Source organism: Mesoplodon bidens, assembly GCF_964165515.1.
Source record: "Mesoplodon bidens genome assembly, chromosome: 4".
NCBI lineage: Eukaryota > Metazoa > Chordata > Mammalia > Artiodactyla > Ziphiidae > Mesoplodon > Mesoplodon bidens.
Genome location: NC_138160.1, coordinates 99698439 through 99901164, shown reverse-complemented (window position 1 = coordinate 99901164; position 202726 = coordinate 99698439). Strand labels below are relative to the sequence as shown.

Genomic DNA, 202726 nt, shown 5'->3' with positions numbered 1-202726 from the left:
CGAAAATAGTCAACCGAACGTTCAAAGCCCCGTAGGGTTGAAGACCCTGCCGAGTTTTCCAGACTAAGCGTAACACTCACCTTCCCGCCTCCACTCAACTAGGCCAGACTTCCCTCCCTCCATCAGAGGACAGGCGCTTGCTCAACTCATTTCTTTCAAGAGTATGATTTTTCAAAGTACAAATTGTTTTTAAGTTCAATTAAAATCCCACTTTCTACAGGAAGCCCTTCCAGATATCCCAGTGAGAATGGACCACACATTTTCCCAGCATGTTAGTTGTACCTCTGTGATAACTCTTTTCACATCCTTCAGTCGGGCAGACTCTTAATGAATGTGTCTGATTTCCCCCACAACATAGAGTAGGAGCCCTTGGAAAGTAGAGGCCATGATTCCTTATCTCTGGATTTTCCACATCTCCTTGCACTGAGTATGATCCCTAGCAGGACCCTGTGGGCTCCTGGGCACAAAGCCTGTATCGGTGTCCCCCATTTCTTGATTACAGGAAATAGGCTTCATTCAGCCTCCATGACCTTCCCTGAGTTCCAAGGAGCAGGTTCAAACAGTTGCTAATTAGAGAAGGGAGGGGATGCGAGACAAGGGAGGAATAGTCAAAAGAAACACTAGTGCAGCCTTGGGGCAGGGTCTTGGTTCCCCCTTAAGGGATACACATAACAATATCTTTGAGCTGTTTTGCAGATACTGAAACCCCCACTAGGTGGGAGAAGTTAATGGTGTGCTACCCACAAACACGCAGACCCCAGAACCAGTTGGAACCGTAAGGTTGATGATGCTGACACCCACTTACCTCACCACCAACCAATCAGAGAAATGTCCATGAGCTGATCATGCTCTCCTCTTTGAACGATTACTATAAAACTCCTCACTACCCTCTCCAGGTCAGGGACACAGAGTTTTGAGGGCAATCGCCTGCTCTAGCCCCCTTTGCCTGGCAAAGCAATAAAGCTATTCTTTTCTACTTCACCCACAACTCTGTCTTGAGATTTAATTCAGTGTCAGGGTACGGAGGCCGGATTCGGCTTCAAGTATGAGCTCCCCTACTTGCTCCTCTATCCCGCAAAAAAAAACAAAAGCTTAAATAAATCACCAAAGTACTGGATCTTCTTCCTCCCTAGGCAAAACAATGTCCTGACCAGTGGCCTCTCTTCCTTTTCCCCATACCAGCACAGGAATGCCATCTCTGCATTTATGCTTGCCTGTCACCATGTTCATGTAACTGAACAAAAGTGACAGCCCTCGGGCTTCCCTGGTGGCGCAGTGGTTGGGAGTCCGCCTGCCGATGCAGGGGACACGGGTTCGTGCCCCGGTCCGGGAGCATCCCGCATGCCGCGGAGCCGCTGGGCCCGTGAGCCATGGCCGCTGGGCCTGCACGTCCGGAGCCTGTGCTCCGCAACGGGAGAGGCCACAACAGTGAGAGGCCCACGTACCGCAAAAAAAAAAAAAAAAAAAGTCACAGCCCTGTTCATCCCATGTCCTGTGTAATCCACCCAACTCCCTTCGTCTCCATCTAAAACTATTTTTTACACTGCCTAAAATTTAACCATAGAGAATCAGGACTTTGAATGTTTACCCTTCCAAGATTTTTATTAAAATACAAGTAACCTCATGAGAAGTGGTGCCTTAACTTAAACCATCATCAGCCACTGTTTTAGCAAGGACTAGGGGAAAACAGGCTGAGAATTGGGCCATTTTTTAATGGCATTGGAAATGTAGAGACAGGAAGAAGAAGAAATGGTATCTGATCAGGAGGCAGATGTTGGGGAGGTGGTGAAAAAGTACCAAAAATAAATATTCAACTTCCTCATAAATTTGCAACAGACAAAATCTTCCTGAGCTGGTGTCCCTGTGTGAAGCAATGTATTAAGGACATAAGACATAGAGATCCACTGCAAATTAATCATGTTAATAAACTGAGCTGAGACTCACAGAGTTCAAATAACTAGGGTTGAGAAGAATATTCGAAGTTTATTTTTAAAGGAGCCCAGAGATTGAGGTAAAACCCACAGCTGTAAAGAACACCTTTGCATCAAGGACTTAGCTTCTGGGTATGAATTGTAAGTAAGGGAAGCAGCCTTAGAAAGCAGAATCAGATGATTACTGGTGCCTAGGAAAACCTCTGGCCTAAAGAAGTCATCTGAAGTTAGCCCCATCTTCCTCTAAACCCATTCGGTAGGGTTTTGAAAGTCTCTTCCATGAACATAATACACTTGACATGAATTCATGGAAGTAAATGAGGTTAACAGGATCTGACCAACACCTTAGTGTCTCTTCCAAAGGATGGGCAGTGTACCCATAATGAGGAAAGGGATATGAAATGCTCACAAATCCCATGATGAAAATGCCTCTTGGTCTATAAATCATGTTTCCCTGCTCTTCATAGCTCTGAAAAGGATTAGAGAGAAACCTACTCCTGGGTGTGACAACTGGGGTCACTGAAGATTAGATGTTGCCATGAGCCCACAGAGTCTGCCCTGCAGAAAGCAGTAAAATGATCAAACCCCCACTCCTTCTGCTGGAATATTTACTGTTGACACAAGAGTTCAGCTGTAGACTATGAGCAAAAACCTTCTGTCAATCACTTTCAGTCCTTAATTGGATAAAAAGAGCTAGAGGTCTTTCAAAACAGTTGAAGATTGCTACCTGACAGGGAGCTGGGAGTAGTGCAACTGGCATATGGGTAATTTTTAAGGCTACTTTTAAGTGTGAAGCCCTTTGACTGGTTCTCTGTCTCATGGGTGTCCCAAAATTTCCATCTCACTGAAATTTGGAAAAGAATTCAGGTTCTGTCTTTCCCCAGAGAGGGGAGGCAGCCACAAGCTTTACAAACCTAGAGTTTGTACATACAGCGAAGTTAGATTCGCTTACTATTGGAGCCTGACAATACTTGATACCTGATAAAAATCACTGTCAAATAACATTTATAAGAACCCAATTGCATGAGATGGGGTACGATGTTGAGGATCACAAGCAGTTACAGCAAAGGCCTCCAGGTGCCCAGAGTTTAGGGCAAGCAAATGAGTATATAGGAAAGGCAAAATTTTAAAATGGCAGACCAAATTTGAATGGACCAAGTAACTGCTTTGCCATTGTACATTCTTCCTATTCCCCGTCACCCATCCATCTATCCATCCCCCCAAAACATACCCCAACCCTAGTGACAAAGGTGGAGGCAAAGCCTGGAAGGACAGTCCACAGGTACTGAGATGCTCAGGGTTGGGAAGGACTTTGATGCTTGTGAAATCCAATCCATGGTACCTTTGAATTTCCTCTGCCATGGCTCCACCAAGTAATTACTTGGCACATGTCCTAGGACCTTCAGGGACTGGGAATCCACCACTTTCTAAAACAACAACAACAAAAAACTCAACATATTTAGGCAGATAAAACATATTTAGGCAGATAGAACAAAAAATTCTTCCTTGTAAGGACAAATCCACTTCCCCAGAGCCTGTGGCTTCTGGTTGCATCTTTTAGGGCCGCAGAGGAAAAAAAAATCAACATTCCTCTTCCACAAGACAATCCTTCTAATATTTGAAGACTGTTATCTCAGCCCTTCAAGTCTTTTCTGCAGCTGCACAGCCCTATTTCCCTAAACGTCCAGATTTCATTTCCACATTGTGATCCAAACTTTCTCCTGAATGTGTGTCCTGGTTGCTTTATATTTATCTTAGTCTACAGTCCCCAGAACTTAACACAGTATTCCAACTAAGGTCTGACCAAGGCAAAGCAGAGTGGGGTTCTTACCTCCCCCACCAGAGATACTTCTCTTAAGACTGGCTTTTTGGTAGCCACATCAAACTGCTAACTCCTACTGAGCTGATACAGCCACTTTAAAGTAGCCAAGTCATACTTCAAAACCATTATTTCTCACCAAGTAATGGAGCTATCTGGGTTATCCAGACCTCTTCTATCCCTCACCCAAAGACCATCCATAAACCTCACCCCACCAACATAAAAGCACAAGAAATGGGTAAAGTTTTCTGTTTTGTACATTCCTTGGAAAAAGCTGAAAATTATTTGATTCGCCCAAGGCTCTTGAAAATACCCCAGGTCAGGGGCTTCCCCGGTGGCGCAGTGGTTGAGAGTACGCCTGCCGATGCAGGGGACACGGGTTCGTGCCCCGGCCCGGGAAGATCCCACATGCCGCGGAGCGGCTGGGCCCGTGAGCCATGGCCGCTGAGCTTGCACGTCCGGAGCCTGTGCTCCGCAACGGGAGAGGTCACAACAGTGAGAGGCCCGCATACCACACACACAAAAAAATACCCGAGGTCAAAAATTGTCATCTCAAAACGTTATGCAACTCGGTGAGCTAATTTCATGAATCTTTAAATCCCATGAAGGATACCTAATACGTTAGACCATTAAGTGGATCCTGCCTAATTAACAGTAAATCCTAGGGGAAAGAGTGCAAGTCTGTCATTAGAGTCACCTGAGTCTGAATCTCAGCCGTATTCATAAAGTGCTGTTGGCCCAGGACAACTTATTCTGAGTCTTGCTTTCCTCCCCTAGAAATGGGGCTAATACATCCATCTTGCCATGGCCTTGTATAAAGTACTTGACACAATGCCTGGCCTGTGGCAGATGGGCAGTAAATGCTATGTTTCCCCTCGCAGCACAGATTATTACAGCTTACACCCCATTTCCCTTAGTAGATTCCTAGCTCTTAGACAAAGGGCCCAGGACTTGCTTGTCTTCACATCCCCCAGACCCTCAACACCAGCGTTAAGTAGACACACATTCCTCTTGAATATAAATGTGAGCATTTGGCTTTAAATTCAGTTGTGTATCATATAGAAATAATTACATTTCTGCTCTGGCCTCTCAGTTTCAAAGGGGTATTTTTTAATTCCCAGGGAATAGCTAAGATTACCTATTATTAAAAAGAAAAAAGATAGACTCTACTCAAGTCTCGGGCAATCGTGTTCAAATGGTGCTCTAAGTCTCGGAGAACAGGTTGACATTGGCATTTCTAATATTCTTAATGTTGACCCAATTTTAAGCTCTATTCCTTTCCTCAGGTAACCGCGTTTCAAGACACAGCCAGAAACAGGAGGGGCAAGACGAGGCTCTGACGGGGAAAGCCAACCTCTGATATATCCAATTTCTGACCTATGGCTCAGTCAGCTCAAGGAAACTTTTGTGGGTCCCCAGTGTCTTCCCAGGGCGACAGACACTCCCACACGGCCTCAACCAGGCTGAGGTAATTGTTACTGTTATGGCTTTAACAATGTGAGTGGGAGAACATGAGAATTCTGAAAGAGATTTATTTACTGCAAAGCATCCCAAATATCTCATTAATCTGCTTTTCATTTGGCAAACTCTTCCTTCGTTAAAAGTGCCACGCTCTGCTCTGTGATCTATGACAAAGCAAAAACGTCTCTGGGAGGCAAAGCAGCAAAATGGAAAGAATGGGGGCTCTGGAACAAGTCAGACGTGAGTTTGATTTCCAAGTGTGCTACTTACTTGTTCTGTGACTGTGGGCAGTTTTCCTTAGCCTGTTAGAACCCCATCTTCCTCATCTGTCAAGAGAAGATGATTGTCCTGTCCTGGTTTATGAATATTGAGATCAGCCCTAGGCCCTAGGGCACTATGTTTGTTTCTCCTTTAAGGTTCAGTGGTCACCTGCAAAAGGAAGATCATTATATTACCAACTTCATACACTTCGTGATGAGGATTTAAATGGGTGAATGTATGTAAACTAATTAGAACAGAGTCTGGCACAGAGGAAGTTCTATACAAGCGTGTGTTATCATCATTAAGGATTAAATGACACACATAAAGGACGCTTTGAATGGTGACTTGCACCTGTTACATATGAGGTGCTCAATACATGTACGGGAAAACATCTCCCCTCCCAACTAGAGACTTTTCCTCGGGGTCTGAAGAAACTCCTTGGGTGGGAGGAGCTTTTCAAAATTATATACTCAGGGCTTCCCTGGTGGCGCAGTGGTTGAGAGTCCGCCTGCCGATGCAGGGGACACGGGTTCGTGCCCCGGTCCGGGAGGATCCCACATGCCGCGGAGCAGCTGGGCCAGTGAGCCGTGGCTGCTGAGTCTGCGCGTCCGGAGCCTGTGCTCCATAACGGGAGAGGCCACAACAGTGAGAGGCCCGCGTACCGAAAAAAAAAAAAATTATATACTCAGAACTTTAGAGAAGGAGGGATCACGTAGATAAAAACTGTTTACAAAGAAACAGACTGACGGAGGTAGAGGGGGAGAGCAGGGATGAGAGGTAGGAGAAGGGAGCTTCCCTGGTAAGGTGGCACAGTTGTCAGAAAAGAAAATTCCAGGTCTCCTGATACCCAGATGACTACATTCTTTTCCCCGGGTCATGCTGCCTTTTAAGTGTTGTCTTGATTGAGAAACACCTTCCTACAAACAGAGTTCAAATTGTCAGGTGATCTCTGATCTTCTTTGAGGTTCTAATAAAATGAGAATAAGGAAAAGACATGGACTCAGGATGGTTTAGGAAGATACTGGGAACGTAAAGGGAGAGAACGGCTCCCCCCCAAAATCCCAATTCAGAGCAGGGACTATTTACCTCACTCTGGACAGTAAAATAGGGGCAGTGCACCCGGGTACTTGCCACCCCCAAATCCAAATCCAGGAAGCTCTGCCTCCCTTGGTTAATTTTAAACGCTGCTTTCATATCGCAGTTTAGATTTGTTTTGTTTTGTATGTACAGTATCAGTGAGCTCCAGATTCCTTATTCCTTAGCTCTAGGAATGAGAGCCCTTTCCAGCTGATTTGGTGTCACTCACCACTGAGGGAGGTAGAATATTCCTCTTCTGATTGGAAATACTCACTTTATTTCAGTGAGTCTCCTTCATGTCTTTCCCTTCAATCAGGGAGATAGATCTCACCTAGGGCGTTCTGCCTTTCAAAGCAGTTTTCACTTCAATAACTAAGATTTTTTAAATTTTTTCAAGTAACCAAAGAAACAGAAGCCAAGAGTACAAGAAAGAGAGCACAGAAAAATAGAAGGGAAAAAAAATCAGCCCCAGGGTGAACACAAGTATTGATATATGGGGTCCCCTAAGCTTGAGTCTAGGCTCTATTTTGTGCTTAAATCCTGGGCTCCTCTGGCAGCTAATAGGTATTAATGTCTGCCAAAAAACACTAGTAAGTATTTTCATGAGGAACCAAGGGGAGGATAAGGTGATGGTCTTAATATAGTTTTAATGTTCCCCAGCTCTGTCCGTGGCCTACCTACCCTCATGGACTCAGTGCTAAAAAGAGAAGGCTGTCCATCTAAAAATAAAGAGAAGGCATACTAACAACCCTGCCCTGCTATGAGATCCATGCATATCCCGAAAGGGAGAGGACTCCATGTCCTGCTTCTGCCTGGCTCACATCAAGAACTCCAAGAAGGGCTTCCCTGGTGGCGCAGTGGTTGAGAGTCCGCCTGCCGGTGCAGGGGACACGGGTTCGTGCCCTGGTGTGGGAAGATCCCACATGCCGTGGAGTGGCTGGGCCTGTGAGCCAGGGCCCTGAGCCTGCGCGTCCGGAGCCTGTGCTCCGCAACGGGAGAGGCCACAACAGTGAGAGGCCCGTGTACCGCAAAAAAAAAGAACTCCAAGAAAGAAATCAGAGGCAGAGGCAAGAACGGTACCAGGGAAGGCTGCCAACTGAGAGCAAAATCTGTGTCCCCTATGAGGGCCACCAGCCTACCACCACGGGGGCTGAAGTGGAGGAGGTAGGAAACGTATCCTGGAACCCACAGGAGGTGGACAGAACGGGAGCACATGTAGGAGACAACCCCTGGGACTCTGCTGGGGCTGGGTGGGGAGGACATGGAGATTTGTAATAGCCAAAGAGATAAAAAGCTAAAAATACGGGTTATTACCATTGCTGTGACCCCTTTTAAAACTCCAGGCTAGCGTGGCCTGAGAAAATGGGTTGACATTGGTAATATCACCTCCTTCTGTTATTTCTCTACAGTTTAATCTGCACACAGTGTTGTAACGAGGATCCCTAGTGGGCTGTATTCATCCAGACTAAATCTCTTCTGATGCAGGTGTTCCCAGTAAAAGAAATACGATTCTTGATTCTTAGAATTTAATTATGTGCTGCTCTTTGTATATTAAACTAATTCAAACTACTGTACCACTGGGGTATATAATTTGTATTACTTTTCTTATAAGTGGAATGGGCTGGTAAAGAATCATGCATTTTCTCACGAAGGTTCCCTTGCAACTAATCACACACGTTTGAGAAATAGCAGGTCAGGACTAGAGTCACCATGTGTGTCCATGAGACAATTTCTCTGCAAAGAAGCAATAATAATATAAAGAACAGTTAAATCAATTAAACAAGGAGACCATTAGACTGAGGCAGCTCTAATACATTAGCAGCCTACGTAAGCAAACCAAAACCTAAGCCTGTAATGCCTCAAGGTTAAGAAAGTGAAACCTAAGGACAACCAATCGCAGACAGCCAATTCAGCTTTTCCAAATAATGCAAATGCTACAGCCAGTCAGATAATTCCCTCGCTTTGCTCCCCCTGCATCTTCTCTACAGAAGTCTTTCTCCCAGCTCCTGTATGGGGAGCATCCTAACCGTTTCCCATTCGGTGCTGCTCGATTCAAATCAATTTTTGCTGAAATAAACTCTTAAAATTTGAATATGCCTCAGTTTATCTTTTAACAGAACTAAGCAACACTAGTCCAGAAGATACACTGAAAAGCCTTATTATTAGCTAAAGCCTAGCCTTAACCTGTCTGGGTCTCAGTTTCCTCATGAGTTAAAAAAAAATTTGCAGTTAAAAAGATTTCATATGCCTCCCCTTGGAGTTCTTGTGAGGGCCAAAAGAGAGTGTTTGAAACATTTTCTAACCTGTAAATTACTATAAAAATAAGGGGCCACCTAGTCCATTGGAGTAATGGAACTTTGTTTTCAGGTAAGTTAAAATACCAGCTTCAGCAAAGAAAAAGACCAAATCCCCTTCAATCACAGTATCTGGGCAGTTCTGGCTCATATTAGAAATCTCTGTATGATGTTACATTCTAACATCCGATATTAAGCTTTCTTTCAGAGAATAAAGAAAATATGTGCTAATATTAAGTTATTCTTGCCATTGTTGTCTTAAATGAATGTGGGTGTCTTCTTAAGGCACTTTATACAAATCAATATGCCACCAACCTAGTGAAATGTGGCCACAACACACACCAAAAGAACGACTAGAGAGAAACGTCCATCCCATGAAAAAAACTAGTGACTTTTAGTGAACAGAATAAGGAAGAACTTAAATTGGAGTCTGTGGGTGGTGACAGCAGAAGAAGTGGGTCATCCTTTTAAAGCTCATTTCCTCCGAAGTTTTATGTTAATAGAGGCCCAACCACCAAAAAGTGAGTTTCCATATTGCCTAGGGAAAATATTTGAATATTTTTCAAATAACTTTCCTTAATACCCTATGCAACTGAGAAATCCCACAGGCCTGTAAATCTTAACAAAGCCATTGTTTCCAGGTCTAAACCCTGCCTTTGGGTTTGGCTTTCTCCCCTTCTTTATGGACGAATAACATTTTCAATCAAGTTGTTTTTCTTCTTACTCTGGGAACCAAGCTCATTTTGCATAAACATAATCCTCTCTGGCATAAAGCCAGAGATTTTCAGGCTCTCTGGCTTTACCTTCCCTTTCTCATCACTACTAGAACATGAAAGTCACACTCCAGGAATCTCAGGGGGTGCAGGAGAGATGCTGTGCAGTGGGATGCAAGTTGCTTCTGAAATCTTAAGAGCAGGGTCACCTCAGAGAAGATGCTTCACACCCAAGTCAGGTTCTCAATTGTAAACCATGTATAATAGTGACACTGGTAAGAATCAGATAAGACTTCACTCAATGACTGCTCTTCTATGAATGCTCTTCTGTCCACTTTCCCCCTCCCTTAATGAGAATGGGCCACTCGCCACCTTTGCCTCCACAACTAAGGTATATACGAGCTTCGATCACAACGTTTCCGTCATTTACTTGCTTTTTTTGGGGGGCCGTGCGCCTTGTGGGGATCAGTTCCCCGACCAGGGATGGAACCTGGGCCCCCTGAAGTGGAAGCACAGAGTCCTAACCACTGGACCAGCAGGGAATTCCCTCATTTACTTGTCTGTATTTCTGTCTACCCTCACCAGACTGAAGACTTTTACAGGGCAGTACCTTTGTCTTATTTATTTCAGAAATCCCCAAACCACGCTTGCCAATGTTTGTTATGTAATAGGCTCTAAAGAAATGTCTGTTGAAGGATTAATTTGTTAATTGACTGACTAGTTGATTGATTGAATGAATGCCACAGATGAAAGCACCTTAGAAACCTCCTATCGCTAGACAAATGTAAGTCATTATTATGTGGAATTCCATAAATTAGCTTTGAACGTGAGGTAATTAGGCAATTGTTCAAAGTCAAGAGGTAATGGACCTTTTAAATGTTCTTATTTCATATCATCCTTTGTTTTTGTTTATTTATTTAATCCAGACAGCTGCCAAGAATTTACACATCTTAAGGTAATAACACACTAAAAAAAACACAAAAAACACTCCCTGCCACAGAAATACTGAGAAATATTCTGCTGGCTAAATTAGAACTGACTCTTAGAGACACAATGATGAAATTACAGACTTTAAGTTCTTCCTCGAGTACAAACTGGTGTCCTGGGGAGACCATTAATGCTAATGCCAACACAGAACAATGAGGGGACTGTCCTCAGATGCCCATTTTGTTTTTACCAGTTGCTCTCGGTATGAGAGTACTTACAGGAAGTAGCTGGGTGTTTGGGGTTTTTTTTTCACTATTCACTTCATAAATATTGGACACTAGCTGTGTGTTGGCTAACTATAAGAGATGCAAACAAGGATTTCAAGGTGGCGCGCAGGTTGCATGAAAGGTTCTTGACAAGATTACATATACCATAACCAAGGCAGAATGAAATGCCATAAGACAAACAGAAATACAAAACTCCCCAGTGCAGTAACAGGCCCCTGGAGAAGATCAGAAAAGACTCCATGGAGGAGGTGGTAACTGTGATGAAAGTTAGGCTTTGGACAATACGTCAATCCACATAGACAAGGAGAACAGCATGGTGGGACTGGGGAAGAGTGGGGATTCCAAGGAGGAATGATGCTATACAGAAATTACGGAAGGGAGTGCCAGCTCCCATGGCTGTTTTTAGTCTTCATTTCCAGAAGTTTCCATTCCATCTGCTCCTGGTATGCTAATTTGACTCTGGTAATAACCAATTTGACATTAGTGTATTTAATGTAAAATAACACTGATATCATTACTATAAGTCTCTCTCTTTTCACAGCAGCAATAAATAGTATCTTGAAGCAATAGATCAAATACTACATTTATATAATATCCCTAGAGAAATTATTCAAAATTGAAGCACATTTTGAGTATATAGTAATTATATTTTCTTTAATTTTCCTTGGAATTCAAAACAAATACTTCTCAGCATTTTCTGAAAATGATCTGTGCTTAACATGGAAAAACCTTTCAATTACTATAGCATAACATCTTGCCAACTTCTACATCATTTAATCCTTGCCAGATTCTGATTCTAGCATTAGAATTAGCTTCTCTGGAATATTTTTACGAGCTGGGAATGGACATGTTTAACTGTATAACATTTCTTAACTTCATCAAATTCTAGAACAGCCCCTTCAATCTGTGATAGAAATAAAGAATCAGTTTAATGGTATATCTCTCAAACTAATGTTCTGAAGGATATTAACAGGTGTTTCATTAAAAAATGAGAAATGTTAATGGAACAAAGTAAATATTTCCACACTTATGTGTGGAATCTAAAACATTCAACAAACTAGTGAATAAAACAAAAAGCAGGCAGACTAGCAGATATAGAGAATGGACTGGTGGTTGCCAGTGAGGAGAGGGAGGGGGAAGGGGCATTATAGGGGTAGGGGATTGAATATGGGGTTCTTATCAGATTATATGAAATCATGTGTATGAAACTTTTGCAAATTGTAAAGCATTGTAGAATTTAAAGAATCTTTCATTCAATAAAACTAATAGTTAAAATTTTTTTAATTTTAAAAAATATTCACTTAGATTTGAATAGGGAAGATTACCTGAATATATATTTGGACTGCTCATAGAGTAGGTGATTCAATACCTGACAAAATAAAGGGTACACCTTTTCCAACTAGACACCTCAGGAGTCTATAACTTTACTCCAACAATATCGCCTTTATTCAAAATATTTCTGAACACCTCTTTTAAATTTTCCTTTAGTTTATGACATAGACTCAGTGGTGACAACTTTTCATCATTTATGGGTAGATTTGATTTGGAGAATAGACAAAGACATTCAGTGCCAGATCTGGAAAATAAGGTAAATGGCCTTTTGATCACCTGGAATCTTCCTATGAAGTAATGACACCAACTTTCTTGTGTAACTTATGAAGTGGTTACAAAACCAGTAAGATAGGAAGAATTCCAAAGTGTTTTAAATAATGGTAGCATCATTAGAAAAGATATCTTTCTCCAAAAAGAATGTGACAAATTAAACTTTTTGTATGAACATTTAGATATGGTTGTTCAAAATAGTTCTCAATCCTTTTTTTCTCATTTTGTTCAAAAGTAACTTGTCAACTTAAGGCAAATTCCTAAAGATACCTACCTACCTACCAAATGGGTTATTTCCCTTTCAAGGATTGTTTGAAAGGAGAAGTGAGACTTACTCCGTCAGTTCTGGCTCCCTCCCCTTTACAGGGTAGAAAAAAACCTGAGAGGAGAAAAAGACAAGACAAGATTGGGGGTGGGGATATGGGAGGTAGTCAGCAGATATTATTAATGGCCTGGAAGTCAATCAGATTCACAAGGCAAAAGGATTGTTTCAGAATCTCCCAATACCTCTCAAAGCAACTAGGCAAACCTCTGATGGTTTCCAGTCCTAATAGTTACATTACATGGATTTTAAATAACCTCAAAGCTATGGTCCTTTTGGCACTGAGCAATACAGCAATGGGCATTTAAGACACCTGGCTTCCAACATCCATCCTGCCCCTGCTGGTGGGGCCTTAGCACCTGAGGTAGAGAACTCTGTTTTGTTCATTAATGAATCCCAAGCATTTACAATATATACTCGTAGGTGCTCAATAAACACTTCAAGTAAGAAGGCTTACTCTCACTAGGCCTCAATTTCCTTATGTGTTAAAGAAGGATATTAGCTTAGACCAAGAGATTCCTATCATAATCATGAACTTACTAATGGAGACTCATCATTTTTTCTTTCCTCTGCTTTCCAGTGGCAAAAACCTTTCCCCAAACTATACCAAAGAGCCAATGGTCAGCTGTCTCTTCCTCATGCCTGACTACCATCTATATTATCAACAGACATTTTGCTTTCATAAACTCAAGATTTTCCAGAAATGAGGAGGTGTAGCTAAGATGATGGAGTAGGAAGAGGTGAGCTCACCCTGAGCTCACCTCCTCCCATGGGCACACCAATACTACAACTATTTACAGAGCCACGATTGATGAGAATGATCTGAAGACTAGCAGAAAAGATTTCCCAACTAAAAATATAAAGAAGCACAGTGAGGACTTCCCTGGTGGCGCAGTAGTTAAGAATCCACCTGCCAATGTAGGGGACACGGGTTCGATCCCTGCTCTGGGCAGATCCCACATGCGGCAGAGCAACTAAGCCCATGAGCCACAGCTACTGAGACTGCACTCTAGAGCCTGTGAGCCACAAACTACTGAAGCCCACGTGCCACAACTACTGATGCCTGTGTGCCTAGAGCCTGTGCTCTGCAACAAGAGAAGCCACCACAGTGAGAAGCCCGTGCACCACAACGAAGAGTAGCCTCCGCTCACCGCAGCTAGAGAAAGCCCGCACGCAGCAATGAAGACCCAACACAGCCAAAAATAAATAAGTTAAAAAAAAAAAAGAATCACAATGAGATGGGTAGGAGGAGTGGATATGTAGTAAACTCAGGAGCCACACCCCTGGGGTAGGTGACCCACAACTGGAAGGATAACCACAACTACAGAGGTTCTCTCCAAGGAGCAAGAGCTCCAAACCCCACACTGGGCTCCCCAGCCAGGGGGTCCTGCACTGGGAAGATGAGCCCCCAGAACAACTGGCTTTGCAGACCAGCAGAACTTGTATATGGGAGAGCCAGAGGGCTCTGGGAAATAGCCTAAAGGGCACATGCAAAATTTCACATACTCCAAATCCCTGTGCAGAAGCAGTAATTTGAAAGGAATTTGGGTCAGACCCACTTGCTGATCTTGGGGAGCCTCCCAAAGAGGCAAGAGGCTAATGGGACTCCCCCTGGGGACATAAACACTGGTGCCAGCCATTTTGGGGAGCTCGTTCTACCATGAGGACACTGGAACTGGTAAGCACCACTTTGGAGTCCATCTGCTAGCTTATTAGTGCCAGGGGCTTACCGGCCCACCCAGTGCCAGCCCCGAGCCTCCCCAGCCCCACAGCCAGCCTAATAGGGACCCAGCCCTGACCATCAGAGAGCCAACACTGGCCCCAGGACCCACAAGGCCACACAGCCAGCCATGCTGAGACTTATCCCCACCCACCAGCAGGTCAGCATCCACTGCACAAGGTAAGCCTGGCAGCCAACCTGGCTGGGAGGTGTGGCAGTCAAACCCTGTCTACTAGCACACCCACAATAGTCAGCCCCACCATAAAGAAGGGCCCACACAGCCCACATAAGAGTACTCCTAAAGCATATATCTCTGAAGACCAGAGGGGAACGTGCTGCTAGGCCCCATAGTATGTCTCTAATATGGCCACTTCTCCAAGATTGGGAAGCATAACCAATCTACTGAATACATAGAAATAAACAGAGAATTAGGCAAAATGAGGAGACAGAGAAATATATGCCAAATGAATAAACAAGGCAAACATCAGAAAAAGAACTAAATGAAGTGGAGATAAGCAGTCTACCCAATAAAAAGTTCAAGGTAATGATCATAAAGATGCTTAATGAACTCAGGTGAAGAATAGAGAAACATAGTGATAAATTTAACAAAAAGTTAGAAAATATGAAGAAGAACCAAAGAGAGCTAAAGAATACAATAACTGAAATAAAAATACACTAGAAGGAATCAACAGTAGATCAGATGATACAGAGGAACAGCTCAGTGAATTGGAGGACAGAGTAGTGGAAATCACTGAAGGTGAGCAGAAAAAAAAATTTTTTTTTAAATGAGGATAGTTTAAGACACCTCTGGGACAACATCAAGAGTACGAACATTCACATTATAAGCGTCCTAGAAGTAGGAGAGAGAAAGGAACAGAGACTTTATCTGAAGAAATAATAGCTGAAAACTTTCCTAACCTGAGTGAAGGAAACAGACATCCAGTTCCAAGAAGCACAGGGAGTCCCAAACAGGATTAACCCAAAGAGGTCCACACCAAGATACACTGTAATTTAAATGGCAAAAATTAAAGATAAAGAGAGAGTCTTAAAAGCAGCAAGAGGAAAGCAGCTAGTTACACACAAGGGAACTCCCATATGACTATCAGCTGACTTTTCAGCAGAAATTTTGCAGGCCAGAAGGGAGTAGCATGATATATTCAAAGTGATGATAGGAGGGAGTTCCTTGGCAGTCCAGTGGCTGGGACTCCATGCTCTTGCTGCCGAGAGACTGGGTTCAATCCCTGGTCGGGGAACTAAGACCCCACAAACCACATGTCACAGCCAAAAAAAAAAAATGTGATGAAGGAAAAAACACAACCAAGAATACTCTACCTGTCAAAGTTGTCATTTGGATATAAAGGAAAGATAAAGAGTTTTACAGACAAACAGAAGCTAAAAGAGCTCAGCACCACTAAACTCACCTTACAAGAAATGTCAAAGGGACTTCTCTAAGCAGAAAAGACCAGAATTAGAAATATAAAAATTATAAAAGGAAAAATTCCATTGGTAAAGGCAAACATACAGTAAAGGTAGGAGATCAATTACTTATAAAGCTAGTAGGAAGGTTGAAGACAAAAGTAGTAAAAATCATCTTTATCCACAATAAGTAATTAAGGGATACATAAAAAGATGTAAAATATGATGTCAAGAACATTAAGCATGCACAGGGCAACAGAGGGTGAGTAAAAATGCAGGGTTGTAAGAATGCATTCAACCTTAAGAGATCATAAACTTAAAATAAACATATATATATATATATGGTTACCACAAACAAAAACCCATAACAGATACAAAAATAGAGAAAAAGGAGTCCAAACACAGTATAAAGGTAGCCATGAAATCACAAGAGAAGGCAGCAAAAGAAGAAAGGAAAAAAAAAGAACTACAAAAACCACCCCAAAACAATTAAGAAAATGGCAAAAAGTACATACCTATCAATTCTTACTTAAAATATAAATGGACTAGATGTTCTAGTCAAAAGACATAAGGTACCTGAATGGATTAAACAAAACAAGACCCATATATATGCTGCCTACAAGGAACTCACTTCAGATCTAATGACACACAGAATAAATGTGTGGGGATGGAAAAAGGTATTACATGTAAATGGAAATTGAAAGAAAGCCAAAATACAATACTTAAATCTGACAAAATAGACTTTAAAATAAAGACTGTTAAAAATCCACAAACAATAAATGCTGAACAGGGTGTGGAGAGAAGGGAACCTGTTGGTGGGAATGTAAATTGGTGCAGCCACTATGGAGAACAGTTTGAAGGTTCCTTAAGAAACTAAAAAGAGAGCTAGCATGTGATCCTGCAATCCTACTCCTGGGCATATACCTGGAGAAAAACATGGTTCAAAAGGATACAATGGGGCTTCCCTGGTGGCGCAGTGGTTGAGAGTCCGCCTGCCGATGCAGGGGACACGGGTTCGTGCCCCGGTCTGGGAAGATCCCACATGCTGCGGAGCGGCTCGGCCCGTGAGCCATGGCTGCTGAGCCTGCGCGTCCGGAGCCTGTGCTTCGCAACGGGAGAGGCCACAGCAATGAGAGGCCCACATACCGCAAAAAAAAAAAAAAAAAAAAAAAAAAAAAAAAGGATACAATGTTCATTGCAGTGCTGTTTACAATAGTCAAGACATGGAAGCAACCTAAATGTCCATCGACAGAAGAATGGATAAAAAAGACGTGGTACATATATACAATGGAATATTACTCAGCCATTAAAAAGAATAAAATAATGCCACTTGCAGCAACATGGACGGACCTAGAGATCGTCATACTGAGTGAAGTAAGTCAGACAGAGAAAGAGAAATATCGTATGATATTGCTTATATGCGAAATCTTAAAAAATGATACAAATGAACTTATTTACAAAACAGAAACAGATTCACATACTTAGAGAATGAATTTATGGTTACCAGGGGAGAAGGGTGGCGGGAGGGATATTAGAGCGTTTGGGATTGACATGTACACACTGCTATATTTAAAATGGATAACCAACAAGGACCTACTGTATAGCACAAGGAACTCTGCTTAATATTCTATAACAATCTAATTGCGAAAAGAATTTGAAAAAGAATAGATACATGTATATGTATAACTGAATCACTTTGCTGTACACCTGAAAGTAACACAACATTGTTAATCAACTATACTCCAATATAAAATAAAAAGTTAAAAAATAAAATAAAGACTGTTACAAGAGACAAACAAGGACACTACAAAATGATCATCGATCAATCCAAGAAGAAGATATAACAATTGTAAATATATATGCACCCAAAATAGGAGCGCCTCAATATATAAGGCAAATATTAACAGACATAAAGGGAGAAATCAACAATAACACAATAATAGTAGGGGACCTTAACACCCCACATACATCAATGGACAGATCATCCAGACAGAAAAATCAATAAAGAAACACTCGCCTTAAATGACACATTAGACCTCATGGACTTAATAGATATCTATAGAACACTTCATGCAAAAGCAGGAGAATACACAATCTTTTCAAGTTCACGTGGAACGTTCTCCAGGATAGATCACATGCTAGGCATAGAACAAGTCTCAACAAGTTTACGAATACTGAAATCATATCAAGCATTTTTTCTGACCACAATGCTATGAGACTAGAAATCAACTACAAGAAAAAAACTACAAAAAAACACAAACATGTGGAGGCTAAGCAATAGGCCACTAAACAACCAATGGGTCACTGAAGAAATCAAAGAGGCAATCAAAAAATACCTAGAGGCAAATGAAAATGGAAACAATGATCCAAAATCTATGGGACACAGCAAAAGCAGTTCAAAGAGGGAAGTTTATAGCAATACAAGCCTACCTCAGTAAACAAGAAAAATCTCAAGTAAACAACCTAACTTTACCTAAAGGAACTAAAAAAGGATAAAACAAAGCCAAAATTAATAGAAGGAAAAAATCATAAAGCTCAGAGCAGAAATAAATGAAATATAGAGACTAAAAAACCAAAAGATCAATGAAACTAAGAGCTGGTCTCTGACAAGATGAACAAAGTTGATAAACCTTTAGCTAGATTAACCAAGAAAAAAAGATAGGGCCCAAGTGACTAAAATCAGAAAGGAAAGAAAAGTTACAACAAACATCACCAAAATAAAAAGGATCATAAGAGGGCTTCCCTGGTGGTGCAGTGGTTGAGAATCTGCCTGCCAATGCAGGGGACACGGGTTCGAGCCCTGGTCTGGGAAGATCCCACATGCCGCGGAGCAACTAGGCCCGTGAGCCACAATTACTGAGCCTGCGCGTCTGGAGCCTGTGTTCTGCAACAAGAGAGGCCGTGACAGTGAGAGGCCCGCGCACCACGATGAAGACTGGCCCCCGCTTGCCACAACTAGAGAAAGCCCTCGCACAGAAACGAAGACCCAACACAGCCAAAAATAAATAAATAAATAAATTTAAAAAAAAAAAAAAAAAAAAAAGGATCATAAGAGATTACTATAAACAATTATATGCTAAAAATATGGACAACCTAGAAGAAATGGATAAATTCCTAGAAACACACAATCCTCCAAGACTGAATCAGGAAGAAATAAAAAATATGAACAGACCAATTACCAGGAATAAAATTGAATCAGTAATAAACAAACAAACAAACAAAACTCCAAACAAAGAACAGTCCAGGAACAGATGGCTTCACAGGAGAATTCTACCAAACATTTAGAGAAGAGTTAACGCTTATCCTTCTCAAACTATTCCCTAAAACTGCAGAGGAAGGTACTCATTGTGAGGCCAGCATTACCCTGATACCAAAACCAGGTACCAAAGACACCACAAAAAAACAAAACTGCAAGCCAATATCACTGATGAATATAGAAGCAAAAATCCTCAACAAAATATTAGCAAACCAAATTCAACAATACATTAAAAGGATCATCCACCATGATCAAGTGCGATTTATTCCAGGGATTCAAGGATGGATCCATATCCACAAATCAATGAGGTGAACACCACATTAACAAACTGAAGAACAAAAACTATATAATTATCTCAATAGATGTAGAAAAGGCTTTTGATAAAACTCAACATCCACTTAGGGTAAAAACTCTCCAGAAAGTAGGTAAAGAGGGAATATCCTCAATATAATAAAGTCCAAATATCACAAGCCTACAGCCAACACCATACTCAACAGTGAAAAGCTAAAACCATTTCCTCTATCAGGAACAAGACAAGGATGCCCACTCTCACCACTTTTATTCAACATAGTATTGGAAACACTAGCTACAGAAATCAGACAAGAAAAAGAAATAAAAGGAATCCAAAATGGAAAGAAAGAAGTAAAACTATCACTGTTTGCAGATGACATAAAACTATATATAGAAGATCGTAAAGATGCCACCAAAAAAAATCAGAACTAATAAATAAATTCAGTAAAGTTGCAGGATACAAAATTAATATACAGAAATCTGTTGTGCTTCTATACACTAACAATGAACTATCAAAAAGAGAAATTAAGAAAACAATCCCATTTACAATTGCATCAAAAGAATAAATACCCAGGAATAAATCTAACCAAAGAGGTAAAAGACCTGTACTTGGAAAACTGTAAAACATTGATGAAAGAAACTGAAGACAACACGAACAAATGGAACAATATACTATGCTTATAGATTGGAAGAATGAATATTATTAAATTGACCATACTCCCCAAGGCAATCTACAGATTCAATGCAATATCTATCAAAATACCAGTGGCATTTCTCACAGAACTAGCACAAATAATTCTAAAATTTGTATGAAAGCACAAAAGACCCTAAATAGCCAGAACAATCTTGAGAAAGAAGAACAAAACCGGAGGTATCATGCTCCCTTAATCCAAGCCGTACTACAAAACTATAGTAATGAAAACAGTATAGTACTGCCACAAAAACAGACACATACATCAGTGGAACTGAATGCAGAGTCCAGAAATGAACCTACATGTATATGAACAATTATTCTACAATAAAGGAGGCAAGAAAAGATGATGGGAAACGATAGCCTCTTAAATAAATGGTGCTGGGAAAGCTGGACAACTGCATGCAACAAGAATTAAACTTGGGCTTCCCTGGTGGCGCAGTGGTTGAGAGTCCGCCTGCCGATGCAGGGGACACGGGTTCGTGCCCCGATCCCGGAAGATCCCACATGCCGCGGAGCGGCTGGGCCCGCGAGCCATGGCCGCGGAGCCTGTGTGTCCGGAGCCTGTGCTCCGCAACGGGAGAGGCCACAGCAGTGAGAGGCCCGCGTACCGCAAAAAAAAAAAAAAAAAAAAGAATTAAACTGGACTACTTTCTCACACCATATACAAAAATAACCTCAAAATGGATTCATGCCTTAAATGGAAGACCTGAAACCATAAAACTCCTAAAACCATGAAAACATAGACAATATGCTCTTCGACACTGATCTTATCAATAATTTTTTGGTTATGTCTCCAAAGGCAAGGGAAACAAAGACAAAAATAAATAAAAAACAAATGGGACTACATCAAACTAGAAAGCTTTTGCACAGCAAAGAAAACTATCAACAAAACAAAAATGCAGCCTACTGAATAGGAAAATATATTTGCAAACAATATATCTGACAAGGGGTTAATATCCAAAATATACAGAGAACTCATGCAACTCAACATCAAAAAAACAAATAACCCAATTTAAAAAATGGGCAGAGCACCTGAATAGACATTTTCCCAAAGGAGAGAAACAGATGGCCAACAGCCACATGAAAAGATGCTCAACACCACTTATCATCAGGGAAATGCAAATCAAAACCACAACCCAATACCACCTCATACCTGTCAGAATGGCTATCATCAAAAAGATAACAAATAACATGTAACGGCAAGGATATAGAAAGGGAATCCTCACGCCTCATTGGTGGGACTGTAAATTGGTGTAGCCACTATGGAAAACAGTATGGAGGTTCCTAAAGAAATTAAAAATAGAACGACCATACAATCCAGCAATTGCACTTCTGGGTATTTATCCAAAGAAAACAAAAACACTGATTTGAAAAGATATATGCACTCCAATGTTCATTGCAGCATTATTTAAAATAGCCAAGGTATGGAAGCAACCTAAGACAGACATAGACAACTGTATAAAGAAGATGTGGAATATTACAAAATTATAATGGAATATTCCTCAGCCATAAAAAAATTAAATCTTGTCATTTGCAACAGCATGGATGGACCTAGAAGGTATTATATTAAGTGAAATAAGTTAAAAAGAGAAAGACAAAAACCACCTGATCTCACTTATATGTGGAATCTAAAAAACAAAAACAAACAAAACAAAATGAAAACAGAATCATACACACAGAGAACAAACAGGTGGTTGCCAGAAGGAGGGGTGGGGAGGTGAAGCAGGTGTAGAAGATAAGAGGTACAAACCTCCAGTTATATAATATATAAGCCACAGGAATATAATACACAGCATAAGGAATATGGTAAGTAATACTGTAAAAAGTTTGTACATGAAAAGATGGTTACTAGAGTTATGGTGATCATTTTATAATGTATGCAAATGTCAAATTATTATGTAGTAACCTGAAACTAACATAATAGCATACATCAACTATGTTTCAATTTACAAGAACCGTTTTCCAGAAATGAAAATAAAGTGGGGCAAAAACTACTTGTTGCCTACAAAATACCTATTCTTTTCTTCTTTCTCAGTAGCAGAATTCAATTTTGTTGGGACTGTGATATGTTCAGCTAAAACAAAAAACATTTCCCCACCTCCCTTGTGGTTGCTATAGTTATACGACACAGTTCTGGCCTAAGAAATGAAAGCAGTAAAATTTCCTAACAGAAGAACAGAATCAGTTGGTAGTGCTGCATTCTGCTGAAGCATGGGCACAGTGCTGAGATGCTGGAGGTGGGGCACCATTCTACAACCTCAAGTAAATAGAAGGTAAGGGCCATTTGCAACAACATGGATGGATTTGGATCCATGTTATGCTAAGTGAAATAAGTCAGACAGAGAAAGACAATACTGTATGATATCACTTATATGTGGAGGAACCTAAAAAATACAACGAACTAGTGAATATAACAAAAAAGCAACAGATTCACAAATACAGAGAACAAACTAGTGGTTACCACTGGGGAAAGGGAAGGGGGAGGGGCAATATAGGGGTAGGGGACAAAGGGGTACAAACTGTTATGTATAAAATAAGCTACAAGGACCTAGATATAATCATACTAAGTGAAGTAAGTCAGACAGAGGAAGACAAATATCATATGATATCACTTATATGTGGAATCTAAAAAAAATGATACAAATGAACTTATTTACAAAACAGAAACAGACTCATAGACTTTGAAAACAAACTTATGGTTACCAAAGGGGAAAGGACGGGGAGGGATAAATTAGGAGGTTGAGGTTAACATATATACACTACTGTATATAAAATAATCAACAAGGACCTACTGTATCTGGAACTCTACCCAATATTCTGCAATAACCTAAATGGGAAAAGAATCTGAAAAAGAATAGATACATGTAGACGTATAACTGAATCACTCTGCTGTACACCTGAAACTAACACAAAATTGTAAATCAACTATACTCCAATATAAAATTTTTTTTAAATTTTGGGACTTCCCTGGTGGCGCAGTGGTTAAGAATCCGCCTGCCAATGCAGGGGACACGGGTTTGAGCCCTGGCACAGGAAGATCCCACATGCTGTGGAGCAACAAAACCCGTGCACCACAACTACTGAGCCTGCATTCTAGAGCCTACGAGCCACAACTACTGAGCCCGTGTGCCACAACTACTGAAGCCTGCGTGTCTAGAGCCCGTGCTCTGCAACAAGAGAAGCCACCGCAATGAGAAGTCCGTGCACCACAGCAAGGAGTAGCCCCCGCTCACTGCAACTAGAGAAAGCCCGTACACAGCAACAAAGACCCAATGCAGCCAAAAATTAAATAAATTTATTTAAAAAAATTTTTTAATGAAAAGATAAAATAAGCTACAAGGATACAACATAGGGAATATAGCCAACATATCATAATAACTATAAATGGAGTATAACCCTTAAAAATTGTGAATCACTATATTGTACAGCTGTAACTTATATAATATTATACATCAGCTATATTTAATTTAAAAAAATAGTAGGGAAGGGCCAAGAGAAGCGCTGTCAGGACCTCCAGGAAGCAGACACTGAATCAGAGTTAGGAGTGCAACTCTGGCATTATTGGGAGGGTAAAGACCAAAAGTGGTATTGGAGGAGGGTAGGGGATTGGGCCACAAAGGCCTTCAGATTTTTTGACTTGAAAATCTGACCACGCTTTTGAGAGGAAAGGGGCAAGAAGGCAGTTTTGAACGAGAGGAGCCTTCAATTAAGATGCAAATCTCACAAAATTTCAGCAAAGCCAACAGGAGCCTCCAGAGCAGAGACGGGTCCATTTGATGAATCCTATATCAGAGAGAATGGCCATGCCCAAGTGTCTTCTGGTATGCTCAGTCATTACTTGGGGGCTGCCTGGGAAAAGTGTGGCCCTCCATCAAAAGCTGAGGCAGATCCTGAAAGCGGTGCATTTGGAGTCTCTCAAGACGGCAAAGTCTTCCTTGAAGAAAGATCTAAGCAGTAGACCTGCATGGCCACCACCACAGTGAAGGTCTCAGCCCCGACATCGTTAAGCTGGGATTACTGCCGGCAACTCCCCATTTCTGGCTTCCCATTGTGTCAGGGAAATGAAACCACTAATTTATTTAGTCCTGTGTTTGGGGGTTTCGGTTCTCTGTGTTTCTATAAATTATCAACTCAGATTCCACTGGGCGAGTCTCTAGTTAACAGTAAATTAGGTGCCTGGGGAGATACATTCACCACCATTCCAGGCTATGAGAGCTCTAGTCAATGAAACAACAGCCTGGGTGCAATGCTGTTCACCAGGCAAATATGAGCACCAGTTTCCCGGGAGAATTTTAGTGACAACAACTTGAATAATTGTTTGCAAAAAACAGAAATAATAGGCTTAATGAGTGTCTGCTTGGGGGGCTGATGTTTGGGCATTAGTGTAAGAATTTTCAGATAGATACTCACATCAAAGAAATTACTGTTTTCTGACTTCTGGATTCGTAACCGCATTGTCAGTGCTTGAAATGCTAGAAGTTTGACTTCCAGATAGCCTTAGGAAGCACACTTTTATCTCTCTGGACTTCAAATTCCTCTTTACAAATTGAGGAGGTTGATTATGTACCACTGCAAGTATTTAAAACAGAGGGGATTGAAGGCACGGAATGGGTAACACAGGTGATGGAGAAGCGGAGAGTTGAACAGGTGATGATGTCATAACCCAGATATTAGCAACAACAGGAAGCCAATACCACCTTTAGGGTGGAGAACAAAGAGAAGAGGTGGTACTGCTGGAACTCAGGACGGTCCATAAGCCAACAAAGCCTGAAGCATGGAGAGCCTGTACAGTGGGAGCTGGAGCCACGTGATAAATTCACCTGCTGCCAGAGCATCAGCCCAAGGCCGAGGGAGGAGGGAAAACACCCTGGCTTCTCCCAACCTCCCTTGGGGCTCTCACCAGTGCCTCCGCTGGCTAAAGTCAGTGAGAAGCTAGCAAACACAAGACTTTGGTAAACCACAGCCTTCGTGGGTCAGCCCCTCCGTGATAGAGAACACAGCAGCAGAAGCACACAAAAAAAGGAACTCAGGCAGAGCAGGTCCAAGACCATCATAGTCTAGATCAAAGGCATCTACATTTTTTTCAGAAGTAGGTCACAAGAAAATAACATAATTGGGAAGACTGTTTGAACTGTTGATAATGGTAGCTAGAGAAGATCAATGATTATCATATAAACATGGACTTTACTCAGAAATAAGGCAAATGTATACCAAGGCATTATTCATACTCATGATCTCTTGATTCATCAGATGGGTCTGGTGTAACTAGCTGAATTCAGATAGTTCAAAATTATATAATTAATAAAACTCATTTCCATCATATCTGCTAACATGATTCCTGTTAGCTGCCACCCATTCAGCATGAGCTAATTTGTGTGTGTGATTTTGTTTCATCATTTTGTGTGTGTGTGTGTGGTACGCGGGCCTCTCACTGTTGTGGTCTCTCCCGTTGCGGAGCACAGGCTCTGGACGTGCAGGCTCAGCGGCCATGGCTCACGGGCCTAGCTGCTCCGCGGCACGTGGGATCTTCCCAGACCAGGGCACGAACCCGTGTCCCCTGCATCGGCAGGCGGACTCTCAACCACTGTGCCACCAGGGAAGCCCCTGGTCATTTATTTTAAGTTAACCAAAAGCTCCAGGCAGCCAGGACCCAGAGCGGGGGTAGCTGCACTGCTCTGAGGACCTCTTACTGGATGCTGGGCCAAGACACCTCAATTCCTCCTAATTTAATAGTCCCTATTTCTCCAGGGTAAGAGCACCTTCCACTGAGGAAAGGCTCCCAAAAGCTTTAAGGAGGTGGTGCATCTGTCACATGGTCATGCCAACATTGTCAGCCCCCACCAGGCCAAGGGGTACTGACTCTTGCCTAGGAAGTTCTTTAAGCCTAGTTCTTACAGTCACACAAATGATTCATAAGGGAGCTCAGAACCGCTGAGAACTTCCTGGAGCCATAAACACTTATCCATCTCTAGACCTTTGGGGCACCAAACTTCTAAAATGAAATCTTTGGATGTCAAATAAAGCTAAGCCAAAAGTGAAACTCCTCAACCCCATCATCCTGGTTTGTTCTCTAGAATAGGGGTCCCCAACCGGTCCACGCCCTGTTCGGAAATGAGCCGCACAGCAGGAGGTGAGCGCTGGGCCAGCGAGCAAAGCTTCATCTGTCGCTCCCCATCGCTCGCGTTACCGCCTGAACCATTCCTGCCCACCCCCCCGCCACCGGTCCGTAGAAAAACTGTCTTCCACGAAACTGGTCCCTGGTGCCAAAATGGTTGGGACCGCTGCTCTAGAAGCCTGCTGGGCACTGCATGTCAGCCAACTATGCTGAAGGCACACAGTTGAAGCCTAGCACTTCTGTGTTTCATGAGCAGCACTTTAATGTCCCCCTCAAAAGGATATGAGTTAAAAATGACCAACATAAACACGAGCTTGTGTTTTTCTCTATTCTCTTAAGGAAAGGGTATAATTCCATAACTACAAAGCCCCTGTTACCATCCTTCAGATTCTCCTCCTCTGAATCCAGAGTTCCAGCCAAGGGTGACGTAGTAACTTTGGTTCCAGGAGGGCAATGAGATGGCTGAGTGGAGAGCATCGCATTTCAGCCTTAGCTCAATAAAGTCGACCCAGCAAAAACAGAAGCACTTATCAGTGAGGTGACAGACAAACAAAATTTTCTTTGTGGCTTAAAAACTATACTCCCATGCACCCCATTTTAAGAACTTAGGAAAGAGTGAAGCAACCTAAATGTCCATAGACAGATGAATGGATAAAGAAATGTGGTACATATATACAATGTACAATGGAATATTACTCAACCATAAAGAAGAATGAAATAATGCCATTTGCAGCCACATGAATGGACCTAGAGATGATCATACTAAGTGAAGCAAGCCAGAGAGGGAAAGACAAATATCATAGGATTTATATGTGCCATCTAAAAAAAAAAGATACAAATCAACTTATTTATAAAATAGAAATAGACCCACAGACATAGAAAGCAAACTTATGGTTACCAAAGGGGATGGGGGGGATAAATTAGGAGTCTGGGATTAACATGTACACACTACTATATATAAAATAGATAGCGGCTTCCCTAGTGGCACAGTGGTTAGGAATCCGCCTGCCAATGCAGGGGACACGGGTTTGAGCATTGGTACGGGAAGATCCCACAAGCTGAGGAGCAACAAAACCCGTGCGCCACAACTACTGAGCCTGCACTCTAGAGCCTGCGAGCCACAACTACTGACACTGCATGCCACAACTACTGAAGTCCGCGTGCCTACAGCCCGTGCTCTGCAACAAGAGAAGCCACTGCAACGAGAAGCCCATGCACCGCAACGAAGAGTAGCCCCCGCTCGCCGCAACTAGAGAAAGACTGGGTGCAGCAACGAAGACCCAATGCAGCCAAAAATATAGAAATTTATTTTTAAAAATAAACAAAAATTTTAAAAAATAGATAACCAACAAGGACCTACTGTACAGCACAGGGAGCTATACTCAATATTTTGTAATAACCTATAAGGGAAAAGAATCTGAAAACATAGAGAGCTGAATCACTGTGCTGTACATCTGAAACTAACACAACATTGTAAATCAACTATACTTCAATTAAAAAAAAAGAATTTAGGAAGGAGTAAATATGGCCAACTGTCAGGTTAAGGAAAGAAATCCATGAAACTAGGTGGGAAAATTTATCTGAGAGGAAATTTTTTAAAGGAAGGTATTTAAGGCAATATAAAGGTTTATCTTGTTTAAATTTAACATTTAATGGTTGGAAGGTTAAAGTTTGGGAACAAGAATTGCTGCTATTCGCCTAGAAGCAAATGATTATATTTTAAAGAACTTTACCCTCTCAAAGGTCTTTGAGGAGACCTGTCATAATGTCAAGCCCTGATCTTTTTCTTGAAAGGAGGCAAGAGACATAAGAATTAACTCTATAGAATGGCACTGTGTCACAGTGCTCTCAGGGCAGCTAAAAAGAAGGAAAGAGCAGACAGCAAGTCTGAAAAGGACAGAGGGGAAGGGGCCTCTCAGATTTCAAGATAAGTTCACTTGACAGAAAAACAGGATGTTGACTCTGTGATGAGGGGACTTCAGATCATTACCTCTATTACAGGCTGGGGTCCTGCAGTTGATTTCTCTCCCTCTCTCTCTCTGTCTCTCTGTCTCTGTCTCTCTGTCTCTCTGTCTCTCTGTCTCTGTCTCTCTCTCTCTCTCTCCCCTTATGCCCTTCCTCCACCCAACCTCATTTTTCTCTGCAGGAAGGAGATAATTAACAAGCGTCCCTAAATGGAGGCCCCTGTAATCATTCCTTAATGCATTTTCCAACGAAGTTACCAAGAATCTGGGACTTTCTAAACCAGTTCAACATATGGGCCCAAAAAAGAAAATTTACACTTACGGCTACTGTCAATGGCCTTTCCACAGTTAAATGTGTTTTCTTCAATCTTGTGCTACTATTTAAAAGAGCCAGTTCTACAGAAAACTGTCCCTCTGGAGAAAGTGCTGTGATTTCCAGTGTGAGAGGGCAACAGCGCACTTTAAGGCAATTGATCTCAAAGGGAGCAAAACACACCAACACCCAAGAGGAAGAGCGGCCACAGGAGAGGCAGCCACATGCCTTCCACAAAGATGTTCTGGGTGGACACAGGGGAGAGCTTAGCTGAAAGAAAACATGGGGAGGAAAAGGAGTTCAGCATCAAAAAGCACCTAAGCACCGACTTGATACCAAATAGGAAGTTAATATCATCATTTCCAAGATGAAAGGAAGAGTTTTAAGTTGTCAGACCCAACTTTCTTAACTTTAATTTTTTTTCTACAGTAGACTCTCTCAGCTCTGGGGGCACATTGGAATCACCTGGGGAGTTTTAAGCTTTAAATCTGATGTCTGCTCCCATGTCAAACCAATTAAAGAAGACTAAATGAGGGAAAGGCACAAGCACAGGGAGCTTTAAACAACTCCCCAGATGATTCTAATGTGACAGGAGGGTCGAGATCCACGAGACTCCACCATCCTCGCCTTGATCAAGCAGCCACACTTGGAACATCTCCACTGACAAGGAATTCACTACCCTCCATGGAAACCCATTCCATGTTAAGACCATTCTGATTTTTCAAGGTTTTTCCTACGTTGAAGTTAAACCTGCATTTTGTACCATCCCTCAATTTGTCCTTGTTCTGCCCAGAAGCACCATGGAAATCTACCCAATCCGTATATCAAATTCTGGAATGATACAAACCCGGAGAGCTTCTTTGATAGCACAGTTGACAGGCTGAGGACAAATTGAACAAAATGAAATCCAACAGGTATCCACAACCTTTTTTCCTTGGGGCTAAGAAAGTATAGCACAAGGAGAGGATGGGAGAGAAAGGGCGTTAGCAGCAGGAGTTACATGATGGATTTCTGGGGTAGGGATGGAGGGCTGGGGGGCAATAACTCCACCTGAGTCATCAGGGTGATGTGGCTGCCGAAACCCCTCGTGCTCTCCCAGGCTGCATCCATAGACATGAGATCTCCAGAAGAGGGTTAATGAGGAGACACACCGGTAGGAGAGAATAGGTGACCACGCTTCAAAAGCAATAGAGAAATACAGAGAGAAATGAACCCAACAGTGAAAGATTTTTGAAGGTTCAAATAAAGAACTGGTAGGGGGAAGGCCGATGAAAAAGAAAGCATTAAAGTGAGGAAGAGGAAACTAGCATTTGAGTATATACTCTGTGCCAGCTGCCCTACATACATCACTTCAGATAATCATCAAGACAGCCTCTGATACATATAACTGATTCACTTTGTTATACAGCAGAAACTAACACAACATTGTAAAGCAATTAAACTCCAATAAAGATGTTAAAAAAAAAAGACAGCCTCTGAAGTTACCTAATTAATGAGAAGATATTTACAGAGCCTCAAGGGATAAAACTAGAAAGAAGGGGTGGGTTTGGAGCTCTAAAAAAGACAGGTATCTTCAATTTTTTTGCTTTCCTTTGCTTTTTGGGGCTCCTTCAAAGACTGAGATGATTACACGCCTCACTTGGTGGGACTCAGTTTATTGGTCCACACAGACTCCTCTCTTATTTATTCATTAACTCCTTTGTCTCTTCACATGTATATTTGTAAATCCCCATGGCCCACCAGCATTTCTCTGCCTCTTCGTAAACAATGTATATTCTTTTATTTGCATATGTTCTTGTAAAATTTTGTATGTATTCTGTAAATTTTCTCTTCCCATACTTCACCATTTTCCACTAGAGTTTGTACCTCTTTCTTGTTAATTTGCAATAGTTTTCAGATATCAGTCCCTTGTTGGCATTAGCACTTTATTTATAATGTCTGTTAACATTCTAATCTTTGTATCAACAATAACATTGCCCAGGTGGAATCGAAAACAACTTTTTTTTTAAAGATTTCACATTTGAGGATTTAGTTAATAAATCCTTCCCCACCTTAAGATCACAAAGAAATTGTACATTTTCTTCTAATAACTGTATAGTTTAAACTTTCACATTTAGGCCTTTCATTCATCTGGAATCTGCCTTTGTATATGGTGTTATAACAAGGTCAATCTTATTCTGTTCTGTATAATATGCCGGTTCATCCAGTAGTATACTACACAATCCTTTCTTTCCCCATTGACTTGTGGTGCCACCTTTACGATATATTAATTTCCAATCAATATACAAATCACACTGAGCTCTCTATTCTGTTCCATTGCTCAATTTGTCTGTCCTTGTACCAATATCACACTGTTTTCATTACTATGGCTTTGTAGCATGTCTTAATATCTGCCAGGGAATGTTATTCCGTTTACTTTTCTTTTGCAAAATTGGCTAGGTGCGGGAGATCGGCTGTACGACATTCTGCTTATAGTTAGCAATACTGCACCGTACATTTGTTAGGAGCATAGATCTCATGTGTTTACAATTTAAAAAAAGATATTGGTTTACTATTTGTGGACTTTCATTATTCTGTATAAATGTTCAAGTAAAGGCTATCAAATTCATCAAAAAATCCAAATAGAATTTTTATCAGGATTGAATTGAAATTATAGATAATTTAGGGAAAATTGCCATCTTCATTATATTATTAGTCATTTCATCCAAGAGCATGAAATGTTTCTCCATTTATTCAGATCATCTTCTATGCCTTTTCTTTACATTTTAATTTTTTCCCCACAGAGCATGTGCATAGTCTTGGATAAATTAACTCCTAGATACAGTCTGTCTTGCAGAAATTCCTACATATGCACCGATAGACAAATGATATCAGTATAACAGAGAAGCCTCTGGCTAATATGGGATTTTCCCAACACCGTTCATATCCTATGCTATCCAGCCACAGCAGCTGTATGCTAAACAGCTAACCCAGCTGCCTTTGGCTCCTCCAGTCAAGACCCTTCACTATCTTGGTCTGTCCTTCATCTGCTTCAGGTCCCCAGTGTGTGGTAGCCAGTACCTCCCTAGACCTCAGTCTTTAACCCTAGCACCACAGATAGGTCAGAAGACCCTGTTTCTTCCCAGCCAGTTGTTTACCTTCCCAGTTGAGCGGTTCAAGCAGGTCCTGTTCTCAGGGAGTGCCCCAGGGAAGCAGATTTCAACTCAGACCAAGGAAGGGCTTTCTCACCCAACTGCCCTAGGAGGGAGCAGTACAGTCCCTTCTCTCTGCCTCAGTTTCCTCTAATCGGGAGGTCCTGGTGTGGCATTGAGTCTCCACATACCAGCCGAGGTCTCCAATCCTGAGTACACAGAGCTCTCGCCTGCTGGGGAGGTTGAGGAAGAAGGGAGCGGGAAGAACCTGGCACCTTGGTGACACACCTTTGGACTCAGTAGGCAAAGGCCAGGCTCCAATGTCTGCCCACTGCTGAGGGAGCCGCCCCTCCTGGCAGAGGGTGCGCTCATAGACACACTGTGAAGCTTAGTTCTTAACTCTGGATCCATAAAATGAGTCAGGCAGTTTTTATTCTCTTCCATTGTTTGGAATATCCAGTGTAGGTTAGAAAACAACTGTTTCTTGAAAGTTTCTTAGAATTTACCTGTAAAACAATCTAAGCTTGGGGTTCCTGGGAGGGGAAGTTGTTAAATGCCATTGCAATTTATTTCATATGTATGACTCTATTTCAGTTTTCTATATTTGTGCTAGTTGTGACATTTTATATTTTTCAAGGAATGTATCCATTTCATCTACATTTTGAGTTCACTCACATACAGTCATTCACAGTAGAGAAAAAGCCATAATTGGATAAGTAGCATGCAAACGTTAGAAATCAGCCATGTAAATGAAGAGGTGTTTAATTGTGAGACTAAATGAAATGTCCAGGACGAGCTTCTATAACCATGGACGGAGAGTTGCAGAGTTGCACAGTTCAAATTCATCCTGGCTAGCTGCATTGTGATGCCATCTAGTGGTAATTGTCCACTAGGGCTTCATTATAGATGGTAACAATGCTAGGACTCAGGCTAGCCAAAACTTCCAGGTCACTGGCAGAAATGCTAGGAATTTCCCAGTTCGCTGGTTGCCCATTGTTGCAGATTTGGCCTAATGGGACTTCTCCCTTTGAGGCCCCTTCAAAGATTGCTGTTGCCCCCCAACCCTACCCTCACACCCCCAACATGGTCCTCCCAGAAAAGATAAAACCTTAAGCCCACAGCCATTTGAGAACATGGGCAGGATACATCATCAATACTGATATATCAAGCTCATACTATTGTGAGATGTTTCTGTAATCTTTTATTACTATTTTTTAATATTCCTGTTGTATCTGTATTTATCTGACCATTCTCTTTCTGTATCATATTTAATTTTATCAACCTTCTTTTTCCTCGACACTTTTGTTAGAGTTTGTCAATCTCATTTATCTAGTCAAAGAAACAGCCTTTGATTTTGTTAATTTTTCTATTGCTTTATTGAGCTATAAAGGGTTTTTTAATTAGTATATAATTCTTATACCAACAAACTCATCCTTTTTAAAGTGTACAATTCACTGGTCTTTTGGTATATTTACAAGAATGTGCAACTATTATCACTATTTAATTTCAGAACATTTTTGTTACCCCAAGAGAGCACCCATACACATTAGTCAGCATTTCCATTTCCTTCTTTTGCTCACTGATCTGCTTTATGTCTCCATAAATTTCCTATCCTGGATCAATCACATAAATGGAATCATGCAATATGTAGTCTTTTATGGCTGGCTTCTTTCACTCAGCGTAATGTTATAAAGGTTCACCCATGTTGTAGCAGCTATCAGTGCCTCTTCCTTTTTATGGTGGACTATTATTCCATTGCATGCATATAGCATATTTTGTTCATCCATTCATTAGTTGATGGACATTTGAGTTTCTGCTTTTGGGCTATTATGAATTATACTGCTACAAACATTCATGTACAAGTTTTTGTGTGGACATATGTTCTCAGTTCTTCTGAGTATATAACTAGGAGTCAAATGGTTGGGTCATGTGATAAATCTATGTTTAACTATTTGAGGAACTGCCTAACTTTTCCACAGTGGCAAAACCATTTTACATCCCCATCAGCAAAATGAATAAGGGTTTCAATTTCTCCACATCCTAGTGGCTATGAAGAGGTATCTCATTATGGTTTTGATTTGAATTTCCCTAATGACAAATGATGTTGAGCATCTTTTCACATGCTTATTGGCATTTGTATATCTTCTTTGGATAATGGTCTATTCAAATTCTTTGCCCGTTTTTATTTGGGTTATTTGTCTCTTTATTGTTGATTTGTAAGAGTTACTTATATATTCTGGATACTGGACTTTTATCCACTTCCTCTGAACAATTTCTTTGGCCAAGATTTTATGAGTAAACTCAGGGAATAGCAGCATTTAGAGGAGGCAGTAAATGAGGAATAGTGCCAGTCAGCTTACGTATGTTTTTATCAACTGTTTACCCCATCAGGGCTCTGGCATTGCCTGGATTTTACCATCCCAGCACCGAAGATTTGGGTCTTCGATAAGATTTCTGCAATAAACCCCTATTTTTAGTCCATGATCTTGAGGATATTCCTGATCCATCCGTACTTCATCCGTAAAATGGAGATACTATCCTTGATGCTTCTTTTGAGGACTATATGATATAATGCACTCGGCTTATAGTTGAAATAATAGATCCTCCTCCTCTCATTTTAAAGTTTATTCCCACATTCTGCCTTCCAAATTCTTAATCTCACATATTCTCACTGTTTAAATATAATGAAGGATTTCTTCCCATACTGAGTTTGTTTGGCCTGCCATGGGAAGAAGTACTTTTGCCTAGTTAGATATGTATGTTGGACATATAAATATTATGTATGTATGTAGCTATCTATCACCAGCCTTCTAGCATGACTTTATGTCCCACAAAGTTAAAAACCAGCCCTAAGTTAAAAGCTAGCCTTCTTTTCTGATTGCATTTCTGAATATGGCCTGTAGCTTATCATTTATTTCCCAGACATTGCTGAATGAACTTTTATCCTGAAGCTTCATTTGTTTAAAAGAATATTAACATAAAAGAATCCTCACTAGAGCTCTGAGGAAGATATATTACTCCATTTTTTTTCTAGACATCTAGTAGCAGAAAGCACATATTTTATTAAAAAGATTCAAAAGACTATTGTTTACAAAAATGACTCACGAGGGCTTCCCTGGTGGCGCAGTGGTTGAGAGTCCGCCTGCCGATGCAGGTGACACAGGTTCATGCCCCGGTCCAGGAAGATCCCACATGCTGCAGAGCGGCTGGGCCCGTGAGCCATGGCCGCTGAGCCTGCGCGTCCGGAGCCTGTGCTCCGCGGCGGGAGAGGACACAACAGTGAGAGGCCCGTGTACTGCAAAAAAAAAAAAAAAGACTCACAGAAACCTGATTCAAAATTGATTTCTTAAACATTATAGTGGGAAAAATAAGTCATAGAGTGGACATATGAGGAACTGGGGAATCCTTTTTTAGTCAGTGTCTGATATACCCAATCTTCTAAAAATCAATTTCAGTCTCGACCATTCTGGGATAGTTTGATAAGGGAAGCTATTCAGCCAAAAAGGATGCTCAATAAGGAATCGTTAGCTCAGCATATAATATCCACACAAGGGAAGGGGTAATTTTAGAAAATTAAGAGCCCCGATGGACTTAGTTGATATTTATAGGATATTCCATCCAAAAACAACAGAATACACATTTTTCTCAAGTGCTCATGGAACAGTCTCCAGGATAGATCATATCTTGGGTCACAAATCAAGCCTTGGTAAATTTAAGAAAATTGAAATTGTATCAAGTATCTTTTCCGACCACAATGCTATGAGACTAGACATCAATTACAGGAAAAGAGCTGTAAAAAATACAAACACATGGAGGCTAAACAATACACTACTCAATAACGAAGTGATCACTGAAGAAATCAAAGAGGAAATCAATACCTAGAAACAAATGACAATGGAGACACGACGACCCAAAACCTATGGGACGCAGCAAAAGCAGTTCTAAGGGGGAAGTTTATAGCAATACAATCCCACCTTAAGAAACAGGAAACATTTCGAGTAAACAACCTGACCCTGCACCTAAAGCAATTAGAGAAAGAAGAACAAAAAACCCCCAAAGTTAGCAGAAGGAAAGAAATCATAAAGATCAGATCAGAAATAAATGAAAAAGAAATGAAGGAAAGGATAGCAAAGATCAACCAAACTAAAAGCTGGTTCTGGGGCTTCCCTGGTGGCGCAGTGGTTGAGAGTCCGCCTGCCAACGCAGGGGACACGGGTTCGTGCCCCGGTCCGGCAAGATCCCACATGCCAAGGAGTGGCTGGGCCCGTGAGCCATGGCCGCTGAGCCTGCGCTTCTGGAGCCTATGCTCCGCAACGGGAGAGGCCACAACAGTGAGAGGCCCACATACCGCCAAAAAAAAAAAAAAAAAAAAAAAAAAAAAAGCTGGTTCTGTGAGAAGATAAACAAAATTGACAAACCATTAGCCAGACTCAACAAGAAAAGAAGGGAGAAGACTCAAATCAATAGAATTAGAAATGAAAAAGGAGAAGTAACAACTGACACTGCAGAAATACAAAAGATCATGAGAGATTACTATAAGCAACTCTATGCCAATAAAATGGACAACCTGGAAGAAATGGACAAATTCTTAGAAATGCACAACCTGCCAAGACTGACTCAGGAAGAAATAGAAAATATGAATAGACCAATCACAAGCACTGAAATTGAAACTGTGATTAAAAATCTTCCATCAAACAAAAGCCCAGGGCCAGATGGCTTCACAGGCGAATTCTATCAAACATTTAGAGAAGAGCTAACACCCATCCTTCTCAAACTCTTCCAAACAATATCAGAGGAAGGAACACTCCCAAACTCATTCTACGAGGCCACCATCACCTTGATACCAAAACCAGGCAAGGATGACACAAAGAAAGAAAACTACAGGCCAATATCATTGATGAACATAGATGCAAAAATCCTCAACAAAATACTACCAAACAGAACCCAACAGCACATTAAAAGGATCATACACCATGATCAAGTGGGGTTTATTCCAGGAATGCAAGGATTCTTCAATATATGCAAATCAATCAATGTGATACACCATGTTAACAAGTTGAAGGAGAAAAACCATATGATCATCTCAATAGATGCAGAGAAAGCTTTCGACAAAATTCAACACTCATTTATGATAAAAACCCTGCAGAAAGTAGGCATAGAGGGAACTTTCCTCAACATAATAAAGGCCATATATGACAAACCCACAGCCAACATTGTCCTCAATGGTGAAAAACTGAAACCATTTCCACTAAGATCAGGAACAAGACAAGGCTGCCCACTCTCACCACTCTTATTCAACATAGTTTTGGAAGTTTTAGCCACAGCAATCAGAGAAGAAAAGGAAATAAAAGCAATCCAAATTGGAAAAGAAGAAGTAAAGCTGTCACTGTTTGCAGATGACATGATACTATACATAGAGAATCCTAAAGATGCTACCAGAAAACTACTAGAGCTAATCAATGGATTTGGTAAAGTAGCAGGATACAAAATTAATGTACAGAAATCTCTGGCATTCCTGTACACTAATGATGAAAAATCTGAAAATGAAATCAAGAAGACACTCCCATTTACCATTGCAACAAAAAGAATAAAATATCTAGGAATAAACCTACCTAAGGAGACAAAAGACCTGTATGCAGAAAATTATAAGACACTGATGAAAGAAATTAAAGATGATACAAATAGATAGAGAGATATACCATGCTCCTGGATTGGAAGAATCAATATTGTGAAAATGACTCTACTACCCAAAGCAATCTACAGATTCAATGCAATCCCTATCAAACTACCACTGGCATTTTTCACAGAACTAGAACAAAAAATTTCAAAATTTGTTTGGAAAACAAAAGACCCCGAATAGCCAAAGCAATCTTGAGAACGAAAAACGCAGCTGGAGGAATCAGGCTCCCTGACTTCAGACTATACTACAAAGCTACAGTAATTAAGACAGTGTGGTACTGGCATAAAAACAGAAAGATAGATCAGTGGATCAGGATAGAAAGCCCAGAGATAAACCCACGCACATATGGCCAACTTATCTTTGATAAAGGAGGCAGGAATGTACAGTGGAGAAAGGACAGCCTCTTCAATAAGTGGTGCTGGGAAAACTGGACAGGGACATGTAAAAGTTTGAGATTAGATCATTCCCTAACACCATACACAAAAATAAGCTCAAAATGGATTAAAGACCTAAATGTAAGGCCAGAAACTATCAAACTCTTAGAGGAAAACATAGGTAGAACACTCTATGACATAAATCACAGCAAGATCCTTTCGGACCCACCTCCTAGAGAAATGGAAATAAAAACAAAGATAAACAAATGGGACCTAATGAAACTTCAAAGCTTTTGCACAGCAAAGGAAACCATAAACAAGACCAAAAGACAACCCTCAGAATGGGAGAAAATATTTGCAAATGAAGCAACTGACAAAGGATTAATCTCCAAAATTTATAAACAGCTCATGCAGCTCAATAGCAAAAAAACAAACAACCCAATCCAAAAATGGGCAGAAGACTTAAATAGGCATTTCTCCAAAGAAGATATACAGACTGCCAACAAACACATGAAAGAATGCTCAACATCATTAATCATTAGAGAAATGCAAATCAAAACTACAATGCGATATCATCTCACACCAGTCAGAATGGCCATCATCAAGAAATCTAGAAACAATAAATGCTGGAGAGGGTGTGGAGAAAAGGGAACACTCTTGCACTGCTGGTGGCAATGTGAATTGGTACAGCCACTATGGAGAACAGTATGGAGGTTCCTTAAAAAACTAAAAACAGAACTACCATATGACCCAGCAATCCCACTACTAGGCATATACCCTGAGAAAACCATAATTCAAAAAGAGACATGTACCAAAATGTTCATTGCAGCTCTATTCACAATAGCCCGGAGCTGGAAACAACCTAAGTGTCCATCATCGGATGAATGGATAAAGAAGATGTGGCACATATATACAATGGAATATTACTCAGCCATAAAAAGAAACGAAACTGAGCTATTTGTAATGAGGTGGATAGAACTAGAGTCTGTCATACAGAGTGAAGTAAGTCAGAAAGAGAAAGACAAATACCGTATGCTAACACATATATATGGAATTTTTAAAAAAAATGTCATGAAGAACCTAGGGGTAAAACGGGAATAAAGACACAGACCTACTTGAGAATGGACTTGAGGATGTGGGGAGGGGAAGGGTAAGCTGTGACAAAGCGAAAGAGAGGCATGGACATATATACACTACCAAACGTAAGGTAGATAGATAGTGGGAAGCAGCCGCAGAGCACAGGGAGATCAGATTGGTGCTTTGTGACCGCCTGGAGGGGTGGGATGGGGAGGGTGGGAGGGAGGGAGATGCATGAGGGAAGGGATGTGGGAACAGATGTATATGTATGACTGATTCACTTTGTTATAAAGCAGAAACTAATAAAAAAATTTAAAAAAAAAGAGCCCCGTATCTCAAAGGTAAGGCATTCCTAAGGTGATATTTTTAGTTTTGTATATGGTTTCTCTTTTATGCACATAAGGGTTCTCATTTTCAAAAGCCTTGGTTTGGCTTGAGGTAAAATTCGGTTACTTTTAATTTTGTATCTTTTCCATAGCGGTGTAACTCTGTGGTCAAAAAATCTTATTCACCCTTCATATGAATGTGGCTGACTCTTTTTTTTTTTTTTTGAATTTTTGAATTTTATTTTACTTATTTTTTATACAGCTTTTTCTTATTAGTTATCTATTTTATACATATTAGTGTATATATATCAATCCCAATCTCCCAATTCATCCCACCACCACCACCCCCGAATGTGGCTGACTCTTCCTAACATTGTTTGGAGGAGGGGTGAGAACACTATTACTATTCTGTCCACATGGTAGCCACCTAAATTCTGGTTACACTGATGAAAGAAAATATTCATAAAATTCCATATTCCAATTGGAATTCCTTATACTACCAAATGAATTGACCTTAACGTGAAGAACACGTTACACATATAATGATTTGCTAGAGGGCCTTCATATCTACTCTTTATACCATTTGATTCTCATCACAAACATGCTATATAACTGATCCAAGGCTAAAAATGACTAAAACTCCCATGACTCTTCCTGCTGATGGTTTCTCTGAGCTGGTACAGAGTTAAAAATGTAATTTCTACAAATGAAAAATTGCCTTTACTGAAATTCAACAATTTCATGGTAATTATCCATCCATATTTCCTTTTTATTTGCTTTCATTTGGATAAAATTTCATTTAATATCATCAAATAAGTTTTCTTTGGGGCACAGTGATTTTCACATTGTCAACTAATAACCAGTCAGGTGTGTGTCTTGGTGTTTCCCAGAATCACCCTTTTTTCCTTTTCCTTTTCAAGTCAGTACTTTCCTTCTTAGCTTCAGGAATATTTTATACTGAAGAGGCAAAATATCTCCAAGATTTTTAGAAAAAGAAATTTTGTTCTTAAATCTGTGGCCAACTTTAGCTGCCAAAACTCAACCTCCTATTTACTCATTCACTACAGGAGAGCTTACAAACCAAGCTCTAATCTCACCAATTCACAAAGAGTTCTGGAAATCCCACATACCTGTGGGTGGGATCCACTGAAAGGAGGTAGACAGGTGGCTCTCCTACTTAAGCAGGCATCAGAATCACCTGGTAACTTGTTAAAACAAACTGCTGATTCAGTAGGTCTGATCTGGGCCCAAGAATTTGCATTTCTAGCAATTTCCTGGATGATGCTGATGCTGCTGATTCCATGACCATGATCTGAAAACCGCTGCATAAAATCCCTGTGCATTAACCTCCAATCTGGAAAGATACTGACTTTTCTCAACACACACCAACTTTAAGGTTAAAAAGATTAGAAAAACAGCGAAAACCCTCAAGAATTCGTTTGCAGCCCTCACCTACTCTAGAGATCCTGGATTCCATAATCACTTGCTAAAGTCACTGCTACTGATTCTATGGCCTTCTGGATTCTGGATCCTCTTCCCTTGCCAAGATTTTCAGAATTTTTCACATTCCCTCTGCTTCATTACTAGACCACTGTTGCCCTTGTCTCAGTATCACATTACTGTTACTGATCTTCTGATTCGGATAAAAGCCCAGTGAAGGAAAAACTTAGCTCCTTTTCTGAAGGCAGATGCAAACTGCTCACCAGGTCATGATTTCTCTAAAGCACTTTTAAGAGTTCAACACTTATTAGCAAGCCAGTAAGTCCCTCTTCATTTTAAAATCTCTCCATACTCAGAGGGAGGGGGCAACCTGGTATTAGCCTCTCTGGTTGCAAACACTTTAATAGCTTGTGAACAATTCTGAGAGGTAAAAACACATCCTCAGTAGACTAACGACTGCAATAGAGACAGCATAAGGGCAGGAAAGGTGGGAATGTGGCTGGACTCACATCCCCTTACAGTCATCTTAATTTATTCCTCTGCACTCCAAGCCATTTACAATACACTTAAAACATAGCTTAGGCTCTATTAGAGTCCCTGGCACAAAGCAGGTTTGCACAAAGCACGGTTTTTTTGGTCATGGAGCAAAATCATGTACTGATTACCTTATGTCTAATACTGTATGTGAGATAGTTCAGGGAGCAGTCATGAGTAATCATTATCAAAGCAAAAAAACAAAAAACAAACCCTTTCTGAATGATCTTCTCACAGCTAACACAATGATTTAAGACAATGACAAAGCATATTAACAACTACAATTAATTTATGGTAAAAAGCAAGGATTTAAAAGCACCTTGTTAATACAAGGTAAAAACACACTGTATTAGATATCAGAGATCACCTGTTTCACTTGTGCAGCCCAGTCTCCATGTAACAGAGTCCGCGAGGAAAACTCAGTTGTTACAATATCCAAAATGATGTGGCCATCCTAGCGCCTAAGTAGACGGAGAACACGTGTCAGCCATGCTTGCTATTGTCTGGTTTTAGCTCCCTAATTTACACTTGCCATCTCTGAACCTCTAAGGCCTCTTCCCCTGTCACATTTGGAAAAAAGAAAACCTCATACTGTAGAGCAATGAAATTGATTTCCATTGGCCAAATATAACAGGAAGCCTTCTTGCTTCAAAAGCTCACCTCGGGGTTTCCCTCAGGGTCTTCCCTACCTCAGGCACCAGAGGCCACAGAAGCAAGAAAGGCCTTTGTCAGTCCACACACAGACCAGAATGAGTCAGGAGCGGCCTCTTCCGCTTTCCTCACCACCTTCCTCCCCTCTCGTTAGGAAAAGCTCTCATTTCAACACTTAACACTTGTTGACTGATGAGACCTCAGGGTAAATGAATGCCAATGCTTCATCTCAACCAGGTGTTTACTTTTATATAGCTTATCATGGGTTAGAGATTGAAATGCTTTCTCGCCTTACGGGGATTTTAGCCATCAGCAAGTAGATGGAGTTTGTAGGGAGCACCTAAGAACCACTTTCTGGAAATGGAGGGGAATGTGATGGGTAGGAGGCAAGAGCCACAGGACAGCAGTGCCCCAGAAACACAGCCTCGGGGACTGGAGCCCTTCTTTCCCCAGCACGAATATCTCGTGCAGTCTCAGCCTGAATGCAGAGGGTTTCCTTTCCTTTCCCACCCTTTGACCCCACCCAGCCCTGCACCAAGTACTCAGATGCCAGCCTCCTAGGCTCATTTGGACACATGGGGGTGTTTCTCGTTGTCACAAGGACTGCGGAGTAACCCTAGCATTTTCTAGACTTCCTTGCTCATCTTTCCAGACTGGGCAGAGGGGGTCGGGATCACTCTATGTGTGCGGATCAAAGGCGGTAGCTTTGCATTATGGCGTGCATGTGTATGAGGGGGCTAATTTTATTTTCCTTCCAATGTTATTGAGATATAATTGACATATAGCACTATCTAAGTTTAAGGTGTACAGCGTAAAGATCTGCCTCTTCTACATCATGAAATTATTACCACAATAAGTTTAGTGACAACCATCACCTCATATAGATAGAAAATAAAAGAAACATTTTTTTCCTTGTGATGAGAACTCTTAGGGTTTACTTTAACAACTTTCATATATAACATACAGCAGTGTTAATCATATGTATCATGTTGAACATTACATCCCTAGCACTTATTTATTTTATAACTGGAAGTTTGTACCTTGTTACCACCTTCAGATGCCCCCTCTCCCTACCCCCGCCTCTGGTAACCACAAATCTGATCTCCTGTTCTATGAGTTTGTTTGGGTTTGAAGTATTATTGGCCTACGACACTATGTTAGTTCCCATTACACAACATAGTGATTCAATATTTCTATACGTTCAAAATGATCACCACAATAAGTCTAGTTGCCATCTGTCACCATACAAAGATATTACATTACTATTGACTATATTCCCCACATTGAACATTTCATACTTGTGACTCATTTATTTTGTAACTGGAAGTTCATACTTCTTAATCTCCTTCTTTCTCTCATCCCCCTTCTTCCTTCCTCTCTGGCAACCACCCATTTGTTCTCTGTATCTATGATTCTGTTCCTGTTTTGCTATGTTTGTTCATTTGTTTTGTTTTTTAGGTTTCACATAAAGGGAAATCATACAGTATTTGTCTTTCTCTGTCGGACTTTTTTCACTTAGCATAATACCCTCTAGGTCCATCCATGTTGTCACAAATAGCAAGATTTCATTCTTTTTTATGGCTGAGTAATATTCCATTGTGTGTGTGTGTGTGTGTGTGTGTGTGTGTGTGTGTATATATATATCACATATTCTTTATCCATTCATCTATTCATGGGCACTTAGGTTGCTTCCATAACTTGGCTATTGTATATAATGCTACAATGAACAGTGAAGTACATACATCTTTTTGAACTAATTTTTCATTTTCTTTGAATAACTACCTAGAAGTGGAAATGCTGGATCATACAGTATTTTTATTTTTATTTTTCTGAGGAAACTCCATACTCTCTTCCATAGTGGCTGCACCGATTTCCATCCCCACCAACAGTGCACAAGGATTCACTTTGCTCCACATCCTCGCCAACAGTTTTTATTTGTTGTTTTTTTGATAGCCATTCTGGCAGGTGTGAGGTGGTGGTATCTCATTGTGGCTTTGATTTACATTTCCTTGGTGATTAGTGACGTTGAGCATCTTTTCATGTGTCTGTTGGTCATCTATTTGTCTTCTTTGGAAAAATTTCTGTTCAGGTCCTCGCCCCTTTTTTAATTGGGTGGTTTGTTTTTTAGATATTGAATTGTATGAATTCTTTGTATATTTTGGATATTAGCCCCTTATTGGATCTATCGTTTGCAAATATCTTCTCCCATTCAATAGGCAGTCTTTTCATTTAATTGATAGTTTCCTCCACTGTACAAAAGCTTTTTAGTTTGATGTAGTCCCATTTGTTTATTTCTGCTTTTGTTTCCCTGGCCTGAGGAGACATATCCAAAGAAATATTGCTAAGACCAATGTCAAAGAACATATACCTAAGTTTTCTTCTAGGAGCTCTATTGTTTTAGGTCTTACATTTAAGTTTTTAATCCATTTTGAGTTTATTTTTGTATAAGGTGTGAGAAAGTAGTCCAGTTTTCCCAACACCATTTATTGAAGAGGCTGTCTTTTTCCCCTTTCTATCTTCTTGCCTCTTTTGTCATAGATTAATTGCCCATATAAGTGTGAGTTCATTTCTGGGTTCTCCATTCTGTTCCATTCATCTATGTGCCTGTGTTTGTGCCAGCGCAATACTGTTTTCATAACTAAAGCTTTGTAGTTTAGCTTGAACTCAGGGAGCATGATGCCTCTTGTTTTGTTCTTTTTTTCTTAAGATTGTTTTGGCTATTCACGGTCTTTTGTGTTTCTATACAAAATTTAGAATTATTTATTCCAGTCATGTGAAAAATGCCAGTGGCGTTTTAATAGGGATTTCATCAAATCTGTAGATTACCTTGGATAGTATGGTCATTTTAACAATATTAATTCTTCCAATCCATGAGCTTTTTATCATGAAAATGTTCAAATATGCACAAAAGAATAGTATAATCAACTAGCATATCACTTCAGTCCTACATGATTCAGTGTGCACTTCTATAACGTAAGAACATTTTCTTACATAAGCACAACACCACTGCTACCCTTGATAAAATTCCTTGATATCATCTAACATCCAGTCCATATTCAATCCTGAACTGGAGAGAAATATTTTTATTTTGTATGGATAGCAGGAAAACTAATGATATAGAAAAAATGATTATAGATACTGAACAACTATCAAAGGGAAATGAAACTTAAAAACATTTGGTTTGTTTAGCTGTATTAAAACAATACTAGGGCTTCCCTGGTGGCGCAGTGGTTGAGAGTCCGCCTGCCGACGCAGGGGACATGAGTTCGTGCCCCGGTCCGGGAAGATCCCACATGCCGCGGAGCGGCTGGGCCCGTGAGCCATGGCCGCTGAGCCTGCGCGTCTGGAGCCTGTGCTCCGCAATGGGAGAGGCCACAACAGTGAGAGGCCCGCGTACCGCAAAAAAAAAAAAAAAAAAAAAAAAAAAACAATACTAATTAAGGCAATTTATTCAACTGCTTGATATTTATCCCCAGTGACAACAGATCATCATAACAATTATGCATGTCATTAAATGTGCCCAGGATTACAGCTGGAATCAAATGGAATGCACACAAGTAGTACAGGAATCTGCTTGCAACTTGGAAAATGTTTACTTCGAAAGAAATAGAATTGACCTGGATAATCTGCGTTCAGACCCAGGGAAGTGTAGCTGATACCAAGAGTACAAAAAAAATTTTGAACTTCATCAAACTCCTGACAACCTTCTCTCATTACCTTTGCAATGATACATTATACTCTTAGCTAGGCGAGAAAAACGCTGATATGAAACTACAGCACCAGTAGGAAAATGCAATCGTTCTGGGACCTCTGAGGAAGAACTCTTTTCATATGAAAATCTTGGAGCCTGGAGGACCAGTTTCGCACACTGTAGTTGTTTAATAACTCCTCTTCCTTCTCCTTCTCCCTATGCCCACCTCAGTTTGCAGGACTGCACAGGTGAGGGTTTAGAAAACCGACCTGGAGCAAATTCCTTCTCATGACACAGTCTGTCATTTGGAAAACACTGATGGTTACATCAAAAGGCTTTCTGCAATGTTACTGCACTACCTTCACAGCAAATTTGCACAGTCCTTTCTAAATTTAGATTTAAAAAGGATGTACTTATTTCAAAGGAAAAAGGATTAAACAGAAGGTGAGGGGGAGCTCCAGGCACTTAAGTCTCCTTCCCTTCTGGCAGTGAGTGCTTGCCATTAAGGCAGCCTCAGACCCTTGTTCTCATCCTCTCCAGGCCTTGTGTCCACTTGGTTCTTTGGACACAGAATCTAGTGAACTCAGGGACGCCAACTTACCCCAGTGGTCAACCAAGACTGTCTTAGAATCCTTCTGGCAAAAGTAACCTCGGAAACGTTGACCTCAACTCATTACTGAGGTTGTAAGCATAACTGAGCAGCTGTTGTTAAGTTCACATTAGCCACAGCCTTCTGCAAAAAGGGGAAGAAAGAAAGAGGGAGTGAGGGAGGGAGGAAAGGAGAGAGGGAAGGGAGGGCTGAGCTTGGAAATGGACTCTCTGAAACCAAAATACTGGTGAACTTGTTAAAGACTTTTAAGTCTGACAGGCCAGCTTTCCCAAACCATGGCAGCTGTAAAGGGAATATAATTATACTTAGCAGAAGCCACCAGAATTTTGAGGTTACCCTAAATTTAAAGCTTCTGGGAGACTTAATTAAATTTAATGAAAACCATAGCTGCTAAACAAAGATGTTGTAGCTCCCACTTAGTTATTCCTGAGAAAATTAAGTAGCAATCAGGAAGACATACCTCAGCTTTCACAGTTAAGCCACTAGGTAGTAATGCCCAAAGTCTATAAACAAGGTAATGCTCTCTTCTTTTCATTAGCTAGTAGTCAAACTACTCATCTGTTCCTGTAAGAAAGAACATCAGAACTAGAACAGAAGGAAAAAATAAGAGGAGAGAAAAAGGAAGTACAGGGAAGTTATCCTGAGTGTGATATAGGGTAATATCCTAGCCGACTTCAAACACTTGAGCTCCTCCACCATCCCCACCACTCCCTCCTGTGGCATTTCTTTTGTTTTTTAAAAAATTGTATGCTGTCTGCCATTGCAGAATTAGTACCCAGTTAGTTCAGGTCAGGATGGATATCTGTAAATCACAGCACCAGAATATGTGGCTCGTTATGCTCCCATGGTAATCTTACTTAACCTGGACTATTTATATGTAGAAATAATCATGATGCTTTTGATGGATTTGAGCAACAGGATGGTAGAGATAGAGTGAAACCTGACCCCAGGCAGAAATTCTACTCTCGGACTAGTACAGGGAGGAGGGGGAGATGAAGTGGCCTAATCTGCCTTCACGGAGGCCAACCAGACAGTCCAGGACGGGGTGCGCAAACAGTAATGTGCATCAGAATCCCCTGGAGGGAGATTGCGAGACCCTATCCTAAGAGTTTCCGATACAGTAGGTCTGAAGCTGGGCCCCAAAACTTGCCTCTCTAACAAATTCCCAGGAGACACTAATACTGCTGGTCCAGAGACCATATTTTGTTTTTATTTTTTTTACTTTTAGTTTTTTTGTTTGTTTTTTGTTTGTTTTTAATTGGGGTATAGTTGTTTTACAATGTTGTGTTAGTTTCTACTGTACAGCGAAGTGGAGTTCCCTGTGCTATACAGCAGGTTCTCATTAGTTACCTATTTCATACATATTTGTGTATATATGTCAATCCCAATCTCCCAATTCATCCCACCACCCCCATTTCCCCCTTGGTGTCCATACATTTGTTCTCTACATCTGTGTCTTTATTTCTGCCTTGCAAACCAGTTCATCTGTACCAGTTTTCTAGATCCCACATATATACGTCAATATACGATATTTGTTTTTCTCTTTCTGACTTACTTCACTCTGTATGACAGTCTCTAGGTCCATCTACATCTCTACAAATGACCCAATTTTGTTCCTTTTTATGGCTGAGTAATATTCCATTGTATATATGTACCACATCTTTATCCATTTGTCTGTCAATGGGCATTTAGGTTGCTTCCATGACCTGGCTATTGTAAATAGAGCTGCAATGAACATTGTGGTACATGACTCTTTTTGAATTATGGTTTTCTCAGGGTATATGCCCAGTAATGGGGTTGCTGGGTCACATGGTAATTCTATTTTTAGTTTTTTGAGGAAGCTCCATACTGTTCTCCATAGTGGATGTATCAATTTACATTCCCACCAACAGTGCAAAAGGGTTCCCTTTTCTCCACACCCTCTCCAGGATTTGTTGTTTCTAGATTTTCTGATGATGCTCATTCTAACTGGTGTGAGGTGATACCTCATTGTAGTTTTGATTTGCATTTCTCTAATGATTAGTGATGTTGAGCATCTTTTCATGCATTTGTTGGCCATCTGTATGTCTTCTTTGGAGAAATGTCTATTTAGGTCTTCTGCCCATTTTTGGATTGGGTTGTTTGTTTTTTTGATATTGAGCTGCATGAGCTGTTTGTATATTTTGGAGATTAATCCCTTGTCGGTTGCTTAGTTAGCAAATATTTTCTCCCATTCTGACGGCTGTCTTGTTTATGGTTTCCTTTGCTGTGCAAAAGCTTTTACATTTCATTAAGTCGCATTTGTTTATTTTTGTTTTTATTTCCATTACTCTAGGAGGTGGGTCAAAAACATCTTGCTGTGATTTATGTCAAAGAGTGTTCTTCCTGTTTTCCTCTAAGAGTTTTATAGTATCCGGTTTTACATTTAGGTCTTTAATCCATTTTGAGTTTATTTTTGTGTACGGTGTTAGGGAGTGTTCTAATTTCATTCTTTTACATGTAGCTGTCCAGTTTTCCCAGCACCACTTATTGAAGGGCCTGCAGAGACCATATTTTGAAAAACACAGGTCTAAGACATACTGTCTCAGAAGTTTAGAAAACAGAGGCATGTTTGGGAAATGGTTGGTATTAGGTGAATCCAATCCGAAACATAGAAGATACAGTTGAGACAACTAAGCTAGCAATGATAGAAAGCGGATGGGTAATGGGTGAGTCCCAGAAATCTGCCCCATAAGGGCAGGCCCTTCACCATCAGATGAGGAGTAAAGTCTCACCCTAGGAAAAGTGAACAGAGCCGGGTAGGGTCCCATAGCCATGATAAACCTGCTGAAATCAGATCAGGACCTCAGCCCTCAAGGGAACCAGCCAATATGTTGTAGGAGGTCCCCAGGGGCTGATGGAATGAATCTGGGACAGAGAGCTTCAGGGAAGGGAAGCTGGGAGCATCTCCTACTCGAAAGAAAGATCTGACCCGTCTGCAGGTAGACTGGAACACATGCTCCCTTTCCTGGCATCAGATCTTTGATAACCAGGACCCACCCCACACCCCACACAGACAAACTCTTGCCTGCAAGTGCTCCAGGCCCTGACAACCCCTGTATAAGTAAGCAAAGCGCCTGCATCACTGAACTCTACACTCATCTGACTACATTTAGAGCATTGTCTCTCCCAATTTAATGACTCATAAAGCACAGAGCTATAAAATGGTCTTATTAAAACATATGTCACAGTTAGCTAGTAGGAAGCAGCAGCATAGCATAGGGAGATCAGCTCAGTACATTGCCATGACCTAGAGGGGTGGGATAGGGAGGGTGGGAGGGAGGCTCAAGAGGAAGGGGATATGGGGACATATATATGCATATGGCTGATTCATTTTGGTGTACAACAGAAACTAACACAGTATTGTGAAGCAATTATACTCCAATAAAGATCTATTTTAAAAAACATATTTCATATTCATTTTCATCTAACTCTTAAAACAACCCCAAGAGATGCACCAAGAAAACAGTCAAGAGGAGGGATGCTCAGGAATCACAGGACTGGCTCTCAGACCCACCATTGTGTGAAATTGGGATTGGCCTCCTGACCCCAAGGCTAACATTGTTCCCCTTAGTTCATGTTCCCTCCCTTTTGAAAGGATTTGTTTGTGGGGTTTTTTTGGGGGGAGGTGGCTTGATTTTATGTATTTATGTATGTATTTTTATTAGTTCTTGTGAAAATTTTTTTTTAATTTTTAAATTTTTATACAATTTTTAAAGGTTACTTTCTATTTACAGTTACTACAAAATACTGGTTATATTCTCTGTGTTGTACAATGTATCTTTTTTTTTCAATTGAAATATAGTTAATTTATAATGTTGTATTGGTTTCAGGTGTACAGCACAGTGATTCAGTTATACATACATATATATCTATTTTTTTTCAGATTCTTTTTCCCTTATAAGTTATTACAAAATATTGAGTATAGTTCCCTGTGCTATACAGTAGGTCCTTGTTGGTTATCTATTTTATATATAGTGGGGTGTATATGTTCATCCCAACCTCCTAATTTATCCCTCTCCCCCACACCCCTTTCCCGTTCAGTAACCATAAGTTTGTTGAAAACAATTTGAACCAGCTCTACAGGAGAAATTTAATCTCTCCTGCTTCATTAAGCAAAAACAAAAATCAACAGATTATACCAGAAAACATATTTCATCATTACACTCAATTATGTGACACTTAGCACAGCCTGTTTTCCTAAGGAAGTCCCTCCCTGCCTTAGGAAAAACAGAGTTCTCTATCACTAGAGGTAACCTAGAAAAGGCCGCACAAACACCCGCCAGGTACATCAAAGAAGGAATTCAAGCATCCAGTGGGATGGATATTGACTGATGTTTCGTTTTATTGATTTTAAATTCTCTTAATTTCTCTATTAAGCTCGTTTTTGAAAACAGACTCAACATCCCTATTACCATGTCCATAATTTTTATGTGTAAAATGTTTCTGTGGGCACAGTAATTTTAAAAGACAATGAAAATTCAGTATTTTCACTGCAATGTTTAACATAAATGACTGCATATCTTCATACTTGCCAGTTCGCTTATTTTTGACAAGTTGAAGTACCCGGTAAAATGTTTCTTACCAGAATCCATGGGTTTGGAATTCCAAAATTAGAACAATACCCATACCTGACAATCCTAAGTGTGTGTATTTCTTGCCCAATGGTATTTTTACTATCTGAAAGTGTTTTCTTTAATCTTCTTTGATGCACTTTCTCCTATTCTTTCTATTGCTCACACTGTAAACCTTGAAAATAAATGTCCTTAGGCATCAACTCTGTGATGTTTACTATACAACCTGGCAAAATTTTAATGGGATCATTATAAATTCTCCTTGTCAAACCCAAGGAAAAGTATAGGTATATCAATATTTTAAATGGAAAGCCCATCAAGGCAACATGCCACACAGACTTAGGAGATTAGTGACGTGAGCTGGGTTTGATTCCTGGCGCCACTAAATCCTAACTCTGTGACTTTGGGAAAGTTTACTCTTTGGGAAAAATGATGAAAATTGCACATAACTCACAGGACTAGAATGCAATCATGTACGTGGGGCGCCAGCAAAATGGATAAGGCAGCAGCGTTTCATAGTGATTTACAAAGGTTGCCTGTATCCAAATCCCAGATCTGCCACTTAGCTATATACTGTTGAGCAAGTTATTGAACCTCCCCAAACCTGTCTCCTTGTCTTTATAATAGGGATGATGATATTATCTACTTCGTAGGCTTGTCATGATGATTGGCTGGGATAATACTTGTAAAACCCTTGGCACTGGGTCCTGCAGCTGGTGGGCAACTCAGAGGTGTTAGTTCCCTTTCCCAGCATCCTCTTCCCAAGCTGCCTCCAAGTTTCCCTACTCACTTCTCCCTAACTTGCCATCCTACTTTGCCCCAAAGGAAAAAATACTTGTAAGGGAGAGGCAGAATTCCTTTTAGAGAAAGAATTATCTTTGTTTAGGCATATACGCTGAAATCCTCCCTAGCTGTGAAAAGAGCTCCAATGGCCTGGTTGAGAAACAGAGCTAAACTGCTAGGTATATTTGCTTTATTAAGCATGGAGATGTGGGAGGTAAGGAAGGCAGATGTGAGAGGAGTCAGCCTATTTGGGGCTTTTCAACAGTGGGAGTGGCAAAGGCACTACTAAGAACCAGAGCATCTAGTATATTCCACAAGTAGCCTACTGGGCTAAGCTGTGAGGTAAACCCTCTGTGTTAATTCTAATGCTTCAGTCCTGGTCTAGTACACATAACTACCTTGTGTAAATGGTTTGGGATAAAATATGAGCAAAAATGAATGCTGTTCCGCATTTAGATTCAATGCAATGATAAAAGAAGGGAATAACTGAATAAGGAGAGATGAGAGACTGCTAATTCAATGGAGTCAGAAAATTATATCAAAAGATGACTAGAAAAACTGTTAACCACTGCTCCCCTCCCCAAGAATACTTGGACATGTTGGTAGGGGCATGGGAGTTCGCATTGTAAGCAGGATGGAGACTCTTGGAATTAAATATTAAATGAAAGGTGACCAAAGAGGCTGAAAAACCTGGGCCCCCACCACTTTTTTTCCACCAAGGCTGCTGACATTTTGACTATGCCAATTCTCTTTTTTCATCACTGGTTTTCATTGGACATCTATATACAGTATTATTCCTACTTGATATAGTGAAATAACTGGTTTCAAAGGAAGACTGGAACTTTAATGTTTATAGACTCCTAAAATCTTGAAACCAGAAGACCTTCTGGTGACGACCTAGTTCAAGCTCTTAACAACTAGGAAACCAGCCTAGAGAATGCTTGCCCGGTTTTCATGCAAGTTACCAGCAGCAAATGAACTTGAGTTTTCAGCCAAGGGCAACTATTCCCTTTCTTGTCATTGGCTGTTTCAAGTCAGAAAGGGAATAAAATTAAGCCTAGGTATGTAAGGGGGCTCATAAAACTAGGGAGCTATTACTAGTTGCCTGCATATATTCCTGAGTTGTGATGTTAGTTAACCCATTTTAGCAACAGATAATCTCTTTATTTCAACTACACCAATCAATGCATTATTAAATCAGATAACTTTCTAACGTTCTCCTTAGAATAAAATATCATGATGAAACTCAATCTTTGACATATAAAAGTGAAATTGAGTATGAAAGCAGACCCATTTGATTATCATAATTTCTGAAGTTTTTCATAGAGAACAGACTTGTGGTAGCCAAGGGGAAGGTGGGGCGGGGAGGGATGGATTGGGAGTTTGGGATTAGTAGATGCAAGCTAGTATATATGGGATGGATAAACAACAAGGTCCTACTGTATAGCACAGGGAAGGAAATTCAGTACCCTGTGATAAACCATAGTGGGAAAGAATATGAAAAAGAACGTATATATATGAATAACTGAATCACTTTGCTATACAGCAGAAATTAACACAACATTGTAAATCAACTATACTTCAATAAAGTAAATTTTAAAAAACTTCTGAAGTTTTCATTTGCTTTCCTATGTCCCGAACTGATTTTCAGGTGAGTTAAAGTGAACACAATTTACAAAATTCAATGCCTTTACAAAGAATATGAAATTTCAATATTTTCTGTTGTAGTCTAATTATTGAATAAGCAATTAAGCTAATTTTCACTGAATTTATGAAATGAAAATCAACTAAACACTTTAATTAACTTAATTTTGGAGATTTGTAACTTGGGATTTTTTTTAAATGGCTGTGTGATAAAGTCATAGTTCTACAGCAATTCAGTATGTTTACAATAGTAATAATTTTACTTTTAAGATATACAAAGAAGATAAAGATGAGCTACTGTATAGAAATTGGAGTTAACAGACCATGTCTTAGGCCTCTAAGTATTATTCTTTTATAATAGTTATAGATGTAAGCCTAATTAATTCAAGAAAGAACTTGATTTTGTCAACTACAAGATTTTATCAGAAAAATACAAAGAATATTGGTTTGGATATTGGAGGAGGGGTGGAGGTCCAGAAGAGATGAGTCTCTAAGGTTCTGTAAAAAGGCACTTAGGGAATGAAACTTTAACACACAAAGAAAGGAGGTATAAGGTATAAGTGAGAAGCATATTTTCAACTCTGCAAGAAGTAGAAATAAAAAATGCCAAAGATTGGCCTCTCTGGTCCAGTTAATTATACAATACCCAGCCTTCTCTTATGTCACCCTTAGTTAGAGAATTTTCTATAATTCCAAAGTTACAGAGCAAAGTACTGCTAGCTTTATAGACACAGCACTTCTCAGAGCCCCAATCTCCTTAATTAAGGAGTCTATTTTAAGACAAATCATATTACCTTAAAAGATAGGATGGAAAGATATGTTTAGAGATACTGCTTGGAACGCATAGTAGAACAAACACAAACTAGGAGATGGTGAGTTTGTTTCTTGGTCTGACTCTTACATCTGTCCCAGTATGACCTGGGACAACTCATCAACTTCTCGGAGTTTCACTGCCATCTGTCAAATGTATTTTTTTTTTTTCGATTGTCAACTCTAAATAATAGAAACTGACAATTCACACGTGGAGAAATACACACTCCTTAAACAACTGATGGGAAAATGTTCATTCTCTAATTAATTTTAAAACACAATCTAGGGCTTCCCTGGTGGCGCTGTGGTTGGGCGTCCGCCTGCCGATGCAGGGGACGCGGGTTCGTGCCCCGGTCCGGGGGGGTCCCGCATGCCGCGGGGCGGCTGGGCCCGTGGGCCATGGCCGCTGGGCCTGCGCGTCTGGAGCCTGTGCTCCGCAACGGGAGAGGCCGCGGCAGTGGGAGGCCCGCGTACCGCAAAAAAAAAAACAAAAAAACAAAAAAACACAATTTAAATCAAACCAGAGAATCCACTGAACATCTGCTAAAGAGTAAGAATTCCTTTTAATAATAATCCTTAAGAAGTAATGATAAAATTGGATTCACTCATGCAATGAGCTGCTTAAGATCAGATATTCTCTCTTCCTTATTCCCATCTAAATCTTTAATGCCCGGTGCACACTAGGAGTTCAATAAACAGTCATTAACTGACTATCCATTGGTGGGCTTGAAAATTGTTATTTGGGAATCAGTACGGTTACATGTAGCAAAAACCATGTATCTGGAATAGCTCACACATTAGGCTGAAAGGTGAAGAGTGAGGGGAAATGGTTTATTCCAATCTGTCTTAACTCACCTCCACAGGCCAATAAACTTCAGTACTCTTTACCAGGCAGAGGAAAAAGAAGACAGGTCTATTTTTGCAGGGGACAGTGGGCCAGAAGGTAGTGTTACCAAAAGCCCCTCTCTCTAATCTCCCAATCTGAAATCTAAGGTGAAATACTATTACTGCCCAGGTGTCCTCCCTTGGGACATGGGCCAAAGTGATGGCTCACTCTGGACTGAGGCTTGGTTGCCACGGAACCCCAATTTCAGTTGATTATTCAGAAAGGCAAAAGAGTCACATCGTTGAAACACACAGTACTACCCACCTTCTCGTGATACAGTCTGTGAACAGGACTGTATCTTCGGATGATGACGGGCTCCCAATCAGACGCAGGGGCCTGCTTCTCCTGGTCCAGCACCTGCACACAGCAGTACGCACTTCCTGCCTACTTTACTTCCACAGACACCTCATTTGAATCAGAGGTCTAAGTCATATTGCTTCCATTGCTTTCTCTTGCTAGGCGATACAAGATTTAGTCACATTGGGAACTGAGGGACTGTTGCAGTCCGCAGGCATTGACTTGTATAAGGCTTTTTGTATAAGACTTTGGTTTTTTATGACAGAACTCGCCATTCATAAATGTGCTGACGTGTTTGCTCTCCTCTCCTCACCTCCCAAAGTGGGATAAGCACAAATGAAACTTCTTGGCTGTATAGAGGACTGTCACAAGCTGCTCTCACCCTCTGACCCAATAATCCTACCCCTAAAAGCTTTGTCTAAGAAAACAGTTCAGAAGAATTGAAATGTCTAAAACAGTAATGTTTAAATAGAGGGTAGCGGTTCGTGAATGTTGATGGAGGTGAAAAGGGAAGATCAAGGGGATACTGGAGTTTCTGGTTTGGAAAACTGAGTGGATGTTGGTGCCACTCGCCAACACAGGGAATGCATCATGTGGCTGGTAGGGGCACAGCCAGTGCATGTGCTGTGTGGTTCTACCTGCCTGGGTGTGGGAGTGGGAGAGGGCCTTTCACACTTTCATAATTCATATGAATTCCTATTTTCATAACTGTTCAAAGCAAATAAAGGTGACAGTTCAATATTTTGTTTTCTAAACTGGCACTCTCAGCACCTATGCCTGAAGGCCATATCCACCGCCCCCGCCCCCTGCAACCCTGGCCTGTTTTTGGACAGGTTTTTACATTTTTTTACAAAGCTGTTTTAAGAAAAAGAAGATGCTACAGAGACCATATGTGGCCTACAAAGCCTAGAATACTACTCTCTAGCCCTTTACAGCAAATGTTTGCTGACAGCTGCTTTAACCCATCATTGTTCTTTACTGACATGCTTGTAACTTCAAAAGAGACTAAGGAAGACAGAGCTGTTCAATCTCCCTTCACATAAAACTCACTTGAAGTGATTATGTCTTCTTTCATGCTGCCTTCAAAAACTTCCCCTGGGGCTTCCCTGGTGGCGCAGTGGTTGAGAGTCCGCCTGCCGATGCAGGGGACGCGGGTTTGTGCCCCAGTCTGGGAGGATCCCACATGCTGCAGAGCAGCTGGGCCCGTGAGCCATGGCCGCTGAGCCTGCGCGTCTGGTGTGCTCCGCAACGGAGAGGCCACAACAGTGAGAGGCCCGCGTACCACAAAAACAAAAACAAAAACAAACAAACAAAAAGCACTTTCCCTGGCCAACACTGCCCCAACTCGCGGTGCTTTCTACTTCTCTGTTTTCTGACTCTTAATCAGCTGTGGACTCAAAAGTTACGCAACCAAACGGTCTAAAAGACGGGGATTCTGGATGAGGCCATCAACAGCTCTCCCATGAGCAAATTTTGAATTTAGTGCCTCAACATTTTACCTCCTCAGATATCTTTTTATTTTTTTAAGCTAAGATAACCCTGATAGCTGGATGTCACTTACTAGGCAACTTCAGCCAATATACTGCAGACACATGTAATATACATCTAGGTTTTTAGTCGACACTTGCAGTTTTTCTATTTTGCCTATTTATGGGGTTTTAAATGGGTTATTGTCTTTCCACTCCCCTCTTAAACAGCTTAGTCCACACTGACCTAAAACCTTCTGCTCTTCAGAAAATCACTTTCCTTAACTTTGAGCAGAATTTCTTCATGGCATCGGATTATCATTTAGTTTTGCTGCAATAGTTGTTGACTTAAAGGATAAAGTTAATGTTGGGGTAGTATTCTTATTAAATAGATTATTACTCAAATCTATTTCTCTCCAACATAGAATTCAGCTTTCTCAGTTGGTTTGCTTTAAAATACACACACACAGCCCTGTGAGGAGCAAACAGAGGCTGTTCTACTAGTGTGGGTTACGAAGAGCTTCGCACAGGGAACACACTGGGGAGGCTTAAGGATACGGAGGACTTTGCCAGGTGATGCGGTGAAAAGGCAAAGAAACCTTAGGGTAGACTGTTGAGATTTGGCTCTCCATACTCTAAATTTCCTCTGGTATCATACCTGATTCACCCTCAGGCCTTGTGGTCTGGCTGGGGCTGATCCTATCAGTGCAGAAGAGTTACCATGTCAGGCCTGAGACTGCTGTCCTTAGAAAGGTTCGCCTGCAAGGCTGGCCCTTCGCTGACATGTGGGAACTTAAAATTTTGAGAAGTTTCCCAATGTTCCCTCACTGAGAAGAGTGGTTCCCGGTGCACAAACTGCACAAACAATGTGGTTGATGCTAAATACCCTCTTTCCTTTTAGAAGTCTGGAATTTTGGTATGCACTCTGGCAGGAAGACACCTATGTGACCAGCCTCCTGATGAAAAGCTCAGACACTGAGTCTTGGTAGACATTTCACATGCCGTCATGATTTGATGCTGGGAAAATTAGGCATGTCCTGGATGACTCCACAGGGAAAGAACTCTTGGAAGCTTTTACCTGATTTCCTCTGGACTTATTCATGCACGCTTTTGCCTTTTCTGATTTTGCTTTGTATATTTTGATATAATAAATCAAAGTCATAAGTCGTAAGTATGACTATATGGTGAGTTCTGTGGTCCTCCTGACAAATCACCAAATCCGGGGAAAGCCTTGGGGGTCCCCAACACACTATCCTTTGCTACATGTACAGACCCTGAGAGATGCAGGCCAATCAGCACACCCACAATCTCTAGCTACAGTGATGAGTTCAGGGATTGGCTTATAATCAATAACAGCTAGTGAGACCAGATAAGGTCTTCACTGGGGCTTTTGGGAGAACCCAGTGGTCTCTCTTCTGCTGGTTGATTTGAGATGCGACTATGCGGCTGTACCTCTTGGCTGCCATCTTGTGACCACAATGAGAATAACTTGGAGCTGCCAGGGTTGTTACCACACGGAGCCTGTGGATAAAGCGGGCAGAGAGATGGCCTGGATAACACTGACTCATTCAATGATTCCCCTTCAAAGCCAGTCCTACCCATCTAGATTTTTTTCCGTTATATGAAAAAGTTTTATGCCAAATTGGTTTTATTACTTGCCACTGAAAGAATCCCAAATGATGCAAACTTGAACCATGCTAAACAGTCTGACAGTAAGATGACCAAGTAGGAATCATCGCAGGTTTCTAAGTTGGGAAGTCACATGTTCAGATGTGTTAACCTCTGGAGGCTGCAGGGAAGTGGGTGGCAGGAGGGTGGTAATGAAAGACTGGAAAGCAGTTGGAAAGCCATTAAAATGAGCTATCAGGTATGAGGTACTAGGGTACAAGTACTTGGGTAGGAGTGGCATAGAGTAAAATCCTTAAATATTCAGGAAATAGAAGTGATAAGAGTTGGTGAAGGACTGGATATGGGGTGTGAGGAAGAGAAAAGTCAAGGATAACTCTGGTTTCTTAGTTTAACTCAGCAAAAGGTGATGTTCTTAACTAAGACAAAATAAGAAAAGATGCACATTTAGGAGTGGAGAGGAAGATCACATGTTTATTTTAAACATGTATCTGCAGTAACTACACTTGACCCTTGAACAATGGGAATAAGGGGGTAAAGGGCACCAACCCTCCATGCATTCAAAAATTCGTATGTAACTTTACAGTGGGCCCTCAGCCCTCCATATCTGTGGTTCCATATCTGTGGATTCAACTAACTATACAAATGGTATAGTACTGTAGTATGCATTTATTGAAAAAAAAACCCAAGTATGGGTGGAGCCATGCAGTTCAAACCCACATTGTTCAAGGGTCAACTATATATGACAACAGTCTAGTAATCGTTTGGCACTGTGCATGGAACTATGGAATTATGGCAAGATCAGAGTTGAAGATAATAGACTCACAGTTATGAATACTCAGGTGATGGTTGAAGATAAGGCAGTAAATGAAATCACCCAGTAAGAAAACACCTACCAAAAAGTGGAGAGGGCTGAAACCTCAATCAAAAATTCTGTAAAGACAGGTAGACAGAGGAAATTACCAAAGAGACAAGCAGAAGTCAGGGAGATTAACTCATAGGTTCATTTAAGAAGGTAAAATATTTCTCACCGGAGAATAAAAGGGAAATAAAGAATTAAAAAGGATGGAGCAGGCTTCCCTGGTGGCAGAGTGGTTGAGGGTCCACCTGCTGATGCAGGGGACACGGGTTCGTGCCCCGGTCCGGGAAGATCCCACATGTCGCGGAGTGGCTGGGCCCGTGAGCCATGGCCGCTGAGCCTGCGCGTCCGGAGCCTGTGCTCCACAACGGGAGAGGCCACAACAGTGAGAGGCCCGCGTACCACACACACACAAAAAAGATGGTGTACTCAACATGATGGTACACAACATGGTGTAATATTAAATATTACAGAAAGGTTAAGGAGCATGAGGACTAACAGGAAGCTATTAAATCTGGACACCAGTAGCTCTCTGACCATTAAGATTGACAGAGATGGGTTAGTAAGGTAATTAAAAGGTCACTTTCTTAATATGCTTTAAGCATCTAGGGTATATATTCAACAACTTCATTCATTAATATGTAGTGGCATTTGATTAACTTTACTATGCTATTTCTATTTGGAAGGACACTAAGCTGTTCCAAGCACAATTATAAAAGACAAACATTAAAAGACTGCCATTTGTTTTTTTTTTAAATTCAACTGGCATAACAATGAATCACCCTAAATTAAATTTATGCGATGCAGTGAAAGTAGTTCTTAAAGGGACATTCATAGAAATAAATGCCCATCTTAAGAAACAAGAAAAGTCTCAAACAACATAATTTCACACCTTGAGGAACTAGAAAAGGAAGAACAAATGAAGTCCAAAGTTAGTAGAAGAGAGAAAATAGCAAGTGTTAGAGCAAATGTAATTTCACACCTCGAGGAACTAGAAAAAGAAGAACAAATGAAGTCCAAAGTTAGTAGAAGAGAGAAAATAGCAAATGTTAGAGCAGAGATAAAGGAAACAGAGACTAAAAAATCTACAGAAAAGATCAATGAAACTAAGAGCTGGTTCTTTAAAAAACCTTTACCTAGATTGACCAAGAAAAAAAGAGAGAAAACACAAACAAATAAAATCTGAAATGAAAGAGGAATTGTTACAATTGATATCACAGAAATTAAAAGGATCACAAGAGACTACTATGAATACCACCAATAAATAGGATAACCTAGAAGAAATGAATAAATTCCTAGAAATGCACAATGTCCCAAGACGGAATAATGAAGAAATAGAAAACCTGAAGAGACCAATTACTGGTAAGGAGACTGAATTAGTAATATCCCAACAAACAAAAGTCCAGGACCAGACAGCTTCACAGGTGAATTCTACCAAACATTCAAAGAAGAATTAATACCAATCCTTCTCAAACTCTTCCAAAATCAGAAGAGGAGGAAACTTTTCCAAACTCATTTTACAAGGCCGATATTACCCTGATACCAAAACCAGACAAGAATGGCACAGGAAAATTACAGGCCAATATCACTGATGAACATAGATGTAAAAATTCTCAACAAAACATTAGCAAACCAAATGTAACGATACATAAAAGGATTATAACCATGATTGAGTGGCATTTATCCCAGGGATTCAAGGATGGTTCAACATCTGCAAATCAGTCAATGTGACACACCAAACATTAACAAAATGTATGGATAAAAATCATATGATCATTTCAATAGATGCAGAAAAGCATTCGACAAAATTCAACATCCATTTATGATAAAAACTCCATTTATGATAAAAGCAAAAATAAAAAAATGGGACCTAATCAAACTTACATGCTTTTGCACAGCAAAGGAAACCATGAACAAAATGAAAAGACAACCTACAGACTGTGAGAAAATATTTGCAAATGATGTGACGGACAAGGGCTTAATTTCCGAAATATACAAACAGCTCTTACGACTCAACAACGCAAAAACAAACAACCCAATCGAAAAATGGGCAGAAGACCTAAAGAGACAGCTCTCCAAAGAAGAAATACAGATGGCTAATAAGCACACGAAAAGATGCTCAACATCACTAGTTGTTAGAGAAATGCAAGTTAAAACTACTATGAGGTATCACTTCACACCAGTCAGAATGGCCATCATCAAAAAGTCTACAAACAATAAATGCTGGAGAGGGTGTGGAGAAAAGGGAACCCTTGTAAACGGATGGTTAGAATGTAAATTGGTGCAGCCACTATGGAAAACAGTATGGAGGTTCCTTATAAAACCAAAACTAGAGTTACCATATGATCCACCAATCCCATTCCTGGGCATATACCCAGAAAAGATGAAAACTCTAACTGGAAAAGATACATGCACCCTAATGTTCACAGCAGCACTATTCACAATAGCCAAGACATGGAAACATCCTAAATGTCCGTCGACAGATCAACGGACAAAGAAGATGTGAATATATATACAATGAAATACTACTCAGCCATAAAAAGGAATGAAATATTGCCCTTTGAAGCAACATGGATGGACCTAGCAATTATCATACCAAGAGAAGTAAGTCAGACAGAGAAAGACAATATTATACAATATCACTTATACGCAGAATCTAAAAAAATAATACAAATCAACTTATTTATAAAACAGAAACAGACTCACAGACATAGAAAATAAACTTATGGTTACCAAAGGGGAAAGGGGAGAGAGAGGGATAAATTAGGAGCACAGGGTTAACATATACATATCACTATATATGAAACAGATAATCAACAAGGATTTACTGTATAGCACAGGGAACTATATTCAATATCTTGTAATAACCTGTAAGGGAAAGGAATCTGAAGCTGTATGCCTGAAACTAACATAATATTGTAAGTCAACTACAGTTAAATTTTTAAAAAAAGAAAAAAAGAAAGTTATATATTTGGTAGATTTCCAAGCATTATATGAAAGTAAAGAATTTCCAGCAAAAGGGCAGGGAGAAGAAAGAAAACTATTTGAAAACACAAAGACCTTTATCTTGCCTTAAAGCAGAACACTATCTCTCATAGCAAAGTATGAAAATGAATAAATAGATGAAAATTCATGTTAAAATTGGGATATCAATAAAGAGAAGAGAAAATAACAAAACAAACTGTAAAAGGCATCAAAGTGGCCTCTACTCATTTCATTTTCCTTACAATTTATAAATGCCATCACAATTCTAAAGAGATTGGACTTGAGTGAAACTTTTTTATTATGAAGACATAGGTCTAAGAACAGAAGGATAATCATGTGCCAGCTTACAGTTCCTTGTAAAAGTAATAACATGAAAAATTAGTAGAAAATGAACATCTAAAAAGTTATCTGTAATCTGAAAATGTTAAGCAATTTCCCCTGTATCTTAATTTTGACCATTTTTGCTGAATCACTTCTGCATATTTAGTTGAAGAGAGTATTTAATTTTTCTATTGTAATTAATAACGTAGTATATCCTTCAGAGCTTGGCATATTCTTTAAGAATCATCTGAAGCTTCTGGCTCAACATGATGTTCCCTCTGGCCTTCAGTCTGCCACTAAAGAATGCCTGGAAAGGAGAAAGGGAAAGACAGAACCAACCTTTACCATGTCACATTGTATTTCTTTTTTAAAAAGATCATTGCTTAGACTGAACACAATTGAGTTAATAACTCTGGACAACAAAGGCAACTTTTATCTAGCAATGACAGTTTAATGATTATAGATAACACCCATATTTTTAGATATCTAAGAAAAAATAAAGACTCCTTGTGTATTTTAGAAAACCATAGAATAATTTATCTGAATTGACAGATCTGGGAATTCTGCTTCAACCTATGCTTCTGGCTTTAGCCTATATTCTTAAATGTGAATTTGAGACCCTATGAATACAAGGCTTTACTGTATTACTAACAATAAAAACACTGAGTTCAGAACTTTCAAAAGTAGATTTAAAATATTTATTATATCTTCATGAAACAGAAGGCCATATAATGGCAAAATAAGATAGTGTAACAAAGTAGTGAATAGATCCTGGGCTGTAGCATCAGAATGCCTGGGTTAAAATCTAGGCTCTGCCACTAAATGCAAGGTGAGCTTGGACAAACTACTTAACCTCTCTGAGCTCTGGCCTCCTTATCTATAAAGGGCATGACAACAGCACCTAAATAGCAGCTTTGTTGTATGAGTTAAATGAAACAGTGTGAAAAGTGCTTAGCTTAGCATTTAACATGTGGAAGGAGCTATTAAGCTCATTACTACCAAGCAAAAGACTATAATGTCAAAACACTAAGAGCTCCTGTACCACTTTTTTTCTGACCTGACAATAGAAACTTGTGCAAGTTCTCCCCCCGTGTCAAGTTCCCTATCAGTAAAATAAAAGTGATAAAACACAATATAGCTTACTGAGAAAATAACATACGGAATATGAAGTGAAAAAGAAGTCTCTAGATTGTTAGCTAGATTGAAAAAATAGTAATATCCATGTACACGTAACATTACAAAGCAGCCTCACAAATACAATATCACTTGAGAAGCACAGACATCAACCTGAAGTGGGCATATCAGCAAAAAAGAAATTCAAAAGCTTAAAAACTTACTCAAGGCCACAGAGCCAACAAAAAGTGGGCCAGGACTAAACACGGGTGTTCTCTGCTTAATAATGTCTCCTGCTTATTAACTAGCAGCAACTTAATTTCAGAAGCGAATCCTTACCAACTGGAGGAAAAGCAAAAACTGCTTAAACTTTTTTTTTTTTTTTTTTTTTTTTTTTGCTTAAACTTTTTATCCCAAAAATAATGCAGGAGAATTTCATTCAATCAGGTTCAAGTGCTAAGCATTCAAACTAGAGACTGGAATTTTAAAACTAAGACAGTTTTCACTGTGCAGTTACAGACATGATGGTCTGCGACTCCTGCAGAGTCAGTTCTTAGACGGGCTTGCCAGGTGCTACAGTCTGAGAGGGACTTACAACCTAAAATAAAAACACCAACTTCCTTGAAGTAAATATACCAATATTTGATGGTTGTTATTTGAGTGGAAGAATTGTGTACATAAATCTTTGTTCCTATCTAACTGTTTTCTTAGGATAGATTCCTAGAAGAAGAATTACTAAATCATGGCATTTCTTAAATAAGTTTCTTGACCATGCTTCCATATCACCACAGTTTTCAAACTGTGCACCTCAGTGCACTGGGGCACCACACCAAACTCCAACAGACACGACAGAATATTTAAAACTTTTGAAGGAAACACAGTGACATTGGTCAAACACAACATGAAAACTACTCTTGTTTGGATATAACTACTTAATAAACGGAACCATTAGGTATTTCTTTTGGCCTAGGAGTGCCACTCAAAAAGTGCTGAGACAGTAAGTGGCCATAAAGGAAGAAAGTCAGTGAAACTCTGCCATAGTACTTTCCAGAAAGACTGTTAAATTAATATTCCTTCTAGCTACGTGTGAATCCTCTTATCCCAACCTTAATAATACTGTTTTCTTAATCTTTGAAAATCTGAGGCAAAAATGACATGCTTTAACTTGCATGTTTTAGATACTGGGAAAAATTAATAGTTTTTCTCATGTATGTTAGTCATACCTATTTCTTTCATTAATTACTGGTTCATGTTGTTTGCCCATTTTTTATATTGAGGTCTTCGTGTTGTCCAGAATTTTTATAGGTTATTAACACCAATATACTATGTATCATTATTTTATTTTTCCCCAGGTTTATGGAATATCTTATGGAGTCTGACATGCAGAAGTTTTTAATTTCTACATAGCCTAAACTACTGCTATTGAGCTTATGTTCCTTATTTCTATCCTTGCTTTAATCTACTCAGGTATTAATTGAGCATCTACAGTACACTAGGCAATATTCTATGCTAGGAAAGAGACATCCCTCCCTGTTCTCATGGAGCTAACATTACAGTAGGGGAGTCAAAAAGTAAAATGTAAACAAGTAATTAAAGCCTGTTATAAATGCTATGAAGGAGGCTACTTAGATAATATAATAGGAGGGAACTACTTTGGATGAAACAAAGCCAGCCATGCAAAAAGATGGGAATAGAAATTCCAGAAAAGGCAAATAAATAGACATTGAAGTGGTAAAAATTGATGGGAAGGGACTAAGAGGAGAGGCAACATAAATTGAATTAGCATTGTAAGTGATGAGGCAAGCAGTGCAGGATGAAGCTGGGAAGATAAGCAAGGGAAACTTCACATACAATATAATAATATGTAGTTTGGATTTTACCCAAGTGTAAAAGTAAATCTTGGAGGTTTTTATCAGGTGGAATGACCTATAATCTGATTCACATTTTTAAAAGATTACCCCAGCTCCTGTATGGAGAACAGATTGGTGGAAAAGCAAGACTAAAAGCACTAAGACCAGTCAGGAAGCCAGGTGAGAGATGATGGAGGCTTGGATCAGGATGATAACCCTAGTGACGAAGAGAAGAAAATGAACTCAAGATACGTTCTGGAGAAAGAACAAGCAGGATTAAGGATAGAAAGGATACAGAGGTGAAGAAAGAAGCCAAGACAATTCTTACATTACTCAGCATACTAATTTGGGTAGATAGACCATGGTGCCAATTCCTGGAAACAAAAAGAATGGGGGAAAAAAACTAAATCACAAGTTGTAAGTTGGACATAGTACGATGTGCCATCAGAGACACAAGTGAAGAGCTGGTTATACCATGGAACTCAGAGAAGATGCTGAGTGAGACATTTGAATCTGCAAGTTGTCAACATGTAGACGGCTCTAAATACCACAGGATGGATGGACTCATTTAAGAAGAGTGTTAGTTAGAGAAGAGCCCTGAAATGAGCCCTGAGAAACACCAAAACTCAACAGTTGGGGGTAAAAGAGGAAGACACCAAAGGAGATTAGGAAGAGCCAAGGGTGGAGAAAGCAAAACAGGAGAATAAGGTATCATGAAAGCCAAGGGATAAGATTATTTCAAGAAGTTGGTGGTTAACTGAGTTGAATGCTACTGAAAGACTGAGAAAGATGTAGATAGAGAAATATTTACTGGATTTAGCAATATAGGTCATCACAAGAACTTCACAAAAACATTATCAGTGGAGCAACAGATGTGGAAGTCAGATAAGAGAAGGCAGATGAGCAGTCAAGACAGAACGTTTAAACCTTTGCTGCCCACTAAAGTAGCCACTAGCCCATGTGGCTACTGAGTACTTGAAATATGATTAGCCCTGGCTGAGATGTATTGTAAGTATAAAATACACACTGGATTTTAAAGATTTTTTAAAAGTAGGATATAAAATATCCCATTAATATTTAATATTGATTACATGTTAAAATATTTGAATGTATTGGGTTAAATAAAATATATTAAAATTAATTTTACCTGTTTCTTTTTAAGCTTTTTAAATTTATTTTGATTTTTTAATTAAAGTATAGTTGATTTACAGTGTTGTGTTAATTTCTGCTGTACAGCAAAGTGATTCAGTTATACATATATATACATTCTTTTTTTAATCTATTCTTTTCCATTATGGTTTATCATAGGATATTGAATACAGTTCTCTATGCTATATAGTAGGACCTTGTTATTTATACATTCTACATATAATAGCTTACATCTGCTCACCCCAACCTCCCACTCCATCCCTCCCTCAACCCCCTCCCCCTTGGCAACCACCAGTCTGTTCTCTATGTCCGTGATTCTGTTTCTATTTCATAGGTAGGTTCATTTGTGTCATATTTTAGATTCCACATATAAGTGACATCATATGGTATTTTTCTTTCTCTTTCTGACTTACTTCACTTAGTATGACAATCTCTAGTTGCATCCATGTTGCTGCAAATGCATTATTTCATTCTTTTTTATGGCTGAGTAGTATTGCATTGTATACACCACATCTTCTTTATCCATTCATTTGTCAATGGACATTTAGGTTGCTTCCATGTCTTGGCTATTGTAAATAGTGCTGCTATGAACATAAGGGTGCATGAATCTTTTTGAATTATAGTTTTGTCAGAATGTATGCCCAGGAGCACGATTGCTGGATCATATGGTAATTCTATTTTTAGTTTTATAAGGAACTTCCATACTGTTTTCCACAGTGGCTGCACCAACTAACATTCCCACCAACAGTGTAGGAGGGTTCTATTTTCTCCACACCCTCTCCAGCATTTGTTATTTATAGACTTTTTAATGACGGCCATTCTGACTGGTGTGAGGTGATATCTCACTGTAGCTTTGATTTACATTTCCCTAATAGTTCGCAATATGTGGAGCACCTTTTCATGTGCCTGTTGGACATCTGTATTTCTTCTTTGAAGAACTGTCTATTTAGGTCTCTGCCCATTTTTCCATTGGGTTGTTTGTTTTTTGTTGTTGAGTTGTATGAGCTGTTTGCATATTTTGGAAATTAAGTCCTTGTCTTTTGCATCATTTGCAAATATTTTCTCCCATTCTGTAGGTTGTCTTTTTGTTTTGTTTATGGTTTCCTTTGCTGTGCAAAAGCTTGTAAGTTTGATTAGGTCCCATTTGTTTATTTTTGGTTTTATTTCTATTGTCTTGGGAGACTGACCTAAGAAAACATTGGAACAATTTATGTCCGAGAATGTTTTGCCCATGATCTCTCCTAGGAGTTTTATGGTGTCACGGCTTATGTTCAAGTCTTTAAGCCATTTTGAGTTTATTCTTAACCTTTTTTTAATGTGGCAACTAGAAAGTTTTTAATTACTTATGTGACTCACATTATATGTCTATTCAACAGTGCTGGTTTAGACAATTCTTTTGTGAAAAGGAACAGAGAAATGATATGGCATGCTGGATGGGGATCTGGTATCAACAGAGTGTTTGCTTTAAAATCAAGATGTTAGCTTGCCTCTATGCTGTGGGACAATTATGTAGTAGAATGGGAGAGAATGGTGCAGAAAAAAGTGGAAAGGAGAAGAAGCAATGACTTTGAGTAGATAGATACCTGGATGAGAAGTGAAGAAGTCTTTGACAGGAAGAGGGAGACTTCCTTCAATGTAATGTATAGGAAGAAAAGAAGACAGGTGCAGATGCTGACAAAATAGATCTGGTGATGGGAAAGTGAATATTTTCATTTGAAAGTCTTTTTTTTCTCCCAAAGAACATGAGAAAGATCATCAGCTGAAAATGAAAGAGAGGTAGGCATGGGGGAGTTTTGAGAAGACAGGTATGAAATACTCATCTCAGACAACAGGAATGGAGGCTTAGTGGAAAATCACAGTAAGATTGCTAGACAGTGTGTAGAGACTATTTGAGACCTGTAATCAAAATTTTAAAGGGAAGCCTATTTGTCTAGTTGTATGGCTTTTCTCCTGGTGTCTTCATCTATTCAGGTACAGATGCAAAGATGGCAGAGAGTAGGGTTAAAATAGAGTGGAGTTTTCCAGGCAAATAAGATGAGAGAGGTACAAGGGAGATGAGGGTATTTTCAAGGGAGATACTCCGATGGACCATGGACTCTAAGCTGAACAAGAAGAGAAGACAGAAGGGAGCTGATGGATAGAAAGTGGTGTTGTCAACAAACCGGAGGTCTCTGGGAAGCTCAACAGCAGTAGCAGGAATAACAAAACAAGTTAATGAAACTGTAGGTGATGGTGTTGGAAAATGGTGATGTTTTGTAACAGATACTAGAAGTTGTACATATTATGCTCCCAATAAAGACAAAAGCTGATGTAGAATAGAGTAAAAGATAATTAGAAATAATATCAATAAACTAAGAGCCATCTGTTGGAGAAGTCACTTTTACAAATCCTGAAGGAAGCCATCAAGGTTGACAAGAGTTGATGCAGACAGAGAGACAGAGAGACAGAGAGAGACAGAGAGAGAGAGAGACTGTACACTGGGATATAAGGTCTTTGATAACTGAAGAATAGTGATGACAGAAAGCACTAAGAACGTAATTGAGCCAAATGAGTTTAGAAAACCCCTAATATTAAATTAGAACTTCTCTAAGGACTGTCACTAAGAATAATAAACACCTAGGTTTTCATCAAGTTTTGCTTCTGCTTTAATTTTTTTACATTTAATTCCATCCTGTATGGTACTGATTAAGGTATATGGAATGACATAAAGCACTACCATTTCCTATGCAACTGCCCAGTACCATTCACTGAATAATCCATTCTCCCCCAAAGGTCTGATATTCCTAGCAATTATATAAATGTTTCTGTAAATCCTACATTTAATCTTTATGTATAAGCACCTCAAATATATCTCAAAAAAGAACTCTTAATTAGCCACTCAGCAGCCACAATGACCTTTAAAAATCAGATGTCACTCCACAGCTCAATAGCTTCCTATCACACAAGATCTAAACTGTCTTGCCAACATCTACAAGGTCCTGTGTGATCTACGCCATGCCTACCTCTCCCTGTTCGCCTCCTGCCTCTCTCCCCACTGGCCTCCTCACAGTTATAGTATCAAGCTGAGCTACCAGTGCCTCCCACCTTGGTGCTAGTTGTTTCTTTAGCCTTATGGCTCCTTCCCTCACTTTGTTCAGGTCTCTATCAAGCCTTTTTGGACAATCGGTCTCAAATAGTTCTTCTATCCTGTCACACTCTAATCCAGGGGCTGGCAAACTACAGCCTACGGGCCAAAACCAGTCTGCTGCCTGTTTTTGTAAACAAAGCTTTACTGGAACTCGGCCATGTCCATTTGTTTACATAGTATCCATGGCTACTTTAACTCTACAATGGCAGAACTGAGTAGGTGCAACAGAGACCATGTGACCTGCAAAGCTTAGAATATATTTACTAGGGGACCCTGTACAGAAAAAGTTTGCCAACCACTGCTATAACCCATTACTCTTATTTTTCTTCACACCTGAAATTATACTTCTTTTCCATTTCCCTCTAGAATTAAGCTCTACCCAGAAGGGGCACTGTCTTGTTCAGCCACACCTAGCACCTGAATAAAAGGAGGTACTAAATAAATTCCTGGGAAGGAATTAACTGAGGGCTCACTCAGTACCACGCATTATTCTAAGCTCCTCATGTATATTATTGGATTTAGTTATCATAACAATCCTTTGGGATTATCACAATTCATTTTACAATGAGAAAATTAAGGCTTAGAGAGTAGGTGGCAGAGCTAAGATTCAAACTTAGATTTATCTGATGCCAAAGAACGTATTTTTAACCACTATACTACTTTACAATTCTTTAAAATTAGTCTTTTTATCCAGGAAAATTGAACATTTTCTCCCGTAGTCAAATTGCTCCGTTCCTTGTAAAGTTGTATAGTTTTCTGCAAATAAGCCCTGTGCTTTTTCTTGTTAGGGTAGTCGCTGGTACTTTGTAGTTTGGGTAGTGATTACAAACAAATTTTTAAAATTATATCCTCTAGTTGGTTTTGCTGCTATGTGAAAGCTATTTTTAAATAATTATTGTGCATTCAATCACTTGTTTGAACTCTTCTGGTCTAAGAATCAATCAGTTGATCCTCGTGGGATTTCTAGCTACATAATCATTCAAATTTTCTACTCCATTCTAACTGCTACATCTAATTTTGTGTGTTTGTGGACTGGCCATAGGTTTCAGAACAATATTACCTCATAATGGCCAGCAAAGGCACTCTTGTTTCAATCATGATTTTCCACTGAAATGTCTCTAAATGTTTTACCTTCAGTAAGACACTGGCTATTATGTTCCATCCTTCTATTTCCAGTTTTCAGTGATGATTAAGACAAGTTCTTAATTTTATATATCAGGAAAGAATGTCTAATTTTATGAAATATCATATGGTTTTTCAATTCTGAACTGACAATATATTAAAAGGCCTAGATGTGGGTTTTACATTGTTTATCTGCTAAAGAATTCCACCCCAAAATTTAGTTTTAAAAAGTATCAGTTGAAAAACTCCATTCGAAAAATATATGATCTATCAATTTGAATACTGCTATCAACTCTGTCTTTCCTCAGAGTTGCAAGATATCTGTCTTATAAATCAGAATTTTGGAGTCAGCCAAAAAACTGCAATTGTCAAATAGGAAGCAATAAATGACAAATAAATGAACATTTTAAGAACTTTACCTTCTGAGGATCAAGCTTGCCCAAGACTACTTCCATGAAATCTTCATCTGAAAGCGTGATGGTTACATCAGCAGAATCTTTTGCAGGGCCTTGATACACTTTTCCAGAACCATTTTTTAGGTCAATAGCTGGGAAAAATAGGAAGAAACAAATGTCTGTCATTTTTTTCCTCACAATATGAGAATAAAATAAACCAAATAAATGCAGAGATTTTTATAGTTTCCAAGTTACTGTGGTACTTATTCTGTTGGGCTGGCCAAAAACTTGTTTGGGTTTTTCTGTAAGATATGGAAGACCCGAACAAACTTCTTGGCCAACCCAATACATTATATATTACCTATCACTTAGAAAAAAATTCTAAACCCTTGATTTTTTGAGATGTCCTCTTTATAAAGAATATGATCTTCAAAATAGTCAAATCCATAATAGTTTTTCTTCATTGAAGAAGTTTACACAACAGAGATATTTGAAATGTCAATCAATGTAGAGTAATATAAGGAAGTTAAGTGGTTGGAAGTTATAGGGTTAAGGCCTTTAGATTCAAATAAAGACTCTGTAGTCAACAAAGGAAGAAAACTGAATTTTAAAACAACTGCATATTGGTTGGCGTGGGGGAAGGGAATGCACACTCTAACTACCTTTCAAAAACCTGAATTCATCAAAGGTTCTGTCATATGAATTAAACGCCAGTCAAATTAAATTTTAAAAAGTATTCTAATTAGTTTGCTATAATTTATTTATAAAATGTTTATTGCCCTAATTGTTGTGAAGAAACGTTAAAATTAAAATCTTTTCCCTTAAATGTTTTTGACAGAAGGATTAAGTCTCCCAGAAACAGGCTGGGTAACTGGAAAAACTATTAAAAATTTGCCTTCATTGCTCTCTATACAACACTTACAGAGCTTTATGTGAAAGTTACATTTTAGAAAGTTTTAATTGTCTCATATATGACTGAGACCAGTCATCCAGGAAGGTAATTCCCCTCATCCAGCTTCAGCCTCTTGAATGTGCTTTCTCTGCTACTGCGAAGGAGCGATGATTGCATCACTCTCCCTAAGAGTGTCAGGAAACTCCCAATTTAGGATCAAGGAAAAGCTACACACACGTAAGCAAAACCATGCATTCTGCTTAGCCAAGCCCTACTCCAAAGAGAAAACTAAGTCACTCCCACTGTCCACAGAAGAGAATCTTGCCAACTAAACTAAAAAATAATAACATGACTATGACGGTTACCTGGGAAGGAGTAAGAGTGACAAGGAGACCTTTTTGCTTTTTATGCTTCATTCACTCACTTCATTGTTAAGTTTCTTCTGTGGGTGTCAGACAATGTACAAGGTACTAAAAGTAAGGCATGAAGAACAAAGGCTCTGTTCTTATTGGTACACACATATTACAAATGTGTTTTATGTATTATTTGTATAGCTAAAAAGAAAGGTAGAAAAAGAGAGGGACGAAGGCAGGCAGGGAGGGAGAAGGGAGAGAATAAGGGGCGGGGGTCAGAGGGCAGAAAGGAATGACTAAAGAAAAGCAAACCTCTGGTATTCAACAGACATGATTTTAATTCTTCACAAGTAAGCGTAAGGACCACTGTATGTACTAGTCTTGCTCAGGAATAAAACTGGACTCACGCGTCTTAATACTTCAGTGTGGAATAAGTCTGTTAGCTAATGAAGGCCCTTCTAATGAAGGGCTGTCTACCTGCCCTCTCACTCACTTGGTTTTACATGCTGCTTCACAGCCATGACGTTTATGAAACAATAAAACATTATTATTATTATTTTTTTTTGCAGTACATGGGCCTCTCACTGTTGTGGCCTCTCCCATTGCGGAGCACAGGCTCCGGACGCGCAGGCTCAGCGGCCACGGCTCACGGGCACAGCCGCTCCGCGGCATGTGGGATCTTCCCGGACCGGGGCACGAACCCGTGTCCCCTGCATCGGCAGGCGGACTCTCAACCACCGCACCACCAGGGAAGCCCAATAAAACATTTTTTCTGTGGAAAGCTAATAACTAGTGCTGGTAAAAGAAAAGAAGGCTAAGAAGGGGGAAGTTCTTAGCAAGAATACTGAAATTTGGGGTAAAGGAGTGAAACTCCCCATTCCACAGTGGCTCAAGTCATGGTCTACAAATGGCTCCTGCAGGAGGATCGTCATCCACCAACATCACTTTAGGTTTACAGACACCTGTTAGGTCATGGGTAATCTAAATGAAATGAAGAAACAAGCTATATGTATTTTCTTTTTGTGGCAGAATGTATTTTTAAAGCTTTATGAATTATTTTAGCTCAGTATTTATATAATCATTAATGCACTGAAAAAGTCCAAAACATTTCAGTTATACTTTACAGAATTTAATGGGGGAGGGAAAGGTGTTAGATGAGAACATATATTTGGACTTAGAGATATTTGAAGGTTTTAGAATATATACCTTACAAATTACAACACTCTTACCAAAGTGGGTATACAAGGAACATACCTCAACTTAATAAAAGCTATTTATGACAAACCCACAGCCAACATAATATTCAATGGTGAAAAGCTGAAAGCCTTCCTGCTAAAATCTGGAACAAGACAAGGATGACCACTCCTATTCAACATAGTACTGGAAGTCTATTCGGCATTCAGACAAGAAAAAGAAATAAAAGGTATCCACATTAGAAGGAAAGAGGTAAAATTGGCATTATATGCAGATGACATGATACTAAATACAGAAAACCCTAAAAATTCCACACAAAGACTACTAGAACTGATAAATGCAGCAAGGTAGCAGAATACAAGATTAACATACAGTTGCATTTCTTTACACTAACAATGAAATATCAGAAAGGCAAAGTAAAAAAAAAAAAATCCTTTTTAAAATCATATCAAAAAAATAAAAAACTTAGGAATAAACCTGACCAAGGAGGTGAAAGGTTCATATGCTGAGAACTGTAAAACACTGATAAAGGAAATGGAAGATGATTTAAAGAAATGGAAAGATATCCCATGCTCTTGGATTGGAAGAATTAATATTGTTAAAATGGCCATACTACCCAAAGCAATTTACAGATTTAATACAATCCCTATCAAATTACCCATGACATTTTTCACAGAACTAGAACAAATAATTCTAAAATTTATATGGAACCATAAAAGACCGAGAATTGCCAAAGCAATCCTGAGGAAAAAGAACAAAGCAGGAGGCGTAACCCTCCCAGACTTCAGACAATACTATAAAGCTACAGTAATCAAAATGGCATGGTACTGGTACAAAAACAGATATATGGATCAGTGGAACAGAAGAGAGCCCAGAAATAAACCCACACATCTACGGTCAATTAATCTTTGACAAAGGAGGCAAGTGGTGCTGGGAAAGCTGGACAGCTGCACGTAAATTAATGAAGTTAGAACACACCCTCACACCGTACACAAAAATCAACTCAAAATAGTTTAAAGACTTAAGTATAAGACATGACACCAGAAAACTCTTAGAAGAGAGCATAGGCAAAACATTCTCTAACATAAATTGTACCAATGTTTTCTTAGGTCAGTTTCCCAAGGCAAAAGAAATAAAAGGAAAAATAAATAAATGGAACCTAATCAAACTTACAAGCTTTTGCACAGCAAAGAAAACCATAAACAAAATGAAAAGATAACCTCCACACTGGGAGAAAATACTTGCAAACAATGCGACAGACAGGGCTTAATTTCCAAAATATACAAACAGCTCATATAATTCAATATCAAAAAAAAATTTTTTTTTAAATGGGCATAAGACCTAAATAGACATTTCTCCAAAGACGACATACAGATGGCCAATAAGCACATGAAAAGTTGCTCAACACTGCTAATTATTAGAGAAATGCAAATTAAAACTACAGTGAGGTATCACCTCACACCAGTCAGAATGGCAATCATCAAAAAGTCTACAAATAGGGCTTCCCTGGTGGCGCAGTGGTTGAGAGTCCGCCTGCCGATGCAGGGGACACGGGTTCGTGCCCCGGTCTGGGAAGATCCCACGTGCCGTGGAGCGGCAGGGCCCGTGAGCCATGGCCACTGAGCCTGTGCGTCCGGAGCCTGTGCTCCGCAGCGGGAGAGGCCACAACAGTGAGAGGCCCCCGTACCGCAAAAAAAAAATAAATAAAATAAATAAATAAATAAATAAATAAAAAGTCTACAAATAATAAATGCTGGAAAGGGTGTGGAGGAAAAGGAACCCTTCTATATTGTTGGTGGGAATGTAAAATGGTGCAGCCACTATGGAGCACAGTATGGAGGCTCCTTAAAAAACCAAAAATAGGGCTTCCCTGGTGGCGCAGTGGTTGAGAGTCCACCTGCTGATGCAGGGGACATGGGTTCGTGCCCCGGTCCGGGAAGATCCCACATGCCGCAGAGCAGCTAGGCCTGTGAGCCGTGGCCGCTGAGCCTGCACGTCCAGAGCCTGTGCTCCACAACGGGAGAGGCCACAACAGTGAGAGGCCCGCTTACCGCAAAAAAAAAAAAACCCAAAAATAGAGTTACCATATGATCCAGCAATCCCACTCCTGGGCATAATTCTGAAGAAAATTCTAACTGGAAAAGATACATGCACCCCAATATTCATAGCAGCACTATTTACAATAGCCAAGACATGGAAGCAATCTGAATGTCCATCAACAGATGAATGGATAAAGAAGATGTGGTGTGTGTATATACACACATACACACACACACACACACACAACAGACTACTACTCAGCCATAAGAATGAAATAATGGGGACTTCCCTGGTGGTCCAGTGGTTAAGACTCTGTGCTCCCAATGCATGGGGGCCAGGTTCGATCCCTGGTCAGGGAGCTAGATCCCGCGTGCCGCAACTAAAGATCCCTCATACTGCAGCTAAGACCCTGTGCAGCCAAAATAAATAAATAAATATTAAAAAAAAAAAGAATGAAATAATGACATTTGCAGCAACACAGATGGACCTAGAGAATGTCATACTAATTGAATTAAGTCAAACAGAGAAAGACAAATATTATATGATATCATTTATATGTGGAAACCAAAATATGAACTTATTTACAAAACAGAAACAGACTCACAGACAGAAAACAAACTTATAGTTACCAAAGGGGGAAGAGGAGAGGGGATAAATTAGGAGCTTGGGATTACCAGATACAAACTAATATATATAAAATAGGTAAACAACAAGTCCTACTCTTTTGCACAGGGAACTGTATTATGTATCTTGTAATAAGCTAGAATGAAAAAGAATATGAAAAGAATATATATATGTGTATATACATATGTATATGTGTAAATATATATATATATAACTGAATCACTTTGCTGTACACCAGAAATTAACACAACATTGTAAATTAACTGTATGTCAATTAAAAAAAAAGTATAGATCCAGTAAACAAACTAACCTAGGGATGTCATGTATTAAATAAATAAATAAATAGATAAACAGATAAGCTATATATCTATTGTATACATTGTACAACACAGGAAATATATTTTATAATAACTATAAATGAAATATAACCTTTAAAAATTGTGAATCACTATGTGGTACACCTGAAATTTATACAATATTGTACATCAACTATACCTCAATAAAAAATTTTTATTTTATAATAAATAATAGATAGTGTTACAGATTTTACTCAACAGGATGACCTTGCTACAATGTTCTGATTTCAGCTCCCAAAACAGCTGAAGAAGTCTACAATGTTTCTCTTTCTGCTTCTTTTTTATTTCATTAATATTTTGCACATCAGTATGGATAAGAAGGTGCAAGTGAGCATTCCAAGATCTGGGCTTCCTTCCCAAAAGCACCTCACTGAGGCCCACCCTCTGGTTTCTTATGCATGTCAAGGGGCTACATCTCTCCATTACACACTCTTGCTCCCCAGAGAAGAGGAAGGGTCCTCACCCAGGCAGCCCTCCTGCTCCTAGATGATCAAGCTCGACAGGCCTCACAGAGGCCTAACCTCGAAAGACACAGCTAAGACTCCTCCTCCTCCACAGCCAAAACCAACACTGACACCAGAACTCTCCCCATTCTCTCTAGACTCACACTAATTTGGTTTTTAAAAATCCCGACATAGACACACATTCTGCCCAGAGATTCACTGTTGGTGTTGTTTGGATGGCAAGATAGGGGAAGGAGCAGGGAAGATGGGCACAGTCCAGGATCTTTGGGTTTGACATGCATCTTCCAGGCCACTGAGCCCAAACCCCTTGGTTCCTAGACTTGCTCAAGGCCTGTCACTTGTGTAACTCCAGTTCCATAGGTGAACTAGGGAGCTAAGCCTGTTCTCTGTAAACAGGTTTGGATCTGCCATAATGCAAACATGACTGGGACAACTAACAGCAATTTAAAATACCAAGAATTTGGTGATTAACTGTTTAGCAAAACATTTTTAAAACTGCTTGTAAAAAAAAAATTAGGTATTCCCTAAATCAGAGCATTCAATCATCTATTTTATGTCATTAAGCACCAAGATGCAAAAGAGAGATACCAACATGGAATCATCTTCTAAAATATCATAAGCCAAAACAAATAGATACTTTCTACTGCTGCCAGCTACTCTGACTTAGCTCAGTGATGCAAAGATGGTGAGAAAACAACCAGAATTGAAAAAAGTTACACAGCTGAGAATCAGATCAAATAAAAGACAGGCAGATAACCAAAGATAATGATGAACACTTTCAGAAAAGCTTCAAGACCCTATTTGATTGTTAGCTTTGATAAATTTGGACCTGAAGAAGAGATGATAAAACAAACAAAAGCCACAAGCATCAATTACAAGTAGTTATTAACAGGTTTCTAATATTCCCATTTTTCTGGTGAAAATACAAGAAAAAACCTTTTGCCTAGGTTAATTAAAGTTAATTATTAAATGTAAGCACATTTTCTAATACTTTCTACAAGGAAAGTGATACTAAGGAGAAAATCTTAGTTGGTTATTGACAGTATATTGAAGGAAATTACACTATTTGCCAGAGTGAATCACTTGTATACTTTACAAATCTCTACAGAGTTCTTTTCTGCCAACTGTGAGACACATAATTCCAGCACGTTTTCTCTTACAGCTCGCATTCCTTTCCTTCACCAGTATGTTCAAAAATCCTGTGTTTTATATTTATAACTCAACTTCTAATATAGTTTCATCTACAGGGGAAAAGGTTGAATTCCATCATGAATAGATAAAAAGAAGGACAGAAAATAGAAAGAAAGTGATGATACCTACACATCACTGTTAATCTATGAAGTTATTTAGAAAAAAAAATAGACACTTTGAACTTTGGGTAACTAAATACATATTACATGTTTTGGATTCCTTTACCCCCTTCTGAATTAACCTCCTATAAGCACAAATGTCCTCCAGAAGGACAAACATCAAAATGTTAACTGTAGGTAGTGGGATTATACATCATTATTTTCTGCTCTATACTTTTATATACCAAATTTTATATAATGAAAATATACTCCCTAAAAGGAATAGCAATTGTTATGTTAAAAAGAAACTTACATTAAACCAAAATCAATTGAACAAAACTTCAAAATGTTTCCTAGGAATATGTAATAGAAGATGGTCTCAAAAAGTTTTAGTTGATTTAGAGATACATTTTAATTTTTTTGGTCTCAGTGAGCATTTACAGTGATCTTTAATTGTAATGAGAAATAAAACAGTCTGATTTACAAGGTATTTAGGCACTCTAAAATAGTAATCTCAGAATAAAAATAATGAAAATCTACAAAACAGTAGTTTCTACTGTGCAAGTAAAATCCCAAACCTAAAGATTTTTTCCTTTAAAAAAAAGTCTGTATAGACAGATTATCTGCATGATATGTGGTATACAAATAATGAGTGAAGATGGTTCATACCATCAGTTGTGGGACTTGCAGAAGCACAGCCTACAATCCTTGCTTTCAGGTACCACCATAGTATACTACATCTCATACACTAGCCTACAGTCCCCGGAGAAGGATTACAACCAGGTTTGAGATGGGCCTGAAAGTTAACATGGTCCTGGAGTGTAAGCCAATCACAGGTCACTTCCAGGAGTCCCTCAGCATTCCAAGGGCTCTTGGCCAACCTTAACTACACAGGATCCCATTGTACTTCACAGTTATGAAGGATGGGGAAAATCCTTGAGCTAAAACTATTCTGGATGCTCCCTGTACCACATTAGTAGACAGATTCAAGGGACCACAGCTGCTTGACTACAAATGAAAGGGTCCTGCCCCTTGGGACCTCGAGACAAAAAACATGAGAAATCAAGAAGTTTCAGTAAACATTCACTGATACACCATTTTTCTCCAACAACTCTAGAGATCAGAATACTCTATAACATAAACCATAACATAAAGGTTAGAATACTCTATAAAGAAAGAATATTCTACCAATCAAAGTAAAGATAGAACACTTTATAATATAAAGGTAAAGAAATGATGGTCAGAGTTCATTAATAGCATGCTTCATGATTCAAAATATGAATAGCAGTCAGCTATGGAATAAATGTTTGTGTTCCTCCAAAATGCATACGTTAAAGCCCTAATCTCCAAATCATGATGGTATTTGGAAATGGGGCCTTTGGGAGGTAATTAGGTTTAGGTGAGATCATGAGAGTAGAGACTCCATAATGGGGTTAGTGTCCTTAGAAGAAGAGACATAAGAGAGACGATCTTTCTCTCTGCCTTGTGGGTAAACAGTAAGGAGGCGGCCATCCACAAACCAGAAAGAGGGTTCTCACTAGAGCCCAAACATGCTGACACCCTCACACTGCACCTTCCAGCCTCCACACTACGAGAAAATAAATTTCTGTTGTTGAACCTACCCAGTCTATAGTATATTTGTTATAGCAAACTGAACTAAGACACTCTCATTGTTAGAAGCAGTGGCCTCTCAATCTATAATTGACTGATGCTGAAAAAAGAGAATGGATATATACTCACTCCCCTTAACCTATATAAAAACAGAAGAGTGAAATCTGATAAAGCCACATATTTTTGTGTCATGACATATAGACACTGGATACTTAAAAACTTGCTAACAGATCTGGCTGATTAGCAAAGTGAGCCCACAAAAGTGCTAGTGCTTTTATTATGCAGATAGAAAAAGAAGAAAATTCTCTGATCTAGAAAACTTTTTTTACTCATCTTTAGTAATTTCATCTTACCTTCCCCAATTTCACTTAAAGAATTAAATTAAAATTGGACACTGCAGTCTTTTAAGAGACCACAGCACAGAAAAATTTGTGCCATGATTAAGAATGTAGTTACACAACAGATACAAAAGACATGGTAGAATTTTTTTTACCCCTTTCCCTTTTTATTTTCTCTTTCTTCTTAAAATGGTACCAGAGTCCTTTTGGAGCTCCACAGAAGTGAATGGAAATGTAACTGCTTTCTCTCTGCAGCAACTTGGCTTATACTGGATGCCTTGCCAGGTTGCTAACATGGCACTCTAGTAGATAACTTCCCTAGATTAGATAAAATTAGTACCTTTGATTGCCATCTGTATAGATGAAGAAAATATTATGATTATATACTGATAGTTAAGGTGATAATCCAAATGTTAATTTGGGGGGAATGAAGAAAATATTTTTAAAGCTGTTAAAATATGATGAGAATTACTCAAAACTTTAAAAGATTTCATTTAACCTGATGTACTTTCTTCACATTTAAGAGGAATTTGAAGATTAGTTAAAGAAGCATACGGCTAAGGTGACTGTTTAAAGTACTAATTTCAGGTGTTACAATGAAATCTTTACAACAGATATTTTCATTTTAATTGAATCCCTTCATCTCTAAAAAACATGCATGCCTTTGGGTGCCATGAAACCCGTTATTTCCCATAAAAAAACAACTTACTGAAGAAGGTTAAGATTTACCTACCTTCAAAGAGACAGGCTTTAGTTATAACAAGGATACTTTATCTCTATTGACTAAGAGTTATCTTAGAATATAATAGAGCCAGGGACATGACTTACTCCACTTAGCTGCAGTATTTTCACCTTTAGTGATATGCCACTCAAACACAGCATTTACTTTCTTCACCACCTCTCCCCCCATATGCTGAAGGCGGCGACCTATTTCCTCAAACACAAGGGTACTCTGAAGTTCCCTACCCTAGCAAAAAGAGAAAAGTTAATTTAATTTTAGAAGTTCTGTAAAAATGACTCAAGGGGATAAGACTATTACAAAACAAAAGTGCAACAACGTGATTTTTTTTTAAAAACCTGCACATAAATAAGGGAAACTAGTTTTTTCTCACTAGGTTTCTTTCACACCTTTCCTTATATTAATTTATGTCATCCAGAACCTCACTCCTCTTAATAAAAGAATTTTACTTTTATCAAAATTCAGAAATAATATTTTACAAGTAGACTAGGAACTAACTGGATAACTTATATCCTAACTAACTTCAGCAGGAAGATACTGGGCAAATCAGTCAACTACTGTGGTTTCATTTCTCTGTTTGTAAAATAGGATTAAATTACATGAAGCCTGAATTTCTGTCTAGCTCTAAAATTTCTTAAGATTTTGATCTTACATTCTCTTTAAAGAGATTTTAATTTTCATTCAGTTATATGATAATATGGTGAATGAAAGACAAAGATCATGGGTTTGAAAACCTCTACATTACAAAGTTAATATTTTGGAGACAGAAAATATAAATATTTTTATTAAAAGTCTCAGCATGTTAATACAGAATAACACAAATGTTTTAATAAATAATACATGCTACTGTTTTTATATCTGCATTCAAAGCATTATACAAATCTTTAAATCAAGAAAAAGGTACAGGATATTTAAATTTTTAATATATTTTTCTCCCAAATACTGTTTAAGATTTCTCATTAAACAACTGATTTAGTTACTCTAAAACTAGAAAATTACTTATATTCTCTTGAAAGCTACCCTAGTATCCCCACAAAAAAAGTTTTAAAAAAAATTCATAAGTTGTCAAAATATTCCTTTTTCTCCAAGCAGTTTTAAATTACTGTTCTCCACTTCCACAATTAAGAATCTTTCATAGCTCTTAATTTTCTAAAGTAGACTGAATATTCTTAAAGTGATCTCAATTGAAATTCATAGGTCAGGGTATGACTTGGAGGTCAGTGGTTATAACCCACCTCAGACGGTGTCTTAGCTAAAACATCAGCTGTTGGCACAAGATCCACATATGCATTTGAAATGACGATGTCTCCAGTTCCTTGGATCTTATAAAGGTACAAGAGAAAAAAAAAAACAACCAGTTCACTCTGATGATTCCAATGAAAATACAATTTCATTGTGAAACAGTATAAAGTCTTTTAAAAGAAATTTACATTTTTCTTCATATGAAAAAGAAAATAATCCAAATTAAATAAACAGTTCATAAATTAAATATCAAGAGAAATAAACATGAAGGCTTACTGATTTAATACAAGTGTTAATTAATCCTAACTGTAGAATCAACTGGAGCCCTTTTAAAAAATATTTATGACCAGGTCCCATCTCCAAATATTCCAATTTAAATGGTTTGGGGTGGACCCTGAGCATTGGTATTTGGGGGATTTTTTTTTCCAATATAAGTATGTCTAATGGGGAACCAGGGTGAGAATTGCTTAATTCTTATAAATAGTAAAAGGCATGGCACAAAATCCACATGAGGTAGGGGTACATAAAGTGTATTTGTTCGGTTAACATAGAATAAAATTGGGTAGGAAGAGACCACAGTCTTTTTAAAGAAATAATTCTAGCTCTTATTTCAAAAAGGAAGTGTAAACAGTATAAAGTAATACTTAAATAGCCTTTTTATAAAATATTAAAGGAACTCTAATACTAATTCCTAATACATCAGCTAAGATTATTCCAGTGGTATTCTTTCATAAAAGTATGGTATTGCTACAAATGTATAGGACAATGTCTAAAACTTAAGGCAGCATTTATTAAAACTGACTTTTAACAATCAGGAAGATCATTCTCCCTTGACTACTCCCCATTATACTTCAGAAAAAAAGATCTTTCAAACAATCCTACCTCAAGAAACAAGAAAAATCTCAAATAAACAGTCTAACATTACACCTAAAGCACTTAGAAAAAGAAGAACAAAAAAACCCCAAAGTTAGCAGAAGGAAAGACATCATAAAGATCAGATCATAAATAAATGAAAAAGAAATGAAGGAAACAATAGCAAAGATCAATAAAACTAAAAGCCAGTTCTTTGAGAAGAGAAACAAAGTTGATGAACCACTAGCCAGACTAATCAAAAAAAAAAAAGGGAAGACTCAAATCAATAGAATTAAAAGTGAAAAAGGAGAGGTAACAACTGACACTGCAGAAATACAAAGGATCATGAGAGATTACCACAAGCAACTATATGCCAATAAAATGGACAACATGGAAGAAATGGACAAATTCTTAGAAAAGCACAACCTCCTGAGACTGAACCAGGAAGGAATAGAAAATATAAACAGACCATTCACAAGCACTGAAATTGAAACTGTAACTAAAACTCTTCCAACAAACAAAAGTCCAGGACCAGAGGGATTCACAAGCCAATTCTATCAAACATTTAGAGAAGAGCTAACACTTATCCTTCTCAAACTCTTCCAAAATATAGCAGAGGTAGGAACACTCCCAAACTCATCCTACAAGGCCACCATCACCCTGATACCAAAACCAGACAAAGATGTCACAAAGAAAGAAAACAACAGACCAATATCACTGAAGAACACAGATGCAAAAATCCTCAACAAAATACTAGCAAACAGAACCCAACAGCACATTAAAAGGATAATACACCATAATCAAGTGGGGTTTATCCCAGTAATGCAAGGATTCTTCAATATACACAAATCAATCAATGTGATAAACCATATTAAAAAATTGAAGGAGAAAAACCATATGATCATCTAGATAGATGCAGAAAAAGCTTTTGACAAAATTCAACACCCATTTATGAAAAAAACTCTCCAGAAACTAGGCATAGAGGTAACTTACCTCAACAGAATAAAGGCCATATATGACAAACCCACAGCCAACAACATTCTCAATGGTGAAAAACTGAAACCATTTCCACTAAGATCAGGAACAAGACAAGGCTGCCCACTCTCACCACTATTATTCAACATAGTTTTGGAAGTTTTAGCCACAGCAATCAGAGAAGAAAAAGAAATAAAAAGAATCCAAATCAGACAAGAAGAAGTAAAACTGTCACTGTTTGCAGATGACATGATACTATACACAGAGAATCCCAAAGATGCTACCAGAAAACTACTAGAGCTAATCAATGGATTTCGTAAAGTAGTAGTATATAAAATTAATGCACAGAAATCTCTTGCATTCCTATACACTAATAATGAAAAATCTGAAAGAGAAATTAAGAAAACCCTCCCATCTACCATTGCAACAAAAAGAATAAAATACCTAAGAATAAACCTACCTAAGGAGACACAAGACATGTATGCAGAAAACTATAGGACACTGATGAAAGAAATTAAAGATAATACAAACAGATGGAGAGATATAACATGTTCTTGGATTGGAAGAATCAATATTGTGAAAATGACTATACTACCCAAAGCAATCTACAGATTCAATGCAATCCCTATCAAAGTGCCAATGGCATTTTTCACATAACTAGAACAAAAAATTTCACAATTTATATGGAAACACAAAAGATCCTGAATAGCCAAAGCAATCTTGAGAAAGAAAAACGGAGCTGGAGGAATAAGGCTCCCTGACTTCAGACTATACTACAAAGCTACAGTAATCAAGACAGTATGGTACTGGCACAAAAACAGAAATATAGATCAATGGAACAGGATAGAAAGCCCAGAGACAAGCCCACACACATCTGGTCACCTTATCTTTGATAAAGGAGGCAAGAATATACAATGGAGAAAAGACAGCCTCTTCAGTAAGCGGTGCTGGGAAAACTGGACAGCTACATGTAAAAGAATGAAATTAGAACACTCCCTAACACCATACACAAAAATAAACTCAAAATGGATTAAGGACCTAAAGGTAAGGCCAGACACTATAAAACTCTTAGAGGAAAACATAGGCAGAACACTCTATGACATAAATCACAGCAAGATTCTTTTTGACCCACCTCCTAGAGAAATGGAAATAAAAACAAAAATAAACAAATGGGACCTAATGAAACTTAAAAGCTTTTGCACAGCAAAGGAGACCATAAACAAGATGAAAAGACAACCCTCAGAATGGGAGAAGATATTTGCAAATGAAGCAACTGACAAAGGATTAATCTCCAAAATAAACAGGCAGCTCATGCAGCTCAATACCAAAAAAACAAACAACCCAATCCAAAAATGGCAGAAGACCTAAATAGACATTTCTCCAAAGAAGATATACAGATTTCCAACAAACACATGAAAGGATGCTCAACATCACTAATTATTAGAGAAATGCAAATCAAAACTACAATGAGGTATCCCCTCACACTGGTCAGAATGGGTATCATCAAAAAATCTAAAAACAATAAATGCTGGAGAGGGTGTGGAAAAAAGGGAACCCTCTTGCACTGTTGGTGGGAATGTAAATTGATACAGCCACTATGGAGAACAGTATGGAGGTTCCTTAACAAACTAAAAATAGAACTACCATACAACCCAGTGATCCCAGTACTGGGCATATACCCTGAGAAAACCATAATTCGAAAAGAGTCATGTACCACAATGTTCACTGCAGCACTATTTACAATAGCCAGGACATGGAAGCAACCTAAGTGTCCACTGACAGTTGAATGGATAAAGAAGATGTGCCACATGTATACAATGGAATATTACTCAGCCATAAAAAGAAATGAAATTGAGTTACTTGTAGTGAGGTGGATGGCCCTAGAGACTACCATACAGAGTGAAGTATGTCAGAGAAAAACAAATACCGTATGCTGACACATATATATGGAATATAAAAAAAAAAAGGTTCTGAAAAACCTAGGGGCAGGATACGGATAAAGATGCAGATGTAGAGAATGGACTTGAGGACACGGGGATGGGGACGGGTAAGCTGGGACAAAGTGAGACAGTGGCACGGACATATATACACTACCAAACGTAAAATAGATAGCTAGTGGGAAGCAGCCGCATAGCACAGGGAGATCAGCTTGGTGCTTTGTGACCATCTGGAGGGGTGGAATAGGGAGGGTGGGAGGAAGAAGCAAGAGGGCGGGGATATGGGGATATATGTATATGTATAGCTGATTCACTTTGTTATACAGCAGAAACTAACACACTATTGTAAAGCAATTATACTCCAATAAAGATGTAAAAAAAAAATAATAAGTTAGGTCCTAGGAACTAAGCCTTGAGCCAGGCAGACCTGGGTGTCTATCCCAGCTCCACCACTTTCTATGTGACCATGAGCAAGTTATTTAAGAGACCTGAACCTAGATTTGCCTAAGTTACATGTAGAGTTGTTATGCATAGTAGAAATAATGGGATAGCCTGTTTATAGGTACTTGACAACTTTACGCTGTTATTATTGTTGGTGGTGGTATTTAAACTGCTCGACACAAACCATCAATGTAGTACAAATGATCAGGCCAAAAAGTATCACCCTGGTCAATTGCATTAACAAAAATAATCTGTAAAAAACTTATAAAAGGCTGATTGCATGTCCTTTTAGTATTTTACCGGAGCACTGCTAACAGCCTCACCCCAAAATTACTTAACTCTATAGAGAGATATACTCTGTCTTGTTACTTACTATTAATTAAGCCCAGACTCTGTGACATAAGATGTTAATTTGTGGGTTTTTGTGTGATCAAGATGCACACGATTTCTGTCCAGAAGGAAATATAACCATAACAGATATGGTTTTACTGTTTTATAGGACAATTAACTAGTTTTGTCTCTAACTCAGCAAAATTATTTTAGAATGCTTTCCCTGTTGGACCACATAAACCCTGTTGTTCTAGTTCTCCTTTGAACCAGTTTTATCATCTTGCTAGCTCCCTCATTAAGGAATTAAATAAATTTTCATCACATTTTCATTTTATATCTGCCTGAGAGCCATGCCTTTAATTTTCTGAAGATTATATTCTGACAACAACTTGAATGATGGGTTGAGCCAAAAAGATATGGTTGGTTGGGTTTTCAGAAATGCTATGTAGATAGGCACCAATTTTGCTGAGAATAAAAAACAGAAAATAGCTTCTTTTCGGCCAGAACCGCCATCTTCCAGTAATTCGCCAAAATGACCAACACAAAGGGAAAGAGGAGGGGCACCCGCTACATGTTCTCTAGGCCTTTTAGAAAACACGGAGCTGCTCCTTTGGCCACATACATGCGAATCTACAAGAAAGGTGATATTGTAGATATCAAGGGAACGGGCACTGTTCAAAAAGGAATGCCCCACAAATGTTACCATGGCAAAACTGGGGGAGTCTACAATGTTACTCAGCATGCTGTTAGCATCATTGTAAACAAACAAGTTAAGGGCAAGATTCTTGCCAAGAGAATTAATGTGCGTATCAAGCATGTTAAGCACTCTAAGAGCCAAGATAGCTTCCTGAAACGAGTGAAGGAAAATGATCAGAAAAAGAAGGAAGCCAAAGAGAAAGGTACTTGGGTTCAGCTGAAGAGCCAGCCTGCTCCACCCAGGGAAGCACACCTCGTGAGAACCAATGGAAAAGAGCCTGAACTGCTGGAGCCCATTCCCTATGAATTCATGGCATGATGGGGGTAAAGAAAATAAAAGACCTGGACTGCAAAAAAAAAAAAAAACCAGAAAACAAAAAACAAGGTACAGAGGCATCTTATTTTCAATTAAAAGTTACCACTGATTTTTTTTAAAAACTTTCTAAGTTTTATATCATATCCATAGTAATAACCAAAAGAATGCTAGGATGGAACATAATTATAGGATACAGTGAAGAGGGTAACAAAACAATGTACCTCTAACTACATTATTCATACCTTGGTTTGGAAATGGATTCTATTTCCTTCCTTCCACATCTCAGTTTGTAGAGTTTGTCCTGGATATACTGGTTTTGCAAAACGAACCTTTAAAAAAATGTGTTTTAGGGTTAAAAATGTTTTAATATGAAACTTTTCCACTTTGCAGGGGGGGTGGAATTTGGGGGAGAGGTTGGAGAGCATAAAAGGAAGAAACAGAGATTGGACTATATTTAAATTCATAAAAATAGTAATACCATACAATTAGTAGAGAAAGGATATAGTTAGTAAAAGTTAATTCTTTGTCTTTCAAAGTATAGAATCAATAAATAGTTTAATCTTGACATATCAAAACACAGAAGAATAATCATATTAAGTAGAGTTATATAGGTAACCACCAGAACAACTTAACAGAAGCAGTTAAAAGTGGTACTAATTAAGTCTGAGGAATAAGACCTGGGGTTGTTGTATAGGACAGAATAATTACACCTTTTATTTCCTAATTCTCTATACTATTTTATTTGCTCTGTGTACATATTACTGACTGATTTTTAAAATAATTATAATAATAACTATAAAATAGTTATAATAATGAGAATAATCAGTGTTATCAAAGGCAAGACATAAGAAAATAAATTTCCACTGCTGCATGGATCACAAACTGATAAAAGCTTTTAGAGCTATTTGACACTGCCTTAAAGTTTTGTTTCATTTTTTTTTTTAAGTATATGTCTTTCGATTTATGCAAAACTGTGCAGAGTCAGTTTTCTTTGTAATTTATAATGGATGAAAACTTGAAGCCAACTTAAAAGTGCAAAACTAGGGCTTCCCTGGTGGTGCAGTGGTTAAGAATCCACCAGCCAATGCAGGGGACACGGGTTCGAGCCTTGGTCCAGGAAGATCCCACACGCCACGGAGCAACTAAGCCCGTGTGCCACAACTACTGAGCCTGTGCTCTAGAGCCTGCGAGCCACAACTACTGAGCCCGCGTGCTATAACTACTGAAGCCCGCACACCTAGAGCCTGTGCTCTGCAGCAAGAGAAGCCACCACAATGAGAAGCCCACACTGCAATGAAGAGTAGCCCACGCACTGCAACGAAGAGTAGCCCCCGCTCGCTGCAACTAGAGAAAGCCCGCACACAGCAAGGAAGACCCAATGCAGCCAAAAATAAATAAATTTAAAGTGACCACAAAAAAAAAGTGCAAAACTAAAATCAATATGCAGCCAACATACTGATATAGGTGCATGTTTATTAGAGTTCAAATGCAGCCACTTAACATTTTCAATTAAATTAAGGCAAATTATAAAACAGTAAAAAATGAATAAATAAATTTTTAAAGGTAAATCTCGAGTTTTTGTTAAGGCATATATGCTGCTATATGTATGTTCTTAACTATTTATAAAACAATCAAATTAATCTGTTAAAAGTATAACTGTATATAATATCCTTCATGATGCATGTGTAATAGAGGCATTTATAGCTACAAAAAGAAAACTTGCTGATTGCCAAGTCAATGAAATAATAAAAATAATAACTTCAGTACAGTACCTATTTTTAAGTGAAGTCACTGAGACTCCTCTAAAACTAAAAAGGAACAAGTAGTTAAATTATTAATAATTTACACACACCTTAATTGCTTTGAATCTTGACACGTCATTATCTGCAAACTGCTGTAAAACATGCCTGGCAGAAAATCCAAATGTACATAATCCATGTAATATGGGCTTGTCAAAACCTAAAAATGAGAGAGAGAATTTAGTTAGATAAAGGCACATTTCATGTTTAAAAACCAAGAACAGTTCATTCAGGACTTGAAAAATACATTTTTAAACTGCATTAGCCTGAATCATACCATCTATTTTAACACATTATTGACTGGGGGGATTTCTGCAGAAATTAACGCCTCTGGTGTTAATACGTCTCCGGTCAATAATGTGTTAAGAAATATGGAAAATATTTTATAAATAATACTTCCTGGGAAAAAAATTATGAAATAAACAAAAAAAGAAAAAACAAAAAAGAAAGGAATATCCGAGATCTGGGGACACAAATAATTATTTTGTTTAGCTTTGGTTGTAACCATGAAATCATCCACAGTGATTTCAATATCCATGTATGTAGATGATCCTTCTTCAACCTTTCAGTTCTTTCCTCTCCTCTCCAACGGCCTTGACCTTCATGATAACTCAGATACCCATCCCCATGTTCCTATCCTAGACCTTGCACTAGCAGGAGCTACCTTCCACCATAATCTGAATTTCACGTACACCATTTTCTGAACACTACTTCCCACCTTTCCATGTCCTTTGCATAAACATATTAGGAGAGGGCTATTTTTTAAATGTTACTCAAAATTCCAGTCATAAGTAGCGACATCTTTAAGTATTATTTAGATAACTGAGCTAATATTTTCATTGGCTCACATTATTAGCAACTCACCTGCTAAGTTAGCAAAGTCAGGATCAATGTGTAAGGGATTCCAGTCTCCACTGAGGCGGTACAAAGCAGCCTGTGGAGAAAGAATTATAAAAGAAACTAGCACCCAGTGCCTTCTTAGAATACATTAAACTAAAAACAGGAAATATGGCTGGTTATTGCATAAGAAATGCATTATAATGTACCTAATGGTAGCTCTGATTAAAAAATAACTATTTCTAACAAAAAAAGATTAAGTGTAAATCAAATGCTTTTTGTAACACCTGACACTGAAATCAGAAGGGGTGACGACTGTCAAATAATAGGAAGGGGAACCAAGAACTACATCTGGGAACAACACTGGTTACCACTGCCTAAGGAGAATTTCACAAAAAGGAATCCATCAATCTACTCTCATTAAAACACAATGAAGGGCTTCCCTAGTGGCGCACTGGTTAAGAATCCACCTGCCAATGCAGGGGATATGGGTTTGATTCCTGGTCTGGGAAGATCCCACATGCCACAGAGCAACTAAGCCCGTGCACCACAACTACTGAGCCTGCACTCCAGAGCCCGCGAGCCACAACTGCTGAAGCCCAAGCACACCAACTACTGAAATCCGCATGCCCTAGAGCCCACGCTCTGCAACAAAGGGAAGCCACCACAATGAGAAGCCTGTGCACCACAATGAAGAGTAGCCCCCACTTGCCGCAACTAGAGAAAGCCCACGCACAGCAACAAAGACCCAATGCAGCCAAAAATTAATTAATTAATTGATTATTTAAAAAAGAAAAGAAAAGAAATAAACATTAAAAAAAGAACACAATGAAGATAAGGTGTAAATGTTTATAGCCTCTTCTAACCAAGCAAAATTTATGCCAACTTTCTTAATGGGGTGTTTTAAATTGAAGGCTGTAACCCAATACTAGACATATAAACATCACACACTCCTCACAAACTTTCATTCTACTGGGTACACTAAATCCTGAGATCAGCTCATCCTGCAAAAAAATAGACTAAAAACTTGCAATTAAGATTATATTCCTGCTTACTCCAGATCCTCACATCACTTCTGTACTTAGACAAGGCAGAATTAGCATAAAGATATAGATAACAATAGGAAAAAAGTCACCATACTTCCCAGCATTTAAATTGTGCATTGGTCAAATGAGAGAGTAGTTTTCAGTACTGAAGGGAAGAAATTCACAAAAGAGCTAACAGTAAGTATTTACTGTATCTGTGTATTAATTTTGGGGCTGCCTCTAGACTTCTCTTTCTTATCAATTGCTAGGTCAAGCTTTCCAAGACTATTAAAATGTTGTGTAGAGACTAGCCATGTCAGCATACCTGACTTTCTTAATGAGTTTTTGTTGTTTTTAATTATTGATTATTCGTTTTTAACAAATTTTATTTACAGAAAATAACATCTCCTATAATTCATAGGAAAATGTTGTTTACTTTTTAATGTTTTGTACAATTTTAATAAGCTCTTTCTCTTTCCCATCACTCTATATGATAGTTTTCTAAATTATTCACTTTTTAAATGACTCAGTATTTTTCCCTTTATATGGCTTCTAAAAATAATTAAATCAAATCAACAATTATCAAATAGATGTGACTTAAGATTCTGTATAAGATGGTAGAGGATGAAATGATCAATTTTAGAAAGCACTTAAAAAGAAATAGAACACTAGGCAAATATACATCATCACGTTGCATACAAATGGAAAAAAAATGATGAATTTCAGGGCCCAAAGGGGAAGGTGTCAAACACATAATAGATCATGGGCTTTGGCACCAGACAGACCTAGGTTCAAATCCAGCTCTGCCATTAGTGGGCAATTTTCTTTATCACCCTAAGCCTCAATCTTCTCATTTAAAAAACTGAGAGGCTAATCAAACTCTTACAGAGCATTATCCTTGATAAATATTAATACCTCAATAAATGTGAACTATTATGATTATTTTAAAAGATTTCAGCAACAGTATAAGACAATCAAGTTTTTAAGATTAGTGCCAGTGTTATTACCCCACAGATATCATTCCTATAAATGAAAAGAAACAACTCTTCTAAAGAAATCATATTAAAGGAATATGAAATTTTTCATAATATTTCAATGACAGCATTGCTTCCAACAGAAGGCAGAATTAGCAAAGACATAAAAGATCTATCATGAGAAATGACTAATGTAAACTGATTGGATGTTTGACTAAATTCAATCATAATGCAAAATAACCATTCTCCAAACAATAAAGAACACTATCAAGGTTTATTTTCTGATTATCTTGAAGGACTTTCATATTTCAGAAGAAAAGCAAAAAGCTTCGTGTTTTGTTCTGTTTCATTTCTGCCTAGATGTAAAAATCACTAAAATTCACACATACAAACTAAGAAAAATAGCTCTATATTGTCTTACTTGAGTATTAAATGTAAGTGGGAGGATCTTCCATATATGAGTAAATTAGTTCTTAGTTTTATTTATTTAAAGTGTACCAGTAGGGACTTCCCTAGTCATCCAGTGATTAAGAATCCACCTCCCAGTGCAGGGGACATGGGTTTGATCCCTGGTCAGGGGACTAATACCCCACATGCCAAGGGGCAACTAGGCCCTTGCGCCACAACTACTGAGTGCACGCCCTCTAGAGCCCACACACCACAACTAGAAAGCCCACACGCCACAACTACTGAACCCACACACTCTGGAGCCTGCGCACCACAACTAGAGAGCCTGCATGCCACAACTACTGAGCCCACGCGCCACAACTAGAGAGCCCACATGCCGCAGTGAAAGATTCTGCATGCCGCAACGAAGACCCTGCGTGCCACAACTAAGATCCAATGCAGCCAAATAAATAAGTAAAAAAAATTTTTTAAGTGTACCATTAAGTTAAACTAAATGCTAAATTAAAAGGGTCAGGGATTAGTTCTTCCCAAATCCTCACACCCCCTAAAAAAGCAAACAGATCAACAAGAAATACAGGTAAAACTACACAGATCCCAGGCCTCTAGTGTAACTAGAAGAGAAAAACCACAAACTTCAAATTCCTATAAGTAGAAAAATAAACACCTATATCCAGCAGCACTGTCTTCTGAGCACCCTCTCAAAACTACTAGAGAGAGTGGTAGGGGTGGGGAGGGGGAGTATAGCAGAAGCTCATGGAAGAGAAAAAAGGAAACAAAGAAAAATCACTTCGAGACACAGACAGTCTACCTCGAGGACAAAAATACTGAGAAGAATCCTGGAAGATTAGAATACTGACTACTGAGAAAAGAATTAAAAGTGCACAGGCCTCCAAATGGCAGTCCTAGAAAGGCAATACTTCTGAGGAAGAGGAGGATAAAACAAAGTGTCCCCTTCGAAGACTGAATGGTGAAGAAAAAGAAGCAAGAGGGGAAATTTATGATCCTACAGGATAAAGAGAACTAAAAAAAAATTTAATAAAACACTTCCCCACTATGCCCTACTCCAAAAAGCCATCCATTAAAGAAAAGGCACTTTGCTATACTGACAGAAGATGACAATTTGAATTTCTTTAAGAAAGAATCTTGTAAACCATCCCAAACTACTAACTTTACCTACAAAATGCATATAGGTAAGTAATCTCCATCTGTGCAAAGCTACAATAAGACTAAAAAAGAAAATAAGAACCAAAGCATTATAATAAATAAAATTTCCCCAAAAAGAACAACTAGCAAACAGAAGAAAATGATAACACAATACTCAAGCATTTGGGGATAGGAAATAAACATCTTGAATCTGAAATTCAAAAACCAAGAATATAAATGGACAACAAACATGAAGAAATGAAGTAAGAGATGATTAAACTTGGGAAAGAAATAAAAGAAAAATCAAAATCATATCAGAAATTGAAGACTAAGTTATAATGTTCCCAAAGGAGAATATATTCAAACAAAATTTTAATAAGGGGCATAGAAGAAAAAGAAGAAAAAAACCAAGAGGATGGAAATGAGATTAATAAAGAACTAAAAAAGGACAGAGAGAAAATGGTTGGAAGAAAGATAGAAAAAGATCCAATGTACATAAAGAGTACCTGAAGAAATAAAAATAAAACAATAAAAATAAAACAATGAATAAGAACTAATATTTAAAATTATCACCCTAGAAAACTTTTTGAAAATAAAAGATCTGAACACACATATTAAAAAGGCCCACCAGGTACATGGGAAAACTGACCTGGAATGAGCAACACTGAGACTTATCCTAGTAAAACTATTAGATTTTTAAAGATAAAGGGAAAAAAAAATCCTAAAGCCCTCGAGGATAAAGATCAAGTAACTTAGAGGAAGATAATGACTGGCATCAGACTTCTAAACAGCAATATAGAAAGCCAGGCAACAATGGAACACCATTTTAAGAAACTCAAGATTTCATATCCAGCCAAGCTGTCCTTCAAGTATCCAGAGTATAGAAAAATAGTTTTAAATACATAGGAACCAGACTTCCCTGGTGGCGCAGTGGTTAAGAATCCGCCTGCCAATGCAGGGGACATGGGTTCAAGCCCTGCTCCAGGAAGATCCCACATGCCACGGAGCAACTAAGCCCGTGCGCCACAACTATTGAGCTTGCGTTCTGGAGCCCATGAGCCACAACTACTGAGCCCATGTGCCACAACTACTGAAGCCCGCACGCCTAGAGCCCGTGATCCAACACAAAGAGAAACCACCACAATGAGAAGCCCGCGCACCACAATGAAGAGTAGCCCCCGCTCACTGCAACTAGAGAAAGCCCGTGCGTAGCGACGAAGAAGACCCAATGCAGCCAAGAATAAATAAATAAATTTATTTTTAAAAAAATAATAAGATAAATAAATACATAGGAACCAAAGGAATACTATACACGAGGCCTTCTTAGGGAACCTACCACAGGAGGAGCTTTATCCAACCAGGAGATATGGGAGAACCTTTGGCAAAAGGATTGATATATATTCAATTGCAAATCTAAGACTAAAACAAAGGTGGGGAAGAGGGAAGAATAATATATAAACGTTAAAATGTTCTGAAAAAGTAAAATTAATGCACTCCCCAAAATGCAAACTATAAGCAAAGAGAAACAAGGAAATAAAATAGGCTCTTTAATTGTTAGAAACAAGTAGGAAACAAAGCACAGCAATAAAAACTGAAAAAACAAATAGTAATAAATGAGAAAATTGGGCACTATGGGCATATAAAAAGGTATAGGACTTCCACTTCTGGCCTAGATGGAATAAGTGGAATGAACTTACTCTTCCACTGTAAACAAGTAGGAAAAAAAAATTTTTTTTAAGTGGGCGAGGGAGATACTGTTCTTAGACATTGGACAGTAGGCAGAACAGGATTATGATTCTTGATAGAAAAGAAACAAACAAGATGGACTCTACAATGGCCACAGCGCTCTGCCTGACAGCACTTTCTAGACTCCAGTGCAAAAAGGGAAACCAAAACATAGCAAAACAGTCTCAAAGAGTTAAAGAGATAAAGATCAGAGCTCTGGGAGAATGGGCAGCTGGAATGTAGATGTACTGAAAAGGAGGAAGCTACACAGGAAACAGTTCTAGAAATTTAAATAGAAGTCCCCTGAGGGTCACAGGGAAAGGCCCTGGAAGATGAGACACCACATGAAGAAGAAGCCAGGTGGAGATTAGAGGCACGCCAGCCAACAGGGAGCACTAAGACCCTGCACTTGTGAAAGAGCCATCCTGGACTTTCCTGCCCCACCCAGCCACTGTCTGAGAACAGCTACATGAGTGAGAGCCAACACCATTTGTAGCACAAGGACTGCCCAGGCAACCCAGAGTCATGTAAAATAATAAATCATTGTTTCAAAACAAAATTTTAAAAGTACTTATAATACACATGGTAATATAATAAAGAATTATATTTTAATGGATAGTATAACCAATATTCCAAAGATTAACTTTATTTAACAATGATGGTAGCTAAAATCCTAATTGTTAGAATAAGTAGTATAAGATATGTATCTGGGGAAACTAAAGATACTTGTTTTCATTCTCCTCAAATACAAAGCCTGACACCTGTTACCTATTTATTCTTTGGTCTTTCTAGATTATTGGGGATGAATTTTCTCTTTATTAATTATGAAAAACCATGAAGTATACTTGTAATATCATACCAGTTTGAAGATGAAGAAATTCTCCTAAAGACATGAAAAACAAAATATTCCAGAAGGGATATTGGTAGAGCGATGGTTGCCAGTTTCCCTACTGATTGAGAAGTTACTTATTTAATTTAAATACCTGGCACAAAGTTTATGCTATAACAACATAATCTGTTCCATTTCCACTTCTCCTTAAAGGTCTGTTCATCCACAATCATCTCCCACCACTCTCCGGTGTGAATGCTCTAATTCTTACTCCTTGTACATACATCATGCTCTTTTCTGCTATCATTACTAAGTTCTTATCCCCTTCCAGGCCATACTGCAAGCCTTATATCCCTGGTAAGAGAGTATCTGTACACCATTTTAGTTCAGAAGTCCCATCTTTCCTACCAAACTCTTCTGTATGCCATTCTCTAATGAGTAGCCCATCTCAGAATGTCTACAGCACTTACTCTACAATTCAAAGCCTTGTATTTAATCATTTGTTGCTTAGAATAGGTGCCCTAGAAATTAAGACATCTACACCTTATATCTAAGTATCCTTTCAGTTCCTTGTCAATAGATCACACTTCTGCTTGATTTGTATCTCCTATAGCACAGATCCAATTTAAAACAGCCCACAAAGCCCCTGAAATTTAAGCAAAGTTTTATGCAAAATGTTTTTGAAGAAACAGTCGGTAGTTTTTATCATATTCTCGAGTGACCATATGATACAAATGGTCAGGAACCTCTGTCAAATGATGGGTGTCCATTATTTATACAAAAAATATTTGTTAACCTATAAACTGTCCTTTGTCACACAGCAAAATACTCAAGTCTGCTAAAAGCTAACAAAAAGTTCTATTCATCTGAAAAAAGAAAAAAAGAAAATCTTTCTGCTTACTGTATAAAGAAATTCAAGCCATGGAAACTATTCAGCTTTTCTTATCTACAGCAGATACATTTTATTATTTCAGTAACACAAGAATAATAATGGAGCATTTCTGGGTTTTCTGAACCATGAAACCATGAAGTCTTCTGTTCTTTAGTGTGCTAATAAAATTAATTTCACTATGAAGCTTTAATTAAACATAAATATGAGTGCTCTCTTAAGAAACTGATAAGAAATAGGGATGGGAAGAACATTTAAAGGCAAAAACTAATCTGAGGCAGAAAGTATTGTTCTACCACCCAATTATAGAGTGTATAAAAAAATACAATTAATATGCTCCAAACTTAATTCTTTCTGGCTCATGAAATTATATTCCTATTTGCCAGCACACATAAATCCTGCAGAAGTTCTCATATCAAGTATATCAAAATTAGTATCAAAAAATAAGTGAATTTTACAAATAATGTGCTGTCATTACCTGCTTATTCACAGCATAACTTCAGAGCTTTACATATTCTGCTCTATATCTGCATGGTTAGTATTCTGGCCATCTTAGGGAAGAATCTTCAGGTCTCTCAAAAACAAAGTTGCTTTTCTCATCTTCATGGTCACCTTTTGTTTCTTAGATAAATCTTTGCATGCTTACAGAATTTGTTAACTGACAGGGCATTTTAACTCCTCCATCAGAAAACATATGATTTATGCCAAACAAAAGAGATTAAATCATCTACTCCTTCTCAGATGCTTTACTGTACCTGTCCACTAAAGTTAGCATAAAATAATCTCTCTTGAAGCAATGTCGCTCAGTTTTCTTTTCCAATAGAAGAAAGGATAACTGAAATTTGCCTTTTATTTTATCCTGCTCTCTAAGGCTTTAATGAAATTCTTCACTACTAAGCTAGGCAGTCTCCTTAAGGCAAGCAATCCATTGCCAACAAAGCATGATGCTTTTTCAATTGACTAATGAAAAGCCATTTTTCATTTTTTTTGATACCCAGTGGAGAAAAAAACTGCTAAGTAAAACTCCAGAAAGAACAAATTTCAACTACAGAAATATGCCGTTATTTTTATTACGTAGAAGAACACAGCTACTACTTTTGGACTCACAAAATTACAAAGGTATCAGAGTTATAAATCAAAAAGTGTCAGGAGTCAGGTGGCTTTATCACTTTTCAAAAATACATTCTTACCTGATTAAGTGAGGTGGTATCTGTAAGTACAGCATCAGGAGGTCTATTAGGTATGGCTACAGCTACCTGAGATCAAAAAACATTACACGTTAAATAATAACAAAATAATTGTTATTCTCTTTACCCAAACTGATATTTGATAAACAACCATGTTTCAATATACAGTCATCCCTCAGTTTCCAGGGGTGATTGGTTCCAGGACCCCTTCACGGATACCAAGATCTGCAGATGCTCAAATCCCTTATATAAAAGCGGTGTAGTATTTGCATATAATCTATGCACATCCTCCCATATACTTGGGAGGATGTGCATAGATTACTTATAATACCTAATACAATGTAAATGCTGTGTAAATAGTTTGGGAACTTTCTGGAATTTTTTTTTTCTGAATATTTTTGATCCACAGTTGGTTCAGTCTGCAGATGCCAAACCTGTGGATACAGAACCCACAGATATGGAGGGCTGACTGTAACAAAATCTGCAAGCTGGATAAAAAGTTTAGTTTAATATTTTATTTTCAGCACATAATGACATTTAAAATTTCATAACTTCTAGCTTCATCTACATTAAGATTTCCCTGAAATGACCTTGTTTAATGAAAGGAATTATATAACCAGATCCATTCTCTAGGCCACAAAGGAGAAAAAGGTAAAGACTCTTTTCCCAATGCAAAAGATGACAGTAACTGTAAGACTTAGACAAACAATTCACATCTATATTGATTTAATCTTTAAATGCACTTTACTAAGGGTGTGGATCTCTTTGCATTTATTTTCTTTTTAATTTTTATTGCAGTATAGTTGATTTACAATGTTGTGTTAATTTCAGGTGTACAGCAAAGTAAATCAGTTATATATATATATATATATATATATATATACACACACACACACACACACACACACACATATATCTCCACTCTTTTTTAGATTCTTTTCCCATATGGGTCCTTACAGAGTATTGAGTAGAGTTCCCTGTGCTATACAGTTAAGTCCTTATTAGTTATGTTTTATATATAGTAGTATGTATATGTCAATCCCAATCTCCCAAATTATCACTCCCCCACCATTTCCCCCCTGGTAACTATAAGTTTGTTTTCTACATCTGTGACTCTATTTCTGTTTTGTAAAGAAGTTCATTTGTATCATTTTTTTTTTCAGATTCTGCATATAAGTGATATCATATGATACTTGTCTTTATCTGGCTTAACTTCACTCAGTATGGCAGTCTCTAGGTCCATCCATGTTCCTGCAAATGACATTATTTCATTCTTCTTTATGGCTGAGTAATATTCCATTGTATATATGTACCAAATCTTCTTTATCCATTCCTCTTTTTTAAGTGCATAAATCTTTTTTTTTCATAAATTTATTTATTATTTTTTTTTTTTTGGCTGTGTTGGATCTTTGTTGCTGTGTGCAGGCTTTCTCTAGTTGCAGTGAGCGGGGGCTACACTTCATTGCAGTGCACAAGCTTCTCATTGTGGAGCACAGGCTCTAGGCGCACAGGCTTCAGTAGTTGTGGCACGCGGGCTCAGCAGCTATGGCTCGCGGGTGCTAGAGCGCAGACTCAGTAGTTGTGCCGCACAGGCTTATTTGCTCCATGGCATGTGGGATCTTCCCGGACCAGGACTTGAACCTGTGTCGCCTGAATTGGCAGGCGGATTCTTAACCACTGCACCACCAGGGAAGCCCCCATTCCTCTGCTGATGGACATTTAGGTTGCCTCCATGTCCTGGCTATTGTAAACAGTGCTGCTATGAACATTGGGGTGCATGGTTTTCTCCAGATGTATGCCCACTAGTGGGATTGCTGGATCATATGCTAACTCTATTTTTAGTTTCTTAAGGAGCCTCCATACTGTTCTCTGTAGTCGCTGTATCAATTTACATTCCCACCAACAGTGCAAGAGGGTTCCCTTTTCTCCACACCCTCTCCAGCATTTATTGCTTATAGATTTTTTGATGATGGCCATTCTAACCAGCGTGAGGTGATAACTCATAGTTTTGATTTGTATTTCTCTAATAATTAGTGATGTTGAGCATGTTTTCATGTGCTTTTTGGCCATCTATATGTCTTCTTTGGAGAAATGTCTATTTAGATCTTCCTCTTTGCATTTATATCCTAATTGGAGCAGTTGAGCTTCTTGGATGTGTAGATCAACGTTTTTCATCAATGCCATTGTTCCTTCAATTATTTTTTCTGCTTCTTTCTCTCTCCTCTCTTTCTGGTATGCCCATTACATAAAAGCTGATGTACTTAATGGTATTTCACATTTCTCTGAGCCTCTTCATTCTTTTTCTTCACCTTTTTTCTTTCTGTTCTTCAGACAGAGATAGATTGATCGATCTTCAAGCTTTTTGATTTTAATTCTGCCACTTCAAATCTACTGTTGAGAGCCTCTAGTAAATTCTTCATTTCAGTTATTGTACTTTCAGTTCCAGAACTCTTCTATTTGGCTCTTTATATAGTTTCTATTTATTGATTTCTTTCTCTTTTTTTTTTTTTCTGAGCCACAACACGCAGCTTGCAGGATCTTAGTTCCCTGACCAGGGACTGAACCCATGCCCCCTGCAGTGGAAGTGCGGAGTGCTAACCACTGGACCACTGGGGAATTCCCCAATTTTTCTCTATTTGATGAGACATTGTCATCATACTTTACTTCTTTACACACTTTACTTCTTTAAGCATGGTTTCCTTTAGTTCTTTGACTATATTTACAATAAATGGTTTGAAGTCTTTTCCTATTAAGTCTTCTCAAAAGCAATCTCTGTTGCCTGTTTTGCTTTGTTTTTTCCTATATATGGGTCATACTCTTTTATTTCTTTCAGATCTTGTAATTTTTTGTTGATAACTGGATACTTTAGATAACATATTGCAGCAACTCTGGATACTGAGACCCCTTTCCCCTTCCAGGGCTTGTTGTTATTGTTAACTTGTTTATTTGTTTAGTGACTTGGCTAGACTATTTTAGTTAAGTATATTTCCCCCACAGTGTGCAGACTCTGATGTTGCCCCTCAGAGGGTACAGCCTTGGGCAAGCACAGTCAGCCTGGGATGACAGTGGTTTTAGCAGGGCTCTGTGTGACTGTCTCTCCCTGATCTCTCTGTTAAACTGTCTGTCCAGCTGTTCGGCTTCACAAATTGACAGATGACTGTTCTATTATTTTCAACAGTGCCCTGGGGCATAAATTGTTCCACAATCTGATCCAATTGAAGTCAGGCCTTTTTGGAGGTGTAGTCTTTGAGGCCAGTCTTTGAGGTTTGTTATGATCCCATGACAACTCTTCTTAGCTATCTCTTTCCATGGTTCTCTCTGGCAAATTTCTAGTTGGACTAGTTTAGTTTACTGCTTTCATGGAGCTACCAGCCTCCTCTTGATTATCACTAAAGTAACCTTGTTTTTGAAACCATGCTTACTTTTGAGCTTCCAAATACTTGGTACCAAAATGAGTCAGTTTCCGTGGGAAGAGCTTCAGAGCTCTCTATATTATTACAGCCTGCCTTGCCCCCCAGGCAAAACCTCTGCACCACTGCAACGGACATGAGGGCAAGAATAGTGGCCCACTTCTCTCCAAGTGACATCCTCACTTTACAAGAAGAGTCCCAGGCAGAGGTAGGAGCTTCTGGTCTTCTCAGCTTGCCTCTAGCAGCACGGGACCACCACTCTATGAGCAGGCTGGGCAAGAGTTATCAGGGCCCTAGTGTTCTCAGCCTGCCACAGTGGAATACAGTCTCCACCCTACAAGTAGGGGCGGGGTAGAGGAAGACAGCCCCGTAACTCTCAGCCACTTTTACCTGTAATTGAGCTTCTGCAACACAAGCTGGGGAGCCGGGGTAGGAATAGGAAAAATGAGCGGGCTGCTCCTCCTAGGAAGACAGTGCGGCCCTATTCTGAGAACTGAGGGCAGAGGTAAAAGCTAGGTTAAATTGATGTAAAATCCAATTTACAAAATATTTTTAGGAAAAAAATATGTTTTTGGATAGAATTTGAAAACTAAAGAGTAACTAGAATTGTTTTATACAAGAGAAATGCTCAAGTCATTTAATGAATGATGATTTGCATTTATACAAGGATCACTTGTATGTGTTAGGTTTTTCTAAAGAGTTTTGGATGCAGACAAAGTTTGCATAAGAAAGCAAAGATATTCCCATAGTTACCTCAGCTACATTACACTTACGTCAGCCAGACTTTTCTATATATAACATATGTTATATATTAAAATATACAAATATAAACAGCATTTCAAATCCAAGGAACACATTCTGATTCAAAGAAGTGTGGATTACTGAAGCCCTACTCTATTAAATTACACATATGGTAAGTTCAAAATACAGATAAGGATCCTTAACGACACATGTATCTCGCTTATGAAGTCATAGCCTACCTTAGCTTTGTCTGACGTCCGTTTTCCACCAAAGCCTCCAGAGCCAACAACAAAGATGGAGAACTGATTATAACATATAAGTTCCTCCCCAGAGTAAGAGTAGACTGAAAAGTAAATGAAAGAAAAAAAGAAAAGAGGTTATTATCAAAAGACATAACTAGTTACCCAATATATGATCAACAATCCTTTTAAAAGCTTCAGAAAAGAACTCCAATTACTAAAAGGCTTTGCAATTTAAAGACACCCAAGTGTGGGATACAGAGCACTCGTTTTAATCATTCACTACCAGTCTCTGGAAGGCAGAGAGAAGAGGATCTTGACAAATCCTTTCTTGACTATGAAACAGCAGTTCATCTCACCTCTTCTTAAAGTTCCCCAACTGCCTTTCGTATTTCAATTCTCTCCTTCTCAAACCTTTCAAACAATTCCACTATAAAATGCAGACTAACACACATGAAAAGATGCTCATCATCGCTAATTATTAGAGAAATGCAAATCAAAACTACAATGAGGTACCACCTCATACTGGTCAGAATGACCATCATTAAAAAGTCTACAAATAACAAATGCTGGAGAGGGTGTGGAGAAAAGGGAACCCTCCTACACTGTTGGTAGGAATGTTAATTGGTACAGCCACTATGGAAAACAGTATGGAGGTTCCTCAAAAAACTAAAAATATAATTGCCATATGATCCAGCAATCCCACTCCTAGGCATATATCCAGACAAAACTATAATTCAAAAAGATGCATGCACCCCTATGTTCACAGCAACACTATATACAATAGCCAAGACATAGAAACAACCTAAAAGTCCATCAACAGATGAATGGATAAAGAAGATGTGATACACACACACACACAGAAATATTACTCAGCCATAAAAAAGACTGAGATAATGCCATTTGCAGCAACACATATGCACCTAGAGATTATCATACCAAGAGAAGTCAGAAAGAAACAGACAAATACCATATGATATCACTTATATGTGGAATCTAAAATATGACACAAATGAACATATCTACGAAACAGAAATAGACTCAGAGATATAGAGAACAGACTTGTGGTTGCCTAGGGGAAGGGAAGGTGGTGGAGGGATGGATTGGGAGTTTGGGATTAGCAGATGGAAACTATTATATATAGGATGGATAAACAACAAGGTCCTACTGTATTGCACAGGGAACTATATTCAATATCCTGTGATAAGCCATAATGGAAAAGAATATGAAAAAGAATGTATATATGTATAACTAAATCACTTTGCTGTACAGCAGAATTTAACACAATATTGTAAATCCACTAAAATTCAAAAATTCAATAAAATTTAAAAATTAAAATAAAATACAGATAACCACACTCCCAAATTTTCAAACATTCTGCTGAAGTCCTCAATAGAGCCTGGAATGTAAAAGAAGAAATAAGTGAGAATGAAGGTATAAGCTTCAGGAGGGCAGGATCATGGCTTTTTTGCTCACCATCATATTCCCAGCAATTAGAATAGTAACTGGGACAGAAAAGGCACCTAATAAATATGTATTAAATTAATTAGTAAATCAATGAACATATGATGTGATTGAACAAGTTAGTGAATAAGTAAGCAAGTAATGAATGAAAGACAGCTGTCCCTCTTTCTACTGACTACTTTCCTGGTGACAGTTTGAGCATCACCCAAATCACCAGCACTATAAAACTAGGAATATGATTTTGAATTGTATAATAAGGAAAAATAAAATTATAACAAAAAATAAGGGAACTCATGGTGATTTGTATTTTATTTTATTTTTTTATTTTTATTTTTATTTTTTTTGTGGTACGCGGGCCTCTCACTGTTGTGGCCTCTCCCGCTGCGGAGCACAGGCCCCGGACGCGCAGGCTCAGCGGCCATGGCTCACGGGCCCAGCCGCTCCGCGGCATGTGGGATCTTCCCGGACCGGGGCACGAACCCGTGTCTCCTGCATCGGCAGGTGGACTCCCAACCACTGCGCCACCAGGGAAGCCCTTGTATTTTAAATAAGACTTTTATCCTTATTACACAGAAAATTGGATATCTAATTCCATCTATATTTTATCTACAAATTCTAATACATTATTACCTATTACCAAACTATAGCTAAATAAATGGAGTAGATCAAGAAAGAAGAGTAAAAATTAAAGCTAAGGTTACTGCAAAACTTTTTTGTGGCAGACATTTGGTAGAATGGTGAGAAGAATAAAAGAAAACCAGGAGAGTTGCAGCCAAATGTTAGCCAGTATTTGGAATGGTAAGAAAATACAAAAATCTTAAAAAAGAAAGAAGAGGGATAAGGAGGAAGAGGGAAAGAGAGAGAACAGACACATGTTCTATGTGTCTATGATGAAATACATAGTTTAGTTTGTAAACTATGAGTTAACAAAAACAATGTAGTAGAAAAATATTTCAGAGCATTAAAAATGTTCTCAATATATTATTAAGTAAAAACAAGGCGAGTTCCAAAACAACATATTCAGTATAACCTCCTGTGTATTTAGAACAAAAATGATAAAGCTTATATTCCAAATACCAGACAATATTAAACTTTCTACTGCTATGTCCAAAATTTTTTGTTTATCTATTTCTATTGTTCTTAAACTTTAAAACAAATAAATTCTAAACAATGTATCTTTAGCTTATGTTTAAATACTAGTATTTCAACATTCATTAAACTACTATAATCTTTTTTCCTACTGCAAATAAAATGTGGCTATGGTGTTTAAACCACATTATAAGTTCAATAGGTTTGAATGTGCAAGGTTAAGAACCTAACTACCATTTATAAGGATGATTCACGGGCTTCCCTGGTGGCGCAGTGGTTGAGAGTCCGCCTGCTGATGCAGGGGACACGGGTTTGTGCCCCGGGCCTGGAGGATCCCACATGCTGCGGAGCGGCTGGGCCCATGAGCCATGGCCGCTGAGCCTGCGCGTCCGGAGCCTGTGCTCCGCAACGGGAGAGGCCACAACAGTGAGAGGCCAACGTACCGCAAAAAAACCCAAAAAAACAACAAAAAAGAATGATTCAGGGGTCAAATACGTTCCAAGTTCCAAAGAGCTAACATAGAAAAGAGTATCTACAACATAGCCTAATTATCAATTGAAGGCAGTCTATGTATTCATTCCTGCCAAAAACATAATCTAGGAAGCATAATTCTCCTCTATGTTTGCTATACCAGCCACATTTCTCACCTCTGTGCTTTGGTTATGTTGTTACAAATCCCCTGAAATGTCCCACTCTCTGGACCTCTACCCCAATCTACTCCACCCCCTTCTCCCTTATTTTCTAAAAAAGCTTGTGAATTTTTAGAACACTAATCTTGCTGTCTCACAACTGGAAGATAAATAGAAACTTATTCATCAACTTCTGTGATAAAGCATTGTATTACATACAAAGCCTATGAATCTAACAATATTATTAGAAGAACTAGAAATGAGTTACCATCCATAAGAATTATTAAACCAGATCCTTTATCCAGGACATCAGCAACAACTGCTTCACATTTTAATTTTCCTAAAATGGAAAGTAAAATAATAAATAAATAAATAAGGAGACTGTTTTAAAGACCATAAGTTATATGAAGACATGAGAGAAATTAACATAACTTCCACTGTAAGTTCAGCAAAACTAAAAAAATATGATTTAGAATAATTTTCAATATAATGTTGAATCATAAACATTAAAAGCAATCAGAATACCTGAGTCACCAAATTTGAAACATCAATAATTCTGATAAATTAGGTTGTAAAAAGTAACAATTTTCAATCATTCAATGAACACTTGTTAAGCATACAGCCAACACCATCTACCCCATTCCTTCTCAAATCTCTACTCTACGGGCTTCAATTAGACAGTGTTTCTTTCTAACTACTCTGTTCTTTTGGGGACTGTTCCATTATTTAACTGGTAATGTTAAATCTTGATGGATTAACAATTATTTGGGAGTGAACTCATAATCTTTTTCTCCAACCTGTTCTTCTCTTTTGTTCCCTATACGAATGAATGGTACTATCCACCCAACTGCCAAGCCAGAAACTTCAGCATGACCCCTGCCTCATAAAATAGTGTCTAAGTATGTGGCAAGACTTGAGTATGAAGAGACTGGGAGAAGCCAGATTATATGAAAAGTTTCTGATTTCATCCTGAAGTCTATGGACAGCCATCTGGGGTTTTTAATAGAGAAGTGACAAATACACTTGCATTTTGGAAATAATATTCTGGCTACAGTGAGATGAGCAGAACTGAAGGGAGCAAGAATGGAGGCAGAGGGATTCCCTGGTGGCGCAGTGGTTGAGAGTCCGCCTTCTGATGCAGGGGACACGGGTTCGTGCCCCGGTCCGGGAAGATCCCACATGCCACGGAGCGGCTGGGCCTGTGAGCCATGGCCGCTGAGCCTGCGCGTCAGGAGCCTGCGCTCCGCAACGGGAAAGGCCACAACAGTGAGAGGCCCGCGTACCGCAAAAAATAAAAATAAAATAAAATAAATTTAAAAAATAGGGCTGCGTGAAAACTTAGGCTGTAACACTAAACGGAAGACTCAAACTGAGACGGTGGAGCAGGAGAACATGGAACTCACCTCCCCCCCAACAAACACATCAAAAATACATCTACAGGTGGAACAGTTCTCCCTGAAAACTAAGTGGAGACTAACAGAAAGACCTGTACAACCAAGACTGTAAGAAAGACCCACAGGTAACTGGGTAGAAAGGGAAGAAAAGCGAGCAGGTCAGGACCTGTGCCCCTGAGAGGGGACTCAGAGGAAAAAGGAGATTACACAGGAAGAGACCTTCCCTGGGGAGTGAGCACTTCAAGCCACATATTGTGCGCCCCAGCCCTGGTGTCCAACAGAGGGAACACGAGTCCCCGTGGCTGGCTGGAGGGCCAGTGGGATTAACAGGAGGGCTGTGGGAAGCCTGGACTCCGGGAGCACGTGAACACTTACGTGCTCCCGAGGCAGGGCAGAGGGGGCAGACTGAAACCACTTGGGTAGCTGACTGGCTGCCTACAGCTGTCCTGGTCCCCAGCCTGAACTGAGAGAACACGCCAGCACCATTTGCCTTGTGTTGCAGCTTCACACTCTGGGCTGCCGTGATTGAGGGAAAGGCTCAGCCATGAGACACTGAGGAGGTTCAAACCCTAAGTGGCAACTGAGTGGCGAGGGGGCAGCCATTACTGGTGACTGTACAGGGGCCCCAGATCTCTGATGGTGGCCATGCCAAACAAAACCCATGCTCTGACCCTCACTGACTACCCACCCCAGCCCCTCTCGCTCCACCACTGCTCCCCTCTGGGGCAAGGGTGCCAGTGCTGGGAGGCAGGGAAAGCACACACTTAAAGGAAACTTAGCCAGCTCAGACCCGACCCTCAGGGCTTCTGCTCCAGCAACTTGGGACCTGCCCCCGCACCAATTTAAAATAGAAGGATTTGGCATAATCAGGTTGGTAATCAGGTTGACTTTGGGAAAAAATAACTTCAGACGTAATAGGAGAGCATGTTTTAAAGTTGGTCAGAGTGGACATGCAGGACATGCAGTACCAAGATGACAGCTGCCGACACACATTGAGAAAAGACATAAATTGTGCTCACCTCAAATCCAGCTCTCCCATCAATGCCACTGTATAGGGACACGCCCACAAAAGAACACCCCTTCAAGACCACCATAGGTAACTATTTCACCAAATTTCAATAGACAGAAATAGATAAGCAAAATGAAAAGACAGAGGAATCTGTTTCCACTGAAAGAGCAAGAGAAAACTCCTGAAAAAATAATGAAATAGAAATAAACAATTTACCAGATAAAGAATTCAAAGCATTAGTAATAAGAATGCTAACCAGGGCTTCCCTGGTGGCGCAGTGGTTGAGAATCTGCCTGCCAATGAAGGGGACACGGGTTCGAGCCCTGGTCTGGGAAGATCCCACATGCCATGGAGCAACTAGGCCCGTGAGCCACAATTACTGAGCCTGCGCGTCTGGAGCCTGTGCTCTGCAACAAGAGAGGCTGCGATAGTGAGAGGCCCACACACTGTGATGCAGAGTGACCCCCACTTGCCACAACTAGAGAAAGCCCTCGCACAGAAACAAAGACCCAACACAGCCATAAATTAATTAATTAATAAAAAAAAAGAATGCTAACTGAATTAGGGAAAAGAATAGCTGAATACAGTGAGAGTTTTAACAAGGAGCTAGAAAATTCTAAAAATAACCAATCAGAACTGAAGAATACAATTGAAAAGAAAAACACACTAAAAGGAATTAACAGCACTCTAGGTGACACAGAAGAACACATAAGTGATCTAGAACATAGAAAATGGAAATCACCCAATCAGAACAGCAAAAAGAAAAAAGATGAGAACATTTTAAGGGATCTTTGGGGTAACATCATGCATACCAACATTCCATTATAGGGGTCCCAGAAGGAGAAGAAAGGGAGAAGGGGGTAAAAATATATTTAATGAAATTATGGCTGAAAATTTCCCAAGTCTGAAGAAGGAAACAGATATCCAGGTACAGGAAACACAGAGGGTCCCAAACAAGATGAATCCAAACATACCCGTACCAAGACATATCGTAATAAAAATGGCAAAACTAAAAGAGAGAATTCTAGAGGCAGCAAAAGAAAACCAAAGAGCATATACAAGGGAATGCCCTAAGGCTATCAGCTGATTGTTCTGCAGAAACTTTGCAGGCCAGAAGGGAGTGGCATGGTATATTTAAAGTGCTGAAAGGGAAAAACCTACAACTTAGGACATTCTACCCAGCAAGATTATCCTTCAGAATTGAAGGGGAGATAAAGAACTTCTTGGATAAGCATCAATACTAAACCAACCTTAAAAGAAATGCTAAAGGGTCTTCTCTAAGTAGAAAAGAAAAAGCTATAACAAGAATTAAGTATCTATAGAAAAGGAAAAATCCCATTAGTAAAGGCAAATATATAGGTAAGGCTGAGGCTCAACCACTTAAATAAGCTAGTACAAAGATTAACAAACAAAAAATTGTAAAATCAAGTATAACTACAATAATCAGTAAAGGGATAAACATAAAGATGTAAACTATGACATCAAAAACACAGATGGGGGAAGCGAGTAAAAAAATGTAGAGCTTTTAAAATGTGTTTGAACTTAAGGGACTACCTGGTTTAAAACAAATAAATAGAGTCATAGATCAACATCTATGAGCCCCATGGTAACCACAAATCAAAAATCTACAACAGATACCCAAAAACAAAAGAGAAAGGAACACAAGCAAAAGAAAAGCATGAAACCACAAAGGAAAAAACTAAAAGGGGAAGAACTACAAAAGCAACCAGAAACAACTAACACTAACACTGAAATAGAACTATTCGGCATTAAGCAATATGGATTTTTTTAACTTAAAATCTCAAAAAAAATTTAAGTACAATGCTAGCTATTTGCTGATCTCTACATTATATAATGTGAAATGAAAAAGACTTTTTTTTTATTTTACCACCTTACATGGTCAGTATATAATTAATATTCTGACATCAGAGTAGCAACTTAAAACAAGCTTATTGAAGTAAAGTGAAAAAATAATGAGAAGATTTACTGAACAAGTAAGATATCATTGAGAAAAATAAATTGATTATTAAGACACCCTTGGTTTTACTTACTCTAAAAGAAAATAGAAAAAAGTTAATTACAAGACATTCTGTATCTTTTAACATTGTTTGCTTTATGAAAATCAGTACCAACACAAATACCTGAGAAAAGAATGAAGAATCATATTCATGGGAATCATAAGTGATTATACACAATCACTAAGTTTAGGACACACACAGAAAATTCTCCTTTCAATTGCTGACCAGATGTGCAGTATTTTGAAGTAATTTATTAAATAAGACTATTCAAATAGGACAAAGTTTATGGGAACCAAAATAGGTACTAGTTAACATCAATCTACTCTAACGGCTGACATGCACATAAATAATTTATAATATAGTTTATTTAGATTGCTCTATGCCAGTTTAACACATTGACACAGTTTGGAAGGTCAGTCAGAAAATAAAACGATCAAGAACTCACCTGCTCTGGGAAGTGGTTTATATAACTCCAGGTACTGCTCCCCATGAAGAACCTACATTCGGGTAAGCAAAATTTTATTAGTAGACTTTCTTTTTCCACAGCTTCTTCTGTGGATACTGCTAATCACAAGTGGCATTTCACTGTCCACACGTTCACGTGACTACTTCCCCCAAATTATCTGTCTCAATTTGGCTCCCACTTCTTAATTATATGATTCAGAAATAATCAGTCCCCCAATCTAAAGACTGTCAGCTCTCTAGAATAGAAAAGATACATTTGTGTTCTTTCTTGACATTCATAAATTTTTGTTGACTGATAACTGTGGATTATTTGCCAATGGAGACACTAAACTAGGCGTATTTCCAGTGCTCATCACTGTGCCTAGAACATAACAGGTATCCAGTAAATACCTACTGAATAAAAATGAACAAATAGGTCAGTACTAGTAAAGTAATATCAGGTCACACCTGCCAAATACAAATGACACAACCAAAACATTAATATAAATCTTACAACCACATTCAAGTAAAAGCAATGTCAACATTTCCTTAGTGTAAGAGTAAATACTAAAGACCCTGTGCAACTTCATAGCCACTTAACCTCAATGTATCAAAGCAAGAATATAAAAATATATGTAGGAATACAATAGGACAGTAAAAACAAAACCTGACCCATATAGCTGAATGACCACACTCAACTGCTATGGGACAGTTTAATTCCCAGTCTTCCTCAGAACCCAGAAGGGAAAAAGAAAAGGGGTGAGGGTAGTGATGGGAGGACAAATGAAGGACTGCCTCACTATCATATGACCTGGAAGCTCAAGGTTAGAAAGACTGGGATTCAAATCCCAAGATGGCTATCATTCCCAGTGACAGATTTTTAACACTATTCATGATTTCCAACTCCTTCCAACTCAATTTACTTTAATTGTTTGTACTGACATCACCCAAACAGAAGAATTGTATGCAACAAACACCATGGGAGAGTGACTAAAACAACAAACTGCCTGGCATCTATTTCTTGCCTCCCTCCCTACTTCATCGAATACTTTAAGAAAATAACCTTAGATTCTCATAGATTCAGAGCAGCAATGAGCTAATTGATCCTCCAGTAAATGGGTTCTCCAAACAGTCAAAGTCACAGAAATCAGTTCAAAAGTCTACGATTCAACAGTTATCAACTGGACTCATGGCCTGACCCTTACTTCAAGAAATAAAATAACCCCAAAGCCTTCTCACAATTGTTTGCTCCTTCCTTCTTGAAACAATGTATTCACTTTGCTTCTCAAATACCACATTCTCCTGATACTCCTCATACCTCACCAGCCACTCCTTCCCGATGTCTCTTGCTAACTCCTCCTCATCTCTTCAACCTCTCACCAAACTCAGGCTTTTTTTCTCTACTTACATTCACACATTGGTGATTTCACCCAGTCTCATGTCTTTAAATCTCACTTAAATGCTACGAATCCCAGTAGGGCCTCCCCCACAAACTCTAAACTCACATATTTAACTGCCCACTTTATATCTCCACTTGAATGTACAATAGGCATCTCAGATCTGTCCAAAATCAACTCCTGATCATCCCCACCTTAAAGTTACTGTATATATCTATTTTATTATACATAGTTATATGTCATATGTAACTACTATACATATTAAATACATTGTACATAATAAATTATAAATATACAGCTATATATGCATATATATCATCCCAGTTAACCAGACCAAAAACCTTCATCCTTGACTCCTCTTTCTTTCCATGCATATCCAGACTAGTGCTGGAATTACCATAATAAACTCCAAACTGGTTTCCCTGCTTCTATGCTTGGCTCCCATAAATCTATTCTCCACAGAGGAGCAAAAATGAGCCTGTGAGTGAACACAGCCAGATCATACCACTCCTCAGTTCAAAGCACTACAAATGGCCTCCCATGTTAATCAGAGTATGAGCTGAAATTCTTATGATGACTCCAAGGCCCTCTTCTCCTACCACTGCCCCCTTGCTCATTCTATAGCTATATCAACCCCCTTGCTGTTCCAAAAACAAGGTAAGTATGCACCTGCCTCGGGGCCTTTTACACCTGTTCTCTCTGCTTCAAATATTCTTCACTCTTGCTCCTTCATCATTATTGTCAGGTAAGGATTATCATACCCATTTTATAGATAAGGAAACTAAAGCTTAGAGAAGTTATTTACCCTTGGTCAAATAGCATGTAATGGCAGAGAGAGAATTAATAACATTATGCCAGGGTTATGGACTGTACATAATTATTGTTGTCTTCTTTTCCCTTGTCTTTTCAACTAACTCTCTACCCTTTTTTCCTTTTTAAGAAAAATTAAAAGACATACTAAGTCTTTATTCTTGAATCAACCACTATAAACTATTATATTAAGACATCACACACACACACACACAGCATGTGACATTTACCAATCATATTTAAAGAAAGAGAAGAAGAACAAAATAAAGGTTTCTTATTATGCATACCTTTGCCAAGTTGACTGAAAGCCCAGGAATCTCTGCTAATCCTCCACCCATTATAGACTTCTGAGCTAGAATAACTCCAAAGGTAGGCAAACAGGAGAAATCAGAACTCCCTTCATAAATAAATTTCAAATCTTTCGGTTCCTTGATTGATGCTCCCACTCCAAGGGCATACATAATAGTGTCCAGTTCCGTATAAGAAGAAGAAAATGGAGGAAGTTTATGGCCAATAGCTCCAGCCTATGGAACAATTGTAGAAAATTATTTTTTCATTGATATTCTTGTCAAATCTTTAAATTTCTGACTTTTCAAAACTATTAACTGCTACATACTTAGCTTTGTGAATAGAATGTCATTTTAGTGAACCTGATAGGGTATAATAATTGTTTCACTATATTTTTTTAATAAAATCAATTATAATGTATGGAAAAAGACTTCATTTACAAATAATTACTTTTTTCTTGCCCACTTCTTGCTAACAGATAGTATATCTCATTTTCAACTTTCCTGTCTCTGATGATGGAAAAGCCTATTAATACAGTGACTGTTAGCTACTCAAAATTACAAAAAATAAAAAATTTATTATAAACAGGGATAATGAATGGCTCTATAAGATCTATTTTATAAAAGTCAGTATAAACAGATGAGCAAAACACTGCTTAATGCTTATAAATCAGACTCCCTCATAATGGTTTTGGTTATAATTAGATTTTACCGTAAGCTCCTACCTAGGACTGTCCTTTATCTAATTGCATATTGTATTTTTCTATTTAGTGATGACATGCCTAGCTAATTTGTGAAGCATATGTTAGGTTATAAAAGAATCATGTCCAATTTTTCATCACTTTCATTCTAAAGCAAGAGTCAGCAAACAACAGCTGAGAATTAAGAATGGTTTTTACATTTTTTTAAGAGTGGTCTAAAAAAAGAAAAAGAAGATTATGTGTCAGAAACAGTATGTGGTCCATAAAGCCTAAAATATTTACCATCTGGCCCTTTACCAAAAAAGTTTGCCAACCCCTACTCTAAAGTAAAATCACATTTATAAACTGCTCATATTCTCAGGGTTACAATTAGATTGTTTATTTCATCACTATGTCTCCCCTGAGTCACAAAACACCACACCTGAATGTGTCAAATGACTTATTTCTTATTATTTATGCACTATAATTTTTTTAAAAAAAAAGAAGTACTGGAGATAGTTAATCAGCAAACTTCACAAGAGCTATAACCACAGCTCTATTAGAATTTCTGACACAATGGGAGACTTTTTACTGGCAGCCATGTTGAAATATTTCCAAAATACAATTTATCAATGCTTTTCCTTAAAAGAAATGACTCAAAAGAGGCACTAAGTTAAATATCCTTTTCTAAAGAGTTAGAAAGTGACTGAAGGATGATTATCAAAAATGCTCCAAAAAACAAAAAAGACACTTGTTATTACACTGAAGAAGAGAAAGTAAAAGTTACATTTAATATTTTAGCCTTATGTTCATTCAAATTTTATAAACATTCAGTACATGTTCTATAAAGTTTTATGGTCACTCACCTTTCCTATTTAACAATAAATTAATAGCTTGGAAAAGCATTTTTTGCATAAAAGAAAAGAAAAAAGGAAAGAAAAGAAAAAAGGAAAGAAAAGAAAAAAGTCTCCAGAGAAGGCAAAGCGTTAGGCTTTCTCTTCCACTTACAAATCCTGATGTAGCTGTTGATGTCACATTACTGGTATGATTTGCTGAAACTCCTCCATCTGAATCTATTTTATTTAGAGCTTCAATTATACCGCCAATTGAGTCTAAAAAAAAGGAATAAATGACAATAATAATGCTTTTTTCCATCAACAGATGAATGGATAAAGATGTGGTACATATATACAATAGAATATTACTCAACCATAAAAAAAGAGTGAAATAATACCATTTGCAGTGACATGGATGGACCTAGAGATTGTCATACTGAGTGAAGTTAAGTCAGAAGGAGAAAGACAAATATCTATGATATCACTTATATGTGGAATCTAAAAAAATGGTACAAATGAACTTATTTACATAACAGAAACAGAGTTATAGATGTAGAAAACAAACTTATGGTTACCAACTGGGGAGGGAGACAGGGAGGGATAAATTGGGAGACTGGGATTGACATATACACACTACTATATATAAAATAGATAACTAATAAGAACCTACTGTATAGCACAGGGAACTCTACACAATACTCTATAATGACCTATATGGGAAAAGGATCTAAAAAACAGTGGATATATGTATACGTATAACTGATTCACTTTGCTATACAGCAGGAACTAACACTACATTGTAAATCAACTATACTCTTATAAAAATTAATTTAAAAAAAATCAGTCCCACTATGGTGTGGGAAGAGCATTTACATATGTGAAATATCTAGCCAGTTATTTTACAGTGCTATTTAACTAGTGACTACAGGACAAACTTCCAGATTTTTCCTATATAGTTGAACTATATTTAATTTGTACTGAAAAAAATTTTAAATCATGAATGATTCAAGTCAATCAACTTCAGGATAAATAAGGATGAACGAATTGAAGTTTCTCCTTAGGATCACTGGAATTTAAATAAGACAGGGTGCTTTGGTAAACCTATTACATAAAGATCATAAAAGCATCATCTTTCAAATATCCTAAAGAGCTAATATTCCCCTGGTGAAATCCAAATAAATGTAAGCTATTTCAAAAAAAAAAAAAAAAAGCTTTTGTTACAGACGTGACTAAGAAAAGCTACAATGCTTTAGACAATCATTCCTCTAACATCCAGCAAGCCTGCTGAAGAACCTTCGCTGGCATTCGTGAACTGACTGCATAATGTCAGGCTACTGCAGGAAAAAATCGTGAAAGACTCTGAATAGACCAAAGATAAATGGGTGTTTCCAACATACTCTCCCCACGTTATGATTCCAAAGAGGCTCTGAGCTTTGCAAAGTCTTTGAGTGATTTTACAACTCTGTAAAGTCGGATCCTTGTCCATAGATGTGCAATTTCCATCTGGTGGAGGGACAACTAATTTTCCTTCTCTCCCCACCATCACCCCTCCTCCAGGATGCAACAATGTCAAGATTACCCCCCAGGTCTCTGTACAGGTAACTTCTCAGAAAATATTACTGAAAATTCTTCCAGAGAAAACCACCGTTATGACCAGTGACTACGGACAGAATTCACAAGCTGCTATTCTGGGGTCTAAAGGTTAATAAATGAGATTCACAGAGTATCCACATATGCCATAAGGTTCCAAAAGCTCTGGGACCTTTCTAACAAACCTTAGATATCTGGGCCTCCTTCTAAACTCAGACAAAAACTATAACTAAACTACAGAATGTGAGATGAGCAGGGCTCTCTGCCATTCCTGGTGACACTAGGTAGGTTTCTTGCCTACCAATCCTCCTCTTACCACCCCATTTAGGCTGCTGCCTAGATGGGAGGCTATTTAACTGAAAGTAACCTTGGTACAGGCTGGTGGTACTGCACTCAAAGACAGACCACGTGAGTTAACTCTTGGCTCAAACACTGAGAAAGCTTTGGCCACTTACTCAGCTTTTCTGGGATTTAGTTCCATCATCTGTAAAATGAGAATGATGAAATGGGGGCTTGGAAAGTCGTGATTCTACAGAAAATGTAAGATTTTTTTCTAACTGTACTTCAAATACTAGGGGTATCTTTTCATTTATAACTATATAATTCATTGTTAGCTTTTTCTTTATATTAGTCTAATACTTTTAAGGTAATAAAATGGAATTCTGACCTCAGAGAAGAGTTTTTAAGATACTTCTTCCTTTTTCCTTTTCCTAATTTTCATTAATAGGTGACTGCTATTCATAGACTAGATTTACCTCAAATATCAAAAAAAAGAATACAGAAAATGCTACTGCTAATGACATAACAATCATGTTATCCTCTGATTGAGAAAAGTATAATGAAAATTTCAGTGAGTGTACCAGCAGACAGGAAAGTAACATTGGGATTAAAAAAAAAAAAAGAACAGTCATTTTTCAGATATATTCTTCTATCAAACATTAAATATAATACTAGAAAGGGAAAAAAAAGATTTTTCTGTAAAAATAATCCTGATTCATGATCCTTCCCAGAAAGGTCCTTTAAATTTCATATACTATATACATATGTGAGTTATACTAGAAAAAATAATGTGACTTTTATTGGCCATCTCTCCCTGTGGCATATCATAGACGATTCAATAATTCAAGGTAACAAGCAGTTACTAAATCCTTTCTATGAGTTCAGCACTATGCTAGCACCAAATACAAAAGGACATACAAGATACATTCTCTGCCTCCAAAGGAACTTATTATGCAGTTAAGAAACCACACACTTATAAAACAAAAGCAGTGGAAAGCAATCATGATTAGACGCTCAAGTGGTAAGAGTTCAGCTAAGAAAGAGCTGAAGCCCAGAATATGAAGCCCAGAATATCTGGGGAGGTTTTGTTGAACATCTGGGGCTTGAGTTTTTCTAAAGAAGCACCGAGATTAGCAGAGGTGATAAAAGGAGTAAGAGGCATCTTAGAAAGGCAGAGAAACAGTAGCAAAGACAAAGTGCTAAAACAAAGCAAAATCTATTCACTAGAGAGAAAAGACCTAAGCCTAAATAATATAAGACTTAAATAAACTTCTTGGGAAATAAAGAAAAATCAGGTCAGATAAGGAGCATGTGATTAGATAAGGCAAGACTTTGAAACCAACCACCAGATGGGGAATAGATGCATTGAGCACAAATGGGTAAACACCTCCTACCATCCACTCAATCACACATATACCAAAAAATCAGGATCATAAGAAAACTGAAAAACTGACAGTGGGAGTAACATACATACCTTAAATTGGAGAGTTCTAATACCTACTGGAGCAGAAAATGTGCTCTTGATGATTTGAGCATCTAAGTTATCACAATTAAGAAGACAATTCCATAACAGAAGAGAATGCTTTGTTGCCTCTGATTACCCAACCAGGACTAAACTGACTTGGGACTCTTTACCTTGAATTCTCTGAGGCTTGGTGGCATTATCAAAGTCACAGATCTTCGTCCAGTTAGCCTTCACCACCTCAGGAGTCATTGGCTGAGTCCTCTGTCTTACAATGGCTCCAAGGGTCCGCTCCCATCGTACTGGTTATAGAAACAAAACTAAGATACTGAACACATAGTTTAAGAGGGAGACAGAAAGTAGAATTCATGAGTCCCCTGGATTGCTTTTTTTAACATCAAGAAAAATGGAATTTGGAAAAAAGATTCTAACTTCTAAAGATTTTTACTACAAATTAAAAAATAATAATAACAAACCCATTAGGATGTCAAATTTCTTTTTCTAATATTTGAAGCTGAAGGGAAAACCTCTCCCTCCTCTGACTATGCCAGATTCTACTAAAGGTAGGATGAAATGCTGAATCAGAAAGTTAAATTATATATAATCACACCAAAAGACTGTCTTCATCACCACAGATCACTTAGATAATACACTTCAAGGTAACAGAACAGAATAGAGCTCTGTTGAATAGCAAACTGAAAACTAGTGGTGATAACAGGTCAAAGACTCCAGATAATCAAATTAATATATCAGACAACCCCACATAATTCTCCCTTTTCCTCCCTTTGCTCTTCCTCCTTTTCCATGGGAAGTCAACTAGATTGCCCAGATTCACAAAAATCATCACTGCTGCATAAGTTCCATGAAGATAATTTTTAACATTGTTTCTTTTTTAAAAAGCCTGAGGAATAAATAGAACCTTATTTAAACAGAATGGTCAGACTTTTATGATTACTAAATTGAAGGTTTGCCCTGGGGAATGACAGAAGCTTCTAGAGATTTCCTATTGAAAAAGTCCCATATATAGCTTTTATTGCAACAACTGATCTTCCTTTCTTAAAAGGTGTCATAAGACACTTAAAAATGTTTGAATAAGTTACTTCATAACTTAGAGAACAGTCATTAATAATACTCTACAATATGTTGTAACAATGTCATCCAGTAATGGCAGCCTTTTAAATAATTCAATTAATTTTGATACCAGCATCCAACTGAAAACTTGAATTGGGATATTAGAATGTTCACAATTTGTTTTAAACACCATACAGTAATTATCCAATTTGGAGCTCACAAGGTTTAAGAACTGGGGGAAGAGAGGATTTAAGCCAGATGAATTTACTATTGGGCTGAAGGAGAATAATTTCTATAGATCAGCTGCAATTTCTCTTCTAGAAAGCTGTCCAGTGTGATTCCCCACTGTCTCCTCCTGATGTCTCATGCTCCAAGGAAGAAAAGAATCACTGAGAGAACTGGAAAACTTGCCTAGGACAGAGCTCTTCCCATCTTCAAAAAACGCCCTCCCTCCCACTCACTACTCTGTTGAACAAGCACGTGGGGTGTTGGAGACATGGGAAGACAAACATCAATATAAAGAGAGACTGTGCTGTCTGAAGAAACAGCCAGTTCTGAATAGGACAGGACAAATATTGAATAAGCACTGCTAATAGGAAAAAAATTGGAAAGATCCTTGAAAATATCACAGGCCTGCAGGGCAACTTCTATGTTTTAGAAGACCTGTTGCTATAACAATGTTTGAATTTGATTATGCGTGCACTAAATCCAATGGTTCGGCATTTGACAAGGTCTTTACCCAGCTCTACCTGGATATGCAGTTTTAAAGATATGGAAATAATGTATGGCAAACCAAAAACCAAAAGAGACTTACATTTTCCAATCCATCCTGCTCCAACCTACCAAAAAGAGGAGGAAGAAGTTATACCATCTAATGTGAAATTACTAATAGAATTTTTATGAAATTAACTAAACAGGCAGCTATCTTTTTACGAGTATCAGAATGCTAGATGACAATGGATGAAAATAATGCAGCTCTACAAAAGTCCATTGACCCACATGACTTTGCACTATTCATGTTATCAGAGTAGAAAAATAAAGCAACACAATATAGCAGAAATGCATGTAGTATAAAAGCATGACTTTGCACAGAAACCAAGGTGTGAAACCAGTTCTTCTACAGACTAGCTGTCTGATCCTGGTTAAATAATTTGACTTCCTTAAACTCAAGATTCCCCTTATGTAAAATCAGGATGATAATACACTCTTCATGAAGTAACCATGAAGGTTAAACAATATAAATACCAAATTTGCCTAGCACATCACTTGAAATACATGTCCTTCTAGAAAGACTTAATGAATAAAAAAAAATAAAAAGCAAAGAAAAATAAAGCCAGGATTTGACTTAATGAACTACATATACTCATTTTAATGAAACACCTTTATATAGAAATAAGGCAAATGACCAAATACATTAATCACCATACAGAAAGATGATATTTTTTCTAGAAGCCATTCAAGGAAATCCTCAGAAGAAAATGTCTGATGTAAGAAAATCTGTTTGTCATGAGATGGAAACAACCTAAGTGTCCATCATTGGATGAATGGATAAAGAAGATGTGGCACATATATGCAATGGAATATTACTCAGCCATAAAAAGAAACGAAATTGAGCTATTTGTAATGAGGTGGATGGACCTAGAGTCTGTCATACAGAGTGAAGTAAGTCAGAAAGAGAAAGACAAATACTGTATGCTGACACATATATATGGAATTTAAGAAAAAAAATGTCATGAAGAACATAGGGGTATGATAGGAATAAAGACACAGATCTACTAGAGAATGGACTTGAGGATATGGGGAGGGGGAAGGGTAAGCTGTGACAAAGCAAAAGAGCAGCATGGACATATATACACTACCAAATGTAAGGCAGATAGCTAGTGGGAAGCAGCCGCATAGCACAGGGAGATCAGCTCGGTGCTTTGTGACCGCCTGGAGGGGTGGGATAGGGAGGGTGGGAGGGAGACGCAAAAGGGAGGGGATATGGGAACATATGTATATGTATAACTGATTAAATTTGCTAAATAAAAAAAAAAAAGAAAATCTGTTTGTCATATCTTCAAACACCACAACTACAGTGTTCCACATGCATATAACAGAAGAAACTGTACCAGCAGACAGCACACTTCTCAGTGGCTCTACGCTCAAGGGTATGGCTTTTTAATCACTCATTCCTTTACATATATTAACAGGACAATCGGCCTTGATGCTGTCAGAGTAGTTAAAGTGGCAGTGGTACCGATAACAGGCAAGAAAAATATCATCTTTTACCATATTTGGGGAGTGAAGCAACAAGCTGCAAACTCCTCACAGGTGCTAGAAACAACAGCTCCAGTCAATCCACAAAATCTCTATCTGCCACTCTAGATATCTATCAAAACTTGGCAAACACAGTGTCAATTTACATTCAAGGTTTAAGTCAAGATATTACACACCTCTCTTACTGTATTTTGTACTCAATCTCACACAGCAAATGTCCCTTACTAAAAATGTCCACAATATAGTAAAATAAAAGAACAACACACAAAACTTCATCTACAGCATTATCCTAGTTAGCTGTGTATGTTTGGGTGTGTGTGTAAACTGTATACCTAAAAAAAAAAGACTATTCGTGTAAAATGACATCTAATAAAAGACTGGAAAAGAATATCCACAAAAATATTAATAGGAGTTATCTCTTGATAGTGGTAATGTGGGTGATTTTTATTTTCCTCTATATACTCCCCTATATATTTGAAGTTTTCTACAAAAAGCATATATTATTCTTGTTCACAGAATTAATAACAAATATAAATGTAAAAGACAAAGAATTTTTTAAAAATTCCTTAATGAGTTAAAAAGACAGGCAGACCAAATTTTGAGCTCCACATGTCTTGATATTATTAATTTTCTCTTTTGTAAATCTAGAGTTGTAAAGTTCTTTCCACCTCTAATTTTCCACAATTCACAATCAACGACTGTGATTAAGAAAGCAGAGGCGCCTATCTCTGCATAGACATGTGTAGACTGTTTTTCATTTACTAAACAGCTTTTTATTCACATAAATCAGGCCAATATATATCATTCACTTCAAACTGAGCCAGGTAATTTTGCTACCAAGAAATGCCTTTGGACGTCATGTATTCCACATGCAACAGGTTTATTATGATATTACCACAGAGAATCAAATAAAGGGGGGTGGTCTAAAATATAACAGTTCATGCTAGAAAAGAAAAAAGAGATGAAACTCAAATGAGGACTAAAAAATATATAAATCAGCATAGGGAGATCTAAAGGGACTTTGATTATAGAGTGAAAACTGAACCTCACTGGATGGTAGGATTATGCGTGGTTTTTATTTTTATAGCAAACATGTAAAGCTTTGCAACAGGGAAACATAGCAAAGTTTATTTTTAAAGTTAATACAAATAATAAGTTGTGTTTACTGATCTATCATACCCAGACTGAATTCCTGCTATACTGATATAATAGTTAAAATTGAGGGGTGACTGCTCTGTATGCTAAGAGTTTAAAAATATGATCTCCAGTTCTCACAACAAAACCCCAAGAAAACTAAAACTCAGGGAGGTTAATTTGTACAATACTCCAGCGAGCCAGCAATTACCAGAGCAAGAAATCAAAACCTGGCCTGGTTGACTTTAAACCATCACCTTTGTCCTTTCACTTTACTACTCAGCATCTCTAACCAAATGAGACTTTCTGTATCTGACTAAACACATCAAACCAGTCAGTCACATTTTCATTTGACAAGAATATCAGAAATGAAGAACTCGGGAAGAACAATTGACAAAGTTGCTGTTACTTTCTCAAAAAAGGACATTTGTCATACTTGTTCCTTAATTATAACATATACATAATATTAAAAAATATACAAGTGATACCAACTGATGCAGATTTTTACAAATGTGAACAATTGGAAAATACTAATTTTTGAATCATTTTTTATATTTAATTACACAAATATTGCTTTGGGAGAAAGTGCAAAGGTGCAGAATACCTCAAACAAGCCACCATTTTCCTCACAACTCTCATGGCAAAGCCAAAGGACCAGGGGTGCCACGTAATCTGGCTTCAGAGCTTCCAGAAGATCTGAAATAAATAGCCAAAAAAAAAAAAAAATCTATCAACAAGAATATATACATATTCAATCAATCATTTTACTTTCTGAAAATTCTTCACTTATAAAATTATAGGTTCAGAGACTTTTTAAATAAACAAGAAAAAAATTAGATATACATAATTAATTAGTATTAACATCCAAGGCTTTTAGAAGAATCTTTTCATCCCAATGGAGACATTCAGGCTTCTAACATAGAAGGCATCAGATATACCTTTCCAAGATGGGTAACATGCTGTTTAGAAGACAAGTTAAAGCTGCCTTGGCAAAGACTGGTGAGCAAAGGCATACATAGCATAATGAACTTAGGTACCATTCATTCCCAAAACTATTTTGCTCTCCCAGAAGCTAGAGAACTACAAAACAGCCTTGACAACTGTAATGACAGTAAGATGATGTAAAATGGACCTTGCAACCATTACTGATGAGTCACAAAGTGTAAGAAATATTTTCCTGTTGCATACCTTCTGTGAGCAACTTAACAGAGCAGAAAGGTACTACACAAGGAGCATGAACACCTAGATTTTACTGCTGGCCCTGCCATGTAGGCAATTTAGGGCATTGAGCACAGCACTCAACTCTCTTGGACGTGTGTCTGTATCTGTAAGATGGTAATTAAAATGTGTTACCTGCCTATTCTACTAAGTTGTTGCAAGGCTCAAATGAGACGCTATTTGTAAACACATCTTATAATCTTTAAACATCAAATAAATGTAAATTTTAACTGTGAAGGGACAAAATATAGTTTTATATTTTAAAGTGACAAAGATGACATTTACAGTCCCTGTAACTTAAAGAGCAGCTCTAAAAACCTTTCATTTTACAGTATTTGTGACCCTAAAAACTGTGAGATAATATATACTTGTTGTTTTAATCCACAAAATTTGAAGTAATTTACTACACAGCAGTGAATAACTAATACAGCTTGGGAAGTTAGTTCATAAGTATTCATCCTAAGATTATGTTTCATTTCATGTAAGAAACATGTAAGTCACATATATGACTTTCCATTTTTCAAATATATTTCAAAGGGGGAAATGAAATTGCAAATGTCTCCACACATTACTCATAACACCTGGTTCTTTAACAAATAACTCCTTTGACAGCCTGTAAGTTAATATTTCAGAGGAAAAGAGGAAAAACACTGAGGCAAAATAAATTTTCAGCTTTTTCTAAACTATAAAAAAGTAATAAATACCAAAATTTAAAATAACAGAAATTCAGAATCTGAAGGGCTTTCAAAAATGATCTGTAACAACTCTCTTCTTTCACAGAAGAGAAAGCAGGTCCAGAAAGATTAAATTTGTCTAAAGTAGATCTTATTCTCCAAACATCTTTCACTAGGGTTTGGTGGGCATAAAAAATACTACATTAAACAGTGACCTAACATCTCTAGAGGTCAAAATTAATGGAAGCTACATTCTCAAAGGAAAGCAAATTTAAAAGCTAAGGTTTTCGGGGCTTCCCTGGTGGCGCAGTGGTTGAGAGTCCGCCTGCCGATGCAGGAGACGTGGGTTCGTGACCCGGTCTGGGAAGATCCCACATGCCGCGGAGCGGCTGGGCCCGTGAGCCATGGCCGCTGAGCCTGCGCGTCCGGAGCCTGTGCTGCGCAACGGGGGAGGCCACAACAGTGAGAGGCCCACGTACCGCAAAAAAAGAAAAAAAAAAAAGCTAAGGTTTTCAATATTTTCTTGAAAACTTGCTGCTTTCCCAAGAAAGTCTACAGCCAATGGCAAAAAGTGACTTAGGTAGGAGTCTAGCACAGAAATGATAAGCATAAAATTCTAAATAGTGGTTGTCTCTTGGCATGAAACAGAGGAATAGAATAGAAGGTATAAAGTTAGATGCAAGTAATGTTCCAATTCTTGGGTTCTGCAGGGTGTTCATGACTATGCATTACATTTTGATGCTTTACTTCTTGCCAGTAACCTACACTGTTGTGCATATATATGTAGTATTATACTTAAATAATCCAGTTCTTTAACAAGAATTCCTTCAATAAGATATGAGAGTATAGAGAGTTTTTAAAATAAGGGACTTTTTTAAATGGCCCTGTTGACAAAAGAAGAGGAAAAAAAATTAGATCTCAGGTACAAATAGCTATTCTACACTAAAGCAAACTGGTTAGGCACAGCTCTTAGGAAAAGCTAGCAAGTACATACTTGGTATTACAAATCTCAAGTTCTAAAATGAATGTTAGCTCAAACGTGGAAAGTAAAATGGTACTGTGAAAAAGCATTTGTATGCCATGAAGCAGCTAATTCTAAAGTAATTTCACTCATCAATTGTTTTATACTGTTTCACAGAAACTACTTTTAAAGTATTATAGATATTTTCTTTTTAGAAATATGTTAAAACCAGGAGTATCAAAAACCACACACAGTTTTCCACCAGTCAAGTATTCTATTTATTATACAACTAAATAAATAAGCATTGGCTCTCAATCATACATTTAAATTTTTAAATTTAAAACTTTATATTTCATGTTTTCAAAGAACAGAGTTGGAAGACTCACATTACCTGATTTCAAGACTTACTATAAAACTATAGTAATCAAAACATCATGGTATTGGTAAAAGCACAGGCCCATAGATCAATATAACAGAACAGACAATCCAGAAATACACCCACACATACATACATGGTCAACTGATTTTCCACAAAAGTGCAAAGGCAATCCAAATCAAGAATGAGGAATAGTCTTCAGGACAAATGAACTCGCAGTTTCTTCCACAAATAATTGGCATTTTTTTTAAAAAGGAGAATGAACTATCATATGTTAAATAAAACTTAAGAGATACAGTAACAAAATGACTGTGAACCTTGTTTAGTTCATTGTGGAATAAACTAACTCTAAAAAGATATTTTTTAGATAATGAGGAAGTTTTCATATAAATTTGGTATTAGACAATGTTAATGAATTATTTTATTTGGTGTGATATTGGCATTGTGGTTATAATGTCCATATCTGTTAGAGACACATTTCCAAGTATTTATTAGGTGAGATGCAACATCTAAGATTTGCTTTGAAATGTTACAGAGAAAAAGGGAGAGGGTAAGAAAATAAATAAATCAATAAAACAAAATCATTTTGAAATAAGCCCAGAGCATTCTGTTCTCCTTAACAAAGGCCTATCCTCAAGGGAAGCTACCAGAGCCTTATTTGACTTAAGGGAAGAGCAATTAGACTAGTGGAACCCCTCTAGCCTTCCTGTCTCAAATAAGGGGAGAAAAAAAAAAAAGGCTAAAAAACTCTACTGAAGGTGAGAGTCCAGAGACTTTGACCTGCTAAAACCATGGGGATTTAATCATAAGATTATAGAACACTTCCCCTTGCCATAATTTATAGCCACTTCAACAGGGCTCCAGTATAACAACAGTGGATTACAACTGAGAGAGCTGCAAACACAAAGAGTACCCAGGGAAACCCAAAGACAACAGGGGACACAAAAACAATAACAAAGAGGAAAATGTAGCCTCTGACACCAACAGCTACAGCAACCAATATACGCAACCTAACTCCTAGCCAGATAAACATGAAACCTCACAATAAAGCCCTGAATACCACACTTTCTACTACCCCAATACATCATGTTCAGTTTTCAACAAAAATTTCAAGGCATGCTAAAAGGCAAGAAAAGTAAAGGCTGAAGAGACAAAGCAAGCCTCAGAACCAGCTTGAAATATAGCAGAGATTTTGGAATTATCAAACTAGGAATTTAAAATAACTGTGGACTACTGCAGGGACTTCCGGGTAAGATGGCGGAAGAGTAAGACGCGGAGATCACCTTCCTCCCCACGGATACACCAGAAATACAGCTACACGTGGAACAACTCCTACAGAACACCTACTGAACGCTGGCAGAAGACCCCAGACCTCCCAAAAGGCAAGAAACCCCCCACATACCTGGGTAGGGCAAAGCGGAGAGATCCCCACACAGAGGATCAGTGCCGAGCGGCACTCACCAGCCCGAGGCTTGTCTGCTCGCCCGCCGGGGCGCGCAGCGCTGGAAGCTGAGGCTCGGGCTTCGGTCAGAGCGCAGGGAGAGGACTGGGGCTGGCGGCGAGAACTCAGCCTGAAGGGGGCTAATGTGCCACAGCTAGCCGGGAGGGAGTCCGGGAAAACTCTGGAGCTGCCGAAGAGGCAAGAGACTTTTTCTTCCCTCTTGGTTTCCTGGTGCGCGAGGAGAGGGGATTAAGAGCGCTGCTTGAAGGGGCTCCACAGACGGGCGCGAGTCGCGACTGAAAGCGCGGAGCCAAGTGACGGGCGTGGGACGCTGGGGCTGCTGCTGCCGCCGCCAAGAAGCCTGTGTGCGAGCGCAGGTCACTGCCCACACCGCCCTTCCGGGAGCCTGTGCAGCCCGCCACTGCCGGGGTCCCGGGATCCAGGGGCGGCTTCCCTGGGAGAACGCACGGCGCGCCTCGGGCTGGTGCAACGTCACGCCGACCTCTGCCGCTGCAGGCTCGCCCCGCACTCCGTGCCCCTCCCTCCCGGCCTGAGTGAGCCAGAGTCCCCGAAGAGGCTGCTCCTTTAACCCTGTCCTGTCCGGCGACCTACACGCAGAGGCGGGGCCAAATCCAAAGCTGAGACCCAGGAGCTGTGAGAACAAAGAAGAGAAAGGGAAACCTCTCCCAGCAGCCTCAGAAGCAGCGGATTAAAGCTCCACAATCAACTTGATGTACCCTGCATCTGTGGAATACATGAATAGACAACACATCATCCCAAATTGAGGAGCCCAGAGTCAGTGCTGTGCCTCTGAGGTGGGAGAGCCAACTTCAGGACACTGGTCCACAAGAGACCTCCCAGCTCCACATAATATCAAACGGCGAAAATCTTCCAGAGATCTCCATCTCAACACCAGCACCCAGCTTCACTCAACGACCAGCAAGCTACAGTGCTGGACACCCTAAGCCAAACAACTAGCAAGACAGGAACACAACGCCACCCATTAGCAGAGAGGTGGCCTAAAATCATAAAAAGTCCGCAGACACCCCAAAACACACCACCAGACGTGGACCTGCCCACCAGAAAGACAAGATCCAGCCTCATCCACCAGAACACAGGCACTAGTCCCCTCCACCAGGAAGCCTACACAACCCACTAAACCAACCTTAGCCACTGGGGACAGACACCAAAAACAACGGGAACTACGAACCTGCAGCCTGCAAAAAGGAGACCCCAAACACAGTAACATAAGCAAAATGAGAAGACAGAAAAACACACAGCAGGAGAAGGAGCAAGATAAAAACCCACCAGATCTAACAAATGAAGAGGTAATAGGCAGTCTACCTGAAAAAGAATTCAGAATAATGATGGTAAAGATGATCCAAGATTCTATTTCCCAGATCCAAAATCTTGGAAATAGAATAGACAAAGTGCAAGAAACAGTTAACAAGGACCTAGAAGAACTAAAGATGAATCAAGCATCGATTAAAAACACAATACATGAAATAAAAAATACTCTAGATGGGTTCAATAGCAGAATAACTGAGGCAGAAGAACGGATAAGTGAGGTGGAAGATAAAACAGTGGAAATAACTGCTGCAGAGCAAAATAAAGAAAAAACAATGAAAAGAACAGAGGACAGTCTCAGAGACCTCTGGGACAACATTAAATGCACCAACATTCGAATTATAGGGGTTCCAGAAGAAGAAGAGAAAAAGAAAGGGACTGAGAAAATATTTGAAGAGATTATAGTTGAAAACTTCCCTAATATGGGAAAGGAACTAGTTAATCAAGTCCAGGAGGCACAGAGAGTCCCATACAGAATAAATCCAAGGAGAAATACGCCAAGACACATATTAATCAAACTGTCAAAAATTAAACACAAAGAAATCGTATTAAAAGCAGCAAGGCAAAAACAACAAATAACACACAAGGGAATCCCCATCAGGATAACAGCTGATCTCTCAGCAGAAACTCTACAAGCCAGAAGGGAGTGGCAGGACATAATTAAAGTGATGAAGGAGAAAAACCTGCAACCAAGATTACTCTACCCAGCAAGGATCTCATTCAGATTTGATGGAGAAATTAAAACCTTTACAGACAAGCAAAAGCTGAGAGAGTTCAGCACCACCAAACCAGCTTTACAACAAATGCTAAAGGAACTTCTCTAGGCAAGAAACACAACAGAAGGAAAAGACCTACAATAACGAACCCAAAACAATTAAGAAAATGGGAACAGGAACATACATATCGATAATTACCTTAAATGTAAATGGACTAAATGCTCCCACCAAAAGATACAGATTGGCTGAATGGATACAAAAACAAGACCCATATATATGCTGTCTACAAGAGACCCACTTCAGACCTAGAGACACATACAGACTGAAAGTAAGGGGATGGAAAAAGATATTCCATGCAAATGGAAACCAAAAGAAAGCTGGAGTAGCAATTCTCATATCAGACAAAATAGACTTTAAAATAAAGACTACTAGAAGAGACAAAGAAGGACACTACATAATGATCAAGGGATCGATCCAAGAAGAAGATATAACAATTGTAAATATTTATGCACCCAACATAGGAGCACCTCAATACATAAGGCAAATACTAACAGCCATAAAAGGAGAAATCGACAGTAACACACTCATAGTAGGGGACTTTAACACCCCACTTTCACCAATGGACAGATCATCCAAAATGAAAATAAATAAGGAAACACAAGCTTTAAATGACACATTAAACAAGATGAACTTAATTGATATTTATACGACATTCCATCCAAAAACAACAGAATACACATTTTTCTCAAGTGCTCATGGAACATTCTCCAGGATAGATCATATCTTGGGTCACAAATCAAGCCTTGGTAAATTTAAGAAAATTGAAATTGTATCAAGTATCTTTTCCGACCACAGTGTTATGAGACTAGATACCAATTACAGGAAAAGATATGTAAAAAATGCAAACACATGGAGGCTAAACAATACACTACTTAATAACGAAGTGATCACTGAAGAAATCAAAGAGGAAATTAAAAAATACCTAGAAACAAATGACAATGGAGACACGACGACCCAAAACCTATGGGATGCAGCAAAAGCAGTTCTAAGAGGGAAGTTTATAGCAATACAATCCCACCTTAAGAAACAGGAAACATCTCGAATAAACAACCTAACCTTGCACCTAAAGCAATTAGAGAAAGAAGAACAAAAACATCCCAAAGTTAGCAGAAGGAAAGAAATCATAAAAATCAGATCAGAAATAAATGAAAAAGAAATGAAGGAAACGATAGCAAAGATCAATAAAACTAAAAGCTGGTTCTTTGAGAAGATAAACAAAATTGATAAACCATTAGCCAGACTCATCAAGAAAAAAAGGGAGAAGACTCAAATCAATAGAATTAGAAATGAAAAAGGAGAAGTAACAACTGAAACTACAGAAATACAAAAGATCATGAGAGATTACTATAAGCAACTCTATGCCAATAAAATGGACAACCTGGAAGAAATGGACAAATTCTTAGAAATGCACAACCTGCCAAGACTGAATCAGGAAGAAATAGAAAATATGAACAGACCAATCACAAGCACTGAAATTGAAACTGTGATTAAAAATCTTCCAACAAACAAAAGCCCAGGACCAGATGGCTTCACAGGCGAATTCTATCAAGCATTTAGAGAAGAGCTAACACCTATCCTTCTCAAACTCTTCCAAAATATAGCAGAGGGAGGAACACTCCCAAACTCATTCTACGAGGCCACCATCACCTTGATACCAAAACCAGACAAGGATGTCACAAAGAAAGAAAACTACAGGCCAATATCACTGATGAACATAGATGCAAAAATCCTCAACAAAATACTAGCAAACAGAATCCAACAGCACATTAAAAGGATCATACACCATGATCAAGTGGGGTTTATTCCAGGAATGCAAGGATTCTTCAATATACGCAAATCAATCAACGTGATACACCATATTAACAAATTGAAGGAGAAAAACCATACGATCATCTCAATAGATGCAGAGAAAGCTTTCGACAAAATTCAACACCCATTTATGATAAAAACCCTGCAGAAAGTAGGCATAGAGGGAAGTTTCCTCAACATAATAAAGGCCATATAAGACAAACCCACAGCCAGCATCGTCCTCAATGGTGAAAAACTGAAACCATTTCCACTAAGATCAGGAACAAGACAAGGTTGCCCACTCTCACCACTCTTATTCAACCTAGTTTTGGAAGTTTTAGCCACAGCAATCAGAGAAGAAAAGGAAATAAAAGGAATCCAAATTGGAAAAGAAGAAGTAAAGCTGTCACTGTTTGCAGATGACATGATACTATACATAGAGAATCCTAAAGATGCTACCAGAAAACTACTAGAGTTAATCAATGAATTTGGTAAAGTTGCAGGATACAAAATTAATGCACAGAAATCTCTGGCATTCCTATATACTAATGATGAAAAATCTGAAAGTGTAGTCAAGGAAACACTCCCATTTCCCATTGCAACAAAAAGAATAAAATATCTAAGAATAAACCTACCTAAGGAGACAAAAGACCTGTATGCAGAAAATTATAAGACACTGATGAAAGAAATTAAAGATGATACAAATAGATGGAGAGATGTACCATGTTCTTGGATTGGAAGAATCAACATTGTGAAAATGACTCTACTACCCAAAGCAATCTACAGATTCAATGCAATCCCTATCAAACTACCACTGGCATTTTTCACAGAACTAGAACAAAAAATTTCACAATTTGTATGGAAACACAAAAGACCCCGAATACCCAAAGCAATCTTGAGAACGAAAAATGGAGCTGGAAGAATCAGGCTCCCTGACTTCAGACTATACTACAAAGCTACAGTAATCAAGACAGTATGGTACTGGCACAAAAACAGAAAGATAGATCAATGGAACAGGATAGAAAGCCCAGAGTTAAACCCACGGACATATGGTCACCTTATCTTTGATAAAGGAGGCAGGAATGTACAGTGGAGAAAGGACAGTCTCTTCAATAAGTGGTGCTGGGAAAACTGGATAGGGACATGTAAAAGTATGAGATTAGATCACTCCCTAACACCATACACAAAAATAAGCTCAAAATGGATTAAAGACCTAAATGTAAGGCCAGACACTATCAAACTCTTAGAGGAAAACATAGGCAGAACACTCTATGACATAAGTCACAGCAAGATCCTTTTGGACCCACCTCCTAGAGAAATGGAAATAAAGACAAAAATAAACACATGGGACCTAATGAAACTTAAAACCTTTTGCACAGCAAAGGAAACCATAAACAAGACCAAAAGACAACCCTCAGAATGGGAGAAAATATTTGCAAATGAAGCAACTGACAAAGGATTAATCTCCAAAATTTATAAGCAGCTCATGCAGCTCAATAACAAAAAAACAAACAACCCAATCCAAAAATGGGCAGAAGACCTAAATAGACATTTCTCCACAGAAGATATACAGACTGCCAACAAACACATGAAAGGATGCTCAACATCTTTACTCATTAGAGAAATGCAAATCAAAACTACAATGAGATATCATCTCACACCAGTCAGAATGGCCATCATCAAAAAATCTAGAAACCGTAAATGCTGGAGAGGGTGTGGAAAAAAGGGAACACTCTTGCACTGCTGGTGGCAATGTGAATTGGTACAGCCGCTATGGAGAACGGTATGGAGGTTCCTTAAAAAACTACAAATAGAACTACCATATGACCCAGCAATCCCACTACTGGGCATATACCCTGAGAAAACCATAATTCAAAAAGAGACATGTACCAAAATGTTCATAGCAGCCCTATTTACAATAGCCCGGAGATGGAAACAACCTAAGTGTCCATCATCGGATGAATGGATAAAGAAGATGTGGCACATATATACAATGGAATATTACTCAGCCATAAAAAGAAACGAAATTGAGCTATTTGTAATGAGGTGGATAGACCTAGAGTCTGTCATACAGAGTGAAGTAAGTCAGAAAGAGAAAGACAAATACTGTATGCTAACACATATATATGGAATTTAAGAAAAAAAAATGTCATGAAGAACATAGGGGTAAGACAGGAATAAAGACACAGACCTACTAGAGAATGGACTTGAGGATATGGGGAGGCGGAAGGGTAAGCTGTGACAAAGTGAAAGAGCGGCATGGACATATATACACTACCAAACGTAAGGTAGATAGCTAGTGGGAAGCAGCCGCATAGCACAGGGAGATCAGCTCGGTGCTTTGTGACCGCCTGGAGGGGTGGGATAGGGAGGGTGGGAGGGAGACGCAAAAGGGAGGGGATATGGAAACATATGTATATGTATAACTGATTAAATTTGTTATAAAGCAAAAAATAAAAAAAAAAACTGTGATTAACATGCTAAGGACTCTAATGGAGAAAAGTGGACAACTTACAAGAACAGATGACTACTGTAAGCAGACAGAAGTAAATGCTAAAAAAATCAAAAGGAAATGCTCAAAAACAAAAACAGGGCTTCCCTGGTGGCGCGGTGGTTGGGAGTCCGCCTGCCGATGCAGGGGACACGGGTTCGTGCCCCAGTCTGGGAAGATCCCACATGCCACGGAGTGGCTAGGCCCGTGAGCCATGGCCGCTGGGCCTGCGCATCCGGAGCCTGTGCTCCACAGCGGGAGAGGCCGTGACAGTGAGAGGCCCATGTACCGCAAAAAAAAACCAAAAAAAAAGCCAATATAACATTTTGAAAAGAAAAAAAATCAGTAAGCTTGATTTGAATATATGTCAATAGAAACTTCCCAAACTGAAATGAAATGCAAAGAGAAAAAAGGACAAAAAAATAAAAGAGAATAGAATATCCAAGAACTGTGGTATAATTACAAAAGATATATTGGGACTTCCCTGGTGGCACAGTGGTTAAGACTCCACGCTCCCAATGCAAGGGGCCTGGGTTCAATCCCTGGTCAGGGAATTAGATCTCGCAACTAAGACTCTGCATGCCACAACTAAGGAGTCCACGTGCTGCAACTAAGGAGCTTGCAAGCCACAACTAAGGAGCCCGCAAGCTGCAACTAAAGGAGCCCACCTGCTGCAACTAAGACCCGGCCCAACCAAATAAATTAATCGATTAATTAATTAAAATAAAAAGATAGAACAGGCACATAATGGTAATACCAGAAGTAGAAGAAAAAAAGAAAACAACAGAAGAAATATTTTAAGTAGTGATGGCTGAGAATTTTCCAAAGTTAATGACAGATACCAACCACAGATCCAGGAAGCTCAGAAGACATCAAGTAGAATATTGCCAAAAATCTACACCTATTATTATGCAAACTATATTCAAACTGCAGAAAAAAACAAGGAGAAAATCTTGGAGGAACACAGAGGGAAAAAATACCTTATGCATAAAGAAACAAGGAAAGAATTATGTCAGACTCTCCTTCAGGAACCATGTAAGCAAAAGAATAGTGGAGTGAAAGATGTCAGGTGCTGAAAGAAAAATATTACCAACCCAGAATTCTGTACCCAGTGAAATTATCCTTCAGAAGTGAAAGAGACTACAGAGAATAAAAAACAAGCTAAAGACTGGGAAAAAATATTTGCAAAACACATATCTGATAAAGAACTTGTTTCCAAAATATTCATGGAACCCTTAAAACTCAACAACAAGAAAACAAAGAACCCCCCTCCCCCCAAAAAAGAAAAAGAACCCAACTTAAAAATGAGCAAAAAATAAGAACAGAAACATCAAGGAAGATAAATAAATGGCAAATAAGCACAGGAAAAAATGCACAACATCATAAGTCATTAGGGAACTGCAAATTAAAACAATGAAATACCCTATACACCTATTAAAAGAGCTAAAATGCAAAAGACTAACAATAATAAATGCTGGCAAAGATGCGGAGCAACAAGAACTCTCACTCACTGCTAGTGGGAATGAAAAACGATACAGCCATTTTGGAAGACAGTTTGGAAATTTTTACAAAGCTAAAGATAGTCTTACCATACAATCCAGCAATTATCCTCTTTAATATTTACCCAAATGAGTTGAAAACTTACTTCCACACAAAAACCTGCACATGAATGTTTATAGCAGCTTCACTCACAATGGTCAAAAACTGGAAACAATCAAAATGTTCCATGATAAGTGAATGAAAAAACAAATTGTGGCACCTACATACCATGTAATATTATGTAGTGATAAAAAGAAATGAGCTTCAATCCTCCCAGACATTTGGGAAAAAGAGGAGAGGATGAAGAGATGGAATACAGGGGATTTTTAGAGTGAAACCATTCTGTATGATCTATAATCGTGGGTACATAACATCATGCATTTGTGAAAACACATATAATCATACAACCTAAAGAGTGAGCCCTGAAGTAAACTATTAACTATAGTTAATAATAATCAATCATGGACTTCTCTGGTGGTCCAGTGGTAAAGAATCTGCCTTCCAATGCTGGGATGCAGGTTCGATCCCTGGTCAGGGAACTACGATCCCACATGCCGAGGGTCAACTAAGCCCGGGTGCCACAACTACTGAGCTCACATGCCTCAACAAGAGAGACAGTGTGCCACAAAATATAGAGCCCATGCACCCTGGAGTCCATGCACCGCAACTAGAGAGAGAAAACCCACATGCCACAACTTGAGAAAAGCCCACACACCACAACAAAAGATCCCACATGCCTCAATGACCCGATGAAGCCAAATAAATAAATAAATAAATGAAAATTGATCAATGCTGGTTCATCAATTGTAATAAATGTAGCACACTGATGTAAAACTGTGTGGGAGGAGGAGTATATGGGCACTCTCTTTACTACCTGCTCAATTCTTCTATAAACCTAAAACTGCCCTAAAAAACATAATCTATTAATTGTTTTAAATAATTACTATTATAAAACAGTAAGAATGCTATTACCTCATTCTGTAAAGAAAAAAATGTATGTATGTCTACCTACACAAAGAGGAAGTTTATCTCAGTGTGGTAGAATTATGGGTCATATTTTGTTTGTCTGTGCTGTCCTAAATTTTCTATTATGAACATAAACTACACATAATGCTTTTTTAAATTATAAGGAAATTTTTTTAGCTACTCAAAAAATTAAATACTTTTACAAAGCTCACACCACACAGGTATGTGAGGAACAGCATTAAAAAAATCTAAACTACTTACCATCAGGCAAAATGTTCTGGGTCAACCGTGATCCAGCAGTAGGGGCGATAGTGTTACAATGAATGTTGCTTTTCTCGCCTTCAACTGCAAGACAATTTGAAAGGCCCAGAAGACCCAGCTTTGCAGCACAATAATTTGCCTGGCCAAAGTTGCCATATATTCCTGAAGCTGATGAAGTCATGATGATCCTAAAAGGAAAATCAATCTCTCAACATCATCTTTTCTGTATTTTGATAATGTTGCAACTCTAAGCATTTTTTTCTTTTTCATTACTATTATCAAAAGTTGTCAAAAGCAACTCTGTATACTGCCATTAGGTTCTTAAAAGTCATGATTCATATATCTAAATTAATATAAATAATAAAAGTAATCTCTCAAAATTCAACTGTGAGATTTTACTGTTTTACAAAGAATCCCTGGTCAGTAGCAAATGAATTCAAGTGTAAGAATGTATATTCATTATCTACTGAAAACAATAAGTATTTATAAACATAAAATAAACTGCCAATTTACAAGTTAAAATTTTAGTAAGAAATATTAGATCATGAAGTTCTAATTCTTTAGTCCTCATCACTTAGCTCCTTTCCCTTTCTGGATAATATTAAATGCCTCATATTAAAACAATACCATCTGGGCTTCCCTGGTGGCGCAGCGGTTGAGAGTCCGCCTGCTGATGCAGGAGACACGGGTTCGTGCCCCGGTCTGGGAGGATCCCACGTGCTGCGGAGCGGCTGGGCCCGTGAGCCATGGCCGCTGAGCCTGCGCGTCCAGAGCCTGTGCTCCGCAAAGGGAGAGGCCACCACAGTGAGAGGCCCGCGTACCGCAAAAAAAAAAAAAAAAAAAAAAAAAAACAATACCATCTCATAATCTGACCTAATCTCACTTACTCTACTTAGTAGAACAAGTAAATCCTATCATTTACTTTCAGAAACTGCTAGTATCAGGATATACTAGAACTCTCCAATAAGAACAGATATCTCACGCAATTTTCTTCTAGTAGATGTGTGTGAACCCTAAGTTAACAGAAATAACTTTTACGTTAGAGCGCATGGGGCCACTTACTAGGTCTGCCACGTCTGAGTCACACAGACGCAACTATAAGAGTCTTACCGTTCCTAGTTTACAAAGACTAACTCATGTCTGACCAGTGCCAGCCAGTAGAAAACATCCACTCATCTCTCCCCAGTTGGTCACTGGACCCAAAAAATGGTATTTTGGTTAGAGAATAAAGTACAGCTGAATCCTCAATGTTTGTACTGCTAAAATATCAGAGAATAGCAGGAGAATCATTAATAACGAAAAGTAGGAGGTGAAAAGAAATACTAAGTTGTCCAGCTCGTTAATCTATGACTGACACCAATGTAACAGGGAGGCATCTGCCAAAACTACATTTAAAAGGCCTGTGCATATCTGAAGGTGTATTTTTCAACGTCAAAGCAATTCTTTTCCTCTGTACATAAGAACCCACACACGGCATCTCCAGTCCCCCGTGACAGCCACATATAACTCTACCTTCCAAATTTCTGTTTCTTCATGTGATCCCACGCTGCCCGGGTCACCAGGAATGAGCCCCGCAAATGAACTCTCTGGATGATATCTAAAACAAGAAATTTTTATCATGAATATTGTCAAATTTAGACAGACCTATCTCAGAATCAACATAAACAATGACTTACTTATACAAAGATGTTCATTTCATACCTAGCATTCAAAATCAACTATTGTCACATTGTACTCTGAGTAATCATTTTTGCTTTAGTTCCAGTTACATAACCAATCAATAATTCATACCCATTTTGCCTATAATTTATGATTAGATTATCTAATATATCTAACTTTATCACAAATACAATGCCACCTAAATACGATGCCTATGCACATCTAAGTACAATGCCATCTTTAATTTTTGCCTATTTTATATAAAAATTCATTAATACAAATAACCAAGAATTTTACATATATAATTGGGACTCAACACAAACATTAGTTAAAGCATAATCAAAAAGCACTCAGTTCTTCATCAAGAAATGTTTATAAAATGTTCAGTATATCCCTAAATCCCTATTTTTAACAGGATTTGCAAATGAGTTAGAGAGAGCTGGGGGTCGGGGTATGGAGGTGTGGGAAAGAGGGGGAGGGAAAGAGGGAAAAAGAGAGACAGAGAAGCCTGCTTTCTGAAATGTCAATCTAATGAACAGACAACTTGGAGGATGACTCAGATAAACAAACAACTCTACATTTAATCTTACTCTGATGAAACCAGAAGAGGACACACTCCAGCCCCATGAGAGCTCAAAGCAAAGCACTGGCTTAAGTCCACCCTGCCAATCAATTCTATCTTTCTCAGCTCCTTTTTTTCTCCAGTTATTACAAGGGAATGGGAAACTAAAAGCCTGTCTTTGCTTACTTCTAAGTCAGAAAGTTATCTTGCTTCTTCCAAAAGAACTTCTGGCAATATTTCCCAGAAACACACTCTATAAACAATGATGTAATTCATCTCAGTTACCATGCCTGCCACCATCTCAGCCACCAATGCTTGTTTTAGTTCTGATAGCCAGTGAAAGTAAGAGCAAAAAAGAGCAAACAGGATAAAAAAATTTTATAACTGTGATTGCTCATCATCTAAACTCAATCTTTCCAACATGACATTCCTAATGGAAATTTTTCCTACTTATTAGAAGTTTCAAAATTATATCTAGGTTTTTCCCACCCAGTTCTCCGATCTCCATCATTTTTAGTGCCTCAGACTCTCTTCCATAGCCTGCTCTTGCTCTTGAAATAAGAATCATACAGCCAGACAAGCATGCAAAAGGTTGTTAGAAACAACTAATACTGCAAGAAAATGCTGACAACCTCTCAAAGAGAAAAAGGGAAACGAACGTTAAGTCACAAAAGCCTTTTCTTCCAACTGTTCATTTTCAGTTGTAAAGCTTATCATCACTGACATTAGCAGAGGCAAAAATAGGTAGAAGCAAGTTTTTCCTTAAGTGTATAAATGTATCAAATATTAGAAGGCTAAATGGATAAGTATGTTCCAGAGAACATATATTTAAAATAACTTACCCCAGTCTTCATCACTTATTCTACCAAAGGAACGGTCCCTCAAAATTCTAAAAAATTGATATTATATATGTTGAGAAAAGAAAGTCAACACTTAAAAAAAAAAGTTTGCATGTACATTGCTTTATTGGAAATTTAAAAAGAAATACTCACCCAGCATTGTTGATCACAACATCTACAATATAAAAATATTCAAGTCACAAATATAAAAGCAAGCATATTAATTTGCCTTTGCTTACAACTCACATTTCTTTCAAAAGTGTTCCCTGCCTCCCCCCTGCCCATGGAAAAGTAGATATAATAGGTAACAAATGCCAGCAGAACAAAATTTTATACCTATAGCAAAAAAAAATCTGATTCACAAAAGCACAATAAGTACCCCATTATATCAGTGCTTTCCTCTCAAGTCTACATACCTAAATGTTTCCACCTCTACCTTCTGCCAAAATTCTGTGAGCTTATTTACAGAATTAGCAGTCACACAACTCTTAGGTTCTTAGAACTCAGTGGTAATCGTAAGGCATCCCTCAATTAACTTCAAAATTCACTGGGAAAGTTAAAAGTTTAAAAGATTTTTCCTTGCCACTCAAAAGTCAAAAGCCCAGAAAGGAAACCATTAGAGTTAGAAACTGATGGCCTATTAATTGCATTCTCACTATAAAAAAAAAGGGGATTGGGCTTCCCTGGTGGCGCAGTGGTTGAGAGTCCGCCTGCCGATGCAGGGGACACGGGTTCGTGCCCCTATCCCGGAAGATCCCACATGCCGCGGAGCGGCTGGGCCCGCGAGCCATGGCCGCGGAGCCTGTGTGTCCGGAGCCTGTGCTCCGCAACGGGAGAGGCCACAGCAGTGAGAGGCCCGCGTACAGCAAAAAAAAAAAAAAAAAAAAAAAAAAAAAAAAGGGGATTGTTTCTTAAGGTTCAACCACCATCTTGTGGCTATTTTCACCTTATGACTTCAAAACTTTGTGGTCTCTATCCCTGTGTCAGACACTATGTGAACACGTCTCTCATAAGCTCAACCAAATATAGCTAGAAACATATATACGCTAGATCAATAAAAGGGGGGGGACATATTCAAACTACAAAAATTAACGTTTTTCAAATTAAAAACATGTTGGGCTTATCTGCAGTAGTTTCCCCCTAGTAATTCAATAACCTTTTACTAACAATGTATGGGACTAAGTCAGGAAAATTAAACAATATATTTGAAATGCTTCTTAAAATGAAGATTTTTATTTTATATAATTCACCTTAATTAATTTGCAAGATACTGAATCATTTTAATCTGAATCATTACAATTATCTAAAATATTCCACTGGGTCCTCTATTGCCAAAATACTGATTTATTTTTTATTTTCTAAATATATTTGGGGTATGATTAAATTATTATAAAAAGGAAACTTAGAGAATACTTACAAGTTTTTTTAAAGGTTCTTAAAGTACAAAAAAATATAAAACAAACTCAACACATACATGTATAAAAACTGTCACCTCAAGCCCTTTGTGGAATAAGACTAGGGTATGTAAAAAAAAAATTTGGGGCTTCCCTGGTGGCGCAGTGGTTGAGAGTCTGCCTGCTGATGCAGGGGACATGGGTTCGTGCCCCGGTCTGGGAAGATCCCACATGCCGCGGAGCGGCTGGGCCCGTGAGCCATGGCCGCTGAGCCTGCGCGTCCAGAGCCTGTGCTCCGCAACGGGAGAGGCCACAACAGTGAGAGGCCCGTGTAATGCAAAAAAAAAAAAAAATTTAAATTTAAAACAAATCTAAAAATTTGATTACCAAAAAAGAGTTTTTAATAAACAAAAGGGAAATAAAAAATATTTCATTAGAAAGGTAGGAGCTGCTCTGTTAGTACCATAAATGCAAAGAAACATTACCTATTCTTCCAAAAGCATCCAGTGCTGTCTTCACAACCTTCTCTCCTGCTTCCACTGAATCTGAGGGAAAGGGAAATTAGGACAAAACTTCAGTAGTATCCCTTACAAATGACTTCTAAATTCTGTGGCTCAGAGCACATGACAGATACTATTCATTCAACAGAACCTGTTTCCAAGGAAAATACATTCATATTGCAGGCATGTAACAAACTAAAATATGATACATGTGACAAAAGAAATTTAGTCCCTAAGACAATCCTTTAACCTACAAAAAAGAAAAAGAGAGGGGGTAAATGAGAAGTATTTGACAAATAATATACAAGATACCACGGTCCAATAGAACTTTCTGTGAAGATGGAAATGTTCAATTTCTGCACTAATACGGTAACCACGAACCACATGTGGCTACTGAAGTGTGGCCTGAAATGTGGCTAGTACGACAAATGGAATATTCTATTTTATTTCATTTCTATTGAATTTTAAATAGCCACATAAGCACTTCCCCTTAAGGATGCAAATGAGACTTTGAGAGGGAGGGAAGGAGGAGCGTGTTTAATTTGAAAAAGCATGTTCAATTCTGTATCACTACATTTGGAAAACAAACCTACTGTTTTTGTAATACTAACTACAAAAAGTAAAGCTCAATGAAATATTATGGATTTGTTATTTTCTGCTAATCAGCCCAGGAGAAGGGCTCATATCCCCAGAGCTGTGTGTCAAATGGTCAGCTGTCAACTCAACATCACCATTGCCTCTTTCTACTTCCTCTGCAATCACTAGGGGAGCCAGGTCCCTTCCCTGGGATCCATAAAGTCCTGAGCTAGATCTGCCAAAAAGAGATACTCGCTTAAAGGGAGGAAACATAGGAGGAGACTGTAAATGCAGGCAATCTTGTGAGCAGGCTGCAGATGTGAGACTGACAGCACATCTAGGTGAGCTCTTGAAAACCACCTGCCACAGGCTGAGATGGTCATCAACAGTTTCCCTGACATGCACCTGCCCAGACCTTCCAATGGTAAGTCTCTAATTCATTGTATAAAACCCTTCACACTTGGAAAACCGAGAGGGGCTTCTGTTTTCTTGACTGAATCCTGATTGATACAGGTTGAATATCAAAACTGAGGGGCAGGGAAGAGAATCCGAAATCTTTATCTTTACAAAATAGGTTTTAAAACCCCAGAAATTTTTTTTAAGTTGAAAACATTTTTCTAGACTCTCAATGTGGAAATAAGATACTAAAATATCTGTCTCATTATTCCCTTGAACCCTCAAAACAAATCATATCCTATTTCTTTTCCTCTAAAATTTCAGAATAAAGTCACAGGCAATCTAATTTTCTCCCTGGCCCATAAAAACAATCTAATTTTCAGAAAAGTCAGTAAGCACTAGCTTTTTAAAGTAAATCTACTCGAGAAGATTCCTTACAAATACTATTAGAATCAATACATCAAACATAAAGGTTGTATTTGCTGTCGTTATTTTTTCTTTATTTTTAATGCCTAACTTTGACTCCTACATTTTCATAAAGATAAGAAAGTTACGTACAGCAATGATTACCTGTGCAGAATGGAATATGAAGGCTGGGTACAGAAGGGGGGCACTTCACTTCTTACGCTATATTACTTTAAGAAATTTTTTTTAAAAGCAATTTTAAAAAGAAGAACTCTGAAGAAATACATAAGACCTTTTAGCTAAGACAGGTCTTTTAAGAAAAGAGCATATTCATATTCACATCTACAGTAATGTACTGATTATATCATGTGCTCATTATTAAAAATATTAAATAAACAACTGAATAAAAGTTAGACTCATAAAATAATCTACATTAAAAGTTTAAAAAAATACGTCACTAAACATCTTTGGCAGACTTAGATAAAATCTAATTTCATAATTATACTGGAACGCCAAGATATTTGCTCAATAATTATTAACATGAGAAACAGCATTAGTTGAGGAAATATAAAAGAAGCAGTATAGTTCTCTCAAATACTGTACCATAGTTGGCCACTGCTTTTCCGCCTTTCCTTCTTATTTCTTCAACAACCTTATCAGCAGCTAAGGAGCCTTTACCAACTCCCATGGAGTCCCCTCCTAGATCATTCACTGCAACACAAAAATAAACAATTAAGAATTCAGTTCTAGACCTTAAAAATATGAGTTGGAAATGAAATTATATTATTAGTGTATTTCTTCAGTCTTCTAATTCCCTATTACCATATTCCCATCTTACTGAACACACCATGAGATACGTACTTTCAAAACATGCCTCTTTGTTTTTAAATACAGATATGAAGCAGCAAAAATATTTAAACACAGGTTCATGTCATGAAATTTTTAACTGTGCAATGCTTCTCCTTTTTTGGAAAGAAAAAGACCATGATTCAAACCACTTTTAGCAAAAAGAAAGAAAAGAAAAAAACCTAAAGATCACTTTTAAGATTAAATACGCAGGAAAACAGTATGGACATTCTTCAAAAAATTAAAAATAGAACTGCCACACGATCCAGCAATCCCACTTCCAGGTATTTATTCAAAAGAATTGAAATCAGGAACCAAAGAGATAACAGCACTCCAAATGTTCAATGCAGCACTATTCAAGATGTAGAAATAATCTAAATATCAACTGACAGATAAAAATGGATAAAGAAAATGTGGTACATAAATACAATGTACTATTATTCAGCCTTTAAAAAAAGAAGGAAATTTCGCAATATGTAACAACATGGATGAGCCTTGCAGATATTATGGTAACCCAGTCACAGAAGGCCAAATGCTGCATGATTCCACTTACATCAAAGTACCTAAAATAGTCAAACTCATAGAATCAGAGAGTAGAATGGTGGTTGCAGAGATTAGGGGGAGGAGAAAATGGGGAGTTGCTAATCAGTGGGCATAAAGTTTCAATAATGCAAGATGAATAAGTTCTAGAGATCTTATCTGCCATACAACATAGTGCCTGTAGTTCATAATACTGTATTGTACACTTAAAAATTTGTTAAATGTTCATATTAAATGTTCTTACCATAATTTAAAAAAAAAAGAAACAAGAAAGGTTAAATACACAATGTGAAATATCTGCTCCATGTCAAGAAAGACTTTGTTTACAGGAATGGTGATAAAGAACAAGCACAGTATTAAACTCTTGGAGAAGCACACATGAATTTTTATAAAACACAGTGTGTCATAGTCTACCAAAAAAATAAAAACAATTTATTGAAAGAGGTCAAAAATGACATACACAACTAATATGTGTTCAGTCACTAATTTATACCATATATGTAGTTTATATGTTTAACAACTGACCACACTTACCACATAACATCTCCCTATATCCAATTATATGGATACAAACATTAATTGCACATTTACTATTTGAAAGGAAATCTATAGAAATCTACAGATGTATAAGAATGGTGCCTATCCTCAGAGTTTATAATCTACTGAAAGTTAAGTATGTGGTAACTACACTAACGCACTAATTGCATCATAAAGTTTATAAAAGCCAACATAACTAAATAATATGATAACAAAGGTAATTTATACAATAATTTAATTATTTACAAAATAACATGCAAAAACAAATGAAAAGATATATAGATCAATGCCAAATAACTTGGAAAAAACAGAATTTAAAACAAATACCTGGGACAAAGAATTAATTTGCATTGCAAAGTGATCATTTTTGTAGGGTTATTGCACATACTGTGTGGAATGTAACAATTTAAAAATTACTAATTAATAAATGGCATAGAGGTATATACTAAAATTTAAAGTCTCTTAATATTACCAAATTGATAATTACCATAACTGGGGAAAAAAGAAAGCCCACAAGATTTTTTTTTCTTTTCAAGAATGGTTCTCTTTTGGGGGGGCTGGGGTGAGGGCTGCAAGTGGGGTTGGGTGGTAAAGGGAGATACAGGGATGATACCAAGCAAAGCTAGCCTAATGTGCTTTTACGCTTAAAGGAAATGAGTTTTTCAAAATGTGGACTGGGATATATTTTTTCTAACAATATAGTCTTTTTTTTTTTTTTTTTTTTTTTTTTGCAGTACGCGGGCCTCTCACTGTTGTGGCCTCTCCCGTTGCGGAGCACAGGCTCTGGACGCACAGGCTCAGAGGCCATGGCTCATGGGCTCAGCCGCTCTGCGGCATGTGGGATCTTCCCAGATCGGGGCACAAACCTGTGTTCCCAGCATCGGCAGGCAGACTCTCAACCAATACGCCACCAGGGAAGCCCTCTAACAATATAGCCTTAACAGTCTTACTGTAAATAAAAAATGCCGCAAAGACACAAAATAATGGGGAAAAGGCTTACGTTATCCCTCAGAGATTTAAAAAAAAAAAGTGTTAAGATTCTCAAGACTAAATTCCTATTAATTATTCATTTCTGTACAATTACTAAAATGACAGGAAACAGTTTTTAAAAATCAAGATTTTAAAACATGCTGCTAAGTCTTTTAAGACCCTTTTTAACTAAGCAAGGGAAAGTTCAAGAGCAAACTGGCAAAGGCCATTCTTAAGAAAGACTTGTTCAATTGTGAAATGAAACACTACCCCCAAGTGGAAACTGTTCAAAGTGCAGCCAAGTGCAATCAAAGGTAAGAACTGAAGACTGGATAAATAATTATTGAGATCAATGATGTACAATGAAACAGTTTCAGAATAGATTTATTCAAGACAAGTCTCTACCTTAGAGAGTACAAACTTAACACTGACCCCACTCAGTTATCCCACTATCACCAGAGCTAAATCACAGGGATTACAGGCTTAACTAGAAAAGCACTGGTTACACACTGAAGGGCTTGGACAGCAACAATGTTAACAGACTGTATACAAAGAGAAATGTATCCACACTATGTGACACTGTTCCGCTTAAATATATGACTAAAATTCTAATCACGGTAATATTTTAAAATACCATTACCGCCTTATACTGGTATGTATATACTTTGCATTTTCAAAGACCCATCTATGTACATTGCTGCATTTGATCTCCATACAGCTTTTTAGGAGTTTGGCAGGAACAGTTGTTCCTATTTTCACAGAAGAGGAAAGTTTAGGAAAGGTTATGTAACTTGTTCCAGGCTCCAAAACTTGTCCAGGCTCCAAGGCTGCATGAAATGGCAAAATTCAGACTAGAACCTGGACCTACCACAATACCACTCTGCTCCTCTAATGCTGTAAACAAGCTTCTTTTATCCTAATTATTTCCACTAAAAATAAAAAAATCACATGTGCTTGGGGAGAATATAGAAGGAACAGTAAATCAGCCACCCCAGTCAAACAAATAGCTTTAAAATAGGGAGTAAAAATGGTTAAGATTATGATAGTTAAGGACAGAGTCTTCTCAGCTAAAACCATCAAAATATCCCCAAAAGTGATATATTTGTAAATCCTCCATATAAAATCCAGTTTATAGCTCTGAAGAGTTTCGGTTTTTTTTAAGATGTAAAATCTTTTTTCTATTTCTGGCATTTTAAATAAATCAATGACTTGGATAGTCTATTAAAGAATACATAAGGTTTTTTACTAAAAATCCTCCCCAAGATTTTACTAAATACCTGCAATATGCTAACCACTAGAGCAGGGATATAAGAACCCAGAGAATTCTAAAACACACTTGGAGCCTGTAAAAGTACTCTATTAATAGGTAAATGGATACCTAAATACAAAGTACCAAGTTATCAGCTATCGAAGCCTGAAAACAGAACCATGTTTGTGACAATGCCTGTTTCCCCATATCCTCCCAACACTGGACATCATTCTTTTCAGTATAACAATTAAATGATTACAAGTTGTAGTTCATTATTTTAATTTACATTTCTTTGAGCACTAGTAAGGTAACATTATTTTCATGGGCTTATTGGTCATTTATACTTCTTATTGTTTTGCCTGCTTAAATCACATTTCATTTGGGGTGCTTTTCTTTCTTACAGATGTGTACGTGTCCCTTACTTATAAAAGATTTTAATTCTTTATCATATGTGTTGCAAATCATAAGTTCCTTTATTGAAATGTTGAAAGAGAAACAGAGGTAACATTGGAGCATTAATATTATTTGATGAGCATTACATACATTGTTTTTCAGTGTTTTGTTACATAAACCAGATTGAGAAATCTGGATTTGTCTTTAGTAATCCTATTTGTGTACAGGACTTTGCTCTCAGAAGTTGGTTTTCTTGTTCTTTCTTGCTATCCTTCAGCCCTGACTATTGGCTCCAAAGACTAGAGCAAGAAACATGCTTTGGGTCTCCTGATATCAGGGCTGCTAAACCAGCTGAGGGAATATATGTCACTTTTAGTTTGACAGAAAAAAAAAATGCAAATCAAACTGATTATCATCTTCCTCAAACTGTCCCACCTTCTCAACATCACTTTGCTGGGTGAGTTTTTTCCCAGGTACTCTTTCCTTTCTCCCATTTCTGAACAGCACGTCACTAGCCTTCAAGGCTTGACATCAACTTCATTATGATTCTTCAAATGTTCACTCTGTTCCCACTCTGTATCCAGCACTGTGCTAGGTGCTTTGAGCTCGCAAGGTAGATAGTTTGTACACTGAGGAGTTTCCAGTTCTTTCGAGGAATCGTTTACTGCCATTTCTTTCCTATTCTATAATTTCATGCCCAGATTACTACAGTTGCCTTCCCGGTGGTCTTCTGCCTCCAATCTTAATCGTTCCAGGCAATCAGCAGACTGTTGCTGGGTAATGGCCCAAAGGCAGCCTTTATACTACGTCATCCCCTTGCTCAAAATCTGCAGTGGAACCCTATTATTCACTGCCTAACTTTCAAGATCCCTTAAAGTCTGCCCTCACTTTACTATAAGTAGTTCGTCCTTTTTGCTGTAGCTCAGTGCGGGAAATTGCTTATTTGGCAGTTTCTAACTTGCCACTTAATTATCAAGAGTAATAATGTTATTATGCTTTGTATTTGAAGAGTGCTTTATAACTGTGCTTACACATATTCGTGTTCATATGTTTATTCAATCCAAGGGTTTGACACCAGCTGAGTCATATCCACTACCAATGACATATCTATAAATGACTCATTTCCAAAGTAAAATGGTGCTTCCAAATCTACAAAATCAAAATAACTTTTATATGTATTGATTCTGTGAGTGACATCCTTTACAATGAGTAATCTGAGAAGCATATAAAAAGATGACACGGACAATATTATACTACAAGTGTACTTATTTTTTGGAGAGGTTATTTACTTTTTTTTTTTTAATGCTTTCAAGAAATTCAAACCCTGCAGATTCAAAAAGTCTTTTTAATCCTTGTCTTACCCCAGAGGTAACTGCTATTAACCATCTCTTGGATGTTCTTCCAGACATTTCTGTTTTCTATGCTTGATGCCTTTCCTCCTATTTTGATAAAGTTTCCAATAGCAAACAATAGCATTAAGAATCATTTCATTGATTTTAGAGCTGTGGGCCCAATGGGGATTTCTTCCTGTATTCTGTTCATGTCCTGACTGCTACCAAAAAGTATTTAAGGTGTCTTAAATGTGCAAGGGCTATTAAAAAATGGAAAAATTAAGAAAACGTTACATCAGAGAAAGAGAAGCCTACTCAAAGCATATGCTAATGGTAGTTACTCTATTTGGGGACAGTGTCAGGTTTACCCTTAAGCTTCTTGACAGCCAAAGAAAAGGCAGAAAACACAGAGCTGCCATACTATTTTCACTGTTTGGTAGAAAGACACAATCACCCTAGTTCATCAGATGCTTTTCCAGAATGGCCATAAATGTATCTAAATATTTGAAGGCCTCCAAAATGTTGTGATAGTTTAGAAAGCAACGTCTTAAATTAGGTCCCTTTAATTTAAGGGACTTAATCTGTCTCAACAACAAGAAGGCATCAAAGGTCTCCTTAAAGGGAGAAGAAACTGAAAATGAGAGACTGAGTCCCCTCCAGAGTTCAGTCCTGGGACCCCATCTCCTGTTTATCTGCACTCACCACCCGGGTAATCTAATCCAGTCTCCCGGCTTTGAATACCACCTAGAAACTGAAAATAGATCTATATAGCTTCAACCTGTCCCCCCAACTACAGAGGCCTATATCCCACTGCCTACCTACTATATTCCCATCTGAAAGTCTACTGGCAATGTCCCCTCTCTGCGAATCCGGCCCTCCTCCAGTCTTTCCTATCTCGGTAAACCACCACTTTATCCTTCTCTTTCCCTTTCAACCCACATCAGCAAATAAGCAAACCCTGCCATACCTACCTTCAAAATATTTCCAGAATTTAACTTCTTTGCACCACCTCTATCCCTACCACCTGTCTGAATCACCCCCATCTCTTATGTAGATTATTGAGATAACTTGACAGATCTCTGTTTCCACTTCTTTTTTTTAATGAAAAATTACAAGTGTGGACAAGAAGAGTTAATAGAATAAACCCCAATATGCCCAACATACTTCTCCACTTCCACTCTTGCTCCCCAGAACCTATTCCTCACACAGCACTCAGAATGAGCCATTTAAACCTTAAATGAGGTCATGTTGCTCCTCCACACTCTCCAATGGCTTCCCATCTCCATCAGGGTAAAAGCCAGTCCTCACTCTGAACTAAATGGTCCTACATGACCTGACCTCCTGTGATCTCTCATCTCTCACTTTATTCCCCTAGATGACTTCAGTCCAGCCTGGGATGCCCCCTAAGCTCACTTTGACATAATCTTGAGCACAGTGCCCAGCACACGGTAGGCAGTCACTATTATTGGCTTTTTACCGCCTTTACAAAAGGTTTTAATTCTTGATGTCATTTAATCCCCATCACAATCCTGGAAGTTATTATTAGGTAAGGTGGTTACTAATATTCAGAGAGGTCATGTAATTAGACAGCAGAAACAGGACTTATAGCCTGACCTAACTTCAAAGACAATTCACTTTCCCCACTGCAGTTCACCTTCTGGCTGTCAGGATCACCCAGCAGTTAAAAACACAGGCTCTGGCATCAGACCACAGGAACTTGTAACTCATCTTTACCAGTTATTATGCAACTGCAGTACAGAGAAGAAATCATGTTGATCTTACTTCAACAGATTGCAGTTTCAGTTACCCAAAAGTGCTACTCCTCCAGTTCAAGAATAGAAAGCATTCTGCCTTTCTTACTGTCCAAAAAGAGGTTCTCCTTGCTGGAACACTTCGATCTTCTTTGTGTTCATGCCCTCAAGACAAAACTTAATATTCAGAGAACTCGATACAGCTCACCTACTGAGGAAACCTCAAACCTATTCCATTCCCAACATTTCCTTCAGATATGTGCGAACATTTTTTGAAAGATGTAATGTGTACGAAACCAAATGTCCCTTGCTGTAATTATCAGCCAAAGGCTTAGCAGTTCTTATACCCAGATTTAAATCTCTCATAATGCTTTATATTATGGAATATAAAACATAGCAATCATATTTACATGAAGAGAATATCTTAAGTGATACCCTTAACTTTGCGCTTGGCCAGGTGATTTCCTTTGGCCAATGAAAGGTGAGTAGAAGTGACGTGCCACTACTAAACAGAAGCTTTATGAGACACCAAGGGGATCCATTTTTATTTGCCCTCTGCCGGAAGAACAGCCATGATGAAAGTTGCTCCTTCAGCTGGGATCCTGAAATTAGTAAGACAGATAAGGCAGAGACACAGCTGACCAGAAGCTGAAAGGTCAGGTAGGTATGAAATTACCCTTTTTTTAAAAAATAAATTTATTTTATTTATTTATTTTTATTTTTGGCTGTGTTGGGTCTTCCTTCCTGTGCATGGGCTTTCTCTAGTTGCGGCAAGCGGGGGCTACTCTTCGTTGCGGTGCATGGGCTTCTCGTTGCAGTGGCTTCTCTTGTTGCGGAGCACGGGCTCTAGGCACGCGGGCTTCAGTAGTTGCGGCACATGGGCTCAGTAGTTGTGGCTCATGGGCTCTAGAGCATAGGCTCAGTAGTTGTGGTGCACAGGCTCAGTTGCTCCGCGACATGTGGGATCTTCCCAGAACAGGCCTCGAACCTGTGACCCCTGCATTGGCAGGTGGATTCTTAACCTCTGCACCACCAGGGAAATCCTGAAATTATCCTTTATTATTATAAACCATTGAGATTTGTCTGTTAACTCAGCATAACCTAGCAAAAATTGACTTATATGAGAAACAAGGTACTCCATTTCTTAAGGTCTTACTTTTACTGGCCTCTGAGCTAGTCATAGGATTAACTGATTAGTACTTTTGCCACAAACAAGATACTCTGATGTCATAAGTCCTAGGTTTGCTTACTCCTCTTTACTATTTTTTGCTTACTCAGGTAAAAATATGCTGAGCAGAACAAAATTAACACAGGAGAAATGTTAGTGCACATGATAAAACCTGGACTCAGGGCATCTGTGTTTTAAAAAAGTTAAAGCAGAGGGAAGTGGTGGTTAGGGAAGAACAAAACCCATTGGTAGCCTAGAAAGTTCACAGCTAGGTCACAGGCTAAAAAGTGGTAGAAAATATCAGTGAAAAGTTCTACATTTTCACATAAACTAAACTAAAATAAATCTGGCTCTCCAGCCAAGTTTGGCAAATATTTTTCCCAAAAAACTAATTTTCTGCCTTTTTGGACTTTCACAGGCACTTGCTGCAATACCATCCCTGAGGCAATGACAAAATAAACAGATACATTGTCCCTGTTTACCTTTTTCTTAGAACTGAAAAACTCCAATCTGAGTTCAACAAATTCAAAGGTAATAAATAAATACAGGAAAACTGATCCACATAAACACATATTGCTGCAAAAGGTTTTACAAAACAAGTTTATAAACTAAGATTATAACTTAGTCACAACAAAAACAGCAGAACTTTATTCAACCAATCTCAAAGACACACCAACCACTCCCCAGCCCACCCCACCCCCCAAAAAGGGCTACATCAAACAATAAAGGAACGAATGAACAAAGTCCCTTCTTTACAAAAGGCAATATTCTAGGTCCCTCGGGAGATACAAAAGATAAAATGAGATACTTGCACTTACGGAACTGAGTGGAAAAGATGTAAATAAATAAAAAGTTGTAAGTATTAATAAATAAATAGCAATTTTTTTTTTAAAGAAAAAAAAAAGTTACAACATGTGCCTTTAGGCCCTGACATGAAATATTTTGGGGAAAATCCGGAAAAAAAGGCCTGAACTATACACCCCCTGACCAAATACCACAATATCAAAATTTGTCTCTGCCCCAAGAAGTAGACTGGATTAACAGACAGTGGCTATGATCTTAAACAAGGAACATCCAAAGTCTCTGTGTCCCTTCCATAAAGATATATGCTAGGTCCGGGCAGCCAAAGAGTGTGGTTAGCAAGATGAACAAAGATGCACAGATGAGAGCAGCAATTAACCAAAAGTTGATAGAAACTGGAGAAAGAGAATGCCTCAAAGAGTTGCTGAGAGCTAAATTAACTGAATGTGGCTAGAAGGATCAGTTGAAGGCACACTGTAAAGGTAATTAAAGAAAAAGGACTAGAACACGTTACTGTTGATGACTTGGTGGCTGAAATCACACCAAAAGGCAGAGCCCTGGTACCTGACGGTGTAAAGAAAGAGCTCCTACAAGGAATAAGAACATTCCTTGCTCAGCATGCCAGCTTTTAAGACTGAATTAGATTGTGTTGTTTTGTGGTTTTATTTCTGAAAGTAAAATTTACCATAAATTAGGAATTGATTTCCCAAAATAAAATCCTTTTTTGTATGATGGTATACAGTTTTCAGTAATGATGTATATAATTGTATTGATTTTTTTCCCTAAATGTGTTATTTTAATAAATATCTCATGAATGAAAAAAAAAAAAGATCTATGCTGAGGAAGAAAAGTATATTCAATATCCTGTTTAGGTGTTCTTTGGTTAGAAAACCTGGCTGCTTGTTCAGTCTTTTATTACACATCTCTGTAAACAAATTGGGAGAAGTTTGTCTCTCTGTATTCCCTGATAAGATGTAGGAAAACTGGGATTGGGAGGTCAATGTGGGCCAACAATTTTAGCCCAGGAAAGATATTAATAAATACTGGGCCATACATCTGCCCTACGTACCTACCCGGCACTCATTTAGATATTCCCCACAAAGACTTGGCTGTACACAAATCCACTCCTATGTCCATACCAACTGCCAAGTACATCAGGCAAACCACTGAGATTACTAAAACCTCCCACTTTTGGTGTACTCCTCAATACACCATCTTCCAACTGATCCCCCCATAATAAAACTCATGCAAGTGCCCTTTTAATTAAAAAAAATTTTAACTGTTATAAAAGCTTCCATTTGAAAAATTTTTACAAAAGAGATTTAAAAAAAAATACTTTGGATTCCCCGACTCCAAACATTTAGTTACGAAAATGCACTTATTTCTTACCTTATCAATATATTTACACTTACAAGGATTCATCTTGCACCAGTCTTCTACATCGAAAAATTACAGCCCACAATATACCAAATTCAAGAATTTCCTTTTATATAATGAATGTCGGCTCATCTTTCTCAGTTCTATTAATTTGCAAGTTCTATGAAACTAGTTTACTTTAAAAAGTAAGTTACAAAGTTAGCCTCAATGGGGAAAAAAATTTTGTTGGCAGAAGAAAAAATTAGTGATGAATTTGACCTTGACAAATTATTTGATGTGAATACAAAGGCTTGTGAAGACTGTATTTTAGTTCCTAGCTACTGAATGAAAAGAAAAATATATCAACTTACCAACAACTGATGCACCTCTTTCTGCAAAAGCCAGGGCATAGGCTCGGCCCAATCCTATTGAAAAAAAAAAGAAAAAAATCAGAAGGTTGAGCAAATGTTAGCATAATTTTTCTGGTCCACTCAACTCAATCCCTATTGCAAAGTAACTGGTGAACAATTAATTACATTACAAGGGTAGAGCCTTCATTGGTACTCTCAGCCTCTACTTCACCTACTTCTACTTTCAGGGGTTGGAAAGCTTAAAACTGTATTTTCCACCTGTTCTACCTACCATTTCCTATCATTCTACCTAGCTTCTAGGATGGATGCTAGATGTGAACTGGGTTACACCATTAAACGCATTTGCATGAAATGTGGAAGGAGAAAATGAAGCAGAAGCCAGCCACCTTACTGTGACTCTTGGATGTTACTGTTGGTTAAGAAGCTGATTTCTTGAGGATTCCTAGGTATTAAGCAGATATAGTGGCAGCTTCTAGATCTAGCTCCCTAATTTCTGGATGGCAGCTTCCATTCTCTAAATCCCTGGGGCCAGGGGCTATTTTCAATGGTAGCCTCAGAGGTAGTGGCTCCACTAATGGACCAGTTTTATACTGTTCCATAAGGAATTCCAAGAGGAACTGCCTAAAACCCAACTGCCTAAATTAAGTCCTTTCCTGTTTCAAATATCTAGTGGTTTCTATATCCTGCTCTGAACCTTGACTACATAATCACCAAACACAGGAAATATTTAATTCAGACTCAAAGGTATGAGGTGTAAATTTATACATCCAAAAATGGATACATGCCCATATAAATTTTATAGGCAGAGAACATCTCAGGAAGACTATATAAGAGACTGGCAATTAGTGGTTACCTCTGGGGAACAGAATTGTGTAACTAGCAACAAGGGGTGGAAAGCTTACTTCTGTATTGTTTAAATCATTTTAACATGCACATGTTTTTTGAAATGTAATTGATAAATTTAATTGGTAGTTTAAATTTAATTTGAATTGATAAACAAGTAAACAAATATTGAGATGGCTAAATTATCAGGCTCTTCTAAAAAGAACCCAAACTATAAAGTTTTCCAAAACTAAAAGATCACCAAATAATTTCTTTTTAAATTTAATCCACTCTGAATGGATGAGAGAGAACCCACCCAATATAATAACTCAAGTCTCCTCATATTTTATCAGATCTAGGCTGAAGCACTTGCTCTAAACTTGAGATTTTCAGAGAAAACAAATACTCATAACCAGAACGCAAAAAAAAAAAAAAATGGTAACAAAGTAGAAAATCATCAGATAAAAGGAATGGGGTATGTCTCTAGTACAGATTGATCTAAGTTAATCAGAGAATTATCTCAAAACCAAGCTATACAATTCTCTGAAAAGATATGTAAGTAATCTACTTTTACCATAAAGGCCCATGCAAACTGTACACAAATCTGTATATATAAAGTTAAAAGTGACATTCTTCTCCCTGTTTCCCTGTAACACCACTCGTCCATTAACAGGTTTGTTAAGTGTCCTCCTATGTTTTTATATCTGTGCTTACATAAACATTATTTAAATACTTTATGTGTCTTAGTCTGTCTCCCCAACTAAACTAGAAGGTCCTTGTAGGTTGAGATTATGTCATTCTTTTACATTTCCCACAATGCCCAGCACATCTTTACAGTCAAAACGCACAAAAAGTTAAAGCCAAGAGCCTCTATTTTCTCTTAATCCTCTTTTAAATCCTGTCTTAACTTTCTCCCACACCTAAGTTCATTGTCAACTGTCCTCTCTTCCCCATTTCTCTTCTGACCTTAACTTCTTTAGCATTGTCAAATATCAGTTGATTCTTTTCTCACGGCGCTTGTTCAGTGCTCTCTTCAGTGGGTTAGACTTCTCTCTGCTTCAAGTTGACAGAGCCTCTGAGATTAGCTTCCTGGACTATTTCACCTTCTAGCTCTACCAATCAAAGGAAGTCAAATGACTTCGAAACCTCTCCTGACTCCAGAATCTCCAACTACTCACACACTTCTCACTACCTCCAGATCTACAGCTTGCTATTTTATAACCATCTCAAATTCACAATGGCCAGACTCTCTTCTTCCATGGCCCACCTCCACCACTCTCACAACTACATCCCCAGCAACTACTATAATCAGCTAATAAATACGAATTCCCATTATACCACCCATCATGGCAAAATTGTTTACCTTAATCCTAGACAATTCTAAACCTCTCCTTCCAGGTCTCCCATTAAACTATTCAATATTCCAAGCTAAACAACAGCACCTGAATAGTGCAAAGATATTTCTATTCATCTCTAGAACATGCATGGGTTGGAGTCAGACTAATTCCCAGACACAGGCCTGGCAGGCATTCACGAACACCCTCCTGGGATGTTTAGCAGTGTACATATTCTACAGATATGTATCCTTAAATGAGAACCCCAAGACCTCAAGGACAACAGTCTTCATGATAGGACTGGAATTAGATCTCAATCTCTCTTTCATAATGATGGCCCAGTGTAGACCTAATGACAGTCTCAACTTTACCACAAAATTATATCTGCCCCAGATCAGTATTCAAACCTAATGGCTAGTAATTGTATCATAATCCAGGCTCTTTAAAATATGAATCAGTTCATGAACAGGAGGTGCTAAATTCAGAACTGTCTAGTCACAATCCATTAATACTTCACAAAATCCATTTAGTGGGTTGTAATCTGCATTTACTTAATGAAACAGAATAGAAAAGTTCAAAGTGCACTGCATTTACTATGTACCGTGTCATGAGCTTGTTTCAAATATAGTGTGTGTGTGTATACCAGGTCCTGGTATAAAATGTATTTCATACTGTGAATCACTCACTGTCAAAAGAGGTTTAAAACATGAGTTCATTACTTAATTATTTCCATCAACAGCAAAGTGTAAACAAAATGTTTTCCCAAAAACATAATCATTTTAGAATAAATATAGCTATGGATATAAAACATTTGGCCACCAATTAAAACTAAAGATATTTTCTGAAAGGAAGCATGCGAATCCATTTTATAAATGGAGACGTGAAAATATGTATGAATTAACTGTCAGAATTCCACTGAATTAACTGTCAGAATTCCACTGTTTGTGACTTTTAATATATAATTCAAATTAATTCTGCATTAGGTCCATTCTAGGTATAAGGCACTACCAGTGGGTAATCAAAGGCCCATAAGGTCAAGATCCCTGCACTTGGAGATTACAGAGATCATGGACAGGTGGGAAATAGGGTAAAACCTCACTGCAAAGCATCCGTGTGGGTATGAGTGGTTTGTCTTAAATTTTGTCCTTTAAAAATAGGGTTATTTTGGGACTTCCCTGGTGGTGCAGTGGTTAAGAATCCGCCTGCCAATGCAGGGGACACGGGTTCGAGCCCTGGTCCGGGAAGATTCCACATGTCGTGGAGCAACTAAGCCTGCGCGCCTAAAGCCCGGCTCTGGGACAAGACAAGCCACCTCAGTGAGAGGCCCGCGCACCGCAACAAAGACCTGATGCAGCCATAAATAAATAAATAAATAGAAATAAAAATAGGGTTATTTCACATAACCAATCTCCACTTGGCTTCTGAAATACAGGAAGATCTGGCCCACTTCAGAAAGGCCTCTGCTCTCGAGTTCCTGCTGCCCCCACCCCACTCTCATTTTATTCCTCTATCGCCTGCCTGAGTCCTGCAGGCATTGGAGTTTGCAATCCGCTTGATAAACACACAAAGTCCAAAACGGAGGACTCTTATCAGATGCCTTTTTTTAAAGAAGGCCCTCTCAAGAACTTAAAATCATCCGACAGAGGGAAAGATGACTGACTTTTCAAAGGCAAGGGGCTGACATTTCTACTCCTGCGGGGGTGATTCCAGCCCCCAGACGGCTTTTCCGCCACGTTTAAAACACTTGACAGAGGCCTAGGGAGTCTATTAACAGGAAGAGTCGCAATCGATACGCACAGACGGGCGTCGGGATGAATTTTACCTAGTTTTGCAACCCGCAGCCGAGCCCGGCCTCTCTCCTCTCAAGACCTGAAGCCTTGAGAAGCTCCCACAGGGTTGGGGGCGTGGAGAAGAGGGCTGCACCAGGAGTTTCTGGCTCCCCACTCAAGGCTGGCCAGCCCCGCCTCTCCGTCCTCAGCCGATTAGGCGCCCGGAGAACAATCGTCGTCCGTCCTCCCACCCTCAACCCTACCGAGTCCAGACGCTCGCTCCCCAAGCCGCCCCGCCACCGCTGCCCGCAGCCCAGATGCTGAGGTCGCAGCTACAGCTGCGTGCGGATCACAGACCAAAAAGTGGGACTCCCAGCACGAGAGCGAGCTGGAGGACGCCGGCCTTCTAGCCTTCGCGTACTCACCTCCCCCCGCGCCGGTGACCAGTACCACCCGCCCGTCGAACCTCAACGGCGAGGCCATAAGTCCAGCCTGCAGCGACACACATACACTAGCAGAACTACTGTAGTTCAGACTGCGGGACAAGAAGGACACGAGGAAAGGTTGGAGCGGGACGGCAATGACCACCCAGCTTCTGAGGAGGAGAGAGACGCCTAGTTTTCCAAGTGCGCCTGCGCAGCGATCCCTTGGAACTCTGGGAAATGTAGTCCAGCATGCCTCCAGTCGCAGCGAGAGCCTGCCCAAGAGGCTTGGCTTGAAGGGGCCAGTTCTGCGGCCGGAAGTAATAGGAGCTGCTGGGACCTGTGCAGTAAAATGATTGACTCCCCTAACTTCATTCATACTTTCATCCATCGTTTTGTCATTCACTCAACAAGGGTTTTCTGGATTTAGGCGAGGATGCAGCCCCTATCCTTAAGTAGCTTTCAGAAATAGCAAGGGGTAAAAAAGATTTCTTAGAATGTAATCCTTGGACCTCTTGGATGGAAACCATCTGGAAAAAATGAAGAGTCCTGGGCCCCCAGGCTGACCTCCCAAATGGAACTGTTACCAAACTGGTCAACTGGACCCTCACTAAAGTCCTAGCCAGGCGCCGACACCCAGGGAGGTTCTTTTTCCGCTCAGATTCGCACAGCCAATAATGAAACCTATGCTGAGACTGGAACAGCACAAGCTTCAATTAATGGCCAAACAATGGAGAAGCGCAAATTTAGTTCACAAATCAACTTCACAACCCAATTGGGACAGAGACACCATATGTTTAGGACGGCCGAGGTAAAAGGGAGGGAATTGGAAAGAGTGGGAGGCATACTCACGTCTTATCTGAGAACAGTGTTGTGGTTTGGACACAGAACTGATGCAACACTCTTTTTCAGTCCTTGTATGGGCTTTTCCAGTTGTTGTCAAGGTGATCGTCACCTGTCATGGTGCTGGTGGATGGGCCCTTTAGCATGCTAATGTATTACAATGAGCGCATAATGAGGATCAAGGTCTACTGGAAGTCAAATCTTCTGTCATCTTGGGTCTAGTTGTTCTAACCAGTCCTTGTTTTTTCTCTTTGCAGCTTCCTCCTGAACTTAGATAAGAACAACTGGTTTCCATTCGAGGGAGGGGCAGGGGTATGATTCTGGGGCAACAGCCTTGGTAACAGAATCTCAGGGGACAAAAAAATGTCAACAGGTGCTCCTAAATGATTTTTGCTTTTGGATGGTGAGTACACTCAAATGATGTAGGTTTTCTCAATTTTGACACTATTGAAATTTGGGGTCAATAATTTTTTTGTTATGTGGGGTTGTTCAGTGCATTGTAAGATGTCTAGAAACATCCCTGACCTGTACCCACTAGATGCCAGTATCATCCCCCCCAAGTCACAAAAATCAAAATTGCCTCCAGACATTGCCAAATGTCCTCAGTTGGGGTGGGGTGGGGATAACCCCTGAATGAGAACAACTAGTTTATACTAAGATAAACTAGTAACATTTTTGGAAACATAATTTTACTAGAAAAAATAAACTTTAATGTTTATTTTCCAAGGTGAAAATAATGCTTTCTAAATAGTTACTAAATAGCTTCAGCGGTGTCCAATTTTCAAGCGTGAAATTTCATTTTGGGTATTGTCATGCACTTTTACACAACTGAATTGAACATATGAATCCTCATGTGGTGTCTCATAAGTCAATATCTTAGGCAAAGAGGAATCTGAAACTTTTTGAATAATGGCTATGTTTGGTTTCTGATTAAGTCTCCATTTGTTCACACTCTCAATATACTATCTCTGTCCAAAAGACATAGTGATGATATGGGCTTCCCTAGTGGCACAGTGGTTAAGAATCTGCATGCCAATGCAGGGGACATGGGTTCAAGCCCTGGTCCAGGAAGATCCCACAGGATGTGGAGCAACTAGGCCCGTGCGCCACAACTACTGATCCTGTGCTCTAGAGTCTGCGAGCCACAACTACTGATCCTGTGCTCTAGAGCCCACGTGCCAAAACTACTGAAGCCCCGGCACCTAGAGCCCATGTTCCACAACAAGAGAAGCCACCACAGTGAGAAGCCCATGCATTGCAACAAAGAGTAGCCCCCACTCGCCGCAACTAGAGAAAGTCCACATGCAGCAACGAAGACCCAACGCAGCCAAAAATAAAATAAATTTTAAAAATAATAAATTAAAAAAGACATAGTGATGATAAATAAAATGCAAAAAGAGAATTATAAAGCTAGGATCAAACAAAAACCTTTGTATTTCCAGAGAGAAACCCAAAGCAGAGAATGGGGCTATACTCACAGATCTATCCTCACAACTTACTGGAATCCAAGTGCAGAAGCAGGAAAATATACCTGGAAGGTAAAGGTGATAAAGGAGATTGGGGCTCAGCTCACTGAGAAGTCATCAGTTAGTGTCCTTCTGTTTAAAAAAAAAATTTTTTTTAATAGCCATCCTGAAACTCTGCCTGGGGTTCAGTTGATATATAGAAAGAAACTTCCTCCGTGAATGTCGGACATTTCTTATGAGATAATTTTACTTCTTCCTGAAGTTTATCCTTTAGAAAAGAGCTTCCCAGATGAGGTGTCATGAAAGGGTTACAGATGTGTATGAAATATTGATATCCTCAACCTTTAGTGTGGCTGTGGAGAACAGAATGGCTAGAACCCCCTGGCTGATCTATGGCCTGTGACCATTCTTACCTAGAGTTGACCCTTGAACAACATGAGTTTGAACTGTGCAGGACCACTTATGGGTGAATTTTTTTTCAACAGTAAATGCTACAGTACTACAAGATCTGAGGTTGGTTGAATCCATGGTGTGGCACCATGGATATGAAGGACCAACTATAAATTATATGAGGACTTTCAACTTCACAGAGGGTCAGTGCCCCAACCCCTGTGTACTTCTGTCAGAATACTTCAGGAATATTTTATATGTGTGCTGCGATTTGAAAATATTTAGGAGTTAAAGTATTAGTACTTCTTAAAAGAATCTTCATTAGCTTGCTAGGGCTGCCATAACAAATACCACAGATTAGTGGCTTAAAAAACTGAAATTTATTTTCTCACAGTTGGAGAGGTTGGAAGTTTAAGATCAAGGTGTTGATTGGTTTGGTTTCTTTTGAGGCCTCTCCTAATGTCTGCAGATGGCTGCCTTTCACTGTGTCTTCACATGGTCTTTTCTTGCAGCAGATACCCTGGTGTCCCTTTGTATGTCCAAATTTCCTCTTCTTACATGACACCAGTTAGATTGGATTAGGGCCCACTCTAACAGCCTCATTTTAACTTAATCTTCATTTTAAAGGCCCTATCTCTAAATACACTCACATTTTCTGGTCCTAGGGGTCAGGGTTTCAACATAAGAATTTTGAGGGGATTTTGTGAAGAGGCGAAGGCTGAGCGGTTGCGGCTGTGTTGCGGACCTCGAGCAGCAGTCGGCTTCTCCGCGTAGAACTCGGGAGTAGGAGATTCAGAATCGAATCTCTTCTCCCTTCCCCCTCCTGGTTACAAATCACTTGAAATATATAAGTTAGTGGAACTTGCTTGAGTGAGATTTTTTTGATCTTCAGCTACATTTTTCAGCTTTGTGAGGCACCTTACCATCAAAGACAATGGCCAGCAATGTTACCAACAAGACGGATCCTCGCTCCATGAACTCCCGTGTATTCATTGGGAATCTCAATACTCTTGTGGTCAAGAAATCTGATGTGGAGGCAATCTTCTCGAAATATGGCAAAATCGTGGGTTGCTCTGTTCATAAGGGTTTTGCCTTCGTTCAGTATGTTAATGAGAGAAATGCCCGGGCTGCTGTGGCAGGAGAGGATGGCAGAATGATTGCTGGCCAGGTTTTAGATATTAATCTGGCCGCAGAGCCAAAAGTGAACCGAGGAAAAGCAGGTGTGAAACGATCTGCAGCGGAGATGTACGGCTCCTCTTTTGACTTGGACTATGACTTTCAACGGGATTATTATGACAGGATGTACAGTTACCCAGCACGTGTTCCTCCTCCTCCTCCTATTGCTCGGGCTGTAGTGCCCTCAAAACGCCAGCGTGTATCAGGAAACACCTCACGAAGGGGCAAAAGTGGCTTCAATTCTAAGAGTGGACAGCGGGGATCTTCTAAGTCTGGAAAGTTGAAAGGAGATGACCTTCAGGCCATTAAGAAGGAGTTGACTCAGATAAAACAAAAAGTGGATTCTCTACTGGAAAACCTGGAAAAAATCGAAAAGGAACAGAGCAAACAAGGAGTAGAGATGAAGAATGATAAGTCAGAAGAGGAGCAGAGCAGCAGCTCCCTGAAGAAAGAGGAGACTAATGTGAAGATGGAGTCTGAGGGGGGTGCAGATGACTCTGCTGAGGAGGGGGACCTACTGGATGATGATGATAATGAAGATCGGGGGGATGACCAGCTGGAGTTGATCAAGGATGATGAAAAAGAGGCTGAGGAAGGAGAGGATGACAGAGACAGCGCCAATGGCGAGGATGACTCTTAAGCACATAGTGGGGTTTAGAAATCTTGTCCCATTATTTCTTTACCTAGGCGCTTGTCTAAGATCAAAATTTTCACCAGATCCTCTCCCCTAGTATCTTCAGCACATGCTCACTGTTGTCCCCATCCTTGTCCTTCCCATGTTCATTAATTCACATTGCCCTGCGCCTAGTCCCGTTTTCACTTCCTTTGATGCTCCTAGTAGTTCTGTTAAGTCTTACCCTGTAATTTTTGCTTTTAATTTTGATACCTCTTTATGACTTAACAATAAAAAGGATGTATGGTTTTTAAAAAAAAAAAAAAAAAAAAAAAAAAAAAAAAAGAATTTTGAGGGAACACAATGCAGCACCAACAGGGATTACTGTTGATAAACTCTTACTATTTTACTTGAAAATATCTTCATTTCACCCTCAGTATTAAATGATAATTCAGTTGGATATAAAACTGTCAATCAAAAAATAAATAAAAATAAATAAATAAAAATAAAAAAGGAGGGTTAAAAAAAAACTGTCAATCATAAACTATGATCAAGTGGGATTTATTCCAGGGATGCAAGGATTTTTCAATATCCTCAAATCAATCAATGTGATATAACACATTAACAAACTGGAGAATAAAAACCATATGATCATCTCAGAAAAGCATAAAAGCAGAAAAATCTTTCGATAAAATTCAACATCCATTCATGATAAAAACACTTCTGAAAGGGAGAAAAAAGGGAACATACCTCAACATAATAAAGATCATATATGACAAACCCACAGCTAACATCATACTCAATGGTGAAAAGCTGAAAGCATTTCCTCTAAGATCAGGAAGAAGATAAGTATGACCATTCTCACCACTTATATTGAACATAGTTTTGGAAGTCCAAGCCACAGCAATCAGAGAAGAAAAAGAAATAAAAGGAATCCAAATTGGAAAAGAAGAAGTAAAACTGTCGCTGTTTGCAGATGGGATGATGCTATCTGTAGAACATCCTAAAAACACTACCAGAAAACTACTAGAGCTCATCAATGAATTTGGTAAAGTTGCTGGACACAAAACAAATACACTGAAATTTGTTGCATTTCTATACACTGACAACAAAATATCAGAAAGAGAAATTAAGGAAACAATCCCATTTACCATCACATCAAAAAGAAATACAGAGGAATAAACCTAAGGAGACAAAAGACCTGTACTCTGAAAACTATAAGATGCTGATGAAAGAAATTAAAGACCCCACAAACAGATGGAAAGATATACCCTGTTCTTGGATTGGCAGAATCAATATTGTTAAAATGACCATACTACCCAAGACAATCTATAGGTTCAATGCAATCCCTATCAAATTACCAATGGCATTTTTTCACAGAACTAGAACAAAAGATTTCACAATTTGTATGGAGACACAAAAGACCCTGAATAGCCAAAACAATCCTGAGAAAGAATGGAGCTGGAGGAATCATCCTCCCTGACCTCAGACCACACTACAAAGCTACAGTAATCAAAACAGTAAGGTACTGGCACAAAACAGACATATGGATCAATGGAACAGGATAGAAAGCCCAGAAATAAATCCATGCATTTATGGTCAACTAATCTATGACAGGGCTTCCCTGGTGGTGCAGTGGTTGAGAGTCCGCCTGCCGATGCAGGGGACACGGGTTCATGCCCCGGTCCAGGAGGATCCCACATGCTGCAGAGTTGCCACAGGCTGGGCCCGTGAGCCATGGCCACTGAGTCTGCGCATCCGGAGCCTGTGCTCCGCAACGGGAGAGGCCACAACAGTGAGGGGCACGCGTACTAAAAAAAAAAAAAAATCTATGACAAAGGAGGCAAGAATACACATTGGAGAAAAGAGAGTCTCTTCAGTAAGTGGTACTGGGAAAACTGGTCATGTAAAAGAATGAAATTAGAACATTCTCGGACACCATATACAAAAATAAATGCAAAATGGATCAAAGACCTAAATGCAAGACTGGATACTATAAAACTCCTAGAGGAAAACATAGGCAGAAGACTCTTTGACATAAATCGCAGCAATACTTTTTTTGGATCTGTCTCCTAGAGTAATGGAAACAAAAACAGAGATAAAATATATAAGCAGCTCATACAGCTCAATATCAAAAAAACAAACAACCGAAACAAAAAATGGGAAGAAGACCCAAATAGATATTTCTCCAAATATGACATACAGATGGCCAACAGGCACATGAGAAGATGCTCAATATTGATAATTATTAGGGAAATGCAAATCAAAACTACAATGAGGTATCACCTTACACCAGTCAGAATGGCCAACATTGAAAAGTCTACAAATAATAAATACTGCAGTGGGTGTGGAGAAAAAGGAACCCTCCTACACTGTTGGTGGGAATGTAAACTGGTGCAGCCACTGTGGAAAACAGTATAGAGATTCCTTAAAAAAATAAAAGTCGAGTTACCATATGATCCTGCAATCCTACACCTGGGCATATATCTGAAGAAAACTCTAATTCAAAAATATACATGTACCCCAATGTTCACAGCAGGACTATTTACAATAGCTAAGACATGGAAACAACCCAAATGTCCATCAACGGATGACTGGATAAAGAAGGTATGGTATATATATATACAATGGAATATTACTCAACCAAAAAAGGAATGAAATAATGCCATTTGCAGCAACATAGATGGACCTAGAGAATATCATATTAAGTGAAGTAAGTCAGTCAGAGAAAGACAATTATCATATGATATGACTTATATGCAGAATCTAAAAAAATGATACAAATGAACTTATTTACAAAACAGAAATAGACTCACAGACATAGAAAGCAAACTTATGGTTACCAAACGGGATAGCAGGGGGCGTGGGGGGGAAGATAAATTAGGAGGTTGGGATTAACATATACACAATACTATATATAAAATAGATACACAATGAGGACCTACTGTATAGCACAGAGAACTATATTCAATATCTTGTAACAACCTATAATGGAAAAGAATCTGAAAAAGAATAGATATATATACATATGTATAACTGAATCACTTTGCTGTACATCTGAAACTAACACAACATTGTAAATTAACTATACTTCAATTTTTAAAAATTGTTAAAAAAACGTCAGCTGGTGTTATATAAAGTCTAGCATATTATATATTATGTTACATAATATGAATATTATGCATATTATACTATATTAAAAACTTTAAATTTCTTTCACATATACATATATATTTAACATATGCTGGAATATACATATTTAAATATACTCTAGAATATATTATATGTAAAATATTATATATATACATATGAATATATATATACATTCATATGTGTGCATGCGTATGTGTGTGGTGTGTGTATATATATATATATACACATATACATTCCAGCATATAGCTTTAAATGGCCAGGCATTTGAAGAAACAAGACAATGTGAACAAAATCCATGAGAAATCAAAGGTTATAAAACAGACACCAAGGGCTTCCAGATAATAGAGTTACTGACCATAGATTTCAAAATAATTATTCTTATTTGGTTCAAGGTATTAAAAAATGATTAAAAATTTAAGCCATGAATGGAAAATTTTAAATGATCTAATGGATTTTTTAAAATAATAATAAAAATATAATGACTAAATTAAGAATTTCAAAAATGTATTTACTATCAAATTACACATGATAGAATTAGTGACCTGAGATAGGTCAGATAAAATACATGAAATAAGCACATGGAAAAAATAAAAACATGAAATACTGGAAAAAACTTAAAGGTCAAAGAGATGTGTAAGAATTCCAAAGTAGAGAACAGAGAACATGAAGAAAAAGCAATATTTGAGTAAATAATGACTGACAATTAACCAAAACTGATGAAAAATATATAAAGCATCTAATTTTAGAATATTCAGGCAAGATAAATACAAGCAAAACTAAACCTGACTACATAATGGTAAAATTACAGAATACTGAAGAAAAGATGAAATATTCTAGGTAGCCAGAAAGAAAATGTTCAAATGAACAGAAGTTTAATTTATGTTTGGCTTTTTATTTCTTTATTTTTTCCAGTTTTCCAATTATTGAGAAATAATTGACATACATCATAGTATAACTTTATGGTGTACAGCAGGATGGTTTGATTTTTTGATTTGCATATACTGTGAAGCAATTACCACAATAGGCTCAGCTCACATATAGATACAATAAAAAGAAAAAATAAGCAAAAAGGAAAAAAATGTTTCTCCCTGTTACAAGAACTCTCAGGGTTTACTCTCTTAAAAACTTTCCTATACAACACACAGCACTGCTAGCTATAGTCATCATGTTGTACATTACATCCCTAATATTTAGTTATCTAATAACTAGAAGTTTGTACCTTTTAACCACCTTCCTCCAATTGCCCTTCCCCCCACCCTCAGCCTCTGCAAGTCTGATCTCTTTTTCTATGAGTTTGACTTTATTTTTTAGATTCCACATATAAGTGAGATGTCACAGTATTTGTCATTCTCTGATTTATTTCACTTAGCATAATGCCTTTAAGGTCCATACATTGTCAGAAATAGTAGAATTTCCTCATTTTTCTGACTGAATAATATTCCATTTGTGTATAGATACCACAACTTCTTTATTCATTTTATCTATCAATGTACACTTAGGTTGTTTCCATCTTTTGGCTATTGTAAATGATGCTGCTATGAATATGGGAGGGCAGGTATCTTCTGAGTTAGAGTTTTCATTTTCTTTGTATATATTCCCAGAAGTATTAGAATTGCTGGGTAATATGGTAATCTATTTTTAATTTTTTGAGGAGCCTCCATATTGTTTTGCAGTGGCTGTACCAATTTACAATCCCACCAAACCCTTTCTCCTCATCCATACCAGCATTTGTTATCGCTTGTCTTTTTTATAATGGCCATTCTAACAAGTGCAAGGTGATGTCTCATTGCAGTTTTAATGCATTTCCTTAGTTACTAGTAATGTTGAGCATTTTTTCCACGTGCTTGTTGGCCTTTCTTATATCTTCTTTGAAGAAATGTCTATGCAGGTTCTTTGCCCATTTTTTCATTTTTTTTTTTTGCTGCTGATTTGTGTGAGTTCTTTATATATTTTGGATATGAATCTCTAAGCAGTTATAGGGTTTCATATATTTTTCCCATTCCATAGGTTGTCTTTTCACTTTGTTGATGGTTTCTTTTGCTGTGCAGAAGCTTTTTAGTTTGATGTAGTCCCACTTGTTTATTTTTGATTTTGTTGCCTGTGCTTTAAGTATCACATTCAAAAAATTACTACCAAGACCCATGTCAAGGAGCTTTTTTCCGGGGATGGGGGGGAGGTGAAGTCAAGATGGCAGGGTAGCAGGATGCAGAGTTCACATCTCCTCACAACTAGGGCACCTACCAGGCTCTGGTGGGGGACCTTGGACACCTAAGGGGACGGGAGGAACCCCTATACAACCAGGTAGGACGTGGGGGGTTGGGAAGAGGGAAGCAAAAGTGGAGGCAGGATGGGACTGGTGCTCCTGAGGGGCGGCTGGGGGGAGAGGAGGGGTTCCAATGCCCAGAGGGGCCCACTCACCACTAGGGGATCAGCGGGGACAGGGAGATACCTTCGGGGATCAGAGTGGAATGTGGCCAGCATTTCCCCCACTTGCTTGGGCCCCAGTGAGCCTGCTGGGGTCCCAGGCCTGAACCTCCACCTTCTGGGGCCCCCTCCAGTCACGCATGTCCTGTGGGCCTGGGAGGGGGGAGGAGGGGAGGAGAAGTAGAGGCGAGAGAGAACCAGTACCCCAAGGGGCAGCTGGGGGAGGGGAGGGGTTCCCATGCTCGGAGGGGCCCACTCATGGTGAAGGGATCAGTGGGGATGGGGAGAGAACTTCAGGGGATCAGGGAATTGGAGGGGAATGCAGCCAGCATTTTCCCAACCTGCTCGGGCCCCGGCAAGCCTGCTGGGGTCCCGGGCCTGAACCTCCGCCCTCCAGGGCCCCCTCCAGCCGCACTGAGCCTAGGCCCAGCTGCCCCTGCCTAAGCGCCCCCCCCATCTAACCCCCCAAGGCCTTTTCCGGCATTTTTTCTTATTTTTTTTTGCTGCTGTGGTTCTGTTTTGCCTTCTTGTTATTGTTTCATTTATATTATTATCTTTTCTAATATATTTTTTACTTTTCTAACTTTATTTTATTTTTTATTCTTTGTTATTGTTCTGCTCCTTTTTGTTTGTTGCCTTTTTTTTTTTTTTTGCTGTGCCCTGCAGCTTGCAGGATCTTGGTTCCCAGGTCAGGGGTCAGGCCTGAGATCTTGTGGTGGGAATGCTGAGTCCAAACAGCTGGACTAACAAAGAACTTCAGACCCCAAGGAATGTTAATTGGTGTGAGGACTCCCAGAGGTCCTCATTTTGGCACCAAGACCTGGCTCTACGCAACTGTTAGTGTTGGACTGCGAACTCCAGTGTTGGACGCCTCAGGCCAAACAACCAGTAAGACAGGAACACAGCTCCACCCATAAAAAAAAAATGAGATGACAAGAAAATATGTTACAGAAGAAGGAGCAAGGTAAAAACCTAAAAGACCAAATAAATGAAGAGGAAATAGGCAACCTACCTGAAAAAGAATTCAGAGTAATGGTAGTAAAGATGAACCAAAATCTCAGAAATAGGATGGAGGCATGGATTGAGAAAATACAAGAAATGTTTAACAAGGACCTAGGAGAACTAAAGAACAGACAGTGATGAATAACACAATAACTGAAATAAAAAATACACTAGAAGGAATCCAAGGCAGAATAACTGAAGCAGAAGAACGAATAAGTGAGCTGGAAGATAGAATGGTGGAAATAACTGCTGAGGAGCAAAATAAAGAAAAAAGAATGAAAAGAAATGAGGACAGTTTCAGAGACCTCTGGGACAACATTAAGTAAACCAACATTTAAATTATAGGGGTCCCAGAAGAAGAAGAGAAAGAGAAAGGGTCTGAGAAAATATTTGAAGAGATTATAGTTGAAATGGGAAAGGAAATATCCACCCAAGTCCAGGAAGCACAGAGAGTCCCATATAGGATAAACCCAAGGAGAAACACACGAAGATGCATATTAATCAAACTAACAAAAATTAAATTCAAAGAAAAAAATATTAAATGCAGCAAGGGAAAAGCAACAAATAACCTACAAGGGAATGCCCATAAGGTAATCAGCTGATTTTTCAGCAGAAACTCTGCAGGCCAGAAGGCAGTGGCATGATGTATTTAAAGTGACAAAAAGGAAAAACCAAGACTACTCTACCCAGCAAGGATCTCATTCAGATTCGATGGAGAAATCCAAAGCTTTACAGACAAGCAAATGCTAAGAGAATTCAACACAACCAAACTAGCTTTACAATGAATGCTAAAGGAACTTCTCTAGGTGGGAAACACAAGAAAAGAAAAAAACCCACAAAAACAAACCCAAAACAATTAAGAAAATGATAATAGGAACACATATATCAATAATTACCTTGAATGCAAATGGATTAAATGCTCCAAACAAAAGACACAGACTGGCTGAATGGATACAAAAACAAGACCTGTATATATGCTATCTACAAGAGACCCACTTCAGACCCAGAGACACATACAGACTGAAAGTGAGGGGATGGAAAAAGATATTGCGTGCAAGTGGAAATCAAAAGAAAGCTTGAGTAGCAATGTTCCTATCAGATAAAATAGACTTTAAAATAAAGACTGTTACAAGAGACAAAGAAGGATACTACATAATGATCAAGGGATCAATCCAAGAAGAAGATATAATAATTGTAAATATTTATGCAGCCAACATAGAAGTACCTCAATACATAAGGCAAATACTAACAGCCATAAAAGTGGAAATCAACAGTAACACAATAATAGTTGGGGGGTTAAGAATCTGCCTTCCAGTGCAGGGGACGCAGGTTCGATCCCTGGTCAGGGAACAAAGATCCCACATGTCATGGGGCAACTAAGCCCATGTGCCACAACTACAGAGCCCATGCACTCTGGAGCCCATGTGCCACAACTAGAGGGCCTGTGTGCCGCAACTACTGAGCCCACATGCTCTGGAGCCCTGCACCACAACTAGAGAGAAGCCCGTGCACCACAACAAAGATCCTGCATGCCACAACTAAGACCCAATGCAGCTGAAAATAAATAAATAAATATTTTAAAAATAATCATAATAATGGTGGGGGACTTTAACACGCCACTTACACCAATGGACAGATCATCCAGACAGAAAATATATAAGGAAACACAAGCTTTAAATGACACAATAGACCAGATAGATTTAATTGATATTTAGAGGACATTCCACCCAGAAGTGGCAGAATACACTTTCTTCTCAAGTGCACAGGGAACATTCTCCAGGATAGATCACATCTTGGGTCACAAATCAAGGCTCAGTAAATTTAAGAAAATTGAAATCATATCAAGCATCTTTTCTGACCACAATGCTATGAGATTGGAAATCAATTACAGGAAAAAAACTGTAAAAAACACAAACACATGATAGCTAAACAGCATGCTACTAAATAACCAAGAGATCACTGAAGAAATCAAAGAGGAAATAAAAAAATACCTAGAAACAAATGACAACGAAAACACGATGACCAAAAACCTATGGGACTCAGCAAAAGCAGTTCTAAAAGGGAAGTTTATAGCAATTCAATCTCACCTCAAGAAACTAGAAAAATCTTAAAAAAACAATCTAACCTTACACATAAAGCAACTAGAGAAAGAAGAACAAAAAAAAAAGCCCCAAAGTTAGTAGGAGGAAAGAACTCATAAAGATCAGAGCAGAAATAAACTAAATAGAAATTAAGAAAACAATAGCAATAAATAAATAAGGTCAGTAAAACTAAGAGTTGGTTCTTTGAGAAGATAAACAAAATTGATAAACCTTTAGCCAGACTCATCAAGAAAAAAAGAGAGAGGACTCGAATCAGTAAAATTAGAAATGAAAAAGGAGAAATTACAACTGACACCACAGAAATACAAAGGATCAAAAGAGACTACTACAAGCAACTATATGCCAATAAAACTGACAACCTGGAAGAAATGGACAAATTCTTGGAAAGGTACAACTTTCCAAGACTGAACCAGGAAGAATTAGAAAATATAAACAGACAAATCACAAGTAATGAAATTGAAACTGTAATTAAAAATCTTCCAACAAAGAAAAGTCCAGGACCAGATGGCTTCACAGGCGAATTCTATCAAACATTTAGAGAAGAGCTAACTCCTATCCTTCTCAAACTCTTCCAAAAAATTGCAGAGGGAGGAACACTCCCAAACTCATTCTATTAGGCCACCATCACCCTGATAACAAAACCAGAGAAAGATATCACAAAAAAAGGAAATTATAGGTCAATAGCAATGATGGACATAGACACAAAAAATTTACGATTTGAATTTCTCTAATAATTAGTGTCAATGTTTTTCAAGTTGCCTAGGGCAAACAGGAATTCACTGAAGGGCAGAAAACTCATGTCAGTTTGCCATTCTGTGTTTTTTTTATATGTTGATCTTGCTGTTCCCTGAACATATTGTTCCAGAAGGCAATATTAAAGGACAATCTCATAGGAGGTTGGAGCACTATATTTTCTTCATCGTGAATATGCTTTCAGTGTTCACACAGATGCAGGTTTTTTTGTTTAAACAGTAAAGAGGGAAATAATTAGTCCTTCCTAGATGCAGAATATAGGGATTTTGATCTGAAAAGAGTGTGAAGAGGTTACGGGGTATCACCTCACACTGGTCAGAATGGCCATCGTCAAAAAATCTACAAACAATGAATGCTGGAGAGGATGTGGAGAAAAGGGAACCCTCCTGCACTGTTGTTGGGAATGTAAATTGGTACAGCCACTATGGAGAACAGTATGGAGCTTCCTCAAAAAACTAAAAACAGAACTACCATATAACTCAGCAATCCCACTACTGGGCATATACCCAAAGAAAACCATAATTCAAAAAGACACATGCACCCCAATGTTCATGGCAGCACTATTTACAATAGCCAGGTCATGGAAGCAACCTAAATGTCCATCAGCAGAGGAATGGGTTAAAGAAGATGTGATACATATATACACTGGAATATTACTCAGCCATAAAAAGGAATGAAATAGTGCCATTTGCAGAGATGTGGATAGACCTAGAGTCTGTCATACAGAGTGGGGTAAGTCAGAAAGAGAAAAATATTGTATAATATATCTTACATGTGGAATCTAGAAAAGTGGTACAGATGAACTTATTTGCAAAGCAGAAATAGAGACAGAGATGTAGAGAACAAACTTATGGATACCAAGGGGGGAAGAGGGGTGGTGGGATGAACTGGGAGATTAGGACTGACATACACTACTATGTACAAAATAGCTGACTAATGAGAACCTACTGTATAGCACAGGGAACTCTACTCAGTGTTCTGTGGTGACCTAAACGGGAAGGAAATCTTAAAAAGAGGGGATATATGTATACACATAACTGATTCACTTTGCTGTACAGCAGAAACTAACACAACATTGTAAAGCAAATATACTCCAATAAGAATTAATTTTTAAAAATAACACTTTTTAAAAAAAGAAAAACATTAAGAAAAGAAATAAGGAAAAGAGACTCTGCCAACCAAATGTAAATTGGAAGAAAATCACAACATGCTGGAGCTAAAAGCAATCTTAGCAGTTGAAATACACGGCATTAATGTCCTCAATTCTTTACCCTGCCCTTATCCACATCCTTCACATACGACCTGGCAGTACCTTCTCCCAGGAAAGAGACAGAAGATACTTCCCTACCCCTTGCTTTCGGGTTTGCCACATGATCTGCTTGGGTTAATGGAATGTTAACAGAAAACTGTTTGTGCTATTGTGCCTGCTCTCCTTCACATCTGTCAGAGCAGGAGAGTAAGCCTGGGCTAGCTGAGGAGGAGGATTAGAGACCTACAGGGCTGAGCCAGCCAGGGATGTACCCAGCCCAGAACAGGAGACCCTCAGGTGACCTATGGATGTGTGATCTAGGTAAATGCATATTGCTGTGGGATACTGAGATTATGAGGTTGATTGTGCCATATATTAGTTGATACCATACCCAACAACTTCAACTCCTTCAATTTATAGAAGAGAAAACCAGACCCCCAAAGTGGAAGCAGATGGATAGTAGTGGCAGGGCTGGAAGTTAGGCCCTGAAACAGAACTTGAGACTTCCTGTTCTGCGAGGTAGCGAATTATTCTAGTTGTTTAAGCCATTTTTAGTTTATTCAGTGACTTGCACCTAAAGGATACTCACTGATACACCTGTTTTAGAGTTATTATCTATGTTTGAAGGAGGTAGGAGAAGGAGTGAGGGGATGGCCCAAGCTCCGCAGATCTACCAGCAAGAGTAGAAGATCCTCTCACAATCTTGGTGGTCACCCCCGTGGAAGTACTAGAAGCTTAAATGCCAGTATTTGGGAAAATAATCTGCTTTTTTCACATTCTTTTTTCCTGAGACCCAACCTCAGGCTTTCACAATCTCAAGTTTTCTTCTCATTTGTAAGAAATCCTTTGTTTCTTGGGATTTTAAAGTCACAGCTTTTTTCCTCACTTCTTGCTCTGGCCCTTAAATATTTCATTAGCTCCATTCACCACATTAGATGAAGAGTGTGTCATTAGCTCCGAATGATTGATAGTGGCTGTTCAAGAACTGACAATAAAAAGTCAGCATTTCGGACTTCCCTGGTGGCCCAGTGGTTGAGTCCGCCTGCCAATGCAAGGGACACAGGTTCAATCCCTGGTCCGGGAAGATCCTCCATGTCTCGGAGCAACTAAGCCCACGCGCCATAACTACTAAGCCTGCTCTCTAGAGCCCACGAGCCACAACTCCTGAGCCCATGCGCCGCAACTACTGAAGCCCATGTGCCTAGAGTCTAGGCTCCGCAACAAGAGAAGCCACCGCAATGAGAAGTCCACGCACCACAACCAAGAGTAGCTCCTGCTCGCCACAACTAGAGAAAGCCTGCGCACAGCAACCAAGACCCAAAGCAACCAAAAAAAAAAAAAAATTCAACCTTTCATTAGTGACTGGCATGCAATGGTGTGTTATTTTGTGACACCTAACAGGGTCCTATGCTCTGTAGGTCACAGGACTGGGAATGGCTGTTACTATGGCTGCAGATTTTTCAGAGGACTGTATTCTTTTGAACAGAAGACCCTGCAAACAAATTCTCAAATTCTGTCTTTTGTTTCGTCTCATTTGTGGCTCAGGTGAAACTATTTTTCCCATCAGGATAAAACTGTTTAGATGTTTTTTTCCTTCAATAAATACAACCTTAAATACTATAACCTTTAGAAAATGCTCTCTTTTCATTTTAACTTTATAGTAGTTATCTAATGAAGGCAAGATATTCCTGAAGGATAGGCAAAACTGGGAAAATTGTGTGTTCCAAACCAAAAATGAAATCAGAGAATGTTAACCGAATCTTAACTTGAACCAAATCTTATTTTGCTCAGTCTTCTTTTTTAGTTCTAAATTGAGTATTAAAGCATAGAGCACTATGACATCAATACATTCTCTTAGCATAATGCTATGTATCCCAAAATGAAGCATGGTATTAAATACAAATTCCTCCACTTGGGGTTTGCATCCCGTGTTTTCTCAAAGACTTTCCTCGAACACTCCCTCTCCTGCTGCAACCAATTCTCAGTTCTTGATGGAATATTACCACCAGCATACAAAAAAGCACTAATATTGGTTTTTTCAAATCAAATCAAATAAAACCTCCCATGACTTTGACCTGAATCATCTTCCCACCACTCTTCCATTCCTTCCCAATTCATTGTACATTTTCTTGACAAATATAGAGTCATGTCAATATGATCTTCTACATCCAGTCCAATCCAGTTTCCACCCCTTCTATTCCAGAAAAAGATCTTGTCAGGGTCACACACACAAAAATGTATCCAGTGATCACCGTTCTTTCCTCAACCAGACCTTTCCATTGCTTCCAACATAACTGCTCACTTTTCTTCACAAAACTCTCTCATCTCTTAATGTCTAGGACCCCATGTTCTTGTAACTGAGTGCCTGCATTATTAGCTGCTTCATCGCAGTCTCCTTTGCTGGTTCCTTTTCTCCTCCTCCACCACTAAATGTCCTGGGCTCTCTAGGCGGCATTTTTTCAAGCCTATGGCTTGAAATAGAACTTGTCTGCTATGACTTCCACATCTGTACCTTAAGATTCAAACATGCCCTAGAACTCCAGAATCATATACCCAACACCCTGCTGGATATTTGTCCACAGGTGTTTTTTGTTTTTCTTTTTTTGTGTGTGTGGTAAGCGGGCCTCTCACTGTTGTGGCCTCTCCCGTTGCGGAGCACAGAATCTGGATGCGCAGGCTCAGCGGCCATGGCTCACGGGCCCAGCCGCTCCGCAGCATGTGGGATCTTCCCAGACAGGGGCACGAACCCGTGTCCCCTGCATTAGCAAAGGACTCTCAACCACTGCACCACCAGGGAAGCCCTGGATGGATTTCTTGGTTCTCTTTTTGATCTTTGGCTTCATGAGAGGTCTGAGGGCGGCCATGATGCTGAGGAGGACGTGTCCCATATATTTTCTGTTCTCTGTCCCTGCATTCTTTATGACTATTTAAATATTTTCAATATTCAATTTTTCTTTACCATGGTCTTAGTAGCTATAACTTTTAAGTTTATGCAGTAGGAGCTCTAGGGTTTGCAATATGCATCTTATCACAGTCTACCTTCAAGTAATATCATGCCTCTTGAATTTTAATGTAAGAAATGTATAACAGTATATTTCTATCATGCCCTCCTCTTCTTTATACTTTTATTGTCAAATAATCTACATCTTCATTGGCATAAACCCCACAAATATATCATTTTATAATTTAAACAATAAAATACATTTTAAAGAAATTTTAAAATGAAGGAATTTTAAAAAATTTACCTACATAGGGCTTCCCTGGTGGCACAGTGGTTGAGAGTCCGCCTGCCAATGCAGGGGACACGGGTTCGTGCCCCGGTCCGGGAAGATCCCCCATGCCGCGGAGCGGCTGGGCCTGTGAGCCATGGCCGCTGAGCCTGCGTGTCCGGAGCCTGTGCTCTGCAATGGGAGAGGCCACAACAGTGAGAGGCCCGCACACCACAAAAAAACAAAAACAAAAAATTTACCTACATAGTGACTATTCACAGTATTTTTTATTTCTTAGTAAAACTGGTTTACTCTTTCTTCAGCCTGAAGAAATTTACTGTAAATTTTCTTCTTGTGCAGATCTTTGGGTGATGAATTCTCCACATTTTTCTTTTCCTGAACATATTTTTATTTTCGCTTCATTTCTGAAGAATATTTTTTCTGGATATAGAATTTTAGGTTGACAGACCTTTTTTCAACATTTTAAAGATGTTGTTCCAAAATATTCTGGTTTGCATTGTTTCTGATAAAAAGTCAACAACTTTCTTATGGTTATTCTCCTGCACTTAATCTCTCTTTTCTCTGGCTGCTTTTAAAATTTTCTCTTTAACAATGATTTTATAAAATTTGAATTATGTGCCTTTGCTTTTCTTTTTTTGATTAGAATTCTTGAGCTTCTAGGACATGCAGGCTTATAATTTTGAACAAATTTGGAAAATATTAGCCATTATTTATTCAATTCCTGTCCACCTCCTTCCTGGAACTCTAATAACACTATTGTTAGAGTTCTTAGTACCATCCCATATTTCACCAAAGCTAAATATATCTGTATGGATAATTTCTAATGTTACGTCTTTAAGCTCACTGATATTTTTTCTGTAGTGTTTAATCTGCACATAACGTATTTTGGGTTCTAGACATTCTATTTTATTCCTTTTAATATATGGAATTGCTGTCCTCACTATGTTCATGTTTACATCAACCCTTGAATGATCTGGACATTTCCCTTTTCCCAGTGCTGAGGCAACTGAATTAAAGTTCAGGGGTCACCTAGGTAAAGTACAGGGGAACTACTGTTATACATTTGTCACAGTGAAAAATGATCTTTCATCATAGGTCTCTCTTCCAGTCAATGGGTTCATGGTCTGAGAATCAGATCACATCTGGAATCTAGGGGAAAAAATTGTGACTTTTTAATGGGCAGCTTCCCTCTGCCTCCTTATCATTTATTTTTATTTATTTTGATTGTACATATTATGCAAAATGCTTGCTTGCTGCATATTCATATTTCTGTAAGGACTAACATATCCTGTTAACCATTTCTATATCTCACTGTGAGTCAAGCTTCCTCATCTGCCACAGAGATCTTGTTGCTCATTGTGATAATTGCACTTACCTTGTTTTTGATTGCTAAGCAGTACCATCTCCACTTTGTTATTTTGAGATGCAATCAAATTAATTGCTATCAGGATTCCCAGTCCTAAAACAGCATCTCTTACTGTCATTCTTTGCCTAGAGAGAACAGCCATCCCTGAGCTCCTAAACAATTTTTGTTCCCCTTTCACCAGTTACTTGCTTAGTACTGTCACCTGGCATGTCCTCTAGGCCTTCGCATGAAATACTGTCAGCTGTTTATCCAGCTTTATGTAATATATCTTACCTACCTCTCTTTCTGAATCTTTGAATCCTTTTTCCATCATCAGCCCTGATAACTCTGACATTCCTACCTAATTTATTTTGTGTCAGTATTTTTTTTACATGTTTCTAATAGCTATCCTAGGAGAGAATAGCATGATCTCCCACTGTAGATGCCAGAGTGTTAAATTCTATTTCACAGGACTATCTCCCATATTGATAAACTCCCCCATCCACAACTTTCATTTTTGTTCTGTTCCCCTTCATTCAGCATCCTTAACATATACAATCCTGTGCATCTACTCTTGTCTCCTCATGGTATATTGGTACATATTAGCCAAATCCTGCAGCAATGGTAGCACATAGTTTTCCTCATTCCTTAGCAAGCCTAATAGTTCTCCATATGGATGTTCTGGGATTTCTGCTGGTACTATCTTAGATCGGGTTTCCTGAAAATGGGGATTTTTAATGGGAAAGTTGATGGACAATGCTCTTAGGAAGTTCACCTGGAAGAATGTGAGAAAGGCAGAATCTGGCAGAAGGAGAAGCTGAATCACAATGTACAGCTGACCCTCGAATAATGAGAGAATTGTTGAACAACCCTCCACACAGTTGAAAATCTGAGTATAACTTATAATCGACCCTCCCTCTATGTGGTTCCTCCTTATACACAGTTCTGCATCCATGGATTCAGCAACTGCAGATCGTATAGTACTGTAGTACGGTAATGATCTATTTCTGGATCTCAGTGCTGGTTACAGAGTATGTTTAGTTTAAGAAAATCCACTGAGTTTTAAATTAACAATAGATGGAAATTAATGCAGGCATATTGTAATTCAGTGAGATTTTTTACGGGTTAGAGGTGTAGAAAAACGTTTTTAAAAATCTGTATTAAGGGCTTCCCTGGTGGCGCAGTGGTTGAGAGTCCGCCTGCCGATGCAGCGGACACGGGTTCGTGCCCCAGTCCGGGAAGATCCCACATGCTGTGGAGTGGCTGGGCCCGTGAGCCATGGCCGCTGAGCCTGCACGTCCGGAGCCTGTGCTCCGCAACGGGAGAGGCCACAACAGTGAGAGGCCCGCGTACAGCAAAAAAAAAAAAAAAAAATCTGTATTAAAAAAAAACTGTATTAAAAGATACTTGTCAGAGCCAATTATTTTCAGAAAAAAAGTTTTCTTAAATGAAAATAAAGATGAAAAGACAAAACTTTAAATACTCTAAAAAATTTCCCCGGAGTTGGATTTTTTCAGTTTATATAATGCAATCTGCTTAAACTGATCTATTCTAAACAGTCTTTCATCACTGTGACTGTCCAAAATTAACAACTTTTATTTATATATGTAAGGTCCTTCCAGGGTACATTTGAATCATCAAAGACAGACAAAGATGTGTTTAATTTCATTTTAGTTTATTTGGTTAAATTTTCTCTCTTTGAACATCAGTAGAGCCATGTGTGATATCTAATGGAAAATATTTCAGATTATTTGCTTAAGGAGATGGTCATGTGTGAGTCTATCGTCTATTATTTATATTTTAAAGACATTTAATTTTAGAACTATATAATTTTGTTCTCTATTTTCTTCCTTCCTTCTTAGGTGTACACCTAATACATAGATGGATTTACAAAAGTATAGGAACTAGAATGTTTATAACATCACAGTTTATAATAGGCCAAAACTGCCAACTACACTATTAATGCCTATCAACACTAGAATGGATAAATAAACTGTGGTATATGTCCATAATAGTAGTATGTAACAATGAGAATAAAAATCAAACTCCACGTACAACAATATAAATGAAACTCACAGACATATCAATTGAAAGAAGTTCAATTATTCATGAAATACTCATGAATTCAAAGTTCAATTATTCATGGCTGAATAATATTCTGATGTGTGTGTGTGTGTATCACAATTTGTTTATCCATTTAGCTGTCAACACTTAGGTTGTTTCCATGTCTTGACTATGAAATAATGCTGCAATGACCATGACAGTGCAGATGTCTCTTCAACATAATGATTTTGTTCTCTTTGGATATACACCCAGAAGTGGAATTGCTGGATCATATGGCAGTTCTATTTTTAATTACTTGAGGAACCTCCATACTGTTTTTCATAGTGGCTATACTAAAACACTTCCTGATGTAAAATTCCTATACACTAGCAATGAAAGATCAGAAAGAGAAATTAAGGAAACAATCCCATTTACCATTGCAACAAAAAGAATAAAATACCCAGGAATAAATACCTAAGGAGGCAAAAGAACTGTACTCGGAAAACTAAAAGATACTGATGAAAGAAATAAAAATGACACAGACAGATGGAGAGATATACCATGTTCTTGGATTGGAAGAATCAATATTGTGATAATAACTATACTACCAAAAGCAATCTACAGATTCAATGCAATCCCTATCAAATTACCAGTGGCATTTTTCACAGAATTAGAACAAAAAATTTTACAATTTGTATGGAAACACAAAAGACCCCGAATAGCCAAAGCAATCTTGAAAAAGAAAAAATGGAGCTGGAAGAATCAGGCTCTCTGACTTCAGACTATACTATAAAGCTACAGTAATCAAGACAGTATGGTACTGGCACAAAAACAGAAATATAGATCAATGGAACAGGATAGAAAGCCCAGAGATAAACCCACGCACCTATGGTCAACTAATCTATGACAAAGGAGGCAAGAATATACAGTGGAGAAAAGACAGTCTCTTCAGTAAGTGATGCTGGGAAAACTGCACAGCTACTTGTAAAAGAATGAAATTAGAACGCTCCCTAACACCATACACAAAAATAAACTCAAAATAGATTAAAGACCTAAATGTAAGGCCAGACACTATAAAACGTTTACAGGAAAACATAGGCAGAACACTCTGACATAAATCATAGATGTTTTCTGACCCACCTCCCAGAGTAATGAAAATAAAAATAAAGAAATGAGGGGCTTCCCTGGTGGCGCAGTGGTTGAGAGTCCACCTGCCGATGCAGGGGACGCGGGTTCGTGCCCTGGACCGAGAAGATCCCATATGCCGCGGAGCGGCTGGGCCCGTGAGCCATGGCCGCTGAGCCTGTGCGTCCGGAGCCTGTGCTCCGCAACGGGAGAGGCCACAACAGTGAGAGGCCCGCATAACACACACACAAAAAAAAAGAAAGAAAGAAATGGGACCTAATTAAACTTAAAAGCTTTTGCACAGCAAAGGAAACCATAAACAAGACAAAAAGACAACCCTCAGAATGGCAGAAAATATTTGTAAACAAAGCAACTGACAAGGGATTAATCTCCAAAATATACAAACAGCTCATGCAGCTCAAAATCAAAACAATAAACAACCCAATCAAAAAATGGGCAGAAGACTTAAATAAACATTTTTCCAAAGAAGACATACAGATGGCCAAAAACACATGAGAAGATGCTCAACATCACTAATTATTAGAGAAATGCAAATCAAAACCAAAATGAGGGATCACCTCACACCAGTCAGAATGGCCATCATCAAAAAATCTACAAACAATTAATGCTGGAGATGGTGTGGAGAAAAGGGACCCTCTTACACTGTTGGTGAGAATGTAAATTGATACAGCCACTATGGAGAACAGTATGGAGGTGCCTTAAAAAACTAAAAATAGAACTACCATATGAACCAGCAATCCCTCTCCTGGGCATATACCCAAAGAAAACCATAATTCCAAAAGATACTTGCACCCCAATGTTCACTGCAGCACTATTTACAATAGCCAGGACATGGAAGCAACCTAAATGTCCATCAACAGGGGAATGGATGAAGAAGATCTGGTAAATATATACAATGGAATATTACTCAGCCATAAAAAGGAACAAAACAGTGCCATTTGCAGAGATGTGGACCTAGAGACTGTCATGCAGAGTGGGGTAAGTCAGAAAGAAAAAAATATATATCATATGTTAACACATATATGTGGAATATAGAAAAATGGGACAGATGAACCTATTTGCAAAGCAGAAATAGAGACACAGATGCAGAGAACAAACGTATGGACACCAAGGGGGGAGAGGGGAGTGGGATGGATTGGGAGATTGGGATTGACATATGTACACTACTGTGTATGAAGTAGATGGCTGGTGAGGGCCTACTGTATAGCACAGGGGGAAAAAAAAGAAGGTACAATCTGTTTGCAGGCCATATATTAAGTTAACCTTAAAAATGCATTCCAATATACATTAGGTGCAGACAAACACTGTTTGATTCCACTTATACAAGGTACCTAGAATAGTCAACTTCATAGAGTCAGAAAGTACATTGGTAGATGCCAGGGGCTGGGAGGTGGGGGGGTGGGGGAGGGGGAATGGGGAGTTAGTGTTTAAAGGGGACAGAGTTGCAGTTTAGGAAGGTGAAAAATTCAGGAGATGGATGATGGTGAGAGCTGCACAACGTGAATGTACTTAGTGCCGCTGAACTGTATGGTTAAATAGGGTTAAAATAGTATGTTTTATACTACGTGACTTTACCACAATAAAAAAACATTTAAAAAAGTAAAACAAATGTTAGATTTGTTATTTCTCAGTACTGCTGTAAAACCTACCTAACAAATACTATCGTCCATTTGTTGAGTGCAATTGATATTTGCCTAGGAAAGCTGATGTGTCAGAAATAAAAATATTATAGCCAGAGTATTCAGTGTTTACCTTTCCCACATATCTTAAGTAAGAAACTTAAGTTCAGGGAAGTGAAACAATTTGAGGGAATAATGGAATTAGTAAAAAGTAAAACAAATCTGTCTCAATTGAGGTGTTAATATTTACTCTATACCATCTCTCCAAAAGAAAAGAAGTTGTGTATAGAAGCCATATGGGTTTTTCTGTTTATATCCCACCACCCAAATAAGTTATTAACATACCATATTCCAATAACAAAGAAACATGTTCCTGCAATTACCCTAATATGGGCATCAGAGCCACTATCTGAGCTAAAATCTATTGGACTTAAGAGGCCAGCATCACTCCTGTAACACATTAAGTAGCTTCCTGGGGAGTAGAGGTTGAAGAAGCAATGATCCTCTGAGAGGAGGTATTTGGAATATATTTGTGTCTGAACTTACCCACATTTATATGTGACATTCCAGAGTCACACCATCATAGCTCTTCTCCTTAAATCAGAAAAGTTGTCAAACTATACAGAGAGTCATTGTTGAAGTTACTTTGTAGTGCATATAAAATTACTTAGTGTGGACTTCCCTGGTGGCGCAGTGGTTGAGAGTCCGCCTGCCGATGCAGGGGATGGGTTCGTGCCCCAGTCTGGGAGGATCCCACATGCCGCTGAGCAGCTGGGCCCGTGAGCCATGGCCGCTGAGCCTGCGCGTCTGGGGCCTGTGCTCTGCAACGGGAGAGGCCACAACAGTGAGAGGCCACAACAGTGAGAGGCCCGCGTACTGCAAAAAAAAAAAAAAAAATGTTTCATTGATAAAAATCAAGTTCCTGGAAACAAATTTTGGTAAAAACCTATGCCTTCTCCCATGATATGTTTCACAACAAAATAAAACTAGAAACATTGAAAAAGATAATCAGGAAATAGCAAAAATAAAATACATAAAATGACAGGAAAATCACAAACCTTTCAACATCATCTATAGATAAGCAGTTCTTTTTCTCTTCCCAACAAAAATTAAGAAACATTAATACTGCATCACATCAAGTTTAAATTCTAATTTCTGAGGTTAACAGAAATGTTTGCAAATGTTAAGTTATAGCTAATGAACTAACATAAATGAACCAGTATCCTAATAGTTTTCTTTTATTAAACCAGGATGATCAAAATCAGAAAAAGTAAACACAATGAGCTATGTGCTGTAGACATTACAAATAGTAAGTGCATTATTAAAGTTCTCTTTGATAATCTTTTCGAAAATCAATTCCAAAAACGTTTCCTCAAGCCAAAGTGAGTCTATGCACTAACAGACAAAGCCACCCATGTATGATTTTCTTATTGTTTTGAATTTCAGTTCCAGCTTTTCTCTTTCCTGTGGAACTGATAAGAAAAAGCATAAGTACAAAGAGGTTCAGCAGAGCAAACTAAGCACATGCACATAAAAAACACCCATTAACGTATGTTGACACACAAGCTGCCCATAGGCAGTATCTTTTAATGGTTCTTAATTTTGTTGCTTACTACATTGATGGACTTAGAGATTTTCATACTAGGTGAAGTAAGTCAGAAAGAGAAAGACAAATACCATATGATATCACTTATATGTGGAATCTAAAATATGACACAAATGAACCTATCAACAAAACAGAAACAGACTCACAGACGTAGAGCAGACTTGTGGTTGCAAAGAGGGAGGAGGGTGGGGAGGGACGGATTGGGAGTTTGGGGTTAGTAGATGTAAACTATTATACATAAAATGGATAAACAACAAGGTTCTACTGTATAGCACAGGGAACTATACTGAATACTGTTCAGGCAACAGAAGTACTAGCTAGATTGGAGACGGGGTATGGGCACGAAAGCAAGCAGAGTCAGAGCACATTTAGGTGTTTGAATTTTGTGCTTAAAATATTTTAAGCAGGATTACTCCAGAGAAATGTTTACATCATGGAAAGATCACTCTGCCCCATAATTGAGAATTGATTGTAGGTGCGCAGGGGTAACAGATAGAAACCTATTGGGAAAATTTGAGACCAGAAATAATGCAGAGGAAATGTTGAAGAGAGGGTAATTTGGAGATTTTTTTAAATTAACTTTTATTGGCGTATAGTTGATTTACAATGTTGTGTAGTTTCTGCTGTACAGCAAAGTGAATCAGTTATACATATACATATATCCACTCTTTTTTAGAGTCTTTTCCCATATAGGGCATTACAGAGTATCGAGTAGAGGTCCCTATGCTATACAGTAGGTTCTTATTAGTTACCTATTTTTGGAAATGGAGTCAATAGGTCTTTTTGATTAATAGGATGTACGAGAAGAACGACAGAAATAACCTCCATATTTCTGGCTTGAGAATCTAGGTTATGGTGGGCCATTCATCAAAATAAGGAATAGTGGGAGAAGATCAGCTTTTGGAGGGAACACGATTTCAATTTTGGGCAAACTGCCTACCGTAAGCGAAGTGAAGCTGTGGCTGGAGATGCCAAACAGACAGCTATGGTTCTACAACTCTGAAAGTTTGGTTTCAACTCTCAGGCAGAGCAAGAAAAGTCTCTCTGTAACTCAAGCCTAAATCTCCAACACAGTCCTGTCCCTGAAAGCTCGCCCTACACCAGCCCCTTGCACTCTTAGCCCTTTGTCCACATCTGCCTTTTGACGTTGTACCCCTTAATTCTGGGGCTCACCGAAACCCGGAAAGCCTAGCCTCCAGGGCGCTGAAAGATAAGAAAGCCCTTGTAATAAGAAAGGTCACTCCTAGGCTTTGAGCCAGGACCTCGCCCCGCCCCCGCGCTGCCTCCAACCAGGGGGGTGCGTGGCCTGGAGGCGGGGCCCTCTTTTCCCGGAGGGTTGGTGCCCCTGTCACCCCGCCCCCTGCTCCCTACAAAGGCGCGTCTACCCGTGACGCTATCCTAGCATCAGGCCAACGGCGAGCTTCTTTGCTTACTGGGCACAAGGAAGTCCGCGGGCACTTGGAATGCAGACTCGAATGAAGATGTAAAAGTGGGGGCTTCCCTGGTGGCGCAGTGGTTGAGAGTCCGCCTGCCAATGCAGGGGACGCGGTTTGAAAGTGCCCCGGTCCGGGAGGGTCCCGCATGCCGCGGAGCGGCTGGGCCCGTGATCCATGGCCGCTGAGCCTGCGCGTCCGGAGCCTGTGCTCCTTAGCGGGAGAGGCCACAACAGTGAGAGGCCCGCGTACCGCAAAAAAAAAAAAAAAAAAAAAAAAAAAAAAAAGTAAAAGTGAGCCTTGAGCATGGCCATCAACGGTAAGCCAGTGGGACAATTCAGTAAACTGTAGTCTCCACGCTCCCGCTCGCTGCCGAGAAGGGTGTAGCTACGGCGACTGAGCAGCGCCAAACTTCTTCAAACGAAATCTCACGAGGGAGCCTAGCAAGCTGAGTATTGGCACCGTCGCCAAGCTCCACCTTGGCTCCACAAGTACCCAGATCTTCATGCGGGGTATCTGCTTCAATCTTGCGTTGTAGTCTTTCCAATAATCCCGTTCTTCTGTTTAAAAAAAAAAAAAAAAAACTGCAAAAAGAATAAAAGAAATAAAGGTTGTGTGCGTTATTCTTACTTTCAGAAATGTCAGTGCAAAATCAACCCAACTGTGATCTTCCATGAGGTGTGCTCAGCCACAGGCCCACAAGAGCGAGAATGAAGGCTTTCTCAGCCATTGCTGGGAAGCTAATACACCACTTCCCAGACTCACAACTGGGCTCTGGCTAGTCACAGAGTGAGGTGTATGATACACTACAAAAGAGGGTTGCTTTATTAGTGTACACTGTTCTCTAATGCTCTTAGCTTGTTCTCATGTCCTCATTCTTGTGGGGGGAGGCGGAAGAAGAGACTTAAAGGTACCAGTTAAAGGTAACTCGGTCTATTTGGGGTAAATGCAGTCTTTTCAGGATTTCCCTCTCCTCCCTTTTCTAGCCTAAAGGTCACATTAAGATAGAGGAAAGATTTGGCAGGGGTAGGAGTGGTCCTTAAAGCCCTGCTGGCCTCTGTTTCTCCCCCAAGCTACTGATAAAGTATGTGGCAGATAGAACTTGAGGTTTATTCTCTCAACATAACTGAGACGTCTCAGTGATCCTCAACCTACCTGCACTTGGCCCCAACTCAAGTCTATCCAGCCTCTGAAATGTGTTTGCATCAGCATGTGGGCTCAGGTATTCCTAGAATCTGCTGTGCATTGTCTCTCACTCTCGCAATTATTTTAGCAACTTCTATGTGAGTCTAAAATAAAATTTTCAAACAAACAAAAATAAATCTCTTCCATGCCAGCCAGGAGCCAAGGGAAACAGAAACAGGACCTTCAGCACATTATTGCATAAACAAACAAGGCCATTAACGTTCTGCCACAGTCACTTGATGATGATTCAAAGTCACTTGCATAGCAGTGTCTTCTCAGAGTCAGTATCTATCTGGTCTTTCTAGCCTCTTCTCTCCCCCATCTCTTCAGGCCCTGGCCCCGGAAGGGGAAAAGGGGTGTTGGGCCCCTGAAGACCCCAGGCCAACCACACCCCCTATTATCTACCCTCCTAATCTTTCTCCCTTTCCCAGTAAAAATTCTACTTAATCTCTGCTAGTCAGAACTCCTCCTAAGTTTGTCTTCTTTGCTCCGACCTTATGGATGTCTCTTTTCTAAGGGGTTACTCTTATAAGGGAGACACTAAGCTTTGTGACTTAGTCCTCACAGTGTGTGGAGAGCTGGGAGGGCATGAAGGGATGTTACAGGGAAACAGTATTTTTCTCTTTTTTGCTGCTGAGTCTCTGAACCTGCTTCCTATTGTTGGAGAATACCTCTACCTATTTCCTACCTCAGAGGCTGAAAATAAGAGATACTTACCTTCTTAGCCTCCTTGCAACCAGGCATATAGCACATGTCCTAAGTTCTGCCAATCAGGTGCTTCCTCCCAAGGCTTTGAATTGGGATGGAGAGAATGACAAACTATACAGAATCCATTCTGGTGATAGGTGGTAGAAGCAGCAATGGTCTTAGCTCTAGCGGGGGTGGGCAAAATTCAGTGGTAGTGGTATCAGAAGGGTGAGTGGTGACGTCTAGTATCCAGCTGCAAGGAGAACGGTGTCTTCACTAGACCAACTGCAGCATGATTGGGCCAGGGTTCCTGGCTGCAGAGCCCCTGACCTCACTCACTGGCCCTCATAGTGATTCTGTCAGCTGTCACTGAACTGCAGCTGGTTTGAGATTGCAGCTGTGCAGGGTGATTGAGCACATATAGACTACAGTAGCCAAGTTTAATACGAAAATAGATTCATTTGGGAACCAGCACAGGCTTTCCAGGAACTCATACTGCATAAGTCAGAATCAAGCCTTGGATGGAGATAGAATTTTTAATCCTGGAATCACAAGAAGTTCTCTAGGGGACCCTATACTGTAAAGGCAGCTGTAATTTGCATGAACTTAAGACTTATTAATTTATCCCATACACACTACAAAATATAAAATAGATAACCAACAAGGACCTACTTTATAGCACAGAGAACTATACTCAATATTTTCTAATAACCTATAAGGGAAAAGAATCTAAAAATATATATATATGTGCCTGTATAACTGAATCACTTTGCTGTACACCTGAAACTAACACAACATTGTAAATCAACTGTCCTTCAATTAAAAAAAAATAAGACCCATTGATAGCACCAGGAACGAAGCACCTCAGACCTGGCTTTTCCTCAAGCTCAGTTTAGTAGGTAGCAATCTAATGGATTTTTTGCTAATTTTTTTTCTCTTTTATCTTGTTTCTTAGCCTTGGATAGATGACCCAGTTTGGACCTAATGCAGCAAGAAAATATCTGCAAGAAAAAAATCTTTTTTAAATGCATCTTTCAGAGTAGGAAAGTTTATGTCCATGTGACCTTACTGGACCTCTGAAGCACCCACCGTCTTGGTGGTGACAATAGCTACAGCACAGCTGGAGAAAGCTTGGGTTTCTGCAAGAGGAACGCATGAAAGCACAACTAACATCTCTACAGAAGATTTTTCCCAATAGAGTTTAGGTTCACAGACCCTGGCCAACCAGCACAGTATGACTAGTAACCTGACAGGCTTAAACAAGAACTTTTCTCTTTCCTCCATCCCGCAGATAATCCTAAATAAATTGGCTGGCAACTGCAGTAAAGGTCTGGATTGTGCTGGAATCTGGGAATGTCATTTTTGCTTATGATAACTGCTGCTAGTGTTTTTCTAGCAGTGAGGCTGCTACTACACTGACCTTCTGTATGCTGTGCTCTTTGTTTTTTGTTTGTTTGTTTTTTCAGCAATAGAAACATCAATGGTTTAACGGATGGGTGATCTCGCACATCTGAAGCAAGGTCCTGGAGCTACATCCCACCATGTGCTGCGGACAGTGGGCAGGGCATGTTAGCAGTCTTTGTTCTGCTGTGCTCTTTGGAAAAGTAAGACACAAGAGAGAATTGCAGCTGGGTTAGGCCTACTTTGGAGGTTAGAGGAGTTACATCCATTTCTAGTATAACAGGGCAAGGTATGGTGATAGCACTAAGTGGTGGACAGTGCATAAAAGTTAAGTTTTTAATAAAAGCAGGACCATGTTTTCCATTTTAAACTTATCTCTTGGTACTTGCCTGGGTGTCCAGTGGTTGAGACTCCGCACTTTCACTGCAGGGGGCACGGGATCGATCCCTGGTCAGGGAACTAAGATCCCACATGCAGTGAGATGTGGCCAAAAGTTAAAAAAAAAAACAAAAAAAGTACCTCTTGTGCACTCAGAACCCTATGCAGCAGGTAAGATCTGAACATTCATGCATTCAGCCTTTACTTATTAAGGGTGCTATGAGTCAGGCACTGTTCTTGGCCTAAGAACAGAACAAACAAGGTTCCTGCACTTATAGATCTTACATTCTAGAGAAGGGAGAGGATAAACAGCAAAGGAAGAAATGATTTCCTCTCATTGCAAGTGTTAAGGAAAAATTGTATCAATTTATCAAACAGAGTGCATTACGTTTTAGGCAACTTGTTAATGTTTTACAAATATTCACTCATAACACCCTAAAAAGTAAGTGCATAATTATCCTCATTTTTAGATGGGAAACCTAAAGAGCAAAAAGGTGAAGTAATTTAGCTAGCGTGTAGTAAAGAGAGGATTCAAACCCCAGTGGTAGAACTCTGTTGCCTGAAACAAGCTAACAGGATTCAAAAGAGATAGAAAGTTGGACAGAGGAGGGAAGTACTAATTTAGAGAGGGCATCCAGGAAAGGCTTATGAGCAGATGAATTTTGAGCTGAGACTTGAAAGTTGAGAAGAAATGGTCAAGCAAGGATTGTGACGGAGCTCTCCAAGCAGCATGAACAGTACATGCAAAGGACCTGTGGGGAGAATACCGTCACACCTCCTGGCACAAGAGGAGGTCACAGAGGGAGGCAGGGACTGGATTGTGTGGAATCTTGGAGGCCACAGTGGAAAGCATGGATTTTATTCTAGTTATAATGGGGAGCGCTTCAGAAGCAGGGGAGTAAAATGATCCGTTGTGCAAAAAACTACATATTCCCCTCTGTGCACTTACAAGAATGCAAATGCATAGAGAAAAGCCCAAGAGAACATACCACCTGATTAAGTGGTTAGTTCTGGGCATGATTTGGGACCATGGCAATGATCAACGGGACTTTGGCTTTTTCTGTTTTTTACCTGAAAAGCTACTTGTGTAATTATACAAATGAATAACTTCTAAAAACAATTTAAGCTCCATAAAATCCCATGTGTTGTGTAGCTTAAAACCCTCTCAGTTACAAGCAGCTGCATCACTCTGAACTAAACACAATATCTGTGGAGCTTGTGAACTCTGCTTCAGATACAAACCTGAATTATAGGATGTCTATCTCCCTTAGAGAAACCGCAAGCAGTCGTGTGTATCGCGTAGTGAGCAAAACCTCTTAGGGAGAAGTTGGTAAGACTGAAAAGAGGCACAGTAAATAAAGCTGATTGTGAGGCTGAGAAAACCCAAATAGGGAGTAAGAACTTGATAAATGAACTTGTTTACAAAATAGAAATAGACTCACAGACATAGAAAACAAAACTTATGGTTACCAAAGGGGGTGGGAGGATAAGTTAGGAGTTGAGATTAACAGATACACACTACTGTATATAAAATAGGTAAATAACAAGGACCTACTGTATAGCACAGGAAAGTATATTCAATATCCTGTAATAATCTATGATGGAAAAGAATCTGAAAAATAGATAGATATGTATAACTGAATCACTTTGCTATACACCTGAAACACAACATTGTAAATTAAATATACTTGAATTTTTAAAAAGGGTTAAAAAAAAAAAGAGTAAAAACTTGGCTGGTTTCTCCCAGTTGGAAGCCATTGATAATTCTATGCATTGTCTAAACTATGAAAACCAGTTTCAGTATATAGTGAGCTACTGCCAGTTTTGTCTTTCTTTGTAGAATGTACCTGATGAAATGTGCTTTAAGAGTAACCTGGATTATCTTGGACACCTATTCCCATGACAGTTGAGCCACTTGGGATTTACTACCCACTTTCATATCTCATTGCTTTCAATCTTCCTCCTTCCTGTTCACACCCTCTCACTCATCACATGGCTTATTTCCTGCTACGTGACTCTTCACTTCAGCTCCTTTCATTATGCTTGGAGACTTTAGAACCCCTGTGCATGATCCAGCCAATGCCCTGCTTCCTAGTTGCTTAATGCCCTCACTTCCAGTGACTTTTTTATCCAGTCAACTCTGGCAACTTTTTCCCATAGTCACACCCTGGACGTGTTTGTTACCAGTTACCACTTCGGCAATCTCACATCCAAACCTTTCCAGCTCAAGTACTCCCGTTGCAGAATCCTTCCCTATCATGGCAACTTCCAACACATCCCTCTGTGTCTCTCTGGACACCCAGAGCCTCTTTCTGTCTTCCTCTCTGTCTTGCTTAGACTCCATGACTCATCATTATAATCCACAACCTTGCTTCTCTTTTCCTCCTAGAAAACTTTTCTTTTTACTCCTAGAAAACTTTGAGGTTTTCCAGCTTAAAATGTTTTCTAATTTCTATGATCATTTCTTTCTTGATGCATGAGTTATTTACAGGTATATTTCTTCATATCAAATATATGGGGATTTCCTAGTAATCTTTTTGTTGCTGATTTTGAGCTGAATGCCTTATTATCAGAGAACATACTCTGATTTCAATCCTTTTAAACATATTGAGGTTGGCTTCATGACCCAATTTTAGTAAAATTTGATACAGTTTTAGTAAAGATTCCATGTATATTTGAAAAGAATGTGTAATTTGCAGTTTGGGGCTCAGGGTTCTATACATGGCTATTAGGTTAAGTTTGCAGATCATATTTTTCAAGCCTTTTATATCCTTACTGATATTTTGCCTGCTTGTTCTATCAGTTACTGAAAAAAATGTGTATAAAATACCCCACTATGACTGTAGACTGTGAGGAAAGCCTAATGATTTAACACAGATTAGTGAAAAATATAGAATGAGAAAATGCAAGGAAAAGTTCTGGAAAGAGTGATACAAGTTATTTTTACTTGGAAGTGACACCTCGATTTTTTTTAAATGAACTTATTTATTTATTTATTGTTTATTTATTTATTTTTGGCTGCGTTGGGTCTTCGTTGCTGCATGCAGGCTTTCTCTAGTTGTGGCAAGCGGGGGCTACTCTTCGCTGCAGTGTGTGGGCTTCTGATTGCGGTGGCTTCTCTTGTTGCAGAGCAGGGGCTCTAGGTGCATGGGCTTCAGTAGTTGTGGTGCACGGGCTCAGTTGCTCCACAGCCTGTGGGATCTTCCCGGACCAGGGAATTGAACCCGTGTCCCCTGCACTGGCAGGCGGATTCTTAACCACTTTGCCACCAGGGAGGTCCAACACCTTGATTTTAATCCCATCTTCTTCTCTTTCTATCTTCATAGACTTGGATAAATTTTTTAACTGCCCATAATCTCCTCCTAAAAGATATCATTTAAGTGCCTAGTAAGTAGTAAATGCTCAGTAAAATTTAATTTTCTTCCTTTTATGCAGAGGAACTGAAGGTTTACTCTAGAACAACACAGTGACTATAACTGTAGTCACCTGTAGTCACAGGCGGTTGGATATATTTATGCTTACCTGTGGGTAGAGTCCCTGGCGTGAACCATGGGTTCAGTACTTTCCATCTAATTCTCAGTATTAAAGAATCTCTTCAACATTTGTATATGAGAGGTGGCTTAACAAGTTTATTCACTATCTGTCGTTACACAACAAATTACTACAAAACCTAGATAGTTTAAAATCACAAACATTTATTTATTATTTCAGTTTCTATGAGTCATAAATCTGGGCCTTAAAGGGGGTACCTCCAACTCAGAGTTTCTCAAATGTCTCTCACAAGGCTGTAATCAAGGTGTCGACTGGCTGCAGTCATCTCAAGGCCCATTTGGGGGAGGCTCCACTCTGAGCCCACTCCTGCGGCCATGGGCAGGCCTCCGTTATTTTTTTATTTTAATTAATTAATTTATTTATTTATCTATTTATGGCTGCATTGGGTCTTCGTTGCTGTGCGTGGGCTTCTCATTGCGGTGGCTTCTCTTGTTGCAGAGCATGGGCTCTAGGCACGTGGGCTTCAGTAGCTGTGGCTTGAAGGCTCTAGAGCTCAGGCTCAGTAGTTGTGGTGCACGGGCTTAGATGTTCCGCGGCATGTGGGATCTTCCCGGACCAGGGCTCGAACCCGTGTCCCCTGCATTGGCAGGTGGATTCTTAACCACTGCGCCACCAGGGAAGCCCCCAGGCCTCCGTTATTTGCTGGCTATTGGGTGGAGACATGAGTTCCTTGCCACGTGGGCCTCTCCATAAAGCTCCTCACAACTTGGCAGTTGTCCTCCCTCAGAGCGAGCAAATGAGAGAGCAAGAGAAGGCACCTAGACAGAAGCCATAGCCTCTTTTTTTTTTTAATAGACTTCTTTTTTTTTTTTTTTTTTTTTTTTTGGTACGCGAGCCTCTCACTGTTGTGGCCTCTCCCGTTGCGGAGCACAGGCTCCGGACGTGCAGGCTCAGCGGCCATGGCTCACGGGCCCAGCCGCTCCGCGGCATGTGGGATCTTCCCGGACCGGGCACGAACCCATGTCCCCTGCATCGGCAGGCGGACTCTCAACCACTGCGCCACCAGGGAAGCCCTAGACTTCATTTTTAAGAGCAGTTTTAGGTTCACAGCAAAACTGAGCAAAAAGTACAGAGGGTTCTTATATAACCCCTTCCCCAACACATGTACAACCACGCACACCGTGGACATCCCCCGCCAGAGTGGTAAATTTGTTACAACTGATGAGCCTATATTGACACACCATTATCACCCAAAGTCCACATTTAGGTATTGTACATTTTATTGGTTTTGACAAATGTATAATGACATGTATCCTCCATTACTGTACCATACAGAATAGTGTCACTGCCTTAAAAATCCTCTGTGCTGGGCTTCCCTGGTGGCGCAGTGGTTGAGAGTCCGCCTGCCGATGCAGGAGACGCGGGTTTGTGCCCCGGTCCGGGAGGATCCCACATGCCGCGGAGCACCTGGGCCCGTTAGCCATGGCCGCTGAGCCTGCGCATCCGGAGCCTGTGCTCCGCAACGGGAGAGGCCACAACAGTGAGAGGCCCGCGTACCGCAAAAAAAAAAACAAAAAAAAAAACCGTCTGTGCTCTGCCTGTTCATCCCTCTCTCTCCCTAACCCCTGGAAACCACGGATCTTTTTACTGTCTTCATTTTTTTTTTTTTTTTGTCTTTTCCAGAATGTCATATAGTAGGAATTATACAGTGGGGAGTCTTTTCAGATTGGTTTCTCTCACTTAGAACATGCACTTAAGTTTCCTGCATGTCTTTTCATGGCTCATGGCTTGATAGCTCACTTCTTTTTAGCACTAAATAATATTCCACTGTTTGGATGTACCACAGTTTATTTACCGTTCCATCTGCTGAAGGACATCTTGGTTACTTCCAAGTTTTGGCAACCCATAGTCTTTTTGTAACCTAATCTTAGAAATAACATCCCATTACTTCTGTGGAATTCAGTTCATTGGAAGCAAATCAATAAATCCAGCCCGCACTCAAAAGGGAGAGATTACACAAGGGTGTGAATATCAAGATGGGGGAGGGAGGATCATAGAAGCTATCTTGGAGGTTGCCTACCACACCAGGGAAGACAAGTGTTTACAGCTACCTTGACCATGCCCAACCAGCCACATCAGTGAAAGGATGCCCTTTATAGAGTCTGTGCCTGAAAAGAGTCTACTCGTGTTTTATTGTAGAATAATTTACCAGAGTACTAAAACTACTGAGCAACACAAATGGATGCTCTTTTTGCTCATTTTGAGAATGATCCTAAAGCAATGCACAGCACTATAAAATTTGCTGCCAGCTCATTTTACTAGTAAAATAGAATCTACTTCTGGCACATTTTCTTGTACAGCTGCCCATTCCATTCAAGTTTTTAAAAAAGAGACCTCCCAATTAAACTATGCCATTTATTCCACTCCTCCCTGTACTGCAGAGTGGAGTATATAATAGAGGACAAAATATCTGATAAATAAAATAATTCCAGTATTATTGCATATATTATATCACATATATTTACTTATACTTCTGTACAGAAATGACAATGAGCTGAATATACGGTTTTACAAAGTAGGCATCCACTTGAGAAATGTTTGGATGTAATGTTAAAGTGCAATGTGCAAAATTTAAAATAAAGAATATTTATTAATGCTCAGAGTAAAATATGTATATATGTGATATCATTTTATATATAGACTGATAAAATATCACTGGAATGTATATATGAATTCAGATTCTACATTTTTTTGGTAGGGAAACTTTATACTATTTACCCTCAAGTGGAATGGAAGGGTGAAATCTGGTGCTTTTTTTCATCCGCAGATCCTAAAATTCCCATACTAGTCCAACATTTGGGGGAAAAGTATTTGTGAAACCATCTCTCGGTGGGAACAGTGGATCTACATGCTTATTTACAACTTTTAACAGATGAATCCCTTAACTCTCTGAGAGATGTGTCCAAATGTAGCATGGAACCTCTGCTCTTTGCCTTATTGGATAGTTACATCCAACCTGAATATGTTAAACAATTTGTTGATTTCTGCCTCAGGTGGAAACATGAAGGTCCACAATAGTTAGAAAACAGTGGCACCATGTCACCACAAGAGGGAGTAAAGAGCCACAAAAACATCTCATACGGCTAGGCTCTAGCATTTTGGAGAAAACAGAACTTTTGCTGTTTCTATTCCCGCCACACTCTCACCTCTTCTAATAATCCAGAGACTTTCTTCTGGCCAAAGGCAGGCCCAATACCTGTAGATCTCTCTGTAGAGATGAAGAAAACAGAACCGGGAGCAGCTTACTTCTCCTGTGCTGTCCCAGGCTGACTTTCCAGAGGAATGCTCCCAGATACCGATTCACACAGAAGTGGGTTCCTGTCTCATTGTTGAAGACACCCTTCAGTGCCTGCCTCTGCTCTCTGATTCACCACCCAAGCCCAAATATCTGGTTTATGAGAACACATGCAATGTTCAGTGATTCAAGTAGTTCTTGAATTAACTTGCCACAGCACTAAAGTAACTAGGTAATACAGTGGCCAATGAGTAACTTTCAAAGGCCAACAGTAAGCACTCAATAAGCAGAGAAAGGTCAGACTTTGAGCCTAAGAAAACACACCTTTCTTGGAATGACATAAATAGAAATCCTCAGTTAAAATCCACAATCATTGCTGAGTCCTTTGCGCCTGGGGAAGTTCTAAAACTCTGAGCCCCATAAATGGTAGCACATTATACCCAATTAACCATACAGGGTGTTTGGGGATTTTTTCATTGTTAGCACAGCCTGGGGAAAAAAAATGATGAATAGAGCTGAATAAGATAGTTTTCCCTCATCAGAGTTAGTCAGACGCTGCAGGCAGAATGTCAGGCAAAAAATACAGGGAAGAGTAAATACAATGGGAGATAACTTATGACTGTGACCATAGAAATGTGATTCCTTGAGTCCTGACTGATGCTTACTAATCCTGTTTGGATTCAACAGAACAGGTTTCCAAACTACCATTTAAAACTTTTCTTGAAAATAAGTTATCAAATCACTGCCGCAAGAGTTCCCTCTTTTACTAGATTTCTATGATAACCCTTTTCCAAAGAGTTCAAAGTGTTGTACTGAATAGAAATGTGAATTTTTAAAAAACACTGTCAGAGGCAAAGCTTAATCTAGTCATGGTGCTGGGAAAAAGGTTGGGAGATGGGAAAAACCATAACCAAGATGTCTTAAAGACTGAAGATGACTCCAGATGGCTGAAGAAAGAGCAATGGTGACATGTTTGGGCCTGAAAACATTCAGCTAGCTAAAGGAATGATAATACAGCCATGGCCCTGTACAACAGCAATCTTGAAAGCTTGGGGGAGCTAATTGTAACTTGGGAGACACGTCACATCTTGAATCTTGGAATCTTCCAACAGACTTCAGATCCAGAACGTTTCATGATACAATTCCCAAAACTCCTCTCCCTAACACTTTTCTGCCATGAACACTGGTGCCTCTTCTACAGTGCTCATTTATTATGAAGAAATATATGCCTCCAACTCACCACATACTTGTATTCCTGCCATTGTATCAGTGCTCCTTCCCAGCTTTAGATCTGCTCAAGTCAACATGATTTTACAGTTGGGCCCCAAAAGCTCAGAAACGCCTGAGAAGCAGGTCAGCCTTGTACAAAGACCAAGTCTCTAAGTCAAGCTCTCTGTAAGGAGCCTCAGCAAAGGAACGTGAAGTCCCGGTGGCTTGCAATGATCCATCTCTGCAGTCAGGGGAATATGAAGCTTTGATTGGTCAGACCTGGGTCACAGGCCACGCTTAGAGCTGGGGGTGAAATTAGCTCTATCTACATTGAGAGTAGGAGAAGAGTAGATCCCCAGTTAATGTGAGAAGCTATTAGAAATAGAGTAAATGGGGACTTTCCTGGTGGCACAGTGGATAAGACTCCACGCTCCCAATGCAGGGGACCTGGGTTCGATCCCTGGTCAGGGAACTAGATCTCACATGCATACCACAACTAAGAGTTCTCATGTCACAACTAAGGAGCCTGCATGCCGCCACTAAGGAGCCTGCCTGCTTCAACTAAGACCCGGCTCAACCAAATAAATAAATAATTTTTTTTTTTTTTTAAAGAAAGAAATAGTGTAAATGAATTCTGGGCAGACAAGAAGTAACACGTGTCTACCTCCACCACTTTTCAGGCCTTCCCTCTCTAGCATATCCTACACAGGCCCATTTGGCTTCCAGGGAAACTTGGATGTCTGAATCTAGTGAAAATAGAGCCCTTGGTGTTGTGCAGTGTGGTGGCTCTGACTATTCACAACCACATACCAGGTCATTGCTGTGTGATGTGGATCATTCGTATCCATTTGCTCAATACTGTTTGAGTCTCTGCTCATATCTTTTGTTAATTTCTATTGTCACTAAGTCACCCACCCCACCATACACACACACACACACACACACACACACATCACAGGGAGACAAGCCAAGCCAATGATAACATCTGACAGCAACAAAAAAGACCTCAGATAATAGGCATCATGGTGATAGGGGAAACTTCAAGGATGGTCAGTGTGATGTAAGGTGTTCATTACCACTGCTTTAAATTCATCTTAGAACAAAGCATATCATCGGTACAAAATTCATGTAAAATAAATCATTTGCTTCAAATAAACATCTCTATTCCCCCCTTTCAGTATTGTATTAAAAAAAAATAAGTTAAAAGAGTAGATACTTTTTACCCACATCTGGTTCCCATATTAAGCACATGTAATCAAATCAATTATTGAGTGGTTCACTAGGAAAGAGTGATTGTCCATCCACAGTGAGACATCTTCTCCAAATTTTCAGAGCAGCAAGCAGATACAATGAGAATATAACAATTCTTCCAGGAAGGACATTCTTTTTCCTCAAAGTGATCCAGTTCTGCCCCCACAGTGTGTAATTTGCCACTGGAACATCCCACTATCAGCCTTTTGGATGATCCTGGGGGTACTGACTCCTAGGAACTAGGTCTCCTGATGCTCTCAGACCTACCGTGAACAAATATGGGCTCAGGAACTGGAGGGTGAGGACTCCCATCCTGCTAGACTGGAGAGCGCAAAGGCAAGGAGCAGTGTGTGTGTGGTTAAAAGGGCAGCTACCATCCCAGCTCCACCACATACCAACTGTGTGCCCTTTAACAGTCCTTTCTTTCTGAACCTGAGTTTTCTCATCTGTAAAATGGTGATAAGAGTTCCTACCCTCTAGAGTTGTGATGGAGACAAGATGGTCCACAGAGAGAGTTTAGCATAGTGCCAGGCACATGGTACTAAATAAAGATTGGTCTTGATTAGGTTTTTGATTTGTGTTATCTTTTTTTTTCTCACTTTGTTTTTAAGTGCCCAAGAGGTAAAGCTTGGCCTGAACTCTTACTTCCATCAGGAGGACTGTCATTGACAACTTAGAGCAACCTTAAACAAGAGGAACTCAGTTAGATAACTTGGTCTTTCACTAAATATAAGAAACCAACCAGTACTTAGATTTCCCTTTACTTACCAACTTGGAAGAGCTAGCAAATTTTAGTCAGCCTAAGGAATGTTTAAAAACCCTAATATCCTCTTTCTAGAGAATTTGTCCTTCTAGTTTACATTATTTTGACTCAATTCTGGCTCAAAGATATAATATGATGCATCACACAATACAAAAAGGAAAAGGTCAGAGCATTATTAAGAGTGATAGCTTCTACTTGAGGATATACTAGACATCCCGCTATGAATGTTTTATGTGCCTTAGTGATTATTTGAGATAGGCACTGGATATGCCCATTATACAGATGAGGAAACTGAAAAATGAAATGAAAGAAAAGAAGTTTCAAAGAAATGAAATCACATTCCCAAGCTTCAAGTACGAAGCTTGTTTTCTTAACCTTAGGCCACTTTGCAGTCTTCCAAAATACTTTCAGTGATTGCAAATGCTTAAAAATAATAAACCTTAATTTGAATCAATATATTCTCATGATACTTTAGGACAGACTTTAATTCTGAGTTCTAGCTGGTCTGTCTCCACTGACCAGGTCAGGTGCCTACTAGTCTGTTTCTAGGCAAAGTTTCCTGGCACTAAGTTTTCTTAGGTTCCCTCTCCCTTCTCTAAAAGAGCAAGAACTTTCCACAGGGAATATAAAACCAACCTAGAAATCATCTTGTATCAATCAGAACTCTTTCAGTTATAGTAAAGAAACTTGACTCAAATTGGCTTAAGCAAAAAAATTAAATGTATTGGCTCCTGAAACTGGAGAAGTCCAGGGGAAGGCAACTGCAGGTGAGGCTGGAAGTACTGCCTCAGATGATAGCATCAGGACTCACTTTCTCTCCATCTCTCCATCCCTCCACTTTCCAGGTTCCTTTCTTTCTCAGCCTGCCTCTCTCCTCAAGGAAGCACATTGGCTGCCAGAAGCTCCAGACTCATAGCCTCATAGTTTCAAGCCCAGGGGGAAGACAGAAGGATTCTTTCCCTGTATCTCTAGCAAAAGTCCTAGGATGATTTACGGTTGAGCCTGATTGCACAGCTGCATTACATGTTCATTCTTGAATCAATCACTGACACAAAGGGGAGGCCATGCTCTGATTGACCAGACCCACATCATGTGCCCAACTGTCATCAGAGTTACCATCAGCATCTGGATAGAGAGCTGGAGAGAGGTGGTACTGCTGTCCTACAGAGAAACCAGCATGTTGTTAACAATAGAAAGAGAATGGATGCTGAGCAACAAAATGTAAATGACCACAACGTAAATGATGTTAGGTCCTAATACCCTATGAGCCTAGGGACTCAACTACACATACTCTTAACTAAACTCTGGGCCCATGAATGACAACGTGACATAACATTAGAAATCAGAACAATTCCTAAAATCATGGCCAGATAACGATTGCCAACCTATGGGCAGAGGTCCTAAGTTCGGGCAAAATATAGATTTAAGGAGTTAATATAAAGCATCTCTCACTCAACAATTAAGTTATGCCAGAGTCAATACCTGTGAATCCAGAGCAATGTAACAAGTATCAGTCATCCCTCTTTCCCCACACTCACTTTGTCATGACCTTGGAAATTCCAGGATTTAAAATAAAGGAGCCATAACAGAGACTAAAGGAGCCAGAGGCATGCAGGCTCAGAAGCTTTCAGCTTATCCTGAAGAGCTAACACAGGAGAAAGGTTCTTCTCAGATGGTGTCCATATGGTTTACATATAGTGTACATGGAATTTGTGTCAAATCTACAGCCAGGGACAAGGGTGATGCAGAAGGAACAAACCAATCACCTTTCTTAGAGCTGGGATACACTGAGAACATGACCTAAGCCTGGCACCGGTGAATGAGAGGAGTCATTGTTGAAGGGAGCCAGTGAACTGCTAAGACGGAATGTGGCTCTGGTTGGATGAAACCGTTAGCACAGCCCTGGTACCCTTGGTTGAATATGTTATTACATTTCAAAAGTAAAGAGAAAGGTGCAACACAATAGCTAGTGAATATTTTCAAAATGAAGATTAACATTTATCTCCAAATACGAATCTTCCTCAAATATAAACTGCTAATTTAAAAGGCCTCAAGTATTAAGTCTCCTAAATAAATTCTCTGTGCATCTGATTCCTTCTTCATAAAACAGCCTGGATGATGGTTTTAGTTTCAAATCTAAAATTCAACAGCAAGCATTTTCTTAGAAAAGGCATCTACTAACTACAGAGGTATCTTAGTCCAGCGATGTGGCCTCAGGTCACACTAAAAACCACTCCCATCACCTCCACATCCCTGTCCACATTCTCCAGGTGGTGGTGATGATGATGGTGATGATGATGATGATGGTGGTGGTGGTGGTGATGGCAGCAGCTAACAGGAATCAAGCCCTTATTATATGCTAAACACTCTTCTTTCCCCAAGTGCTTTACACGGATTATTTAAGTATTGCAATTATCTTGTTATTAAAATAACAAGAGATGGAGAAAATAGTAACCTGCACAAGGTCACAGCCTGCAAGGGACTCCCTCACCCAGATGTTTAACCCAATCATCTGATTTGTGGACATGACAGTATGGATCTCAATTTTATTGTTGTCAGTAACAAGCTAGTTGTTACTTTTAATAATTTTCAGAATTCGAATTTGGATATGCATGAACAAGCCTCACATAGGTAGGACAGGACTAAGATGATTTAGGTAATTTTTTGACAGCAACTTTCTTTGACCATCACGAACATTCTGCCATTGAACATCTGAAACTAGAGAAGGAGAATCCTCAGGATTCAACTCGGCCACCTACCCATTTTCTGGGAGCCGTAGGGTGCTGTACAGTTTAGGGCTCTCAGTATCAGTCCTGGGTTCAAGTCCTGGCTCTGCCACTTTCCAGCTGAGTCACTGGGAAATTTTCTTATCTTTTCAGTGTTAGTTTCTCTTCT

At 38.9% G+C, this 202726-nt stretch overlaps 3 protein-coding genes and 1 pseudogene across 8 annotated transcripts; 3 read left to right on the top strand and 1 right to left on the bottom strand.

Moving 5' to 3' along the window:
* Positions 1-5552: 5552 nt before the first annotated feature.
* Positions 5553-158747, bottom strand: HSD17B4 (hydroxysteroid 17-beta dehydrogenase 4). 5 transcript variants are annotated; one of them, XM_081231332.1, is made up of 24 exons: positions 158581-158747; positions 154231-154284; positions 143522-143629; positions 141527-141586; positions 139801-139822; positions 139651-139697; positions 138100-138184; positions 136588-136775; positions 123354-123445; positions 120171-120195; positions 118459-118587; positions 115127-115230; positions 113439-113675; positions 110946-110997; positions 106348-106419; positions 102898-103001; positions 98511-98576; positions 90355-90424; positions 89544-89650; positions 87934-88020; positions 82138-82224; positions 80992-81130; positions 71027-71154; positions 5553-5640 (listed from the first exon to the last, which is right to left on the bottom strand). In XM_081231332.1, exons 1-24 carry the CDS (start codon positions 158636-158638, stop codon positions 5623-5625), a joined length of 2139 nt encoding a protein of 712 aa, XP_081087458.1. In that variant the 5' UTR covers positions 158639-158747; the 3' UTR covers positions 5553-5622. The 5 variants fall into 5 exon arrangements, 4 of the variants coding, with proteins under 4 accessions (XP_081087458.1, XP_081087457.1, XP_081087456.1 ...); XM_081231331.1 differs by lacking the exon at positions 5553-5640 and adding an exon at positions 46452-46541; XM_081231330.1 differs by lacking the exon at positions 5553-5640 and adding an exon at positions 62196-62553.
* On the top strand, positions 87175-87694 carry LOC308615279 (large ribosomal subunit protein eL21-like; the record flags this gene model as incomplete). The annotated part of the gene is made up of 1 exon (XM_081230578.1): positions 87175-87694. The coding sequence occupies exon 1, from the start codon at positions 87212-87214 to the stop codon at positions 87692-87694; it is 483 nt and encodes a 160-aa protein (XP_081086704.1). The 5' UTR covers positions 87175-87211.
* On the top strand, positions 152635-153332 carry LOC308616750 (transcription and mRNA export factor ENY2-like; annotated as a pseudogene). The gene has a single exon. The product of its transcript is annotated as a transcription and mRNA export factor ENY2-like (transcript).
* Positions 158748-161979: 3232 nt separating the features above from the next.
* On the top strand, positions 161980-163396 carry LOC308616511 (heterogeneous nuclear ribonucleoproteins C1/C2-like). Its single transcript, XM_081232758.1, has 2 exons — positions 161980-162102; positions 162148-163396. Exon 2 carries the CDS (start codon positions 162211-162213, stop codon positions 163090-163092), a length of 882 nt encoding a protein of 293 aa, XP_081088884.1. The 5' UTR covers positions 161980-162102; positions 162148-162210; the 3' UTR covers positions 163093-163396.
* Positions 163397-202726: the final 39330 nt, after the last annotated feature.

What these genes read in the sequence shown, in the direction of transcription:
- HSD17B4 (XM_081231330.1), bottom strand. Translation starts at nt 158,638, where the DNA reads ATGGCCTCGCCGTTGAGGTTCGACGGGCGGGTGGTACTGGTCACCGGC. An exon ending in AAGAGGTGCATCAGTTGTTG is followed by an intron (nt 143,630 to 154,230) that starts GTAAGTTGATAT and finishes TTTGTGTTGCAG; the next exon opens with TGAATGATCTAGGAGGGGAC. An exon ending in AAGAAACAGAAATTTGGAAG is followed by an intron (nt 136,776 to 138,099) that starts GTAGAGTTATAT and finishes TTTTCCTTTTAG; the next exon opens with GATCATCATGACTTCATCAG.
- LOC308616511 (XM_081232758.1), top strand. Translation starts at nt 162,211, where the DNA reads ATGGCCAGCAATGTTACCAACAAGACGGATCCTCGCTCCATGAACTCC.